Source organism: Anthonomus grandis, chromosome 1 (genome assembly GCF_022605725.1).
Source record: "Anthonomus grandis grandis chromosome 1, icAntGran1.3, whole genome shotgun sequence".
NCBI lineage: Eukaryota > Metazoa > Arthropoda > Insecta > Coleoptera > Curculionidae > Anthonomus > Anthonomus grandis.
The window spans coordinates 3976495-4255109 of NC_065546.1; the positions used below are offsets into that span (position 1 = coordinate 3976495).

The 278615-nt window shown below is 33.0% G+C and overlaps 4 protein-coding genes and 4 long non-coding RNA genes across 10 annotated transcripts; 4 read left to right on the top strand and 4 right to left on the bottom strand.

Annotated features, from left to right (window-relative positions):
- Nucleotides 1-1050: 1050 nt before the first annotated feature.
- Nucleotides 1051-17614, top strand: LOC126736001 (uncharacterized). Its single transcript, XR_007660584.1, has 3 exons — nt 1051-1474; nt 16867-17100; nt 17324-17614. It is a non-coding gene; the product is annotated as an uncharacterized LOC126736001 (long non-coding RNA).
- LOC126735689 (protein rhomboid) lies at nt 5863-176436 on the bottom strand. Its single transcript, XM_050439755.1, has 9 exons — nt 176126-176436; nt 166623-166884; nt 159990-160013; nt 159763-159927; nt 36123-36235; nt 27614-27731; nt 20707-20849; nt 15993-16261; nt 5863-14408 (listed from the first exon to the last, which is right to left on the bottom strand). The coding sequence occupies exons 2-9, from the start codon at nt 166869-166871 to the stop codon at nt 14110-14112; spliced, it is 1380 nt and encodes a 459-aa protein (XP_050295712.1). The 5' UTR covers nt 166872-166884; nt 176126-176436; the 3' UTR covers nt 5863-14109.
- Nucleotides 85467-86726, top strand: LOC126735996 (uncharacterized). Its single transcript, XR_007660583.1, has 3 exons — nt 85467-85989; nt 86210-86270; nt 86326-86726. It is a non-coding gene; the product is annotated as an uncharacterized LOC126735996 (long non-coding RNA).
- On the bottom strand, nt 163054-164123 carry LOC126735975 (uncharacterized). 2 transcript variants are annotated; one of them, XR_007660574.1, is made up of 4 exons: nt 164012-164123; nt 163706-163867; nt 163514-163647; nt 163054-163262 (listed from the first exon to the last, which is right to left on the bottom strand). It is a non-coding gene; the product is annotated as an uncharacterized LOC126735975 (long non-coding RNA). The 2 variants fall into 2 exon arrangements; XR_007660571.1 differs by having other exon boundaries at nt 163514-163867.
- A 12890-nt stretch (nt 176437-189326) lies between the features above and the next one.
- LOC126735938 (uncharacterized) lies at nt 189327-191569 on the bottom strand. Its single transcript, XR_007660556.1, has 2 exons — nt 189944-191569; nt 189327-189887 (listed from the first exon to the last, which is right to left on the bottom strand). It is a non-coding gene; the product is annotated as an uncharacterized LOC126735938 (long non-coding RNA).
- A 6639-nt stretch (nt 191570-198208) lies between these two features.
- LOC126735862 (40S ribosomal protein S9) lies at nt 198209-206419 on the bottom strand. Its single transcript, XM_050439955.1, has 5 exons — nt 206300-206419; nt 205647-205875; nt 198993-199179; nt 198355-198488; nt 198209-198288 (listed from the first exon to the last, which is right to left on the bottom strand). The coding sequence occupies exons 2-5, from the start codon at nt 205867-205869 to the stop codon at nt 198251-198253; spliced, it is 582 nt and encodes a 193-aa protein (XP_050295912.1). The 5' UTR covers nt 205870-205875; nt 206300-206419; the 3' UTR covers nt 198209-198250.
- Nucleotides 206420-213078: 6659 nt separating this feature from the next.
- Nucleotides 213079-267825, top strand: LOC126735614 (spermatogenesis-associated protein 20). Its single transcript, XM_050439676.1, has 10 exons — nt 213079-213320; nt 213507-213662; nt 228259-228495; nt 228630-228943; nt 228997-229302; nt 236544-236771; nt 246872-247385; nt 255768-255976; nt 256165-256364; nt 264926-267825. Exons 2-10 carry the CDS (start codon nt 213508-213510, stop codon nt 265226-265228), a joined length of 2466 nt encoding a protein of 821 aa, XP_050295633.1. The 5' UTR covers nt 213079-213320; nt 213507; the 3' UTR covers nt 265229-267825.
- LOC126735798 (SCAN domain-containing protein 3-like) lies at nt 248002-250247 on the top strand. 2 transcript variants are annotated; one of them, XM_050439903.1, is made up of 2 exons: nt 248002-249808; nt 249865-250247. In XM_050439903.1, exons 1-2 carry the CDS (start codon nt 249235-249237, stop codon nt 250122-250124), a joined length of 834 nt encoding a protein of 277 aa, XP_050295860.1. In that variant the 5' UTR covers nt 248002-249234; the 3' UTR covers nt 250125-250247. Both variants share the same exon structure in this region; 1 of them encodes a protein (XP_050295860.1).
- Nucleotides 267826-278615: the final 10790 nt, after the last annotated feature.

Below are 278615 nucleotides of genomic sequence, written 5' to 3' on the forward strand. Positions count from 1 at the left end.
AAAAAGGTATCTCTTCGAAGCATGATTCCTTATCTTCAAAATCCAGAACACCAACGTTTTTATAAACAGCCACTTGAAGATAATGGTTTAGAACAAAAAAAGAAGTAAAATGTATTTTATGAATATTTCTATACTCAAAATCAGTCAGGCTTTTTCCTAATTTTACTTGTTTAAACATTTTTATTTTGTAGTAAGAAGTTTAGTTTGCAAATTTTTGTTAAGTAGGTCCTTCGTTTCAGTTTTAATGCATAATATTTAATAAAGCTTTACTTAAAAAAGTTGTCTGACTTTTATTTAGTTTTTCTCTATTATCTCAAAACCTTTTTTTTTGGCACTTAAGCCCTTTCTAATTTCCGCTCTTCAATATGTGATCTGCAAAGTTATTTTAAACTTAATATGATTCAGTTGTGAAGATGCACACAGACTTAAGTCAATTGTACTCTGAAATGTAAACAAATGTGCTTATTTTGGGAAATAAAACTTTTTGTATTCTAATCATTTTTTTTTCGTTTCATTTTTTTCAAAGTAACTACTAAACAATTGTTATTATAATTTTTGTTTTAGAATGTCAGGTATGAATATCTGACATTGTGATAACAAATAAGTTAAAAACAAGTGAGTAAAGCAGTATCGAATTCGATTCATATTTGTGCGATGAAACTTAGAAACGTTAGTCGTCTGACAATTTGTTGTTCGCCGTTTGTAAAATCCCGTACTTGAACTGAAACGCACAAAATTGAAATTTTAGTGATTTAGGGAGAACTATCTTGATTTACCACTCGTATCGCAAAGTACCGTAGGCAATACTAAAAAAGAGGACCGGGATAATGGGCTTTTAAGACAAAGAAAAAATCACAGTCGGAGTGAGCTCAGTAAAGAGGTCAAAGTTAATGTTCTAGTCTTTCTCGAAGAAAATCTCCACGTCCCCATTAAGTAGATAGCTAGCGAACTCGAAATTAGCCAGTCTTCATTGGCAACAATAACTCTCGAAAGCCCTCGCTTTGCTATAAAAAACAATTCTCCAGGAACTCATCCCAATAAAATCCCATGATCATTTCATTAATTTCATGATCCTAATAAAAGACTCCAGTTTTGCGAATAAATGATGGATCTACTTGACAGGAATTTTCTACAAATAAAAAACTTTTCTAATACGTTACGTTTATATATCTAGAAAAAGTCAATGTTTGCACAGGGATTGATGGTGATTGTGTTATAGGACCGATTTTCTTCCATGAAAGTCCTAATGGAGCAAGATATTTAGAATTCTTGCAGGTGAATCTAGTTGCGAATTTAATTATTTTGTTCCTTTGCCCTATAAACGTGCGCCTTCTAATTTCGCAAGACCTGTCCAGGAGTGCCTAGATGATATATTTCCAGATAGATGGATTGGTAGAAAAAGATCCTTTGAATGGCCACAGGTTTCCGGATTTAATACCTTTGGACTTTTGAGATTACTGGAAGACTAAAGTTGGTAAGGCCAAACCGGCAAATATTGAGTATTTTAAAGAATGCCTGCTAATTTCCGCCAAAGTAATTAGAAATGCTCAAAACAAGTTTCAGTTCCGTTTAGAGTATTGTTAGTTAAGCAATATGAACAACATTTTAAACACTTATGAAAGCAAGTTTATTGAATTGAATTCATTTTTCGAATTAGATAATGTTTGTAAGATATGTAACAAGGAGTAAAAAAGTGAAACTTGGCACGCGTGTGTAACTTGTCAAACCCTTTAATAATAGTCATGAAGAAATAGGTTTGCCATTTAAAAAATAATCTATCGCGTTATATCTCATATTTGAGACACCCAGTATAATTTTTTTTACAATAATATAAAGGCAGTTTAAAAAAATCGACGTATCCGAGAATATTTCCGAAAAAAAAGAACACATTTGATTTAGCGAATTTATTTCAAGTTAGAGACTCGCACTGTGTATGACTGCTTAATTAGAATAACATTCATTTGATAAATTTTGCCAGACTTAAATATTTAGAGTTTACTATATTTTGTGCATCAAATCTTAAATGGTAGAATTTACTGCAACTTATAATCTTCAGTCATTACTTTCTCCTACTTTTATAGGATAAAAAGTAACTTCGTATTCCTATGTACTAAATTAACAAAAGACGGTTTTCGAAAGATCCTTTTTCATGTCCTTTAGGCGTAATTCACACAGAACGGGCGTTTGGGGGTGGCGTGGTAGACGCATGTGCCACTTGCATTTTTGTTTATGGGGCAATACAGATAGAAATGGCGTGGCACAGGCGTGCTAAGACACGCCACCACCAGATCACTTGTGGCCTACACTAGTGGTAAATGCCATATACCAAACAGCGGTTGATATTGCTTCTTTTCGTCTATTTGGTAAAATGCGGGATGATTATTTATTTAAAATCGAGTTCTGTGAAGACGTGCAACAATATGCAGTTCTATAGGACTATAGAAGGTCGGATTGCTGCAATAGAAGTGCACAAGATCAAGCATAGGAAAAAATATCAAATAAATTAAGTGAAAATGGTAAGTATGTACGTGTTTATGAACAAAAGATGTTTAAACTCGTGTTTACATTACAAATTGTACTTTTGTTTCACTAACCGAGTGTAAATACCGCTGGAAAAACATACGAGGAAGCTACTCAAAATATGAAGCCAAATTAAAAACAAAATCAGGACAAGGTACAAAACGAGTCAAAGAATATTATTTGGCCCCACATCTCTCCTTTTTGGATCCTTTCTTGAAGAGCCAAGGCAACGTAGATCAAGAGTCTGCCGACGCATCATCGAACCACCACGCAGCTGAAACGGGGTCACAATCTAATGAGTCTAAAGACAACTCCAATGCTGATGTACTCTCACCTTATAACATTCTATCCAGTCTCGGTCCCGGTCACCTGTACCATCTTCCAGTACGTCTATCGATGATCAACCGATAGTAATGAGAGCACCTAAAACACTACTACAGAAAGAAGATGATTTTAGAAAAAAAAGAAGTTGGCAGCTTCAACCGCTATTAATGAGGTCAACCAGCAAGCTTACCAGTACTTTGCAACAATTGCTGGATATCCAAAACAGCACGAAAACGATTGCCACAATCGATTCTCCTGACCCAGACCTGGCGTTTTTAAGTCCATGAATTCTGTTCAGAAGCGGCGTTTCAAAATTGGAATTTTGAATTTAGCCAAGCAAATACTATCCTCAACCGTTCCTGAAGCCTCTACTATCCCAATGGACAGTTCTCAATCTTGGATTGAAGATTCGGTAAATAGAAATCTAGATTCAGTACCGCACAGGAACACGGATGAATTTCATTTGAGTAAATTTATACATTAAAATAATTAATATTAGGGTAATATTATCGTTATTTTTTTTGTTTTAGATTAAACAGAAATAAATTCACTTAAATATATTTTCTTCAACTTACCTCAGCGTTATTAACAACCTTTCCTCTAGACTGACAAGTTCTCTCCAATTTGTAGTTTTCTTCTCAATATTAACCCTTACTAAAGTTAGTATTTTATAAAAACATTGAACAGACATTCGATAGAAACTTTGAAAACATTCAGGGTACATATTGAGCTCCCGCATAACATTAAACGAACAACCAGTTTTTTCTTTATCTAACCACAAGGGATGTATTCAGTAAATCCTTTGCCTTTGAATGTTAGCCAAATTTACAAGGTTCAATATATATTGATCATCTTCGTCATTCGAAAGCATTGTACTTTACTACACAGTCATGTACATAACTAGTGATGTAAATGAAGGAACGTTCGCTTCGTGCTATGGCGAATATTCGCGCACGTTCGCTCCCTATAAATCGTTGGATTCGTGCGCGCAAGATAGATCGTTCTCTCGTGCGCGAACGTTCGCCAGAGAAGTTTCAGCACGATTCCGTATTCGGCCCTCTTTATTTACAAAAACTACTTTCGGCGTCGGCAACAGCAAACAAATTGTTTTAAGGCAGTAACTTTAAAACTTTTTACTCGGTGGGGATCTATCTTAAAGTGTATGGAAAGCCTATGGAGCACCAGACAAATATTAAAAATGCTAGCCATTTCGGAAGACATCAGTGACAAATTAAGCACAGCAGTGAAAAAAAATTGTCTCGATGATGACATATATTGGATCAAGGTTGAGAAGGTAATGAGAGCTTTGTCACCTATTGTTAAATGTATAACAAGGCTGGAAGGAGATTGAGACCTGCAATTGTCTGATGTCACAGAAGCCTATGAATTCCATGATGTGTTTCTAAAAGAGGTACCTGGGCTACCAGTCACAAAAAAGAGGGAGAAACGCTAATCAAAAACCTAAGTGATCGAAAGAGCTAAGTCGTTTGCGGAGTACATTTAGCTGCTAATATTTTAAACCCGAAATATCAAGGAATACATTTGTCACCTGAGGAATACTCCGATGGTAAGACATTTGCAGCTACTAACACGGTATCTAATGTAATAATATGATGTATTTTTATTTTAGGGATACAATTTATTAATACACTGGCTGCCACTAATGAAAATTTTCGTGTTCAAGAAAGTGTTGAATTAGCTCAATACATAGCACATACCGAAACATTTGCGAAGCCCTATTTATGGAGCATTGTTGGCAAAATAGATCCTGTAACGTGGTGGCAGGGTTATTGCTCGAAAACAGCTATCAAGGATTTAGCAGTAAGCATTTTGACGCTTCCGCCTTCGTCAGCCGCGACTGAGCGAACATTTAGTAGGTATTCGTTAGTCCATACTAAACGTCGAAATCGTTTGACGGTGAAGAGAGCGAGAATGCTAACCTATATTGCCTGTAACCTTAATCTGATGGCCAAAGAGTCCCAAAGACAAGGTGAATCAACGTCAATGGAGGTAAACCAACCTCAATCCTTGGATCCTTCCACGTCTACACAGACAGCTCCTCCCCTGGGTGAGCAGGTCCATGATTGATTATTAACATTAAAATCTGAGAATTCAGAGACTGATGAGTCCGATGACGAAGAGAGCGGGGCCTACAGTGTTCACGATTCCGATAGTAGGATTGGGCCAGAAAGTTTCGATGGGCTTGACTACTCTTGATCTTGATCCACAATTAGAGTACCTGAGTTAGGTTAAAACTGTATTTTTGGTTTATTGCAGATTGCAGTTTATTTTTTTATATAAAGCTTTTTTTCGAGTTACTTTTTACTTCTTACATCATAAAACGTTTCTCATGTTGTTTTCATGTTACTTTACCTACTTTGTATTTGTAATTGTATTAGTAATATCAAACCTGATCGGTAACATAAGTTCTTGTATATTCTTTAAAAACCCCTTTAGATATAATATTTGGTTATTTATGATGAATATTCTTATTCTATCCGGATTTATGAATATTATGATATTAAGTTTAGAACAATAATTCAGTGTCGGTATTTTACAAAGCATTAGGAGAATATTGAGCATTTTTCTAGGCATTTTGAGAAAGAATCAAAAAAAAAGTTTGTGAATACTTTACCACATCCCAAACATAAATTTTCAGGTTTTTTTCATTTATGATTGTTTATTCTCCTTTATGCTCGTTCGTGCTCAGGGAACATTCTTTTAAATTACGTGTTCGAGAATTTTAAATCACTATACGTAACAAATAAATGACAATAATCACATTGAATCCCTTTCTATGTGAATTGTGCGCGCCACGTCCGCTCCATTCCAGCTCCATGCCAGTCCCACGCCACCGCCATACGCCCGTTCTGTGTGAATTGCGCCTTAGGCAATATAAATTGTAACGTGTATTAGTTAGTTATTAATTATATTGATAATTATTATCAATTATATTGAAATAAATAATTGTTTGCTATAATAATTCACTAAACTAAAAAAAGAAACAACATATTTTTTAATAAACATAATTTATTTATTAGCAAAACGTTGCTACAAATGAAAAAACCTTAATAATAAAAGATAAATCAACTAAATGAACTATTTTACGTAGGGTTAAACCACCTCGCCTGAATAATAAATGCAAAAAATTCATTTGACATATTTAAGCTTCACAATATAACAAAAAAAATGGACTGAGTATTCTATTAAACAATTTCTATATTGATATAGAATTTGTTATATTCTAAAGCTTTTTAGTAATATTAGTGACTCGGTATTTACATTATTCGAGTAATTTTTTTTACAATAATAGTTTAACTAGATGAATCTTTGGTAGGCTTTACGTTATCATCTAGTGGCATGACTAGTTTGTTAATATCACTGTGAGATTAAATGCCCTTCGCTGGAAGCAAAGTTCATAAACTTACATTATTTTTACAACAGGTTTTTAAAAGAAAAGTAACAAATACTCAAGACAAACCCTTATTGTCCTACAATTATTCTAAAGAGGTAATTTTTAATGTCTTTGTCTATTATTGGATTTGATTAATTTGAAAACATGACTGTTATAGGAATTTGCCTAATTTAAATGCAAATATTGTATACATTGGTAACTTGTAAGCGGTAAAACTTGAAAGCTCTTGACAAAAAGGAAAAACCCTGTGTGTGTCCTTAGAAAAATAACCTAAGTGCACAACTGTTAAACATACAAATAAATCCTTCAGTCTTTGGTACCAAATCTTAATGTTATGAAATAAATAAAACTTAACATGAATTCTTAGAAATACATATATCACTTAATATTGTTACTGGATGATTGTTAAACTTAATTAACTTACACACAAGATTTATCAAAAAGAGGTAGCATGTGCATCTTAATACAAATTTTGATCAAAACCCAAATTTTGCTAAGTCTTGTCTGTATCTTACAAGTTTTTGTGGAGCTTTAGGATGGCAGTAGAAAATTATATTTGATTTAATTGTATTCATACAATTTTTAAAATATTTTCGTTTAACTGAACATCCCATAATCTCTATAATTGCGATTTGATATTTAGGCTTTTTTACAAGATTAAATTTATGATTAATTTTACAGGTTTTTGCTGAAATAAAATCCACAATCAAGAGAAAGAATTCCGATAAAAGCGGGTCATATTGTTTTTCACTGAATCTTATCTCACCAATAAAACGATTTTATTATGGGACAAAATTTTAACGGCAATAATAAAAATTCTTGCAGAGATCGAATACGATTATCAAAGATGAATTATAAAATAAAACTTTAGGCGACTCAATCTGAAATTAGTCATAAATTTTACTTGTGTGGTACCTAAATAACAAAACTGTGATGTACTAAAAAATTGACTACAAAAAAATGCTTTTCAATAGGATAAGAAAGGAAAACAAAACTAGAATTTCCTTAATCATCAACTTAAATCTAAGTGCTATAAAAATCAGTACAAAAGTAAAGCTTACCTATTTACAAGAGGCATATGCTTAATTAACGCATATGCAAAAGCGCTTTACAAAAATATAAGGCAGTATTTATTCAGTCTGATGATTGGAAATGCGGATTTATTGAGGATTGAAAAACTCTTTTGTACACTCTGCCGCATTTTCCCATTACTTGTGATATTCACGCACTGGGTCAATTTCTCTTCAAATCATTAATCTTATTTCATGATGCCAACGAGAATAATAAGTTCCTTTATTTTGTTTTTGAAGGGTGACAGTGAAACGAACCACTTTTAAAGCCCTTTATAGATTACAAAATATGTAAAACTACTAAAAACTTGTAATTATACATGTTTTTACGTAGAATTCATTAGAAAAAAGTTGAAGTCATTTTCTAAATGGAAAAGGTTCTTTTTATAAATGGAAACCCCTTTTTGTATAGGGTCAATTGGGGTAAATGTAAACTGGGGTAATTGTAGACACATCTAAAATAAGAAACACAACAACATTTAGATTTCAAATTTGGCGCGAAACTCACTATTCGAGTCGTGCCGACGTCGGGCGAACTCGGTTTCCCTCGAAATGTTACTCCTGTTTGTGCTCTTCTTGCATTAGTTGGCTGATGCAATTTGATGTGTTTGGTGGTTTTATGTTGAATTTCGGCACTGAAGTTTTCGAATGCAAATCATCGAGGTAAGTTAGATATTTCATTTGGACACTGTTTGTTATACTATTGTGTCTATTTTACGCCTAAATGTCTGTCGAGAAATTTTATAATCACTAAAATAATTCAGTGTTTACATTTCCCCCTAATAAATTTGTCTTTAAATTTGTTCTATAATAAAATTAGTGTATGGCCGATAATTTATGTAAAATGTGTAATTTCTTTGTCTTGTTGCAGTGTAAAGATGCCTCGTACTTATGTAAGAAAAAAAGAAGCACCTTCTTATACAACTGAAGATGTTGCGAATGCCGCTGCAGATGTCCAAAATAAAAATAAAACGTATCGTCAAGCAGAAATACCATATTCCCAGATCAGTTATTTACCACAGGATAGGAGGAAGAAAGACTCCATTAAATGTGACAAAGGGTGGACGTTCCCAAGTTTTATCCTCAGATAACAAAAATGAAACCCGCTCATCGTATTCAAGGGAGCTGGAGTTCAGGCTCGTTGGACTTCCAATAGCGCCTATCCAGGAACTTTATATGCGGCCTCCACTAATGGATGGATGGATGGATGGAGGAGCCGCAATTTTTCCAGTGGTTTACGACAGGGTTTATACCTCACATTAAAGATTTAAGAACTTCCCAAAAACCTTCTAGATCAAGCAGCTCTACTGTTGTATGATGGTCACAGCAGTCATATGAGCGTCAGAATTATTGAAGAGGCAATGCACAACAATATTATTTTGATAAAGTTTCCAAGCCATCTTACGGATAAGCTTCAGCCTTTGGACAAGTGTGTCTTCGGACCCTTAAAGGTGAACTGGAGTAAACAATTGGTGAAGTTTGGTAAGGAACAAATGGGACGAGGGTGTGGACGGTTAACTAAGGAAAAATTTACCGAATTACTTGGCAAGAGTCTATGGTTTCTAGCAATATTATATCTGGATTTAAAAATACTGGCGTATACCCAGTTGATCGAAACAAATTCCCACAAAATAAGTTTACACAAGAAGACTTGGCCAAATACGAAGCTGCCCTCAAAGCTTTGAAATCTGTAACATCTGATGCTATTATTATCCAACCAGTATCCTCTAAATCAACTGTTGTTGCAATTTCTGAACCAAACCCACTTCTACCCACGGTCGACGATCAAATGCCTTCAACTTCATCATGTTGTAGTCAACATCATTCAGTGTCATTAGCTGAAAGCCGACAGCAGCCTTCTACATCGTCAACTGACTACCAAAAATTATTAGTGGCATCTACCCATAGTCCACAACCATCGACGTCATCGTCTATCAGTAAATCAACAGAAATTACCAACATTTTCTTGCCACTCAGCCGCCGTGAAGATATTGTTGAAGAGAAAAAACAAGTCATACCGAGATTAAAGCAACAAAGATATGGAGAGGTATTAACAACGAATCAAGTCTTGGAAAGACTAAGAGAAGCAGAAGAGACGAAGAAAAATAAAGGCATACAGAACACGCCTTGTGCATTTTGAATAGATTAAAATAAATTAGAGCATTCTTCGATAAGCGAGGCCTCGGGCCAAAACGTATTAAAAACGCCTTGTACGCATTTTCAGAATTTTTGATTTAAATTGAGACACGTAACAGCAAAAATAATTCAAAAATATGGATTTTTTGTTCAATCAAACATTGAGAAAATATTCTGATTGTTGTTTTATAGAAATATTTATGTTATTTTCTGAAATTTTCAACTTTTAGATAAGTGGACACTTGATAAGACATTTTTGGACACTAGACATACCGATTTTTTTCTCCTGGAAAATGACCTACTTTTTTCAACTAAGCCATTACAGTGAGTAGTTTTTACTGGGCTTTTCACTTTTAAGGGCATAAATTACAACCAAATGAGGGCACGGTGTACAGGGTGTCCCATTTTGGGTACTTTTGCGGGATATCTCCGTTATTTTAGAGAGTTGCGGTTTTCGCGCCATTTTGCTACTTTTCCGTGAAACAAAAATTTGCATAGCCCTTATAGCTTTTAAGATACAGGGCATTTTTGAAAATTTTGCATTTTCGGACCCCCATCGTATCTCCGTTATCTTTAAAGTTTTTGTAAAAGTATAAACTTATTCTTATAGATTTTTTTCCGTAGAATTCAGTGATGTAGATATATATATATTTTTGATTATTATTTTTTGAGTTATAACCCAAACTTTTGTTTTTTTAATGGAACACCCTGTATATTTATAGTTCATAATATTAGCCTTTTTTTACCTTTTTAAAAATATATAACAGTATCGACTTATTATCAAAAGTACGCAAACAAATAATTTTCTAAATTTAAATGATCAAATTCATAATTTAATGGGAGACCATCACTATTTATTACAAGAAAGAAAAAAATTACAAATAAATAAATAAATGTCAACTATCTTCGGGTTTTGATTGACTTTTTTTGTTTTTGATTGATTATGATCCATATGCTTGCTACTTGATATGCTATATCCTTATGCTCTAAAACCCATTTATTTTCGTTATTTGTGAATTTTGCCAAAAAAATGGCAGCATTTAAAAATTTTTTTAAATATGATATGCTTGTATGTTTTATACAAAGCAATTAAAATGCTGAAGAAGCTTCAGAACTATATGAAGACTTGAAATAAACATTGTGCTAAGTGCCAAAAAATCAGTTTTCCATTTTATACTTGTAAAATGTTCTAGGTGCCATAACCAACAACATATAAAAAGCGCTAAGTGCCATGACTATTAAATTGTACTTTAAAAAATCCCAACAGAGTGCGTCGTTGTCAAACGCCGAAACAAGTGCCAATAAATATAATCTTGTTTTCTGTGCTGCAGGCGGCAGTTTCTACGCTGTTTTGGTGGAGTGTTTGTTATTTTTTTTCCGTTCTCGTTCTGTATAGTTTCACGATAATACAAGAATGAATACTAATACTGATACTACTACTAGACAGGGCAGTAAGCAAAAGCAACGACAAAAAAAAAGAAGTGCTGGAGAAGAGTCGAGCATTGATTTTAACAGTGACATTTTGACAGTGATTTTGCAATTTTATTTACTTTGTTTTAGATATTGTGCAAATGCAAGTTAAACTGTCAAAAGATATCGCATGAACAAAAATTAAAGCTTTTTCATGAATTTTACGGTCTAAATGACAACGTACATTTTCCAACGTACATTTTCCTTTACCTTGCCCAATGGAGAGGGCAACATTTTACAGGTGTGTAGGAGGACCTTTTGCGCGATGTTTGGATTAACTCCGAGACAGATTGAAACCTTGGCGCTAAGTTGAAAAAAAGGGGAGATTCAGTTTACAAGGAAAGGAGAGGTAATAAACAGCTGTATCGGAAGTTCACGCGGGAAGATAAAGCACTGGTTATTGGTCATATAAACGAATTTCCCAGAGACTTAGGACATTACAACCGTTCAAAAAGCGAGAAGCAGTATCTGAGCTCCGATCTTAATATAAATAGACTTTACTCTGCGTTTAAGGTTGCTCATCCTGATTCAACAGTGAGTTATCGTTTTTATTTTGAAATTTTCAAAAAGAATTTTCCCAAGTTAAGTTTTCGCAAGCCTAGAACTGATACCCGTGCTACCTGTGATTTACTACATATGCAAACAAAAGATCCCACAAAGGCAGATGCTAAAATTAAATTAGAACTCCACCACAGGAAAGCTGAAGCAGCTGTAGAAGCAATGAGAAAAGACCGTCAAAACTGCCAGCAACCCACCAGTGACAGCATGACAGTCTCAATGGACTTAGAGCAGGTCTTATTATTGCCAACTTTATCTCATAGTCAGTTGTATTACATGCGACAGCTCTGCAACTACAACCTTTGTGTTCACCTAGGGGACAATAACACTGGCTTCATGTTTTTGTGGCACGAAGGTATAACAGGACGTGGAGGGAACGAAATTGCGTCGTGTGTACTGAAAGCTTTCACTAATAAACCCACACAGAAGCGGAAGTTAACAATCTGGAGTGACAACTGCGCTGGACAAAATAAAAACAAAATGTTATTGTTTTTATGGATTTATTTAGTTGCCAAGGGGCATTTCGATGAGATCAATCATAAGTATCTAGTGTCGGGTCATTCATTTATGAGCTGCGACAGGGATTTCGCTCAAATTGAAAAGCGAAAAAGGCAAGAAAAATGTGAGGTACCTATGGATTTAGTGAAAATGATGATAGCAGCAGTGAAAAAAACCCATTTCTGGTTACAATAATGAACCGTGAGGACTTTTTCGATTTTAAAGTTGCTTCTGAAAGTCCAATCAATACATCTAAGCTTCAAATTTCTAAAGCTCAACAGATTTGTATTAGCCGAGAAAATCCAGGATTTGTCAGAATCCGAGAAACTCTGAACGAAATAGACTCATGCAAAGCAACGAAGGTTTTGAAGAAAAATGTTACAATTGAAGCTATCGCAGAAATGACTCTGCCAAACCTAACCTGCCAGAGTAGAATTTCTGAAGAGAAAAAACAAAATCTGCTGGCAATGATTCCTTATTTGAAGGAAGAAAACAGACAATTTTATGAGGTTCTATCGAATCCTAACATTAATTCGAAGCTACATTTTTTGTGTTTTTTCGTTATTTGCTTACCACAAAATTTATATTTTTGTAATGGCACTTAGCACATTCTATGAACTTGTAATTTGTCATTTTTTTTCAGACATTTTTTACAAAAGTTTGTCGAAAATATTATGTACACAGAAAAATACTTACTTAAATAAACCTATGTTTAATTTTCAAAGAGTTTTTTCTTATACATTGATTATAGTATAAAAAACATTCTTTATCTCGAAATAATAATTGTGGCACTTAGCACATTATTTATTTCAAGTCTTCATATTTCCATAGGTAAGTTAGAAGCCGTTATATGACTACCTACCAATTTCTAATGTTGGAGTTTCATGCTTGTTAGATATGCAGAGAGAAGGCAACCGTTTTTTTGGTATATTTGCTCTTTAAAGACAAATTACATGAGCACTGATCTTTTGTTCAGCCGCGTCCTAAAGAATACAATAAAGAAAATAGGAGTTGGAATGTCTTGTTTTATTTTGGGAAAACAAATAGTATACCGAATTTTAGCACGTAGGTATCTAGAGATACTTGAGGAAGTTATTCCAGAACTTTTTGAAAATAATTTTGCTCAAAGATGAATAGGTACCAACGGACCTGTTAGATGGCCTTCACGTTCCGCCGATTTTTTTATAGGGATATATACAAGATCAAGTGTATAGAAGACAATGCAATAATCTAATAGAACTTCAAGACGCAATTCATTTAGAATTTCAAAATCTGAGAAAGAGACAAATTATTATTTTGAATGCTATTCAAAGGGTTACAAAGATGTGCCAATTTTATATCAGAGAAGATGGTGGTCATTTTGAACATCTCTTGTAAAAGTGTTGTTTTGTTATATCGATGTTTTCTTATAGTGTTTATTAAATTTATATATTCGTTTTTTATGTTCTTTTATTACAAAAAAAAATAGGAATGATACAATTCCCCATTCATCGTTATTAATTTGTAACTTTTTATTTGCCTGTTATTGTTATTCACGACCTATTATTAAATTATGCATTTAATTTAGAAAATTGTTAGTTATTCTCGTATTTTTGAAAAAAAGTCCATACTGTTATATATTTTTAAAAAGGTATAAAAAAGGCCAATTTTATGAACTATAAATATATAGGGTGTTCCGTTTAATAAAACATAAGTTTTGGTTATAGTTCAAAAACTATTAATAAAAAGAAATAGATCTACACCACTAGATTCTACGAGATACGAGGGGGATCCCAAAATGCAAAAATTTCAAAAAACGCCCTGTACCTTAAAAAATAAAAGGGCTATAAAAATTTTGTTAACAGCATCTTTAGTTTTACGAAAAAATAGCACAGTGTCGCGAAAACCGCAACTCTCTATCTCTAAAAATAACGGACAAAAGTACCCAAAATAGGACACCCTGTACAAAACATGAAAATTTGATCCTGAGCCAGCAAGATTTCAAATTAATGAATTTTTTTTAGAAATTGAAACCGTCAAAAGACCATGCTTCCTGGCTCTTAAGTATTTCGAACCCCTGGTCAAAATCACTTCGAATCATCAGACCTATTAACAACCACCCAACTTTGACTCTTCTGTTTACACTCCAAACCTATTATAAATGTGTTGACTATTAACCCCGTCTCCTAAACTCTCAATTTGTTCTACGGTCGGATTCATGACGTTGAACAAAACGGCGAATATAGTGCAGGCTGCATAGACTCCTAACGCCACCCACCAGAGGAGTTGCTCGTGTAACTTTTGTTCAAAATTCTTGAGGACCAGCAGGCCGATAGTGAGTCCCGCGAGGGCTCCAGTAAGGTGAGCCACATAAGACACCGGAGGCCCTACTTCGTCGGCGTATCGTGAGTAAATTGCGTAGCCTACGTCACAGGATGCTAGAAAACATAAAATGAATCAGTGAATTTTGTACGGATTGCTGTTTGTACTAGACATTTGCATTATCAAAACCTAAGTGACAAAAACACTACCGCTCAAAAGTATTTGCCCACATATGACTGTTTTAAAGTTATAACTAAAAATAATAAACCCATCCGTTATTCTTATGAAACGGTTTATTTATAACAAAATGAATAAAACAATACATTTTTCAATTAATTAAATTTAAGAAAATCAAATTTTGGATTCATCTACATGTCCGCCTCGATTTTTAATAACAGCTTCACAGAGTTTCGGTAGTCTTCTAATTAATTTGTTTAAAGTTTCCTGAGGTATCTTGTGCCACTCTTCTTGGATGATCCTCCACAAGTCTTCTTTTGATGTGGGGCATGATTTTCGCACTTGCCTATCCAGTTCATCCCACAGTAATTCGATAGGATTGAGGTCCGGTGATTGTGGGGGCCATACCATAACTTTCAGAAGATGTTGCCTTTGTAATTGACCTAAATATTGCTTGCACAATTTCGACGTGTGCTTGGGGTCATTGTCATGTTGAAAGATGAAGTTTTCCCCAATTATTCGAGTACCAGAAGGAAGTACATTGCCACTTAAAATTGTTTTGTAACCCTCTTTTCGAAGAATTCCCTCTATTCTAATTAGATCGCCTACCGCAGATCCTCCGAAACAACCCCACACCATCACCGAACCACCATCCTGTTTACTGAGGCCACCGTACAACGGCGAACAAAAACTCGCCTCTTCGTTCCAAAAACCTCGAATTTCGACTCGTCACTCCAGAGAACTTTCTTCCAGTCATCAATGGTCTATTCTTTGTGTGATTGGGCCCACTCAAGTCTTTTCTTCTTATTAACATCCTTCAGTAGCGGTCTTGATACAGCTAAACGTCCTTTAAGACCAGCATTATAAAGTCGCCGTTTTACTGTCGAAACACAGACCGCTCCTTGTTGATGTTTGCTGTGATTTCAGGGGCGGTAAGGGGTCTATTGCGTTTGCTTGTAATTATAATATTTAAATCCTCCTTTGAACTTGTTGCCTTTGGCCTTCCCGATCGAGGTTTGTTGCTAATAGTACCTTCTCTAGTGAATTTCCTAACATTATAATCGACAGTCCGCCTTGGAATTCCCAAATCCGTCGAAATTTGACGGTTAGTCTTTCCACCCTTATGAAGTCCAATGAGAATACCTTTTGTTTCTACCGATAACTCTTTTGTTTTAGCCATTTTAAAGAATGTTGAAAAACCAGCAAAGAAACGGTGACAATCGTCAATAAGTAAGCGAAATTATTTATCAATGTTACACAAAATCAATTCTTGAAGACTAAACACTTTTAAATGTCTCAAATTTCGTGTTTTTCAACGAACCATAGTTAATAGGTATGCTGTTTAAGCATATATGCAATTTACAAAAGAGACACAATCTAAATATAGGTATAAAGATAAGATTTTTGTATCTAATTTAAAATATTAAAAAGAATACATGATGGGCAAATACTTTTGAGCGGTAGTGTATATCATGCGTGAAATATGTCTATAGGATATCCTGAAGAATCAGTTTATAACTCACCTATAGCAAATATCCCAAATAATCGCAAAATCCCACACTGCATATTGTTATAATTCAATAATACGTTCGCTAAATGGGCGGCTAGTAGGGCATATACTCCACCGCTGGCCCCAACTAGATACACATCCGTATCAAAGACGGAAGTCCCTAGAGAACCGGCGATCACCCCTGCGACGTAGATTAGGGCCACCCTGCCCGATCCGTGAACCATTTCCAAGGGTAGGCCCACTAACAGCTGCACCACCAGGTTGAAACCGAGGTGAAGCCACCTGCAATAATAAATATTTGATTTAGAAAATGATTTTTATTCGTTTTATTATACTGAATTTATATAATGTGGTGTGAAATCTGCTTGATATATTGGATAGTAGACTCTAACTTTAGATACTTTACAAGAAATTCTTTTAATTACATTAATAGATTTTGGTCTTTGACTATTTCTCCCGTAGATTAGATTTGATATGTAAATGAAACCAGAAACCAAGAAAGTAGACATTTAAGTTCCAAAGAGCTGATTAAACCGAAAGACTAGTTTCGTGAAAAGGAAACCTAATACTCATTAACTTGAAGATGATTTAGTAATAAATCAAAATTTCACACACCTAAATCTTGTTGAGTCTAAAGGTGCGTGTCTGACATTTATTTCATCATGGGTTTTCACAATATGGATAAAATTTCTTCACTCCCAAGTTTTCGCGAAAGTTTGAAATTTTTGGTTCATGAGACACGTTGTACTATATTCTGCTATTTTCACAGTGATTTGATTATTTGTGCGTATTTAGAAGCGATGGTTACAAAAAAAGATCGAAGAAGAGCTGCAGCTTATTATTATTTAATAGCTTCCCTAAAAAAAAAGATATCTCATAAATTTTAGGTGCGCGATTGGATTAAGCAAAGAGAAACACACAATTTAATGACTAGCTAATTGGAAAAGTTATAGAACTAGAGGATCAGGAGTGTTACAAAAATTTTCTCAGGATGTCGGCGGCCGATTTTCAGTATTTACTTAGCAAAAGAAAACCTGCGATAGCAAAACAGAATACATTCATGCGAAATTCAATTCCAGCAGCTAAGAGATTAGCACTGACTCTTCGGTTTCTAGCAATAGGTAAGTAGTTATTAGCCTTTTTTGGATTTCACAATGGGATGGCTTTAGAACCGTTCAAAGCAGCAGACCAATACAAATATTGATAAATGTTATCATTTTAATGACATTACTATGATATTTGGTTAATTGCTTTGAACCGTTCAAGAAACATCCCAATAAGAAACCCGAAAAAGGCCAATATTTTTAAAGAACTGATTTTATGATAAATATTTTTTTTTTGTAGGTGATAGCTACCACACACCTATGCATTTATTTCGTATACCTTTTTGTACAATATCAAGAACTGAAGAACTGAACAAAACCTGAAGTGTGCTCCGCAATTTATAATATTCTAAAAGAAGAATACCTACATGTAAATTCCATAAATTATATTTATTACAAAAGTTGTATTTTACATTTTAAATAATGCAGATCCGCTTTCCTCATAATACTTCACAAGACTAATGTCATTATCCTCATCATCGGCAATATCTTCTACCGGAGTATCATTAACTGCTTGTGCCAATCAAGGATTATTTACACAAATGGATTGAAACTGTGAAGGTTTATTATAAGTAGACAGCTGCAACTGTAAAGAAATATAGCTTGAAATGGCTGTATCTTCATTAATAGACATCTGCGATTGAGACAAATTATCATTATGTAGCCTGGACTCATAACTGTCATTCATATTTAAAATGATTCGCTGTATTTCTCGTTTTGCATGCCTCTGCAAATTAGAAGCTTTCAAATGCATTGCAAAACATTCATCCGCCACACAGTCACTCCACAGAAGAGTGGTTAAAGATTTCACAGCAATTTGAGGATAAATGGAAGTTTCCGAACTGCTTAGATGCCCTTGATGGTAAACATATACATATTAAAGCATCTCAACATAGTGGAAGTCTCTATTTTAATTACGAAGGCATGCATAGTATTGTTTCAATGGCATTGGGTGACGCATATTATAAATTTATATATATTAATGTTGGATTATGTAATTAAGCGTGGGTGGAATTTCTGATGGAGGAGTTTTCAAACGTGCTTCTTGGCAAGAAAACTAGATAACAATAGTTTGAATATTCCAAAGCCTAGGCCACTCCCAGGACGTGTTCAGGCTATTCCATTTGTTATCGTAGCAGATGATGCTTTTGCTATGAAACCATATGTTATGAAACCTTACGCGTTTCGAAATATGCATGGTGGTCTTTAATTATCGACTGTCTCGTGTACGTCGAATAATTGAGAATTGTTTTGGTTTAGCTTCAGCTAGATTCCGTGTTTTAAGAAAATCAATTGAATTGGACCCAGAAAAAGTTTCCACCATAGTGTCAGCAATATGCCTTTTGCACAATTTTTTAATAACCCGTTCTCAAAGACTTTACGCTCCTTATGGCAGTTTTGATATTGAAAATCACCAAAATAGCAATCATCATCCGGGTGAATGTTAATCGAAACCTTACAGGAAATCTTGATGCCAAGGAAGTACAAGAACAAATAACACAATATTTTCAAGAGCAAGTCTTATGGCAATATAAATATATATAAAATATTATATACTGAGTCAGCCGGAAATAATGTCTAAATTCATTTAAAATTCAGAGATTTGGGTTTTGGAAAAACAGAAAATAGATAAAAAATAAGTTGGGACCATTTGGGTTATTTTTTCAAATGGAAATACTGATTTTTTTTAATTCATTTTTGAATTCTACTTATTTCGACGGTCCGACCATTTTTCCAAAAATCAAATCACTAAATTATAAATGAATTTAGTTATTATTTCTGGGACTCACTGTATAAGTGCATTAGTCTTCGCCATTATTATCATCATAATTATCACCTGTAGACTGACCGCTTTTAGATTTTTACGATTCCTATTTATGCTCTGAAACTGGCTATGAATTTTACTGTTAACTTCTTGAGCTGATATTCCCATAGCATTTGAAATAGCATCAATTTCGGTTTTTATATTGCTCTAATGAGTAATCCCATAAATTCGAATGGGATTCGTATAATCCAATTAATTTTAATGTAAGTTCTCTTGACCAATTGACACTACACGCTTTCCTTTTCTTTTCATTTATTTTCATTAAGCAAACTCAAACTCACAAACACAGAATATCGGTTTTGTTTCAGAGACAATACTGAACCTCACGTATAGCAAGTGAGACAAATATTTCACAAATGAAACACGGCGTATATCACGTATACACGTTGAGACTTGTTCATGAAAAGAAAATTACACAAATAAGATGCTTTTAAAGCGCATATGAAATCAGTAATGAGAGATGATACTTGTTTTCTTTTTGAAAAAACAAATGTTTGGTTCAATTACATTTTTAATTCAAATTTTGGCAAATTTTTAACGAACTCTGGCTTTTTAAATAACGAATTGAAAATTACAGAGAAAATATATTTTTGCCGTAATTACAATTATTATTTCAAATTTAATACTAAAATATGAAGAAAAAAATTAAAAAACTAAAGAGGAAATAATTTTCTAGGGATATTAAATGAGTAAAAAATCTCTGGCATCTTGAAAAAAAAAACCTATAATTTAGGGAACATTTTTTTTCCATGCAATTGAGACCATTTATTATTTCTTCATAATACACAGTTGTTACATAAATAACTCTTTAAAGGCAGTTAAAATATAACAGAAAATCAAGACTTCTTGAGGAATTTTGATTGAGCTGAAAAAAAAAGCTTGACATTAATAATAATATGACATAAAATTAAGTTTTACAAATTTTACTTGAATAATGAATTTCTGGCTTAATGAAAAAATTAATAAAATTACAGGAAAATGCTTCTTCTGAATCTTCGTTATTAGTGCTTTAACAAATTTGCAATTAACCAGAGGACATAGATTTTTTCTTTTACCCCAATATTTGACGAAAAATCATTAGCAAAAGAATTACAATTTCTTGAAAAACGAATAGAAAATACATCATAAATACCTAGATTTTTGAGGAAAAAATAAATAAAAAAATAGAATAACACATTTTAACAATTGCTTTATGAACCTCAGGCATTTTTAATAGAATATTAAAAATTTACAAAAAAAAAGTCTCTAACTTTTTTAAAAATAAAAAGAAGAAGGTGAAGTAACTTCTCTATTTAAAAATTACTTTAACTGCCTGGACGAAACAAAAAAAAAATCCCAATTTCAAAAATCCGAAAAACATATCTACAAACCATTTGGCACAACTATTGTTGAAAAAAAAATTTCACAACGAAATGTATTTTTGTTCAACCGAACATAATTTAGTAAATAAAAGTTAGTTTCAAGCCAAACGGTGTGCCGCGGTGCTAAATAATTTAAGGTGATATATTTAAATTTCAGTTTAAAACAATCGGGCGGCGCCTCTTAAAAGCCCCATTTTAAAAATACAATGTCTATTACAAACCAATAAATCTGTAACTTTTAAAAGTTACCGCCAGTAGTAAACAAACCAAAATTTACTTTAACATAACAGTTTCTATAGTACGGCAACTTCTCAAAAAATGTTTGTTTTTACAAAAACAATATTTGCTTTTTTCGAAAGCACCGCTATATGCATTGATAAGTCTACTTCTAGGTTAGTTTTTATTGTTAAGCCACTTAAAATAATAATATTTACTCACCCAGCATGTAACAACATGTAGAACAAAAACCTCCATATTTCTATTCTTTTGTCTGGCCTGTAAATAAATATGGATTCCACAGGAACTGGACCTGCAGGATTTAGTTCTCCTTTGCTTACGGAGTAGTAAATGAAAAATCCCAACTGTAACAAAAGAAAAATTAGGTTGGAGTATATGTTAAAAATGCTGAAACCACTGTCTTACTTAGGTGCTTTTAGGGTATTGTTATGTAAAGAGGAGTGCTCCAATAAAACCTTTTTTCTAATAACATTCTTTACAGACAAGTGCCACTCGAGGATAAAAATAAAAAAAACTTGATATAAGAAAAAAGGAAAATTTTTATCGAAACAGAAATACAGATTTAGTGATTTCCGTCACAAAATAATTTATAAAAAAGTTGACACAATTGTTGTAGTTATTTATTTCTTTTAGTAGAATGGAATGAAATTTATTCCATCGAAAATAAGAAATTTTTCAAATGAGAGTGAGAGAAATAAGCAACAAGTCATTAATTAAATCTTCTGAAAGAAGTAAGATGCTAGCTACCTGGACAAAATAAAAAATTACTCCAACAAATGAAAAGAGCAACGACTCTAGCTGAAAGAAAAAAAATCCAACAGCCTCTAAGAAATCTGAAAAACTCTAGAAAAAATATTTTTCTGAAAGAACTAACAAAATCGCTTTAATATTCTGGAATAAATAAGGAACTGGCTACCTGGACAAAATGAGAAATTACTGAAACAGACGAAAAGAACAGAATAACGACTCTAGTTGAACGAAAAAATTCAGCCTGGAAGAAATTAGGTCAAAACACCTAAAAGAAGGACAAACCCAACAACGAATTACGGTGCTATTTTCTAGAGACTTAAGTTATTTTTTTATGTTTTTCACGCAGTTGAAATCACAAGAAAATTTCAATAAAAAATAAAATTATTATTTAGTATATAGATAGCTGTGTTTTACTAAAAAGTGTGAAAAATGCACAAAATGTTCGAGAAAAACCAAAAATTTAAAAAAATGGTTGTGTTGTCCAAAAAAATCCCAAGATTTTTGCTTAACTTTTAATAACCAAAGGAGGGAAAAAAAGTAAATTTTAAGTCCAAGTTTCATAAATGAGCGTCTATTAAAAGTTACGCGTTTCGCCGCATTAGGGCATTATCAGACCTAAATGAAATTATCAAAATTAAATGATACGGAACAGAACGAACGCTAATTAACAGAAAAGAAATATGAATATTTCGATAGGTATGTCTATATATATCTATGTCATAGACAGGGTGTCCCAAAAGTCGACGATCAAACTTAAAGGGGGAGAAGGGGGAGGTCATTTTGAATTAAAATAACTATATATGTTGTTATCCAATTGTTGACAGTTAAAAAGTTATTTAATATTTTGTACTTTTTATTAAAATTGAATGCTGGCAACAATAAAAAAGTTATGCAAAATAAACGGATGAATCTACTGATTTGTTTTTAGTCATGTTTAATTCTTAGGAGTGTCCTTTTAATTTTAAAATAGTTTCAAAAACTCTGTTCTCTTCTAGTCAAGAAAAATATGATCTTGAAACAAGTTTTGTTTTCAAAAAATATGAATATTTTTTTTTAATGGATGCTGATTCAATGAAATTAACCTTTAAAAAACTGACCCGGCCTTGAGACAATCTTGAGAAATTAATGTACAACTCGCCCATATCGAAATGGCCTTTGAGATGCGAGAAGAAAGAGTGAGAGAGTCAGTGTGCGATGAAGACAGAAAATGATAAACCAACGGCCTAAAATGGATTTTTTTGAGCCCAAATTTCACTGGCCATTTCGATATTTCCGAGCTGTAGTTTCATAACATAATAATTAAAGACTTGAATACAGATTTGTCTTACCCAATTTTTAATGGAAAATACTTTATTTGTACCATTGCCACATTTTTTCAAAAATACAAGAAATAGTAATATTTTTTTATTTAATTATTAAAAAGGTATTAACTACATTAAATGTTCAAAATGTCTGCCGCCTACCCTTACACATAATCTACATCGTCGAATAAAATTTCTTTTTACCCGTTGGAATCCCCGCTGGTTGTTATTGATCACTCTAATCGCTTCTTCTATTTTTTGATGCAATTCCTGTTCAATGCGACTTTCTGTAGCGTAAACTAATTCTTTAAAATAACCCCACAAAAAGAAGTCCAATGGGTTAAGGTCGGGGGACCGCGGTGGCCAGCGGATAGTCCCACCCCTTCCAATCCAACGATTTGGAAACTGTTGGTTGATATAAACTCTCACTCACATGGATGAAACTTGTATAGTGAAAATCGGAATCGTATATCGGCCATTTTGCTTGGCATAATTGACAGGGAGCTGACAGACAGTTGTTGACATTGACTGATAGAACATCATTTGTCATTGTCAAACCATTTGAGTTTGTTTTTCATTTCAATGAATGCCAGCGTGGGTTGAGTTTGCTATTTGTTTTAAGGATGTTATTTTAAATTCATGACTATTTTTCTAAAAAGTTCTCTTTCAATATTAGGAGTAGTGTTTTAATTTATTTGCGGCAAGCAATTCCAGGTGTCTGGTAAGAAAATCTGATTTTATTTATTACTATTATGTTCTTGTATTGTCAATCTTTAGTCTTTAATAAAATCAAATTCAGTTGATTTCAATGAAGAAGTTTCACTTTTCATGTATTTAATTTTTAACTTGATTATTATAAATACATATTACAAAATGTCTGGCCTCATTTTCTATTCAACAATTAAAAATTGATTAAAATTTTTCTGACCTTAATGTAAGAGTATGTATATTTTAAATGTTTCTGAGAAACAGTAATAAAAGATTTTTTTTAATTTCCTTCAGTTCATATTACAAGAAAAACATGGAGAGGGATATGCAATGTAAATATTATTAAGTCTTTGAGCTATAGAATTTCTTCTGATCAGTTCTCCACAAATTTTAATAATGCTGATACCCCTGGCTTTACACTACAATACATATTTATTTAAACATTTATTTTGTCTTTTTTTACATGAATCATTTAGTAAATTGATTTATAAGGTTTGCACTGTCTATTTTTTTATTTTATTTCCTGCTCGTATCATACCACTTCCTGTGTTCACTGAGACAAGATATAGGTATAGCGGCTAAGAGACCTGAGCACCCGGAATGGATCAGAATTAATGTTTTTCTTACAACATGTTTTTTTAAGAGTTTCTTTTTATTTTATGTAAACATCTATCCTTGAATTAAGTTTTTAGTAATATTATAGTTCCAAGATATGTTGTTAGTATTATAAGAGACCAACAAATATATTCTATGTAAGTGACATATGTTTATACTAAAAAGTTCTTTTCATTTTGAGATGAAGAGTTTATTTTGTTTTGTTGATGGATATATTGTTTCTTTCGATAATACTCTGTTATAGAATTTTTAATTAATTTTAAAAATTAATATGTAGATTATAATTTAAATAATTTTAAAATCTGTTTAATTTTTCTTTAGGAAACAGATACAAGTACATATTAAATAAGAATAATTCATCCTCTATTGACTCTGTGTTAATAAAATGAGGATATTATTAACCTAATGGGAATGCCTTTAGATGTATTATGAGAAAATAGCACAAAAATGTTGACCTTTTCTAATCTGTATAAAATTAGGGTAGTTCAGTGCTAACAAAATAATTTTAAACATTTTTAGATTAATTCTAATTTATATAATGTCTGTTATAATAAATTATTGAATATTATGTATATCATTTTAAGTATTGTTTTTCCAGGAAAATTAAATAATAAATGTATTAAAGCAAAAAAAACATTGTTTTATTTCCATTTGTCCAATTGGTGATATGTCGTGCACTATTGTTAGTACACTTTCGTAGATTATTGCAGTAAATTAACCTTTTTAGATATGTAAAATAAAGCTGAAAAGTTTTATTTTTGTTCAGATCAATATCTGATGCTAACACCTAAACAAAAAGGCTCTTTTTTCTATGAGTAACCTTTTTGATTAAATGATTAGGCGTTTGCTTTAGATATTACGATTAAATGATAAGATTGTCAGATTAAATAGAATGTGATTTCCCGCCTTAATTTGGCCACGCCTTTCTACCATTTCGATTGGTCTAATTAGACACGTCAAACTGTCAAGTTAGTTACAACAGTTTCCGCTGCCAAGCGAGAGGCCGCTAGCTGATTTGTCAGAAGAATTTCTTTCAGTTTGTATGCAACCACCACTTCTCTATATATTTGTGTTCTGTGCTCTCACTACTCGAGCGTAGTGTGGAGGAGCTCCATCATGCTGCAGCCACATGTTTCGACGTGTTTCTAAAACCGGTTTTCCACCAAACGGACTAGTCGAGTTTCTGTTTTGTTCTTGTTTTTTGAAACACAAAAAACAAAACTTGGACAAATTTGAAACTCTGTTTCCACTAAGCAAACAAATTATAGTTGGAGTTTCGTTTTAGTTTTTAGTGCTTTTCCACCAAACGAACTAGTGTGTTGCTTGTTTTATGCTACAAAAGTTATGGATATGTTTAATAATAAAGATGATTTTTTTTATCATGGTTGGTGGTTAGTTTGTATTGCGTTCTATGAAGCAAAAGTAAGTAGAGATACCGAAACAGGGGAGAAATAGGTTTTTTTCTATTTCAAAAAATCGATTTTTTTCCCTTTTTAAGTACTTTAAAACACCCTGTATAATAACAAAATAAATTTAAAAGATAGCTTTGGAAAGTCCCTACTAATTTCAATTGTTTTTTTTTCAATTTTTCTTTAAATAGTTTAGCTATAATATTAAGATGCGTTTTACGTGAATAACCCTGTATATTATTTTGGCAGATTCCTTTCGAATTAATACAGTATTATACCTATATACTGCATTGTATATCTATTGATAAACGTTTTGTATCAACTTACCTATTGTTTTATACCACGCTATTTTATTAAATACACCCACCCCTACACACAAACAGCTGAAAAGCAACTAGGTACGCGTTTAAAAACGTTACGTGCTGTTTTCACTAGACAGACTTCAGTTCTTAAACACGTGAAACCCTTTGATGTTTACCGCTTCCGAACGAGACCCGAAAAACAAAACAGCAACTGTCGCAAAAACTTCGAGTCTTCAAAAAGTTTGCGAACAGTTCCAATTTTGTTTTTTTCGACACAAGTTTGTGTTTTGTTTTGTTCGTTTAGTGGAAAACCGGCATAAGGATACGTCTTCTAGTAAGCCATTTAAATGATTTTGTAAAAAATTGAGGTAGCTTTCGCCATTGAGTCGTCTTATGGTAAATTAAAAGGGCCAATTAACTTACCCTCAATTATTCCAGTTTGAAACATTTTTTTTGGACTATAAGACATTAGAGTTTTTGGAACTATTTTAAAATTAAAAGGACATCCCTAAGAATTAAACATAATTAAAAATAAAACAGTAGTTTACCACGTTTATTTTGCATAACTCTTTTATTGTTCGCGGTATTCAATTTTAATGAAAAATACAAAAAGGTGAATAATTTTTTACCCATTAATATTTTAATAACCACATATGTATATAGATATTTAGATTCTAAATGACCTCCTCCTTCCCCTCCTTAAGTTTGATCGTCGACTTCTGGGACACCCTGTATATCTATTTCGATAGGTATGTCTTTTCTGTTGATTAGCTTTCTGTTCCGTATCATTTAATTTTGATAATTTTATTTAGGTCTGATGATGCCCTAATGCGGCTAAACGCGTAACCTTTAATAGACGCTGATTTATGAGAATTGGACTTTGAGTTTACTTTTTTCCCTCCTTTGGTCATATACTTAAGTCTATTTGAGAGTAATGGATGATTATTTTGAATAACTTTTAATAATTTCAAATGATTCCAATGGATTTTCAAGAGATTCCTGTAATAATTTTTCTACTTCTGATAATATTTCCTCACGTCTCTATTATAATAATATAATACGTCTCTATTATGATAATAACACATGTTTGATTGAAAACTAATATAAAATAAAGAAAACATGATCTGTGATTGATTGATGGATCAATAAAGAAAAACCAAATATTGTATGAAGCCAGACACTCTTTACCTCTTTGTGAAATAATAAAAGGGAACTCACACTAGCAAATGTTCAAATTTAGACACATGCTTAATTCCTTTACCTTCCGTCAGCTGTTCCGCGCCTCAGCTTTTACCTAAACTTGGATTCCAACCATTAATTACATTTTAACATATGGCAAAATTAAGGAGATTATGAACTCAACAAGGGGCAAAGACCTTTTGAAATAAAATGTAGCAGTATAAGTAACCATAAGAATTTGTAACGGTAGGTAGTGTGATAAAAGGCAACAATAAAATATCAACGAACAGATTTCTTATTATAAAAATAACAATTATACAGGTATCAAATGAGAAACTCCCTTAAGCAGCCGAATTAAATACTGGGGGCAAAGTTACCGTTAATCCGAGTGGAGTAATAAACACAGCAGCTGTTAAGCCTAAGAAAACAGACCCTCTGACAGCGGCACGAGCGCTATTCTCTAACCGTAAGCCGACGACATGTGTGTGTTTAATATAAAAACTAGAGCGAGACGATGGTGCTTTTTGATATCGGCTTAAATTGTTCTAGAGAAATAGAATACGAGAATGGGAAATCCGATAGGTCAGATACTGCAGAATCTTTTGTGTCCTTTAAGTTGTTTCTTGTTATAAGTAGAGTGAGTCGTGAAGAACACCTTAAACTCGTTACGGTTGAAACTAACAATGTGCGAACATCGTCCGGTCTAAAATAGAATTAGAAGTAAAAATAACATTGGAAGCATGAAGTTTTAGATTAATGATTTCCTCGAACGATGACACCAGGAAATTTTATTATATATTTGTCACCAATTTGTTATTTTTTATTGAAAATCGTATATACTTACTTCGACTAGAGTTACGATAATGATGAAAAATGGTGGAGGACAGCATTTATAGTGGTCGGCATAGTATTTCCTATCTCTGTCGTCTGTGAGGAATTCGTCCGCTACTATGGTCACCATCCTAGAAAAAAAAATGTAATTATAATTTTTGCATTGTGGTATAAAAAATAGTGCTCCAAATAATTTGATGAAGAAGCTGTTAAACCCAATTGAGGAACGAAAGGAGAGCTTGATACAGTCAATATAAATAGTGATTTAACGATAAACGATTTTCTCCTTGAGAACTCTTGTTTTATAATGTTTCTATCATTTCACATTAAGAAAATATGATTTTCTTACAGGGAGTTTTTTTTTCTTCAGTAAAACATTCATTTCTCTTTAACTTGTATTATAAAATCGTCCGTTGAAATTGGACTTGTCGTTCAAGCAAAAGTATATCTTCGGTATTTGGCTGCTTCGAAGTGATTTTCCTTCCAAGAAATCAGACATAAAAGTAATTTAAAAAAATTCAATTGCCTGAAAAAGATAAGAAATTACCCCAACGTATTTACAATATAAGTTGATGTAATTTCTACAACATAGTTGCTTCTTATTTCATAAAAAAATGGAATTGGACATAAGTAATGGAAGGATCTCAACTGTCTGGGAGAAATTAGGAATAATCCCAAATCCCTGGACCAAAATAAGTAATTATTTCATCTATCTGGAATAAATTAAAAAATTATTTTAACTGCTTGAACTAAACATGAAATGATCCAAACAGCATAAAAAAAAAATAACCAATTTCAGCTACCGCACTTGGACCTGTTCTTTTTTACAATTGTTGGGCATAACTTCATCCAGGCCATTGGTCCTTTTTTCTTTCAGCTAGAATTTACGTTCTTTTCATCTAGCACATTCATTTCTTAGTCCAGGTCGCTAGTTTCTCATTTCTTCTATATTGAAGTAATATTGTTGGTTCTTCCAGAAAATTTGATTTTGTGCCAGATAATTCGAATTGTTGCTTATTTCCGTCAGTATAACTTGAAAAATTTCTTATTTCTTGTAGAAAGCTGATGGATCTTCTCAATTCTTCCAAGCAGTTATATTTCTATAATTTCCAACTACTTAGAAAAATAAGAGATTACTGCAACAGACTTAAAAAAAAAGACAACTGGCTGGAAGAAATTACTTTAATTGTCTGGAAGCACTAAGAAATTGCACCAATAATGTAATTCTTTTAAAATTGTTTGAATATGGAAACCACTGAAACTGCATTTCTATTTCAATCAAGAGCTCCTTTTTTATGCTCAGCAAATATGAAAATTGAAAATTGCCTCCTTCTTCTGACTTAACAGCTTCTTCTACTATCCTACTCTACCCATCCAGAAACGTTAATTTCCTGATAGTTACAGAATCGTTTCAAAATTTTAATTTTATTTAAGTTTCTAGTGTGGGCTCCCTTAAAAAAAATCAGATTTTCGTCCAGAAAGGCACAGTTTTCTAATTGGACTATAAAGTAAAAGATTCCTTTCTCTTCATTTTAACATCGTTTGTTTGGATACTGGAAATATCGCCCAAGTAGCAGAATTGGTTGGTTTTTTGGCTTCCAAGAATCCCCAACAATTAATTCATTGAAAAATTGGAAATTTCTTGCAATTTTCTTTAACTATAGACATTCCTTAACCAGTACAAAGAAATAATTAGTACAGAGGATTACAAATAAATTACAGCCACTACAGTAGAAATTATAAATATATATTTATGATACTATGTAACTCATGTTAGTTACTGTGCAATTATAAAAGGCGTTTTTTCGAACATATAGAAGAAATTATTCTACAAATTTTAATAAATTAATAAGAATTCTTCTAGAAAATCTACTATCTTATTATTATTTAAACTCGTCTTATTTTCGGTACTTATATGTTTTCTCATTCTTGATCACCAAAATAATATTAACCACAAGCAACATGATGAAAAGCGTTTTTTTACGATCATTGTTTAAAATTATATTAGGCATTTTTATCTTAATTTGCTATCTTTTTTTTCATTTTGTTATGTAATTTTCCTCTTGATTTTTATTATTATAATTTTTTTCTGTCCATTTATTTTACTTTATTTTTCACCAAAAAGAAATTCTCTTAAAATATTACTAAATAGGGTCCTATCAAAATTTGCACACTCATTGCCCAGAAGCATAAATTCTCTGAAAGTTACACTAACATTTGATTTGAAACCCAAGAACTGAGTTTCTTTTATTCTTTGACCTCCTGGAAGAGGGTTGAAAATTAAATTCCATTATCCTTTAAAGAGCCCAGAAGGGTTTTCTTAAGTATCCTTGAGAAGTTTCGTTTCCTAAATTTTGTAGTAATTTAAAAACTAAAAATCCTTTTTATTTGTCCAAAATATACATATAAAATACAGTAAGTAATACAGAAATAATCTTATCAATTCTCCGAAAAAGGACAAATAAGGGAAGCATCGCGATTATAAAAAACCGATACACAGATACATGCAACACCACAAAGATGTCGATATATCCGCGGGATGCCACCCGTTAAAAGTATAAATATATTATTTTCAGCAATATAAAAGTGTCTAATACAAAAATCTTATAGTTATATGAATTAAAACTCAAATCTTTATAAAACCTAAACCTAAAAACTTTATGTATGAACACACGGAGTAGTCAGTTCTCCTAAATTATTTCATTTAAAAAGCTAAAAGAAACCAGAGTAGATGCACGCAACTTGTATTGTATTAATTAGAAATCTATAATAGATTTAATCAAAACAATAACCTGTGATACACAGATCAATTCAATTACATACACATTCAATTAAAAAATAATGGAGGGATTCAACTAGAAGAAGTTACTTTTAACACTCTTTGTAAATGTAAATATATATGTTTGAATTTTTATTTCGTATGCTAGTTTATTCCATAACTTAATAGCTACATAACCGAATGATTTTTGGAAATCCGCAGTTTTATGTTGCGGAATTAAGAAATTATTTATAAGCCTTGTATCATGGTTATGTCGATTACAGTAAAATAACTGACGCAAATAAGGTGGCTGACCAGTTTTTAAAACTCTATGCACAAAACTCAGCGAATAACATTTTCGCCTGTTAGTCATTGATAAAATGGAAAGCGTATTCTAAGTGAGGCGTAATGTGTTCTCTATATGTTATATTAAATTTCTGTAATTTTTGAATTGAATTTGCCGTTTCCGCTCTTAGTGAACTTATGTAAACAACATCTCCATAATCCATAATGGACAAGACCAAACTGTTACAGAGAAAATATTTTGTCTTTGACGGTATATATTTCTTAATGCTCCAAAGTTTTCTCAAATGCATATGGGCAATACCTAGTTTTCGCTTCACATGTGCATTAAAAGACAGTTCAGAATCCAGATAAATACCTAAATGTTTAACTTCCTCCACTATTGGAAGGCGTGTATCATTTCAAAATTTTCGGACAATTTCTTAAGTTTTAGTTTGGTACCACCAAGAAATATTATAGACGATTTAAAGGGGTTAATTTTTAAATTGTGATTTTTGGTAAAATTATTAATATGATTCACCTGACTTTCAGGGAATATATATTTGCGAATCGTCCGCATACTGTTGTATCTTACAATCGACCCAAAATATCTAGGTTTTTAATTTTGTTTTTTATATATTATTTAAAGTTTTGTTAAAAACGAACAATAATTGCTAAATTTATGGCCAAAATTTAAAAAAGAAATACATGAAGTTTATCACCCTGTATCTCGTCGTCTTTGACTTTCGAAGTAGTATTTTTTTTTCACCTTGTATAGTTTATTTGATTAAAAGTAATCAAAAAAAAATCGCTCGGATCTCTCGATTTTTATTTCGATGGGGAAAACTCCAACCCCAAAACCTTAAATAAGACTAGGGGTCAAGTGACACCTTATTTTAAAGGTAATTGAATTCTCTTTTCAACGCATCTTTTTTTTAATTGTATGCAGCCATTTTTGAGAAAATAGGAAAAATGAAATTAAAACTTGTCCATTTTTTAATCGGAGAAATCTTCTGATTAAGACACAAAATGTAAATTTTGTAAATAATTCATTGTTAATGACAATAGTGCTCAAGTGTGCTCAAAGTGTTGGCCTCCTGCATTGATACAATAACATAGATTTTGATAAAAACGGCCCCGGACATTATGAAGCATTTCTGGTGCGCTGGCGTAATTCATTTATTGATTTAAAAAAATGTAAGATGCTTATAAATATCCGCAACATAAATAGAAAATAACAGTGGGCCCAAAATAGACCCTTGAGGTATTCCATGCAACCCCACGTCCCGAACCCATTAGAGGATCAAATGAAGCAGATTCTGTGCTAAAGGCGGCTCAGAAAACAACCACTCTATTTGTTTCTGGCCTGGATCCAAGTACAAAGGAGGAAAATATTTTGAACTTTTTGGAAAGTCAAAACTTGAGAGACCAATGTTTCTGTCAAAAGATGAAAACTACCAAAGAAAAAAGATACAGTTCTTTTAAAATGATAGTCCCATGCACTAGAAAAGAAAAAGGATTACATGTCTGCGTCTGTGTGGCCACAGGGAATTATTGTAAACCTTTTTCAGAACCTTCAACGCTAAAACCCAAAGGCAAGAGTACACCCTCAAAAACAATAAAAATCATGCATATAAACACCCGATCTGTAAGAAATGAAGCCCAAATGCTTGAGGCATTCTTAGAAGACAAGTCATTTGTTATTGTTTGTCTCTCGGAACATTGGCTTAAACAGGAAGACGCAGAAGTTCCACAGCTTTGTAGTTACAAACAAGCTAGCATATACTCGAGAGCATCCTTTAATGGTAGGGGAATAGGTATATATACTAAGAATTGTTTTAAAGTAACAGATTATGATGTAAAAATGTTTTGTGTAGAAAAATGTTTTGAATGTTGTGCAGCATTTTTAAATGTATATGTTTTAGCAATATATAGGTCTCCATCAGGAAATTTGCAACAATTCCTAAATTCAATTGAATCAATAAATTATAAATAAAATTGGTATACATAAAAAAAAATTTTTGTAGGAGATTATAATGTCCACTTCAATACTGATCAGCAGAATTTCCTTGACCTTTCCGACATCATGGGGATCTATGGTTTTAAACAAACTATAACAGACCATACAAGGGCTGGAGCTTGTCTGGACAACATTTTTATAAATTTCAGTACTGATTCCTTTAAATCCAGTGTGTTCGATATTGAGATATCATATCATCTTGGACAGGAGCTCGAAGTGATCATTGAGAGTATTATTGGTGGGACTCTGTACCACCATAAGGTATGTAGGCCTGTGACCCAAAGAGGTATGTTGTCTTTCTTTGAACTGGTTTCCTCATATAACTGGAATTTTGTGACAGAGGAAAGTATAGCTGTTAAGGACTGTTTCACAATATTTCTATCTTCTTTAGAAAAAGCATATACTCAATCTTTTCTCCTGAAAACATATAGGGTGAGCACCGATCAGAGAAATAAAATAACTTGGTTTGACAATAACCTAAAAGCCATGCGGGATCATCTACAGCTGCTGAGTGGAGTGTCTCGACAGTACAAAAACAGAACTTTTGAGGACAAAAAGTTTATAGAGGTGTTATACAGGAGGCAAAAATAAAAGCCAATGATAAATTCATCTCATCAGCTTCTAATCCAACTAAGGCCGTATGGCAAGTTGTTAATAGTGGTGTAGGTACGTCAAAATCGAAAAAATCTCATGACAGTACTTTAACGGCTGACGATTTCCATAATTTCTTTTCACGTATTGCCCATGATACTGTTAGAGACATTCCACTGTCGCAGGGTGACCCAATCCAAAGTCTCTCTGTTCTGGGTATCCCAGAGAATGTGTTCTCTTTCTATCCTGTATCATTCATACAAGTAAGAGAGATTATTGATGACTTAAGAAATAAGACTAGTCAAGACATCTATGGGCTAACTGTCAAATTAATTAAGTCTGTTAAAAACATTATCATAGCTCCAGTAATAAAACTAATAAACAGATGCTTCAGGGAGAACACTTTTCCAGGTGTGCTCGGATAAGCCAGGGTAATACCTATTTTTAAAAAGGGTTATCCTGATAGGCCCGAGAGCTACCGTCCTATCTCCTTGCTGCCCATAATCTCAAAAATTTTTGAAAAATGTATTGCTGCTCAACTTGTGAAATTTTTTGAGGGTAACAATCTTTTTTACATCCAGCCAGTTTGATTTCAGGGTAAAAGTACCACTATGGCCATTTTAGACTTAGTTGATTACTTGTTAAATGCTTTTAATAGCTTGCAATATGGCAGTATCTTGTTCTGCGATCTGAGCAAGGCATTCGACTGTGTTCCTCATAACATATTGCTGCAAAAACTTTCTAAATATGGACTCAGTCCCAACAGTGTTAAACTTCTCGCTTCCTATCTGGCCAATAGACATCAGATGGTAAGTGTTGGTGGGGTGTCATCAGCAAAAAGTGGGATAACCATAGGTGTTCCCCAAGGATCTGTTTTGGGGCCTATCCTCTTTTTGATCTATATAAATGACTTACCATTAACTGAACCATCTGGTAAATTCACCATTTTTACTGATGACACAACAGTGGCATGTGCCGAAAATACTCTTGAGACCGTAGAGAGAAAATTGAGAGTATTGCAGGAGGGAATTCAGGAATGGTTTAACATGAACCGATTGCATCTCAACGCAGACAAGACCAACAAAGTTATTTTTACTCTGAGACCAGCTGACATATCAAAGGATTTTTCTGTTAAGTTTCTGGGAGTTTTATTGGATCCTCTACTTCACTGGCATTCCCACATTAATATTGTTGCCGGAAGACTAAAAACATCTATATATGCCCTTCGTCGTCTAGCTGGATGTTTATCTGAATCTGGCTTAAGAACAGTCTATTTTGGCACCTTCCATCCCATAGCCACATATGCTATTCTAGCGTGGGGTCATGCCCCACAAACAAAAAGGTTGTTTTCACTACAAAGAAGGGCAATCAGAATTTTGGGTAGGCTGGGCTGCAGGGAGGATTGTAGATCTGTTTTCTCTATGAAGGGAATACTTACCCTACCTTCCGTATATATATTGGAAAATCTTTTATGGGTACACAGGAATAGGGATCGGTATAAAGTACATGGTGATATACACAACTATGGTACTAGAAACATAAATAGGCTAGTTCCAATTTACCAACGCTTAACAAGGTGTCAGAGTGGGATTTCTAGCTGAGGGTCAAAAGCTTTGCTAAAATCTAGCAATCCCAAACACGTTACATTTTTATTGTCTTCGTTCATTCGAATATCATTGATTAAACTTGTAGTAAGGCTTGTAGTAGTACTATAATTTTTCCTAAAACCCGATTAATGCTTAATAAAATTATTTCTTCTTCCAGGAAGGTGCAGTAACTTTCATTCTTCGACGAAAATCGAATGAATCGAAATTGGAATTATCGACAAAACTCTTCTTGGTTTTTTTGGCTGCCTGTTATAAGCTCAGAGAGAGTTGTCGAATCATTTGAAAATTCAAAGAAATTCATTGCATTTTCGTCAGAACTTATCAGCCTCCTCTACTGTCTTACACTATCATTTTGTTGCAGAACAAGGAAGTTTTTTTGTGTACAGTCAATACAACCTATGGTTTCTGTTGTTATTCTACTGCTATTATAGGCAACTTAAAAATAAAAAGATTTTGTACAAGTAGTTAAATTAGAAGATATTGCTCTGAAAAAGCTTGTTGATTAAATGCAAATACCTAAAAGAAATTGACATATTCTTATAGTCAATTAAAAGCTATTACTCTTTATGAGCATATTGAGTAAACTCATATACATGATATATTTAGTTACCATAAATGGCCGCTAAGCACTTGTGAATCTAAAGAAAATTGTTGAATCTACTCTGCAGAAATAGTCTTAAAGGTATTAGAAAATGAGATAGGGAAAATGGCAATTCCAAACATTACAATTATTCAGAATTTATCGAATCAAATTTTGATGGACATAGCAAGACACTTTCATATGAGCAGTTCATTAAGTGTCTTTAAAGAAATACATTTAGTTTAAGAAAAAAACTTTGTGTCCCTTCGAGCCCGATCGATTTTTCCTCTATTTCAAATAACCAAAATTCGAGACATGCTAGCTAGTACATGAGTGATTACGAAAGTGGATAATTTGAAATTTCTTCCAGGCACCTGGATTTTGATTTAAAAAAAATATTTTTTGGTCCTCATGAAGCTCTTGATGCATCAGTTAATACAAATAATAGATTTAAAATAAACTATAAGAGTATCTTGCGGTTTAAGATAGACCTATTAAAAAAAATCCACTTCAAACACAAAATAATCCCATTACAAAACTGACCACTTGTATAGATTACGGTATTGAAATGATGTTATTCAGTGACCAACGAAATTGGCCAATTCCGAATCTAATGATGTGAAAATCAACAGATGTGGCGGAAGATTATTCAGAGATTAGTGGGCACTAAAAGATATATTTTACCTGCGAAATAATGGTGGTTCAACCAATTGCAGATGAAAATCGTTTTCGGACGATACCTCTCGGTCTCTGTGGTGGACGGCGCATTTAAAACTCCTGGATCGCTTTCCAGTCATCTGCAAAAGAAAATAATTTAATTAAAATTCAAGCAGTTAAAAAAAACATGCCGATAAGTATAAAATGTCGTAACTAAATTCAGCAAATGACGACATACTTAATATTCCTGATCTTCGAAGTTAACTTTGTGTCACTCCTTAATTAATATTGATTTAAACTAAATAAATGTATATGAGGACAAAGCGATAAGATTTTTATGCGGAACGCCCACATTTCTGACAAGTCGCTCTCGCGGAGACCGCTATCTGTGTGTGTGGCCACTGAGTCGGTGGCCACCATAATTTCGTGGGAAAACAAAATAATTTTTCACGTCTTTTGGGGCTTTTGACAAAAGTGAGATCAGAATTATCGTTAAAGATGCTGGACATTGATTAGCCAGCAGAAGCTCCAAAAATAGCAAAGAACAATTGGTTTCAGCCACGCAGTTTGGTATTCAGTTATCATAAATTTCTGAGCGAAAACTGCCTACCGCGTTGAAGTCACATGCATTAATTTTACCATTTTTATTAAAAAAAAACATATCTCATAGAAACAATGGAAGAATATCAAAAGGGTTCTAAACAAGTAAGAAGAAAAGATAGAGAAAATGTGTGAAATTGTGGAAAATAGACAAGTAGTTAGAAAAAAAAATATATTTATTGAAAAGTACTTAAATAAGAGAAGCTATACTTCAATAAAAGTTACGGATAAGATAATTAAAGTAAGAATTGAACCAATTTGGATTTCTAGGCAATCTCTCAATTTATCTTAATTGTTTTATCTTAAGTAATTCTATTAATTAACCTATACTAATCAATAAAAAGTATAAAACATACGAGGTTTTGGTTGTACATACAAATATTATAAATAACTGTCTCGATAATGGTTAAAAAGAAGTGTGCATTTTTGTTGATTTATCCAAGGCGTTTAATATCGTCAGCCACATCAGAATGCTGGGAATATTCGAACTGGATGATGTTAGAGCAACTTATACGCTAATATAAATTAACACAATAGAAGTTGATATTAATTATAGATACATCAGCCGCGAGGGCTTTTTAGTATCTACTGTAGAATAATATTTGATCTATTACATCAGAGAATCTCGTTTATTTTGTTTTGGTAAATTGATAGGCTATAAAAAGAGCCTTTATTAGATTTTCAGAGCAGAGAAGAGGAGTATGATGTGAGTAGTGAGTTTAATAATTTAAACTTAAGGATGTATTATAGTATTGACTAATAGAGGGATCAATTTTTTCTATTAAGTGGATATGAGTAAATCTAGAGTGACAGATTCTGAGGCGAATCAGACGTAATTAATAATTTTTTTTTAAATGGTGAAAACTAGTCCCACTCTGATAGCCATAACTCAGCTGCATCGCTGACTTCGGCAATGCGGTTTGCGGCTAGTTATAGTGAAAGGATGAAGCTATATGCCAGTATACTCGGCTTCATCCAACTAGTTGAGAAACAAAAAATATGGCTATCAGAAGATGACCTATTTTTGTAACTTTAAAACTTTGAGGTCAAAAAAAATATAAGATAATTTTTTTGGAAAAAATGAATAGCATTATCGTAATGTACGGGTCAAAATCTATAAGAAAACAAATTTTTCAAGAAGATTTAAAAACAATTTTTTTCCCTGAAAAAAATGCAGTCGTCAAAATTTTCGAAGAAAAAAAAAAACTCTCAAATCTTCTTGAAAATTTGTTTTCCTATAGATTTCGACCCGTACATTACGAAAATGCTATTCATTTTTTCCAAAAATATTATGAGCTGATTTGCTAATAGGCAGAGTTAAAAACTAACGAAGTAAGATACTTTGCATTTCTTAATTTGTCCAAAATACTATCAATAAATGGGATCGGATAAGCATCCTTAGCCGTAACAGAATTTAGTTTTCGATAGTCCACGCAAAATCTCCATTTACCATTACCTTTCGGTACTACTAAGGCAGGGAAAGACCAGGCAGATTGTGATGGCTCGATAATGTCGAGTTGCAGCATGTTATCAACCTCCTCATCGATAATCTTTAGAGTGGCGGCTGAGTATCTATAAGGGCGCAAACGAATGGGTTGGGCATTACCAGTATTAATCTGATGCTTCACTAAATCTGTTCGACCAAGCTTACCACCCATTAAAGAGAAATATTTTGAAGTAAATTTATCCAAGGCGGATCGCTGCTCTGGGGTTAAAGTTTCCTGAGGAATAATGTCTTCAGTGATACAGATTTCCTGAAACGGCATACCAAAATACCAACAACCATTTTGCAAATCAGGAACGATACCAATAGTTTTCCAAAAATCGGTACCCAATATCAAAGGACAACTGAATTTCTCCACTACCAAAACACTGCAAACCGCTAACTTATCATACAAAACAATAGGTAAGTTAATTGCGCCAATCACTTTACTAGAACTATGATTTCCAAAATTGCACTGAGAAAAAGGTGATGATAACAATTGTATATCTGAACGTTGTAATATATTCCATATGCTTAAACCAATAGCAGTAACATTTGCTCCAGAATCCAATAAGCCAATAAATTTCATACCAAATATCGAGACTTCGAGATGAGGACGATCATCGCCATTGCACTGTGCCAAGGCGTAATCTAGAATAGGGGAGCTGGGGTTACTAGTCGAGACCTTAGGAATCGAACTGATCTCTCGACTAACTAACAGTTCGCCCTTGGGTTTTCCGACCTACTACAATTTGGACATGAACGGGTAGTCACATTTTCCCGACCGCAACGGAAACAGTGTCGACGAAAGGGTTGTGGACAAGTACTACTCAAATGGCCAGTACTACGACAATTCCAACAAACCACCGGACCACGAGAATTCTGAAGGTGCGGTGAAGAATTAATTGTATGTATACGAGGGTTTCTTGGTCGCTGATACATCAACTCAGGCTCGGCGACATTATTAGGATTTACTGGAGGAGGTTGCATGCGTTGAGTTCGCAATTGGATGTTCTCAATCTCTTGTGCTGCAAGTTCCAGCTCTGTGATGTTGGTGAAATTGTGAAGTGCAAGTTGATTTTGCAATGAGGGGAGCAAATTTCGGATGCGAAGTTGCATTTCCTCGGATGGAGGTTCACGTAACTTTCGAAACAAGTTTCGCATTTGCGCAATAAAGATTACCGACCTCTCCACTGGACCTTGTGTCCTATTCCTTATATTCCTCATATTCTGACGATAAATAGGCAGACCTAAGTTTACATTTCAATTCTTCCCATGACCTGATATCACTGCTTATAGATCTATACCAAGACAAAGCTGTGTCCGAAAATAAAATTACTGCACAATGCAGCAGCTTCCATAAGCAAAACCCAACTCCTCTACACGCTCAATAAATTTGGTAACACTACCAGAACCATCAAAATGTAACTGCCATTTTGAAATTGTTGAAAAACTCGCCAGCTCATCGGAACCTAACGGATTCGTGACATCATTAGCATTAGCAGAAGTAAGCACGGGTACATTCCGCTTCAAGGTGGAATTAGATTGGGGAGGAAAGGAATAGTTCCTCGATGGGGAATGATAAAAACACGTTATTGGGTTAACTGGATCCTTGTGAAATAACGTTCGTAGAAGGAATGGTGTAAAGTGACTGAACTAAATGTGTCGATGCACGAAAATGCTACTAATTTTTTCCAAAAAAAATATATTTTTTTTGACCTCAAAGTCAATTTTTTTTTTAATGGTGAAAACTAGTCCTACTCTGATAGTCATAACTCAGCTGCAACGCTGACTTCGGCAATGCGATTTGCGGCTAGTTATAGTGAAAGGATGAAGCTATCTGCCAGTATACTCGGCTTCATTCAACTAGTTAAGAAACAAAAAATATGGCTATCAGAAGATGACCTATTTTTGTAACTTTGAAACTTTGAGGTCAAAAAAAAAATACAAGATAATTTTTTTGGAAAAAATGAATAGCATTTTCGTAATGTACGGGTCGAAATCTATAAGGAAACAAATTTTCAGAAAGATTTAAAAACAAAAATTTTTTTCCCTGAAAAAAATGCATACTCCCACTCTGATAGTCATAACTCAGCTGCATCGCTGACTTCGGCAATGCGGTTTGCGGCTAGTTATAGTGAAAGGATGAAGCTATCTGCCAGTATACTCGGCTTCATTCAACAAGTTGAGAAACAAAAAATATGGCTATCAGAAGATGACCTATTTTTGTAACTTTGAAACTTTGAGGTCAAAAAAAAATACAAGATAATTTTTTTGGAAAAAATTAATAGCATTTTCGTAATGTACGGGTCGAAATCTATAAGGAAACAAATTTTCAGAAAGATTTAAAAACAAAAATTTTTTTCCCTGAAAAAAATGCATACTCCCACTCTGATAGTCATAACTCAGCTGCATCGCTGACTTCGGCAATGCGGTTTGCGGCTAGTTATAGTGAAAGGATGAAGCTATCTGCCAGTATACTCGGCTTCATTCAACAAGTTGAAAAACAAAAAATATGGCTATCAGAAGATGACCTATTTTTGTAACTTTGAAACTTTGAGGTCAAAAAAAAATACAAGATAATTTTTTTGGAAAAAATTAATAGCATTTTCGTAATGTACGGGTCGAAATCTATAAGGAAAGAAATTTTCAGAAAGATTTAAAAACAAAAATTTTTTTCCCTGAAAAAAATGCATACTCCCACTCTGATAGTCATAACTCAGCTGCATCGCTGACTTTGGCAATGCGGTTTGCGGCTAGTTATAGTGAAAGGATGAAGCTATCTGCCAGTATACTCGGCTTCATTCAACTAGTTGAGAAACAAAAAATATGGCTATCAGAATATGACCTATTTTTGTAACTTTGAAACTTTGAGGTAAAAAAAAATATAAAAAAATTATCTCATTTTTTTTTGACCTCAAAGTTTTAAAGTGACAAAAATAGGATTCGTAATTTATTTTTTTAGATTCTTAATCTTTTTCAAGTTAAAGAGAGTTTTTTGATAATATCGTCAGTCAATTTGTTTAGATCTAATCTGGAAGTGCTTTTGCTAAACCTTTTTAAACATAATATCTTGGAATCCAGATTACGAAGAGGATTTTGGTTGGGATTATAATTATTTCGTGTGAATCTGGTATGAGTGAATTGCCTGGATTGAGCTGGACTCAGAAGCGAAGAGCTCATTAGGGAAGTTAGATGATAATATAAAGTCTACTGCTTTAAGGATTACATAGTACTCTCCTAAAAAATACTGGTTGATTTATTCAGATCAAAATTCATCAGTGTATATAACGAGATGAATTTTTCGCTAATAAACTTATTGCTAAATTGATCTTTGAGGAAAAGCGTAAGGCCCAAATCATATTAATATAACATCTAATAAAAAGTCTTAACGAATAACTAAATCGTTATAAGAATTATTAAAAGTATTCCTGTATTTTTTCCACTATTCTGCCTTGTCATGTAGACGAGTCAAAAATTTCCGAGTTATGGACTCGAAAAGAACGGTGTCAAAATTTCTTTAGATAAAAACCATGTTTAAACTGTATCGCACCATGTCAAACGAGCATTAATCCGTTAAAATAGTTAACTACTTAACATTTCTCACACTTTTAATACCTATTAAGATTTTTTCTACAATGTCTTTATTATAATAGTTAGTTTTCCTTTGGTATAAAATAAATTTAACCGCATTTATTACGGTCAAACTCTATGGGAAGTAATATCAAACGAAACGTAGTTTTTCTAATAGTTTGTGGTTTTAGTCAGTTAGGTGGTTTTCGGTATTTTTTACAGAAATATATGATAAGTTTTTTTGAAGCGTGGGAAATATTAATGATACTTCTAAGCGATTATATATTTTATGGATATTTGGAACCTCGAGCCTAAAGCGCTTAGTAATTTATAGATATATACAATTCAAAGCCTTACCGTGACTAAAGGGTGAAAATAATCAGATAATTTGTGAAATAGGTTTCCTCAATAATTACATTCTCGCAAAATCCACACATACACACGTTAGGCTTTATATCCGGTTTAATTTTATTTTTACGTTGCGGATTGGCCTCGGAACGGCAATGACACGAAATATTTTCCTGCGTTATTTATTAACACCTTCGTTGTAAAATCATGACTATAGTGTATGTTTTTCCCCATATTTCTTCAAATGTTGAATCATTTATGGTAATTTTTTTTTAAGCAATTCATATATGAATTTCAACATTTGATAATGATTATGCCGATTTCGATAAAATTAGCCATAACGTTCAGCCTTAATTATGAGGGTGACCATTGGGATCTCGGAAACCGTAAGAGTTATGGGATCGGTTTTATGGAGGCAAAGTTACGCAATTTGAAGCTTAATAAAATGACGTTTAAAAAATTTTAAAGTTCCGGATACGTCCGGAGTTATCCGAAACCGGGACACTCTGTACATACATTAAAACTTATAAATAAAAGAACAGAAACAATCGAAATAATAATATTCTGAAGATTCAAGAAGAACATTCTGAAGTATACTGTTGAAAAAGCCAACATAGAAACTGAAAATGGAGAAACAAATTAATTCTGTACCAAGTACTACAGAAAAAATTTTTTTTTATTAAAACTCCCACGTAAGCTAAAACGATCTAAAAGCACGTAATTTTTTTACACGTTTAACTGATACTACAAAAAGTCGTTGATAGAACTATTGGATTTCGAAACTTTTCAATTGTGACCCAGTGCCTAAATATACATGTAAATCCACCCTTAAAAAAGATGATTTCCGTTAAAAAACAAAAAAATGCTATTGCGCTGAATTCTGTTCCAACAGAGCATTTTGAAGTGAGCACGTTAGTAAATAATATTTTCAACTAATTTTTAAAAGTATTAAAATCATAGCATATAACCATAAATTTATTCATATTCTATAAATAAACGATGATGGCACAAATCTTAATTTTTATTTGTGGGTAGATCAGAAATACCTACAAAATATCAACTTTGGCCATAATATATTCTTCTCCGATAAGGCAACCTGTTCAGCTAATGGTATAGTTAGTTCCCAAATTGAATGTTATTATTCCGTGAAGAAGATAGTACTCTAAGAAAGTAACATTTGTTGTGGAATTACATACAACAGATTAATTACCCTACTTCTTTGATAAAAATATGAATCAGCTTAGTTATTTGAAAATATTTGATAAATTTTTTTCTGATATTTTACGTAGGGTAAAAGGATGGGAGATGGACCAGGAGAGTAGACGGTCCACTCAAAATATCCGGCAAGGTTTGGCAACAGGGCAAGACTAACCTGTCCCGTTCTGTTTCTTAAGCGGGGCATACACGGTGAGACCTACCAAATCTCGTTGTTAATGTTGCGGTCTAGCTAGTATCATGTATCATTGAGACCGACTCCGACGGTTTCATGGGCCTTGCAATGCGACAGTCTCAACTGGTTTCACTGTGAATGGCTGTGTAGCGCCACTGATCGTCAAAAAATAGTGACTTGGGAGCATTAAAAAACGACGTTTTATTTATTTATTATTTATCAATTCTGTTGGTTATAAATAGGTACAAAATATTTAAAGATGGATGGAAACAAAGCATTTTGGGAAGAATTTATACAAATGTATCGAAGTTTTCCATGTTTATGGGACGTAAAATCGAAAAATTATGTGAACCGGAATTTACGCAATGCAGCATTGGAAGAATTGACCAAGAAGTGCAAAGAAGTTAATCCTTTGGCAACTAGGGATTATGCTACAAAAAAAATCCATAACTTCCGATGTGGCTTTCGGCGAGAACTCAAGAAAATTAAAGATTCGACAAGAACTGGATGCTCAGCGGACGACCGATATGTGCCAAGCTTACGGTATTTTGACATAATGAGCTTTATCACAGAAACCGAAGATCATAGGCAGGATACCGAAAGCATTGAATCGCAGTCCGAAATAGATGAAACCGTTGAGACAGATCATGTAAGTATAAAAAAATCAAAGTTAGTTACTTCCATCGACCATTCTTTCTTGAAATGATGTGCGGCCTTCGTTGTTGAAGAAACTTTTATATGATTCACGAACTTCCCTGGCATTAAGAATTGATGGTCGCGGGATTTGCTGTAAGGGCATTAGGGACCTGCCGACATCTCGCCACGGACCTGGTACTGCTACACCATTCTCTATGTCTTCCGAATCAACATAAGATGGAGGTCGTAAAAAATTGTGTAGTGTGCAAGCTGCCAGTACTATAGCATCCACATTTTTCACGTCAATCGCAATTGTAGTTAAAAAAACACGAAATCTTGAAGTCATAATGCCAAAAGCATTTTCTACAACGCGACGTGCTCGACTCAGTCTGTAATTAAATATTTGTTCTTCCCTTGTTATGTTCTTATCCGGATATGGCTTCATAAGATTTACCATAAGAGGAAATGCTTGATCACCAATAAATGTATAAGGCAGTACATGATGTGCTTTACTGGATACAGTTGCATTTGGTAGATTCAAATTGTTATTAACAAGTTTCTTGTAAAAAGCTGTTTCGTGTAAAACCCCTCCATCAGAAACTCGCATGTACCATCATAAATTCATACTTTGAATTTACAACTGCCATTAACACAATGCTGAATGTTCCTTTATAGTTGTAAAAGTATGATCCACTATGTGCAGGTTTCACTATTTGAATGTACTTCCCATCTATTGCTCCGACGCAGTTATTAAATTGCCATAAAGTTTGAAAGTCGTGAGCAACTGATTTCCAACTTTCTTCTGTAGATGGAAACTGAAAAAAGATAAAATAAATTAGATACACTTTTATTTACAAAAATAAATATGTATGATAAGTTAACTAAAATAATATAGTAAACAAGCTTATTTTTATTATTTTCAGGAATATAACAGCCAAATCGATGAGCATGCTGGTTCACCACCCCCAAGGTCTTGTAACAATTCGAACCGACCGACCTCTTCTCTTTCGTGAAACCATCTTCGGGAATTTTATCGCTCATTCCCTTGGAAAGAAGTCTGCTTCAGAACCAACAACATCTCAGAATGTGCAAACCAAATTACAGAGACGATCTTGGCAGGAATGGAAACTTATATCCCTTTTTCTACTAAATGCAGATCAAACAACAAGCAATGGTTCAACCTGAATTGCAAAAAGGCAGTAAACACTAAAAACGCAGCATATCGCAAATGGCGTCAACATCCTTCCACCGAAAATCGGAGGAACTTTTTAGCCTCCAGAAATAGCTGCAAAGCTGCAAGCCAATTATTGATGAATGAAAAGAGAGTCACAACAACAAGATCAAAAACAAACTGCTAAACTGCCCAAATGGAACAAGATCTTTCTGGTCGGTATCGAAAGCCGTTAGTCAAGGATTTGCTAAGTCGGCCTTGCCACCCCTAACAGCAGATGATGGTTCTATCGCGGTAACAGCAAGGGAAAAAGCCAACTTACTGGGTAAACTCTTCGCGTCCAATTCTACTTTGCACTCGCAAGGGAAAACACCGCCATATTTGCCAAGGGTGAATTCATCGATGGGATAAATTTCGTTTCCCCAACGAATTATAAATAAAATTCTTAAAAGCGTAAACATCAACAAAGCTTCTGGAACCGATGGAATTCCAGCCCTAATACTAAAACGTTGTGCAAACGAATTGACTCCTCCCTTATGTAGACTGTTCACGGTATCGTATTAGCAGGGCCAATTTCCAACAAGCTGGAAAACTGCTCGAGTGCAAGCTGTACCCAAAAAGGGCAAGAAGACGATGCCCTCCAATTACCGCCTGATTGCACTAGTGCCAGTAATATCGAAGATTATGGAGAAAGCAGTCAATTAACAACTGTTAAGATATCTGGAATTATCTGGACTAATCAGCGATCATCAATACGGCTTCCGAAAGCTTAGATCCACCGGCGATCTTCTGGCTTACGTCACACACTTGTAAACGGAGGCCATGGAGAAGCACGGCAAGTCCCGCTCAGTCGCTCTTGACATTTCCAAGGCATTTGACAGAGTGTGGCATGAGGGACTACTAACCAAGCTCTCCTCAATCGGCATACAAAACTCATTATTGAATTGGATCAAAAGTTTTCTTGAACAACGAACAATCCAAGTAGCCGTCGATGGATACCTCTCCGACAAATTTAACATTAACGCTGTAGTCGCTCAAGGATGCATTCTATCCCCCACCCTTTTCTTGATATATACCAACGATTTGCTAGGAACCACTGTCCAATCCAATCTACAGCTTTGCGGACGATAGCACACTTAATTCCGCATTTAAGTCCGCCAAACCAACGACAGCCGCAAGTTCTCAGAAGCTTAGGCAGCAACAAGTAGCTTCAACCAACAACGATATTAGAGCAATCTTGGAGTGGGGCGGTAACAATCTGGTCAATTTTAACGCTAAAAAAACGCAGGCTGCAGTATTTACGATGAAGACTAACCTTGGTGGCTCGGAGCTGGTTATGGCAGGGAAAACATTGCCAATGAAATCATCTTTACATCTTCTAGGAGTCGAGGTCACCAACAGTGTGTCCTGGCATGACCACGTTGCCGAGGTCGCCAGGACGGCTTCCAAAAAACTCGGAGTGCTTTTGAAAACGAAAAAAGTACGCCTTCAACTGCTTCAACAAAGTTTTCTTTGAAGCGGCAGAGAGATGAGCATGAATTAAAAAAAAAAAAAACTTGTCAGTCTGGCTCATCAAACTTTGACCAATATGGGCCGATCTGCAGGTGACAGACTACCTGAAGACATGTTTGATATAACTTACAAAAAACTAGCCAATGACTTAAGAGGTATGAATGAACAACAAAGAATTTTTACTGAAAAATTAACCAATGATGCGGTCTACTATGGAAAATTGGGGTTATTGAATGAATTTTGTTCAGTAAATGTTCCACGTCCACAACAATACCAAAATTACATGCCGCCCCCGTCTCAACGTGATTGTACCGAAAGGTTTGGAGTCGATCAGGCAAATCCGACTGATGGAGGAGGGCATCCAAACGTTCATGCAAATAATGATTTCCCAATTACGGAAATATCTCCATTTTTAAGGTTCAATGCACAACCATGAATTTTCTTCAGTATAATTCTATTTAGAATTTTAATTTACATATGAAATAACTGTTCTAGTTTTAATTTTAATTTGGCACATGTACTTTCATTACATTTATTAAAAAGAAATATTTTATTAGAATTTGAATTTACTTTTAGAATTGTTCTAGTTTTAGTTTATGCTTTGGTACTATATTATTCTTTTGTTAAAATAAAATAACATTTACTTACGGTCATATATTCTTCCTTTAAACCTCTATAGATAGCCCAACACGTTTCAGGAATAATCTTCCCTAACAACTGAGGTGATATTGCACAAGAGAACTTCAAGTCTTCGTAATTGCGCCCAGTAGCTAAATATCGGAGTGTGGCTATCAGGCGTTCTTCAGCAGACACGGCCTCCCTCATTAGAGTATTTTGTTTTTCAATTGCAGGTCTAATTAGATCAAGTAAACGATTAAAACTAGATTCGTCCATCCTCAGATAATTTAGGAAGTCCCCATTTTCATTTTGTTGCAGTTCGCGTATCAAATTCATGTGTGAATAATTTTTTCTTTGTGTTAGCCATTTCCTTGACCATTTTTTTCTGGGCCTTTTCTTTTTCTCTTCATCCCCATCAATTACTATAGCAAATGCTACACCAATTGCACAGATTTGCTCATTGGTAAGCTGATTGTAGCACGACATTTTAAATAGAACTGAAGTTTCAGTGGCAATGCCATGAGATACCTCAAGTGTGTGTGGAGTTGTGTGATACGCCGCCTCGCCGCATGCAGCGAGGTATGTCTCCCCGTGCATGTCCCGCTTAATAAGCGTCAGTTGCCTTTGAGACGGCGACTGGAACGCATTAAAACGCACCTTCGCGAATGTTATTTACGATAGTGGAAATCACCACGTGCAAAAAATTTTATATCAGTCTTGAGAATCTTATTTTTTTTTTAAATCAGGTAAGTTTAACCGATTTTTGTTGGATTAGTGTTTAAATACCATATACAAGGTGTACTAGAGAGCACCAATCGTAGCTCTAATCGGCATATTTTAGAAGCTAGACAATGGTCCATTTATCCTCAAATAGTAGGAGGGGAGTTGGACCAGCCTATTTTGTTTTAGGATTATGCCCAATAAATATTTCCGAAAACAAAACGCACCTAAAAGAGGTCGTTGGACGGCTAGAGCATTAGGTGATGCAGTTGATGCTGTGAAGAATGGCGGTATGGGCATTAACGAAGCCGCGAAAGCATTTGGGATCCCAAAAACAACTTTTAAGCGCAGTTTAAAAGCAAATAACATCGATAGCTGTAATCGTCTGGGGCCAGATTGTTCTTTGGGCTCGAACGTCGAAACAAAAATAGTCAGTCACGTAAAAAAACTGCAAAAGGAAGGCTTTGCACCCACCAGAACAGAAGTAAGAATCATGGCGTTTAATTTAGCTGAACGATTGGGGATTCCAAATAAATTTAATAAAAAAGAAGGTATATAAAAAAAAAACCACATTGCTAATTTATTATCGTCTTTTTTAGGTAAAGCTGGCCAAAAATGGTTAGAACTGTTTTTAAAGCAAAGACCTGAAATTTCAATCCGAGAACACACACAATTGCGCGAGCTTTGGGAATGTCAAGAGAAACCGTTAATAATTACTTTTCGGATCTACAGAGAATTATGACTGAACACAATTTTTATGATAAACCCGGGCATATATTTAATACAGACGAAACATGATTACAGCTGAACACTAGGGCTGGTCAGGTACTAGCCGAAAAACGATCAAAATGTGTTCTAAGCGTAAGCCTTGGGGAAAAGGGTGAGACAATTTAGTGTCATAGCATGTTGTAGCGCAGAAGGCACTTTTATCCGCCCATATTGTATTTTCAAAGGAAAAAATAAAAAAGAAAACTGGCATGAAGGTATGCCACCGGGTTCTAAAATTAGAATGTCGGAAAAATCTGCTTACGTTAATAGCGAGATTTTTTTAGAATGGTTACGAACACATTTTCTACCAAGAAAGCCCTCGGGTAAAACTTTACTAATAGTAGATGGCCACACGTCCCATACGACCAATCTGGACCTACTAGAATTTGCTGAGCAATTTTGTTTTGTTTACCATCGCATACCACTCACTACCTGCAGCCTCTTGATCGCGCCTTCTTTAAATCTCTTAAAAGCAACTTCTACGCCGAATGCCGTTTAATGGTTCAAAATAACCCAAACAGGGTCCTTAATCGTCTTCAATTTGGTAAGCTGTTAGGTCGAGCATGGGGAAACTCAGCAACTGTTCAAAATGCGGGCTCTGCATTTAAATCCACTGCTGAATATGCTTTTTTAATACAGACACCCCTTGAAAGTCGTGAAACAGAAACATTACAGACGGTCCAGACGGATAACTTATCAGTTAGAGCTGAGTCTCCTCAACCAGGCCCCTCCGGAATTCAAAATCTAAAAGCCTTACCCTAAAAAGTCATCAGCACCTGATGAAGATATAACTCCCGGAAAGGCTCTTGATGAAGTAACGCCTGTACCTGTTTTATCTGCAGCAGTGAAAAGAGTTCGTAAAAAATATCCGGAGAGATAACAGCTAAGGAATTTATAAAAAATAAGAAAGATGCACAACTCAAAATGAACGTAAAACCTGTAAGAAAATTAAAAAGTAAGAGAAAGGTGAGTGGATCTTCAGTGTCTGAAGATGACGTTACTCTTGATGACAGTTCCAGTGGTGAAGAAAACTTTAGTGATTTAGAAAATGAATGTGTCGGTTGCAAGGAGGAAAAAGGAGAAAAGACTGTAGCCACCAAAAAAAGAAAATATAGCATGGTCCGTTTACCCTACCCCTAGTGGTCCATCTCGTCTCCACAGAGCAGGATAGATGGACCAATGGCATACCTGTCATTATGTATATTTTTTAGTGCCTAGAATTAATATTTTTAATTCCTAATTATACCAAAAGAAATACCAATGTTATGTTATATATATTTTTTCCAATTTTGTTATTTTTTTTATTAAAGAAGCACGTTTAATTTTTTTAAATGTGGTTCATCTCTCCTCCTTTTACCCTATCATACCCAAAAAGTATATGCAACTCATTTGCAACCTAACCTTGATAGTTTAAAAAACAGAATTAGTGGTTCAGGGTATCGATGCTACGTTTCGAGCACAAGCAGAGTTTTTGGTCAATCAGAAGTCATATTGCATATTACAGGTATCTTGCTTCTGAAGGTGTGACTCGCTAATAAGCCCTTGTCATTGTATCTATATATTGCACCTCGTATACCCGAGTTAGTAATCGAGTTACTAATTCAGGACATGTTGCCGACGCGCCTTAACAGATACAACAAAATTCTTGGTATGTTTATGAGTTCTAAAAAATGGATTTCTATTAATATGTTTGCTTTTCGTTGGTATTTTGTTTAACAAATGAACGTATCAGGTAATACAAAGGTGTGTACTCATAATGGTGGGAAAATTATTATAAACGTGATTACATTAAAGTAATTTATGTGCATACCATTTCGTTCTCTTAAACCGCTTTTAGTTTCATTAAATTGATACGACACCATTTTTAGGTTGGGCGTGGTGACACTTTTACAATATGTTGAATTCTATTTAAGTCCACCCCTTTTGATATCTGTAGAGTGAGTAGGAAACGATCGCTAACGAGACAAAAGAACTTACTCGGTCCGGGGTCATTATTTCATTCATATATATATTTCCTGTAAAAATACGCCAACTCGCGTATGCAGTAAGTAAATTTAATGACATTATTAATTCATCGCAACGTGTTTATAACTCCCAAACAGAGTCGTAAACAATAGAAACGAAGAATGAATGGAGTCATTTAAACTGCTTGTGCACTGTTGTTGGGTAACTGTCACATCCGGTTTCTGGGGCACTTACATTGTTTATAACATAACGAGAAATTTATATAGTACATTGTTAATGAAGGGTCGTGGGCATTAACTAGTTCCCACTCTCTTAAATGTGTGTGTGTTTTTTTATAAGATTATCGCAAACCTCGTTATGCTGTTATGAGGGTAATTTATCTATTAGGACTAAGACGTTATATTTATTGTTTTATTTGAGGTATTTAATAGGGTTTTGTACTTTTTCAAGTGATTAGTGGAAAGGCAACATGATTAAAAAATTATGTTAAAATTGTTAAAATCTTCAATAAGATCTTGAAATGTCCAGTGATATTCTAAATTCCATAAACTAAATTAATCCAATAGTTTTTCGAAATATCTAAAAAGAAATATATAGATATCTACAACCTCAACTTAATTATTGCGGTAATTTTGTTGGTTATCAGCCATTTGATAATAAATATCATCTTAATCTTGAATGATAAAATTTTAATTTAAATCTTAAAAATCTTTAGTTTCTTTAAAAGAATATATTAAAGGTTTCCAATAATGTTCCTAAAGATCAGAGATAAAGACGTCAAATATGTTTATACGTCTAAGGCAGGATAAAAAAAGTAAAGAACTTGCAAAAAGAAAAAGAAATATGTAGGTGAAAAATATTGCTTAAGGGATTCATAGACCATTAAGAAACATCTTGTCAAATCTTGTGCATGCAATTGAAGAAATCATTACCCTAGATATCGGATAGTCTTAACGAGACTTAGGTAAAATTTAAAAAAAAAATGAACAAAAGAAGATTCTAAAGTAGCAAGTGAAAATGCTGAAAATGGCGTTCAAGTTACTTGTGAACGTGGCATAGAAAGTGTAATTAAATAATATATGTATGTTCATTTAGCACTTTCTGTAACAATGATACAGTTTCCTGCATCTGAAGTTGAAAAGGACCAATCTATGAAGCACAGATGTACCAATTAAAAATATCAGATAAAATAACATTCTCTTGCAGATATCCTAACCTAAGAATACTTCCCAAGCCTTAGGTTGGTCGAATACTAATTGAACTCTTTAACATTAATATAGCACGTAGTTGCTTGCCTGAGATTCCAAGCCTGAAATATACAAATACATTTTATGAAAATAATGTAAATATCATACATCTCTGATGAGAGGTCATAATGCTGAGCTTTTTACTCGGTATTTCAATCGGCAAAGACAAAATAAGAAAAAGTTCCTAATTACAGCGTACAGCTGACGCAGTCCATTCTATAGCCGAATTTACACGTGTCAAGTAGCTAAAGCAAGTTACTAAATTTAGTTACTTGTATGGTGTAAACAACTTGATTTAGTACTTGCGTAAGTACCTAATTTAGTAAGATGTTTAGTCAAGTAAATAGAAACAATTTCTATTTACTTGAGCAAATTGTCTCCCCCACCTTTGCTTTCTAGAAACTAAACCGCCGACTAAACAAGTGTAGACAGGTTTTTTAGTTCAGTTCATAAGTACAGACTGCAACGTTGATTTTTCTTTTATTTGTGGCGTGTTTTAAAAATGTCTCGTTGGAGTAAAGAAACAACAATAAAAATTGGTAGAAGAGTATCGAGAAAGGCGATGCTTATGGGATACAAGGGCTACCATTTATAAAAATAAACAAGCTCGGGACTCGGCGTATAAGGAAATTGAGGAGATCGTGGGGATTGAAGGATTTGGAGTGCCTGAAATCAAGAACAAAATACGGGCATTAAGGTCAACTTATTCTCAAGGAAAAAAAAAGGGACTCTATGAAGTCAGGAGCAGGATCGGAGGATATTTATGTCCCCAGTGTAAAATGGTTTAAGGAAATGGACACATTTTTACGTAACGTAGAGGATAATAAGAGGCCTACGCAGGATAATTTCAATGTAAGTGTATTGTAGTAGTGTTCATATTATAAGTAATTAATCCGATATACGTGTTTTCCCGTCCCGTAACCCGTAAGTATCAATTTGTTTATATAAAACCCTATAGAAAAATAATAGAAAATCATTTCTTAAAACTCTCTTATGATAAGGAAAATACGTATACCGAACAATAATTTCCATATTATGTTATTTATATTAAAGTATAGTCAAAATAAATATCCGTTGCTGCCATGGCACCGCACCTTCGCATATAAAGTACTGGCAGAGTTGATCTCGTAGTTCTCTTGCACATCTTGAAGAATGATTACCCCCTAAAGTTCTTATTGACGGCAAGGGAGTATTAGTTTCATTTCTCCACGAACCTAGTCTAACCTTACCGCTTTCTATATCTTCTTCATCTAACGATCCACTTGGTGTGTAAGTGTTATGAGAAGTGATTCGCAAATAATTGTGTATTGCGCAACAGGCCTTAATAATTTTGTCCACAGTTTCTGGTAAGCATGCCATAGACTTTTCAAAAATGCGAAATCTGCTAAGCAGAAAAGTGATACTTTTGAATACGGTTTCATCAAATACGTTTTCAGTCACCTACAATGAAACCACCATGTGGTAATAAACCATTCTCTAGGGCTTCAAATAGAGACGATTGTTGGGAAACTCCACCATCGGATTGTCTTCCAGGACATCCAACATTTATATAGGAAAAACAATAGTTGTCATCTACCAGAGCTAACAAAATAATTCTGTTAGTACCCTTATAATTAAAGAATTCACGGCCACAATTTGCCGGTGCGTGAATCGTCACATGTTTCCCATCAATCGCACCGTAACATTTGAGGAAATTCCACTTCAAACGAAATCCCTTCTCAATAACGTTCCATTCTTCTTGGGACCCCGGCATCTAAAATAATATGAAATTTACTGCTGGTTGTATTATCAGTATTACCAACAAGTATTTGAGTTAGCTAATACGGTACAAATATTTTTTTCTATTTCAGCGAAGAAGAAGTTAATGAACAAAAACGAGAAAATGAAGAAGAAATAATAGATGCAAGTAACGAAACGTCTCAAGAAGTACTGCCAGTGAGCATGAATACATTGTCGGCAGTGTTGCTGCACAATTAATGACGTTAACTCCTCTTTCCGCCATAGAAGCATAGGAACGCATTCAGTCTGTTCTGACAAGTTTTAAACTACAAGGCCTAGGCCCAGAGTAAGCAGTACGATACATATGCAGATACCAGTAGTGCTCACGCCTCATCTTCCATCTATACACCACTGCAGTCCCCTACATATTCCGACATGAATTCTTCGCATAGCGATGGATCCACAAATATAACTCTTCCAGAATCAGTTGCCGATGATATTGTACGATCACACATAATAGCAAAAGCTTTTTCCAACATTTAATATGTTTTGTCGTAATAAAAATATTTAAAAATATTACCTTTATATATTCTTTCAGACTTTCATAAATAGCATCACACACCTCGGGTATAAATTGAGGATTGCAGGTGTTGACACACGAAATAACCTCTGCAAAGTTCTATAACTATTTCCTGTGGCTAAATAAGACAATGTGATTTCCAATTTTATTCTAGTTGGAATAGCTGATCTCATTACAGTGTTCTTTTTCGTAATTTGAGAAGCAATTTGAGCCAACAATATATCAAAATGTTCTTTAGACATCCTCAGCCAATTTGTATATTCTGGTACGTCTTCAGCTGCTGATTCTCTTAATAAAGTAGATGAAGCACCATATATTTCTCTTCGACTCGGCCATTTTCTCACTCAGCAACGTTTCTTTTTGGTTTTGTTCATTTCTTCTGCAAGTATTTCGGATAACTCCTCGCATACTTTTAAAATGCAATTCCGCACTGTTGCACGCGTAACTTTTCCGGCCATGTTTTATCAACACTAAACAACTAAACAACAAATCATGTAAACGCTCACAAAAACAAAAAGACTAATTTTTAGCTACTTGATTTAGTAACTTGCTTTAGCTACTTGACACGTGTAAATTCGACTTATATTTTAAGGACCTGAGCTTCGGATGGTTCAAGAATTCTCTTAAATCTTTCATCATAATCATAATAATTAACTCAACCTATAATGATTAATTAAAAAAAAAACAGCCTTAAAACGTCCACTGCTGGACATAGTACGTGGACTTTTTTCATTCGGGCCACGTGTCCTACTCAACTCCATTTTAGTGTTTGTTCGACCATGCCTTTCACACCAGTTCTTCACCGAAGGTCCAGGTTAATGACGTGGCTCCTTAAACTAACTCCATACAGGTACAGACCTTTCCATTTTGCGTTGTCAGCTTTGAGTTTTCTTGCAGATTTTATCGTTAAGTTGAGCATTTCGCTTTTAAAGACGTATCTATACGTAAACGTTTTAATAACATAGAAGCAATAAAAACATAATTTTTTAGCTTTTTACGTTCTAAACTTGAATTCGCTTCTGTTATATGGAGCCCTTACTATGAAATTCGTAAAGTATTCGATGGAAAACATTCAACGAACATTTCTTAAGTATCTATCCTGTTAAGTGGATGATTTTTGCCCTCCGCAGGGCATTTTATATAATCTGCTTTTAACTCGATTCTCCGTGGAATCACTTGAATTCAGGAGAAACAAAGCCTCAGTTGTGTTGTTGCATAGAATTCTGCGTGGGGATATTGACTGTTCTGAATTGCTAGATAAATTAAATTTTTGTGTACCACGATTAAATTCTAGGAATACTAAAACCTTTTACTGTACCAAGGCAAATACGAATATACTCTTATATTCACCCCTGTAAGTAATGTGCAATAACGCTAATAAGAGTCTCACAATATTGTGATTTATTTGTATGCTCTGGTGCTGAAGTTATATGAGCGTTTTTGGGATTATCCAATTAACTTTGCTGTTTGTATTGTTTATGTTTTTTTTCTCTCTCTTTGAGATTTAGGTATAAGGCTATTTATTTGGTTTGGGGTTTATAATTTGTGGTTGCTTATTTTTATATAGGAAGCTTAAGATTGTTGCCATAAATTGTTAAAATATAGTTTATACTATGATGTCGCGGAGAATATTTTAGTTTTAATTTATGTATCTTTATTTATCTTAAAAATTGTTAAAACATTATTGTAACCTTTGGCTCTGTAAATGATTTATACTGTTGGGCTGTATTGCTAAAAATAAATGAATAAATAAACTTTCATAAGCTCATCCTTCTGTGAAGTTCACATGTCTGGTTGTTTCTAGACACTAACTTCGTTGCCAAGGTATTCAATTTTTCAGCCAATTCAATTCCAATGTTATTGATGTTTATACCCTCACCCACGACGAGATTTGTCATGATCTTCATTTTTGAAAAGTTTATTTTTAGCTCCACCTTGGAGCATACATCTTCTAATTCGGGAAGTATTTGGCTTGCCTTTTCCAAGTTATCTGTTGTAAGGTCAATATTCAATCAGTTAATTGTCAATTACTGATTACTGATTTATTTGGTCATTTGATACTACATATACAATAGAATAAGACAAGTCAGGAGAAAGAAACTGATAATCCTAATTAACTTATTTAAAAGGGTAAAACTATTATAAAAAATAAAATTAAAAAGTACCAACAAACGGTACAAACAAAGTACAGACACTGACTAGGCAGGAGTGACTTTCAGCATGTTGCTAAATTCGTTGATATCATAGACAACAGAACTTATAATATGACGTTTTAGTCTATTTTTAAATAAGTTATCTAGTTGTTTTAACAAAGCAGGGAGTTGATTAAATAAGCTTATTCCTTCACAAAAGGGAGTCTTTTTAAAATAAACAAAGCTAAATTTTGGCAAATAAAGAGCACCCTTAGATCTAACATTATATTTATTAAAATCTTAATTTCTTAATTTTTAAATATGTATAACAATAATTTAAATATATAAATTCCGGGCCTTGTTAAAATATTATATTTTTTAAATGTTTCGCGGCAGCTCTCATTCATTATATTTCAAACCAAAAATCAGTCTCATAAATCTTTTCTGAAATACAAATACCCTTTGTGCCTCTGATCTATTACCCCAAAGAGCAACATGTGAGGTCAAGAGAGGGTACACTATACTCAGTAGACCCTTCATTCCTAGATACCTTTTAAGGGTAAACAATGAAAAATATAGTCTAGATAGTTTGTTGCATATCAAGTCAATTTGAGAAAGAAAAGAGAGGTGTTGGTCTATTATGCATCCCAGAAACTTAACCGACGATTCGCAGACAATTGAAACAGTATCCAAAATCACATAAACTTTTTTATAATAGAGCAGGCTTTGAATTCGATTTCCTCCAAACTTTCTCCTGTAACTACAATAGTAGTATCGTCTGCGTACATGAACAATTTAACATCGCCAATGAATTCTGAGAGATCGTTAACATATAGTGGGAAAAGCAACGGCCCCAAAGTGCCACCCTGTGGAGTTTCAAGTTCGCAGTTATACTGACTTGAGAAATCATCAACAACCACTTTTACAACTAAAATAACTACCAATTCAATACTCTACCTCGCACTCCTAATCTCTCTAATTTATGTTTAATAAAAATCGGGTAAATCGTTTCAAAAGCTCGAGACAGGTCAAACAGAAAAGCCACTACATTCAATCCTTTTTCAATATTATCCCAGACAACTGAATTAATTCAAGAGAAGCTGTTTCAATAGACATATTTTTTCGAAAACGATGTTGCGAAGAATGTAGAATCTTATATTTATCAAGAAGCCGTACTAATCGATCAAGCATAAGCTTTTCAAATATTTTGGAGAAGCTACTTAAAACGCAAATGGACCTGTAGTTCTCAATTCTATTAGGATCACCTTTTTTAAACACCGGAATAACTTTCGAACACTTCAACTGTGTGGGAAATACTCCCTCTGCCACAGAATTGTTCATTAATAACGCCAGGTATGTCGAAATTAAATTACAATACTGTTCTAAAATTTTTGCTGGGACCTCTTTAAGTTCTCTGCTTATCCTAATTTTCAGTTCTGAAGGGCAAAATATATGTTAGATATAAAGAATTTAAGTATGATCTTAAAAAAAGAACAAATCTGCGATGAGAGATCACTATGCAAAACTAGCTACTAAATATCTTCACGACTTATCAGAATTTAATTAATTAGGATGTAATCCCAGAATGGGTTAATGTTCAAAGATAAACATAAGTCAGTTGTTCTCAAGGTAGCTCTCAGAATAATAAGTTTATCTTGGGTTATAACCGAAACCCCGAAATTAACATGGAATGTCTCGCTGTCTGAGGAGCGAGACGTGCCACCCAGTATAGCCCGATGGACCATATATAGCAGCTCAAAAGTACCGGCGCCTCTTATAAAACGATGCGCCGCGCCGCGTTTAATGACATTCACCTTTTGCGGAGCACAAATAAACCTACAATGATTCTAGCGCTGTTGTCAAATATCAAATAATAACTTAAGAGAAGGTTGTTATTTAACTGCCTGAAAAATATCCTCCTTTGTACAACATCTTAAGATATTTAAAATTGATTCCTGTATGTAGTCTTCTTTGAGTCTCACCTGCAACCTTCAATTTTGTTTTTACTTGCTCAATTTTTTATATAAAGGTACTTTCAGAACAATCCACATTCTAGTATAAAAAACCTTTGCTACAACAAATGGACAGATTCCTTATCATATACTGTTTTTAATTTTGTCCACATATCTTTTGATGACTCACATGATAACAAATATGTTAAAGCACTCACTTCCATTCTCGCTACCATTAATTCCTGTGCTTTCAGCCATTTAGTAAGATTATCTCCTTCTAAAGTTGGTTTTTTGTTGCCACCAGTTAGAATCTCAAACAGACCTCACCCCTTTAGAATAATAATTCTTCCAGACGGGGCAGTTATCCCCATTTTATTTTAAGGCAAAATTGCTCTCGGATATTCTTCGGTTTTAAAGTTTTTAACTTGTTTTTAGTTTTAATAAAATATGATAGAAATGAAGGAAATGGGAAACTTCTTGATCAGTGTCAAGGATTGCGCCAGATCCCAGAGGTTAGTACTAGGAAGAATTGTAATAAATCTACACTCTGATCATTTTGGAACGAAGACGTGATGAAGATACGAACAAAAAATACTTAATTAATCATTTTTAGGTACTGGGACGACACACCCCGCTCCAAACAGACGATTATTTTTGCCTGTTCTGTGCCTCAATTTCATAGGGAAAAATTAAATTTAGAAAAGGAAATTAGAAAGTAGGTCTTCTTTAGGCAATAATAAAGTCTTAGAATGAAATCAATTATCTGAAGTATTTAGTCCTCTATTTTTAAGGGGAAAAAAGTTAAAAGGTCTTAAAACTGTCTGGAAAAAAATTTAAATATCCATCACCTGTATGAAGAAATTAAAACGATTTCTATAAAGTTTTTTTATTTTATTCGATATTTTAGTTTCTCTTCCGGGCACTTCAACTGAATTGGAATATTTAACTATTTTTATTTATTTTATTCTATTAGTAACCTGGGGGCAACCCTAAGCCCTCAAATGTCTGGATAAAAAACAATCTTTTTATTATCTGCATCCAGAAATAAAAACAATTTCTATAAAGTTGTGTCTTACTTTTCCAAACAATGTTTTTTTTCTTCCAGATACTTGAGATAAATGGAAACCCCAATAAATTAAGATATACATTGAAATTTTAGTATTTTTTCATAAAGCAGTTCAAGACTTGTGGGTGCCACCAACTGCCTAGAAGAAAAACAGTATTTCTATCGTCTGCATGAAAAAACTCAAACTATTAAGTTCTCTTTTAGACAGTTCAGTTGAATTGGAATTTCATCAAATTGAGGCATACATAAAAATATTAGTATTGATCTATTGAATTGCCTATCAGGAATATGGGGGCACCCATAAGTCTTTAATTGTCTGAATGAAAAATAAAGCATTTAAGCGATGCATATACATCCAGAAGAAATTTTATTTCCAGATAGTTCAGATAAATGGGAACTTCATTAAATCAGGATATACATTGTTATTTTAGTATTCAGCTGGTATTTTTTCATGAAGCAGTTAAAGACTTGTGGGTGTCAATCAAACAGTTTCTATGCAGTTCTCTTTTATTTTACCCAGAAATTTATTTTGTGCTTCGGGGCATTCTAGTTTTATAAATACAGTAAAACTCCTCTAATTCGAACTTCTTTATCTCGAAATATTCCCTAATTCGAATATTTTATACTACCAAAAAAGGTATCATCAAGTTTATATGATATTTTATCTCTATAAGTCGAATTTCTCTATCTCAAATTTTTCTATAAGTCGAAATAACGTTTAACGCATTGCCGATGGCTAACTCGAATTTTGCGGGGAAGTACAGACATTTTTGTAGGAAAAAATCTGTTTGTTACATGGATTTGCTATTGCATCATTTTTCTTTTTATTAGTTCAAACGGAAAAAGGCTCTCATCGCGACGTGGCGGTTTTGTGGTTACAGTTTGAAGTAAGTGAAAAAAGTGGACTGAAGTGGAAAAAGGTGAAAAGAAAAAGAAGGATATTGCCGAACAGTTTGGGATAACACCCAATACTCTGTCAACGATCCTAAAAAACAAGGATAGACTTTTAGAAAAAAAAGATGATTACGCTTCAAACTGTAAGAGGAGAAGGCTTACACCTTGTGTGAATGAAGATATTGATGAAGCAATGCTTAAGTGGGTTACTACGGCACGAAATAAAAATCTCCCTCTATCTGGAACTCTTTTATAAGAGAAAAAGCTAAGGAGTTTGCAACTGCTTTAGGGCGGGACGATTTTGCAGCTAGCATAAAATGGTTAGATAAGTTTAAAACTAGGCATAACATCGTTCAAATGTCTTTATGTGGTGAAAGTGCTTCTGCAGATTTGGCGTCTTGTGAAGAATGGCAAAAGAATGTATTGCCCACTCTGATCGGTCAATATGATAAGGATGACATTTTTAATGCTGATGAATAATGCTTTTTAACACTAGCATTTAAAGGACAAAAATGCCATGGTGGCAAAAACAGCAAGGAACGAATTACAGTTATGGTTGGAAGTAATATGAGTGGGACTGAAAAGTTTAGGTTGCTAATCATTGGTAAGTCAAAGAATCCACGTTGTTTTAAGGGCATTAAATCATTTGCAGTGGACTATGAGTTTAATAAAAAAGCATGGATATCAAGTGAGATTTATGAAAAATGGCTATTAAAGCTTGATAAGAAATTTGCAGCCCTGTTGAATCTAAGTTAAAAAATATTAAACTTGAATATTTTCCGCCTAACCTTACGTCAATCTTACAACCCATGGATCAAGAAATTATAAAAAATTTGAAGCAACATTATAGGAAGCGGATTGTTATGAAAGTTTTAGCCCATATGGAAGTGGCAACTCCTACAACTGTGACGTTACTTGACGCAATTCAAGATCTTAATAAAACGTGGACTCTGGACGTAAAAGAACAAACCATTGCTAATTGCTTTAGAAAAGCAGGATTTGTTAAAGATAAAGTTCAACAAGATGCTGATAACTGGGACGAGGATGACCTTGTTCCATTATCTGAATTAAAAACCCTGTGGACCTCATACAGAAGGGCTATAAACATGAGTGATGTTTCATTTTAGATTGTAAGAATTGTTTTGTATTGTTTTAGACCCTGAAGAAAATGAAGATGGCCAAAGCGAAGGTGAGACTGTTCCGACACCTACAATTGACGAGACGATTTCTGCTATTGAAAAGATAAGATGTTTTATTTTATCCAGAGAAAATATTCCATATGAAATACACAATTCTTTAAATTTATTAGAAGATTTTATAGATAAGGAAAAATGGACCAATTTCACACAAAAAAAAAACTGACTTCTTTAAAAAAAATTATAAACATATTGATATGCATACATATTATGTAACACATACAACATACAAAATTTTAGTTTTATACGAAGAAAATACTTTTTTTAGTACTAATAAACAATAACCCCTTAATTAGCCGTTTTTTTCTGCAAGTCGATTTTTCCATAAGTCGAATTTTTTAGTCTGTCCCTTGAAGATTCGAGTTAGAGAAGTTTCACTGTAATTAAAAATTTTAATATTTAACCGGTATTTTCCTATTATGAACTTGGGGCACCGATTAGCCTTCAACTACTTAGAAGAAAAACAATATTTTTATCATCGGCATCCACACACAAAATATGTCTACGAAATTATACCTTATTTTTCAAAAGTATCATTTTCTGCCAGGTAATTGAGAGGAATAAGACTCTCATTAATTTAGGACACATTAATTAGTATTTCAGTACTCAACTGGTAACTTTTCATAAAGCAGTTTAAGACTTATGGATGCCCCCTAACTGCCTGAACGAAAAGGAGTATTTCCATCATCCTTTCATCGTCCATCCTCCAGGAGTTTCCTTAAATTAAAGCATACATACATATTTAACTATGGTATTTCTCTATCGAGAATTTGAGGCACCCTTTAGCCGTCAACTGCCTGGAAGAAAAACTTGATTTTTATCATCTGGGTCCAAAAACCGAAAAGGATATCGCAGTTTGAAAGATCGTATTCAAACGATGATTGTTCTTAACACATGGAACATTTTCCTCATTTTTACTTCTTTGTACGTTCCCAAATTTCTGCAAAACTGATATGAGGAGGCACTTTTAAAAAATAAAGAAAGCTGCAGGCTCCTGGGTGTTACCATTGGTGTCCAACTGAAATTTAAGGATCATATTCTGAATCTAGCATCCAAGTTGTCTTCTGGCTTGCTATGGTTTGTCATTCTGGGGTTTGGCTGGCAAGGGTCTATTAAATGTAATATTTTTCTTACAAAAAAAGGCAGTTAGGCATCTCTGTTCCTCTGATTTAAGTGCTTCATGTAGACCTCTGTTTATTTCAGCAAGGATCCTGACACTCTATTCATTATTATTAGAGCGAAACTCTAATGGAGGACTCTCTACTCCTCGCAGAGGACTTTTCGCACAAAATTCGGACCCGCCGGACAAAAGCGCTTATAACTTTGGTTGTATTTAGGTTAGAGAAAAGATGTTTACCATTTTATAATCTAGAAATATGAGGCTACAACCTGATTATGTACACATTGTCTTTTGTTTAGGATTAGGACGCCTTTAAACTCAAAAAAAAAATTTTGTCCAATTTTTTAAGTCTTGATTTGATACAGATCGCCACGATTCTTTGAATATTATGGAACTCTACAGATCGATTAGAGTTCACGTGAGACAGTGCGGTATAGTTTTCGGTTATTCTCAGCATACGGGAAGTTTTTTTTTTAACGTCCAAAGTTTTAGACATGTGTGATCTTCTAGCTCCTCTAACGGTTTAACGGTATCTTTCCGGAAACAATGACTCACAAAAGATATGTTCGCCTTATTGGAACCTACAAATTTTATTAAGAAAATTTTTTATAAAAAAAATTTTTTTTGGGATAAAATCAGAAAAACCTTAAAAAATTAATTTTTTTTAGTTTTTTTTGGTGTAAAATTTTTATGGTGCAAAATTTAAAAAAATTTCTTTGAGATTAATTAAATCTCCATTCTTGCCAAATAAAACGGCGTATTAAGTTTAACGCTATCATTTATACAGGGTGAGCAGTGCGCAGTCAAAAATACCCTTTTTCACACTTTTTTTTTCCAGCTTTAATAACTTTTTAGTGGCGCCAGCTAGAGCCAAATGGCTTATAGGCAGTTTGTAGCGTGTGATAAGGAGAATGTTTTGCAATACCAACAGTACTTCTAAGTAAAACCGTTTTTGAGTTATGAATTTTTTAACATTTTTTGACTTTTGAAATTAATTGTGCGCACGCTGTATGCGACAGATAAACTAAAACCAATCGAGCAGATGAGCCATTTATTTTACTATAACATACTAAAATTTTATGTTTTCACTATTTTTACAAGTACCCTAAAAGTAATTTTTTCTCAAAAAAGTCCGAAGTACGAAAAATCGCTAAAAATCACCCTGCACACTGATGAATTCTCAAAGCCACCCATGGCCGCGTCTCCATGGCAACGAAAACGGCGATTTTTGCCGAAAAAAGACACTTTTTATAATCGAAATTTAACTAATAAAACCGATTGGAATCGGTCCAGAATTTATGTTAATCTGTTCCTAAGGCTTTATACTATTTTTCCATGTACAAATCATAAGGTAAAAACCGTTTTTTATACCCAAAAACATCGTCTGAAAATGGTCGATTTTGACGTCTACGCGCGATTTTAATGCCGACTTTTACAACATGGCGAAAACGTGAATGAATGGGCTCGGACTTGCTTCCTAATTTCATTGATAAAATGCTTAAAATAGCTCAGTACTTCCTGAAATTGGTCCGGAATTATTCAGGAGACTCTGGAGAATCCGAATATATGCATATCTTTTACCAAGTCGCCTTCTTTTAGCCGTGATAATACGACAATGTGTTGACGTTTTAGAATTTTCCGTGTATTATTATATTATTCATGCGACACAGTGGTCTATACAAGGCATTTTGCTAGACAAAAATTACAACACAGTGGGTCCTAATAATAAAAACAAATTTAATTGGGATTTAATGTGTATTATTATTATTATTATTTTATGTGGTAATTTTTTTTCAAACTTTTTTGGTATTTGCCGATTTGACGAAAATTTGGTATTTGGGTTTGGTTTAGGGTATAATTATGAATTTTTTGAAAATTTTTGAAACATTGAGTTAAAGGGTATGTACCGTTATCAACTGTCAGTACTGAATTTACTGGACATCGTTCCGATATTTGTTTCAGTTTACTGATTCAGTACTGAACGTCATTAATCTTTACTGGATTGACTGGGGGTAAAAGCTACTGTAGGTACAGTAAAATAGTGGGGGAATGTCAAAACTGTCAGAAGTGTTGTTGATGTTGATTTCTTGAATCTTCTTGTTTACGTTGTGGGAATTATTTTCCAAGTTCAAAACATAAATTGTTCAAAATAAAAGCTATGCCTATGAACCCCAATAATGTAGCAGCCATGATAGTGGCAAACACGGTTTCCCTTTTGTTATTAACTGATTATGAGGAAGATGAACTGGACCAAGAAGACTTTTATATTGCCCAATTCCAGGCTCAAGGACAGGCCCGTATTCGCGTTCCAAAATATTTGGAAAACGTGATAAATCTATATTCCGAAGGGGAATTTAGGATGCATTTCAGGTACCTAGGTACAAATTCAAAAGATAATATATTATAGTATATTACATTACTAGTAAAGAAAGTGATAATTTTCACTCAAGTGGTGATGTTTTTGAAATTCACACGAGTGTATGAAATTTACTTTTTTCATGAGTAATGTAGGTATACACAATTTTTCCTAAGACCACAAATTTGCGCTTTTTAGCCCTTTAAATTTTTTAGAAAACTCGTAATTGTGCACATACTGCACTGCAGAAAGTAAAAGGCACAAAACAGGTGTATTTTACTTTCTCACAGGAAATATGTTTGTTCGAAAGTAAAAAGTACATGTGCATTTTACTTTCTACAACCGTGCGGTATTTGGAGCTTTCTACAAAACAAAAAAGTGCAAAATTAGTCATTTTCGTTTTATTCATTTTATTAACAAAAAATTTTATTATTATTTTATTTTTTTATTTATTTTTATTCAATTTATTAACAAATGTGGCCTGGTTTTAATAAAGCAAAACACCGTACCGGAAAACAAAACAGAAACGGGTAATTTGGTTTTATAGGTTATGTTGTGGTTGTGAAAACAGTGCTGAAAACTGTTCCTTTTTTGGAGCAAAACAGCACGCTGTATAAAATCGGAACGACAAATTACAGTAAAATCAGCACAGTACAATACTGTACTGACAGTTGAAAACGGTACATAGTGTTAGGTGACTAGCAAAACTTTTTTCCTATGGCTCCGATTGGATTGAAATTTGGTATTTGGAGTTTATTTAGGAAATAATTATTGATTTTTAACAAATTTTTGAAGTATTGGCTTTTAAAGTCACGTGAAAATTAAAACCTTATTCATATGGGTTTGATTTCAGTAAAATCTGGTATTTGGGGTTTATTTAGGATAAAACTTTTCATTCAAAAATTTTTGCAAAGTTTTAAAGTATTGAGCATATGTGTTTTTACGTCAAGTGCTGCAGTCATATTATATATTAAAGCATACTTAAATTCAAGCGGAGCTCTTATCACATCATGGTTCTGTGAAGCATGATACCCCAAAAATCGTAGACTTAAAGCTTGTAAGACATATAACGCGGTGAGTAGCGTTGTCGGAGCAACTGCTCAACAATCTTCAATGGATTTTTCGACTTGAATTGTATTTAAAAAACTTTCTACTGATAAAAATTTCTACGGGCCCCAACTGATCAAAGTACGAGCTTCGCTCGTTTCTGTCTGTTTGTTTGGTAGACTGTTGTCAGTTTGCGTTTCTGGCATCTACCCTACCACGTGCAAGCTACCACACTAGGTTTGATAACCTAGTTTTTTCTTTAATTGATCATATCCCAATTCACTATTTTAAAAACGACTAAACATTTTGCACATATTATAATAATGTAATATCAACCATACACCACGAGTCTTGTTTATCTTGGAAGTCTCCTCGAAAAATCCCACCTGTCAGTTGCATGACTTTCTCCTCCCCCTTTACCCGCTACTGCTGTTACCATTAGGCATTCATTGATTTATCTGAGCCGAAAAATGTATAACCATGTTCCTCTCTCCATAAGACATATTCTTGACCAGAAATGTCTAAGGCTTCTTACAGTATTGAGGAGTATCTGAATGACAATATTTGATCTTTTCCATTGCTGCATAAATTAAATATTAGTTATGTTATTTATGTATGTATGCTCTGTTCCACTGTTCCAAGATCATCTCCTGCTTGATGTTTAGTTTAATGAATCTTTTTGTTAACGTCTTGTGTTTGTTTACTATTAGAACATTTTATGTATGCCTTTTGTTTTATTTTTAAAAGTAATTTGTAGCTCTTCTGTAATTGTAATATTGCTTCACAGATATAAAGATTCTTATAGATCTTTAAGATTCATAGATATCTTCCGTAATAAGATACATATTTTAAAATGAAGAAGTGGCAACGCGAGGTAAGAAAATCGTGAGAACTTGACCGTCGGCTCCGTCTCCGGAGCGCGTGGGCTTGGAGCGCGAGTCCCACGCGCGGCACCCACCTTTGCATTTAGTTCATAGGCATTTGGTACCGCGCCGCGGTCGGGCCTGACAAAAATCCAGAAGTAGTACCTACCTATATTCGTATATATATATATAGAGAGAGACGATGAAGAGCCAGGCCACGATCTCTCGGTGCGCATGGAATTCCTTTTTGGCGACCTGACTGGTGCCAATTTGAAGACGACGACTATGAGTCATTTATTGCCGCAAACGAGTTATTGAATTCGTCAGCTGGCTTATTGATGTACAACAGGCGCGATTTTGTTCTAACTTGTCCCGACAAGCTTAAATTTGTTCAATTTTTACCAGTTCAATATGATTTTTTCACTCAAATTCGCTCCGATGAGATTGAGAACAAAGAAAGTACTTTATGTTTTACTCTGTCCTAATTTTAAATACAGTGTGGGCCAAATTGGGTGGACATGTCTTGGAAACTATAAGATATAGAAAATTGGTTAAATGGGGAAAGTTGTAGGGCATTTAGTTACCAATTAAGTGCCGCTTTCAGAACGATTGTATCTTTTTCCGATTTTGTAATATTTGGAAAAAATCAAAAAGTTGCCATTTTTGAAAAAGGGCTGTATTTGTTTTATTTCAACGTATTTTTAAAATCTGTAAAAACATTATTAGGACAACGCATACTTGAATTCGGTTTTTGTTTTCGACGTTTCGGTTCTGAAATTCCATCTTCAAATTTTTTTTTTTCTTATATCGGCCATTTTGTTTTTTTGCTAAATTAAAAAGATCTTTTTTGTCCCTTTAAAATATTGTATAACACTTTATGAAAATATTTCATTCTTATGTCAAAAAGTTATAAAGTTCATTTTTCGTGGAGTTGGCCACGAATGGTCTTAGTTTAAACTTATATTATTATAATAATTATGCTTGTATGCTTTTTATTACCTTTTCCTTTGAGCAAATTTTGTTAGTTATTAATGAATCTTCTAAGAAAATTAATTTGTTAAATAGTAAAAAAATTATACATTGTTTCATTGTATAATTTTTAGGTTTAACCGTGTTTACATAATATGTTACACGCAATATTTTCCTTTTAATTGTAATCCTTTTTTGAATTTTTAAATTGAATACTTGGTTAATCCAAGCAGCTATGCTGAACTTCGCCAAGTATAAAAGAAAGGCCATTTATTATTATTATTATTATTGAATTAACATACTCTGAGATCCAATAGTATTTTATTAAGAGGGATCATTCTCTGTGTAGCATAACTCTATGTAAGAAAAATCAGATGTGCCCAAATCAATAATTGATCTTGGTGTTAAATATTTATGAGAGTCAGTCCAGTTTTAAATTTCATTTAAATATTGATGCACAGGTAGAGGTTTAGTGGTCACTGTGCTGTAGCCATGTCTGTCTCCAGCCTTCTTATTAACATCATATAATACCTTTAATGACGATTTAATGAGGGATTAAACTAATGTTTTTTTTTTTGGTTAAACAACCGTGAGTTTCAATTGTTAATAGTAAATTGTATTATCTAGAGTATAATGATATTTTAAGATATGCATACACCCGCATATAGGTATGTCCCTGAGTAAAATGACAAGAATTAATAATTGCCCGGTTTAGAATATAATAATGAATTTTTAAACCACAATAGGTACGAATAAGAATTTTTTCCATCAGATAAATACGACAAATGGTTTCGAAGGAAGTGACTTTTCATCTTAACGACCATTATCTAATTTGAATTCAAGCCAAGTGGTTTGATAAATTTTTTAACGCGGATGTGACTGTTTACGCCTTAGCGCCTTCTTGAATCGTGATGCATCGTTTATTCGGAAATGCTAAATTTTCAACTTTTAATTTCGTTGGTGGTGCATTTTAATGAACTTAGGTATCTAGCCCCTTACAAGTGCTTACTAAAGTTATTTTTTTCTTAATATTTTAACACACTGTAACTCAAAAATTAAGAGGTTAATATGTTGTTGTTATTATTATGATTCTTGCAATTAAAATTAATACCCCGTATATGTACAGGGTGTCCCAAATTCGACCATTGAGATCTCGGAAACCGTAAGAGTTACAGGGTTAAATGGAGGCAAAGTTGCGCAATTTGGAGCTTAATAAAATGACCTTTAAAAATTTTTAAAATCTTTCCGGTGTTATCCGAAAAAAACCGAAATTTGTCAAAATTGTTTTAACCTTCTTAACGTGCCTACTTAATAACTCGTATCTACTTAACGTGACGCAAAAAAAAATTAATCCGACGTTTCGTTTTTTTTTTTCGATCATCATCAACTTTATTTTTTCTTATGGACGCCATATTGGATTTTCTCGTTTTTAAAATGTATTTTTAATTGCCTTTAAAATGAGGCATCGCACTTGCATATCCCATTACTCCTTCTAGTACTTCCCATAAGAACTCCATGAGTGGAAGAGAGAAAGATATATCAATGGGATTTCCAAATAAATTGATTATTTTCATTGAATTGGTTTAAAAAAAACTATATCAAATACAGAGTATTTTATAGCTTCAGTTTATATAAAATCAATCTATTTGGAAATCCCATTGATATATCTTTCTCTCTTGCACTCATGGAGTTCTTATGGGAAGTACTAGAAGGAGTAATCGGATATGCAAGTGCGATACCTAATTTTAAAGGTAATTAAAAATACTTTTTAAAAATGAGAAAATCCAATATGACGGTCATAAAAAAAAAAATGATGATGATCGGAAAAAAAACGAAACCTCGGATAAATTTTTTTTTACGTCAAGTTATAGAGTATAAAAAATGGCAATGAAAAACTATTTTTTATTTTCCGATATCTCTTTAAATAAAGTCGGTAGAAGGTAAAAACGATTTTGACAAATTTCGTTTTTTTTTTGGAATTTTAAAATTTTTTAAACGTCATTATATTAAGCTCCAAGTTGCACAACTTTGCCTCCATTTAACTGACCCCCATTCGAGGGTGACCTTAACGGTCACCCTCGAAATTGGGACACCCTGTACTTAGTATGCGTCGTTTACCTAAGTCTTACCACTTTTTGTAAAAATGACACGATTAGATACCACTGAATAGGATTTAAACTATTCCAAGGTATTTATTAACTCAGGCGGAACTGACCATCCTAACCGAGTTACCGTTACATGCTCGAATAAATTGTATTGCTCTTTGAAAAGGTTGTTTGCTTAAGCTCCTTGCAGGATGTATCTAATTCTATTCATTTCGTAAAAACCCTGAAAAATATGTTTTTCTTAAAATGCCTTTTGCAAAAGTGTCAAGGCCTTTTGGTGAAAATATTCATAATTTTATTACCTAAACCTTAATGATATTAATTGCCCTCGGAAACCTACATCCGTCTCGTCTAATTTGCGGACTATGCGTCATTCTAATTGTCATGCTATTTGCCGATCCGAGAGGACACCCAAATTATCAATACTACCTGTATTTAATCACATCTTTCTATCGTCAAGATAAACAGGTAGGTACATTCTTTTCTGACAAAGCCGGTAAATATTTGGGCTTCGGATGTTTAGCAAAAAATCACTGTTCTAATTTTATGGTCAAATAGATCAGTGAGACAAGATAAATGTAGGCACTCTCGAATAATCAGTGAATTAGTAGCATGAAAGAGTTTCTTTGATTTTTATGGATCGGGTTCCTAAGAGAACTATTAGTGGGCCTTTCAGAGATGACAGTTGGTCTCCAAAATCATCTGAGAGTCCTACAGATAAATCGAATTCTAAAAGAGATTCATTTTTTTTTATCTATGTTTACTACAAAAAATTAATTTAGTTCTAAGGGCTCGTGGAGATCTTATAAGTTTGGTCAAGTTTCATAATATTGTCTCTACAAATGGTTATTAAAAAAACTAGTTTTGGGCCTCATGGTATAGAATTTTTTTTTTGGTCTTCACTATTACCTAATTTGAACCACATTGATTTTTTTTTAAATTGGATTCAAACAAATAAATTGTTTAGGGAAGAAATCTTCTTCATAAAAAAAGCCTAATCTGCTTACTTAATTTCTTGCTTTTTTTGGCTTTGTTAGATCTGGTTGTTAAAGAAAAAAAAAGTTATGAGCAAAATTCAGCTTCACTTGCTCCTTTCTTTGCAATATATTTACCATTTATGCTCGTATATCTTGTAAGCTAGTCTATCATGCGTTTAGGAAGAAGGGAAAGTATATCAGAGATGTAAGCTTTGCGACTTCTAGTAATTAATCCTTTCCTCTTTTTATTATTTCTTATTTATTTTTCACTTTTTAATAAACATGCTCCTTTTAAAAAAGCAAGAATTACTAAACCTAAATCTCTTTGGCTAACATCTGAGGTACGTCTTTTCCAAAAACAACGCAATGAGGCATTAAGGAAATTCAAGGCAACAAGGGATATACCAGATTGGGAGAATTATAAATTTCTGAGAAATCATACTCTGGCTACAATTAGAACAGAAAAAAGAAGCACCTAAATCTGTTGTGTAACGAAAAAAATAAACGTCAGCTTTGGTCGTCATTAAAAATTCAGCGTTATAATAATGGTGTATTCGATAATAGCCCGCATTTCACACTTAATCTTGCAACTGTTGAAGATGTAACTAAAATTTTAAATAGTATTAAGTCTAATGAGACTGGTGTGGATCAGATTTCACCAAAGAGAAAGCCAGAGCAATTACTTTTCTAGTGGGTCTCCCACTAAGAAAAAAAAATTTTAGGTAGTTTGACGCAAGAAGAAGATCAAGCACCCTCTAAAATACTGGACAATGGCAAGCTTAGTATTTTCTCTCTAAATATTCAGTCTCTAAGACACAAAACTGACGATCTATTTCTTTTGTTAAAAGAGCTTCATTTTCCTGAGATCGTTGCCATATCTGAACATTCGTTAAATATCGATGAGCCCGTTTTTATTAACAATTACTCTACAGTGGCCAGATTTAATAGAACAAATGTATCTCATGGAGGTACTTTGATAATGTCTAAAAGCAACGACTTTTCAGTAGTAATTAAGTTCGATAATTTAATAACTGAAAAACTATTTGAATTTTCCATTATCTATAGTAATAAATATGATCTTCATGTAATTTGTATATATAGAACACCTGACGCGGATGTAAATATATTCTTTCAAAAATTACTAAGCTTGCTTGAGTCTCTGCCTTTAAACAGCAAAATCTTTTCATGTGGCGACCTAAATATTGATTTTTCCAGTGTGTGTGCGGCTCAAGAATCTCTCCAGTCCATTTTCGATTCTTTTGGCTTAATCATACACATTAAATCACCAACCAGAATAACTAAAATCAGCTCGAGTACAATAGACTATGTCGTCGTATTTTCCTTTGATCCGGATTTCGTTGACTGTAATGTCCTAAACTCAGGCTTTTCAGATCATGAAGCAGTGTTAACAAAGCTTTCCATAATATCAAAAACTAAAAATGTTCCCCGCAAATTAGGCTATATTTTATCCGATCGAAATTTTCTAAATTTTAAGCACCTGTGTCTAACAACTGACTGGACTATCCACTCTTCTGATGTTGATTTAGAATTCTCTAGATTTATAAAAACGCTATCTAATCTGTCTCACAAATCCTTTCCTTTAAGGCCTCTTAAACTAAAAAAACATAAACCTTGGTCTACCCAAGGCTTACGTACATCTGCTAAGAACATGCGTTCATTATTTAATCTTAGAAAATTCTCCGATAGCGCTTTCTTTCATGACTATGTAAGACTATACAAAAAAGTTTATCAAAGGACTCTAAAAGCGGCAAAAGACATTTACTATAACAGGAGACTGGCACAGTCTGGTAATGTCGCTAAAGAATCATTGTCGATTGTTAATAATCTGAGAAATAAACCCTAAGTCCAATACTATCTCTACCTCTCCTGAGAACCTCAACAATTATTTTGTAAATGTAGCGAAGAATCTAATGAGTACCATAGCTCCTACCCACGATCCACTTTCTTATGTTTCTAGTGCAGATGAGAATTTACACAGTTTTTTCTTTACGCCAATAGTATTACCTGAGCTTCGCAGTACGATTAGGGAAATCAAAAATAAGAGCTCTTCTGGAACCGATGGACTCACGTTGAACATGTTTCTAAACCTGCCAGAGTGTACACTAAACCATCTTACAAATTTAATCAACCTGTCTTTTCAAAAAGGAGTTTTTCCCAACTGCTTTAAGAAGGCAATAATAATCCCTCTACATAAAGGAGGAGATAAAGATCAGTCTTCCAACTATCGCCCAATTGCTCTTCTTCCCACACTATCAAAAATTATTGAAAGATTAGTGAAAAAAAGGCTGCTATTATTTCTACTGAAATTTCAAATACTCACTCCTCAACAATTTGGATTTTTAAATAACAAATGCACAAATGATGCTATGTTTTCCCTTTTTAATAATTTATACTGTAGCTAACCAACATCCTACGGCAACAATCTTCTGTGACTTTTCTAAAGCTTTTGATTGCGTATACCATGATATCGGGTTTAGAGGTATGCCCCTTGAATGGAAAGTCATATCTCAATAACAGGAGTCAGTTTGTGAGCATTGATACTTCGATGTCTTCTTGCAAGCCAATAGAATGTGGAGTGCCTCAAGGTGCAGTGCTTGGCCCTATTTTGTTTCTCATATTTATCAATGATATCGCTAGTCTGAATATTAAAGGAAGAACCTGCCTATTCGCGGATGATACTAGTTTTACCTGGAGCAATCCGGATATTGCCGAACTTCATAAAATCATATCAAGTGACTTAACTTCTATCAAAGCATGGTGCGACTCTAATCTTCTTTGCCTTAACATCTCCAAAACTAAATTTTTGTCCTATAAAAATAATTTGCAAACTTTTGTACTGGATAACGCAACCATTGACGAAGCCGACTCAGTGAAATTTTTGGGGCTTACTGTTGACAAGTCGTTAAAATGGGACATGCACATTAACCCTTTAACAAGAAAATTAAGCTACGCTTGTTTTGCGCTAAGATCAATTTCCAAGGAGCTTAGCCTCTCAACCTCTATAACAGTATATTTTTCCCTCTTTGAATCACACCTTTGTTACGCCCTTCCTTTTTGGGGTGTGTGTAGTGTCACTCAATTTGACAAAATTTTCAGACTTATTATAGATTATATTAATTTATTATATTATAGACAATTATAGATTGGTATATTTGTTTTATTAGTTTTATTTTATTTTTTTGTGTGTTTTGTTTGTGTTTGTGTTTTACTTTAGTTATCAGCTTTGTCTACAAATTGTAAAATTTTTTGACAATAAAGCGATGGTTCATTCATTCATTCATTCAAGGTATTGTAGCCCCTTTATTGATAAATACATATGCCACTTAATAAATTGTTGTATAGAACCTCACTATTTCCCCGATCAATTAAAAGATTTAAACCGGTAAACCCTTATCAAAAGTTGCTAGCCGAGAAAATTATAACGACTTGCGCGTTATAAGTATACTTCCAGTACTTTCCAAAATATTTGAATGAGATGGTTTGTTATTTTTTTGATAAGGTCAGGTGGGGTAACAGTGTACGCGGGGTAAGTGTGTACACAAATTATAATATAATAACTTTCGCCAAAACACCTACGACATCTATGAAAAAAGTATTCAATCATATATCCCCACTAATCTAAAACATTAAATTGTCATAGATGTCATGTATTTTAACGTAGCGTGCTTTTTAAATTCGGAAGGCATTTTTTGCAACGTTAAATAATTTCAGTGCTATAGATTAATCCACTATCATCCGACGATCACAATACCTATAAGTATCAGTTTTGACAGAGATTAGAGGTATGTATTATTGTATATCTATTCATATTTTTAGTTTTTCTTACTACTAACCTAAATATTTTGTTTACTAAACAGTTGCCCCATGAAAAAAACGTATTGGGGCAATTGTGTAGTGATTAAGGCGGGCAAGTGTGTAGCATACTACACAGTACACACTTACCCCTTTCCTACGATTAGCAAAATTCATTATTAATTACCTATATTTTTTCCTTATTTTCAGATAAACGAACTTCAAATAGAAAAACTTTATACACTACAGATACATTAAAAAGGGCTTTAAATGAAATTGAGAGAGGTTTGATAACTCAATACGGCGCGCACAAAAAATATAACATTCCACAAATGACCCTGAGCTATCATCCGAAGAGGTTATCGAGATGTAAAGAGCTTAACGATGGGAAAAAGTATAGCGATTTCCAGCGAACAAGAAGAAAAGCTTGCTCAATGTTTAATAACAATGGAAAAATGGGGATGGGGACTAACTCGACGAGATGTATTTAATGTTGTTGAAAAGTATGTCATTCTAAATAAACTTAAAACGCCATTTAAAGCAGGCCGGCCAGGTAAAGATTGGTTTATAAGTTTTTCGAAGCGCCACAATTTATCCATTAAAAAACCCCAACCAGTGGAGTTTGCTAGAAGGAAATACTTAGATCCATTCGTAATTAATGGCTACTTTGATATTTTAAAAACACAGTTGGATTCCCTAAATTTGCACGACAAACCACGGCAAATATGGAATCTTGATGAAACCAATTTTTGTCTAGATCCAAGCAAGACAAAAATAGTAGGCAAAAGAGGAGCTCCATCTTCTAGAACAACTGCAGGCAGTGGAAGGCAAAATATTACGGTCTTAATGGCTGTTAGTGCAGATGGGTTTAAGGCGCCACCGTTAATAGTTTTCAAGGCAAAAAATATGTGGCAGGAATGGGTTGCTCCAAGTGATGAAGAATTCCCTGGAATAACGTATGCCACAATAGCAAACGGATGGATGGAATCAGATATATTTCTACAATATTTTAAAAAAAGTTTGTTAGAATCCTTTGGCCCAGAAAGACCAGTCTTGTTGATATATGACGGTCACGCGTCCCACGTGGATGAAAGATTAATTAGAGCAGCCAGGGAGAATGGGGTGATCATTCTTAAATTACCACCCCATTCATCCCATATTCTACAACCGCTTGACCTCAGTGTTTTTAAGTCTTTAAAAGTTAGATGGGAGTATGAGTTGATCAACTGGCAGAAGCATAATGAGGGAAGACAAATTCCAAAGAAAAAATTTAGCTCTTTAGTTTGTAAAATATGGAAAGAAACAAACCACGAAATTATATCTAATGGTTTTAGGAAAGGAGGTATTTTTCCATTTAATGCATGTGTTGTTGACAAGGACGACAAGTACGATTCATTATTTTACAAGAGATGGCAGCAACATCAAAGGGTACGAAGATTTCCTGATGAGTCGATGGATATATTGCAACCAGGATCCTCAAATCTAGGTCAAAAGGACAATAGTGCTATTGCCAATAATTTGAGACAACATTCCCTAAATATTAACAGAGAAGATACAAATCATCCTCATTTGTCAAGCCCTAATTCAAAACCAGGTCCTAGTGGATACCAAGGGCTACCAGAACAGCGATACTCTTTTGAAGAATTGCTATTGTCTACAGTTCAACAGACTAACGCACCCGAAAAAGTAAAGAAAAGAAAAGTGTGTTCTGGAGCCGAAGTTATAACTTCTAAGGAAGTTATGCGTCGCTTGATCGAAAAGGATTCGACTGTTTTAAAACAAAAATTAAAATCAAATAAAAATCGGCGCAAAAAATTTAAACCAAATTCCATGAATGAAGAAGAGGACATAAGTGATGAAGAAATTATATTCCAAGAGTGTGATGATGATATAATAGAGGAAGAGATGAGAAACGCGGAAGCAGTTGACGCATGTATGGAGCAAATCAGTAAGTCTTCTACAGATATACAAGAAGATGACTGGGTGCTAGTCTGCCTTTTAGGGAAAAAATCAGAAAAATATTTTGTCGGTCAAGTGATCTCTCATAATAAAGAGGATGAAGAATTGGAAATAAAATTTACCAAAAAAGTGCTAACTTTACACCCCTTGGCTTCTTCAACATTCACATGGAAAGATCCCGGAGAATGTGCTGTAGGTAGCAGAAGCGACATTATAAGGTCTCTCCCAAATCCCGTTTTAACCGGTCGGCGAAGTTTAATAAAATTTGATGTAAATTTTTCTGCATATAATATTCAATAATTCATGTTTATAAACTTAAAAGTGATTTACATTTAGTTATAATTAATGCATAGAATATTCTGTTTTCATTTTGTGTTTATAAATAAAAAATATTCACCCACATGTCACTTTGTGCCAAGACTTTTTTAAATAAAACGAGAAATTTGTGTTTGATTCTGCTTTATTTTTTATTGATAAATAAACCTAAACTTTCGCAACTTTACTAAACATTTACCCCACTTCACCTTAATGACATTATTCCGGCTACGCAATGTGGCTTTAGGGAGAACTTTGCTACCTCTGTAGCATTACTAAACGTACTGGATGATATAATGGACGCTATTGATAAGCAACAGATTGCTGTTCTAGTGCTTTTAGATTTCTCTAAGGCGTTCGATACAATAAACCATGCCCTTTTACTAGCTAAGCTTAAATAGTATGGCTTTTCAATGGAGTCTATATAGTTAATTGAGTCTTATTTGAATAATAGATTTCAGACAATATTTACAAATAATCAGGCTCACATTTTGTCTGAAGTGCCCCATCAGGGTTCTGTCCTGGGATCTCTGCTTTTCCTTGTTTATACAGCAGACATTCTTAAGTTCTTAAAAGTTTGTAAGGTGCAAGCGTTTGCTGATGATACGCAGATATATACAACTTTCAAATCTGATAATCTTAAAGAAGCAGAGATTGGTATAAACAATGACTTAAATATAATAAATCAATTATCTAAAAAACATAATTTAAAATTAAATTCCTCAAAGTCTTGTTTTATGGTTTTTGGAAATACAAATAAAACTGCAAATATTAAAAGTGTAATAAATGTTCATGTGGAGGGTTCTAAGGTTTCGGTTGTTGAAACTGCCAAAAATTTGGGCATTGTGATGGTCAGTAAGTTGAGATTCAGGGAGCATGTTAAAAAAATTGTTCAAAACTCGTTTGCAGCTTTAAAACTCTTAGATATTAATAGAGATATTTTTAATCTAAGTGTTACACGCAGCCATGGTGCTCTCTAATTTTAACTACTGTGATTATGTTTACGGTTTTTGCTTAGATAATGATTGTAAAATGCGCATACAAAAAATTCAAAATGCCTATATATCAGATTGGTTTATGGCTCACGTAAGTACGATCATATTTCGCAATATTTTAAAACAATTAACTGGCTTAAAATATAAATCGTAGAGTTCTTCACTTTTCCACAAGGCACCTGCGACTATAAGGAATAGATTGTTGTTTAGAGCAAATGTACACAGGGTAAATGTTAGAGCTAGAAATAAGTTAACCATGCCGGTCCATAAGAGTGCCATGTTTCAGCAATCGTCTTTTTACAATGCTGTTCAGTGCTACAATAAAATACCTGCAGAATTTGTTGACCTTCGTGCAGATAAATTTAGGAGGAAGTATAAAATTGTTCTTACGAATATTCAAAACAACTCTCTTACTATTTAATATGTATCAAATTTTCTGTTTTTTTATAGAAGAAGAAAACTTTTTTTGTGTTACATTATAATTGGGAATATTTCTTTACATATAACATGTTGTTATAATGTTGGTTTATATATTTCGAATACACCCTAATCTGGTTCAGTGGAGTAGCTATATAAAGCTAGACTGCGCCAGGTTTAGGTACTTTGTTTATTTTTTTTGTATGAAGTTTGTAATGAATTTAAATAATAAAAGACATTTATTATTATTATTATTATTATTATTATTATTATTACTATTATTATTATTATTATTTGATCTTCTCTAGCTAAAATTCACTAATATCTATCTATGTATGTTATACTGGTCGAAGTATCTCTATTTTAAGGCTTCTATTTTTTTATCTCTCGAAGGTTTTCAACTGTATTTCATATATCCCATCAAATTCCGAGCAATAAAGTATGTAAGTTTGTATATATCTTGTGAGTACTGCTGGCAAATCATAAAAACTTACAAGAATGGGTTCTTAGACCTTTATTGCTCGGAATTTGATAGGATATATGTGGATATTACATTTTAAACACTTCTTCACTATTTTATTAAATCTTCTACCTCCACATGCCTTACCAGCGGTATGTTTTGTTCTGTTAAAAGCCTTTGACTGTGTTTACCAGAGAAAACTGATGCCAAACCTTGAATACTATTATACTTTCCATGATATGGTTCAGACTGGTGTAATAATATTCAGACTTAAAACCGTATAATTACTTGGGTTGAATAACAGCAAAGTGGGTAATTCTGCATAAAGTCCAGTTCAGAGATCTATTAGAATCTTTGATGTGCCGCGAATAGTCCGTGTGCCGGTGTTGCTTGTATTATCACATGACATGCATGTTTAAATCGCAAAATTTTATGTGGAAAGAGTCATTAAGTAATATTCTAGGCGATATTTAATCGTTCCATCAAATAAATAAATATTTTAAATTTTTTTTTTAAATTTATACATTTGATTCGTAAGATTTGACTACAGATACCCACGTACTATTTTGTTAGACGTCTGACCTCAGTCGCAGTCACTGAAGCGTGAAAAGTTGCACAGGTCCGGCCTTAAAATTTATTTGTATTTAAAATTATATTATTCGGGATTTTTGGATATAGTTTTATAAAGTTAGAAATTCAGGATAGTTAATAGATAATATTTAATTAAAAGATAAGATTTAAGTACATAAAATCATTTTAACCAAAAATTGTCATTTAATAAGTTTAGTTTTTAGCACCATCAGTAGGGTGTTTATAATAAGTGATGCGAGAATAGGTGGTACAAAGTACTTAGGTCCATTTATTCTCTGGATTAAGGCATTAAACATTTACTTTTTGACACAAAAGGGTAAAGTCTTTTGGTTTGTCTTCAAATTGTATAAATTTTTTTTTTGTGTATTGACTCTATTAGTATTGCCTTAGCCAGGGTAAAAATTGATAATTAAATTATGTTCTTTTGAGTATTGACTTATTAAGTGTAGTTATGGTTGTAGCTTTGGTGTCATCAGCATATTCAAAATTCCTCACATTTGGTAAATCAACAGTGTATATTAGGAGAAGTAAAGGATCTAGGATTGACCCTTATGGCACATCCGAATCAATACGTTTAGCGTCAGAGAAAATATTATTAAATGACAAACACAACATTATTAAAAACATAGTACTAATTTTACAATGAACAATCCATACCATCAAATCCTTTTGAATAATCGAGATTAATATGACTAATATTTTATTAATCAGTTGTTGGCAGGTTAAATGATTTCCTTACTTTGTGATTTTACTGTTACATTTTGTTAAATTTCAGGCAGTAGGGTGAAACCACAAATAAAATAGAAAATGTATGTTTTTATGTTATAATTGTTATTTGTTAGTCTAATTTTAATAACACAGCTTTAATAACTAAGATTTTTTGATATAATGAACTTTTGACCCTACATTTGTCATATAAACAGTGAGAGTGATGAGTTAAAAAAATAAACAATTTAATTTATTGAAGATTCTAACTTGAAATAAAAATAGCTATCTTTTAAATTTAAAAACCAAATACTATGCCTATAATTTGGGCATTCTTTTAAAAATCTTAAAACAATACACTTAGAATTAAATATATTTTTCATTATTTGTCAATTCTAAAATTTTGTTTGTTGTTTTGGCAGTGTATAGTATTTCCATAATATTTTATATTCAATAACAGGCGATTGAGTGGATTCCACGCATGTTTTTGTCAATTTTGGGCAGTAAAATCATCATGGGTCTATTTTAAATTTAGTAGATTGAGTTATTTTTATATTTTAATATTGTTTTTTTAATTCTAGATTTTAGGCAATTTATATATCTATTTTTTGTGAGACAATCCAGCCTCGAATTAAATTTGAATTATTTCAAGCAAGTAAATTAATAATAAATAAATAAATAAAAATAAATTGTAATAAATTAGATAGAGCGATCCTTAAAGATTTCTTTAAAAACACGACGAAAGTAATAGAAAAACAGCCCAAAAATTTATCTGATGGGTACGGCCCCGTAATACTCAAAATTAGTGGGATAGAGAGAGATACACAATCACTTACACAACCTAAAGTAGGAATCGCCAGAACGCAGGTGTTTTATCTTTGTTTAATAGACTGGCTAAAAATTTCTTCTATTCTTTCTAAAAATGGACATTTTCGAAAGACAAATAAAAAATAATGTAAAACATGGGGTTTTACGTATATTTAAAATGATTTCATAGATAAATTATATAAAATTTTGGCATTTAAGCATGTATATCATGCGACAATAAATACGACATTGGTGCACGGACTATTTAGTGCGGCATCTGCGACACATCAAAGATTCTAATAAATCTCTGAACTGGACTTTACCATCACTATTTTCCAACGTCCATTTAATTAATCAAGAAGTTGTGGTATAGATGGTCATTTACATGGTTTAATTTAGTTAGTGGAGAGGGCGTGTATGCAGTACAATCTTTTCGCATTCCGATCTAATCAAGATGAGTTATATGTAGACCGACCCTTAAATGAATTGGCCGCCGCGAACCTTGTGTCTTGGCCGTATATATATTACCTGCGCGCGAAGTGAAGTAAAAATTTGATCACTTAAATAAATCGAAGCCCCGGCCGCTATTGATCTTGATCGCAAAGATAAGGAAGTCGAAACTGTGTAGAAGTTAATTGTTAATTATCCAGAGGAAATTTCAAGTAATTGAACTAGGATTTTTTTAAATAATGAGAAGGTTATTATCTTGATTAGACCTGAAAAGAAATTATAAGTTTTGCTGTTAAGCTACTAATAAAGATAATGATGATTTTCATAAAAGATTGCTGAATAGAATATTATATTGGCCGGTATCTATTTAATTTATCTTGTACCGTAGATAATTGGGTAACCTTTTAATAACATGTTCTGGGAAAAACCTGAATAGATAAAGCAGTAATATTATAATAAGGCCCTAATCTGATTCCAAGCTCGATCGAATATAATACAAATAAACGTCCCTTCGATGTTCCCTTTGCCTTGCCAACACCTTAAATTTAACCAAACAAATTATGTATATTAGCTTGACAGCGGCACCACTAGGTTTGTTAAATCCTGAGACCAACCATATATCTCTGAAACCAAACATCAGATTTCGATTAATTTTAATCACCGACTTTTTTAAAGAATCGCCTTTTTAAGATTAGACACTGCGACGTTGCAAGATTTCGACTCTTGCATTATATTGGATCTTTTGCATTAGAAGGCAAACACTAAACTCATCTAGGATCCTTCATAGGCATATAACGCATTTTAAAAATGCATAACACGGCGCTTTGAGCTGCGCAGCGAATTCTCGCATTTGCATTGAGCATCCATTAATATCTCTCGTAATATCATGCGCATGCGGACTGGATTATACGAGTATCATGAAATGTTGTTAGATTAATTCTTTTATTTTCACTTACATAGTGGGTAATTTAAAGATTTGAGCAAGCAGCGAGAGTGTAACGACACATAATAGAAAGAAATAGGAGGTTTTCTGGAACGATCTCCACATGACGATTTGGAAGGGAGCAGGCAAAAAAAAAGGAGTTTTGTTTACATAGATATTTGCCGATTCTCTGTTAACGAGTCTACACAAATTTCCAAGGGAAGAAATTTTTAGCTATACAAGGTGTCTACTATAAAAACCGCCAAACTTTAAGAGGTGATTGATTATACAAGTCATTTGCAACAAAAAAGTCGTATAACATTTTTTCGAAAAGTTGTTAGTTCTTCTGGTTTTTAACATTTTTTTGATTTCATCAAATTTCTTTGTTTTTTTCATATAAACAAGAATATCTCCGTTATTCTTACCACCACATAAAATTTAGATATACCATCTGAAAGAGAATTAAATTTGCTAAAAGATGATTATATTTAAGTTTTTGAGTAATCTTTTATACCGGGTGTTATCAGAAGTGAAATTAGTAACATTTAGGAAATGTGCAAAATTAGTGGTATCTTCTTCGTTGTCGTTTTTCTAAACTTTGGTAAATGGGGACATGTTTTTTTTAGCAAAAACTACTGCATTTAATATGCTTTCCCATGATATACTTTTGTGATAGCTATTTGTTTCCGCAGCAATATCATGGGCAAAAGAAAGAAAACCACTACCTACTCGAGGATTATCTCTTGACCAATAATGGGTGTTCTTCCGGTTAAAAATTCCATTATTTGTAACCATGCTCTCGTCGGACCAGATAATCCTATGGGGAAATGTTTCATCCTCCTGACACTTCCTGGTGTACCATTCACAAAATGTTCTGCACCTTTCTTCGTCACCAGGTCTGAGGCCTTGACAGATTCTGAATTTAAACGGGTGATATTTATGTTTTTTCAAAATGAAACGGGCAGTAGCTTTTGGTATTCCAGTAACAGATATTTCCGGTTTTTCAGTTACAGCAAAAAACCACATTATTTTCTTTTTCTTCATTGCAGGGTTTATTTCTTGACAATACGCTTCTTAAACGCACCATACTGCTTAAGATTGAAAACCAATCGTCCGAAAGTTTTTGTACTAGGTTGTTTCCTGTCTGGATAGTTATTTAAATAAAGGGTGAGCCATCTATTGGTCCGATTTTGATAGCCTGTCGATAGTGGCGCTGTCAACTTTAGCACTATATGTTGTTGATTATAGTTTAGTTCTAACCTTCCGCTGAATAAATATGAATCGGTTTTCTTTAGAACAACGCTTTGAAATACTGAAAACTTATTTTGAATTTCGGTCTCTCATGAGTGAAACAGTGCGAAAATTGCGTACAAAATTTGGAAGAAATGAAGCACCTACCGCGCGTGCTATTGGAAAATTGGTGCGTAAAGTTCATGAAACTGGGATGCTGGTCGATGCCAGACGTGTGCCGCATACACGTCCGCTGCTTACAGCTGAAGCAATCGCTGCAGTGACCATTTCACGAACCACTCCGAGGAGGATTTTGCACAAAGACCTCGATATGTTTGCGTACAAAATGTAACTCATTCAGGAACTGAAAACGAATGACCTTCCACGTTTACACTTCGCAGAGTGGGCTTTAAACGAATTGAACGATGACCCAAATTTCGCACGAAAAATCATCTTTATCTGACAAAGCGCATTTTCACCTCGGAGGCTACGTTAACAAACAAAATTGCAGAATTTGGGGAACGGACAATCCACAGGTCGTCGTACAGAAGCCGATGCATCCAGCCCGAGTCACTGTGTGGTGTGGATTTTGGAGTGGTGGCGTGATTGGTTCTTTCTTTTTCGAAAATGCGGACGGTCACGCCGTGACAGTCGATGGTGAACGTTATCGCAACATGATAATTGACTTCTTGTGGCAGGAATTGGAAGATATAGATCTCGACGAATTATGGTTTCAACAAGATGGCGCAACTTGTCATACCGCCGGGCGTAGTATCAACCTTCTGCGCACAAGATTCAACAACTGCTCGCTGCTGATGATTTGACGCCGCTAGACTTTTTTCTGTGGGGTGCATTGAAGAGTGCAGTTTATGCCAACAATTCCCAAACAATTGATCACTTGAAACAGAATATTCGTGCCGCAATTGCCCAAATTAACCAGGAAACAGTGGACAAAGTCATAAATTGACCAAGTCGGATATTGCTCGAAAATTTTCTCTTTTGAGGGCAACAGTAAGTCAAATAATAAAAAAGTTTAATCTTCGTGGAAGTGTTGTTCCTCTAAAAAAAAACTGGCCGACCAAAGAAGACCACTAGTCGTGTTGACAAATTAATTTTGAAAAAAGCAAAACTTGACCCATTCGCAACTTCAAAAGAAATCAAGCTGCATTTGGAAGAAGAAGGTGTGGGTTCAGTTAGTTGTCGTACCATTAGAAGGAGACTTCAATATAGTGATTTAAAAACAAGATGCGATTGAGCTTTGCTCGAGAACATAGTCACTGGACAGTCTCCGAATGGAAAAAAGTTATTTTTAGTGATGAATCAAAGTTCAACTTGATTAATTCGGATCGCAAAAGATATGTTAGGCGTCCTGTGAACCAAAGGTATGATCTCAAATATACGGTGTCCACAGTCAAGCATGGAGGTGGTTTCGTGATGGTGTGGGGGTGTTTTTCGGGCTATGGGATGGGTCCACTACACTTGATAGAAGGCACGATGGATTGTTTCATGTATAAGGACATACTGCAGGATGTTATGGTACCTTACGCTGATGAAGTTATGCCACTCAACCACTACACTGAAAAAACTGATTGTAAATTTACTTTTTAAGTTTACAGAAATTTCAGTAGTGTTACAACAATTATTCAGTAAAATTTAAATATTTTGTAATAAACCAAGTATTTACTTAAATTCCTAAAAAACTTGTGTAAATTTAAATCATTTTGTGAAACTTCTAAGCAATATTACATTAGATTTGTAAAATTACCGAAGAAAGTTGCAAAATCACATTCATATTATAAAAATACATAATATTTGTAATTGTTTTTACTATTATAATGTAAAATTACAAGTTTTTTGTAAATTTATACCTTAATTCTTAAATTTACTTTGGCTATGTAAACCGCGGCCAATGAGAGTGCGTGTTTACGCGTCCCCCAGCGATTCCGAAATTTTCAACGTAAATGACGACTAAAATATTATTTTTGACTTACGACAGGTAATAAAGAATTTTGTGCTAGTCCTTTTGTTTATCTTTACTGTTTCTTCGTGCCTATAAGTATCAGGTAAGTTAAATATTTACATTAATACCTGTTAACAATGATTACTTGTCAAATTGCCTGACTGGTCAATTTGCCAATTTCCATATAATCTGTGCGTGGTCCTTTATGAAAATGTCTTATTACCTATTAGTATGCATTTAGTATAGATTTTCAGCAAGTAAAGGTTATATAAACTTGTAATAGAAAACTTGTAAACTAATAATGTTAATGATTTATATTTATATTTACTAATATTCATTTTATATATATCCTTCTTAAACGGCGTTGTTTTTAATGCCATTTGGAGCAAAATAACTATAATTTTAATAACAAAAAATAAACTAAATAATATAAATAAACTTTTGTCATAAGATTAATTATTATATGTACTTATTTTATTCCAGGACATTACTGATGACTCTTCTCTTGAGCTTGGTATGGACCACGGAACTGTATTATGTGGTGGTAAGTAAAAATTTTTTTTTTGAAAAAGATTATAAGTATTTGTTTTTATTTGTAGGCTCTAACAATACTATAAAAATATATCTAGAACAAGAACCTGTTACGGAAAAATGTGACTCATTTGGAGGAGCATTGCATTGCTTAATTGCTCTTTAATTTGGAATATCCCAAAGAAGAAATGCAATGTCCTGCATTTTGGAGTTCCTTCAAAGATATTTTAAAAAAATACACCCCGAAGCAGGAACCAAATCGAAAAAACAAAATCTTTTGAAAAGAAAGGTTATTTCATATTAACCGAAGTTCTGAATAATAAATTATTATTTTATTAAATAATTATTTATAAATTATTATATTATTTCTTTTTTTGAGTCCATAAATGTTAAATGAATTAGTTCCAACCTTAAAGGGTTTTTTTGTGAGATTTAGCTTGTAAGTAGGTACCTATATTAACATATTTGATATTAGACGGGGCCCCAAAATGTATATAGACTATGTCAAAGTTCTTGGCTACTTCAAGAGTTTTAAGAGTTTATGTTTGTTTGTATATTGAAGAGTTTAAGTTTTAAATATACTTGTTATTTTCCTTTTTTTTTTTAAACTTACCATGTAGTTTTGTTATGTTCCTACTGAGTTTAATGAATTTCCATTGAGTTTTGAAAAAATAAATCATTTGTATTTTTTAAATTGCCACTTTAGTCTTTTATTTAATTTATCTAAAATACTAAACAAAAAACTGTAGCTAGTAAAAAAATACAATTATTCCAATGTAATTTTACCAGAGCATTTTTTACATTTACAACGTGGTATTACAAAAAAATGTTATTTCACAAATAAAAATTACTAAAAATTTGAAATATTAAAAGGGAAATCTAAATTACAAATATTTTGTGAATAATTATTGATTACAAATATTTTGCGATTTTACAACAAATATAATGGTCATACTAAAAGCAGTAGATTTATTGTAAATTCACAAAATATTTTTTTCAGTGTACTTTCAACATGATAACGATCCGAAACACGCATCCAAGGTCGTTAAGCAATGGTTGACCCAAGAAAAAATTAATGTTATCAAATGGCCGTCACAGTCACCGGACCTAAATCCGATCGAGAACATTTGGGATTACATTGATCGTCACATCCGATGTAAAAATTTCAAAAATAAACAAGAACTTTTTGAACCTTTGAAAGCATGCTGGATATCCATTGACACGTCCTATATTGACAATTTAATTAGGTCAATGCCCAAAAGGTTGGTACATTATTGAATAAAACCCTTTAAATTTTCTATACTTATTTTTATTTTAGTAAGCTTTGAATTTGTCAATTTAATTTTGGCCACTTGAAAATTGTTTAGTTTTTTTATTTTTTTTTATAAAATTGGGTATTACGAATAAATAGTTTAAATATAATTAAACATTACAAATAGGCTCCGTTCTTTTTTAATCAGGTACTGTCCCACCTAATTTATCATTTCCTAAACCGTGATATAAACAAATTTGAAAAATAAGTAGTTGTCAATCTACTTTTGGCCACCAGTGTATATTTTCAGATAATAAGTTGAGTGTCTCGGATAATACACGAAAATGGCCAAACAAAAGAAAACAATGAATGGCTGTAGAGAAGATTTGTTTGAAATTATAAAATTCACCTTTTTTCCGTTAACAATGGCAACGTGGTAGAACACTAATCGTAGCCGGCGATCCGGGCCTTAAGCGGCGCGGGTGGTAAAAAAGTAGAGACGACACCGAAAATTAATGAATGTTTAGACGAAAGTTGATTGAGATGCCTCACGAGACGATCGGCGGAGATAAAGAGCTTATGGACAAATAGATTTTGACTACGATTCATTGTTGCGTTAAATAACATGATTAGAGGTTGAATTATCTACTTAAGATAATTACTGTCATTTAGCCAGCCATTTAACGGATTTAACCCTTTGGCTTTTAAACCTTTGTTTTGTTAACAATCAATTATAGTTAAAGATTTTAACTGATATTCGATTCAACAAAAGCTCTCTATGGTTCTAATGGTAGTGGTTTTTGAAACCTTGACAAAGAAAATTGAGTAAACAATGAAACAGATGCCCAATCAAATGAGAATATCTGCAATCGGTAAACGAATTGAAAAGCTGCCAAATGGAAAAAGAGGCAGCGAATTAATGGAGTTCTCGCCATAAAAAAGCGATGCGGCGTTATCTATCTGATCTTTGCATACGTTTAAAGGCAGGCCCAACTAACAAAAATCGTTAAAAATAATCCTATTAACTTTTAGACGGGTTACTCCGGCGTTCTTTATTTTCGCTGGCGCGGCGACTTAGCGCCCTGTAATAAAACATATCAACCGTGAGATGACTTTGCCAGGTCCGTAATTTATTATAGCATTAAACGTTTCCGACCTTTTATCTTCGACCATCAGCAACTACATTTTATCAAAAAAGTATCCAAATTATAAATTTTTCGTGTGCCAATCTCGATTATGATCACTTTTATTGGTTGAAACTTTGATCACAATAATTACCTTTCAACTTTTCAAAATTTTTAGTTTACTGGTTACTTCAAGGCACAGATTATTGCATAAGGAAATTCACACTTAATAAAAACCATATTTCTATTCGTAACATTTGCTCTTAATTCGTTCCTATTCCTTTTCCAAGACACTACTATATGATATCTTATCTTATCAAATTATTTCTACTTAGTCTAACAGTTGATACTGTCCACAAAATCCAGCAAAGTTCTTTAAACCTTTATCAGGCCAAATCATGAATTTTTCACTTCAGACACAATTTCTAAAGACAGTCAAAAAAGAAAAACCTCTCTTTTATTTCAACTAAAAATGCTTCCGTCATCCTCCACTAAATTTATTTAAAAATTATTCATCCTACATGTTTCAGACATATAACATGTCCATCATCAGGGATCTATAAAGAACCAGTGAAACTTATAAGGTAAAGATATTAAAATTACCTACAAAATTGAGGATTTTCGTCAATACATATAAAAAGCTATAGTGCCTCTGGCAAGGTTAAAACAACTGACAATGAATAAAAATGGCATCTACATTAATGATAAGAAGGCTTAATTAATTAACGAATAACAAATTGGACGTTGAAGACAAAAAACTTACATTAAGATGCATGAGAAAGGGACTAAAACTGGATCTACACAAACATTAAAATCACATGATTACAACACTACGATAATTGAAAGAAGTCGTCCATATTCTCAAAGAGACTCTGATATAAATAAGTCAAAGGAGAACAACACAAAGTCTCGGTCTCAAAAATTCTTTAATTTGTTAGAATGGTGACACGTGTTTCGCTCCTAAGAGCATCATCAGACCTCAAGAAGGTTAAAAACACGCCCGACTGGGTCCACCAACACACCGTTCAGTGTGTGTGTATATTTGACTTTAAAAAATATACATACACACACTGAACGGTGTGTGTGTGTATATTTGACTTTAAAAAATATACATACACACACTGAACGGTGTGTGTGTGTATATTTGACCCAGTCGGGCGTGTTTTTAACCTTCTTGAGGTCTGATGATGCTCTTAAGAGCGAAACACGTGTCACCATTCTATTCTAACAAATTAAAGAATTTTTGAGACCGAGACTTTGTGTTGTTCTCCTTTGATTTACTACGATAATTGTTACGTCAACAAGTCAACAAGAACTAAGAACAAAAGAACCATATAAATTTTCAAAAGATAGGGTGCTCCTTATTTAAAATGTGGTACCTGTAATTTGTAAAAATAGACTACAGATGGGTGTACTAGAAATGATACTGACTCTTTAATTAATAGAGAATGAAAAGGCGTTATAAATTAGCATTAAAATCTAATGAATTAAAAAAAATGTGTGGATGAATGATTTATTTGACCATTGACACATGTAATATTATTATTCTGTACAGCTCTATTTATCTCTAAAATTTCTAGTAAATCTAATTTATTACTTTTATGGGAGAAATGTAAATATTTGGTGTCTAAAAGAGGATTGAACTTATGGTTATTGAGATTGGTTATGTGATCTCTTTTATTTGTTTAAAAAATACCTCAGGGTCACACCAAGAATACCTGTGGAAGACTAAGCAAGAAAGAGTTCTGAAAGGACTTGGAAGATACATTCATTCATGACTTGACAACGTTCTTCCAAGGAATTTTGGTTGCATTTAATCCAGAGAATCTTGGTTGGATTGTTTGGGGATTTGGAGGATATATCAAATGGCAAAAGAGTTGTTCTCTTTCAGAGTTACGAAGTTATTGAAATAAACTGATTTTGGGATTCTTTTCTAAGAGGGATTCTATTCTTCTTCTGGGATTCTTTCTAGTTATGTGACGCAACCAGGCCAATAACCCCGATGACCGGACAATCCTGCTTATTCATATAATATTATTTCATTATTATTGTATCGCAAAATAAGCATTTATAAGTAATATTAGTTTCCATAATTAGTTTTACTTTTACTTATCTTTTAATTTTCGAGTAGTAAAGATCGTAGTTAAATAGATAGTCAACCCCTTTTTTGTGCAGAATTATTTAAATAAATTTAATTTTTTGAAAAGTTAGTATTCATATATAATTCCATCACTGGATCCTACCGACTGCGCCAGGTCCATTTACATTTATTTAAAAATTTGTAATAAATTTTGTCTATTAAATGAAAGGGAAATCCGTTGTTGAGAGCAATATGTTTTATAATATTCAGTTCTTTAGCGAAAGCTTTTTTTGACAAGGGGATATTAAACAATTTATACAGGTTGTTTCAGCATGATACCATAACAACAATTGTTTAAAATCAACGCTTATCAATGTCAATTCTCAATGTCATGTTTAAAAATTTTATAGCTTACAATTTTTAAACATTTATTGCTCATGGAAAACTTTACCAATCAAGAATTGGCGGATACGCATTTGGCATACCGAGCAACAAACTGCAATGCACGAGCAGCATCGCGGTTGTACCATGAACGTTATCCCGAACGACAGCATCCTGGATACAAAAAGTTTATTGCGGTTTATCGGCAGCTCGCTGAGACAGGCATGTTTAAGACCAAGATGCATGATACTGGTGTTGCTCCAACCGTAAGAACGGCGGAATTTGAAGAAGAGGTGCTTCAGCGAGTCGCCGATGAACCATCAAATAGCACACGTGACGTCGCTAAGAATATGAATACGAGTAACTCTTCTGTCTGGCGGGTACTACACGAGCAACAACTCCATCCTTACCACTTCCAGAAAGTTTAAGTTATGACTGCAGCCGATTATCATCGTAGAGTTCAATTTTGTCGATGTCATCTGGATCACATCATTGCACAACCAAATTTTTTACGATATGTTTTGTGAACCGATGAAATCTCTTTCACAAGAGACGGTATTTTTAATAGTAGGAATAGCAATGTTTGGGACGAAGAAAATCCTTATGCAATTTTTTCATGAAAACATCAGAATCGTTGGTCTGTCAACGTATAGGCAGGCATTGTTCATGATTATTTAATTGGGCCATACCTTCTACTGGAACGATTAACAGAACCTATTTATCTGCGTTTCTTGGAGGAAGTTCTCCCAGAACTCCTTGAAAATGTTCCACTAAACGTTAGACAGCAAATGTGGTTTCAGCATCATGGAGCGCCGGCTCACTTTGCTGTACAAGTACGCGAGTATTTGGCTCAGCGGTTTGGGCACCGTTGGATTGCCAGAGGTGGAGCAGTTTCTTGGCCTCCTAGGTCACCCGATTTAACGTCGCTCGATTTTTTCTTGTGCGGACATGTAACGTCTTTAGTCTACGAAACTCCAATAGAATCAGAGCTAGACTTAATTGGACGAATAACAGCAGCATTTGAAATCATTCAAAACGAGGATCAAATTTTTAGTGTAGTCCGTCGAAATCATGTGCGGCGTTTAAATCGGTGTATTGAGGTTGGAGCGAGACATTTTGAACAATTATTGTGATGGTATCATATATAAAAGGTAAAAATAAATGCAGCAGATCCTATTTAGGTAATTAATGTTTTTTATAAATTTTAACGCGTCTTAGGGCCGTAGAGGCGTAGTGACGCATTTTCGGACATGGGTGCCTATAATCAAATAGATTCTACTGTTGCACTGAACAACCCCTAGAAGTTTGATCCCATAGTTCTGAAACACCCTGTAGAAAAATGAATTGAAGGAGGCAAAATTGTATAAGAAGGGAGAATCTGAAGAGTACTGAATTACAATTATCGGTAGTGGTGTAAGCCGATATATTTCAAAAATAAGTTTATTGTTGCATTTTTTAATTAGAAGGTCAAGAAAAGACAAAATATCATCTGCTTCGTCTTCGATGGTGAATGAAATGTTTGGGTATAAGAAATTTACAAAACTAAGAAAATTTGGCAGGACTTCCTCTCTGCCATTCCAGGTTATAAAAATGTCATCCACATACCTCTTATAAACCGCGAGACAACCTCTAAACCTACCCTCAACTATTTCTCTTCCTAGATGACTCATAAAAATCTCGCTCAGACCCTCAATTCGACTAAGAGATGTTTTTAATAGAAGAGTTCTCACTAACTTTAAACAGTCGTTGGGAGGGATGCTGGGAAAAAGATTTTTTACATTCAAGGAAATAAGTTTAGATTCATGAGGGATAATGAGATTTTTTCAAACTATTGGTTAGATCAACATAATTCTTAGTCGAATAAATAGTTTTAAAGTTGGCCACCTCCCTGAGAACGTTATTCAATCAAGACGAGAGATTACAGCATGAGGAGTTAACAAAGGAAACCACTGGTCTTATGAATTTTGAGGAGACCATAAAGGATCGGAGTTCTAGGATTCATTGGATACAGTTTTTCTTTTTTAGTGTTAAAGAAATGGAGAGTTAAGCTACACCTGTCCAATGTTTGCTTAATTTTCACTGTAATATTTAAGCTTAATTATTACAGTAGAAGAGACAGTTGATAGTAGCTGCATGAAAAGACGGCTTCCTCAATGCATTTTTATCTTAAACACATTGCGTATAGAGAAACTTTGAATCAATGATAGGAATGGTAAATCAATAAATATGGAAAGATTTTCTTATTCCTCAAAGATTCTTGGAATGGTAATAAAAATGCTGATAAGCTTACAATTGAATTATTTTGTTTAATTAATGGGCGTAATGCAATAAGTCCATATATTGGAAGCCTTGTTTGTATACGATCTATAGTGAGTCTGGTATAAATGTCAGATATAACAAATAGGAAAAAGTCTGTAATGCTGTCTTCGTTAAATCATGGCTGAATTATTTGATTGGAAATGAATCATCATTTTATCTCTTGGAGACATTGAATTTAAAGAAATTTTAATCCAAGGATGGATATATTAAGTCACTGAAACATAAAAGGATAGTAAAAATGCTGGTAAGATTAGAATTTAATTATTCCATAAAATTCCATTCATCAATGAATCTGATAAAAATATCAATGATATTCAGCATGCATAAAATCCTCTATATGAAAATCTAGGAAATCAATTATATGAGAAATAAGAAAAACTTTTTAATGATTAATTAATTCATGAAAGTGATGCTGTTTATATTTTTGAAGACATTTGCTTGAAATTTAGACTGCACATATTTGAATTATATTTATTTAGGAAAGTATTTAAAGTTAGTGGGAAAATGAATGTTTTTTTTCTGACAGACGTCCAATGAACCGAATTTAACTGTTTTAGGTAAAACTTATCGTTTCTTTAACTTTTTTGCCTCCTATAAAATTTTGATTTAAGCTACACCTTTCGAGATATTTTAAATAATGTAAATCGGTATTACTAGCATGCATAACTTAATTTTACATGACACGTTTTTATTTGTATGAGTTATTAGCTCTGTACAGCTCAATCTAAAATATTATCGAGTTTGGTCTACCCTTTTATGTACTCATGTCATTTTCCTTTACTCCTAATATACAGGGTGTATACTAAATCAAAACACTTATTTTAGCTTAAATTTAATTTGATACAACAGGTTTTTGTAGATTAATCCCTTAACCACGCATATATATTGTCATATTTCTAAAAAAAATTCTTGAAAAAATATATAGGAACTGGTCATTTAAAAAGAATATAGAAAAAATAATAATCCGCTGAAATGCTACCAGTTTATCCTTCCTTCAATTGTCAATGAACCACAATATAAGTTTCTTTTACATTAAAAAAAAAACAATTACAAAACGAAGCGGTAAATCATCGCGAAATATCATGGTACAAGGTGAAAATGATGCAAGTCCGAAACACGAATATCGCGTTATCTTATCTCTAATTATTACAGTAGAAGAGACAGTTAGTACCTGCATGGAAAACGGCTTCCTCAATGCATTTCTATCTCGAACACATTGCATATAGAAAAACTTTGAACCAAGCATAGGAATAGTAAATCATGGAAAGATTTCAACCTCAAAGATCCTTGAAATGGTAATAAAAATGCTGATAAGCTTACAATTGAATTATTTTGTTTAATTAATGGGCGTAATGCTATTAGTCTATGTATTGGAAGCCTGGTTTGTATACAATCTATAATGAGTCTGGTGTAAATGTCAGATATAACAAATAGGAAAAAGTCTGTAAGGCAGTCTTCATTAAATCATGGCTAAATTACTTAATTAGAAATGAATTAATCCAAGGATTGATATATTAAATCACTGAAACATAAAAGGATAGTAAAAATGCTGGTAAGATTACAATTTAATTATTATCAAGAATTTCATTCATCAGTGAATCTGAAGAATATTGCATAAAATCCTCTATATGGAAATCTAGGAAATCAATTATATGAGAAATAAGAAAAACTTTTTAATGATTAATTAATCCATCAAAGAGATGCTCAATTATTACAGTAGAAGATACAATTGATAGTAGGCCTGTAAGTAAAGAAGAAATACTAATGCAAATGATTCTTCTCTTGGACTGATTAAATACACAGAGAAAAGTTATCTAAGCTAAATGACAAAAAGTCTTTACTTTTAAAAGTGACTTAATCCATCTCTGTTAACAGAACAGCAGTTAACAATAATTTTATAAAACCACGCTAAGTATTCGAAGTTCGGAGCGGGTTTTGGGGTATAGTAGGCACCTGCCACTTTTCTTCGTGATTAAATTGACCCGATCTGTCTGAAAGAGTTTAAAACAAGAACAAAAACACCTGGCTGGCCCGCAGCAGAGCACGCGCTAAGCCATAGCAACCTTTTTTAAAACGAGCAGTCGGCTATACACGTAGCGTCAGCTATTTCGTTTTGAAAATAAACTTAAAAAGTGTTTTGGAGTGTATAATTATCTTTTACTAAACACTTTGGACGGTTTGTATAGAGAACCGATCAGGATAGTTTAGACAAAGCGGAGCGCGTCTCAATATTAAACTTGTGTGTGTGGGAGGAGGACGAGAGGCTTAATAGTAGTGATTTAAATAAACCGCTATAACAGATCAACAGAACTTACGTTAAATATTTAATAAAAAAAAATCATTTAACGGCAAACCACTTCTGCAAATACATTATTTGTGTCCGTTTAGTTCGTAGACCTAATTCCCACGTAACAATTTCACACCAACCGTTCTTATGAAATAGCAGCTATGGTTAATCTGCAGCGAATAACACTATCTCTGATGCAGACAATACTATTATTATTATTATAGCGATATGTTTAACAGGTCAAGGAAGGCCGCCGTTTACTTTAGAAATTGTTTTTATTATAGCATTGCTACGGGGTTTAGGTTATAATGAGGAATAGAAATCTTATTAGGCAAAACCGATAAATTTAATAGGAAAGTAAACGTTTGAAAGTTTGAAGTGCATAGATATTTTGGAATAATATGAATGGATCAGTAGTTGCTGAGGAGAATGTCCTCGTTTCCATAAAATGTGACCTCAAAATCATGATTTCAGAATTAAATCAACCATAAACATAAGTGCACAATGAGAATTACTAATTAAGTGGGAGTTGACGACAGTTTTACGGATGCAATATAATGTCAACAAAATAAAAAGAATATTAAATCAAATTTTTTTTTATTGAAGACAGTGAGTTCTCCGCTTTCACGTTATGTTAATATTTCCACTTTGAAAACTTTATTAATTTAGGAGTTTTCATTATCTTTTTTATGCTTATGAATTTATGAGAATTTCAATTGTCAATTAGATTTTATGTAATCAATCCTCCTATACTAACATATGTATATGTAGTTGAAATTCTTGAATTCACATATTTTCTTCAATTTTTTGGAAATGTCATTAATGCGCTCTACAGATTTTACATTATTATTTCAATTTTTCAACACAATTTCCAAATTTATGAAAAAGATCTTTCTGATAAATTTATGTTGTGATAATCCAGAAAGTCTGTCTTTTTATATACCGTAAAGTCGGGGGACTTTGACTCACGGGGGTGACTTTGTCTCAAAACAAGGAAAAAGATTAAAATTGTGTTTTTTTTTTGTAAAAATAAATATAACAAAATTAACTCAAAAAATTCTTAAATGTATACATAAACCTACATATGTATATGACGAAGTAACACTTTTTTCTTCCATTTCACACATATTTAAAAAATATTTTATATGACGAGCGAAATATTTAAATTTTGAAGGTCATATAATTTGTCCTGCAGCGTAAGTTCATAAATGTATTTCGTGTTGCCTACAGACTAAGTCTACTCTTTGCTCTATTTTTATGATCGAAAAGCATTAAAAAAAGCATTCGAATAACACGCGGGTTTTATTTTAGTCTTTCATTAGACAGCAAGCCGTTTAGTACAATTTTCGGGTGACTTTGGCTCAATTTAAAGAATACCTGTTTATTGTGTTTAATAACGAATAGGTGAGTTTCTACTGTTTTAAACTAAGTTAGTCGTAGGTAAAGCCTATCTAGAGCTTAAATTTTCTTTAAATGCCTACCTATCTGATAACAATATTTTACGTTTTCTTTCTAATGTTTTTATCAACGGTTTTGAAAATGGCTTTTTTTCAGTAAATTATGCCTTCGACCTACAAACGCACAGCCGGTGCTAGGAGTTATGTTAACTACACTCAAGAGACTTTAAATAGAGCCGTAGAAGCAGTAAAAAACAGAGAACTCTCTCAGAGAAAGGCTGCCCTACAATTTAAAGTTCCAGTTGGGACAATAAAAAACAAAATTACAAATAGACACACAAAATCAATAGGTGTGGTCAGGCGGTTTTTACAAAAATTGAAGAAGGTGCATTTACTTCACATATTTGCACTCTATCTCATTATGGGTTCCCCATCGACCAAACCGACCTTAAATATTAAGTTAAAAACTACTTAGACCGCGAGGGCAGAACGGTGAAGCCGTTTCCAGAAAACATCCCTGGAAAAGATTGGATTAAATCTTTTTAAAAACATACGCTATTTTAACAACTTGTTGCCCAAAGAACATTGGCTGTCAGTTATTGAGACTCTGGATTTTGAAAGTAAATTTTCTTACTTCTTTGACACGTTTTCCAGTTTATTTAATATGAGCTTTCCTTATGTAAACAAATCGAAGCCATATCACAGAAAGTCTCATCAGTGGATAACACCATTAATAATTAATGAGGGCAATCAATTGAGGCTACTTCATACTCAACTAAAGACGGTCATGACCATGAGTTACTGACATCCTATAGAAGGTACATAGAGAAAATATCGTAAATGCTAAAAAAGCCTATAATTCAACAAAGTTACTTACTTCTAACCATATGCCTCATGGGAAATCATTAACTCAATCACGAACTTTTCAAATCGCGGAACAAAGTGTGTTCCTAATTTGGTTACTGATAATGGAAAGAAAGTTACTGGCAACCTCAATATTGCTAATACATTTAATAATTTTTTTGTACAGTCAGTGCGAAAGATCACAGATAATTTTCAGGCACCCATGGGAATGAATGTGCCTTTCAACAGTTTATCCCAATCTTTTCCTCTAATCCCTCTCACTGAAGGAGAAACATTTGAAATTATAAAATCTTCCTCCAGAAAAAATCCGGTCATCCGGTGTAGACGAGGTACCTTGTTACTTATTGCTAGCATGTGCTGAACATATTATCTCTCCACTTACCTATCTTCTAAATTTATCATTTCAGTTTGACTATTTTCCTAAAGAGCTAAAATCAGCTGTTGTCATACCTCTTCATAAAAAGGGGGAGACAGCAGAAGTGAGTAACTATAGGCCTATTGCTCTCCTCTCTGTATTCTCAAAGATCTTTGAAAAATCTTTAAAAAAAAGACTTATTGCATTTTTAGATTCTTTTGCTATATTGTCATGTCATCAGTTTGGATTCAGGTCTGGACTCTCTACATCAGATGCTATAATATCTCTTTATACAAATATATTGAATAATTTTGAATTGAAATTAAAATCTGTTGGTATCTTTTTTGATCTTACTAAAGCATTTGATACCATTAATCATGCTTTACTATTAAATAAGATCTTTCATTATTGTATAAGAGGTCCGGCTTATAAATGGCTTGAATCATATTTGACAGGTAGAAGCCAGGCTGTTAATTGAGAGTTAGTGGTCAGGCGACCATATCTGATTGGGCAACTGTCGTCACTGGGGTTCCACACGGTAGTGTTCTTGGGCCCATTTTATTTTTACTTTTTATTAATGACTTGCCTCTCCTGGTTAATGACAGCTACATAACACTTTTTGCCGACGATAAATCAGCAGTTGTCTCGGGTACTGACTATCAGTCTATCCACTCAAAAGCCACCAAGTGTATAGCTGATATTGCGGGATGGTGCCAGAAAAATAGTCTTTGTTTAAATAGTTTGAAAACCAATTTCATTGTTTTCACTCCGATTGGAGCTATTCAGGACCGGACCTTACTCCTTAGAGAGCAGTCATCAAGTAGCCTCATCCAACAACACTCCACCAAGTTCTTGGGAATTGTAATTGATAGACATCTATCGTGGGATCCTCAGGTGGAATCTATGTGCAATAGATTATCCCGCAGCAATTATGCCATCTTGCAACTTCGAGACTATGTGGATGCATATACACTTAAAAGCTTTTATTATGCCTCAGTGCATTCCACTTTATCCTATGCCTTATTAACTTGGGGTAATTCCTCCAGTATTGGGAGAGTGCTAATAAATCAAAAGCGCATTTTACGCACGATGTTTAGACTTTCCTTCAGAGAAACTTGCCGTGGTACTTTTAAAAAAGAAAAAATCCTAACTACAATTAACATCTATATCTTGGAGTGCGCATGTCAAGTACATAAAAATCTTTCAAACTTAATTTTTATGAAACTCGAAATGCAGATAAATTATACATCCATTTTACCCGATTGTCGCAGGTACAGGATGGTCCGGAAATTACATCTCTCAAAATTTTTAATTATCTCCCATGTAGGATAAAGAGAGCTAAGACTTTTCCAACTTTTAAGAGCGCTCTTAGGACCATGTTAGCTGACTGTCCTTTTTATTCGTTGACAGAGTTCTTTAACTGTAGATTTATTGTAACTGTAGATTTATTATATTGTTATATTAATTGTTCACAAAGCAGTTTTGAGAGCGTTTGTCGCGTATCCAGGTCTTTTTTTATTTTGAGGAAAACCGAGAATTGAAAAATTGTAAAAATGGCCCCGTTAAGTAGAAAGAAACTATTTTGTGCACTAATAGAAAAAGAAAAAAAGAAAAAAAGAAGGAAACATAGATTTTGGATTTCTTATTTTTTAAAAACTAGAGTTTCTATCTATATAGTACTTCGGGAGTGCGTCTCTGCCGAAATTAGACTGGCCATCAGACTTCGCTTTCTACCGACAGGAGATTCCTATGCCAGTCTTATGTACCTCTTCAAGGTTTCGAAGCAGCTCATTTCTAGAATAATTCCTGAAGTATGTGCCGCCATCATAGCATTAGCGAGCTTTGTAAATATCTATTTATCTACAAACTTAGAATATCGCACTCCACTGAAATCAGGCAGAAATCCACAAACAAGTCAAATCCTTTGAAGTTACCGACTTTTCGCGGAACAGTGACAAACGCCTGCAAACGTTTGCAAATGTGAGTGACCGACGTATCCACCGGATAAACATTGTGTTTGTAAACGATTGCAAATATTTTTAAACGTTCCGTTTGTCAGGTGGATACGCGGCTTTATGTTTTGCGGTAACGCTGCTGGCGACGTGCTTCCTCCCTACGTTGTATATAAATCAGACAAACTATTGTCAACCTGGATAAAAAATGGTCCAGATAATTCGCGATATAACAGATCTAAGAGCGGTTCGTTTGATTCGTTGTGTTTTGAAGACTGGTTTATTTCTCTGGTTCTGCCCAAATTAAAAAAGATCCCTGATGGGAAAAAAGTGATTATAGGCGACAACTTATCCTCCCATATTTCACCCACAGTTATTCAGAACTGCGAACGAGAAAATATCTCATTTTTGTGTCTTTCTGCCAACTCCACCCATTTAACGCAACCCCTAGACGTAGCCTATTTTCATCCCATGAAGGTAGCTTGGCGGAAAATTCTACTCGATTTCAAGACCCACAACATCAATACTGGCTCCATCCCCAAAAGCATTTTTCCTCAACTCCTTAAAAAGCTAGCGGAGGCTGTTAGTAAACAGGGTGGAAAAAATCTTGAAAACGGCTTCCGAAAATGCGGAATTTTCCCACTCGACAAACAACAAGTGTTAGAGAGAATTCCAAGTTACAACAGAAATCAGCAGAGTCCCGTCGAAATAGCAGCGAGGGTAAGTGATGTGGTTATTAATTTTTTGGAAAAAAAATAGAGGAATAAACTCTGAACCAAAACAAAAACGTAGACGGAAAATTGAGGTTACAGCTGGAAAAAGTATCAGCTCCGATGATCTTCAAAATCGCAAGATAGCAGAAAGCCTTAATAAAACTGAAAAAACTAAAAAAAAAATGGCCACTAAGAAAACACAATCCAAGAAAGCAGAAACAAATGAAAATAAAAATAAAAAAAGGGAAAAACAAACACAAATAACAATGAGAAAAATAACATACAGACACTGAATTCTAGGGAAAATATAGATGAGATGACCTTGGAGGCTGCTGAAGAAGAAATTGATAATTTTCTTGCAGAAATAGATAATATGCCTGAACCGATTGAAGTTGTAAATGCTAATGAGCCTGGAACCAGCGGCTTATCGAAAATCGAAAAAAAGAGGAAAACAAAATATGAATCGGATTCAGACACAAGTATTTCTAGTTCCAGTTTAGTTTACATGGATAATTCGTTAGAAAATGAAGATTTTTTTTCTATCGATGACTACGTAATTGTTACCGAACCCAATTCTCTAGATACTTTTCCTGGCAAATTTGATGGGTTTGCCAAGGACATTCGGTTTGGCTGGGTTTTAGAAATGGTCCAAGTTAAAAAAAATAGTTGGAAGTGGCCTGAACAGCCCTTACGAAATTCCTACCGTGTGGCATATTTTGATGTCTCTGGAGATCAGACAGGGATAATTTCATGTTTAAAACTTTGTTTAAATAAAGAAATTTGTTGGCTTTCATATTTTTTTGTTTTTTTTTGCCATAATTATGTTTTACCAAACATACCTTCTCTGAAAATCTAAAAAAGTCAAATTATATTTTTTAAATAAGTCAAATATATCCATCCGAATGGGTGTCTTTGCCCCGGTCTTTAAAATAAACTTAAATAAGCACAAAATATTGTATGGAACAAAGTCACCCGATCCTTGAGGTTGACATTGCACACCCACTTTTTATTTATTTTTTGAAATAGGACTTGAACATACTGTTAGGTAGATAGTTCAATTAAATACATTAAGACACAAATAACTAATAAAAATTTTGCATTTTTTGTGATAATATATATACAAAAATTTAAACAAACTTTAAAACTGGGTCAAAGTCAACCGACTTTACGGTACTTAATATATTTATGTTTTTTCAAAATTTAAAATTTTTTTAAATGAATTTACATATATTTTCTTTAAGTTTCCACTAATCTAATATTTCACAATTTTTTATTACAAAATTAGCAATTCATCAGAATTTGTATTGAAACATTAAATAGCAGTTCATTCCTATTTTAAATTAAAATATTTTCTGAATCTTTCTTCATTTCATTAAGGGTGGATATTCCAGTTTGTATATTTAATCAAAATTCAATATTACACGAATTTTCGCCAAACAGTTACAAATTTATAAAAATCTTAACTTTAATCAATAGCCCTTTTTTAAAACTTTTTCAGCAATAATTGTCACTTGACATCTTTTAAGTTAATCAAAATTTCAAGTGACATTCAGTAATTTTTTTTGCAATTTGCTCATTAAAATTTATTATATCTTTTAAAAATTCTATTTAATCAATAAATTTAGTGCGATACGTTTTGATTTCATTAAAATCCAAATAAAACTTTTTAAAACAATTTACAAAATCAGGGTAATTTTAACGGAATATGCATTTAAGCTGTGAATAATTAAAACATTTTTGTTTATATATTTTTTTTAATTGATTTTAATTTAACTGAGAAACTTCTCGATTTACTGATTCAGCTTTTTGGATCATTTATTTAACCTTCAAATTAATAGCAACGTTTCAACTCCATTTCCAATATCAGGAGCCCAAATCTAATAACTGTTTAAACACAATTAATATGTAGCTTGTTTTTTTTGTCTAACTTAAATGACGTTAAATGTGGACAAAATCATGCCATCTATCATTATCTCCAACTTTATAAATCCAAATTTTACATGAAACATAAAATAAATCAATAAACAAGAGAGAAATTAAATATCGACTAAAAGCCTTTCATGCCACAGTTAAAGCAGAGCAAACATTACTGAAACAGTTAAAGAGATAATGCATGCAAACCAAAATGATTAAATCCCATAAGAAAAAAGGAGTACAAAACGTTACTATCTCTCTATAGTTATTAATTAATGTTTACATATAAGTAACTTTAACAGCTATTAACATACTTTTGTAATTATTTATTAATATACAGTGGACAGTGCCTATAAACAGTAGTATTTTGTTACCATATATGCATGTTTGAATAATTATTGTTGTACCTTGATTAACTATAAAGCCATTCTGTTGGTTTACCTATTTCTCATATTTAATGGAAATAGTTGCTAACTGTAAATCTGTATTATAGCCAGGCTCCCGTTACTAGAATTATATGTAAATATCACATGAATCATTATGTGGAAATAATATTCTGACTTAACTGGGTTTTCTCTTGACCATAACGTATAATAAATGTATCTGTCGATATTAAAGACTAACACACTACTTTGAGAATGTGATCGTAATTTATGAGAAAAAATAACATTAAAGCGTTTTAATTAGTCAGTAATTACGCCATTGTCTGCAAGAAATAGCCACTTTCATAATAAAAATGCAAAGAGTGTGTTTAATATTTTCTCATGGCGTGGCATTAAATGGAAGAAACGTTCTTCCCCAATGCATATTTTTTCATATTATCTACGCTACTTTCACAATACGGTTCATTATAACCAAGCATTGTTCCAGAACGTAGTTTTTTACAAGTTGTACGGTAATTAAAGCAATGCGATGTTCTTCTCTTTCATCTATGCGTTTCCTGAACGATATAATAATATGTAAGGGAGAGATACCTCAGTGGTTTTTATTTTGCCAGTTAAGTTACATTTTAAAATTATCCAAATAAAATGTAATATCTTTATTATACCACCTATATATAAAAATATAATTCTACTACTGAGCTGCAGGTGGCAATTCAGGTTTATCAGATGTATCCAAGTAGGTGGCCCCTTTTTTAAAAATCATAATTACAACATTTAATAACAGAATAATTAGAAATGTTAATTGAACTAATCATTTTAATTGGTGTAAATATTGCAGGTATTTAAGTTTAACTAACTGGTAAAGTAATTGATTTTAATAGGTGTCTGGCTTATTAAAATTGCAGGCCATTCGAATTAAAATGTTATAATCAATTTAAGGGGATGTATATTGGAACTTTCATAGGTTTTTATTTTATTTTTGCACAATATTTGGTATTTGGTCAAGGTAAATGTACAATAAACATAATTAATACATATTGATTATGTGGTGAATATGTATGTACTGAACCCAAAATATTAACTTCTCTGGTAAACAAAGTATAGTAGACACAAAATTTAGTTTATCTACTTTAACTCCTATAAAATTTAGATCTTGGTAAGATCTCTTGCGACCTATTTTTAAACCATACACATTTGAAATTTGCCAATATTTTTATAGTAATTTACATACCAAAAGAAAGAATAACTTTTAATTTTTACGTATAAGGCAAATTATATGTACGGAATTTTACAAACGATTTATAAGAATGAATTATTAAGGTACAGTGCAAAAGGATTTTTATGTAATTTTAATAGGGATATGTATTTTTGGGTAATTTTTAATCAGACTGTTAAAATTCTAGTCAATGGAAGTGGTTTCCTAGAGGAATTGATAGCATTAAGAAATCAAATATGATATTTCATGACATAAATAATAATATTTTTAGTTGAATATTAACCCTTAACTGGTATGGTGGGTCAATTTTGACCCCATCCAAAATAAAAAAATTTATTAAAGAAAAACTATTGCAAGTGGCAACACTACTTTCCATGTATTCCTCGGCCGTTCTGAGTAGAATATTTATGCGTGGCAGTGGCGTTTGAGTTTTCGTTTAGCTAAGGTCTGTGAATTAAATGGGTCAAAATTGACCCATTATGATACCATGACAGTAATTTTTTGGGTTTTCTAATTTTTTAATGTAATGGCTTCTTTAAAGGATAAAAAGGCACCACTAACAGAGCACGAGTTAGAACAGCTTGCTAACACCTTTTTTGATAATCACAGCAACATTTCTGATGCCGAGACTATCGTTAGTGAACATATTTCTGCAAGCGATAGTGATTCTGAACCGGGTGTTGGTAATTTGGCATCAGATGAAATAAATTTGGATATTGAACCAGATATTTTGGAAGATAGTAGTGATGATGAGAGTGAAATAGGCGTAAGAAGCTGGGGAAAAATAGAAAAAAATGGTCAACAAAAGCTCCTGCCACAAGCCGTGCTGGTGCAAGCAATATTGTTTCGCATCTACCAGGACTTTCTGGACCAGCACGAGTTAACAAACCAAATTCAGCCACAGAAGCTTTTAAGCTGTTAGTTGACGATACAATAATCGAGCGAATTATCGAGAAGACCAATGAAAAAATAACGAGCTTGCAAGCTAGTTATGGGCACAATGCCTTATCCTGCCAATTTTTAAATCATGTTGACGAAACCGAAATGTTGGCATTTTTTGGTCTCCTCTTCTTGGCAGGCGTATTCAAGTCGAACCACGAAGATATTACTTCCCTTTTCGCACCTGATGGCACGGGTCGTGATATATTTCGTTCCGTAATTACTGCAAAAAGATTTAATTTTCTCCTCACAGCTTTGAGATTTGATGATCCAGACACCAGAAGTCAGCGCATTGAAGCCGGAGACAAGCTAGCCCATATTTCCGATATATTTTATCGCTTCGTGAATAATTGTCATACAAACTATTCATGTGGGGAATATGTAACTGTGGATGAAATGTTGATTGGTTTTCGAATGTTTATCAAAAGTAAGCCGGAAAAATACGGAATCAAAATGATGTGTCTCTGTGATGCTCGGATGCATTATTTAGTAAACGCCTTTGTTTATACCGGAAAAGACACTCAAATGCAGAATCCTAAGAAGCTAGCCATACCCACCCTCAATGTTCTTTCTTTAGTTGATCCGATAAAAAATTCTAACCGAAATGTTACTGGGGATAACTGGTTTTCTTCTTTAGAGCTTGTCGAAGAGCTACAACGCTGTAAACTTACCTATGTCGGTACTATCCGAAAAAACAAAAGGGACCTACCAAAGGAATTTTTGCCAAATAAGCAGCGTCCGGTTTATTCTTCGATTTTCGCATTTACCAGAGACGTGACTTTGCTATCTTATGTTCCAGTAAAAAATCGAGCAGTTTCTCTTATATCAAGTTTTCATCATAATGATGAATTGTACAATACATGATAGATTTTTACAATATTACCAAAGTGGGGGGTAGATGTATTAGATCAGACGTGTGCAAATTATAAAGTTGGTAGACGCACTAGAAGATGGCCGCAAGCAATTTGGTTTCGAATGATGGATATTAGCGCTGTAAATGGAAGTATTTTATATAATAAAGCTCATCCAGAGGCTGAAATGACACACCAAAAGTTTCTAGTTACCTTAGGCCGGTATTGGACTATAAAAGATATTTGACAAAGATCTTCTATAAAAGAAATTTTATAAAATATTTTACAGTGTGATGTTACTTCTTTTATAAAAGATTAGTTTTATAAACTTTTTTTTATAGCATTTAATAACATATGATTACATTTGATAAAATATTTGACCATTTCAAAGCAATATGGCGGATAATAAGTTTGTTTGGTGCGTTGCGGCGACCAAATTATTAATTTCCGAATATGAGAGTTACGAAATGTTATATAATCATCAACATCCGGATTACAAAAATCGAAATAAAAGACTAGATACATATAAACGAATTGCTGAAATAATAAATACAGTAAGCAAAGGTTGCAAGGTGGAGGATATTAAAAAAAAAAACTAAATGGGTTAAGAAGCCAATATTTATCAGAGAAAATGAAGGTAAATATTTTATTTTTTTATAACATTTTACTTTTTGGTTTATTGACATATAATACAATTAAAAGTTAATTATTTATTATTTTATTTAATGCTCCAGGTAATTCAGTCCAAAAAAAGTGGAGCCGAAGAGCATGATGTTTATAAGCCTAAGGTGTATTGGTTTTCTTTATTAAAATTTTTGGACAAGTCAACAGAAGCTGATACATCAGAATCCAATTTAGAAATCCAGTCTGAACAATCCCAAGCGGGAAGTGACATTTATAATGCCATAAATCAAAATAATGTAAGTTATATGATTATATATAATTTTCTTGCCATGGAACTTTTCCAGAACCGTTATAATATGATTTAAATGCATCTCTTATTTCTCGACCATGGCGGTTCTCTCCAATATGAACCTGTCTTGTAAGAACTTGCATTTCCTGAAGATCTTCATCGATATGAACGTCTTGGTATTGAAAACCATTTTCAGTTCGAGTAAAAACGTCATGGCGTGTATATAGATGTTTTCGTCTTTCAGTTAACAGATTATGTAATGTGCAAGCAGCAAGTGTGATGCATGTAACTTTTTCAGGTGCTAAATTAATTGCAGTTAAAAAAACTCTGAATCGGCTTGCTAATATTCCGAAGCTACTTTCGACCATTCGTCTTCCACGAGATAGTCTGTAATTAAATATTTTTTCTTCCTTAGTTATATTTTTTAAAGAATACGGTTTCATAACATTGTAGCTCAGAGGAAACGCGTCATCAGCTAGAACAACATAGGGCATGGTAATATTTGTGTTCGGAAGATTTTTGCCGTCGGGAATGTTTAATATTGTTCTGTCTAGTAAGCATCTTCTTAGTTGGCTTTTAGCGAACACCCCACTGTCACCGATTCTGCCATTCGTTCCAACATCTACATACACAAATTTATAGTCGGCGTCAGTGAGAGCAAATAATATGATACTATGATAAGACTTATAGTTAAAGAAATGAGAGCCGCCTATTTCCGGACAATTAATTCGAATGTATTTTCCATCCATTGCTCCAATTGTATTGACCACATTCCATTTGTTTTCAAACTCCTTGGCAATATTTTCCCATTCCTCTCTAGTTGTTGGTGTCTGTAAGAAAAATAAATATTTTAAAAGTTTATCTAACACATTTTTTTATTTACAGGATGACACCAGTGAAAAGGCAGAAACTACAACTTTAGCTTCCAAATCTGCTACAGATGGCATAAAACCAGCGGTTTCCATAAATAAAAAAAGAAAATCTCTTCCTTACGATGACCTACTAGTTAAAGCTTCTGCAACCATGTCAGAAATGGGTAAAATTGTGAAACAAACTTCAGTGCATAATCAAACACAGGATGATGCCCTAGATACTTTCGGGAAATTTGTAGTATCTGAATTACGTGGGATACAGGGAGCCAGCAATGAGTTTGTACTAAGGCAAACAAAACGCAAAATTCAACAAATATTAATGGATACTTGAAATACTCTTGATCAACCGACCAGGCTATTAAGTCCAGCCTCATCCCAAGAATCATGGAGGTCATTACCACAGCCACCCCATCATAGTTATACTCCGTTGGAGTATAATTTTAATAATAATTTCAATGAAGAGAATGGGCTAACCAATTCCGATAATTTGATTAGCGATGCACTTAGAATGGCTAACGTGACAAGCACAGATTTTCAGCAAGAAAATATTTGAATAAATATTGATTTGTATTATTTCATTTTTTTTTGTTCCTATTTAAGTTCTAGTTTTGTTATAAATAGAAATAAAGAATCATTTTTATTATTTTTTACAATGTAATTTTACTACATACCTTCAGATATTCATTTTTCAATGCCTGATATATGGCCTTGGACGTTTCCGGGATTATGCCTGATAGGGTACATTGAGGTATACGACTGCTGTATTGAAGACTGGAATAACTCTCTCCAGTTGCCAGAAATCGAAGGGTCACCATAAGGCGTTCCTCAACGCTAATAGGATTCCTTAAGTGTGTATTTTGTCGGGATATAATTGGTGCTATTTTTGAAGCAATAAACGTAAATGTTTCGTGATCCATTCTTAAATAGTTTTCATAACTCCTACTATCTTCAGATAGTAACTCTCTTAGCAGATTATGATGGATTCCTCTTAAATTACGCCTCGCTACCCAGGGTCTTTCCCAAAGTCGACGGTTTTTTTCTTTTTTTCTTTTTAACACTAAACACATTGTAACAACAGCAGCACTCATAGCAACAGCGCAAGCTAATGCACGTCTTTCATCCATTTTTAAATAAAAATAACGTCGCGATTCTCTTTAAATTTTACAAAGTTCTTTGATAGTGTAATACTGTTCTACTGCTCAAAAACTTTTCTTAAAAGAACTAGAATCAAACAAAATGTTTTATAAAAGATCTTTGTCAAATATCTTTTATAGTCTAATACCTGCCTTAGGAAGAGTTCTTATACATAACCAATTAATTCGCCGATCTCAAATGGAAAATATTCCCAGGGAATTAAAAGCGCTTATTCATCAAATTGGTCAGATTCCAGAGATAGGTCCAGGCAGAAATGAACATGGGGAAAGACCACCTAAGGGTGCAAGGTGTTCTATTTGTCCACGCAATTATAATAAACAATCACTTATATGTGATAACTGCCATAAATACGTTTGTAAAAATCATTGCGTAAAAAGAATTTGTTGCAATAATTGCCAATAATAGAAGGTTCAAACATGTTTGTTAGTTTTTTTATAAACCTTTTTAGGATTTTATTTTTAAGTGTTTCGAACGTTTTCACATTTATTTAAGAACATCTTCTTAATTTTTCACCTAAATTTTGTGTTTTTTAGTTTATTTTCGAGTCATTTTGAAAAAAGCCTATTTTTTAAAAAAACCTTATATTTTTTAGTCTAGCTTTATTTCAAGTGCAATTTTTTTGGTTTATATGGCCTCAGAGTTGTTAATATATTATTATTTTCATATTTTTAAATTTGGTTTTTGTTTTAGTTTAAAAAAAAAAATCGAAAGGTCTAATTTGACTCCACCATACTTGGAACGTGATTTTTTTCCGCCATATCAGTTAAGGGTTAACTTTGAAAAATCACTATGGTAAAACATACTACAAATGATTAAAATATTATAAGATGAAAAACTTAAATAATAATAAATTAATTGAAGAAATGTTTATACAAGTTGCAAAAGACTTTTAAAAATCCAAAAATGTTAAAATGGAACATAAGGATTTAATGCAAGATTGTTTCAGAACTATTGATTTTTTCTAAATCGAGGATTGAAGTCTTTTTAATTTCCAATTTAAATTATAGGAATTAGAAATTTGAAAAAATTTCTAAAAAACAAAGAAAGAATTTTGTTTCGAGTTAAAAAAAATTATTTTAGGTCATATATTTCAAAGTAATAAATAAATATATATTTTTAAACTAATAAATAAACTACATCTAGCAAATATTGTTTTTCATCTAAAATGCATATGTTCATGTTCATATAAATAGCACACCTTGTATATTATATTATTTTCAAGAAGAAAACAAAAAATGAGTAAAATACACATAAAAATGTAGTGCAAGGTAGATTCTTTTTGGGTGATCACATAAATAGCACATCACTTAAATTGTGTTCAAAGAATTTTCACTACAAATAAGTTGTTTTTGCTTTATTTAGAGTATTATAATATGTATTGACTAAACTGCATTTGGGTAAAAAGGAACATTGTGGCTGAGAAAAGGAGGAACTTGTCTATCTGCTATTGCTAAAAATGTAGTTTGCTCCAGAAAAATGGTGTATAACGCCCTGAAGCTCTACAGAAGCACACAAAGCATGGAAAACAAAAATAGAGCACCTCGAAAAACGACTGGATATATGAACAAAATAATTCAATGAATAAGTAAGTCCAATAAAGTTCCAGCCAAATACAAAATGATTATAGCATTAATGTATCGGCAAGAAGGATAAGAAGAAGTTTAGGCAAAGTAAACCTTAGGGGCTGCACTGCGAAAAAAACAACTTGTTTGTTTCCAAAAGAAATATCAAAAAAAGATTAAAGTTTGCTCGTCAGCAACTAAATAAAAAATGTGAATTTTTGGAAAAGTGTTCTATGGAATGACGAAACTAAATTAAACAGATTCGGAAATTATGGAAAATGTATTCATAAGATATATGGCATAATGGACCAATATGTTTACGAAGACACATCCTGCAAAATGTAATGGAACTCTATGCTGAGAAGTTTAAGCCGGTCACAAGAAAATTTATGCAGGATAATGACCACAAACACTCTGGAAGGGTGATAAAAAAATGGTTAACAAATAATAGGATAGATGCTTTAGAATGGCCCCGATCTCAACCCTATATAGAGAATCTGTGGGAACATCAAATTAAAATAAAAAAATTAGTCACTTTGGAATGGATTAAGGGAAGCATACTTTAAAATTCCAGCAAGTTATATCAAAAAATTGGTCATGTCATGCCAACCCGACTAAGGGCTGTAACAATAAATAAAAGTTTTCCTATAAAATATTAATTATTTTTTTGTTAAATATACTTTTAATTGAAATGTGCTATTTTAAAATTTTTAAATATTCTTTTGTTATATAGAAATATTGTTTTAGTTTTAATTTAATAAAATTGAATTTAACTAAATAAAAAAAGAAATTATGAAGAATTTGAGTAGGTATATTATTTTGAAAGCATTCATTCAAGTGTGCTATTTATATGGCCATGACTGTATACAGGGTGTTCGAAAAATAGACGGAGATATTTCAATGGGTGATTCCTTGTAAAAAAATTGAAGAAAAAGGTTCTATGAACTTGGATCCGGAAATGCACAGTTTTGAAGATACAGGGTGATAATTTTTTTTTTTTTTAATATTAATTTCAGAAGGTGTACAGGAATGGATGGTGGAGATTTTCAACATTTGTTGTTGCAATAAAAAGCTCCTAGAAATGTTTTGTTTTCCAAGGCATCTGTAATTTTTTTACCAAAAATTAATAAACCAATTTTGTCCAGTGGCATGCAATAAAATACTTAATCAAACAACAAATATTAAAGTTGAAAAAAGGCAGTGGCGTAAATTTTTTTGGCAATAATATTTGCCCCCGAGACGCCACTGGACCACGGAGTAATACTGACAAATTTTAAAAGGATTGAGTGAATATATTTTTTTAATATTAATAAAAAAATGTATCACCCTATATCTTGAAAACTGTGCATTTCAGGACCCATGTTTATAAACACTTGAGGCGTGTCACAGCAAAAGCGCCTATATCCGATTTAAAAAAAAAATTAGCTAAAAGTCAATTTTACATCTATTTGATCCGCCTGATAGATGGCTAAAATGTTGATACACCAAAAATGCCTTTATCCCATATAAAACTGCTAGTAAATATCAGGTGTCGCGGCAAAGGGCTCCATATTAACCGACTTGATCGCGTCAAACGGGCCTATATCCAATGAACCCATGAAATGGCTAGAAAGTTTTTTTTTCGAAGACCGTTTAGTTGTTGTTTACTTTTTGTCACAGAAACAGCTTATTAATTAATTTGCTCCTGCATAAATATTATTATAAACTGTTATAAATAATTAAGTTTATTTAGTTTAGTGACCATGAATGAGAGTTTAACTCCATCAGAGCCAGGAAAAGCTAGGCGAACTCCTGAAGATCGTCGCAAGTGGAACAGAAACCTAGCAAAATCTAAAAGAATGGTTATTTTTTTTCTTTAAATTAGCGATATATAAATTTAATATGTATTAATTTAAATCAGGCATTATTATTTTAATGTTTAAAATGTACAGATAATTTAATAGTCTAAACATTAACGTTTAAAAAAGAATTGATTAATTTTATATAGGTTTTTAAAATTTGTTTTTTATTATTTCAGATACGATCCTCCAGGGCCACCAGAATATCCTCGTTGCGACTATTTGAACAAGTCTTATAAATGCAAGAGGCTAACAATGAGGGACATCAAAGAATTTCAAGCAAATTTTTACGCAACTCGCGAGAAGAACTCCCAGGGTGCTTTTATCATCAAACATGTAAAGGTAGCAACCGCAAAAAGACCACGTCCTAAGAAGAAAGTTAGTACAAACTACTACATTAGAGTTTCCGGCACGGAGAAGTTTTGTTTACGTGTATGTCAGCAAACCTTTGTTGATATTCTTCAAATCTCACGGAAAAGAATTCAAGGCTTAGCTCGAAAATTTCTTAATACGGGTAGAATGCCAGTGGATAGGAGAGGTGGAGCAAGACCTAATCATCTCTATGACAGGTTTATAGAAAAATTGAAATGCTGTGAAAGTCATTATTCTCGAGGTAAGTCTGCAAACCGACGATATTTGCCTGGAAATTTTAGTATTAATAAATTATATCGAATGTACAATAATGAACAGCCTGACGAATTATTAAAATAAAAAATAAAACATTTTTTCAAAAGATTTTTACCACTGAATATAACATTGGCTTTGGCACGCCGACCACAGATGCCTGCTCTAAAGTATTGAACTTAAAGGGACAGTTAAAAATCAAACCAATACCCAAACGAAAGATAAATTCATGACTGACATGGCATTTCATAAAATGCGATATAAAGCTTTTTTTAGAAAACTGCAAGAAAAGAGAGAGGATCTTTTAACACTCAGTTTTGATTGTCAAAAAAATTTAGTTTTACCCAAAGTTCAAGATCAGACGGCATACTATAGTCGACAAATTTACATTTACAATTTTTCCATTGTGAAGGGAAGCTCAAAAGACAGTTTGTCTCCTGAAAATGTATTTTGTTATACTTGGATGGAGCACCAGCATAAAAAGGGTGCTAATGAAATTGCTTCCGCGGTATTTCATCAATTGTCGATCCTCGAATTATTGGCATCTGTTTCTACAATAAGGTTGTGTGCTGATGGATGCGGTGGGCAAAATCGTAACTCGATTATGATCGGAATGCTGCACTATTTTTTAGCAAAAGTCGCACCTCCAAACATTAAGGAAATACAAGTTATTTTTCCTATTACTGGACACTCGTTCTTACCCGCTGACCGCGTGTTTGCTTCTATAGAAAAGAAATTGCGTAAGTTACCAGTGATAATAAATCCAAAAGAATATGAGACAGTTTTTTCAGAGCATTCTACTATTTTTAGGCCTGGAACTGACTTAAATATTTATGATTGGAAGACTTTCACAGAAACTTACTTTAAACAAACTAGATCCTGGCACTTTAAATTTAATGAAGCGAAACGTTTTATCCTTACCAAATCTGCACAGCAAAATGTGTTGCTCCGGGGAGAAACATCTTATAACAGTGATATATCCACTGGAAAATTAATTGTAAAAAAAGGGATTAAAATTAAATCTGCTACATTGCCAGGTCAGATACCTATGGGAGTGGCACTTAAAGCAGTAAAGATTCAAGATGTTAAGAATCTTCTGAAAAAACACTTTGGCGAAACCTGGACCACAATGGAGGAATGCTCTTTTGACCAAAATGTGTTGGAAACCATGACAGCAATTCATGAAGCAGAAGATCTTGAAGAAGATAAGTTTTGTGAGGGACATGAAAATGAGCAACTTACTGATCGAGTGTAAATTTGTCAAAATATTCTTATGTTTCTTAATAATTTAGTTTTGTTTTCATTTTTTGACAGAGTTTTGTTTTTAATTTTTGTAAACACCTTTAAATAATAAAAATTAAAGGCGTTTTCGTTATTCATTAAAACTGCATTATTATATCAAAACAGCCTATATCCTTATGTGGCTGTGGCAAAGGTTCCTATATCCATTTGGTTACAGCAAATGGCCCTATATCTAAATTTTAAAGCTAAATAGCATTCTTTTCATGAATTTTCGGATTATTTTCGCTGCTTATTTTAGTATTATGAGTTGCTATGAATTATTTATAATAGTGATATAGGTTTCGCTACCTATACTTTAGTTGCTACAGTTTTTTGCATCTCCTGAGAAATTAGCCGAAGTGAATATAGCCCATTTTGCAGTGAGACGCCTCATTTTTTCTCATATTTTTTTACAAGGAATCACCCATTGAAATATCTCCCTCTATTTTTTGAACACCCTGTATTCAAATTTGTATAAAATAAGAATAAAAATAATGTATGTGTAATAATGAAAAGAAGTAGATTTTTTAAATTAGGAAAGGAAAACAGTTTCACAATAATTATCTGAAATTTCCTCTTTAATAAATGATATGGTGTAAAAATTGTCGAAAGGTTGTGAAATCTTTGTTCAAATTAAGAAATTAAGCAATTTGCATGATCGGTTTTAATTTTGGAAAATTAGGCTAAACTTTTACAAAAAAATTGAAAAGTTAAATTTACAAAGTCATGGCAAGATATAAAAATTCTGCAGTAATATTTAACAATTAAGCAAAAATTATTGTAATTTTTCATAGTTTTACACCAGAAACTAAAGATTTCAATTTACAAAAATGTTTAAAATAAAAAGAAATATGTATTTTTTCTAAATTTAAATAAAGTAATTTTTGGAATATTGAAAACTTTATAAGATTTTAAAAATGTGCAAAATGTATATCATGTAAGATGCATTGATTAACAAATGGTTTTCTAGTCCAAAGTTTCTTGTCTCTTTATTTATGAAAAAAGAAGACAAATAGTTAACAAGGCTCCCCTATAAAACCGGGGATAGAATCGCCCTACACCACGATAAATTTCCAATAAACCCTATTTAAATCCCTAGACCATCTAGGGCAGCAACATAAAAATCAATAACTATAGAACTTACCCATTTTTAGATCCAGGGAAACCAATAGTTATAACGCTTAAGGAAAACCAACACAAATAGTCTTTGTTTATATACAAAAATAAAAACTGTCAACAAACTTTTGACAACTAATGGCTGTCAATTAAATAAATAATAATAAGACAATCGTATCGAAAATAAATAATAGGTACCGGCGAAGAAATACACTAGAGAACGGGAGTGAACCGCTCGCGACAACACCCTACCGCAGTCTGGCAGATTTCTTTCTGCTTGTCTACGTCGTTCACGGCAGACACCACAAGCTGACTCACTCTCTTGGCCAAACTTGGCTTCGACGCATACGGGGGACAGTGGGTTGCTAATTCGGTCTTTATTGGACAAATCACATTTATTTTTTTTTTACAAAGAAAAAGTTGAAGATAATTAAGATAAATTTAAGGTGGTCGAGATCAGCATAGTACGTTAAAAGACGAATAGGGTGACTTTGCTAGTAGTCGGCATGGGCGGAGTTAGGGGGGGGGCTTGAGGGAGCTTAGCCCCCTTTAAAATGAAATTAGCCCCCCCAAAAAAATTGTTCAAAACGTAAAAAAACAGAAAGTATAAGACTTAAAGAATATGTGGTTGAAGCTTCCACTTCCGCAGTACACGAAGAAACGTTCTTAAATTCACCTTTGATAAAAAATGAGGCACAAAAGTTTTGGCTAATTTCAATTTATTATAGGTCTCTCGACAATATAATAAATCATCTAAAAATAAGATTTTCTTCCGAAAGTCAGAAAAGCTAAATCTGTGTTCAATTTTTTGCAGATGGATTTTGATAGTAGTTTGGAATTCATTAAATTGTATGGAGATACCTTTTTAATCGATAAGGAGCTATTAAAAGCTGAAATGACCGTTATTGGGAATTGCATAAATAAAAGCCAGAGCCACAACATTACCATTTCTGATATTAAAGATGTATTAAGAAAAGAGACAAATGCATATACCCTTATGGAAATAGCATTAGTTTTGCCAATTTCTTCAGCGTCCTGCGAACGCTCTTTCTCAACAATGAGAAGAATTAAAAATTGGTTTAGGTCAACGATGGGTCAGGATCGATTTAGTTCTTTAGCACTAACCACTCTTAGTATTGAAAGAGGTCTAACAAAGTCATTGTCGCCAGATGAAATTTTAAAAGAGTTTTTAAAAAAAGGAAATCAAAAACTTTTATTATTAGAGTAGTTATAAGATAATTTTATTGGATTTCATTTTATTTAAGGACATTTTAAATAAATTTTGCTTTTCCTATTTTTGAAGAATTATTGCGTTTTATTAAAATGATATTGGTTTTGAAGGTGGCAGACAATGGAGAAGTAATATCTAATTGTCGGATTTGCATTGTCTTAATGAATTTAAACAAAGTTAAACACGACGTTTTGGTTGGTAATTATCTCCAACCGTTACCAAGTGTAAACTGCTAGTTTACACTTAATATAAAATTTTAATATAATAATGGTTGGAGATACTTACCAACCGAAACGTCATGTTTAACTTTGTCTAAATTAATTAAGTCCGACAATTAGATATTAAAATGATATTATTTTGAACTTTGAAATTTTTCTTGAAAGTTTAATTTTTTTTTTAAACTAGCGACTTTTGACTTTTGCTGTGTATGCAATATACTCCAATATATATACAGAATGGTTCATACATTATGTATATTGCAATAAAATTCAGAAACGTGTTCCTTGGATGAAACCTAATATGAAAATAAAAATAAAACAAATTCATGATATTATGTATATAGTATAGCAAATTAGAATAGAAGCTGTTAAAGACTATTCTTTTTATTTTAATAATTTTAACGGCTTATAAGTGAAAATGAAGGTGCCCACCAAAAAATTTGTTACCTCCGGCGGCACCTGCTGCTGACTTTTCTTTGATGGTCACCCCCTCACCTCTTCGTGTAACTCTGCCCCTGGATGGGGGCTTTAGCCCCCCCCATTTTTGAGGCTCTAACTTCGCCCATGGTAGTCGGCCGTTTTTGATCACCATCAATTTGATTTATACATTACTCAGGTGATTTCCAACTTAGGGTGATAATTTTAAATTAGTAAATAAGCAGAAATCATGGACTTTTTACGTACTAAGGAAACAAAACACTCCAATAAAGTCATATTTTTTTTGTAAGTGTTTATATTAAAAATATGCTTTTTTCTAGTAGTCGGCTGCCCATAAATTAAGGCAATTTACTTCAGGTTCGGACTTCTAAGATTACTGCAACAATTCCAAACCACTTTAATTGGATGCTTTTCGTAAAAAATAGAACAATAACACAAAATTTTTTAAAAGAAATTTTATGAGAAAAAAATACAAAATTAAACTTAAATTAATATAAAATATTTATACTCATATTTTATAGAAAACAAATAAAATGCTAATTAAAAAAAACAAGTAGAATTCTTATATAAAAATATGAAAGTTCTTATGAGAAAAAAAAATTGATCATTAGAATTACTTTCGACTAATCGGGTAAAAAATTAATAACAAAATTATTAGGAACTATTCATCACAAAAATCACAAAAAAAATCCATATCAGTCACCAAATCGTATTTCTCCCCAGACATTTTGGTACAATTAAGATGAAACCACCTAGGGCAATTATCACATCCTACATTCTTCTCCCCTTCTTCTTCCGCATCGCTTTCTGCACATTTCTTTTAATTAAATTTTTCTGTTTCCCATTTTCATCTTTTGACTTTACCTTCTTTGTATTTTTTATCACTTTTTCAAATTTTCGGTTTTCTATTTCTTCTCTTTTTCTTTTTCTTATGTTTTCTTTCCCTATCTTTTCATTATCTTTGGCAATATAATAATCTCTCCAAGCTTTTGATGATATTGCGCTTGTTAAAGGTCCAGCTTTTGCACTTATGGTTTTTTCTATTGGCTTTGGAATTTCCAAGTATTTATTAATTGTACAGGGTTGTCTTTTATATTTAGACAGAGCCTGGCTCGGTTATTATACGAGGTGGAAAAAAAAGTCTGATATAAAAGTTATAGGGTTTACCTTAAATCGCCAGGAAATGTTATAAAATATAATACAGGGGTATCGCAAAGTTAATAAAAAACACAAAGTTAATATATAATCCGCTTATAACTGAATCCATTGAAAACCAAATCGATGATGATGGAAACCCTATACTTGATGAGGCTGAAATATATTTCCAGCAAGACTCCGCGCTCCTCCTCACTATGTTCTTCCCGTTCGGCAATGGCTAGACGACGAGTTTCCAGATAAATGGATAGGGCGAAGGGGGCCTATAGAATGGCCTGCTAGATCTCCTGATATAACGCCGTTAGACTTTTTTCTATGGGGTCATTTGAAATCTATTGTGTTTACTCCCCAACCTGAAAGTTTGGATGAACTTCGTCAACGCATCATCGACAGCTGCCATGATATCCCACAACATGTTTTTGAAAATGTCCGTCAGGAATTTGAACATCGCCTATATCATTGTTTGGCCAAAAACGTGCAACATTTTGAACACTTATTGAAATAAAAACTGATATTTTCATGTTTTTGTTTTCTATCTGAACAAATTAAGATAAACAAAGATTTTTCTAATTTTCTTGAAAACGAATAGACTGATTTAAAAAAATCAAACGTCAAAATAAAGGACTTCGAAAGACCTTTTAAACAAGCTATTTCTCGATACCCCTTGCCATTTAAAATTTTTAAGGGAATGACCCTGGGGGGCAGAGGGTGAAAGGGGGTGAACTAATTTTAGAATGAACACCCTGTATATGATTTTGCAACAATAAATTGAACTATTTTAATTAATTGTCCTATAGCTGTCAAAGTTTGTAACATTTGTACCTCCCGATCTTTATTGGTTTTTCTTAAAAAATTAAATAGATGTCACTGGGCAACATTTTTAAGAAAGCTGCAAAATTATGGAATACGACACTCTTATGTCATTGTTGAGTCAACGAAGCTCTCCAGTTAGGAATGGGCTACTTTGCTTTTGCTCCTTAATGCCACAAACATTTATTTGGGATGGATTGTATGTGGTGAATGTGGTCTGGGAAAAAGATCAGCCTCTATGAAACAAAATATCCTTAGGAACATTTCTTGGGGAACTCCATAGCTTAGCATTACATCTAGGGTCAAAACAATACCATTAACTAGGAATGACTATGTGCGATTTGACAAGTATGAAGTTAATATTTAAATACTTTCTTCAATGAATTCCACAAAACGGGGCAGTGGAAAGAGGACATTATGATTAAAACAATCAAAAGCCTTGGTGAAATTCCAAGATCAGGCGAAGGTATCAACTTCATCCTCAAAACACTCCAAAACATGTCTGATAAGACAGTCAATTGATGTGACAGATTCAAACACTGCTGATAAAATTGATAACAACATGGAAATAGGTCAATAATTTGAGCATTATCTCTTGGAACCTTTATTTTAAAGATTACTATATGACTTTCAAAATTTTTGTTTTAATTTTTCGTGGAAATAACAACGATACCTTAGTAAGGTTGTTGCTTGTAAGAGCGAGCCATGATCTATAGATAAATAGAAGCAATAGCTGATTTTTCGTCTTGAATTTTCTGAATATGTATGTAGATCAGAGAAATTGAAAAAAAAATCAAACCGTATGGTGATTTTTAGAAAGGGATTTACACACTTGGAGTTTTAAACGCCAATTTGTAAGCGCCACGCCGTCAACCAGCGCCAAGGTGGATTTAGATAGCGTCATATAGGATTTATATATGGTCAGTAAATTCACTTTTAAATTAACATAATATAACGCAAAAGGAATAGCAATTCAAAATGTAATAATTATTAAGGGGAAGGGACAGACAACGTCAAGGCTAACGGCGTCAAATTTATAAACCTTTCTACGAACTCAACGCGCCAGTAAACAGAGACGACAACAATTTATAAGGCACACTCTATAAAAGTGTTTAAAAATGTTCTAAAATATGTATATAGCAATGCTTTTAAATACTCAGGTAAGTACATTAATGGTCATAAAAAATTATATGTGAACATCATTAAGTGCTAAACTCGTAATATGTTTCCGCACTTTTCATTTATTACTTCCAGCCATTGGGATATAAAAAAAGCTCAACATTTACGAAAATGAAACAAATTTAATGGACAGACAAACTGTATTTTCATATTTTTCCACTATTTTAACCATTTTCTTCAATTTCAGCCATATTCACTCTCACAAAACGTAGTCCTGCCGGCTTATTATTAGGTTTGTTCTAGCAGAAGTTTGACCAATACACAAACGGTCCGGAATCTGCGCAGACGAAAGTACGCGCTCTAGCAAAACTAATCCGGGATTCTAAGTGCCTGTCAGCTGTTCTAACAACAACGAAGTTCAGTTTGGAAATTGGTTTCAAATCAGTGAAAGTAGTCCGTAGAATTTCCTAGGGATTTCGGTTTGGGACATGCGCAAGGTATATGTGAAGACTCTGTTTTCTTTTTTTGCTTGTCATTTAGATAATCAATAAGAAATGTTTATGGGATTTGGAGTTTAATCACGTTTCATTGTGGGATAATTGAAATCTGATTTTTGCTACTTTCAAAGTATTAAGGCTGGTTTTAGAGTTAATTTACTACTGTATTTATTAAATATCTAAAGGTAAGTATATAAAAAATTCATTAAAATTCTGTGTAATTTTACATTATATATTAGGTATATAAATATATCCTAATGTTAATTATTACGGGTTTTAAGAGAATCCAGAATGTCATCAGACTCTTCAAGTTCGGATTCAAATCATGGATTTGATTTTAATGTATCGAGTAATGATGAGCTAGTAGATATTCTCTTCCAAGGCCACAGGAGACCAAAAAACGAAGACCTCGAAGTTATTGTACCACCGTACAATAACTAGGAATTTGTTGAGCATTTTCGAGTTAGCAGACAACTGGCTCAAGATATTGGCCATAGATTTGAAGAAAGTGAGTTTTTAAGTCACAATCTGGTGGAAATGGCAAGCTATCAGCCTATGAACAAACATTTTTTTTTTGTGGTTTGCTGGTCATGAAGCTTCTTTATTTAGAGATGTTGGAGATTTGAGATCACAATTAGCTGCCTTTTTTACGTTCTTAAAAGGATGATACATTTCCTAAGTGGAATGTCACCAAATATCATCAAATAGCCATCTGATCTTGAAAAGACAACTATTGAACATTTCAGAGAAAATTGATTTCCAGGGGCCATTGGGGCTATTGATGGTACTCATATAAAGATTGATAAGCCTAAGAATGATCCAGACTCATATTTAAATAGAAAGAATTTTTACTCCACCCAGGTTAGTTAAATAAGAAAGACCTTATTATAGTTTTTACTGAGTTTTACCACTTAAACCTCTAGCATTTTTTGATTAATATAATTTTGGAATATTAAGTCTGAAGATTCTATTTTTTGTTTGTTAACTTAATCTTTTAAAATTATTTTCAGATGCAAGTGGTTTGTCTCTGGCTCTGTTCCTGATAGCAGAGTTTTTAAAAATTCTCCTCTATGTGCGAAATTGGTAGAGAGGTGTCAAGATTTTTACTTACTAGGAGGCAGTGGCTATCCCTGTTTAAGAAATCTTTTAATTTCATATAAAGATAGAGGAAACTTTATAAGCCTAGAGAAAAATTTTAATTTAAAGCTATCAACAAATAGATATGTCATTGAGCATTGTTTTGGCTTGCTGAAGCAAAAATGGCGACAATTGTACCATACCAAATCTTTACCAAACTTTAATCGGGCTGCTGTGTACTACACAATTTATCTCTAATGGGAAAAAAATTAATTGCCGAAGCTGAAATAAACATAGAACAACTACCTTTATCCCCCAACGATGCCGGACAAGATTAATTAATGATAATAGGGATGCTGCTGACCACAGAAATGTTGGTGCTAAACAAGTTTTATAGCAGCCTTGGCATTAAAAGAATGTGGGTGGTGAATTAGCACACTTGGCAGGAAACCATTTACAAAAAGTAAACCTAGTATCTTATCCTCCTATCTTAGCAGAAGTCTTTTTGGCTAACTTAATTGACTGAATGCAGCTGGTTAGATAGGTAGATTATTAGTCGGAAGCTACCTATAATCTTAGTTTAGGTGTTTATAAGGCTTGATGATGGTTTAAGCTATAAGCAATAATATATGGAAATTATAAACAATCATATTTGGACGCTGTATATGCTATGAATTAATTTTCTGATAAGTTTGTTTTCAAAATAATGCCAATCGAATTCTCGTTGACATATCGATAATTAAAATTACATCAACGTATTTACAAAACTTTGGATTCGGCTATTCAGTATCCATCCCTAATAATTTTTACGCCACCGTCGTTTGCTGTCGGTAAAAATGCCGCATTCCTTTGTGTACCAAAAACGTGCCAAATTTAAAGAAAACATCTTTATCCTCTTTTGATTTATCACGGTCAGTTATGTTACGTTCGGGTTTGACATGGACGTGAATACCGAGGTGTGTGGTTCGAATACGAACGACAACAATTACGAAGCCCCCTTTTTAAAATTACCGAAAAAGGCCCAAACTGGCCCAAACGTGCTCAAGTCGTATCCTGAATTATTCAGAATGTTGTTTTTTATAAATGCGGATAATAAATTAAACGTCAATTGAATTTAAGCCGACCAAAATTTAGACGGATTTTTGCTTTGACTCACGAAATTTTTAGTGTGTATTTAAAGTCGAAATGCACTTGGAATTGGCATGGTCTTATATAGCTCTATACAGGGTGATAAATTAACCCAACGCAAACATATACTAGTAAAAAAATAAAATTTCACTATTTTAAAATGCTCTCGAAAATACCCCAACCAACTTCGGAGTCCTTCTACGGTTTCTACTGGTGTTTCGTACACTAGAGCTTTCATCCACCCCCAGAGGCAATAATCCAGTGGATTTAAGTCTGGTGACCTCGGTGGCCAAACGTGAGGTCCTCCTAAGATCAGAAAAACGACTGTCTAAGAAATTACCCACTTGGCGACTAAAATGAGGCGAGGCTCCATCGTGTTGAAAATACATTCGGTGTCGAACAATTAGCGGAACATCATCGAACATGTGCATTAAATGGTCTTATAAACAGCGTAAATATCCTTCTCCAGAGTAAGCCGCTCATCTAATACAAAAGGAGCAAATAACTGGTCGTTTAGCATTCCACACCACACGTTAACACTGAATCGATGTTGAAAGTTTCGTTCAAACGTGGCATGAAGATTTCCATCTGACCACCGATGTTCATTGTGTCGGTTATTAATTCCATTGCGGGTAAAATGAGCTTCATGGCTAAATAAAATGTATTTATGTAGGCCTCGATTTTGTTGGATCCATTTGCAAAATTGAACCCTTAAGCCATAATCACGCTCTTGAAGATGTTGAACCGGTTGAATATGGAAAGGCTTAAAACCGTTTTTCCTTATGCTAATTGCTGTTCTTTTGTTATCCGCATTTTCTTGATTTTCCACATTTAGTCACGCCTCTCGTTCAGAATTAATTCTTACGCTTGAAAACATTCCTGTTTCCTGAGCATTTACAAAAACTCTCTGAAAAACTTTTCGATTAGGAATTCTTCGATTTGGAAAACGACGTCGGTATTCATCAATAGCACGTCATGCGCTACTACCATTACAGAAACCATACACGAATATCATGTCAGCATACTTCCTAATGGGTGAATGTGTGAGGCATTACGTAATAAAAACTTTGCTCTTTTCAAATTGAAACGCTCAGAATCAACCAAACTGATAACCATGCTTGTCAAAACTGCCAGTCAATTAAAATAAGTATTAACAAACAATGATGAGAAATACAAAGAACGCAACTATTCCAAAAATTTACAAAAAAAACTTTAGAGCCGATTATTTCAGAAACGGTTAAGAATCGGATTAAAACATATGGCTTAATTTATCTTGTTTTGACCTTTAGTCTATATAATAGGGGAAAGTTTTGGTGTAGTTTTGATATTTGGTTTCACTACGTTTTACAGGCAGATATGGATGAATTTCATGTTTGCCAACACGATTTTTCACCGGAAACTTGTTTTTTTGTTCAAAAAAAGAAGATTTTAATTTTTTTAAAGGGCTGTAATTTTAAAACATTTTGAACCTGCAGAACGTGATGAACAGCAGAACCAGGGTAACAGCGTGGGTTACAGCAAGTTAAGATTCAAGACCTCAGTAATAATTTTTCTAGTTCCGAAATAGTTTTTCCAAGCATATCTGACATACCTTGGCTTTATAGCAAGTTTAAAGACTTTTCCGCTGTACCAGGATGGAATTTATTTATGGAGCAAGATACCAGAGACCTCGTTTCTAAAAAAACATTTGCTGCTTATCTTCCTTTTATAAATGCTCCTCCGACAGATTACGATACAATATTTACGGCTTTATTGGAAGCTGCAGACAAATGTAAAGCAAATGGTCAGAAAATATGTATAGTGACTTTCGATCAACCCCTCTACTTGCAGGCGCAATTCATAATTTCCAATTGGACAGACTCGAGACTGAATAATGTCGTTCTAAGATTGGGCGGATTCCACTTATTGATGTCCTTTTTAGAGTCAATGGACGGCAGTTGGCTGAAAGATTTATTGAATACCATTTACGCATTAAATTCCATAGAAAAAATTATGACTGGTCATGCTTACTACAGAGCTGTAAGAGCTCACTTCTTAGCCCAGGTTGCACTTATGAAGATTGTAATGCAGATGATAACATTTTCTTCAGAAATCGAAACAAAACTAAACGATATTTTACACAACTTTGACAAATCAGTGATCCTTGCATCTGATCCTGATGAATATCGCGAATTCAAGGAAAAGGTAAACCATCGACTGCAACAACTGAAACAACGTGGCCTGACTGCTCAGCTCTGGGTACAGTATATACAGCTAGTTACTCTTGTGAAATTATTCATCTCGTCTGAAAGAATGGGCAACTGGGATCAACACCTTGAAACTGTTTGGAATATGCTACCATATTTTCATGCGTCAGGGCACTTTGCGTATGCTAAATGCGCTTATCTGTATTTACAAGATATGCTAAATCTAAAACAAACAATGTCTGCCGCAGAATATGAAAAATTTACTACCGGCGGTTTTTTCACAGTTCGACGGTCTGACAAATTCTGGTGTGGAACCTGGACGGACATAACCATCGAGCAGTCTAATGAAGAATATGAAACTTCATGGAGGTCTCACACACGGTCGTGGGGTAGGAGAAGGTGTATTGGCAAGGTGGATATTGGGGATGACCTCCGTGCAACACGTTTGTGAACAGATCGAAAATTACAGTGGGGTTACCTTTCAATCATCAGAACAGCACGTAGCACTAAAAGACTCAAGAGTTACAAGGGACTTCAAGGATTAGGCCGAGATGTATGCATGGCTCCTGCAACATTTTCCTTTCCCTGAAAACCCCGATTTATATTCAATGAGCACTGGTGTTGTGGCCGACGATCGGATAACCTGCCATAAAGCTTGCAATGTGGGCAGTAAAGGTATTGATAGAATTGTTTGTAGTGACTTCAGAACTATCAAATTTAAAAGGAGCGATCGAGTGCAACCTCTAGCAATAATGACTAGTACGATACGGATACAAAACGAAGTAATACCTATCAATCCAACAAGTCTGTTCCAAAGAATGACCATTGCCAAACATTCATAGAAGCAGCTCGAGGAATTTTTGAGCTATGATCTAGGTCCCTTTTCTTTAACACTGTTTGACAATGGTTTACGAAAAGGAACCAAATCCACTCTTTATAGAGCACTCAAACCACTAAAAAACAACCAGTTAATTATCCAAGTTCAATACGTCATAGATGGCGGGTTTCTCTTACATACGGTACCGTGGAGCACGAATGAAACATTTTTTTCTATTTGTGAAAAGTATGTAGAATATGTCAAATCAAAATATCAATCAAACGCAGTAATTGTTTTTGATGGGTACCCCGAAGGCCTCGACGGTGGTACAAAAAGTGGAGAGCGTATGAACAGATCAAGGAAACTGGCTTCAGCTGACATGCTGCAGATTTCTTGCTAACATGAGAAATAAAAGTCAGTTCATATCAATGCTCATTGCGAGATTTACTTCGGTAGGACTTTTTTGCAAACAGGCGAAAGAACATGCTTATACCCTAATAGTAAACACAGCATTGCACAAACAACTTTCCCCAACCAATAAGAAGGTGATTATAGTGGGTGAGGATATAGACCTCTTAGTAATTTTAATTGGTCTCTGCGAACACTTGAATGTTTTCTTTTTGAAACCTAGGAAGAACAAAGTGTCTGAGTCACTGATGCTATAAGTGACACATTAATCGCTGATAATATTCTGTTCTTGCACGCAATGAGTGGTTGTGATACAACATTGGCATTGTACAATCAAGGAAAACTGAAATTCCTTCATACCCTGAGAAAAAACCCGTATCATGCTGACCGTATCAAAGTATTTAAAGACTCCAATGCTACTCAGGATATGGTTGCTGATGCTGGTGAATGTTTTTTGGTTTCACTATATGGATACAGTGGTAAAACTGTGCCTTCGCTAAATCATTTGAGATATATTTCCTACATGAAATCTGCTTTTAAGTTCAAGGCAAACATTGCATCACTGCCGCCATCTGCTCCTGCAGCGCGACAACACTCAGTAAGAGTGCACTATCAGGTCCAGCAATGGTTGGGTGTCGAGAAAAACCCAGAAGAGTGGGGATGGAAAAAATCGAAAAATGGTCTTGCAGCTGTGACTAGCTTGTTGCCCCCTGCTCCCCCAGATTTACTGAAGCTTGCCTCATGTAAGTGCACTACAAATTGCCAAAGTGTGTTTCAATTACCTTGTGCTTCAACTGCGAAAACAGTTGCGATAATACACCAGTCTCTCTTGCAAACCCGGAAGATGAGGTGGAAATGGCAAACGAATTAGAGTTGGATTTATTAGTCACAGAATCAATAAAAGAAGACGAAGAAATTATACAAGGTATGAGTTTAAAGTTATTATTAACAAATACCAATTTAAAAATTCCATTTTCTTTTGTCTATATATAGATGAAGATGAAGCTTTGCCGATCTCAATGGGGAATGATTTGGAGTTGGATTTCTTCATCACTGAACAAATGAAAGAAGGAAAGGAGACTAGACAAGGTAGTTTAAACTAGGAATAATAAATAAACAACAATATGTAAGTTCATTTGTCCCGTTTTATATTATAGATGCCGATGAAGAGCCCGGGCCTTCAAGGAAAAGGACGCGTTGGTGAAGAAACCTTTAATTTTGCGTCCTCATCGCGGCTGAACCGTTCATATAACCAATATTTACCTAACATGAATATGTTTTTAGTTTTTTAAATAAAATATTAAAAAATACCCTTTTGAAGGAAGTTTCCTTCACAAAACCCATTTCCGGTCAAAATTCCTGTTGGCAAACTTGATAATCGTGTAAAGCAGCCCAAAAATCATATATAAAGAACATTTCAAAACTACACCAAAACTTTCCCCTATTTTCTACCATTTGATTAGACTACTTCTGAATATGTTCCCAAAATATTTGCCTTTCCTCCCGAAACACAATAATGCTGCGAGTTTTTTTTTAATTCAATTTAATTGCTTGGAACATAAAATGATAAAACATAGATGTAGTAGTCATATTGGGCAGAATAATAGTGGCAAGTTGGTGTACTTGGGAAAAACTCAAAAGACCTAAATTAGTATTGCGAATGATCTAACTTTTCAGCAACAACAGAATCAAAAAATTCCCGATAAATATGGTCAAATACGCAGCGCCGTAGCAACAACATAACGGGCCTGGGTTCGAGACTATATCCGCGCGCCCCTAAAGAGATACTAACCTTCGTCTCTCCCTAAATCGAAGGCTTAATAAATTAACTAAACTTGTTAACATGTTAACTAAACTTTTATGAAATTAATATTAAGACAAAAATACTAATAACAGTAGTTATTAGTATTTTTAATATAAAAAAAATATAAAAATATTAAAAACATATGTACATAATTATAAAAAACATTTACAAAAGGATACAAATACAAAGTTAATATAGAAGAAATACACCCATTAAAAAGTTACTTTTCGAGATTTAGCAGTCGCAAATGATTTAATAATTTCCTTTAAATCTATAGAGCGAGCAACTTTATTTTCAATGGACAGTACTGCCAAAGAGGATAATCGATTTTGATTCATCGAATTCCTTAAATATGTTTTGATTAACTTTAATTTTAAGAACGATCGTTCTGCCGATGCAACCGTTACGGCAATTGTCAGATATAGGAAGCATAATGTTATTATTTCAGTAAAGCTACTACTAGACGAATAATTGTCAACCAGGATAAATTTAAGCAAATCTTTAACTGACCTAATATATTTAAGTTCTTCAGAAAAACATGTTCGAAATGCTAATAATTGATTAGAAAGTATATCTGATATATCATTTTGATATATCAGATATACTGAAGATATTTCACGAATATTTTCAGCCATTTGGTATAGTACTGTGTCACTAGAATTTTATAGAACTTCTGTATCCAAAATATTGAAGTTAGTAGATATTTGTTGTAAACTAACTGTTCTACATTGTAACTGACTAATAATAATATCCAGCGTTTTATAAAAAATTTCAACTCTAAAGATATCTTCCGCAGTTTGAAAAACATTTGCAGATTCATCAAAAAAACGTCAACAAGTCATTTGCAGATTCATCAAAAAAACGTCTACGTTTAGAAATTCGTTTTTGGCCAAACTCTGGACTTATACCCCATTTACTCGCCGTGGCTTGAGCTTCTTCTTTTACATTTAGAAACTCATTTCGAAGATTAGATATGTCATTTGTAACGTTTTTTAGGAGTTTACTCGATTTTTGTATATCTTGCTGCTCATTTTTATAAAAGTTTTGATGCTGCGCCTATGCTATTTAAAATTCTAGATTGCAAAATAATTAGAAATACTGTTTAAAAGTTTTGCAATGTAGTTTTATATCCTTTAGAGTCGTCAATTTCAGTTTTATTATTTGATGTTAAAATAATTTTTGACAAGGCCTTAAGAGCATCAAGATACCTAAATCTTAAGGCTTTTATAGCATCATTTCGTGAAGACCAACGGGTTGCTGATAGTTTTTTTAAGCTTTATATTCGACTCGCTCTTACATGACTCAAGCAACGCCCATCTTTTAATACTGTGGGCAAAAAAAACATACAAGCTTTGCACTAAATCAAAAAAATTTCTAATTTTTTCTACATTATTTACAGAATCGTTCAAAACCAAATTAAGATTATGCGCAGTACAGTGTACAAAAAGAGCATTTTTCGCCACTTTTAAAATTCTAGATTGAACCCCGTTATACATACCGCTCATATTTGCGGCACCATCGTAATCTTGACCACGCAATTTCTTTAAGTTGCTAATTTCATTAATTGCATTTATAATTTCATTGGTAAGATTTTCCGATGTCTGATTTTCAATTGGAATAAAACTCATAAATGACTCTTTAATAACAATATCTACTAACTTCTTATTTTGATCATATTCAACAGAAACATATCGAAAAATAAGACTAAGCTGATCAATTTTAGATATATCCTGGGTAGTATCTATAATTATTGGAAAAAAAAAGGAGCCGGCTCTATAGATTTTTTTATTTCATTTTTAACAGCTTTTCCTAATATATTTATTTTTTCATTTTGTATTTGCGGACTTAAATAAGTAGTTGACATTTTCGAATGATTCTCTAATAAGTTTTTTAAAACTTGATCATACTTAGAAAGCAACTTTATAATGGACAAAACCACTCCTGGATTGCTTGAATTTAAGTTTTCATTTGTACCTCGAAATGGCATATTTGTTGTCGCTAAAGTAAGAGTTATATCAATAATTCGCTCTAGTATTTGCCTCCATTTATTAATCTCCTGACGAAACAAATCTTCTTGGGCTTTGTCTATTGTTTTATTATTTTTCCATTTATCAAAAATAGCACAACAATTATTATGCTCATCATTGGCTTCGTGTCTCTTTATGATACGGTTTAAGTGATTCCAGTCACTAAAACCATAAATCAATTGATCGGGTTTTTGTAAGTTACAGAATAACCAACATGGTTGAGAGTAACATTTATTTAGTTTCAGTGAATAACATAGCCACCATCTTTCTGTTTTAATGCCAGATTTAGATATTTCTGAATAATAAAATGAGGAAAAACTTCTATTGTTTGCATCTTTGGGAAATGGTCCTCGTGGACGACAAGGTTCGTTATCAATAATAAATCTTTTCTCTTGGATTGATAAAGCTTCGCCAAAATTAGCTTTGTCCGTAGGAAAATTTACCTATAAATATTATTTTTAGCATTAGAGCTAAAACTATTCTAGAATAAAGAGATGTGGAACGGAACAAATGGATATGGAACAGCGAGCGAATAAAAAAATTTAATACAAATTACCAAGAAAAAAAGGCTGCGCATAGGCACATCGATGTAAGAATTTTAGCTGAGTCTTGGATTTTTATGTTTTTTATGTGGTTTGTTAGATTATATAAGTTCACAATATATTATTGAGTTTTAGTTTAAATTTACATCCTTTGTTTATCTATTTATTATTATGTTTATTAGCTGGCTACGGGCCCTTGAGAGTGGCGGGCCTGGTTCCACCGAACCCGTGGAACCATTGTAGCTACGGCGCTGCAAATACGGTGAAGTGAGGAGCATTCTCCAACAATTATTGCAAATAAATTTGTAGTGAATGGTGAAGAATGTAGTGTAAAATTTCTATGCGAGTCGGAATTTTATTTTTATTTATAAATGCGGATAATTTATTTAACGTTAATTTTATTTAAGTCGCCCAAAATTTAGGCTTTGGTTCATGCTTAGAAAGGGTCAAAATGCACATAGAATTGGAATGGAGAAATATCATCTAGGAATATATCACATCGGAATTGTAGAAAAACTTTTTTTTTAATGCAACGAATTGAGTCGCAATGTGATTTTTAATTAAAAGGCGTAACCAAATAGTACTTTAACCGGATAGGAAATTTAACCTTATCGGCACTATTTATATTTGTACCGCGCAACGTTTAATTTATTTGCACGAAACAATGAAAAAACAAAGTAAAAATTATTTCATGCAAACCTATTCTGCCTTTGAAACCTATTTTTTCTATGACATCTTACATTCAAAAGCTGTGTTTTATTTACAATAAAGCCATTACATGCTGAAATCCATTACATTTCCTTTGTCTTGAAAAAGTTTATCAATTTACTTGACATTACAACAGAAATGTTATCTACAATAAAAGTATCTGATGGTTCTGGTATTTTGACCTTATAACTTCATACTATCTCTAAACGTTTTTAAGTGAATAATTATTTATCGAACATAGTATCAATTATATGGACACCTATGCTTAATATAAGTTTAGTTTAAGATAATAATTGTCACAACTTATTCAGCATTTATAAGTATATACAGTATCGGACGAAAATTAAGCGACGCTATAATATTCCTAAAAAACTTCGTGACTGTACCTCGTATAATTAGGAACAATTTTGTAGTATCATTACATACCTTTGTTAATCGTATTTAAACATTATTTGCCTCTTGTGATGAATAGCAAAAGATTAGTAAATTGTTGTATTTTTTATGCATTTTTTCATAAACAAAAATAAAGCGACTTGATCGATATTGTTCATACCATTAGTAGATAAACATCGGTTTTGGTCGGTATCAAATCTATATTTTGTTTAAAAATGCCTCGTGGTAAAAGTTTTTCTATTTATCTTAAAGAAAGAATTATTGCATCGTATAAGATGGGAACACCACAATACGTAATAAAACAAGAACTAAGGGTTTCAAAATCTGTTGTGTCGAGGACCATTCAGAACTATCGAATTAGATGAAAAGTAGTTAACCGAAAACAGACGGGTAGACCGAGAAAAACTTCAAAGAAACTGGATAGAAAAATTAAAAGGATCTCCCAGGCAAATCCTTTTCTGTCAGCAAAGCAAATTCTGGCTGAAGCTGGGGGCTCTAATGTTTCCTCTTGAACGATACAGCGCAGAGTAGTTGAAGCAGGCTTAAAGGCATGCAAACCTGCCAAAAAACCGCTTCTTAGTAAGAAGAATATTAAAGCACGTCTTCTGTTTGCAGAACAACTTGCTCACTGGAATACCAGAGCAATGGAAAAAAGTACTTTTTAGTGATGAGTCAAAGTTTAATTTGTATAAAAGTGATGGTGTTCAAAATGTTCGTCGCATTGCAGGTAAAAGACTTGACCCAAAGTATGTCCAAGGTACTTTAAAACATGGAGGTGGCAACGTATTAGTGTGGGGTTGTTTCTCTTGCTATGAAATGGGACCAATTTACCAAATTGAGGGCATTATGGATAGTTTTAAGTATAAATATATCCTTGAAAATATAGGAAATGCTACCTTATGCGGAATGGAATATGCCACTACGTTTTGTTTTCCAATACGACAATGATCCAAAACATACAGCAAAATGTATAAAAGAATGGTTTAATGAAAATAAAATAGCCATTCTTAAATGGCCAGCCCAATCGCCCGATCTTAACCCGATCGAAAACCTGTGGGAAGTTGTGGATAGGCAACTTAGAAGTAAAACCTATAAAAACAAAGAGTACTTTTTTGAAGAAATTAAAAATATATGGAAAAATATTGATCAAGATATAATTGATAATTTAATTTCTTCCATGCCTCAAAGGTGCCGCCAGGCTTGTGGACTAAATATGAAGGGCGCAATCTGATAATGTTTTCTTTTATTTTTATTGTAAGCGTCGCTTAATGTTTGTCGTATAGAATATTTAACTTTTCTTTTTCTTTTTATGACCTTGTTTATACGGAAGAATTTTGGTATGTTATGTAATAAATATATGTTTATTAATGAGTGTATTTGTTTTATTGAGTTTTAATTCTTCTTGCGTTTTTGCTTTTTTAATAAAAGAAAAAAACTGTATATTTTTGTCCGATACTGTATATAGAGGATGTGAAAGAGGAGTAGTTAGTCATCTTAGCGCAGTCATAAGTAAGCTTTGCAACATTGTAACATAAATTGTATTCTTGTGTTTAATAAATTGTTTTTAAAAACACGAGTTGCGATTTATTAAATAAAATTCATCTGAAGGTTCTTCATTGCTTTTGCTTAGAGAAATTTGCCTTGATTATATGAAGATGCAATAAAACAGTAGGTACATTTGTTATGATATTTTGTCGAAATAATAGTCGATAGTAGGTGCAAATTCCTAAATTAGTTTTGAAGTGTAATTACGTCAATAAACGAAAGCAATACTGTAAGTTTTTATTAAAATTTTTACCTAAACAACAACATTCCTGCTGCTTAAGACCATTTTAACATTGTCAAGAAATGGTACAAAGTTTCTGAACCGCGCAAGGTCTACTATGGGTTATAATTCGCCGGATTTAATGGCCCTCATAATAAATCAACAACATTTTTTAAAAGGAGTTTAGTAGGAAAATAAAAGAATTAGGACGGATATTTAGTAGAAATAGGTGGATATAAGGAAACTTTTCAAAATAGAAAGTGAAAACCAAATACTGCTAAAGACAAGTCAAATACAGGTGGTTGAAGAGGAAAACAAAAGAAATGAAGCAAAAATATTAGGGCTTAAAGAAATAACTGGAAAGATCAGTTATTTAGAAAAAGGTATTTTAACGCTTTTTAGTGTCACCCCACGGCCAAGATCTTGATAATTTCTATAAAATTGGTAGAAAAATAGCGTGCGCTTGAGGCTGGTTATTGTCAGTTTTCTTAAAAAAAGTAGGGATTTAAAAACTTGGAAAAACTCATCAGGAACAAAAGTTAATATTGCAAAGGATCCTATTCTCAGCAACAACAGAAACAAAAAATTCTCTTTAATTATTGCGAAAAAGTCAGAAGTAAGAAGAAGAGTTTTCAAATTACAGTTGAAGACATGGTGAAGTATTTTGACTTTTAGGAAGATTTCGGGAGATTATTGTTATTACTATATTTGCCACAATACTTGTCTGACTGAAATATGTTCCATTAATTGTGAGAATTTAGAACAGTTTTGTTGTAAAAATGTATCAAATACAAGTGGAAAAGAGAGAAAAGAAAACACCAAAAAATCTAATGATGTCCAATCAAAAAAAAGGTGCCGTAAATGGAGTCGATATTCTCGCCTCACGGCCTGTCTAGAGGCGCCAGGTTCTCGAAACCTTCGTGGGTGCTCCCGCCTGATGATTTCATAATTGGTTCGGTTAGGCCTTCTTAATTAGAAGCCGAAATTTGTAGTTTGTGTTATTTTCTTCGCTTTATTTGATTTCTTCCGAAAAAAGAAACAAGGTGAAAATGGATGACTGTCATTATTTCGACAAAGATTTCAGTTCGGGTCCATTTTAATTTATTTTCTGCCGCTACAGCTAATTAAAGTGTTACATTCGATAAGAGGCATAAAACTCGTGGGACTAACAAACAAAAATTATATCGCGTAAAAATAATGTCAACATAAAAAATTAATTTTTTTTTTAATTTTTTAATTTTAATTAAATTTTCAGAAATTCATTTTGTGAATGAATTTTAGGCAAAATGGAATTAATTTTTTTGCCATCAAGGAGTTAGGATTTATATTTTATTTAGTCATTAGATTTTAGGATTTATTCTTTTATAGTCTTTAGTTTTCAAGTCACCATTAGTATTTGGATAAATGAGGAGCAGAGTTGCAAAACGCAGTTTGTCCAAATTTTCACATTTTGAACTAAAGGTGGCGCAATATTATTTAACCGAATTTCTATCATTTCACATTACTTTGGACGTTCAAATCGAATTTTTGTACCGTTTAAAATATATTGCGAAAATCCCCTAGACATGCAAAATGCATTTAGTCCATCACCTTTAGACAAACAAAAAGTATTTTGTCCACAAGACAAACAAATCGCGTTTGGTCCAGATGTAAACATGTTTGTTTTATAACGCAATTTGTGTCGGTATGGTTTTAGTTTAGTATTTTGTGTTTGTTTCAAAATTTTTTCGTGAAGTTTAAATCACAATGGAATCTGTAGATGGTGAGCACATTGTTGGTGATAGTCAGCGGGGTAGCCGAAAGCGACAAATTAATTTAACAACTAGGGACAGAAAAAAACAAGTGAGGTATGAATTTATTTTTTAATACTTATTTCTTTTTGTCACGACTTTATACTATTTTAAGGTATTCAAACCATGATCCCGGTTTAAAGCAATTTGATATAGCTTACAACCATAAAAATAATTCAAATTTAAAATGTTAGCAAGTGAGTCGAGAAGATGTTATTAAACTTCGGGAAGTTTTTTATAGAAAATCCAATAAAACCGTTCAAGATGGAATTTTAGCCAGTTACATTGCTTTGAACGAAAAAGGTGTCGCAAGGCTGATGGAAAACCTCACTCTTTTGCAGTAAAATATTGCGTAAGTTAAACTAAAAGTGCTCAAATCCCCACGCTGTTATATACATTTATTTTTATTTAAAAAAATATGAATTTAAATTTTTTTTTACCTATTAAAATTAAATATTTTTTTATTTTAAATGTTTCACCAAATTTTTTTTAGGTTTTCATTAAGCAACAAAAATTGCAGGTTTGTCAGAAGTTAATAATGGCTGTTTACAATGTTGATCAGAGGAGGGTGAAGGCCATTTGCAGGAAAGTGCAAAGTGGGGAAACAGTTTTAACAGAAAAAAGGGGAGGGGATAGACGCACTTTTAAGTTTGTGGATAAACTGAATGTCAGTTACAAGGAAAGGAAAGCCACTATGGAAGAAAAAAGTCTCGACGGATTTATGTATTATAGGAATACAACATTTCTATACTTTGCCAATTATATAACAAAAAAGCACCAAACAATCTGAAAGTAAATTACAAATATTTCAGCCGGGTGTTTAGTAAATACTTTAATATAGAATTCAGTAGTCCCGCTACTGATGTCTGTAGCTACTGCGTTAGAACACAAACCAAAATTGATATGTCTCAAATTGCTACACAAAAACAAAAGTTATCTACTGAACTAAAAGTGCATAAATTCCGTGCATCACAATTTCATAAATTAATGAAAGTTAAAGATCCCAATACCATTTCATATTGCTTTGATCTACAACAAGTTCAGGTATTACCCAAGGTCCCTATTCAGGAGGCATTTTCCGCTCAACAGCTGTCAATATACTTTTTTGCATTACCAAACTTAATTGTAAAGACCCAGTATTCTATACGTGGATGGAGCACCAAGCAGGTAGAGGGGCGACTGAGATATCTTCCGTTCTTATCGATTTTTTGGAAAAACTTAAATTTTCAGACAATATGACGAAAATCCGTTTTTTTGCAGATGGGTGTGGAGGACAAAATAAAAATAATCATGTTGTGCATGCTTTAATGTTTTGGCTTCAAACGTTTTCATGTGAGCAGATTAGGGACATAGAAATTATATTTCCAATTAGAGGTCACTCTTATCTCCCCGCCGATCGTATCTTTGGACGCATTGAAAAAAGCCTCACAGTATTATAAAAACTCCAGATCAATATTGGGATATCTACACCAAAGTGGGTGGTGTACAAAAACTTGGAACTGACTGGCATTTACTTGACATATAAAAACTTTTGCTGCATCTGAAAAAAGTGACTGGCATTCATTCTTGTCGAAGACTTTTGTTAAAGAAAAAAAGTTTCACTCATAATATTTTGCTGAAAACTGAGTTACTATATCGCAATTCAGATGAGACAAAAAAGATTCAATCACTCCTAAAACCACGAGCAAGATTCGATCAAATAGAATTACAGGAATTGGGTTTGGGACATAAAATATAGGGAAAAAAAGTAGATAGTTTAAAAAAATTGTTGGCATTATTATCTGGAGAAAACTGGAATCAGGATCCAGAATTGGAATGGTTAGTTCCAATTTTAGAAGGCCAGTGTGAGGTTGAAACCAATGTTGAAGAAAGTGAGGACTGTGACTGCAACGATACGGAAGATGTTAATTTCATTTGAGTTTGTTAAAAAATAAAAATACTGCTTAAAAAAAATGGTTCTTTATTTTTTGGTGGTAATTTTACCCAAAAAGTTTTTCCAAATGACAATCAAAAGGCATTTTGTCCATATGTTTTTCTAAAATACCAAAGTTACTTTTGCTTCTTCTAGTCTACCATATTTACTTATCCTAAATGTCCCTAATTTTTTTGTAAAAATCCTAACTCGGTAAGTAAGACCGATTCGTAGCACCAGTTTTTGATATTTCCTGAAAATTTTGAATAAAATTGAAATTTTGGACAAACCGCATTTTGCAAGTCTGCTCCTCAGCTATAGAAATGATGGTTAACAATGTAAGATATCACGAATATACACCAAGTCCAAGGGCGATGAGAGGTTAACTTAGGGTTAAACTAAGAAATCTTACGGTCGACGACAACGTCGAACGAAAACTTTGGAAATTTGATTTTTTTCTCATTCGTCATTTATTTGGTTAGAGAGTTACACTTCTTAATATTCACCTTATTAACTTGGATTCGAGTTGCTCTATAATCATATACCTTGTTTAGTGTAAATTCTTTAAATTCAGGTAAGTTAGATGCTAAGACATGTAAAGGGTACATAATTTGGTTTTGCAAAATTTACTTCAATAACTTGGTTTAAATATTATGCAAACATTTACTTAGCTCTCTCTCGCATTAAGACTTTAAAGCTGTCCAGTTCCTTTCTATAAAAACGACAGCAAAGCTTACAATGGGTAAGGTTAAACCATAGGTTAAATAGGGAAGACGTCGTAGTGTATACATTTCTTACCACTCTATTTCTTTTATTTAAGTCTCTGATAAATTTCTGTTAGATGGTTTTTTATTAAGTTAAGAGTGTTTCCTCTAAAATCCTATTTTTCAATGTATTTTACTGATTCTCGTAGCTATAGTATATTTCAAATAGATAGAGAGTAATAAAACGTTATTAAGTATGCAAAAATGGGAACAGGATGACCCCTACAATAATGTATGCAACTTTCGTAGCTTACATTGAGGAATTAATTCTTGTTACGGATGGCAGATAGTACCACTCGAGTTTGCTTGATTTATGAGCTTTTTCTATTGTTATCCATGGGATAAACATTGAAAATGATCCGACAAAGGCGTGCAGATAGAGTACTATAATATAAATTAAACCAAGAATACAGTGTCTCCCAGGATGAGCGAATTTATACGTAAAAATTATAAACAATTTTGTAATTGAAATTTGACCGTTTAGCATTCAGCCCTGCTTGATCAAAAAATAAAATTTAGCATATTTTTATATTTTTTAAATCAAGCATGCCTTGATGGGAGCATTTTTTAAGTTTTATGAGTAGGTAAAGTAGTATTTCTAGGCAAGATATAAAAAGAGTTTATAAGAAAAAGTTGTTAAGAATGCAAAATTATACCCGAATACCCAGTTTCATAATCATAGGCCTACTTTAATTTTCACGTTTCGTCTACCAATTAATTTTTTTATTCACATTTAATTATCAGAGAAAAACTAACAAATTTATTTATCTAATAGTTAAATCACTGATCTAAGAGTTACAAACCATCCTTAAAAATATGTTTGTAATAAAATGTACATAGTACGTCTAATTTAACAAGTAAATTTATTTTATTTGCTTATTTTAAATTTATTCAATGTAGCTACCTCCATTATCGGTGAATCCGGTTACTCCACTTCTTTATTGTCTACCTAAAATACATAAACAAAACTATTCTGTGAGACCCGTAGTTGCGTATATCGATTCTCCCGCCTCAAAACTTTTCTCCTGGTTAACGTCTATCCTCCCTCAACTCAACAATTTCTCTAACCCACTCTCAATAAAAAACTCATATGAACTTACCAAAAATTTTATAAAAACAGAAATACCTCCTAACTCATTACTTGTTTCCTTCGATGTTTCTAACCTCAATTCCAAGCATCCCACCAGAAAATTGTTTATTATACACCCGAGAACTTCTCTTTTCACAAAGCAATCTACCTACTCATATCATATTAGAAATTTCTTCTCTTATCAACAGTGTACTGAAGCAAAACTTCTTTCAAGTTGATAATAAATTATATTGTCAAAAGTCTGGTCTTGCAATGGGTTCCAAATTGTCACCTTTTCTGGCAGAAGTGTTTATGTTTTTTCTTGAAAGAGAAATCTCAAATTGCGAGATTTATAAAAAACATATAAGATGTTGGTATAGGTACGTCGATGACATATTTACAGTTTTCACTGGTTCCACGGAGGACTTACTGAAATTTCAGGCATTTCTAAACTCAATCAATTCTTCTGTTCATTTCACTCTCGAACAGGAACAATCAGGCAATCTACCTTTTTTAGACCTCTTAATTAAAAGAACAAACAACATAAAACTCGAATTTGAAATTTATAGAAAACCAACTGCTACGGATAACGTTCCTTTTTTTCAAACCATCCAGTTAATCAAAAGCTTTCCGCATTTAACTCACTTCTGCACCATCTTTTTAATATCCGTCTTTCTCAAAAACATTTTAAAAAGGAACTCAATATACTTTTTCAAATTGCTCGGAGCAATGGTTATCCTGACAAGATAACCATTGCTCTCTTTATTTTAAACATCTTTACAAACATTTAAATAAGTCACATATATACAAAACCGATGGCGTGTACAGAAGCATATAATATTTTGAAAACATATCCCATCAGGTTGCCAATAGTTTGTCGAGGGACTCCGATGGGCGGTTGCGTGTTTGTTTCAGAACTTCCAATAATTTGTATAAATCTCCAGTCAACACCAAAGATAAAATTCACGTCACACACAGATCTGGTATTTACAGACTAAAATGTTCTCAGCCTGACTGCAATGTGTACTACATCGGACAAAGCGGAAAGAGAATCGAGACGAGAGTCAAAGAACATAATAAACTCATTGAAAAGAATAGAAACCGATTCATAACCAATACCTCTTCTTCTTTCACCAATCATATTATTGAGACCGGACATGGGTTCGAGCCTGGGGCGGATACCGAGGTGCTCCATGTTTGTCAGAAGGGGTTAAAGTTGGATCTTTTGGAAATCCTGGATATAAATAAAGCCATCAAATCACCGGTTTACACTTGTATTAATGAGCAAACTCAATATTGACTCCATATTGACTCTTATATTGACTTCACTTCAGAATGGACTTTTTCCTTAATATTTGCTTTTTTGTTATTCTTTTGTTTCTCTGTTTGATGATTCTTTGAATGTTTCTCTGTTTGATGAAGGAATTTTCTTCTCCAGCAAAAGAGTTTCATCGCTTTGCAATAGAACTGATCTGCGATTGATTATACTCTTTCCGTATAAAATCCATATCTTTTAAAGTGAGCCATATGACTTTTTACTCATTAAAGCAACACTATCGTCTCGGCCAAGCTCTATTAAAATTTCATCCAAAGTTGGTTTTTTTCTTTCTTGAAGTAAAGCCAGTGAACTTTTCTTCTAACTGCACGTTTAATATCTTCATCAACGACTCCACCTTATCTCCCTATACTATGCTGTATGGAGTTTCTACTTGTCCTGCCTTGATTTTCGACAATAGTCTGTAAATGGTAGATTTTCCTATTCCAGTCATTCGAGAATATTCCTGTACAACTTCATCTAACAAAAAAGAAAACAAAGAAAACTAGAGAGGTCGTCTGTCTTTAAAACAATCATGCGCAGGAGTACGAGTAGTACATCTATTATTAGAACTTCTTTTTGTTGGAGTAAATGTCTTTTTTATATACTGTGTAAAGTATATCTACATATATTAACTTTATCAGATTGACTCGAGTTATCTAATATTCCAAATACCTTAGCGAAATTTTCGAAATTCTTATTTGTCTGTTTGTATAGACCCAATGTAGCAAGGAATTCGCCGTTAAGCCGTATGCTTTCCTTATATATTTCTTAATTTTTTCTGTAGATTTATTTTGCCGCTCTCTTTCTATATTTAAGAAGAGAATCGGAGATCCTTGTTCTAATTAACAAGAACACAAAAACTTAGCACTTTATTGTATTTCTGCTCTTGTACTATTTTTAATTTTGTATTAGTTAAGTATACCTGAAACACTTTGTAATTTGTGGATGTTCCTTTGGGTTTCGGCTTGTTGACATCCTGTTTTTTTTTGATAAATAAATAAATAAATATTATGTACCACTAAGGCATAATGCATCAAAAACTACAATGTTTAACACTTTTGAAGTAATATTTATAATTTGTGTTTTATTACCAGCCCTATTTATTGATTCATAATTTCGTGGATCTACGAGACTACCTGGCGAAAGCATACTGAAGCTTACATTACCTACCAAATTAGTATAATAAATATTATGCTTATCTAGATTACATTTAAAAATCACACCAACCTGTACCCCCTTCTTATAGCGTTCGAACATATCCATTTTTCTCACTGTACTCATTAACCAGGTACTAAGTTTACCTACGCCCATGGATGACCACAAAACTTTCGGAAATGTATATTTTATTACTCTATTGAATTATTTGAAATTAAAATATAGTATATCGAGTGCTTTTTTAAGGTCGATAAACATAATAATTCAAGGCATATAATTTATTCTGGTTGCCAAATTGAGAATGGCATTACTATCATCAACTTTATTTTCCCCTATCAGTCGATTAAATGAACTTTTTAATACTGATTCATATTCGACTTTCAGAGGTTTCTCTGGATACATTCATAACCTTGATCCTGCCTGCCTCTCTTGGTCTCATGGAGTTCTAAAATGCAAAATAGTAAATAGAGAATATGACGTTCATAGAACAAAATTAATATAAATAATATTTTCTTTTTAATTTGGTTACATTAACAGAAATGCGTAAAAATATTTATTAATGTCAATATAGCAAATATGTAATTATACGACATTGTAATTCTATATGTATTTAAAGTTAAATAAATCAAAGACTAAAGAGTATTACAGAAGTAATTACCGCCAACGGCCTGAGTAAACTCTGGTGAGAACCAGCAGTTAGCGTCGTACTGCTAATAAAATCTTAAATAAGTTTTACAATGCCATAATGTAATGTACACACATCGTGGGCCGCGAGCCATGAGAATCAGCCTTGTGTTTGCGGTTACACATTTCAGGCATAGAAAAGGGTAGCGGCCTTTAAATTAGATTTTTTTTTTAAATATCATGAGAAAATCTTTTAATAATAATAATTTTTTTGCAAATAGTAAAACCAATTGAAATTTAATAAAAAATAAATTTAAAGTGTATTATTTTGCAACCCAATTTCAGGTTATTGGAAACGGGTCCAAACAAACCCATTTTATTTAAATATTGTCGTTTCGATATTAAGTCATGCTTCAAAATTCTATAACTTAATAATAATAATAATAATAATAATAATAATATCCTTCATTTGCCAACAAAATCCTATACAGGACGACAAAGCAACGTCATACAAAGGAGGATCTAACTCCCATAGGGTACATTAATTTTTCTTATCTAGAATTCATAGAGGCAATAGACTTATATAAACAAAATAACAAAATTTAAAATAAATATTCTAAATATCTAACACAAGTTAAAATTATTATCCAAAAGTAAAATTATAAAAACATTTAATCTGCAACCAGTGGTAAACAGCTTTTTTAAATTGGACTGTAGATTCAATGCTTCTAATATCAGCAGGTAGCATTCTATAAGCCCTGATGGCCATATAATGAGAACCTCTTTCATAGTAAGCTGAATTATGCAATGGAATGCGGAGATCGCTTCTATGTCGTGTAATCATAGTCACATCCTCAGCGTACATTGCCCTATTCTCAACAAACAAATGATTGTGTCTCTTCACAAATAACACCAAGGAAGAAAAGTATAAGGAGGGAAGGGTGAGTATTTTTAGTTTGCAGAAGTAAGGTCTACAGGAAGTTCTGTAGGTCATGCCCAATAAACAACGAATGATACGCTTTTGCATTCTAAATATATCTAGAGCTCCTCTTGCAGATCCCCAGAAACAGATACCATATTGTAAGATCGACTGTACCTGTCCGAAATAAAATAGGCGAAGAGATACCTCAGGCACTACATCCCTTAATCTTCTAATCAATCCGCACAAGCTAGCTAATCTGGAATAAAGGTTTGTAATATGTTTCTCCCAATTTAAATTGGGGTCAATGTGTATTCCTAAGAATTTAATACTATTGGCTACAGGGATTGACTGCCCACCAGACCACACAAGTAGAGATTCTGAGACAATATTGGCCTTCGAAAAATTAATCAACCCCGTTTTACCAGAGTTCAAAGACAACTTACTGTCCAGACACCAGGTCCTCATGCGCTCCACTGCGGATGAGAAGCCCCGTGAAAGATCTGCCACTGTCTTTCTGGCAACTATAACTGATGTGTCGTCGGCGAATTGACAAATCATATCAGAAGGGAACAGCTCATGCAAGCCATTGACATATAATAGGAAGAGCACAGGTCCCAAGATTGAGCCCTGAGGCACACCTCTTCCTATAATTTGGGGGCGGGAAAACGTTGGTGAGCCGGAATGTGTCACACAAACTATTTGTTCTCTTTGCTCTAGATATGAACTGAGTAATTTAGATGCTGCACCCCTGATGCCATACCGTTCCAGGATGTCCAGCAGTAAAGAATGGTCAACCGTGTCAAACGCCTTAGACAAATCGAAATACAGTCCAGCTACACTGGCCTTTCTCTCAAGATTCTCCATAATATACTGTATTGCACTATAAATGGCCATTTCCGTCGATCTTTTGGGAACGAATCCGTATTGGTGTTTATTTATTATTTGATGGTGAGTTAAATAATTCATAACTATTTGATAGATAACCCTTTCAAATACCTTGGATATGGATGGTAATACGGATACTGGCCGATAGTTGGCAATATTCGTTTTTTTTCCCTTCTTAAAAACAGGCACTACTTTTGCCCGCTTAAGAGCAGAAGGAAAAATTTGGGTAGAAAGACTCTCATTGATCACATTGGAAATGGGTCCGGCTAAGTGAATCCCAACAAACTTTAAGACGAATACCGGAATTTCATCCAAGCCAGAGGAAAATTTATTTGGAAGGTTCATCAATATCTTAAAGGTATCCTGAGAATTAACAGGATTGAGAAATATGGTTGGATAATCATTATGCAAGTCATGTATATTGGAGTTACAGCTTTGTTGATGGTCAAGAGTAAAATGTTTAGCAAATAATTCGGTGATTAAAGCTGGGTTTTCAATGGACTGACCATCTTCCCTTAAAACAATATTGTTGTTAGTTTTATTTTTACCTGACTCAGATTTTATGATCGACCATGCTGATTTTATCTTGTTTTTTGAATTTTGGATTTTGTTATCATTTATAGACTTTTTATAAGAGGAGATATAACGTCGATATTGTTTCCTTTCATGTTTGTATGTAACGTAGTATTCCCTAGAATTAGTATATTTGTACCAAACATAGAGATCTTTTATGTAGTTTGAATATCTTTTTATCTCTGGTGTAATCCCGGTTGGCTTCTTACTTTTCAACCTAGTCGTACATATTGGAAAAGCCAAATCAAAATAATAGAAGAGAATACGAAAGAAAGTATTATATTTTCCTTCAACTCCTTCAGCAGAATAGACCTCCTCCCATGCCTCCGACATCAGCATATTGTAAAATCGATTCATGTTGTGTGTTGAGAATTTTCGTCTCTTCACAACCATACCACATTGGGAAACCTCCATCTGTCTCTTAAAAACAAAAATTTGAGGATAATGATCAGACAGATTAGAAACAAGGACTTCAGAAGATATGACAACACTTGAGTTCATATTTGTAAAGATCTTATCCAACTGAGAGGCACAGTGAGCAGTGATTCTAGTGTTGGAGTTAATGTAAGGTATTAGACCAAAGGTCTGCATTAGTCCAAGCAAGGCCATCACGCCATGGTCATCAGGATTACTAAAGTTAAAGTTAAAGTCTCCTGAAATAATAAAAGAAATTTTGTTATTATACATCTCATCAAGTAGGTTAGCAAGATTGTGGATAAAAAATTGGCTGTTACCACTAAGTGATCTGTAGACACAAATAACTATTATGGAATTATTGCTATTAATAACAATTTTAGAAATGCAAAATTCAAAGTCTTTTTCTGTGCCAGTCTGTAGACTGTTTACTTCCTCTACTTTAACATGATCACTGAGATCATCTTTATAAAATATAGCAGTGCCACCTCCTTTTGAACAAGAGCGACCATAGTAACTTGAGAGGTTATACCCATGTATCTTTACAAGTGTTATGTCCTGGTTTTTTTGCCAATGTTCAGTAATTGTGAGAATGTCAGGAGATTAAGCAGCTTTAGTGCAGAATTACTGAAAGGATTTGTATTTGGTGACAAGTATTCAGCGTCAGAATGGTGAGACCCACACTGAGAATAGTTTTCATGCTTCTTGCGATGCAAATCCCGCATAGCAACTGTTAGGTTAGAATGCAGACTCATGTGGCTTGTTGACTTTTCTGATGATGGTCTAAAAAATTACGAATGGTCTAAAAAAACTTATATATACAGTGTGTGTCAGCCAAATGGAATAAATTATAGCTAATAAATAGATGGGAGCGTGTTGGAAAAAACGCTCGAACACGTCGATTGGTTTTTATAGTTGCGCATTTTTTTTCATAAAAACTTTTTATACATGTTGTATCAGATAACAGTGGTCAATACCAACTTGCTTAGTTTAAACATAACACCCTGTATATTAATTATTTTTTAGATTCATCAGATCATTTTAGACATATTTTGTATACAATGTCCTATACCTTGTATCCAGGCAGGAATTATTGAAGATCAGATCATAGGTCCCTTCTTTATTCAGGGAAATTTGAATGGCGTTAATTATTTAGAATTGCTTCAAAATAATGTAGTGCCAGCGTTGGCCAACTTGTATCCTGATCCAGGAAACCCACAAGTTCCAGCGAATATGATATGGGTTCAACAAGACCCCACTACCAAATTAATGTCCGGCAGTATCTCAACCAAATATTTCCAGATCGGTGGATAGGGAGGCAAAGATCGATGGAATAGCCAGCACGGTCTCCCGATCTGACGCCATTAGACTTTTTCTTATGGGGATATGTGAAAACTATTGTATACAAAACTAAACCCACTGACTTAGCTGACTTACGAAGACGAATAACCCTGGCAATTAGATCGATCACACCTGAGATGTTGAGTAACGTTAGAAGAAATTTCTATTTACGGGTAGGGTGTTGCCAAGAGACGTTCGTGGCGAGCATTTTGAACATCTCCTACATTGACATTATTGTTTACATTCGTATTATGTATAAGTTTTTGAATCTGTTGTAACAATTTTCGGCAAATAAATAATTTTCTTTTCTTAATGTTATTTTTTAAATTTTACTTAAAATTTCAGTAAAAGTTCAGTAAAACAGTCAAAGATAGGTTATAGGACATTGTATACAAAATATGTCTAAAATGATCTGAGGAATCTAAAAATTAATTAACATACAAGGTGTTATGTTTAAACTAAGCAAGTTGGTATTGACCACGGTTATCTGATACATCATGTGTAAAAAGCTTTTATGAAAAAAAATGCCCAACTATAAAAGAGCGTTTTTTCCAACATGCTCCCGTCTATTTATTAGTTAATTTATTCCATTTGGTTGCCACACACTGTATAAAACATTCTAAAAACAGGAATGATTAGTGTTTCTCCCTCTGTTTTATAAAAGATTTAAAATTTTAATTAAAAAAGACAGTATTGAATGTCCGGTGGATGGATGACTTTATAAAGCTCAAAAGGTCAACATTTGAAGTAAAAAACTTTCATTTTACTGAGTCCTTCTCCAATAATTTTTTTTGTAGTTGCAACGAAGTGATTGCATACATTAAATACGCTATTGTTTTCTTTAAGTTTTAATATATTTGATGGTGAATTTGATAAGTTTCACTATGATGATTAAGTCTTAAGGATATAAGCTTCCTCAAAGACTTAAACAAGCATTTCACCTTAAAATCACGATTTTTTAAATACTTAACTTTACATTTACAGCATGATTGGCAAATGGTTTGCCAAATAATACGTATTTAAAAGAAATTTAGCTTTATTGATATTAATATGCTGTTTTTTGTTTAACTTCAACATAGTCTACAACTAGTCTTCAACTAGTCTTCAAAACATTATTGGTGTGTCTGGATATGAGTCAGCTTTTCCACCAATTGTAAGCTCTTTGTTCCGTACGCATACAATAGAAACGATGTTCGGTAAATCAAACCTTAGCCACCGCACCACACTGCACATGTAAGAGAGAGAGAGAGAGAGGGTTAGCGAGCGTCATCTGCGAGAAGGGAATGTGCGGGTGTACGCGGAATTAATAATACATCATCATCAAGAACGTGAACGAACATAATTATTATATATCGAGTTCTAAACCATTTCTTTAATTTGTAAAAGTAATTAGTTTAAATAAAAAAATATATATAAAAATTAAACGTGTTTCGTAGCTGGATGAGTGGTCCTTCGAGAAAACAATCCAATAATATTCACTCTTTAATGTAAATTAAGAAAAACAGGAGCTCCAATATCGTTCCCTGAGTAACTCCAGATTTAACAGTTTTACCCAAACTAACAGCATCATTCAAAAGCACTTCTTGAACTCACACTTTTAACTTAAATATGATTTGAAAAATTCTACGAGTCGTTTTGATGCCAATATCAAATATTTTGTTCAGAGAAATTTCATGTAAAGTTTTAAGTATCAAATATTTGGCTAGGACCATAAAAGCACAAATTCTTTTTTGTCTGAATTAAGCCGTTTTAAAATTGTTCTTGTCAGTTAAAACCTTACATATCCTGTATTTTTTTCCGGCTTGAAAGCGGAATTGAGTTTAAAATTTAATTTTTCCAGATTTTTGCATGTGTTATAATTATATTAATGGTAGTCGAATCCGTTCGAACGCCTTTGTTAAGCACAGGTTGATGATGATTTCCACTCGTCTGAAGTTTTACTAGGGAAAAAGGTAAGAAAAATCTGTATTGTTGTGATGAATTCATAATGAGTTACTTATTTTATTGCGTATTACGTCATTTATAGCAAAAATTATAAAATACTATCTAAAATTAAAAAGAAGAAGAAGAAGAATTTTTGAGCGTGAGAGATAGTATTTTCTAAATTGATTTTTGCTATAAGTGACGTAATACCCAATAAAATGAGTAACTCAGAAAAAAATGGAGGTTAAAAATCTATTTTACCGGATTTTGCTGTTATTTAATCTTCTTTAATGAATGCATAGAACCGACTATTTCAGTCTCGTTAACTGGGTTAAGAAAAACAAAGTAGATTAGTAATTCAATAATTCATTTTTAAGTGAACTACACAAAGTTTAATTTTCATGCTGACTCTGGATGATCTGGTTTATCTAAAAATAAGTTTTTACTAAAAACTGTTTGAATATATGTTCATATTTCATCAGAAAACACTTCAATACAAACAATAAAGCGGGTCTTCTGGTTTCTTTATATAAAGAAGGCCCTAATTATAGCACCCTAATTCACTATACTTATCTAAACAGTCCAAATCATAACACAAACAATATATCCGCGATATCTAAAGAACTCACATTAGGGCTCGGAGGCCCATAAGGGTAACTTGATACCATATTAAGGGCTCGCGTTTAGGGGTGTTAAAATAGAGCACGTGCGCACCACATAAGCAGCTGATGCTCATAAGTTTTGTTTTCGTGGTACAAATATAAGCGAAGCACCTGGCGAAATGTTGCTCCCCTGCTTTTCTTTACAGGAAGTACCATATAGGTAGAGAATTAGCAAAATGTGCTTCTTGTTCATTTTTCTATATCTTCGTTTACTTAGTATACGAGTATATACAGGGTGTCCCGAAATTACATGGCAATATTAACCAGCCGCATCTTTGTATAAAAATAAGGCAAAAACTTCATATTATACAGGAATTTTTAAAAGTGAATCGTTTTCATGTTACAGGGTGTTTTATAATTCCTATTGAAGATGGATTTTTGTTAATATTTTCGAAACGCCTGATCGTTATTTTTCGAAATTTTTATTCTATACTACTGTTATTGTTACTAACTGATTTTATGCTAAATTGGATAGTAAAATTAAAAATAACCAACATTTTTACATAAAAAAGGTACACTTGTCGTATTTCGTTAGAAGCCTCTGGTTTCAAGAAGTTTTTTGTTTGTGTGTTTTGTTTGGTATTTTCAGTTTTTTTTCTAAGAAGTCATATTTTTCCAGCTTACAAATATTTACCAGTTTACACTCCCGTTAGTTTTTATACTATAGATTGCTTCTTTAATGTATAAAAAGTATTATTTAATCATTCCCTAAATAAACGTAAATTCCATCCGTTCATCGTTAATTATAAAATTACCGATACCCACAACATCTTTTGCATAAGTTTTATGTTAATGCATTTTTCCTGAAGATGTAGATGTGGGTAAATTAAGAAATTTGTTTTGTACCCAGAACATTTTTTTCTTTTTTTAATGTATTTTTGTTGTTCCCTTCTTTTACTAGTTAATTCAATACTTTTATTTTTTGACTTTGACTTGTAACAAATAATACCGTCAAACGGGGTGAATCGGGACGACTATTAGATATTTATGTTATGTTTATTTATACAACTGTCGAACAAAGTTAAAATTTAGCAGAAAGTGACAGTAGTCCATACAACAGCAGAAATATGTATTCGATTATTTTTTTAATTTCCATGGATTATAAAAAAAAATAAATAAATATAAGGTGTCCCGATTGACCCCGTTTTGGGGCGAATCGGGACGCCCCGTTTTAGGCCATGTAAAATGCATGTCGCCCCGCGTATGAGGTGAATCGGGACCAAAAATTAAAAAAAAAATTATATTTTTCATATATTTCATATATCTGTTTTTAAGTATAAAAACAAAAAAATACTACAGTAAAATACAAAAACAGTCTTTATTTTACAGTTTTCAGTTACAAACTTAAAAAAAACACATTAAAAAAAAATATTTTCAGAAATAATAAAATGATATTAGATGGCATAAGATTTTAACTTCAATTGTAAAGGAAATTTGTATCCTCCTCGTCGCAATCCGGTTGGTTTAGGTAGTTTTTTATTAATTTGTTCCGGCGTAATCATGCAAATATCTTCCACCATTGGAAAAATAAAACAATTTTTTATTTTTCGGTTTGATCTTAGAAATTTAACTTCAAAACTTTTAGCAAAGAGTCCCTTAATTTGCCCGATAAAATATTTTTCCACTTTATTTGTCTTAAACTGAACCTCGACAAAATCGTCAGTGGCAATGCTATTTTCCATTAGATGCTGTACATCAAAGCACTCGTCCAGTTCCATTGCTTCAGATTCTGCTTTATCTGACTCAAGTTCGAAAATGTCGTCCTCTTGAGAGTCTTGAGGCACTGTTGTCTTGCTTGTTGACGGTTGCGGTTGATGCGCTTCTAAAAAATCTGTGGTAAAAATGCTTTTGCCTGGCTCGACTGTAACTTTCTTTTTCCTTGCTACAGTGGGCTTGCATGCATTCCTGCTTTCGTTAAGCACTTTTACCACAGATTCCGTCCAGTCATTAGGATTATCTTCTTTGAGGTTTCTTTCTGGTGGCAACCTTTTCAAAACTTGATTTCTATCGATGGGAATGATTCCCGAGCCACGAAAACCGCTTTTAATATTTTGTGTTAGAGTTTCTTCTAGTTTGCTTATAGCTTGCCTTAGTAGGCTTGGAAAATACTCCTTCGGCAAAGAACCCTTGTATTGTTTTTTCCAACCTTCTAGAGTTGACCTCCAAGCCTTTTTCATCGGGCCAAAAACGGACACGTCACGTGGCTGTGTTAAATGGGTTGAATTTGGCGGCAAAAAAGAAAACCGAATATTATTTTCTTCGCATAATTCAATCACCCTATGCGACAAATGACTACACAAATTATCTCAGCTCCTGTTTGACCACCTTGTTTCTTTGGCTTCTGCTTCGCATGACGCTGTAATGTCGATTTTGGGATGTTATATAACTCCTTTGCGTCTCGAAGAGTTATCTGTCATCTGTTATCTTTTCCAGTTGTTCTTGACTATAATTCTGATAGACTTTAGTTACAGGCGTTTTTCTGAATTTCCGGACCATTGTCCCGATTCACCTCCGAACACCTGTACGCACTAGAATCTTCCAAATAACTAACGACTACGCGTGAATGTCAAATAGCTGTTGTGTCTACAACAGGTTTTTCATATTACCCATCCTAAAAACATTTGCTGCATGCATGAAAATCAGGTGTTTGTAAAAAAATGTCAAACTGTCCCAATTGACCCCCTGGTCCCGATTCACCCCGTTTGGCGGTACTTAAAAGATTTCTAAGATTTTCTTTTTAAATATTTGCATATTGTAACCAATAACGCTTTAAATGACTTTGAATTCATTAGAAACCACGAATAATAAGATTAATAAGTAAAAAATTTAGTTGTAAAATATTGTTATAAATATTGGGTGTTTTTTATACAGTTTTATTTTTTATATGCCTTAAAATTTAATGTACTAATAAGGATGGCATTAGAATTATCTGTTTGAATATGAAATGTCTTATTGGTATTTTTTCAATTAATTTATTTCAAAAATTGTTGGTATTTATTTGTATAAATAAAATTACCAAAATGTACAAAATTTAACACAAAATCAGAATAATAATCTCCTTTCTATCTATTATAATTTTTAATTAATTTAAATAAATAACTATACTTTTTTTTGTAAATAGTTCGAATCTTTTTTCATAGATCTTCATTTTTCTTGTCATTATTGTACTATTTATTATTTTTTCAAAATTATTCCTAATTTAAAAATATTAGTAATAAAACTTTAACTATAACCTTGGTTTCTTTCTTAAAATTCAAAATATTCAAATACAACATTCATAATTAAAATTTAAATATCTTATATGTACATTTTGTCAACTATTAATTAAATTTTTTTTATCTATTTGTTTTTTCATTTAAACTTTCTTAAATAAAAAAAATTCATACTAATTATTTGCCAATACTAAAAACACTGTATCAAACTATTGTTATTTAAATTTTACTTATTATTTTTATTTTATTTATATATTCTGTTATAACATTATAAATGTAGTATAATTACACAAAAAAGTGTTACTCTCTATTGCAAAATTTCTTTCAATATTTCAGCTAAAAAATTCCAGAAATAATTGTGACAAATAGTTTATTGGTTACTTATAAAAATAAGCAAATTATAAAACTTTTAAAATTTGTATTTTTCGATCCATTCAAAAGACCTACATTTCTGTAATTTTTTAAGATATTTTTTTATAATAAAATTACGACAAAATATTTATTCAACTTTCAATTAATATATTTAATTTTTATTTATTTAAATTATGTTTTATTCAAAAAACATAAAATGTCCTAATAATAAAATTGGAAAATATATATATATTTTTTAAATTCTATTACATCTGATACATCATCCATAATGTTTTTATCATCCATAACATTTCTGGTATTTTCTACTAATGTTCCACAAAAAAACTTTTCTAAAATATCTGAATAAAATATACATTTACTGAAATAATTCACTTATATTTACTTAATTAATTTTAATAAATGGGTGATCCAATAGGATGATATTTCGTTAAATATTCTGTAGATGCTACTAAAATTTAAAAATATTCTAAGGGTCATTGGGAATATTCGAGACATATTTCTAGAGGAATTTTAAGGATTTGCTTTTGAGTTCTGGGTTGGGTTGGGTATGTATGTACGTCCCTGGTGGAATAGTCCTATAATACCTGGTATGAATGTGTATTATTATGAAAGTCAAATTCTTAAAGATAAATAAAGATCTTGCTACTAAGCAAAAAAAGGAAAATATTAAATTTCTGTTATATAAAAATTAAAGAAAAATAACCTTAATCGGTTTACAACATTGTCTGACAGAGTATAAAGGGTATAATAAATTGATATTCTCTTACCTTTAAACACCTGAAATTATACTACGAAACGTGTTACAGAGAAAGGTAAACGGATTTTCCAAACAATTCAAAAAAACCTTTATTGAAGGAATTTTGGCCGAAAACGCCATAGAATCGAAAATTGTATTTAAATAAGACTGTCTGAGTGGACCCCTAAATACCTTGTAAAACGGAGAGCACCACGTAGTTGTTCTCACGGTAAATTCCCAAGCTCGTGCTCTTCTGTCGTTCCGAGGGATTAAGAAAATTAATTGACAACCCAATATGCCTACCTGACACAAATCCGATAATAAAGGGCCGCATCTCTTTTTAAACATTGAACCGCAACCCCGTTTTTTGGTTGGTTCATTGGTAGGGTTCCGTGTTATAAATCAAATAAAATTGCATTAATAAAAATAAGTTTATTTTTTAAATATCTTAGAGAATTGGAACAAGATTACGAAAACCAACATTTTCATGGACAACTTGAGGGATCAATAATAAGACATCGTCTAAATGTGAAAAATACTTTCCAGCAATTTGGTTATAAGTGGTTGATCCTCCATTCTTTGATACGTCTTCGAAAACAAAAATAAATTTCAATTTAACTGTGTACAAAACTCACTTTTAGACAAAAAATCATTTAGTGAAATTGTTTTGAACAATGATTCCATGCTTGTATTCGATGTCATTTCTAAAAATGATTCATAGATCTGATTTAACATATTTTCAGGCTTCTGCAATTTAGATGAAAAAGGGTTTTAAATCTATGAGTTTATTTTCAGTTTTGTATTTTGTTCTTCAGGAAAGTAAGATTCAAAAGTCCCTTGCAGCTCATTGAGATATTGCACCAATTTAACAAATATTTCATTTTGAAATATTTCTGTATCACTAAGACTATGGTGACTAAGGAACTCACTTAGCAATGAAAAGCTTTCGATTTCTCTCTTACCAAAACAAGTAATCCAAAAATCTAATTTTCTTTTAAGGGCAGTTGTTAGCATTGAAAACTGTTGTCTGTTTTCCTTGTAGTGACAGGTTCGTTAAGTTTTCAAAACATGTCTCCTAAAAATGCTAGTCTAAATTTAGCTCTTTTAAATTAAAAGGAACATCTGTAAGAAAAGCTTCTAATTCTGTTCTTATAAGTTCAAAAAGCCTTGTCAAAGTTTTACCCCGAGACAACCATCTCACTTCAGTATGGAGCAATAGTGCTTTATGATCGCTACCATAATCTTCACATAATATTGAGAACAATCAGGATTGTAGTGGACGTGCCTTGACAAAATTAATTATTTTTACTGACACATCAAGAACCAGTTTTAGATTTGGTGGCATTTTCTTAACCACGAGTAATTGTCTATGCAGGATGCAGTGGCTGGAACTACAATTTGGCGCTTTCATTTTTATTCGTCATATTGCTCCTGCTGTTCTACCTGTCATTGACTTGGCTCCATCGGTACAAATACCAATACAATCATTCCAATCGAGTTGGTTTTCTTCAAAAAATATGTCTAAGCAAGTCTTCTTCGAGTGAATGTCTATATGGATATCGCACAATTACTGGCAAGATGGCCAGTCCAGCAACCAATCGACTCATCTATTTGCAAGACGAATTTGTTATTTTAAAGCCTTGAAACCAGTTCTTGTTTTATGTGTGCTGCGATATCCCCAATTCGACGCGTAACTGTATCGTTCGACAGCGGCACTGTAGAAAGATGCTTTGGAGATTTTTCGTCGAGCATACATTTTGTTATGTCTACCGCACATGGTCTTATTAGCTTTTCAGCGATAGTGTGCGCTTCTCCTGCTTGGGCAATGCGGTAACTAATTCACAGTCACATACGTCATAGTTTTTTGGCTTCTTAATAATTGTTCTTTTTTACGTAGAAAAAATTCTTTACTTTTGTTTTTGTCGGCGCATCTTAGCAGGTACCACCGAACTATTAGGAAGGAGTTTGCTGCACAACATATAAAGAGGTGAGCCGTTGGAATCAACAGATCCGAGATTAATGTATGATTCGTCATACTTTAATTTTTTCACCTTCAGTGTGTCAATAGATGTTTTACTACTTGAACTTGAAACCATAAAACTAGAACTTGGCGTCGTCATATCATCTTGATTTGAATTTGACGCATCATCCAAGCGAACCGCATTTTTTGCAACACCTTTAAACCAGCGCTCCATTCTTCTTTAACACCAATTTGATTTGGTCAATTTTATGACAAATAGTGTCTCTTGACGCACGAAATACAATATTTTACAACCACTACGAACAACAACAAGACAAGCGAACATAAAATACTGAGCGCGGTGTGAGTAAATTTTGCGGTACGTTGCTTGATTAATAAATTCTCCGCGCCAAACAATCCTCCTTTATATTATACCAGCAACCATCGAATCATCTCGAATTCCTCAGAAACTTTGGAGAGCCAGACGATTTTTTCCGAAGTACGCGTCGACGCACGAGCACGAGAAACAGCGCGACGAACCGAGGTCATTCGATTGCTTATAGTCCGGGGGCGAATGGTGACGTTCGAGTAACGCTGTAACATTTCGATGTAATAGGTCGGGCATTTACTTAATAATACATATATTAAATTTTCGGATATGTACCAGTAACACCTATAATTAGGCGTTTCGTTTTGGTTGTTTATTTTTATCTTAAGTAACTTTATTCTTATAGGGTCCACTTTAATACATGCATTCATTTATTATGACTGCTGGCAGAGCCCTACCGGAGGTTTCGCGGAGCACACTTTGAGTAACGCTGATTTAAAGAATGAAATGGAATGGAATGGAAATCCTTCTTCCGAAGGTAAATTATCCACTTGAGCCGAAAAACTTACGACAAGTTAGTGTTCTCCCAACGTTATCGAAAATTTTACAATGGATCCTCATTAATCAAATTGGGGAACACGTTCAACGTTATAATTTATTATCGATAATACAATCCGGGTTTCGAGCAGGATATAGTTGTTCAACTGCGCTTTTAAAAGTTGCAGATGATATATTTTATAGAAAATGAAGAATTAACTATTTTAATCATCCTTGACTGCTCAAAAGCATTTAGTGAAATAAATCAAACGCTTCTTCTAGCAATTTTAAAATATTTGGGTTTAATAAACAGTCTTGTAATCTTATGGCAAGTTATATACAGGGTAGAAGTCAAAAGGTTAATGTTTCTAATTAAGCAACTGTCTTTTGGCGTTCCCAGGGATCAATTTTGATGCCTTTGCTTTTCACACTTTATCCATCCCAGATGGCAAAATACATACAATTTTCCCAAGTACATTTATATGCAGATGATACGCAGTTTTACAAATCTTTCAAGCCAGACCACCTTTTTGGAATCTGTGGGTCAACTGAAACATGACCTACATACCCTTCTCTCATTATAGAAGCATTGCTTGGATATAATCAATCCTTCTAAGTCGCAGGGGTTGCTTTTTGGTAAGACTTGGTCACAAAATATGAATTTAGCTGATATTTATTTGACTTTAAATAATAATATACTTGCTATTACTGACTCCGCAAAGAACTTAGGTCTAATTTTAGATAATAAGTTAAAGTTTAATGAACACATAAGTATATGTAAAAGGAGGGTCTTTGCTAATCTGAACCTGTTATTTAAACATAAACATTTGCTTACGCGATCTTTGAAAAAAATGCTTTGCGACTTCTTAGTACTCATTCATTTTAATTTTGCGCATGTGGATTATAGTCCCTGTTTGCTGTATAAGATTGATTGAGGGTCTGCGCGGTAGAGAGCAGGGAGTATCAGCTAAGTTGAGAGACTTGCACTGTCTTAGAATGGATGAGAGGCGTATCCTTCACTTAGTTGTTTTCTTTAATAAAATAATTGCAAGAGAGTGCGCTAATTATATATACAGAAAAATGAAGTTTTGCTCTGGACTGCTTAATCTTGATCCTTGCGATACAGTTTCAATAACAATCCTTATAAAACGATTGGTGATTGGTGATGACATTAAAAACATGACAGACCAACTTTGTAATAAAATTCCAGGCATCAAAACACATAGAATTAAAGCAAATATAAAACAAAAAATAACGCTATGAAATACAGGCGCATTATGTTTTACTGGTTTGGAAGAAGTGGAATCTCATGTATGGCTTTTCATGGTAAAAACAGGTGAAAATAAAAAAAATAATAATTAAAACAGCAGCCTATGGGCAACGAAATTCCTAAAGAAAAAAAAGCTTTCAGCAGTTTCTGGAAACACAACAATTTAGTAATAAGGAAACAAATAGGAGGAACTGGAGGAAGGTAGAGCTGAAATTAAAAAAAAATCATTTATGAAAATGCAGAATATTAGGGAAGTGACGAGAATAACCAGCAAACAATGAACAGTTAAATTGTAATCCTAATAATAGTACTATTTTGTATTAATTTTTTAAATAAATAAAAATTCAGAGATTGGAGGGACACAAAGTCAATGGTCTCAGATTATGTTTATTTTTTAAAAAACTATTACACGTGTTTCGCCCTAAGGTATCATCAGATCTAAAAGTAGAAAGCAACCCTAGTATAAAAAACAACAATGTTGAGATACGACTTACCGTTAAAGCTGTTCGTTTAACACCACAAATATTTAAGTTAAAATAAAAAATAAATATATAAAAAAATATTGCTGACGTTCACATTATATCTGGTTTCAAAACTAAATAAAATATATTCAACTTCAACTACTCTAAAGTTTTTTATACTAGGGTTGCTTTCTACTTTTAGATCTGATGATGCCTTAGGGCGAAACACGTGTAATACTTTTTTTTTAAATAAACATAATCTGAGACCATTGGCTTTGTGTCCCTCCAATCTCTGAATTTTTATTATTAAGAGATCTCTTTGGGAAAAATTGACTACTTTTTTGATTTTTAAATAAATGTTCATACTGAAAACAGTTTTTGAAGAATATCTCAAAACTATTTTCATTAAACATGTGCATCTTTGCTTGGGACGCTCCTCAATTATTTAAATTAATGTTTTAATTTAATCTATCTTTGCAAAAAAATTTTATAACTTGGATTGCATTTACGTCAAAGCGAAATATACGAATAAATTATAGTGTTTTTTTAGTTATATATTCATATGGTTTACAATACATTTTTACGACAAATTTTTGCGACAGGTACAACGTACATATAAAAGTAACAAACAATAAGATATTGTATCACTTTGCCACAAAATGAGCAGCTAAAATCTGAATATAAAAAAAATAATAAAACTACATATACAAAACTAACTTCAAACCTAAACCAAAAAATTGTTAAGGAAAAGGATTTTAAACATAAAATTAAAAGTGGGATTCAACAAATAGGTAAATAAAAAGTTAATACAGATAAGAAATTCTGTGTATTTATCTATTTATCTAACTTTTAATTACTTTTCTATATTGGTATAATCTCTAACAGTGTGCAGATGAGTCCAGCTTCGTGAATAATTCGTTATAAATTATTTATTTTAAATATTTATAGTATATTATTTGGTAAATGAACAACGTATGAATTATTATATTATGTAAAAGGCAAAAGACATTTTTTTCATTCACGTCAACCCTAATGGTTTTTAAACGACAATAGGACAATACACCAGGCTGTCGGTGTTTCCGGCCATTATTAGAAATTCATGCAAGCGCGCCGCCTCATATCCTTTAATCAATCGTGGCGTGTGCTGAAATCATATCGTTTATTTCCTGTATAATAGTGGTAGTACCTATAGGATGTTAAAGGACTACATCCGCCAAATTTGAATTATTCCATTCATAAACGTAACATAACTCTTGTGGACTAAAGAAGACTTATATAGAAGCCTTTCGTGGTCATTACGGGGTGGAAAGTAATCAGTTGAATTTTTTCTACAATAAAAGAATATAACTTTTTTCAAATAATGTTTGCGTAGATGTTTCCTCAAAATGACAAATCTCCCAAAAGGGTTTGAATATCTTGGCGTATTTTGGAAGTTTTTTAATGTCAGAAAATACATATGTTAGAAGATCCAGAGACTTATACACAAAAATTAAACATTAATTTACAGGAAAAAATAAAAAAATCCAGATCATCCGATTTTTCCACAAAATATTTTAAACCACTTACCACATTTACAAAGTCTTGGAAAGTTATTGAAGGCGTAGTGGCAGTGCGAGCTTTATCTAGTAAAATTTGACGTTTTCCAGTATTAACTCGTTCTCGAAACTCTGGATTGTCCATTGCGTTTAGAAAATCCGGCCAGAGGATTTCACCGAATCCTTCAGGATCAAACTGGGATCGAGAAATAAGAAACTTATAGCAATTCAACATAAATTTTTACAGAGTTAACTCACCTTATCAAAAAACTGTCTCCATTGCTAAAAAAAAAGAAGAATTTTTAATCATTTTTTTTTAAAGGTATAATAGATATATGTAGTATACAGTGCATCCATCAAATAAGATATAGTACAAATAAATAGTGGTTACATAAGCAAATTTCCTGGCGTATTTGTTCTTTTAAATCTTCTAAACTCGCTGATTTAGTGACATACACTTTACTTTGTAAGTATCCCCATAAAAAGTAATCGAGGGGAGTTAAATCTGGCGATCTGGGTGGCCATTCAATGAACCCTCGTCTATGTATCGAACGATTTGGAAAAACTTCATCTATACTCTATTTCAGAAGTGTGTAGAGCAATAAAACCTCATTAGGTATGCAAAAGTGGTACCTGGTGATCCACCAATATTTTATGCCACTACCTTAGTTGGGTATTAGTTTCAATGTAAAATTCTTTCTTTTCGTTTATTGCAGGTAGTGCCACCCGGTTTTGGGTCAATTTATGAGTTTTGTCCATTGTTACCCACTGATAAACATTGAAAACGGTTCGCCAAAGGCGTGCAACTGGGACTTGTTTTTTACCTTATAATTAATGTACTATTTTATTTTAGAAAGTTACTTTTGTTTAAATGGAATAATATATTTTTTTCACAAATTTATTGAACATAATATGTAGAGTAAAACAGTTGAAAATGTCACTTTTGGATCTGGCACTTTTTGAACAGTGTATAACAATTTTAAATTATAATAGATTGTAGTCTTCTTCGTCATCTGACGAACTGTCATCACCTCTTAACATTATAATTAAAGGATCGACTGTCTGATCGATGAGGTTGTCAAGATCCCACATTTTGTCCTCTTGCTTAATTACATGCTGGACTGCAATTCTCTGGTGTCGCTTCCGTAATGGCTTGATCAAACAGTAGCTTAACATCTTTCATTTTAAAAGTCGTGTTTTGTCTTGCTACAAATACTTTTACCTGCGCCCATATCAGTTCTATAGGATTTAGTTCGCAATGATATGGCGGTAAGCGCAGTACAGTTATATTATATTTTTCGGCTATATCTTCCACGGCGTATTTCATGAAACGAGTTTTGTGTAAGTTTGCTATTGCCATCAGTTCTTTTTTTATCAAATTTGCTTCAAACGCAATACCTTTTGCAGTCAGCCAATCGATAATTTCTTGCTTTCTCCAACTTGAAGTTGGCGTCTTCTCTATTCGCCGTGAATGATAGCTTGCATTATTCATAACCACCACCGAATTAGCCGGAAGAAATTTTATCATTTCACCAAAATAGTCCTCAAAAACGTCTGAGTTCATGTCTTCATGGTAATCTCCTGTGCGAGTCGACTCAAAGGTTAGCAGACCTTCTTTTAAAAATCCCTCTTCGCTTCCAATATGTGTGATTATAAGTCTTTTTCCTTTTCCCGAAGGTACTTTAATACCCGTAGACAGGCCTTCTATGAAAGCTTGGCGAGCACTGGTTATATTTTTATCTTGCCACATTTTTTGGACTATATAACCTTCGTTAATCCACGTCTCATCAAGATAAAAAACTTTCTTTTGCTCCCTGCGGTACTGCTTGATACTTCTCAAGTATTGTCGTCTCCAACAAACAATTTCGTCGCTCTCCAGTAAAAGTGCTTTGCGGTTATGCTTTTCCCAGGCAAAATCCATATTTTTTAAAGTTTTCCATAAAAGTTTTCTACTTATCAACGGAATACTGTCATCTCGGCCAAGCTCCATTAAAATTTTGTTTAGGGTGGGTATTTCCAATTTAAAATAAAAAGAGTAAACTTTTCTTCCAATTATACATTTAGCATTTTCATCAAGGACTTTTGTAGGTCGTCCTGGCTTTTGCTTGGGAGATTCCACTTGACCTGCTACTTTTCTTTCCCGCAACAATTTGAAAATGGTGGACTTTCCAATTCCACTCATTCGAGAACATTTTTCAACAATTTCTTGCACAGTAAAACTAGGGTAATCGTGTTTTATGCAATCATGTACATTTAAAATAATAACTTTTTCACTCAGCGATAGTGGAGAATTTTTAGTACATCTTTTCGTTGGACTGAATCTTAGAACATTGAAAGGCTAGAAGTAGCATGCCGTGGAACTATGGGCAGGTTTGTTTGCTTGCAACATCTCTGTTGCAATGATGCCAAACGCTTATCGAGAAATGGCAAAAATCACTTTATAATATCATAAAAATTTTCAGTTGTTTCCGAAGGCTCAAAACAATACTATTGCTCTCCTTTAATAAAATATCAAGCATTTTTTTAAAATAAATTTGATAAGATACTCTATTTCGAAGTCAATATACGATAAATAAATGAAAATAAAGTACGAAGAAACGAGAAAACGGTAATGGCATCGCAACGCCGCTCGATCCCATTGTTTATGCCACCGATACAAGCACTCTCTACCAGTGACGTCGTCAACAAATATTTACCTGTTAAATTTTTATTAATTATTATAGTTTGAGTATAAGTAATATTACCATTTATGAGCTATTTATGTATTTTTTTAACGGACTTCGTTAGAGGAAGGTCCTAATAAAAGGCAGTATTTTTGTCAAAGCATTTTTATGGAAATTAAATATTTAATTAATATAATATTATAGATTTCTTAATAAATCATGTTTTAAGACATACATTTTTAACATTTTGCAAAATTTTATTGTTATTGTTATATTGAACAAAACTCAGTTTTACATCACTTACTTTATATCACATAATATATACTTCTATGGTGCTGACTTTTTCAAAGGGACATTATTGCTTTAGCGGAAAGAGTTAAAACTACAAGGATGTTCAAATTGTGAAGGAGTTGCAGGTTCTTTATAGGTTATAAGATTTTTATTATGAGTATTTAGCCTGTACAATGGTTTTGAGACATTTAACAGTGACCTATATAATACCTAATACCAATTATTATATCATATTAATTTATACTAAAAAACAAAGCTTACCTAAGAATAAAGACTATGTACAATAGATTAGATTTGATAGTTTATTAGTAGTAATATACAAACAAGTACTTTTACAAGTCAAATAAAATATTTATTATGTTGGGCTTTTTCGAAAATCATGTTATTATTTCTTAAGTATTTTAATAATGACTTGAGACATCTAATTCAATTTCTTTGGCGCAAATTTGTTTGTTGCAATCGTCGAATTTTAATTTTTTGTTCTTTTTTTTTCCATAATTTGGTGACAAGTGATTTAGCTTTTGAAACGGTGGAATCATCAGTGCTTAGGTCCTCAGGATATAATTTTGATTTTACCCTGGAATAATATACATAAAAATATAGTATTACCAAAATTAAAAAGAAAAAATTTAAAAAATGTATTATGATAATCCAATTGATCAATAAAATGTATGTTATTATAAAGAATCTTTGTAATATCATACATTTGATTAATTCCATTTAATTAAACAAATATAACACAATAAAATACTATATCACTTTTAAATAAGATATAGAATAGGATGATACATGGCATAAAACTAGTAGTCTATTTTGACTGTATTTTACCTTTTCCTTGGCAGAGTCAGGGAATGTGTAGCAGTTAAACAAAAACGGCTTGGATGAGAAATAGTAATTGTTGACCTAGACCTAGACGGTAACAATTAATCTCAGATGCAGTTATTGTTGATGAATGATCAGATCTGTAATTATACAAAATTTGGTGTATCAAGAATATTAATCTATTTTAATTATCCATACTTGTGTATATTAGCTTCACTATTTGTACTATATACCATTTTGGAATCTAAAGAAGTTTTTGCACTCTTCAAGAAAACTACCCCTGCAGCTTTGAAGGGTAAATCACTTGGTAAATTAACTGAATTATCGGCTGCTGTGTTTTTAACCAGTGCATCAGAAATCCTAGTAAAAAATATAAAATATAAAAATTTTACACACATACCTAATTTAATAAGTATTAGGTATAAATAAAGCTTATATGACTAACACTAATACTTTTTGTGACGATTTTTTTATACTAGAAAAATATATTTAAAAAAAAATTACCTTTAAGGTAGAGCTGATTTTTTTAATAAAGTCTGGCTACTGATAATATTATCTCCCTTATATAAGAAATCACTTCTAAGGATGTGATCTGAATAAACAAATATGTTCTTTTTAATTGTGTTGATTTCCATTAATGAAATCCATTGTTCCCTTTGGGCACATATTAGGCAATCTATAATAAGTATTTGATATTTAATCAAAAAGCAAAAAAATTACAGTAATAAATTAGTATGTGGTGCCAATTACTATATATATTATTGTTGCAATATGGTAAAACAAAAAAATTATCGACCAAATTTTAGGTAAAGACGAAATTAACTTTATACATAGATATCAATATCTAAATAAATTTCAAAATTCTTTAAAGGCAATAAAAATTAGTAATTTCATCTATTTACCTAATGTCTATATTAAAAAAACATAACTATATATAGATAGGTACATGGGTATTATGCCTTCTTTCTGCCAAAACAACAAAAAAAACATAAAATCCTGTAATAAAACCAGGGACAAAATTCTAGTTTTATATTTTTTATAGCCTATTGATAGATGAATATGTTCAAAAAAATATTTAGATTTAAAAATATAAATATTTTGGTATTTTACGCACACTTTCACATTCAAGTTTTTATTAGGTTTATATCTATAAGATCCCCTATTCTACGTTTATGATGATGGTTACCCCATGATGTGATGTTATGAAAGTATCGGTACTTACTTGTGAGAGGATCGGCTTGAATTACTTTTTTATCATGATGCGGCACAAACGACACAAGTTTTTGCCATCCTAGCAATTAAAAAAAACACTAAAATGTGCCCTTTTTCCTTTTTAAACTAAAAATTAAAGAAAATACAGGAATCCCCAAAATAAACAAAAAGCCGTTTGACAGATGACACTACGCGTATGGCTCAGGCGCTAAAGCTCCGGTGTTGTCGCTTCAAATTTGTTAGAAGCAGTTTTAGGGATAAGAATGTTAATAATTTTGTTTATTTTTTGCTTAAGGATATTATATTTATTGCTAAAATAGGTTAATTGTAGTATTTATACTTTTCATTTTAAATTTTCCTATAAAATACAACACAAATAAGTTAAATTAACGTTATAATGGTTGTTAAAATATAGCTAAAAATTTCCTCCGTTGGAAATTTGCGTCGACTTGACAATAGAGAATCGGCAAATATGTTTGTAAACAAAACACCCCTCTTGCCCCTGTGCACATGTTGGACTCAAACAAAGTTGTTGTTTACTAATTCTAGCCTTTCAATGTTCTAAGGACTGAATACCTCCATTTTTTAAATATTGGGATAATAATATTGTGATTACACTACAGCGTAGCAGTGACTACTAACGTTTAAAATATGATTTAAAAGTATTTATAGTCTGTATATATTACCTGACCCCATTTTTGCATGTTACAAAGCGTTAAAAGATAGGTACCTATACAAAAGGATTAAAAGTATTTATTTAGTATTTAATCTCTTTCAAAATAAAGGCATTTAATCCGTGAAAATTAAATTCATAAATATTATAAGTACCTGCGCCTATGAACTACCACGAAATGTAACCAAACAGAATGGAATTCCCCAGTTTATTGCTCTATACACTTCTGAAATAGAGTATAGATAATTGCGCACGGGTAAAGCATAATGTGGCGGGGCTCCATCTTGTTGAAAAAAAGGTCATGTTGGTGCATGTCGGGTTCATCCAAATCCGGATACAAATTTATCAGAACGGGGATAAGATCATTTTGGAGAAAGTCCAAATACCTCTCACCAGTGAGAGTGTCATCAAAAAAGTAAGGTAAAAAAGTAATCATTACATAATTGCTTCATTTGGTCACAAAATTAATTTCGGCGATCAAAATCATCTTCCGATAATTCTTGAAGTAAGAATATTTTATAAGGGTGGAACTTTGCTTTTTTCAATACTTTATGCACAGTAGATCGCGATAAATTAACATTAGAAGCCGTGCCTGTGATTGCGGCTTTGGGATTATCTTGGACCATCTACTTCAGTTATTGAACCCTGACCAGCTTTTTGAGTAACAGGCGACCGATAAGGATGAGTTGCATTAAACAACTGAACCACCTCCTTTTGAGTACGCGACATATCTCGGAAGCCAATCGTGAACAAGATTTCGTTTCTTTGACGTTCGGTTAATTTTCTTATATGCACCAAAATACCTTCACTTTTTGACACTGACAACATCATTTTTTATCATAATTTTTCATTCAAAATTGCTTATGTAACCACTATTCATTTATACCACATCCTTTGTAAAAAAAAGCGTTCTTTCTGATTCTGCATTAAAAAATTAGTAAGTTCCATTTAAAAAACATATTGATTACGTCATATCTTTTTTTTAATCACCCTGTATATTTAATTTCCCCGTAGAAAAATCCTAAACCAAATATTAAAATCGACGGGTTCGGGCATTTTTTCCAGAAACGATCCATTTAATTTTTATTGAATTTATCCGCTACTTTCTGGATGCACTGTATAATATGTTCCTTAATAGAACTAATTGTATTCCAAAATGACCCAAAAAAAGATTCTACTCCTCTAATAAGTTTTGCTGCCAAATATATTTATAAATGAATTCACACTTACGTCAGCGAGTAGTTCCCTCCTCACTTCGCTCTCGTCCTCCTCACTGCCTGCATCAATGTGGTCCACGTCATATGGTTCGAACACGTCCTGCGGTCCAAAGGACACGAAGGACCCAGTGATTGTCGCTATGTAACCGGGTTCGATTCCGGATTCTTCCGATTGCGCATGCGAGAATGTCGTGGTGGCACGCGTCAGGATGGCGGTCGTTGAGGGTGAGAGACGGTGCGGCCAGGATTTGTGCGAGAGCATTGCATGCAGGCGACTATATTATTAATAGAATGAAATTACATTTTAGTATACAGGGTGATTCATTAAGAACGAGCAATCCCTGAACTGGAGATACTACGCACCAAAATATGCCGATTGAGCTTAACATGTCTTATACGAATGTTGCAGGTTTACGAGATACAGGGTATTTAAAGTTGGAATTTCATAATAATTTTGTGATTTTAAGCAGTATCGTCTTAAAAATTGGCGACTTTATGTGTTGTGACATTTTCATATGGAAAAAAAAATGGATTTGCCAATACTTAGATATTGCGTAAAAGTCTTTACTGAGACAAATTTTGCGGAATTTCAGATAGGGTAACGGGTAGAGTTGTTGGCCGGCCACTAGTGATTGGCCACTTTTACAAAATTCCGAAATAATAAGTTTTTAAAAATTAAAAGGAATTGAAAGGAATTTCTCTAACTGTCATCTGTCTCAGTCAAGATTTTCTTGTTGTTACGGCATGTGTTCGAAGCTTAACAGGTGCATATAGTTTTAAGGATTTTACAAGGAATTTGTTAAGGGAAGCTATAAACAAGGTTAGTAATCCTGGGTAACAGTATTGTTCTATATTTGTATATTACACTTTTATAGCGATTTAGAAGGGTATTTCTTAGATTATTCGTGGTTTCAAAAGTAAGGTTATATATTTTGGCGGTAATATTTAGTGGCCAGCGACTGTGTTTAAAAAATGTCCGTGTTATATTGATTGGCCTGCCGGCCAATTACTGTACTTACTTTAAATTAAAATATTTATTATAATTTGGGTTTTTTTAGTCTAGTTTGGTCCAAGAAAACATATTTTATGCATTTTTTTAGAAAAATTATAATATAAATAACCAATTACTGAACCACAGGCTGGCCAATAATTGTAATGTGTAATTTTAAATTCCTCATTACAATTGTTGGTCAATTATTAGCTAATACAATTATAAAGGTAATATTATTACCATTAAATTATTTTTATTTCTAGATTAAAATGCCAAAAGTTCAGAAAGATAAAAACTATTACAAAAAATACACCGAACAATCTGCTTTTCCGGCCATATAATTAGCCATAGAAAATGGCATGAGCCAACGAAAAGCCGCCGAACAATTTAATGTACTAAGAGTAACACTGCAGTTTAGAGCAAGCGAGAAATTTAATAAAAAAACGACCATTGGCCCCAATCCTATTCTTTCTTTGGAGGATGAGAATCGTTTAGAGAATTGGATTAAAACATGCCAAGACAAAGGTTTTGCAGTAAGATTCAGTTAAAGGTTTTCTGGACGCAAATCCACGTGCTAATCCTTTTACTGACAATCGGCCTGGTAAAGGTTGGTACAGATCCTTTTTAAAGCGACACCCAGATTTAAGCGAGAGAACTCCAGAGGCAGTGACAGCAGCAAGTTCAGTTGTGTCAAAAAAAGATATAAAAAAATGGTTCACCAGTGTTCAAGAATACTTGGATCGTAAAGGTTACAGTAAAGTTCTTCAAGACCCTTCACGTGAAACCTGCTTTATCTTGTGCCCAAAGAATAAACGAGTGTTAGTTGTCAAGGGAAGCAAAAATGTATATCAAATAGAGCATCACTCAAAAGTAAATTTGACAGTTATGTTTACTTTCGCAGCATCCGGAGAAGTAACAGCCCCAATGGTTATTTACCCTCATAAACGGATTCCTAGCAATGTCGTAAATTCAGTTCCACGAGAATGGGGCGTAGGATGTAGCGATACGGGGTGGATGAAAAATGAAAACTTCTATGAATACATAGGAAACGTCTTATATAAATACTTAGTTGCGAAAAACACAAAATTTCCTGTTATTTTGTTTGTTGATGGACATAAAACTCATTTAACCATTCAAACCAGTGAATTATGTTTAAAGTTACAAATCATTTTAGTGGCATTGTATCCCAACGCGATCAGAATTATGCAGCCAGCAGATGTTGCTGCATTTAAACCATTAAAGGTGAATTGGAATCGGGCAGTGTTAAAGTTTAGACGAGATAATCCAAACTCAGTAGTTACCAAGGAGAATTTTGCATTGGTACTAAATACAGCCATTAGTGAATTAAAATCAGATTCCATCGTTTATGACTTTAAAACTTTCGGATTAAACCCGTGGAATCCCGAAGCAATCGACTATTCCAAATGTTTAGGAAAGATTAACGACCCCAGTAAAGGTATTAATCGGAATATTTCTGCAAAAAATCAATAACATATGAAGATTTTGTAAATACAGTTGGAGCCGCAAAAATATTAGAATTTGAAAGTATAGAAAATTCCAAAGAACTAATTGGAGATTCAAAATTGCTCTTCAGAATATTTAATTTATTTCAAACTAACCAACCCACAACACAGCTTACAGAAACCAATGGAATTACAAATGATAAATAAGATATCTCTATCACCAGAGAAAACCATATAGCCTCAGATATTTCACTTGAGCCTTCAGAGAGCAATGAAATCATATGCAACGTACAAGATATCCCTATTATCATGGAAGACGATCTACTTTTGGATTTTAGAGTACAACTTCCAGAAAACGGTGATATCACCGGCATAAAAGATAGTACTAGTATCACAGAAGATAATATAATGGCTTTAGATATTCCATCGTTATCGAATATTCCTTTACATAATCAATACTTTGGAGATGCTTTTGAACAACAATTACCACAGGACAATTCATTGTCTAAAGAAACTGACACCTTAATAGAAAAATACTTTTTTTGGCCAAAAACCCCAGAAAGAAAGGGTAAAAAACAAACAGAAAGGTTGCCTTTTGTGCTCACTTCTTCGGATCGTCAAAATGCAGAGAGGCGTAAAATTGAAGAAAGCAGAGCAAGAAAAAATAAAATCAGAACGGAAACAAAAGCGAATTGATGCAAAAGCTAACAAACAAACAAGTCAAAAAAACAAACACACCAAGATCAAAGTAATTAAAAAAAATGCCACAAAAGACAATGCTGAGAGCAAAAAAAGCCCAACTGTTCTAAAGAAAAAAGAAATTGTTGCTTTATCTACTGACAAACGAGTAGACCAAATTGGAAGCAGCAGCAAAGAAAAGTTTTATTATGATCTAAATAATAGTTCCCGAGATCTGAACGTTGATGCAGGTGATACTGTAGACGTAGATATTTTAAAGGCATATATACTTTCCAGTCACACAATTAAAAGCACTACTTTAAAAAGTGGAGTTACAGTGCATATACCAGAAGTAATTAGCCCCAAAGATGATAGTCAAGAATTATTCACAGAACCAATTTCCTGATTCTGTAGAGGAAAATATTAATCCCACAATTGATGACACATTTTTTGATGTTTTGAGTAGCAAATATGCTAATTTGGAAACCAGGATAGAAAAACATGCTGGTGAGTCGGCCGAAAGAAAGTTATTTTTTAAAAATGATAGGTATCCAGAACAGGAAAAAATACGTATTCTCTCAGATACAACGGTGAAACACTCAGAAGATACCAAACCATCTGTAAAGAATCTCTTGTATACTGGATTATGTTATTCTTGTTCGTATAATATGACTAAATCCAAAGTTGGAATAAGATGTCAATTTTGTGTTAGAAGTTATCATATCGGCACTTGTGCAAAGAAACAACAAGACATTGAAAACTTAGAAGGTTTTGTCTGCTCTACATGCTATAACAAAAAAAAACATAAAACAATAAAGAAATGTATAATGACCAATAACTGTAATTTTACATGCCAATAACTATATTTGTATGGCCATTAACTGTAAAGTTTTATAAGTTTTTAAATTTGTGTTTATTTTGTGTACCCAATGTTATTTTACTTAAAATAAATTGATTTTTTGTAAAATTTCGTGTTTTCTTATTATTAAAACATCCATTAAAAATATTTTATTTAAAAACATTCCCATTTACACGATTATTATAATTCGCAATACCTTAACTGGCCAATGACTGTACCCGTTATCCTACTTATTTTGAAAATGCAGGTCCAAATTAAAAAGAGCATAATCCACTTTTTACAATATTTGAATAGCTATATTTCTGCAATTCAGCGAGGTAAAGAATTACCAATTCTCATTTCCGTTAATTATACATGAGTTCGGATTACACTTATAGGGAATTTACTAAATATTTTAAGAGGTTAGGCTTATTATAAGCAAGCTATAATCAAAGGCTGCCGGAGTAGACGGAATTATATTGACTATATTGAAAAGTTGAAAAGTTAGCAGGGGAAGTATTTTCTCCACAAATAAAATGCTAATCCTCTAATTTCAGGAGTGATGCATTTCGGCAAGTGTTCTTGCCATCATCAGACTCTAAAATATATTACAAGCAGTTCAAAAACATATACGAATTTTTATTTTCTTGACAGGTGACATAGAAAATACAAATAAAATTATAAAATTGTAAAATACTTACTGAGTTACTTCAATTCATTCATTTCGTTATTCAATATTATATTGATACCACTTCAGAATGGACTTTTTCCTTAATATATTGACTATGGTAAAACTAACTATTCCGCTTTTTTTTTAAATCATATCACTTATATCGTTAATGTTTGCCTCGAAAGAGGATACTTCCCTATAGCCTGGATTACCGTAGCCGTAATATATCCAATACCCAAAGTTAATTCTCCAACAAATCCAAAAGACTTAAGACCAATTAGATTATTATTTGTGATTAATAAAATTTTGGAAAGGGTTATTTACAATCAATTTGCGGCGTATGTAAATGAGAATGGGTTATTGCCTAGCAATCAGTCTAGATTTCGCCCAGGACCTGAAACAGCCACAATATTACTGCGTGTGACGGATCTTATAATCAAGGGTCCGCATAGCGGAATGGTTACTATTTTAATATTGCTTGTTTTTCTAGAGCATTTACCTGCGTAGACCACGATTTACTAATTTCTAAAATTAAGTTTTATGGATTGGGAGATCGTTCTCTTTCATTCTATGAAGACTATCTAAGTAATAGAAAGCAATCTGTTAGAATTCCCGCTGGTGAATCAGATTGTGCAGAAGTTTAAGTCTGGGGTGTCACAGGGCTCCATACTAGGGTCGCTTTTATTTTTGCTTTATACTTTTGATTTAAGCAAAGCTATTGAAATTTCCCTGAAACTCAAAGTTATGCCGATGATGCACAGCTTATTTATACTTTTGATCCATTTTAATATAATGAAATTGAAGCAAATGTAAACTCGGACCTTAGAGAAATCACCGTATACAGCAAGAAACAACTTATTTTTAAATGCAGAGAAGACTAAAGTTTTACTTTTCTCCTCTATGCAACATTCTGAGCTTTTACAGAAATACCTTAACTTTGAAATGAATGTCGAAGTGTTGAAGTTTCCTAAGGCTTCCAGAGATTTGGATGTTTAGATTCTCAATTAAGATTTTCCCAACATGTATCTAACTTATGCAGGGCCTGCTATACTTATCGCTAAAAGTACTGTATGCGAACAAACATATTTTAAAGTTCGGAAAAAGCTTTGCGACTCTTATGCTTTGCCCATAGTATACTATTGCCTAATTTTATATTATTCATGTTTATGTCATTGCAAATAATCCAAAATAATTGCGGTAAATTTATTTACAACTTTAAAAAATTCGATCATATTTCTCGCAAAATTAATCAGCTTCTGTGGCTTAATATTTCTTTTTCGTACCAGTACTTTTTGATGATATTTGCATTTAAACTACTTAAGACATCTGTTCCGCAGTATTTAAGATCCAATGTATTATCTCGACGAGATGTTCATATAGTACCCATTAGATCTAATACTCTTTCTATGCCGAATCATCACAAGACAAGGCTTAAAGTCGGCTAGACTTCGCCCTTTAAGAAATGTACTTTTCCTCTTAAAAATTGTATTTTTCTTAATAAAGACATTTATTATTTATTTATGACTAGAATCTTTCTGGAATATACGAGAGGTTACTTTCTTTTTAATTTAAAAAAATTGGTAATAGAATAAAATTTTGAATTTAAGAAAAAAAAGCGAAACTTACGAATGTTAAAGAAGCATACAAGGTGGCTCTACGAAAACAGTCCAGCAAGGTCTGAAGCCCTTTAATAAAAAATTTTAAAAAATGCTCGGACCCGTCGATTTTTGATTTTAGGAGCATATTTTTTTTAAATACTTTTAACCACTTATCCAGCCCTTGGCGGGGGTTGCAACCACCCTCATAATCTTAAATAGGAATGGGGGTCAAGTGGGCTTATTTTAAAGGTCTTTTTATGCTAGTTACAACTGCCAAGTTTGAAATTGCTAACTTCAGTTTTCGCAGTATGACAGCTTGTCAAAGATTTTGAAACAATATCATTGTTTAATACTTTTAGCGCTAGTTTTTAGAGGTTCTTGATTTACAAAAGAAAAACGCTCGCTCCCGTTGATTTTTAATTTTAGAAAAACGATTTTTTGTTTAATTTTTTAACCCCACAACTTCGATCCATTAGCGGGGGCGATATTCACCCTTATTTTTTAAATGGAAAGGGGTCTGTTGTGATACATCTTTTGACAGGGCATTCAATTTTCTTTACAATAGCGCTTTGTTTTTTAAATTTGAGCTACGCATCGCCAAGCAATTATTTTAGGTGTGTGAGTAAAAAATTGTTTTTAAACTACGAGTATCAAAAATCAGTCAACAATCTTTCGATTCAATAAAAATGATTTATTATATTGCGGAGAGAGCGGAAATTATTGAATTATACTTTAGAAACAATCAATGTGCAAGACTAACGGCAACTTTGTTTAATGAAAGACATGCAGATAAACGCGTATATCCTGGTTAGTAACCAGGATATACGCTAGATAACCAGTGGTTACATCCTAGAGCTAGTAGCAAAATTTCGGGAAACTGGTTCGGTGGCAAATAAAAAACGGAATATTAAAAATCCAGAAAATCTGAGAAATGAGGCAGTAGAACTCGGTGTTAGTATGAACCCTACATTAAGTACCAAAAAACTTTCTCATGTAACGGGAGTCTCGCGGACCACTATATAGAGCATTCTAAAACATAATAAATGGCACCCATATAAAATTCAAGTAAGAATTAAATGAAGATGATAACGCCTGTCGTTTACAATCCCAACTTTTTTAAAATCTTTGCTTCTCAGACGAATGTTCATTTTTTCTCAATGGCACTGTCAATCGTCATAATTGTTGGTACTTGGTTGTAAAATACTTTGGTATTGCATTATTTTAAATTTCGAGTTCTAAATTGGCATAATCATTTTGATGCTTTGATTGGATCAAAAGATTTTAAAATTTTAAATGCTCTTATAGATTATAAGACCAAAACCTTGACAGTGCAAATTACAAAAACCCCTTCTTTTCTTGCTTTCAATAAACAACTAGAAAAACCGATTAAGAACAGTTGTAATAATTATCTAATCATTCCAGTAATATATGAAAACGGTATAGCAATCTTACCCTCTTTTACCGTAAAAGAGCATATTATCCCAGATAGCCTTATTACAGTGAAAAACCAACCCAACCCAGCCCAACTCTGACTATAAATATTTATGAAAGAGTAAAAGTTATTCCACAGGAACCATTTAACGTATTTGATCCACCACATAATTTCACACAAAGTTTAACCGAAACTCCCAACTTAGACTAGACCATCTATCTTCACTAGAAAAATTAAAAATTATTTCCCTTTGGTTGACACGAATCCAAGGATCTACCATGAGGTTCATACTGAACACCCTCAAAAATTAAACGTTTGGGTTGGTATTTTTCGTCATCACATAATTGGACCATTTTTCTTACCAGGAAATTTAAATGAAGATACGCACTTAGACCTTTTGGAGAATACCCGTTAACCAAGCATTGATTGATATTATGAAAAACGATCAACGCTACCATGAAGAAAATGCGATATTTCAGCAAGACGGGGCTCCTCCCCATTATGCAATACCAGTACGGCAGTTTCTGGATGAAACGCTTCCTGGTAGATCCATTACGAGAAAAGGTGCTATCGAATGGCCCGCAAGATCACCCGATTAATCTCCTCTTGATTTCTTTTTGTGGGGACATCTGAAATCGAAAATTTAGGTCTCCCAACCTGAATCGTTAGAAGATTTACGAAACCGCATCATTCATGAATGCCAACAAATAACATCCGATATTCTTCACGATGTCCGGGGACACTTTAAACAGTTACTTTGGAGGTAAACGGCGGACATTTTCAACATTTAATCAGATAAGACGTAACAAAATTTTTTTGCGTTTTTGTTTGGTAAATCAAGATCCTCTAAAAACTAAAAAATGGTGCAATGGCAAAAATTAAACACTGGTGTTGTTTCAAAATCTTTGACAAGCTGTCATACTGCGTATAAAACTCATGTTAGCAATTTCAAACTTGGCAGTTGTAACTAGAATATAAAAACCTTTAAAATAAGTTCATCCCCGCTCCTATTTAAGATTTTGAAGGTAGTTGCAGCCCCTGCCAAGGGGTTGAAAGTATTAAAAAAAATGGTACCCCTAAAATCAAAAATCGACAGGTCCGAGTATTTTTTTAATTTTTTTTTAAAAAAGTCTCAAACCTTGCTGGACTGTTTTCGATAGGCCACGCTGTAGATAGTCCTCCAGTTATTAATTTGTTTTATTATAATATTAATATTATATTATACGAAAAAAAAAATATATAATAGAAAATAGAAACCTGTAGTAGTCATATTATTGTATTATTATTATATTATTATGTTTTGTAGTGGTCACTTAAAATATATAGGATAAACAACATGCATTAAATAGACGTTTTTGTCTTTTTTTGACTTCATTCATTTAACAATGATAATAATATATTCAATAATATAATGTATTTCATATCATATCATTTCTTAAATTCACTGATTATTTTAAAGATAATCTACAATTAATATACAAAAATTAAAAATTAAATAATATCCTTGGAAAGTAAATGAAACATTATTTAAACAAATAGTACCCAGACATCTAAAAATATATGGAGATTTTCTTTTTTAGTTTTCGTTCTGCTATACATAGATTCAAATGGTTATAGTTTTTTTTTTATATTTTTTGATATTTTGTTGAGAATTTAATATGATTTCATTGTTTTATAGAGAAGTCTTGCCCTATTATAGCACAGTAATTATATCGTGATACTTTCTATATTAAGTAAAATATAAGCATAACATATATTATGTATATGATATTTTTTTAAATATTATAATTCTTATTAAATATATAAAACAATTACATTAAAAAATAAATTATAAACAATATCTTACCTATAATCATACGCCAAAATGAAAACAATTCTTTAATGATCGTAAAAATAGCGCAAATAAACATGAAATCCTTAAGTAATCCAAACGGCAGCAGTTTATTGTTTACATGGATTTTCCATATAAGCGTTGCTGGATTTATTTTGTTATGTCAATAACTTGTTTGTATTGGAACTTGAGCTTGGAAATTGCAAAAAAATCAATAAACTTATAAACAGACAAAGTTCGACACCTTCACGACAAAAGAAACTAATAAAATAACGTTGGAAAAGTATAAAAACATAAATAAGCCGACCACTACTGTTACATTCCGGCACAGACGCGGATCGCGAATCACTTTCCCCCTCGTATTTTCGCTAACCCCACAATTCGCCAGATGATTCCTGGAAAAACCGACTTTACCCGGATTTGTACGAACAGGCAATATGGGGGATCGAAAATTCACTTTTCCGAGAGTTTTCATCGATTTTTACACACGAGAAGCGTGAACATCAGGAAATCGCCAAGATATTATTTTGTAAGAATGCTGAATTGTTTATGATGAAATAAAAATAAAACAGGCATGCATGCGTCACCGTAATTATATTAAAGGAAAGATGTATGGAGACTACCTACTAAGCAATAAATAAGTCGTTTTTTCCGCTTATTGCCTTTTCAAGACCACCAGAGAATTAATATTCTCTCATTGAAGCTATCGGAATGCATATTTTTCCTGTTATATTGGCGTGATTTGGGATAAATTTCTAGTCATGCAATAAGTTAACCTATCATAAAAGTGTTTTTTACCTTTTATAAAAGTGTATGACCAGCATCTTTGGGATAATGGATGAGTTTTTCGAGTTATCATAAAAGACCTTTCGTATTTTTAACAGTTTCTGGTCAATTGAAATTGCACATTTAACAATACTTTCGCAGTTTCTCTAAATTTACTAAAATATTAAATTTAAATCCCACTAATAACTCGGCTAGGAAGTCTTTGTTAAAAACTCATTATAACGTTATTATGAGCAGGACAGTCGTCTTGTTGAAAATACGCCTCTATTTCAGGCCTAAATCAGGAAGGAAGTGAATGGCAAGATCTTATAGTTTTGCAGCAACTCGAGGTATTTTTGGCACTACCATCAATAAAAAATGGGCACATTATATGGCCGCTCAAATATTCAACTTTTACAAATAATGAGTTCGGATTTTTGCAAAAAACTTAAGCTATACTTTATTTATTTATTATTACAGCATCAACACCCAAATCGCAAATTACAGAAATTACCTATAACTAATAAATTCAAAATAATCAGAAGCACTAAGTAAACAATACAAAATCCTGCATAGCTCTTAGAAAATTATCTAAATACCTACCAACGCAGGAACTAACGTTATAAATAATTTAAATCCTGCATCTGAGAAGCATACAACATATTATTTATAATTCTAGTAAAACTTTCTAAGCTTATCAAATCTATGTTCAAGTCACTAGCATGAATATTAAAAGAATTGCAGATTTTATATATTGGTGAGCTTTTAAAAATATTTGTACTTGGAAATCCAAAGTTTTTCTTTGTCTAGTGTTGCCAGCATTGACAAAAAATGGAAACATTGAAAGTATTTCTGGAGAGTTAATTTTTTTTGTTAAGATTTTATACATATACACAAGGCAACTTTTTTGAAGTCTATTTTCCAGGGAGAGCCTATTAAATTCCTGCAATAACAATAAATGGTTATCGGCCTGACCTGGATAATATTCATACTTTTTAAAAAAACATGTATTTTAGATATTTACGTTGTACACATTCTATAGTTTTAGTCCACACCTCATATTGTGGTAACCATATAATACTACCATACTCCAATACTGGCAACACCAGAGTCCAGACTGTCAAACAATTTTAGACAACACTAAAGTCTCTCTCATACTTACGGTCTTGTACTGGTGTACCATTAATGCTACACTAATATTTAACACATTTTTATTAAGAGCTAGAGACATAGAACAACACTTTTTTTCATTGAAACTAAAATCATTTAAGTTACACCAGTCTACAACATTTTGTAAATTTCTTTGCAAAACATGACAATCCTTTAGTGTACTAATTTCCATGTATATTTTAAAGTCATCAGCAAAACATATAAGGCCCTTGAATTACCTATAGCATACAATATGGCATTTATAGCAATTAAAAACAAAAGAAGTCCTAAATTGGATCCTTGGGGAACCCCAGAGGTACTAGCATAGTGACCTATGATTATTCAGTAATTCTCGGAGATCTAAATATTGATATGTTAAAACCTAATTCATTATATTCTATGCTTAACTCTTTTGGGTACGTACAATTAATAAATGAACCAACTCGTATAACAAATACTACTGCAACATGCTAAGATCCCATGTTTATCAATACTAAAGATATTTGTCATAAAAGTGGCACCGTTGTTTCAGGTTTAAGTGATCACAATCAAATACCTTTTTGCACATTAAAATTAGTAGTTAAAAGACAAAAACAAAAATTTATAACCATCCGCAATTTTAAATATTTCAATGAGATATATTTTAGGATCGATTTATCACATATTTACTGGGATAATATTTATTATCTTGAGGACATAAATAAAAAAGTTCAATATTTAGAACAAAATATTAATTGTTTATTTAATATTCATGCACCCTACAGAACTATAAGAGTCAGTAAAAAGCCGGCTCCCTGGTTGACAGACACCTTAACACTTACTTATTTTAAAGGAACGTGATAAGGCTTTGACTAAATACAAAAATCACAAGTGTTTAGAAAATTGGAGATATTACACGGAGTGTCGTAATTTTGCGTTGGGGTCATAGAGTAATTAAAAGTATAATTTAAAAGTATTTAATATTCATTTCTCTATGGTTGGCATCAATAAGACGAGAAAAAAGCTGCATATCTTGCAAGCTTGGAGAGTGACAAAACTGGTAAAAAACTTTGGGAAGGTCTAAAAACTTTAAATATTAAAACAACCAAGAATAATAACGAGCTGCCGTTTAATATATCTGATCCAAATTAAATAAATGATTTTTTTGTGTAAATTTGTAAACAAAATTAACTTCTACTCCAGTAATAAATTTACCGAGGATAATTTTCATTTTTCATTATTATTTCTTATATATACTTCAGATTTACCCGGTCTAGTTGAAGATTCTGAAATACATCAGTATGCTGATGACACTCAATACATACATTATTTTGACTCTGCTAATTTTGATAACGTGGCTGATACTATTAACGCTGATCACGTAATAAATCAATTTTCAAAAGAGCAAAACCTTGTCATTAATCCCAATAAAACAAAAATGGTTTTGTTTTCAAACCGAGGATCACATAAAAATATAATGGAAACGGTTCACATTCAATTGGATAACGAAACTATTTTGTTCTCTGACACTGTGAAGGTTCTGGGACTTGAAATAGACAATTCTTTAAGATTTAAGGAACATGTTAATACTCTTCTGCAGAGGTGTTATTTACGCATGCGTATGCTTTATGCCAATAAACATTTTAAATTTTAAAACTAGAAAAAAACTCGTAGTGGCTCTTGTTTTATCTATTTTAAATTACTGCCTCATAGTTTATTATCCTTGCTTAGACCAAATAAATCGTTACCACCTGCAACGCGTGCAGAATACTTGCTGTAGATTTATTTTTAACCTCGGAAAGTTTGATCATGTATCAGACTCTATATTTCAGTTGAGGTGGTTAACGCTACCTTACCTATTCAAATTCTTTACTTCTACTTTTCTTTATCGATTATATGTTAGTCAAAGACTTGAATATCTTTTTGAAAAGTGAATACCAAGAAACCAGGTTCACACTCGAAATATTAGATACAATATCTTGACCATGCCGCACCATTCCACGGCTCTGTTCGAGCGATCTTTTACTTATAATGCCGTTAAGTTCTTTAATAATTATAAACCAATATTTAATACTTAGTTAAATGTGTATAGGAAATATTATAAACTTTTGTTTTTAAATCAATTCAAAATATAGTCTAGTGTTCTAGAAGATAAATACTTTATATATACTTGTTTCTTTTTTTTTCTCGTTTTCTCCATTTAAACTGTGCATGTTAGGAAGGTTAAGAGTAGCTTTAAGCTAATCTTCGCCTTCTTTGGCAATGTAGTATTAGTATTAAAAGTAATATTGTAAGATTTTTTTTAATAACGACATATTATTATTATTATAAATATTAGACTTTGCACCCCTGACTTCAACATATTGCTGCCTATCGATTAAATAAGAAATTATTAATTTTATTAAAATATTTGTAAGATTACTTTTATAGAGAGATTTTACTGTGACCGTTTCACTGTGTCAAAAACCTTCTCCATATCAGTATAAATTACATCAACTTGCTTTTTTTTATTAAAGGCATTATGTACATACTGGCAAAATGTTATTAGGTTAGTCAATGTCAACTTACACTACTTACTTATACTATACTTCTTTATATAGTCTATCAAACAATACAATTTCAAACACTTTAGATACAGAGTTTAGTATAGTGACTGGTCGATAATTTATTTCTTCATTCCTGGCACCTTTTTTTAATATTGGAATGACTTTACTTATACGCCAGGCTTTAGGATAGGTTGAAGTTAGTAAACAGAGGTTAAAAATTTGCAAAAAAGGCTTTACTAAGAAATTAACACAACCCTTAATAATATATCCAGGAACACCATCAGGTCTAACAGATCTGTTTCCTTTCAATTTCTTACATGGCGTTCCTAATCTCTGTTTCTGTGAAAGCTCTATAACATAAAAGTCTTTGGAGCGTACTTCATCCTGGCAGAGAGGTATGTCAATTGAAAAAACAGAACAAAAATACTGGGCGAATAAGTTTGCAATGTTTTTAGCGTGACAGAGAGGTTGTTATAAGTCATTTGGGCAGGTATATCGGCATCACATTTTAAATTACGAATAAAAGACCAGAAAAATTTGGGATCTGTATACATGCTTCTTTCAGCGTTAGTTTTATATTCTGCATATGCTTTTTTTATACTTAATTTATAATTCTAGAAGTTTTAATTACAGTAACGTATCTAATTTTTATTGTTTATAATTGATTTGTATTATGTTCATGCTGACTTGATAAATTGACATTTAAATAATACTTATTATTTAATATAGTATTTCTTTTGCGGTCCTCTCCACCAATTCTTGTTTTACTTAGAGTTATTCCAACTAACTAGATGTTTACATCAAGGCAATCGGTTTTCATAATTGTTTTTTTTTAATGTGTAGACATAATAGTGTTTAAAATTACTACACCCTTGCTTTCCCAATTTTTGGTAATAAATGATTCTGATTTGAAAATGTGTGTGCTAATTTCTCCAAGACCAATATAGAACAGAAAGATTGTGTTTCCATGTCATGGAAAAGAAGATTCATTTGCAAATTAAATATGTCGTTAAAAATTTAAATCTTTATTGGCTTTTTTCATCATGGATTCACAAAATTCCACTCTTCACTACGAGTCTTGGGAAAATATCTCCCAGCTATTAAAATACTCGCAACTGTTTTTTTAAAATACTGATAAGAGTTTTACGATGCCTAGTTCCTCCAAACACTTCTATTTCATCATGTTGAATGTGTTGCTCCTGGACCCTTTTGACAGAAGATTTTTGTTTTGCAATTTAATATAGCAATTATGACAATCTTGGAATGCAGGATTTCTCAAAATTTAAAACATTTAAAATCGATTTTCCGCAAAGAATCGGTCTATTTTTGAATATAATTAAAGATCAAATCAAATCCCTAGATTATACCGCCGATTTCCCTCCATACAACCAATTAATAAATTCAACCTTTTTAGGAGTATAAACTCTTAAGTTAATAAAAGTGTTTTAAAATCCAACAGTGTAGTCATATTTGTACATAAGTACTACACTGGTCTTAAGTTTTTGATTAATAGCATCCAAAAATATATTGATGTCCTTAACACGTTAACTGCCAGTCCCAATTAGAAAAAAAAATTACCGGGTCCTACGGGCCACGTAACACGTTTTTACTGTGTAAAAACAGTGTCTGTGTGCATCAAAACGAAGGCATGTGTAAAAATTTATGTAATTTTTGCTTTTTTTAGTTTAAAAAAGCTGTGTCCAAATATGGTACACATGGCACCTGATTGTACAGGTTTTATTTTTTGATGTCGTGTGCCATATGTACCTGATCTGGACACGTACCAGGTCAATGTTGATTCGCCTGGAGAGATCGCAGCAGTTGTACGGTTTTCACTAAAAGCGCAATGCACGTGGTATGCATTTTATGTTTGTTGCCTTCTTCAGTCATTCTTTCTATAAAAATCGGTGTAAAAACATGTTGTTTTGTGGGTTATAATTTGGAGGAGCAATGGCGGCAAAGAAAATAATTATTTCTGATACTGAGATGCAACAAGGAGTGGAGGCTGCAGCAGAAGAAATATTCAAATTCAAATTCAAATATGCTTTATTGTTTGAACAAAATATTGTTATAAACAAAGCTTCACTTAATCCTAAAGAGACAATGTTTGAATTAATAAAATCATCTATATCTAACTTTTCTTAACTAAGTACAGTTCAACATTTAGGGATAAAAAAAAGAAAAACATTTAAAACAAACAGGTTAGGAAAAGAGCTAGGTCTCCCTTAATTAATTAAAATCTGATTGTCGTTGAAATATTCAGCCACAGAGTAATAAGCTCGACCACTCAGAAATCTCCTCAAGACAAACTTAAATTTGATGAGAGATTTTGCCCCTCTAATGTCCTCTGGTAGGTGGTTAAAGATTTTTATACCTTCATAAAAAATTGATCTCTTCACCAAGGCAGATGTTAGAATGGGAAGCCGCAAATTATTCCGCTGGCTGGTGACATATCGTGGATTCTGTAGGACAAACCTGTATTGATGGGAGAAAATAAGGTATGCCACCTCCTGTATGTATAGGCAGTAGATTGTAAGAATGCCCTCCCTGATAAAATATGGTCGGCATGATTCCCTAGGTGATATCCCGCATATATAACGCACAGCACGTTTCTGTAGAACAAATAACATCTGTAGAAGATAGTTGGTTGCACTACCCCAAAAGCAGATACCTGATACCATACCTGAGATGGGACTCAATCAGGGAAAAGTACACGGCCTCTCCCAATCCCCATGCCAAGCTCCCGACAGGCCACCCTAACAGCAAAACAACCCGCAGAAACCCTATTGCTGAGACTCCGTATATGGTCCTCAAACTTAAGTTCTTTGTCAAACACCAGATCCAAAAACTTATTGTTACAATACGCTTCGCGTATTGTAAGAACGCACCGACAAAAATTGGCGGAGGTTCCGACTTTCGACACAAAAACGCTAATAACTTTTTTTCTATGGCGAATTTTTCTTTCGGGTTTTTACCGTTATATGTAGGAAGGATGAGAGTATATAACGGTGAAAAAAATTTTTCTCCACGCCCACCCCGAAGGGGTGGGCGTGGCAAAAAACGGTTTTTTGACGAAAAAAATTTGATTAAGTCGTTGTGGAAAACTGACCGGGCCGATTTTTCTGAAACTCATTGACGTTAAAGGCCTTTATATAAAGCAGCTCCTAAAGGGCGCTTTTTAAGATAAACCCTTTAGAAGTCGGATTTTTCTGTGAATGAATTTTGAACTTTTTGCGCGGTACCTCGCGGACTTAAACGGCCGTGGGGCCTAAACGGTAATGTTCCCGATAATGCGAATAAAACAGCCCTTTTCTACGTAAATGTAGCTTTCTTTTTTATCTTAACTATTTTTTTCCAAAAGAAACTCCTTCCGAGATAAACGAGCTCAAACTTAAATTTTTTTTTTTCGAAAAAAAAAAAAGTGAATTTTTCGAGAAATAAATTTTTTTCTACTTCTAAAAAATTTTTTTAATTTTTTTTGTTTTCACCGTTTGAAAGCTTAATCCTTTAGGATTAAATAGAGGTATTATTCATGGTGCTACGTATTATACGGGGTGAGCTGTGTTAACAAATATAAACCCCTTTTTGAGCCTTTTTTTGACCGTTTTTTTCTACTTTTCTTAATAACTCTTTATTGGCGGCACCTACAAATTTCAAACTTTCAGCATTTTAAGAACTTTTTAAATCCTATTTTTCGACATAGTCTACAGTCTTCTACGTAGAGCAGTTTTTGCTCTACACCTTTTTTTAACTTTGACGCTTTATACCGGCATACCTATGACACCTACGGAAACCATTTTTTTTCTGAAATCACCGGACACTATCTGGCTATAATCCACTAAAAACCGTTTTTCTTCAAATGTTACCGTTTTTCCGCAACGAGCTGTTATTTAAGAAAAACCCCCAAAAATAAGCCGTTCCAATCAACCAGTCATACCCTCGAGACACAGGGAGCCAGCTCATGGTACAATAACGTTGGCGGTCCAGCACCAAATTGACCCAATGTAAAGGCATACGGACGACGTCACTATCGAGTCGCACATGGCCAGATGACGTAAGCGCGGGGTTTTCGGGGTATTGTGGCGGCAAATTCGGCCCGTTTGCACTACGAGTTAGAGTAGGAAAAGCGGTTTGAGAGAAGGATGGAGGATGTCTGGCAACAATTATAAACGCGTCGTGTTCGTCTCGTGACGTCATGAGTTATTTTATTAATGAATATTATTAGTATTATGGGGACAATTTTACGCGGTTTCTTGATAAATTACTGGGATAAATAAAATGAATATAAATATTAATAAATATATATTTGAAATATACAGAGGGTATTGATATTACGGAACATTTATGAGGATAATAATAGTATGGAAATAGAATTATACCGGGGGTTTTAAGGTTTTAAGGCATTTATAAGGAAAATAATATTTATAATTATAGTAATATTAATCTACAGGGTGTTTTAAAGTTTAAGTGCATTAATAAGGAGAATATTATATATAATAAAAGTAATATTAATCGTCAGCATATTTTAGGGTTTTAGTGCTTTCATAAGGAAAATATTATTTATAATTATAGTAATCGTATTATAAAGGGTGTTTTAAGATTTAAGGACATTTACAAGAAAGATAATATTTATAATAATAGTAATAGCAGCATAAAGGTTAAGCCAAGGTATAAATATCTGGAAAAAAAATAATAGTAATAATAGTTTTATTTTAGTTAGGGTTCTTTTAGTGGGGGTTGCTAAATTGGTAATAAATTTATATAAATAGTTTATCAATTTAGAAAAAAAAGACATTGATGCGGTGTCAAAAAAAGGTGTATTTTTTGTATTATTTTACTATATTACTGATATCACGGCTTTTATAGCTTCAATTCAATAAGTTGATAAATTTTTTATTCGTTTTCTTTTCTTTAATTTTTTTTTATTTTATTATAATTGCCTTTTAAAATAAACATTAAAAAAAAAAAACAAGAAACAAACCACTTTTTCTTATCCTAATACATTGCTTCTTATGGGACCTGATCTTTCTCTTTAGATTGTGACACTCGTATGAATCGTGGAAAAATTTGTCATAAAGCTTTTTTACTAGTTATTGAATGGTCTTTAAGCAGAAGAAATAAATTTTGAATTCGGAGCATATTTTGAAAAAATTGTCATTTTGACCCCGGATTTTGTTCGAAAATCGAAAATTGCAAAGAAATAGGGTTTCTGTTCATTTTAGAGTCAAATTGGTAATAACCTTTTTTAAAGGTACTCTGAAGTAGTGCAGGATAGAAAAATAAAAAATTGATATTTTTCCATAGGGCTCTTGATAATTCGATATTTATGTTTTACAGTTTTTTTCAATTTTCTCCGATTCTATGATAGCTAGAACCGATTCGTTTTGACATGCGGATACCTCGTAATATTCCCGAGAACTTTTGTTTGAAACAAAAAGTTCTCAGACTCACAGTTAATTCAGAAAAAAATAAAAATAATTTTTTCGAAAATTTTCGTGGGTATACCCCTTTCGATTTTCGAACAAAAAAATTTTTTTTTTTTATTGAGTTTTTTTACTGGAAATTATTAGTTTAGGGCCTACTTGAAAATTTGCCAATAATCATTTTAGGAAAAAAAAATTGTACGGTGGGAAAAAGGAAGTTTTCTTTTATTTTTCCCACATTTTTACTTATATCTCGGCTTCTATAGCTTCGATTCAATTCGTTTATGGTTTCTTTTATTTCTTATTCTTCTCCTGTCAATTCTTTTGATATTTTATTACTATTGGCTTTCAAAAATAAAACTGAAAAATCAAAAAAATCCACGAAAAAACCCGGTTTTCTTATCCCCAAACATGAATTCTTATGGGACCTAATGTTTCTCTTTATATTGTGACACTCGTATAAATCGTGGAAAATTTTGTCATAAAGCTTTTTCACTAGTTTTTGAATGGACATTAACTAGAAAAAAGAATTTTTGAATTCGGAGCATATTTTGAAAAAATTGTCATTTTGACCCCGGATTTGGTTCGAAAATCGAAAATTGCAAAGAAATAGGGTTTCTGTTCATTTTAGAGTCAAATTGGTAATAAAATTTTTTAAAGGTACTCTGAAGTAGTGTAGGATAGAAAAATAAAAAATTGACATTTTTTCATAGGGCTCTTGATATTTCGATATTTATGTTTTACAGTTTTTTTCAATTTTCTCCGATTATATAATAGCTAGAACCGATTTATTTTGACATGCGGATACCTCATAAAATTCCTGTGAACTTTTATTTGAAACAAAAAGTTGTCAGAGTTACAGTTAATTTAGAAAAAAATAAAAATCATTTTTTCGAAATTTTTCGTGGGTATACCCCTTTCGATTTTTGACCAAAAAAAAAATTATTTTTTTATTGAGTTTTTTTACTGGAAATTATTAGTTTAGGGCTTATTTTAAAATTTGCCAATAATTATTTTAGGAAAAAAAAATGGTATCATGGGAAAAAACGAGTTTTCTTTTGTTTTTTCTACCTTTTTATTAATATCTCGGTTTCTATAGCTTCGATTCAATTCACTGATGGTTTTTTTTACTCCTTTTTCTTCATCTGTCTACTCCTTTCATATTTAATTAGTATTGGCTTTCAAAAATAAAACTGAAAAATGGCAAAAATCCACGGAAAAAGCCGGTTTTCTTATCCCCAAACATCAATTCTTATGGGACCTAATCTTTCTATTTATATTGTGGCACTCGTATGAATCGTGGAAAAATTTGTCATAAAGCTTTTTTACTACTTTTTAAGTCGTCTTTAAGCAGAAAAAAGAAATTTTGAATTTAGAGCATATTTTGAAAAAATGCTCATTTTGACCCGGATTTTGTTCGAAAATCGAAAAATGCAAAGAAATAGGTTTTCCGTTCATTTTAGAGTCAAATCGGTAATAATCTTTTTTAAAGGTACTCTAAAGTAGTACAGGATAGGAAAATAAAAAATTAAAATTTTGCCATAGGGCTCTTGATAATTCGATATTTATGTTTTACAGTTTTTTTCAATTTTCTCCGATTCTATGATAGCTAGAACCGATTCGTTTTGACATACGGATATCTCGTAATATTCCCGAGAACTTTTGTTTGAAACAAAAAGTTCTCAGACTCACAGTTAATTCAGAAAAAAATAAAAATCATTTTTTCGAAATTTTTCGTGGGTATACCCCTTTCGATTTTCGACCAAAAAAAAAATTTTTTTTTTATTGAGTTTTTTTACTGGAAATTGTTAGTTTACGGTTTACTTTAAAATTTGCCATTAATCATTTTAGGAAAAAAAAATTGTACGGTGGGAAAAAGGAAGTTTTCTTTTGTTTTTCCCACATTTTTACTTATATCTCGGCTTCTATAGCTTCGATTCAATTCGTTTATGGTTTCTTTTATTTCTTATTCTTCTCCTGTTAATTCTTTTAATACTTTATTACTATTGGCTCTCAAAAATAAAACTGAAAAATCAAAAAAATCCACGAAAAAACCCGGTTTTCTTATCCCCAAACATGAATTCTTATGGGACCTAATCTTTCTCTTTATATTGTGGCACTCCTTTAAATCGTGGAAAATTTTGCTATTAAGCTTTTTTACTAGTTTTTGAATGGTCTTCAACCAGAAAAAAGAAATTTTAAATTCAGAGCATATTTTGAAAAAATGGTCATTTTGACCCCGGATTTTGTTCGAAAATCGAAAAATGCAAAGAAATAGGTTTTCCGTTCATTTTAGAGTCAAATCGGTAATAATCTTTTTTAAAGGTACTCTAAAGTAGTACAGGATAGAAAAATAAAAAATTGATATTTTTCCATAGGGCTCTTGATAATTCGATATTTATGTTTTACAGTTTTTTGCAATTTTCTCCGATTCTATAATAGCTAGAACCGATTCGTTTTGACATACGGATACCTCGTTATATTCCCGAGAACTTTTGTTTGAAACAAAAAGTTCTCAGACTCACAGTTAATTCAGAAAAAAATAAAAATCATTTTTTCGAAATTTTTCGTGGGTATACCCCTTTCGATTTTCGACCAAAAAAAAAATTATTTTTTTATTGAGTTTTTTTACTGGAAATTGTTAGTTTAGGGCTTACTTTAAAATTTGTCAATAATCATTTAAAAAAAAAAAAATTGTACCGTGGGAAAAAACCAGTTTTCTTTTGTTTTTCCCACATTTTTACTAATATCTCGGCTTCTATAGCTTCGATTCAATTCGTTAATAGTTTCTTTTATTACCGATTCTTTTCCTGTTAATTCTTTTTATATTTTATTACAATTGCTTTTCAAAATAAAAATGGAAAATAAAAAAAATCGACATAAAAACCTAGTTGTCTTATCCCAATACCCTAATAAATGGGACCCTCTTTTCCCTTTATCTTGTGGCACGTATAAATCGTGGAAAATTTACTTAATAAACTTTTCTACTAAGTTTTGCATGGCCTTTAAGGTAAAAAAAGAAGTTTTGAATTTTAAACATAATTTAAAAACGCAAATAAAATTATTTTGATATCAGCGATTATCTGCATACTTTGGTGAATACGCCATAACTTTCATCAGTACGACAGTGAATTAATTGATGAGTTGATTCAGCATATCCACCCTAGATGTCGCTAAAGAATTAACATTAATATTTTTAGTATATTTTTTTTTATCTTGGATGGCCTTTTTAATAGAAAGGTTTACTTTACTTACACTCATGAGACCTAAACTTTTTTGCTCTTGGTTTAACCTGGCTTTTTAGGGCAGAGCCTATTCCCTTCACCAAAAATGTAGGAAATAGAGAAAATAATATTGTCATTTGCCAATAACGACCTTTATTCTCCTTAATGTTTTTAGGCTCTAATGCTACATAACATACAATCATAATTTTTAATGAAGATATTACGTGTGTGTTTATATTATGTGTTATGCTTTAATACATGTTGTCCTTATCTTAATAAAAAAAATTTATATATGTACATATAATTTCTGCATATTCTATGTGAAGTATACAATTATTATTTAAATAATATATAAAACTAATTAACTTAATAAGATTACAAAAATATTTATTACATGTCAAACCTGTATACAACTGAACTTTGTCATGATTATTTTTTATGTGCTCATATGAAAAACTTAATTTTAACTTCTGCACTTTTTTCTTTCACATCCTCCAGTTTTTTGCGGCAAAATGAATTTTAGCTCTGCTGTTGGTGCAAAATTGAAATCATGTCTCTTACTGGAATTTGACACCGGCTCACCTTCTACAAAATTGTTGACAGTGTTTCTGTTTGAAGTACCATGCTTCAAAGAAGTGGACGAACTTGTACTGGGTATAGATATGTTTGTACTAAGCAATTCTGTATTTACCTTGAAAAAAATCAAGCTTTGAAATAAATAAAAATAAGTTGGAAGTATATACTTACCTAGGTTTTTGACAATTTCTTTAATTTCTCCTTGGTTAACCTCTTTGCATGTGGAAAAGTAGTGAGGCCATTCATTGTATTTTTGTCAACAATTACATACCAATGCATGGACTGAAGGTTTTTTATCCATTTGCCTACAAGGAACAAAATTTATAAATTACCTCATTTAGGTATTAAAAAAAATGAAAGATTTAGTAAAAATACCTTAGTACCTATTCCTTGGCAAAGATATTCATTTTTCTTTTTCCAGGGGCTCTTTTGAAAATTTAAAGATATGACAGGTCCGTTTTTCGCTATGATGCTTTCAATCTGGTGCAAAACACATAACCTTTGTTGGTGTAGTCCACTAAAATAACAAAAACAAAATCAAATATAACAATCAAAACATTATGACATAACCTTAAAATGTATGTATTTTCATAAATTTCAGGATTATTCACTAAAAATTGGTAATTATGAAACTGAATTAAAAAAAAAAACTTGTATGTGTGTAATTGTGATACTTACATTTTATTTTCATATAGGAAAGTAAGAAAGATGCGGAGACTTAAAAATATCTTCCAACATTTGTTTGGATTTTGGGAACTTCCGTTGCCGGTGGCGTTTATGCTTGTGGGCCGGAAAGTGACATTGAAATGACAAGTGAAAGTCTCTTCGTCTTCTTCTTTTTTTCTTCGATTTTTATGGCTTAAGCCCGATAGCAACCAACGTGAGTCAGAATTATGCAAAAACATGTTAAGGTGGCTTTACATAAAGGAATTAAGCTGTTTACCTTCCAAACAATACCAAAATTGTTAATTCGTTTTTTTAGGCATAATTAACAATTAAATTATAAATAATGGCTAAGAGTTAAACGATACACTTTATAATATTAAAATTAATAATAGACAGAATTTTATAACTTTTATTGCTACAGAATAGATGTAACTATTTGGTAGTATAGTACTTTTTTCAATCGGACCAAAGCAAATTTTTTAAATTATTTCCAATGTTGATCTGGTTTACGATTTTATTACCGATTCATTTTAGAACCCTGACATAATTTTGATATATGTAGGTTTTGAGAATATTTTCTACTAAACTAAAATTAAAGAGCGGAGCGTATTGTAACACATCATGGTTCTCTGAAGCATGATACCCAGAAATAAGTTAGTAATATTTCAATGAAATTTATTTTTGATTATAATATATAATAAGACCTTTCCTTTTCTCTCTGTATTTACTATAGATTGACGAAAAACAAAGAAAAACACAAAGTCACGGTCTCACAACATGTAATTAAACGGGCTACACGTGTTTCGCTCTAGTTAGAGCATCATCAGTTACAGCATAAGTGTGTGGATGGCTTCTAAAGGCCTGATGATGCTCTAACTAGAGCGAAACACGTGTAGCCCGTTTAATTACATGTTGTGAGACCGTGACTTTGTGTTTCGTCAATTTTGTATGTTGGTCTCTTAGAGAATAATGGATGAGATTTTTGGATTTATTATAGATGTTAATGTTTTCCAAGTACTAAAAAAAGAAAAAGTTGGGTAGAGCACCATGCCGAGGCTAAGGTTTGAACTCAGAGCCTTATGAGGATACGGCAGGTCTCTTCCCCACTGCGTGTTTAGGGCACTCCTTGGATAATTTTGGAGATTTTTTTTTTGTAGTACTGACAAAAAATTTTAAAATTTCTACTGGTCCCCACGGACTAAAGTAGACGCGAAGCGTCTACTTGTTAGAATAAGGCGGGACAGGGCAGTTAGCAATAAGAATATTATAAAGACTACGGTTATTTGTAAAACAAATTAGTTTGGTCTTCTCTGGATTTAATGATAGTAAATTTGCCCTGAACCACTCATATATAAGTTGAAGATCAGCCAACATGGCTATTCTCAAAGAGTCGGTATCATACCCATGCCAGAGAACGGTGGTGTCGTCAGCAAAGAGCGTGAATTTTCCCCGGATATTAAGTCGGATGAGGTCATTAATATATAGGAGAAAAAGTATTGGTCCCAGTACCGACCCCTGAGGTACTCCCCAGGCAACAGATTGATATTCAGAATACTCCGACCCCACACACACTCTCTGACGACGACCCTTCAGATATGAACAAAACCAACTCGCCGCCAAGCCCCTAAAACCATAGTGGAAGAGCTTCCGCAGCAGAACCTCGTGACTGACGCAGTCGAAGGCTTTCGACAAGTCACAAAACACAGCAGCGGAAACTCCACCACCGTTAATCTGACAGTAGACATCACTCATAAAGTTAAACATTGCGTCATTTGTGTTTTTATTTTCTTGAAAGCCAAACTGAGAACCACTAAGAATAATCTTTGATTTTAAATAAGACATCACACGTTTTTTAACCAATTTTTCAATAATCTTTGAGAGTGTGGACAGAAGGGATATTGGTCTAAAGTTTGATGGTTCAGCGAGGCTGCCCGTCTTATGAATTGGGATAACCTTAGCAGATTTTAGGCAAGCGGAAAAGGTGCCCATAACCCATGATGCATTTATAGCCTCAACAAGGACACTCAGAGAGATGTCCGGCATGTTCAGGAGTATTTTGGCAGATAGGCCATCCTCCCCGGCTGAGTTTTTGTTTTTTATACAAGTTAATACCTCCTTAAGCTCAACTAAGTCTGTAGGTATAAAGAAAAATGATCCTTGAATACTGGTGCTTGATAAATAAGTAAGTGGATCTGTTGTTGGGAAACCCAAATCTTTATGGATTTTATCAGCAATTCCAATAAAAAAGTAATTTATATGACTAGCAGAACATTCAGGGACTGCCATGGAATAATTGCTGTATGATTGACGGATATCATTAACAATCTTCCAGCATTCTTTAGACTTGTTTGTGGCCTTATTTATTTAGGCAATTTGAGTAGAAGGATCTTTTGGCGATTTTTATTAGTCGCCGATACAAAGACCTATAAGAGTTAAAATATTGATGAAAAGCCGGGCAATTCGTGAACTTTCTTAATGTGTGAAGGGATCTCAAATTTCTACATGAAGTTTTAAGTCCCCTAGTTAACCACGACTTCTTGTTCTTTTTTGGTCTAATTTTCACCATGGGAAAAGAGATATCAAAGAGGTTTATCAATTTCCGGTGGAAACACGACAATGGATCCGTCGAATTCAACACGCTTTCCCATCCAGCAGCCACACACGAGTCATGGAATCTGTCGTAGTACCGCCTGCTGAAAATTCGACCGTAGGACCACTCAGCAGTTTTGGGGCATTTCCCTTCACTGAGTTCACAGATCACTGCCTCGTGGTCCGACATGCCAGAATTCACAACAGTGCAATCCACCATATGTTCGGGATAATTAGTGCAAACATAGTCAATGGTGCTGGACGAGAACCGTGTGATGCGAGTGGGAGACCTAACATGCATTTGAAGGTTAAATGAACTGAGTAAATTACGGAGGGTCAGTGTTGCAATAGATTTCTCATTATAATTCACATTGAAATCACCCGCCAACAGTATGGAGGATGAACATGGGATCATAAGCAGGAGACTTTCCAAGCATAAGCAGACAGATCGATCAGATTTGTGGTGATCGATAAATACAAATAATGTATAGGTTTAAATCCTTACAAAAAGATGCAGCAAATTCAAAAACAGATTCCTTTAGAAGATGGTTAAATTTATCAATCTTTTGAAAAGTGCTTTCCGTTAAAAAACTTTTACCACCTAAGATCATACATCCGCCATGAGATAATTCAGTTCTACAAAAGCTAGAAATCACTACATAGTTACTAATGTACATCATTTCGTTCACTTTAAGCCAATGTTCTGTGAGGAGGATAATATTAGGTTCCTTTAGTTCATTCAAAAGTAGAGAAAGTTCACCTGTTTTATTACGGAGAGATTGTACATTTAGTAACATTAACGAGAACTTGGAATTTGGGGCTACCTTGACTCCTTTGGAATCTGAAGGGCCAATAAAAAATGTTCATCTGTGTTGGGAACCTGCATTGATTCCACGCCTGACGGATTTCTGCTTAATGATAGCTGGATGTTGGGATTAAGAGGGACCTCCAGTGAGTGGATTCTACCGTCATTAAGAGCAAGACAGTTTACTAGGTATTCAGCCACCAGCTGTTTAGGAGAAGGTGAGAGCAGAGGTATAAAGATGGCTGTAGGTGCACCTTGAATGCATTTGTGGATGGTTAGGTTATGGGATGCAATAATGTTATTAAATGTAAGACGATTAGGTAATGGCATTGGGCCAATCAATGCAAGATTCGTATGCTCAAATAGTCTTATTTTTTCTTTAATGCCGCATTCATCTAGCTCTTTGCAGCTTATAGAAGCTTGTGAACAAGTAAACAAAAATACACAGTCGTCTTTGGTAAACCGACGGCAAGAGATTTATAGAGACCTCGACATGAGTGACGAGTTTTCAAATATCTCAGATTCTGATCCGACATATTTGGCCGGCGAGATATCTTCAAGCAGTTCTGAAGAAGACCGCCCTAAAAAGAAAAAGATAAAGTATGTAAGTCAGTTAGGTACGTAGGAGGTTTGGCAATTCCATTTTTTATACATAGTTTATTTTGTAAAATGTTATTAGAAAAAAAGTAGAAAAAAGAAATAGTGTTGTAAAAAGTTTCAATATACTAACTCGCGTACGAAACTAAGTGGAATACTTATGTATATCAAATTTAACGTCTAAAATTCATATTTTCTCTTCCTAGTAATGATTATCTTCTTATACACTACCCTCCATTTTTTTAGATACTTCCGAGCCTTCAACATCTGCTCAGATAGATATACAGTAGCGGCCAAATGTAGAGAAACTTTTAATTTTTTAAAAAATTAATTAATAGGTTAAATAAAAAGTTTTAATTTCATCACTAAATCATTGGGTACCTTAAGTTACTTATAATGATATAAAAATAAACACATTCTTTAACACATGACGAAAATACCAAAATATTTTTCATTTTTTTGCGGCCATAAGTAGAGAAACTTTTTTTCCGATCATTCCTAAACAAACAGTTTTTGAATAAAGAGAATAATATTTTAGTCGTGTGTTAGTATTAGTCGAGTAAGATGCCACGAGGTATTCATTTGTCAGTTCAGTTAAAAGAACTAATTATAAAAAAATATCAAGATGGATTGAAACAAAATCAAATTGCAATTGATTTAAAGCTTAATAAAAGTGTTATATCTAAACAAATCAAGATGTACAAAGAACGTGGAGGTTCTTTAATTAAACCTAAGACCGGAAGACCGCGAAAGACTACTCCTTCAGATGATAAAGTAATAAGAAGATGTTCCCAAAAAAATCCTTTCTTTACTGCCGTGGATATTAAGAAAGGAAACCCTTCCATTTCACTATCCATCCGTTCCATAAGAAGACGCTTAGGCGAAGGAAACCTCCAAGCCAGACGACCCGCAAAGAAACCATTCATTTCCAAGAAAAATCGGCATGCTCGTTTAAAATTTGCTAGAGAACATTCCACTTGGACTTATAACCAATGGAAAAACATACTTTGGTCCGATGAAAGTAAATTTAATTTATTTGGGTCGGATGGAATAAAGTATGTAAGGCGTCCCCCACATCAAAGATTCAATCCTAAATACACTAGGCCAACCATAAAACATGGTGGAGGTAATGTCATGGGGTTCTTTTTCTGGGCATGGACTAGGTCCGCTAATAAAAGTTGAGGGTATTATGGACAGATATCAATATTTACAGATCCTCAAGAATCATATGATACCTTACGCCGAAGAAAACCTTCCACTAATTTGGAAATTTCAACAGGATAATGATCCTAAACATACAGCTAAAATTGTTAAAGATTTTTTTGCGGAGGAACAGCTCAACGTTTTAGCCTGGCCTCCACAAAGCCCCGACTTAAATCCCATTGAAAACCTATGGGAACAATTGGAGTTAGATGTTAGGCGTAAATATCCCGAAAAATTTAAAAACAAAGAAGAACTGTTTTGGGCATTATCGCAGGCCTGGCAGGAAATACCAGAAGAAAAAATTGTAAAATTGTTGGAGTCGATGCCCAGAAGATGTGCAGAAGTTATTAAAAACAAAGGTTTTGCTACCAAATATTAGGTTTATTTTAAGTATTTGTAATATTTTGCTTAAGTTTCTCTACTTTTGACCGCTTAAAAAATAAAAAAAAAATTTTTTTGTGGGTTTATAAATAATTTTCTTATACACTAGTTATTTATTTTTTATGTTGTATTTGTGTTTCACCTAAAACAATAAAATATATTTTTAAAAAGTAATCTATCAATATTTTTTTAAAAATAATCAAAAGTTTCTCTACTTTTGGCCGCTACTGTAGACATAGATTCTTCAGGCAATGATGAAAAACCGGAGTAGAGACCAGCTAGGATATTTTTCGACATTCACTCTACCAATGAATATTGGAATTTCACTAGCCTTGCAGACCCAAATGCGCGGTAAGGATAAACTTCATTTTTTTGAATTACTTGTATCCGACGATGTTATTAATAAGATCGTTGTCGAAACAAATAGATACGCATCAGAACAGCAAATTATTCTTGCCATAACGAATGAAAATATTGGCCAATATTCTCGCCTAAATGCATGGGTGGGATTTGATAAAAAACCATCACTAAAAGATTATTGGCGCAAACATCCATTATATAAAAACGAAACATCAAAATATTTGCCGCGGAATAGATTTGAGCTGCTTTTACGTATGTTTCATTTGGCAAATAATGAAGATTGTCCTCCCAAAGACCGGCTTCATAAAATTCAACGCCTTGTTGATATCAAAAAATCTCATCCATTCTTCTCTAAGAGACCAACATACAAAATTGACGAAAAACAAATAAAAACACAAAGTCACGGTCTCACAACATGTAATCAAACGGGCTACACGTGTTTCGCTCTAGTTAGAGCATCATCAGGTCTTTAGAAGCCATCCACACGCTTCACAGTACATAAAAAAAACCTAAAAACCATAAATAAACCCCTTGTTTTATTTATGTACTGTGAAGTGTGTGGATGGCTTCTAAACGCCTGATGATGCTCTAACTAGAGCGAAACACGTGTAGCCCGTTTGATTACATGTTGTGAGACCGTGACTTTGTTTTTCGTCAACCTTGTTGATATGCTGAACAAGAATGCTTCTTTCTGCATTATTCCAGAAGAGTCTCTTTGCATCGATGAAACCATGATACTTTTCCGAGGTAAATTATCCTTTCGACAGTATACAAAAGGAAAACGACATAAGTTCGGCATTAAAGTTTATAAAGTATGTCTAGATGGAGGATTTACTTACAGCCTGAAAGTATATTGTGGTAAAGAGAAAATAAATGGACAATCGGTTACGGAATCTATTATTATGGAAATGTTGCAACCATTGCTTCATAGTGGCCGGACCCTTTTTGCAGACAATTGGTACACCTCTATTCCTCTTGCGGAAAACTTGCAAAATAAAAAAACTCATCTAGTTGGAACGATTCGTAAAAACAGAAGAAACCTACCAAAGTCTGTATTTGATGCAAAATTAAAAAAAGGGGAAATTGTTGCAAAACAAAATAAAGTTGTTATGAAGTGGCATGACAAGAGGGACGTGCTCTTATCCACAAAACATACAGATGAACTAAAGGAAGTACACCATAGAGAGGGTCCTAGGCTCAAACCTTCTGCAATAATCGGCTATAATAAGGCCAAATCATTTGCGAGTGTCAGTCATTCAAATGTCAGCTTATTCAAATTCTCTTAGAAAGTCAATTAAATGGTACAGAAAATTGGCCTTTGAATTTTATCATAGGAACCTCAGTCGTAAATGCCTTAAATCTGTACAATAAAATTAACGAGAAAAAAATTTCAATAACGACTCTCAAAGAAAATCTTGCCATGCAACTTTTGGAAACGGCAGTACTGCCAATCCCAATGAAACCCTCAAAAGAGCACCAAGTTTCCGAAAAGACAGAGAATGAGAAAAAGCTAAAAAGAGGCAGGAGCAGATATTGCTACGAAAAAAACTCACAAGAACAGGGGAGTAATTATGCTGTAAAAAATACCAAGTTTCCTATGTATGTCTAGGTTGTGACGAAAATATTTTTATTTGTATGGACTGTTTTTCCAATCCATACATACATTTCAATCAACGCTTAATGTGGCCGCCCTATGTACACATGGCTTGGAAGGTAGGGTTCTGTGTCCACTGGTGGTACACATAGCGCTGAATAAAAATTGACTGTGTCCATATATGGTACACACGGCAGTTAACGTGCTAACTAAGCAAAGGCAAATAAATCAAACCAACATCTTGTACTTAAAAATGTATTAAATACATTAACAAATTAACTCTCTAATCTTCCTCTTCTTCAGCAGCAGGTCCAGCAGTTCCTGAAAATCAAAATAAATAAATCAGACACTTCATACTTGAACATAAATGTAGTTTCAAAGACGCACCTTTGCGGAGGTTCTTCCTCTTTACACGTCCAGGGCGGCCACCACCGAAGGGCGATTTCAGTGAGAAGTCGATGTGTTTCTGGGAGTCCAATCGGACGACAAACGAGGGAATGTTCACAACTTGTTTACGGACTCTGAAAATTAACATAAATTAAAAATTAAAACACATTAGGCAACAAATATTAATTCATATTTTGAGTTGCAAATTTGTTTATGACAAATGTAACTTAGTAAAATATTTTTGTTTGTAATGTCTGCCCACTGAGTCCCAGCTGTTTTTTTCATTTATAGAGATCATTAAACTCTCTGCAATTATAGTTTTTAGTTTATTCCTATCAGTTTTATTTTTAATGCTTCTCTGTTTTTGGGGAGAAAAGTAGCAATTTTCTTTCAGTAGGCCCAAAATTACCACTTGCTTTCCATAAATGATATACATTCCAGTTATTATTGAAAAAGTAAGCTATATATCCTCTAGGTTACCCCTGCCTGATATAATAAATGCTTCAAGCTGTTACCTGGTAACTCACCATATGCAAAGCATAAAAAAGCTGAGCATGTTAAATTTCGAGGCATTAGTTATTCAACTAAGTGGCCTTCAAGAAATATTCTTTCAAAAAGTGGATAAAATTTGCCATTACCGGATATGTCTTTGCCTAATTAACACTCTAGCGTGATGGATAGATTTGGCCAATCCCAGTTTGAAAACTTGAGTTTGGAGCCTCCTCTCCAAGAAATCTTCAATTTTAAGACCCAAGACATAATCGAGCTTCATCCTGTTTTCATCCAATACCCCAATACGGACGAGACGACGCAAAAGCGCATTACCTTAAACAAAAAAGACTTAGTTAATAAATTACAAAAACTGAAAAATATAATTTTCAAGCAAGATTTAACTGTTACCTTGCCATGAATCAGATCAACATATTAAACTATGCTATCTGGGATTAAACATGGTTTTGCTTTAGCCTTGAACGATTAGAAGAAATTGCTAAAAAAAAGCAATTCTCCTTGCCCAGAGTACAAGGCTTAAGGGAAAAATAATATGAAATATGTAGAAGTATAAGTGTATGTAATTATATTGAATAATTCAATAAGTAGTTATGTTTCAAATTATAATTCAAATCAGTGCCTCATAAAGATCCTAACTAATGCTTAAACCCCATGGTTTTTAAATTTTGTATCTATTTTGCAGTTTTAATTTTAGTGTTTTTAATTAGTTGTTAAATTTTTTAGTTAAGTGTATATATTTTTTATGGAATTTAGTTTTAGCCTGTATGTATAAAATGTTTTTAAATTTATAATTTAAGTAAAACGTTTAAGTTTGATTGATTATATATACTAAAAAATCAAAGGAGGGAAGAACGTCTGGATTTAGAGTTCTGGTGCAACATCTCAGAGGTAAGCTCCAAGAGCCTTTGGTGTTCCATAAAGCTTCAAACCTGTTTTTCTTGAAACCAATTTTTTTTTAACTAGCCAGAAACATAATTTGAACAAATCTGCAATACTTTTAAAACTTTTGCAGTACATTTGAAATTGATATCTTCAGTGATGTACACTGCCGTCGTAAGAAAGAGAGCCGTATCTGCATTTTTTTAAAAATGTGGTTAAAACTATAATACGGGTATTTGAGGCATGAGGAATCGATTGAAACGCGTATCTGCATCGCAAGTTTGCTTAAATGTACATACGATTACTACAAAACGACGCATTTTTCCGATTTCATAACTTAAACAACCGTAACTAGCAAATGTTGCTTACATTCCCGTATCTAAAACTTTTACCTTTTTACTTTACAGTTAACGCAAATATACATATATTAGACGTTTGTAGCTTAGAAAGACGTAACGCGGATTACTAGTTTAAAAAACCGCAACTGCATTGGCGCAAAACAGTTACGGCTTTTTATGCTACAGTTCCATATTTAAATTTACCAGTGATAGGATAATTTGCATAATTTAGTATTAATTTGACCACCGAGCTGTGCAGATATACATACGTTGTCTCCAATCATAATAATAATAATAGAAAAACCACGTGCAGCAATCAGCTTTCGATATATGTTACCTACATATATCTGTATTTTTTTGTGTTATTTGGAAAAAAATTCAAAGTTTTGTGCCAGTTTGTTTTAAAAACAATAATAAATAGCAAAAGTTAGCTGGTAAGTAACTATTTATGTATACAGGATGGTTTGTAATGAATGCGACATATAGAGTTTCAGGAGATTCTTCTAGTTAAATAAAATCGATACTTACCGAGATACAGGGAGTTCAAAATGAAATTCTATTTTCGAATTTTTAACATGAAATTAACACAACATTCAATTTTTACCCAAAATTTGACAATTATTGGGGTTTTTTAGAGGTGAGAAATCATAATTTGAACTAAATTTTCATGTAAGACTTAAGAGGGCGCTACTTACGCTATATTCTTCTTTTTAATTGGCTCTAACTTTTTTGGCAGTAGTCTTTTGATATTTTTAATGAGTTGTTATCGTTCCTACATCTTTTTTAAAGGTACCAACCCAACCCAATTTTAAACCAGCTACATATGATCGTTTTCGAGATATTTTCAAATTTCGGCATCGATGCAACTTATAAAAATTTTTGGTTTGAGTGCATTTACAAGATATTAAACTTTTTAGATATCAGATATTAAAAAAAATTATTTAATAAAAATATTAACTATATTTATATTTAAGAATTTTAAAAAGTTTCGACGCCCTGTATCTCGGAAGTACATATTTCTATCGTCACTTTCGGATTATATCAATTTAGCCAAATCTCATTTTTTTTCACTTAAACAATCGCCAGTTATTATACGCGCCATAGATATAGTGGATAATTTACGAATGAAAAAATTGCAGCAAAAAGGGGAATAGTTTTTATTTAGGATAATTTTAATTAGTACTGCTTAGATATGAATTATTTACTGCTTAGAAATGAATTCATCATCAATCCCTTTTTTTGCTGCAATTTTTTCATTTGTAAATTATTCACTATATCTATTATTGCACGTATATAATACTCTAAATCGCATTTATTACGAACCCTACAATATATTATGATGCTAGAAAAGTAAGTAGCTATTAGTTAATGCTGTTGTTTTTTTTTCAGTTACCAACGACAGTGACGTTTAAAGATGCAGAGAACTAAAAAGATCCTACGCCTCGCAAATGAAAACCGAGTGGAACTTTCTGGTAATTCTAATGTTAAATTTTCAAATACGACAATTGTCAAGCATAGTAAGCCTAACATTGAGCCAGGAAAAATTAATTAAATTCAAGATACATCATTATTACCGGTACCGCCAAAATTGCCAATTGTTGAAAAGCAAAATGTGATGTCTCCATCAGCGCTGTTTTTAGATACCTGTGACCCGGAAGCTACGGCCCTATTCTTACCAATTAAGTCATCAAATTTTCAAGATGAGGAAGTTATACCAATTATTATTGAGATAGTTAAAGAAGATAAATGTGACTTAAGCAATGCAAGCCTATTGGGAGCTATTGAATTATTTTCAAACTCGGAAGTTGAATCAGCAAATATTATGTTGTTTGATTATGTCAAATATTATGACTTTGACTCTATTTCTGATAAAAATTCCGAAGCCAACTATAAAAACCAAGACACTCAAGCAATAACTGAACGAAATGACGTATTTACTGAAACAACTGAAGATCTAGCTACAAATGGAGAAGAATTGCAATCAGATGCAAAGACCGGTGATGGAAACAACCTAGAAAATATGGAAGTTACTGAAACAGTTGAAGATGTAACTACAAATGAAGAAGAGCTGCAAATAGACGCAAACATTGCAGATGAAAACAACTTAGAAAATATGGAAGTTACAAAGAAAGGAAAACCACGAAAACGGAAAATGAAGTAAGCAAGGAAAACAAAAGATGTAGTATGTACAAAAAAAAGCAAAAAAATAAAGAGGAGCATAAAGTTAGACCACCCTGCAAAGATACTTGCAAAAGAAAATGTCCCACAAAAAAAACTATGTGTAGATGAGAGGTTATTAACGAAGAATTTTGGAATCAAGAATGGATAGCAAGAAGGTTATTTATTCTTCACACTACTAAAAAAATAGATGTAAAAAGAAGGACGGCAAATACCTTAAAAGAAGACTCAAGGAGAAATAAAACAAACTTTTATCTGAAAGATGATAAAGGAGATTCTTTGCAAGTATATAAGACATTTTATTTGTCAACATTAGGGTATAACAGTCATAATGACACAAGAACACGCCCCAAATAAATTATATTTACCCTCTGATATAACAGTTAAACAACTCCACTCTTTGTTGAAAATAATCCCACTATTGAATGTTCATATAAACTTTATAGAAATGTTGTGGTTAAAGAAAAAAATATTTCATTTGCACGTCTCGGCCACGAGGAATGTGAAATATGTGAATGCTTTAAGTTGCATAATGAAGCACATTCAAAAGAAAATTTGTGTTTGTATTGCGAAAATTCTTAACAATGGGACAAACATTAAAAAATCCAATATTGCAATAATGTTACCTAGGCTGGACATGTTCACTCAACTCAACTGTTTTTACTCAACGAATTATTGCTTTTAATGAAAGTTTTGTGTCAATCAGAAAAAATTCTAGACAAAAACCTTTTGCACTAATATGGCATGAAGCCACTGCAGGCCGAAAAAAGAGGAAATGATCAGCGCCTATTTTCAGTTTTTTCTGTACCATCAGGATCAGAATGACATTGTGCTTTGGCTTGACAATTGCAGTGGACAAAACAAAAACTGGGCGTTGTTTTCGTTTCTAGTGTACCTAATAAATTCAGACCATGTTAGAACTGAAAGAATAACCTTAAAATATTTTGAACCTGGACACACTTTCATGTCTGCGGACCATTTTCACCACCAGGTCGAAAATTCCTTAAAAAAACAAAAAAAAACACATGACTTTCGAGATTTTGAAACTGCAGTATCAAAAGGGAACTCTGAAAAGTTATGACAAAATCAATGATTCAAGAACAAGATTTTTCTGATTTTTTTAATTGGAAAGATCATTCCTCAAAGGCAGTTTTGATTTTTGAATAGATTGAGACCCAGAGTGTATATAGCAGATTTTGTAGAAGTAGTTGCAAAACGCGGCTGTCTTCACTTGAAATACAATGATCATTTTATGAACGAGGAAATTAAAGAGCTAAATTTTTTAAAAGTTTCTTTGGCTAAAAATAGGCAGCAAATGCCAGAACCTGAAAAATACACAAAAATCAGGGGATACCTACGTTAAAACATGATAATATATAAAAAAATTTTTCTTCTGTTATGCCCAAAGATAGACAGAAATTTTGGGAGAATATTCCAATTTCTGATTCGTCCAATGACCTCATTGAAACTTTTGAATAAAGCTGATTGTTAATATCCATATTAAAACTTGAATGTGTTTGTTCTTGTGTTTTTTGTATTTATTTTTTGTATGAGAGTGTTTGTTTTTTGTATTCAGAAACAATTATTATTTTTGTTTGGCAAATTTGTAAGAGTTAAGTTTATACAATGACTCTGTGTTTTTTCTATGTTATAGGCATTATAGCATAACATAAATACATTTCTTTAAAAAAGACAAATTATTTTATTTCATTGGTGCAAAAAATATATATATTTACTACAAATAAAGATTTAAAGCTAAAATAATTTCTAGTTTTTATAGAATATAGTACCTTTAAATACCATAACTAATTTGTTTTGCAGTTAAGCTTTTTTGGTTACAATGAGCGGCTTAAAAAATATTGCTTTATTAACTTTAAAAGCTGTAAGTGCATTTTAAGCTTACTGTTAAAATTCAGGAATGTTAAAATTATTTCTATTAATTTTTTTATCACAAAATTAACAAATAAAATATATTTTAGAAATCATTAGGACATAATTCACGCCATTATAGAGGAATACGCGTTTTAACCATTTTCTCAGAACAGAAATTTTGCAGATACAGCACTCTCTTTTATGACGGCAGTACATATGTAGAAATTTTTAAGAATTGTGCAAATATTTATATCGAACAAATCAATCCTTTCTGCAAAGGGTCACCATTATAAAAAAAATCAATTTTTCAGAAAACCGCTATGTACGTCTTTTGCTACTAGAGTTTTTTGTTAACTTAAAATGGTTTGTGTAAGAAATTTAGGTTTCAATTTTTTATTTAGGTGTCTTTAATGCTATTCAATTATTTAACAATTAACAGAAATAATCTAGGTAGTCAGTTTCTTAACTAACAAATTTTGTTAAACCCTATACATCTTTTAAATGCTCTACTGAAGCCTATTATATAACAAATTATAAAAGATAATTCCTTTACTTTTGATGACATCTATTTGCAGGTCATTAAGAAGAATTTAGGTGCAATATAATTGAATTTAAGTAATTTAAATATGACTGTACTGTTGATTGTGAATATTTATTTAATTTTTATTTAATATATCAACGGGCTTTGGCCCAATATTACAAAAAAATATAATAATAATTGGATGATTAAACTAACCTAACCTAACATACAATTAAAGCTTAGAATATAAAGATTACCTATAACTTGGAACAATCAGTCCAGAGAAAAAAAAAAAAAAAAGACAATACTTATGGTTAACACAAAGGAACAATTACCATCACAATTCACAACACCTTATAGTTCTAGTTTAAGACAGCATTATCAATTAATAAGATTTAATTTCTTAATGAACCCTGTGCGCCCCTCAAAGCAATCAATTACATTAGAATACTGATTAGCCAGCCTAACAGTCCTTGCCAGAAAAGAATTGTGACCATAATTTGTGCGGTGTGTTTGGCTGTAAAAAGAAGTAACTTGCCTTGTTGACCTAGGTGGAACATAAAGACCTATTTTATTAAGAAGTGCAGGACAAAAGCTTTGAGAGTGAAGGATGTTGTAAAATACTTTCAAATCTTTATGTCTACGACGAGTTTCAAGACTTCTCAAATTCAATGAGGCTTCCATTTGCTGGTAGTCAAACTCATCCTGATAATTTATAGGTACTCCATTTTGCTTAAAGGCAATATATCTTAAGAATTTATGTTGTACACTTTCAATCTTATGAATATGATTATTATAAAAATTAAACAATTACACTTATGCCAAGGTTATATAAATCTATATTTCAAAATTTATAACTTATTGCCACTAGTGTTATGAGCCACTAGTATTATTAAAAGAGTTATGAATTGGTAGAAGTTGTATAAAGCCAGCATATGAGACATGAAAAAAGATGTTAAAGGTTAAAATTCAACATAATACATATAGGTACATACCTTCGAACAACCTCTTTGGTTCTTTCTCATCGAGAGTAAGTAACTCACGGGCAGCCTTACGGATTTTAGCAAGGGACAACTTAACCCTCCATACTTCACGCTTGTTACGGAGTCCAAAAGCTCCAATAATTTTCAATTCCTGGTCCAAACGCGCCTTTTCGTAAGGACGTCTGGGAGTTACGTATGTTTTGGAACATACATTGGGGATCCTACCGTTCACCATGTTGGACTATAGATATATAAATTATGTTAGTCTAGCACAGAAACAAATTTATTAAAGGGATGTTGCATTTAGGAGATTTGTAACCTTGCCATGAATCAGCTCAACATATTAGCTATGCAGTCTGGGATTAAACATGGTATTAATTTAGCCTTAGACGATTAGGAGCCGTTGTAGTTTTTTAAAACAAGACACCTTGCCCAGAGTAAAAGGCATATTTTCGTATATTTGAAAGGAAAATTCACGTTATTAATAATATTAAGATTAACTAAGAACTGTTAAGGTAATCCATGAATATCTTTAAAATCCTTATCAAATTGGAACGTTTTCATTGCAAATTTAAGGTTTGATGATCAAGCAAACATCCCCAACTTATTATTTTTTACGAAAAAGACAAGATTTTCTTAAAATTTAAATATTCCGAAAAACCTACCACGTGTGTAACACCGCTGCCCAACCGATCACTTCAAACGCGTTTTGCAAAAGAAAATATTAATTGGCGAAACGTCAAAATGAAAACTCTTAGTGACAATCTTGACATTGACATTGTTGACAGACAATCACTGCTGCGTTGCCAAGTATGGCTAGGCGTGAGCCAGACGAAAATGTTGCGCGACAATAATAGCTGCGACAAATTAGAAAGTAATTCATCGCGATCCTATTTTCCTTTAAGTCACTGTGGTCAATACTTTATAGTATGGAGAATTATTTTTGTTGGGATTGATATCAGTAAAATTAATCTATAATTGATTATTGCAAGGAATGAATAAAGTAACTTTAATATATCATTGCACCCGGTATCTTTGCGCGAAGAATTTTGGATTGCAATAAGCAGTAGTATCTCTCTCGTTTTGTTTGCTGAAAGTACCACCATCTTTTCGGGTACCGCAAAAACCTTAATTCTACTTAGATTACAGTACAATTCAGTTGAGCAATTGTTTTTAGCTTGTGATGTGGGCCGGAGTAGTTTGGTAATTGGAGGGGTGTATATCCCACCTGGGTCCAATACGGATTCTTATGAAGGACATTGTCAGTCAGTTGATATTCTCAGGCAACAATTTTCAAACTCTGACTTTATTATTTTTGGTGATTTTAATGTTCCGGATGCTCTTTGGGAAAATGATGAGTTTGGAACTGTTGTTAGATGCCCACCTAACTCATTTGGATTAATACTTGGGGAGTTTTATTCTTACCTTAACTTTTTTCAAAGGAATTTTGTGCCAAATGATAGAAATGCCTTTCTTGATCTCACTTTTACAAATAGGAATGATCTAGTGGTGAGTGAAGCTGTTGACTGTGTTTTTGATAAGTCTGTCTATCACAAGCCTTATCATTTTGAATTAACTTTTAGCAATGGTAAAGAAAAAACTTTAAATTTTGTATAGTTCTTCTATGACTTTAGAAATGCAAATTATTTGGATGTTAATAGTTATTTGTATGGAGTTGATTGGGACCATGTTTTGAATGTAATTAATATTGATGATGCGGTTTCAGAGTTCTATCATATATTGAATATGGCTATAGCTTTGTTTGTGCCTCTTAAGAGATTTAAAACCTCGCCTTTTCCCAGTTGGTTTTCAGGGGAGTTAAAGTACTTGATCCAGCAAAAGAAAATTTCACACAAATATATCAGTCTAGTCATACTGTTGCAGACTACGAAGTCTTTTCAGATCTTAGAACTAGGTGCAAAACTCTAACGGAGACTTGTTACCAGAACTTTATTTCAAATTTGGACCAGTTACTTTATACAAACCCCAAAAGTTTTTGGTATAAGTTTAATAACAGGAGAGCAACGAATAGGCTTCCTGATTTGATGACCTATAATGATGGGGAGTTTGCAGGTTGTGAACAAATTGCAGAGGGGTTTGCCAGGTTTTTTTCTACTGTCTATAATAGAGATAATAATGTCTTACCTTCTCGGCAGGCTGGTGTAAACATGACTATTCCAAATCCTAAATTATCTATTGGATTAATTTTTGATAAGATCTTTCGATTACCCCCTAAACTTAGTGCTGGCCCTGATCGTATACCCAATTATTTTTTGAGAAAATGTGTATGTGCCCTCTCTTATCCCCTCTTTGTTTTATTCAGTAGGTCTTTAGACTTGACAGTATTTCCATCCGAGTGGAAACTCAGTTTTATTACGCCTATATTTAAATGTGGTGCTGCTAATGAAATGATCAATTACAGAAGTGTGTGTGTACAGTCTGCCATCCCAAAACTTCAGTCTTAAAACTTCGACAGTCTTATTTATGACCAAATTAATTTTTATTGCAAAGAACTTCTGTTAAGTGAACAGCATGGCTTCAGTCGTGGCAAGTCTGCTATTACAAACTTGTTGCTGTATCAGGGTGCTCTGTTAGGTGCTTTGGAGAGGGGTGAACAAGTGGATGTAATATATACAGACTTTTCCAAGGCATTTGACAGTGTCAACCATAGCTTATTATTAGAAAAATTGAGACTTTTTGGTTTTTCAGATTGTTGGTGGCCTGATTTGCAAGTTTTCTTTCTGACAGATTTCAGCAGGTACAAATTGGGGATGCTAGGTCGCATCTTATCAGTGTGACCTCTGGGGTTCCACAGGGTGGTCATTGTTCTCCCCTGTTGTTCAATATTTTCATTAATGATATTTTGGTTTGCTTTAAAAATAGTAATTTTTTGTTATTTGCCGATGATTTAAAGTTTTATAGGGTGTTCAGTCATCAAGACATGGTTCTCTTGCAAGATGATCTGAATAGATTGTGTGAATGGTGTGTTGGTAATAGTTTGGCTCTGAATGTGGGTAAATGCAGTTACATTAGTTTCTACAAAAGAAACAAACGGGTAACTTCCTCCTATACTATTGATAAGGTTAATCTTAGGTACACTGAAGTAGTAAAGGACCTTGGTATCTTTTTTGATGAACAATTGAATTTTAATACCCATGTAAATACTATTATAACTAAAGCATCTAAAGTCCTTGGTTTTGTCCTGCGCAATTGTAAGGATCTGTCGGTTGAAACTTGCAAAAGGTTGTGCATATCATTTGTTGTCTCTTTGTTGGAGTATGGATCAATAATTTGGTCTCCTCTGTACATGAATAATTGTATGGACTGGAGAGGGTTCAAAATAAATTTCTACGATTCTGCCTTTATAAACTTCGCATTTCAGTTCCTAATGACCATTGTTATGATGAAGCAATGAACTTGCTGAACATGCGGAGTTTACTTAAAAGACGCACTGAGAATGATTTGAGGTTTATTTATAAACTTTTGAATGGCCTTGTGATTTGTCCCGAACTACTTAATAGGATTTCATTTAATATTCCTTACATACATAACTATGCTATGCACTCGCCTGTCGAAAGGACCTTGAGGCTGGTAACTCTACTGGAATTGAAGTTTTGGGAATTTCCTTATTGCATTTTAGGAGTCTTATTAAGAGTTTGTAGGATTTTGTTTTTTGAATTAATTTTGCTCCATGATTAATGATTTGAAATACATTTGATCATTGTCATTGATAATAATATATTTTGTTTTTTCTTAGCTAATTTTGCAATGTTAATTGTTCTGATTTTGAGAGAATATTGTTACTACTTGTAAAACGGTTTAATTATTCTTGGTATTAAGATTAAGTCTGATAATTATTGTTAATTAGTAATTAGTGGTTAGGTAGTATAGCTTTTATTTCTTTTTCAGAAATATACATATTTTTTGTAATGGGGTTGATCCCGTGTATAAAAATAAATAAAATAAATTCTACAAACTCAAAATTAGTGTAAACAGAGGCGCCTCAAATTCATGAGAACTAAAAAGTGCACGAAGATCCAGCAACTAGATCCTCACGGGTAAGTCGTTAAGGCCCCTTTGTTTCGCCACTCAATGGTGAATAATATCAAAATTTCTCTTTTTATACAGTCCACAGTTTTATCTCATTTATTAATCGATTATTCACCACACTGAATATCGAAAATGAGATGATTAATTTTTTTTGCAATAAAATAAAGATTTAAAACTTATAAAGGTACTAACAACTTAATTGAGACATAAAATACTGAGAATAACGTTAGAATAATACAGTTTGATAAAAAAGAAACGACTTACCCATCTTTCGTTATTTAAACATGAAAAATTGACTTAAGCGAAAGCAAAGAATAAATAAATTTCAGTCTAAGAAATTATCGGAATCGCCATTTATTGGTATTATCCTTAGCCATCTTTAAAGTTTAACTTGAAAAACATGTTTGCAATTTAGGTAGAGAGTCTCCTTTTCCAAAGTTTTTCTAATATATATAATTAGGAAAAAAATAATCTTATAATATAAAGTTTTTTTAATTAAAAAAAAGGAATCTGGCTTATTCTTGGAATACCTAAACACGACTGAGTTTTGCCTTACCAAAAACTTGACCGCCAGTCATCAAATAATTTTCGTGCCGAATTATCTAGTATTCGTTATTAACCCTGGAATGCTATTGTACGTATTATTTACGTGCGGACAGTACTGTTTAGCGTGTCACTTCAATTTTATTACCTTCTCCCACCTTAGCGCTCAGTAGTTCTTTGAGCGGTCTATCAAGAGTATGACACGCCTGAACTAGTTTGATCTGTGTATTTACAGTTTTGGTGGAAGCCGAATTTTTAAAAGCCGACACGTATTTTTTACGTAGCAATAGTACTAACCGTATTTTATTTAGGACGTAATTTTGACGTGGTAATAGTGATAAGCAGTATTAGATTACCAAAAAATATCTCAAAAAAGTTTAACAGATAAACAACCTGGAAGAGCTGTTGTACCGGAGTAGTGACTCTGACAATAGCGTAGCCGATCCTAATTTTGCTCCTGATGAGAACGACATTGAGGAAACGTTTAAGAATAACTTGAAAAACACCTTTTGTTAGCCAGGTACTTTTCAAATTTCTAAAAGACGTCAAAACTCTAATATTGTTCAAGCTAGGTTGTCTACTCCAAGTACTTCGGTAAATTTGTTTTTTGCTTTTTAATATATATACACATATATTGTAATGCCTATTTTAGGATAACCTAGTAACGCCTGATGTTACTCACTCTAGACTGCATAGTTGTTCCACAGGTTAAAAATTTACTAGGCAAAAATGGTTGTATGTGGAAAACTTAACCTAAAAAGAGAGGAAAAATACTATTTATAAATATTGTTCATGTGAGACCAGATCCAACACAACAGGCTAAGGAATTGCTACAACCAGGTACACACTTTCAGTGATTTTTCCTTGATACACTTTTAAACAAAGTCTTATTTTACACAAATCAGGAAATTATAAGACAAAATAAAAATTATAAAGTGGCATCACAAACTGTATCTGAAACAAATCTGGTAGAACTTAAATCGCTTTTGGGTCCATACATACTTTCTGCTGCTTTAAAAGACAACCACTTATCAACAAAAGTTTGCTATAATAAAACTTTTTCAAGCAAGGGACACTTTGAATTTCTGACTGCGAAAAGATGTTACAAACCAGGCACGTACAATTAGTAGGGTTTAAAGGAAAATGTCCTTTCAGGATGTACATTTCAAATAAACTGTCAAAGTATGGTCTAAAAATTGTTGTGCTTTGTGATGAGGCGACGAAATATTTAATCAACGCCTCGAAGAAAAAAAATATTTTAATTTTAGGTTTCAAATACCCAAGAAGAATGGATTAAGATTGCAAAAGATTTTGAAAATATCTGGAATTTTCCAAACTGCCTAGGAGCTCTGGATGGAAAACATGTCGTTATGCAAGCCCCACCTTGCAGTGGAAGTTATTATTTTAATTACAAAGGCACGCACAGCATAGTTTTAATGGCATTGGCTGATGCAAATTATAAATTTATTTATGTGGATGTTGGTTGTAATGGAAGAATTTCGGATGGTGGCGTGTATAACATGTGTTCTCTGTCTACCGCTTTGGAAAATAATACTGTAAATTTGCCTCCTCCACAACAGCTGCCGGGAATGAAAAACTTTTCACCGTTTGTTTTTGTAGCAGACGACGCATTTGCAATGAAACCAAACTTGCTTAAACCATATCCATTCAAAAATCAGCCAGGGCCAAACCGCGTATTTAATTACCGACTCTCACGTGCAAGAAGAATAATTGAAAATGTATTTGGTATTATAGCAAATCGTTTTCGGGTATTAAGGAAACCTATACAACTTTGCCCTGAAAAAGTAAAAAAAATTGTTTTGTCAATATGCGTTCTTCATAACTTTTTAATAACCAGAAATTCGTCGAAAGCAAATTATGCACCGACAGGAATTTTCGATATAGAAAGCGATGGAGGTATTATAATTGGTCAGTGGTACCAGGAAGGTATGCCAAAACAAAACTTATTGCCACTTAATACAAGAAATCTCCATAATTGTTCCCAAAATGCTAAAATGGTTCGAGAAGATTTCCCTACTTTATTTCTATAATATAATATAAAATACTTTAAATAAAAGTCGAAAATTAATTTTCGACTTTTACTTACCAGATTATCTTCTGTACAGCTTTGAACATTTGCAGCTAACATGAATTTTAAAGAATCAAAGAATTCCCATGTGCTCTTATACACTTCATTTGCTCCTTGTCCGCTTTTTTTCTTTTGAATTTTTTTCCACTCCTGATTCAGTTGTGTTCTTAATTTGTGTAACTTGCGTTGAATTTCGTTTTCAGACGTTTCAAATAGTTCTGCTAATTTTTGAAAAGCACCCTGTTTTTTTACTCTGTTTTTAAAGTCTTTGCAATGTACATTCCATAATTCTGGGTATAGTTCAACATTTTCAATCAATAAATTAGTGTCGTCCCTACTCCAAACACGCCGGTCCACCATTTTTTTTAAATACACGTAAATATTTCACTACTTGCTGCAAATATTTCGGAACAGTTTCGATATTGATAATTGCAAATTAACTTGCTGAAACACGCGGTGTACACTACAAGCTCTAGCAAGTCAGCAAGTACTTGCCCGGCAAGTAAATTTTCTGCAATATTACTCTACGGTGGCTGCAAGTGACTTGTGAGAGTAACTCTAGCAAGTTTATTTGCTAGTGGACACGAGCCATAAGCTAGAGCACTTGCCTTTGCTTCAGTGTAAACACTTCCACAAGTTACTCTCACAAGTACTATCGCAATTTACTATCTCGGCGCTTTACTCTAGATCGCCTCAGTGGATGCCGGTCCTTAAGGTTGCAAGTCACTTGTCATTTGTCATTCTAATATTATTGTTATTATTTTCTATTTTGAGTTTGGTGTTAGATAAGTGATGTTATATTCGGAGCAGATTTTTCTAAATTGATGAGTTTGATAGATACCGCCGCATATATTATTACTATTTATCGACTTATTGTACGCGTTTGACTAAAATTTAAATAAAACAAGTTTTCGAAGTCATAAGTTGTAGGTGAGAGTGCACAAGTGCACTATACAGGCCTGATTCAATGAGGCAATTCTACCTTGAAACTTGCTATTGTGAAGGTAACATTATTTGTTTACAAGATCTAATCGAAAAAATTGCGAATTAATCAAGGCAATATGTGATTTGTTTATGTTTTTCTATCCATCTTAAGGTTATGGAGAGGTTTTAGCTCTCACTGCAATATTCTTGTATAGTGTCATTTCATTAAAAAAAATTTGACAATTTGTCTGATGTATTCATTCCAGAATGGTGCCTTCAAGGGTCCATCACCAAGTTGCCTTGTGGCATTCAGTTTTCACAAGAATTGGATTTGTAAAAACTGAGAGAAAACTGCTGCAATATCCCGAGGTTACTAGTCTCTTCCCTCAAAAGAATAACCCGATATACACTCAGGAATTAAGGTACTACCATAAAGTGATTTAAACAAAACTTCAATTTTGGTATTGAGATTGTGAATTTAATTTATTCTTTATTCTTTAACTTTATTCTTTATTCAAGAAATTTACAAATCAATACTTACATATTAGTAAACATTATTATTATTATTATAAATTCTTACAGGTTTAAATTGCACCTAGGTAAGCATACCTGTGTGTGCAATAAATAAATATTGTATAATGAATTGGATCAAAATTGGCATCTATATAATATGTAAATATCAAAACAGTTTAATTATTTTACACGAAAAATAGCGAACTACATACTTATTGATGTATTAGAGAAACTTCAAAAAAAGACTTAAGTTATTACAAATGAATTGTTTGACATTTTTATTAAAAAGTTTTTTGTTTTTTAAATTCCTGATATCTAGTGGAATTAGGTTGTAAAATTTGGGTGCTAAATAGGTGGCAAATCTGAGATTGAGATTTCTTTTTGATGAAGGTATTTTTAAGTGTTTGTTAATGTTTTGCCTAGTGTTGTGTTTGTGTTGTATAAAATTTGTTTGAATCCAATCTTTTAAATAAGTAAATTTACAAAGAGACAATACGTACAGTGCACGAATGCTGCAGGTTTCAGTAGAGTAAAGGTGAGAGGTTGGAAACAGTCTTGCTTTTTTAAAAATAACTTTAAGAATATAGTTTTGACTAGTCCTTAGCTGTTCTAGATTGCTAGAATACATACCGCCCCACACCAATATCCCATAGGCAAGTAATGGTTTAACAAATGCTTTGTATGTCATAATAGTTGTTTTTTTGTTTAATATTTCACTCAAAATATAAAATTTTGGAATTAAACTTCTTATTTTATTCCGCAAATATAGCACATGTTGATCCCACTTTAGGTGTAAATCAATTACTATACCCAGGTATTTTATTGACTTAGTTTCTTTAATTCGTGATGTGTTGTTTATTTCTATTGAACTATAATCCGGACGGTTCGCTTCGGTTAGTGAAAAAGCCATATAGCAAGTTTTGTCTATGTTAAGTGATGGCGGTATTATCATCAATCAGCTTAATCATCAAGTGTTTGTGCTATATGGCTAGTTAAATTAAATAATGCATCGTTCGTGCTTACTCCCGGGATAAAACCAAATTGATTTTGTGATAAGAGATTGTTGGCAGTAAGAAAATTAACCAATCTCTCGTTAAGACACTTTTCAAATATTTTGGCTATATTTGATATGACACTTATAGGTCGGTAGTTTGTTATGTCTTCTTTGTTGCCATTCTTAAAAATTGGTGTAACATGTGAGATTTTTAAAATACTAGGGACTACACCTTTTTTAAAAATTAGGTTGCAATATTATGCAATAACTTAATGACAGAGGTAGAAATATCATCTGGCCCCGCTGAACAACGATTCTTTAAATTATTAATATATTTTATAAGCTCATTACTATTTGTAGGTTTAAGAAACATAGAAAATTGTAAATTTGGTACTGAATTAAATGGTTGTGTGGGGTTAGGAATGTTTTCAGACATTTTCTTTCCAATATTAGTAAAGAACTTGTTACTTTGTTTCGCTATTTCTTGCGGAGCTGTAATAATTGAGTTATTTATATTCAATTTATTAATTGTTTCTTTTGGTTTGTATCCTTCTGTATCATCTTTTATTATTTTATAAAGCTTTCTTAGGTCTTGTGAATTATTATTTATTTTATCTTTATAATATTCATTTTTAGCCGTTTTTATTATTTTATTTAGAGTATTTCGATAGTTTTTATATTGTGCTTGTCTTTCATTGGAAAAATTATTTTTAAGTTCTTTTTTCATTTTGTCTCGTTTTTTAATTGCCAAAGTTATCCAGGGTTTTAGTTTTTTATATTTTTTGCTTGGAACTGTAATTAATTCAGATTGCTTGATAATCGATATTAATGAGTAATCAAAAACTGGTATGGGATTATCAAAGGAAAATACATAGTCCCAGTTTATGTTACTTGCAAGTAGTTTTAACTTATTTAAATCAATTTTTTAAAGTTGGTAAGATTACAGGCCGAATTAACATTACTTGTGTTTGCATTTGGCATTTGTTTATCTTGACTAAATAAATTAAGCATAGTGGGCAAATGGTCAGTTATATCATGTTCAATAATATAGGCATTATATTTTAAATAATTCTTAAATTTGGAGTTATATTTAATAAACATATGATCCAGACATGATCCACTATCCTCACTTGTAATATTCATAATTAAAGGTCTAAAGCCAAAAGAACTCATTATAGATAGGTATTTATTATTTGTAGGGTTATCTTTATTAAGTATATTTATATTAATATCTCCTGTAAATATATCAACATCATGAGCAGCTAAGGACCCTAAGTAAACCTCTAATTCATCCATAAAATACTGTACGTTTGAAGAGGGTGATCTATATGTTGCATGAATTTTATATTCTATATTATTCATATTAATGGTAAAAGTTGTCAAGGTAATATTGGATTGATTTAGTACCATATTACTGAAACTTGTTGTTAAATGAGATTTTATGTATATTAATAGACCATCAAAAGAGTTGTAGCTGGCTTCATTATAATAACATGTATATCCGAAAATATTATAGCAATTAGTTGACGTTATTTTGTGAGACTCACTTACGATTATAACATTACAGTATTCTATATTATAAGTATCCAGAAATAGCAATAAATTATCTAAATTAGTCCTAACACCTCTAATATTTAAATGTATAATGTTTAAAAGTTTCTTACTTAAATCTATGCAGCTATTGAGATCATCCGGTATTATTTTGTGACTAACGTCCCTCAGTACATCTTCCATCGAATCTAGTACTTCCACGGCTTGACTATCCATAGTTTATTTTACTTCTGGCTCTCTCTACTTGATATTTGTAACAATTGCATAGTTTGTCGTTGGTTTCATGATGGACATTGAAGTTTGTGTTATATTTGTTATTATTTGAAACACAATTCATACAGGTTTTGGTAGATCTTGGGCAGTTTGATTCTTCGTGTTCCGCTGAGCAGATTGAGCACACTTTCCTACTGCGACAGTTGTCCTTTTTGTGGTTGTACTGCTGGCAGTTAAAGCACTTCAGGATCGCAATATCTTCATATATCGGCAACCTTTCCCAGTCTACATACAACCTTTCAGTGTTCATAAAACCGGTGAATAGTTTTGGCGAGCACTCTGCAAATATAGTTTTCGTATTTTTTGTAGCAAATGATTTTACATATGTCACCTTAAAATAGTCCTCATCCTTTAAATGGTTTTGTTTTCTAATTATTTTTTCTGTCTCTGATGTCGTTATATCCTTTTTAAATCCAGGAATTTTTATCCTGGGGTTTTTTAATGTCGTTTTAGTTATTTCGTAGCCTGGACCCAGAATTTGTTTGGCAGCAGATGTTAGAGTATCGGTGTCGGTATGAGACGGACATTTTAAAATGACTTTTCCCTCAGCTAGATTCTTTCTGCTCAAAACTTTAATTCCCAAATCAACAGGATTAATTTTTTCCATATCTTTCTTTGACTTACTGGAATTTTGGTCTTGAATAGGTTTAATAATTATTTGCGGAAGACTGGGTATCTTTTTAGTTGGTAATTTTTTAGTATCGGCGATAACATTTGCGTAAGAAGGTCTTGCTTGGTAAGTTTGCATGTTATCGTGAATAGCCTTAATATTTTGTTGCATGTGATGGAGTTTCTCTGTCAGGTGATCCAATTTATTATCCTGTTTTTTGATAATCATAATTTCTCTCAATTTAGCTTTGCATGTTTGACACATCCAAATGACTATGTCCGCCAGGTCTTTTGTTATTTTTTTATATTGGGAGCCAGTAATTCCGACACACAAACAATGGCACCAAGAACGGCAAGCTCCCTCATAAAAAATGCCGTCTTCATTATCCTGAACATCTCGTTTACATTTCTTGCAACATATAATTTCTGTATCCTTATCGTCGCTCATAATGCACGAAAAATGTCTATTTCTACTGGGCTATACTACGTGACACGATACGAGAATCATCAACATTGATAACAATGGGATTCCTAACAGCAAGCGCTATGGTATTTTGTTCTTAACTCGGCATTGTTTATACTTTTTAAATTAAGTTTATAAAAAAAACGATAACAGTTTTGATTTCGCAAACTACACCACTATATAGTTCACTTTTTTACTGTTATTTTGACACTAAACATAACTTTATAGTTCATAATATAGCAGGAAAAAAATACAAAAAGGTCGGAGCTCGATTTAAAGTATGAGTACGCATCGATCGCGTAGAATGTAGAACTTCTTTTAGAATTGTTTTATTATTTCTAATTAATTATCTAAGTAAATTGGAATCTAGATTATGTTGATTAAAAAATTTATTTTACTTCATAAGAAGTTGTTAAAGTAGGTAAAAAACTTCCTATTTTGATTGTTGGAATGTGCATGACAGGTCTAAAAGGGTATCCCATTTTTGTACATTTTATGGAGTTTCTCACTTATGAAAAGAGATAGAAAGATAAGATTTATGGGACACCATGCTATTTTTTAATGAAGCCAAAGATGCACTAGTTAAATTTTCCATATTAGTAAATGGTGATTTTGAAAAAAAAAAATTTCAGTCATTTTTGTGAAACATATTAAAAAGGTTTAAACTGATATTTATATATATTTTTTTATTTAGAATCAAGTATTAGGTTTTTGGCTTTTGTAATGTATTAAGGATTTTCCAAAATCAAATACCTAATTGATAATATTAAAAGCCATATTATTATGGGTTGCTTATTTTTCTGATGCTTTGACTAAAATAGGTTTCTTTAGCTCTTCGGCATGATGTTGTTGTAGGTTCTTCTATGACAAATTACTGTAAATATAATTTTTATTTAGTAATAATTAGTAATTAAGTGACATTATTCTTACTTGAAAGTGTGGTTCTATTTTTTTTTTTTTATATTCAATAAACGGGAAACCCCCATTACAAAAAAAAATAAATTATAAAATACAGTTATGTCAAAAATTAATAATCCTTACTTAAACTATTAAGAGTTAAAGTACTTAACTAAAAAAAAAGACTCTAAAGTAAATAAACAAAAAAAAATATCTTTGTATTAACTAATAGATTAGGAACATAAATTCTCACTTGGTTTACCCATCAAACAACATATTAATTAAAAATATTAATTGAACAATACTAAGTATTCAAAATTTTCATTAAACTACCCTTAAAAGACCCATATAAATTGCCAAAAACATCTAGCCTCTTCTCCCGATCCAAAAGATCTAGAGATCTCTCCAAAAAAGAGTTTTTACCATAATTGGTTCTATGGAACCCAATATGAAATAAATTATTTTGTCTAAGTGTTCTCTGAGGAATAGAAAATTTAACTTGGGAAAGTAAATCCGGACAGGATGTAATACCATTCAACAACTTATAGATAAAACAGATGTCAAACATTGTTCTTCTTTTATCCAAAGACACAACTTTAACATAATTCAATATTTGGGAATAATCATGATTAGCAATAAGATCTAAATTAAACATGTAGTTATAATATCTTAAAAATTTGTTTTGCACACTCCAGTAATGACTTATAGACATTATACTGGGGAGTCCAGATAATTGAGCCATACTCAAGCTGTGATCGTACCAATCCCACATATACAGATTTGACAGCTTGCAATGATAACCCCTCACAATTTCTAAGCGTAAAACCCAACATTCTATTAGCTTGTACTACTATTTGGTCTATATGATTGCAGAAGTTTAATTTCGTGTCAAACAGTATTCCTAACAAATCCTTTAATTGAAGTTTCTGGCCGTTAATTGTAAAATGATGGTATCCTACTTTTTTTCCTATGAAATGAAATTTGGAAGCATTTATTAATATTCAAATCCAACAAATTATTTTGGCACCACAGAGAAAGGCCATCAAGATCTTTCTGTAAGAGGCTGATATCAAGTTCATTCATAATAACCAAGAAAAGTTTGAGGTCATCAGCAAACATTAAAAATTCAAAATACTCCAAGACATCCCTAAGGTCATTAACAAACAAACTAAATAGCAAAGGAGAGCAGTGTCCGCCTTGTGGCACTCCAGAACAAACTTCAATCACCTTAGATATAAAATTACCAAGTTTAATCACTTGCTTTCTATCACTAAGAAAGCTAAGCAACCATTTTAGCAATCTATCAGAAAAACCTACATTTCTCAATTTTTCAATCAATAACAAATGATTTACCTTGTCAAACGCCTAGGAGAAGTCTCTATATACAGCATCAATTTGATACCCCCTCTCCAAGGCATCTGACAACTTGTTGTGGTATATGAGTAAATTTGTAAGAGTGGACCGACCACCTCTAAAACCATGCTGTTCCTCAACAATAATTTCTCTACATTGCCAATTTAAATGGGCAAACATAAGGCTGTCAAAAATTTTGGGGATGGATGACACTATGGACACACTACGATAATTTCTGACATCATCCCTCGACCCTGATTTAAAAATAGGAGAAATATAACCTTCTTTCCATATGTCTGGAAATGTTCCAGAAATAAGAGATAAGTTAAAAAGTTTACATAGTGGCTGTGATAGTGCATATTGACAGTTTTTTAAAAGAATATTGGGGATTCCATCTGGACCAATCATTAACTTATTAGGCAAAGCCCCCAGCTTATCAAACACCTCAGCCAGACTTATGACAGGACAGTCAATATTAATTTGGCTAAAAGACTTTTCAGGTGGGGTTGTGTTTGCATTTGAATAGACTGCAGAAAAGTGAGTAGCGAATAAATCAACAATCTGCTGACCATCAGTTGCAACACTATTATCTAAAAACATTTCCCTTGGTACAATGTTAGATGCTCTTTTCTTATTAACGAACTTCCAAAAATTTTTCGGATTACTAGTCAAGTTCTCATTCAAAGTAGCAAGATAATTTCTGTAGCACTCTTGACTTAACCTTTTACACTGAGCTCTCAGAATGGTAAATTCATGATAATCTCTTTCATCATGGGATAGTTTGTATTTTTTATGCTTACTTTTTTTGAGAAATACCAATCTTCTTAATTCGGTAGAAAAATATGGAGGAAAGCTAGATGTCTTATATTTTTTTTGAGGCACAAAACATTGTATACCAAAATTTAAAATGTTATAGAACTCTGACACCATAATGTTAATATCGCTATCATTAAAAATAGTATCCCAATTTATAGAAAAAAGATAATCATTTAAACCCTGATAGTTCCCATTTTTAAAATCAAAATAAAATTCCTCAACTCTAAGTGAATCCAACATTACATTGTTGTCTACTCTAAAATTACAGGTATAAGAAATATGATGAATTGAGTCACAAAAAAGTGGATCTGGAGACTTAAAACATTTCATGGCGCTATCGTTGGTAAACAGAAGATCCAGGAACACATCCCTGCTATTTGGCATATCAATCATTTGGTACATATTAAAAAAACCATATATTTGTGCTAGAAACATGGCTGGTGAATTTGTTGAACAGTCTACTTGGACCCCATTATGAGCATTTGACCAATGTACCCCTGGCAAATTGAAGTCACCCATCATGTAAAACTTAGTGCTAGGATACTTAGAACAGATTTCTTCAATTGTGATGCAGTGATCACTATAGATATCATCAAACTATTTGCATCGTTTATTAATGTTTTTTGGCACACTGCAAATTATTCTCAATATTAAATGCTATATTATGGGGCCGTTTTTTTGTGCCCTGAAGTTCTAATTTCGTAGGACGTCCAGCTTGAATTCTTCCTCCTGAAATACCTCTAGCTTTTCGGCGTGAAATAGAGGTTGGTTGTACTTTAATTTTTCTTGATCTCCTACCGGTTGTTTTGTGACACACAAATGACATGATCTGTGATGGCGTCTGTAGAGTTTCTAGTATAGCGGCAAATTTCTATACAAAGAAATACTATTTAAAAATTGATAATCAGGTGACTTAAAATTCTTACCTGTAACTGTGGTATATGGCTCGTATTTGCGTCATTTTGTAAAATTAGTCCAATGTGTGTAAACTCATCATTTATTTTGTGGACTACTTCGTTGTAATTGTCAAGACCTATTTGGTCAATGGGCATGTTAAACTGTGATGATGCTCCTAACTCCACTTGCTGAGAAGTTTGTATTTTCAGATATGTGTTAATTTGATGATCCTTCATGCACAGGTGCGTTGATGTCTTCAAAGAACGACGAAGGAGTTTCTTTTCCTAGAGCCAGATATGCAAGCTGTTGGCGGTCATTTTCAGTTAGCAGCAGGGAAGACTTGAACATAATACCGTACTTATTTTCAACTGCTAGTGGGTGTTTGCAGAAGCGGCGACCACTTCCACTTCGACAAGTGCAAAATCCAATTTCACTATCAACTATGTAGTAATCTAATGTTTATTCGCTCTGAACTTTAAATGTTTTTTCATCAACCTGTGTAACATCTGTTATATTTTTGGATCTCTCAAAAAATTTCTGATAGTCCAGTATCATTTTTCGAGATCTTGAATTAGCAAAATGTGGCAGCCTTTTTCTGTGATATATCTTGAATGTCTTAAGCACAAAATCTGCCAAAGCACACATGTTAAAGGCTTTACACCTGTGAAGGACGATATCTTTAAAAATTCGTATAGAAGCCTCACAATAATTATTCGTATTGTGGCCTCTATTTATCGTAAATCGACGAAAAGCTAACGCCCATTCTTCGCGCCTCTCCTATAAATCTCTTAAATGCTTCATTAGTTTGGGGTTGGTATTTACAGCATCATGTTCTTTCATCCTTATAAAACAATCATTAGCACTTTCTTCGGTAATGGAATACAAAATGTTGCGAAACAAGTTCATTATTAATTTTCGATTCTCTTTTGGGATGTTCTTGTCTTTTAACCAGAGCCACCGCCAAAGCGCCTGAGTTACGTGGAAAAAACACAGTAATAAAGTACTATTTGGAAATATCATTTTAAAAGCGTTTCGTATTGCTGTTGAATCATCAGTCATTATAACTGCAGGCGAAAATAATAATTCAGTATTTTTTTCTAATGCTTTCTTCACGGCATTAAAAGCCAATAAATAGTTTATTTCACTTTGACTTGTGTGAAAGGCTACTGCAACTGGTACCGCGCCTACCTTGGTGGGAACGAAAAAAAAGGACACACTTGTATTGCTCTGATCACGCATGATGAGCTGGAATCTATAAATAATATTTCATTCGCAAATCCACCTGCAAACAATCTTCTCATAATAGGCGTGATAATAACAACAATAGTCGGATCTTCTTTTATAAACTGCTCAACAATCGCACTAAAAGTTGCGTTTTATGCTATGAGTAAATCCTGTTGATAGCAAATATTTTTTGTCGTTTTTTCCTTTTTTTCATACATTCTTATCTCTTTTAAAGAATTCGGTTTTAAAATCCTAACAATTTAGTTACATAAAAGTGCTTGTAGAGACTTATACTAGAGACTATTATTATTCTCATTGTTACCGATAAATCTCTTTACTTTCTTAAAAATAACGGTTCTACGACGGTTAGAAACAGTGCAACTCGAGCAATTAGTACGTTGGCTACAGGAGGGCCTATAACTCAAGAAGAAGTTGCTAACCGGCTAAATGTGTCCCAAAGTGTCGTGAGTCGTGCATGAAATCGATATGTAGAGACTGGGTCTGCAGCTTACTGGCATGGTGGAGGTCGAGAACGTGCTACAACTCATGCTCAAGACCGCTATATAACAGTAACCGCAAGAAGAAACCGAACATTTACGGCTTCGAGAATTAACAGCTACTTAAGGCATGCTACTGGAAGGGTAATTTCTAATCAGACTGTTAGAAGAAGATTACGTGCGTCCAATTTAAGAGCCAAACGACGTGCCACACATCCACGGTTGGCATTTAAACATTCCGTATATGTATTTGGCACCTAGGCCCACGCCATTGGTCAATTTCAAATTCTAAGCCAATCAGGTACGAGGTGCGAAATCCGTGTACGGAATCGAAATTGGTGCCAAAAACGCGTACAAAATGTAACACAGTAATGTCAGTTCGACATTGAGACAACAAACGCAAAAATACCTACCAATTATTTGTTTTAGTTAATTTCTTTTCTAGGGAAGAAAAAAGAAACAAACGAAAAGCGTAAGTGGAAATATTTGTTATGTTTATAACGTAAAATGAAAGCCTAAAAACTGACAAAATATACTTTTAAAAACAACAAATAATACATAATTACCAGTAACACTAAAAATAAGAAAAAAAATACATTTAGTGCAATGAGCCATGTTTAATTGCATTTGGTTGGTTAGTTGTTATATTTTGTGATAGACTGTGTTTCTTCTTAGGTCTTTTTTGGACAGATTCCTCACTTGCTGGACGACCAAATTGCCTTTTCTTGCTTCCCCTTGTCGTGCTAATTTTCCTTCGGTTTAACAAACGTTTTAAAAACTACTTTCGTGTTCGCTATATAAAAAAATAGATATATATGACAGTAAAATAAATTATGCGCGAACTCGGAATTAATATAAAAAAAGCAACTAAACTCTTCCTTTTTTTAAGAAGTCGGTAAAAAAATGATAATCAAATTTGATAAGAAAATATCAATGTTTTGGAAACATCGATGTATCTTACGCATTGCTATAAGGTAGAACAACAAACAAAAACATAACTAAATACTTATTTGCAAATGTAATGAGGAGTGTTATTTTTGGCACTAATCACTCTCCAGTTAGAATTTGTTAAAAAAAACGTATTCTTTCATCCACTCTTTTGCATCAGTCTCATTTAATAAACTTGCTCTATATTTTTTTGGGGATATTTCGAAATCTTTAAATTGAGATGGCAAATTTATTGCATCATCCATGGCGTCGAGAAATCAGTCACCTCGTGTTTACGCAAGAATGGCACCAATTTCCATTTCGTACGCGCATTTCGCACCTCGTACCTGATTGGCCTAAAATTTAAAATTGACCAATGGCGTGGGCCTAGGTGCCAAATACATGTACGGAATGTTTAAATGCCCACGGTTGACGGGGGAACATCGTGCATGCAGAAATCGGTGGGCAATAGAACACAGTAATTGGAATTTTCAAAACTGGAGGTCTTGTATGTTTTCGGATGAGTCCAGATTTCGGCTACATATGTGTGATGGTCGAATTTTGGTGTGGAGGGAAAGGGGACAGCGATACCATGAAAATTTGATGGCGCCCACTACCCTTTTTGGTGGCGGTTCAGTTTGGGTTTGGGGAGGCATATGTTTCGATGGCCGCACCGATTTAGTGGTGTTAAGAAATGAAACAATGAACGCTCTACGATATAAAGATATTATTATAGAGAACATAATCGTACCATTTTTTGGTGCAATAGGCGAAGAATTCGTTTTAATCGATAATAATGCGCGCCCGCACCGTGCAAGAATTGTCAATGATCGCATTGAATTTCATGGCATTACCAGAATGGACTGGCCACCACATTCACCAGACATGAATTTGCATTGAACATGTATGGGCCGAAATGTCTCGAAGATTAAACCAGCTCTAACCTTAGAACAACTAGCCAATCAATTACCGGCAATATGGCAAAACATTCCTCAACACTACATTAACAACTTAATAAGAACTATGCCAAACAGGGTGACAGCACTAAGACGAGCCAGGGGTGGACCTACGAGGTATTAATTTTCATGACAGGACTTTGGGGCACGCTTTACAGGGTGTAATTTTATTTTAATTTTTCCTGTTGTGTGTTAAAAATTTAAATTTTTTAGGAGATATCTGATTATTTTATTTTTTTGGGGGGTTTGGTGAGTGAACTTAATAGTGATTTATTTATTATATTTAATTTTGTTTTATTGTAAATCATTGGCAAACTAAAATTGCAGATTTTTATAATATCCACTTCGATTGTTAAGCAGTGTATATATATTTCGCCTTCCGAAAGATTGGCCTGCTTCTTCTTTAAAATTTCAATCGCGCTACTCACATCTCTTTCGCCGTATCGTTCATTTCGCCATTTTTTATATAAATAGTTTACTTGCGTTTCTATAGGGTTTTTCCATAGGGCATTTGCTAAGCATTCAACAACCCTCGAATCGACATTTTCAGCCAATTCCATTTCGTGGAATATTTTTGCTGCTGCAGGAGTCATCCCTATTTCAAAATATGAGACAAATATTGCCTTGACGTCATCACTGCAACGTCAGAGGTTGTAAGCCTGAGCAACGTGCAATTTGTGACTATGTACATAATGTATATCTAATAAAACGTGTAATCCTTCTCTAAGTAATTTAGATTTTTTTAAAGTGTTATGTGTTTGTTTTAAAAATTTTATGCTGATATTGGCATGGCAATTGTAATTACGCTTCTCTCCTTTCTTTTTATTTTTTACTTTATTTTTTAGTGAAAGAGGCCATAAATACCTTTTACGAAATTCAAATCGTTGGCCCTCACGAATGCATTTTTCAACAACCCAATTGCTTGCTGTTTTATTGGAAAAAGCCTGTATAAACTTGTCATATTTTTCATCATAGTTTTTACCACTCAACTTGCATTGAAACGACACAGTAAAACTTTCGACACTTTGACCATTAATTTTTACAATTCGATAGTCTGTTAATATTGCACTAAGTAACGTTTTAATAAATTAAATTAGTTAAATTACTTTTTGTTCATAAACAACCGAATACCGAGCCGCTTGATGTATTGTAATATAAACAATGTAAAGATAACCTCTAAAGAAACACTTGCCGTACTCAAGCAGCATTTACAGAATATTACGCCGCGTATAGACCGGAAAATCCTACTCCAATATAGCACCATCCAGGACTATATTGAAGTACTTAGGTTTTCTGCATGATTAACGCATAAAAATCCTAGTCTATTTGGTCACCGCCTGGGGGACGTATTGAACTAGCTTTTCTATTTACGCTTCCCGGCCCGTCGACAATTCAATCCCAGCAGTATCGAGAGAATCTCGTATCTTCGTCTGTTATTTGCGCCGCACTTGCCTATCTTTACCTGACAAATATTGATTGTTGAACGGGCCGGAGGCCGTGGAAAGACTCGTATCGACCGTAAATATATACGGGAATCGATCACTAAATATCGTAATATATTTTGCAGTTTATTTTAATGCGTATATGTAGTATGTTGATTGTATTTTGTACATACTCAATTTTTGAGCTTGAGCAAATAACTTCACCTAAACTATACTATTAAAATGTGCACCATCACGAGGATAAATAAAAGATTCCTCTCAAGAATAAACAGCAGCAGTGCTTCCTAGGACCAGCTCTACACAAGTAATATACAGCACGCTTCTGTAGTATAGAGACAGACTGAATAAGTATTATTTATTTCTTTTGGTAATATGTCACCCAATTTAATATTGACCACCTTTACAGCATAATAAACGGCCAATCTCTTTCTTACACTTTGAACATATTCCAAATCTATTGTCAATAATCTATTTTCAATAAACAAACCAAGGACAACTATTTTTATAATTTGAAGTGATATTGTTTAATTAGTTTTATTATTTACTGAGCATTTAAAAATAAGATGCTAGATATATATTATATGCGTAATATTATACGTAATTCGTATTGAATACTAGCTTGTTGCTATTGCACCACTCCATTATCACCCCAATATCACGATCAATGGTTTTCCCTAAAGTATTATTGTCTATTCCTAGCCATAGTATGGATGGATAGTTGTTAGGTCATATGCTTCGGATAAAATCTCAGAACACTACCATATACAAAATTGATAGATATAAGAAAATGGGACACCCTGTATATTGCATAAATATTTACATTAATGGGATAGAAATATGGACAGTTATGGCCTTTTTAAATCCTATTTTTCCCAACTCAGTTATCAGTATAGTCTGGATAATCCGATTTATAATGTTATGCAAATGAATTTGTGACTGTCCTAATTAACCTGCTTGTCTAATAAATAAAATAATTTTGTTAGGAGTGGTTGCCTCCTTTTACCTTATATTATACACTTAGTAAATTCAGTTAAAATTTGGAATCTATCTATGTTGAAGCTGAATCAATCTATGTGTTCTCTATCTATGATTAAGCTGAAAATGACTACCATTAACATTTAAACATTAACTATTATCATTTTTAGTATTATTATTTAATTTTGGAAATAGTTTATAAAAATTTTAACCAAAAATGAAATGATGAAAAATGCGTTCCCCTGACCTTTTGGCAAAAAACATGCTACAATATACAGAAATCATATACATACAGAAATCTTCCAAGTTGCGTGTTTATAGAATCCTTCTATAAAGATATACGACTTGTCATAAAAAACTAATCAATTGATGTTGAACCTGTTGATTAAGCAGGCAACTAAAATTATTGTTGCATGTGAAGGTAGTAATACTTACCATCAGAAACTATATTAGTAAATGAATGAATCAATGTATTTACAATATATATTATTTTAAAATAGAAACAGGTGCTTTCTACAATGAAAATTAGTTATAATAAAATTCTGATAGCTTGCAGTATGTTTTTGATAGCTCGTGTAAAATAATGTGATAATGTAGCTCACATTATTTTCATCTTTTATGTCATTTTTAGAAATTTACCTCCAGCGATTATTTTGAAGAATAATCAGATATTAAGCAAGCAAATGGCGAGTTCTTCAAGAACTGTAAGTGGCCAATTGAACAGACTTGCATTGGAAAGAAGCCCCTATCTCCTCCAGCATGCAACCAACCCAGTGGATTGGTACCCATGGGGTGAGGAAGCTTTCAAAAGGGCCCAGGAGGAAAACAAACCTATTTTTTTATCTGTTGGATATTCAACTTGTCATTGGTAAATTTGGAAACTATATTGGGTTATAACTAGGACTTTTTAAAAGTTTCTATAAACTTTATTTGATAATCATCTAATTTTTTTTTCAAGTATATTAATTTAATATGACCTGAAAAATAAAATTTCCCATATAGGTGCCATGTAATGGAAAAGGAATCATTTGAGAATGAAGAAGTGGCAAAAATAATGAACGAACATTTTATAAACATAAAAGTTGACCGTGAGGAACGCCCGGACGTAGATCGAATGTATATGGCTTTTATTCAAGCAACTTCTGGAGGAGGCGGTTGGCCTATGTCTGTATTTTTGACTCCTACTCTTGAACCATTGGCAGGCGGCACATATTTTCCTGTTGAAAGTAAGGGATTTGGTGTTCCTAGCTTTCCACAGCTACTTCTTAATATTTCCAAAGAATGGAACAAGAACAGTAAGGCTTTAATGACATCAGGTAAGTTTTATAAGCCTGTAATTCTTGTGATTCCTTACTTCACGGTTTTACAGGAAAATTTAGCCTCAAAGCCCTCCAGGAAGTAAAGGATAATAAAACTGAATCGGCTTCTCTTAATGAGAATCATCTTGGCGAAGAATGTTGGCAAAAATGTGCCTTACAACTGTCTCGATCATACGAAGCTGACTTCGGAGGGTTTTCTATGGCTCCGAAGTTTCCTCAACCATCGAATCTTAATTTCTTATTTCATATGTATGCTAAAGAAAAAGACACAGAAAGGGGCTTTCAGTGTCTTGAAATGTGTTTGCATACCCTGAAGAAAATGGCTTATGGCGGAATTCACGATCATGTTAATAAAGGTATGGTAAATTCAGACTAAATTATTCAAATTACTTTATTTTATTGATCATTTTCATTATCATTATGATTCTCATTATTCTTCACTCTATATACGTTTTGTCTTTATCAGTCTCATGTATGCAGTTTTTGTAAAGTTCTCTTTCTAACAGTTTCCAAAATTCCAATACATTCATCATCAGTTTTTGAGCCACCGGATATTCCTAGAATACTAATTTGTATTGTTTGTCGGTTTTCACTTATGACTTTGCTTATTTTCGCCATCAGTATTGATATATTTCAAATTCAAAAAGGAGCTTTATTGCCCTAAACAAAGTTATTGACAACAGTTATGGACTTAAGTAATCTTAAGTCAGTAAAACCTACAGCTGGTTAGATATCAGAAAGCAAAATAAAGCAAATTAAAAAAAGAAAAAAGAAGCCGATTACAATAATTTTTTTCCAAATCACACATATTTGGTTCGGTAATTAGGACAGAACATCATCAAAAAATTTTTCTAGAGTATAATATGCCTTAGTAACTAATTATTTTTTAAAATCTTATATAAGAGTTAAGTTTTTTTATTTAAAGAGGAAGATGATTGAACATTTTCTTACATATGTAAATAAAACAACTTCTCACTTACTTTGAATGTGGAATAGGCAACAGAAGGGTGTACAAGGCTAATGTAATAAAGTGGTTATTATGGATATTCTCTAGTTAATATCTATAATCACCAAAGACGATGGTAAATTAAAAAAATATCAATACATTTATTACTTTCACTGGTGATATTTTCTACATATTTTCTAAAGGGTATTGGATTGCGTTGGATTGGGTTGGAAACGATCGGTTAATGTTGCAAATTTATATTAATACAAACGAATGTATTACATTCGCCAAGCTTGCTGTCTATTATGAATATTTATTAATCATATCTATTATTATATACAATATCTGGATTAATTACATTAGCCGTAACATATAGTCTTTATGGGTATACCATAGGGCACAGTGCCTGGCCCATTATTGTTTATTTGCTATATAAATTCATTGCTGGATCTAGATATTGATGGCATGTCAATTTCCTTTGCAGATGATTGCAGTACTGTATTTTACTGGTTCATCATGGGATTCATTAAGAGAAAAAATTGTTGTTGGTCTAAGTAAAGTAAAAACATGGCTAAATTCTCGTAAATTATCACGTAATCTTGCTAAAACAATTTATGTTGCCTTTTCTCTTACTGAATCAAATAGACCTTTATACACCTTAATTACTCTTCAACAAGCCAATATATGAGGTCTCACATACTAAATACTTGGGCATAACTATAGATCAACATCTTAAATGGTCAGAACATATTCATGATGTAACAAACAAATTAAGAGGTCTAATTCACAAATTTTACTTAGACTATTGTGGATTTTAAGGGCGAAATTAGGAAAAAGTGTAAAAAACTCGATAACTATTACAGATAGGTATAGGACATGCTTAACAAAAAAGAAAGCTTATCACATTATGAACATTTTAAGATAAAAAAATATGGGTCATTCCATTTGAAAAAATAAGATATGGTTGTTTACATTTTTTGGTTTTGGATAGAGTATTGTGAACACCCTGTAGAATATTATCAAATTCTCATAGAACCATAAAGTAAGTGTAAGTATGCACTAACAACCTACAAAAGATTTGGCTTGTAGGATCCCAAATGAGTGAATAATTTTTGTTTTTGTGGAGGCGTGCAAACGTCGATTTTTCGATAAAATATTAAATATCTCACAAACGGGTAAGTTTTGGTATAGATGATGCTTGATAAAAGGTATGCAGAATTTTTAAAGCAATCCAAAAATGCAATAAAATATAGGGTGTTCCATTTAAATTAAAAAAGTTGTGCATCATATCACATTTATGAATCACCCCGTATATCCAAAAATATTTTTATGTTATGCACCTTAGACAGTAAAGTAACTTTGTATAAAAAAATTTTGTTTTGTATCACTGTATAAGGAGCTATCGTCCGTTATCGCACTAATGGGACACTCTGTATATTTATTTGCATGGTTCTGGCATAATTTCCGGGTGTAAATATATATTATTGTATGGCGGAAACTTGAATAAACACCTTATTCAGAATAAAACTCGATATAAAATTACAGGAAAAAATCTTTTATTAGCTTAATTTATTGAAAGTTTACATTTTGACAAATAAATAAATGTTGATCAATAAATGCTAAATACACAAATTGGGTCTGTATTTATAGGGTCAATCTATATGCAGATTGCAAAAAATAAAAATTATTAACTAACAAAACAAGGATTTAAAATGAATCAGTTAAAGAACGTTTAATATTATTTTTTATATATAAACTCCATTCGCCTATTTTTTTTGCTAACAAATTTTTCTATAACTTTTTCATTAAAATTTTCAACTGAATGAATTAGCAGCTCTTTTTCTACTGAAAGCATTGGCAGAGCATTAAGTCGGTCTTGTGACATATTGTTTCGCAGAAATGTTTTTATCCGCTTCAAAGTTGAGAAGCAACGTTCTGCTTCTGCAGTGGATATTGGTGTTATAACTATTATCAAAACTAAGGTCATTACTTCACTAAATGAATCATCTAAGTTGTTATCATAAATAAAATTTAATAGTGAGAGGAGACTTGAAAACTGTCTAAAATCTGGTCTTTCATAAATAACCATTAGTTCGGTTTTAAGTTTATTTTTGTTTAAATATGAATAACGATTCACTGCCGACACAAGTTTTGCTTCTGGAAAGGTTTTTTCATAATTTTCAAAATTATTACAATTTAACAGTTCCGCTATATCTATGTAGTCCGTATTTTCAAATCTATCCTTTGCTTGTGTAGATAAAATATCACATACCTCTTTTGCATCACGAATTTTAGAGTCTTCGTTTCACCTTCTCGTTGTACAACACTCACTTAAATCGTCCGAAACTTCTTGCAAAATATTTTCTATTTCTATTAGTGCGAGGTGCACTTTCTCGATGATGCCCAGGAAGATGTCAACATTTTTTTTTATGGAGGAACCACATGCATTTCGCGATTGGAAGTGATTAAATAAAACATCAATATGTGGCATTAAACGTTGGAAAACATGTAACCAGAAGTTGAAGTCGAAATCTTCCAAAAGTCGCAGACAACCACTGGCTTTTCTTACAGTTTCGACAGAAGGAGAATTTTGAAGTTCCTCAAGGCACTCAATTAATTTTTGACGATTTTAGAAAACAACGTTAACTGCTCTGGATTGATAATTCCATCTAGTTGAACAAACAGATGGTATTTTATGGGCTACTGATTGATCTAATGCTGATAACTGAGCGGGTGAATTTGAAAAGAAAGCTGGTATAGCGGACAAATTTGCAAAAAATACTTTAGCAGATTTGTTACTGGTGCGCTTTGAGCCATAATTAGGTTAGGCTGATGTGCGTAACAGTGAGTATAGTACGCACTCACATATTTATTTTTGAGTTTCGCTTGAACACCATTATTTTTTCCAGACATTACAGCTGCTCCATCGTAGCTTTGAGAAATAACTTTCTGTACATTATTTTTCACCATTAAATTCAATGCTTCCATAATGACAGTCGAAATAGCATCTGCGTCTTGTCCACTTGGAGTGACAAATGACCAGAATCTTGCATATATCTTCCCTTTGTATTCATACCTAACTACAAGGCAGGTCTGCGTTTTTCCAGAAATGTCAGTGGTATCATCGGCTATAATGGCAATAAACTTGGACATATCAATTTGCGCTAGTGTTTCATCTTGGCACACCTCTAACATACAATCTAAAAGTTCATTTTGTATTGTCTTGGAATGTCCTTTGAAAGCACTACCACTGCTAAAATGATCTTTTATTGCGGAGTCCACACTGCCCATTAGATCCAAGAGACCTCTGAAAACTCCTGGGTTTGAAGAGTAATCTTTTTCATCGTGTCCCCGTAGAGCTAATTCGAAAGCACCACAGAACTTGATACAGTCAATAATTTTGCCTAAAATGTATCTGTTTTTTTCAACATTTTTGTTGTGTTTTTGAATTGACATTCGATAAACACTGTCGAGTTGGGTAGCAATGTTCACTCGGCCTATATTTGCTAAATTTAAAACGTTAATTAAGTGAGTTTTGTTTTGTGAATGTCTTTTAATCAGATTACTTAAATGTCCCAAATCCGTTACACCTGACTTGGTCCAAGAACTTTCACCGCCAAATAACAGACACGGGAAACAAAACAATGCATTTCTCGAGTCACATCCACAAAGCCACTTATTTTGTATGAATATATACAGTGTGGTGACTTTAACTGGAACAAATTCAGTTAAAACTAATCAAAATTTATCTCGCAAAATTTCTGAGACCCGTCGATTTTTGTTTTTTTTACATTTCAAGATAGTTTTTGTATTTTTTCACCTACAGGGGGGGTCCAAATTAACCCAAACTTTTTTTTTCAAATGGAAAACCACTTTTTTTTAAATCTCATTGAAAAGAGCCCTTTTTCTTGATTAAATTGCCCTATTTACTTTTGTGATTATCTAAAGGAGAAATACGAAAAAAAAAAACTATTAAATTATTAAAAGTACGACTCCTCACTCCACAAAGGGCTGTAATTTCCCCTTTTTTTTAGAACAAATACTGTATTAAAGAGTGTATTGAAGAATGACTCCAAGGGCATAGCAACCTGGTGACACCCCACATATTAATTTTCGACGTATTAAAACGAAATCGATTTGCATTGCACCATTCCTCAATCACCACCACGTCAGCAACCAGAAAAATATTTAGTTGGTCGATGGGTTTTCCATGCCAAATGATAGTGGTGGCTTCTGCAAACATAATAAACCTACCCTTTATGGGGAGCAAGGGAAGGTCATTAACATGAAGAAGAAACAATACAGGCCCCAAGACAGATCCTTGGGGAGCCCCTGTAGTAGTCCGTAGTTTTTCAGAGCAATGACCACCAAAATTAACCCTGATATGATACCCTACCTCCAATATCAATATATTTTTTTTTAAATTTGGAGTATGACATACGGAACTGTGTTGAACGCTTTAGCTAGATATAAAAATACTGTCAAACAGGCCCTGTTTAAATTAAGTTATTTCCTATTTAATATTAGTATTTATACAGGGTGTCTCGAAATTACATCGCAATATTTTACCAGCCGCATCTTTGTCTAAAAATAAGGCAAAAAGTCCATATACAGTATGGTTCAAAAGTGCATCGTTTTTAAGTTACAGGGTATTTTATGAATCATGTTAAAGATGGTTTTTTGTTAATATATCCGGAACGCCTAGTTGTAATCTTTTGAAATTTTCAACATTTACTATTGGTTTTATAAAAAACTGATATTGCAACCATTTTTGCCAAAATGTATACAGGGTCGTGTAAAATAAGTGGTCGGTAAAGTTTAAATTGTTAAAACTTTTTTTCTAGCAACTCCGTGATAATTTTGGTATTAGAATTGAAAAGAACAAACATTTTTACATAAAAAAGGTGCTCTTGTCTAATTTCGATAGGAGCTTCCGTTTTCGAAAAAATTAGATGTAAATGTTTTGCAAAGAGAACCCGTAAGTTATTTTGGTAACAGTTAATAAAATTAAAAAGCATCTTAAAAATCCGTTGGGGATAAACATGGCCTTTTGAACGATGCACTTTTGAACCATACTGTATATGGACTTTTTGCCTTATTTTTAGACAAAGATGCGGCTGGTAAAATATTGCAATGTAATTTCGGGACACTCTGCATTATTTATTCTTTGAAAAGTAAATGTGGAGCAGACTTTCCATATGCATTTTGTCCTTTTCTTCAAATTTTCAACCAAAGATGGCGTTGCAAACTATATACACTTTGCTACAGTATTATGCCACAAAAGACGTTCCAAATGCACTTTGTCCCATGCAAATTAAATAATGAAAATACCTTGGATTTTCTATATGGTATATGTCCATTACCAGTAGACAAACTAACAGCAGTTTGTGCTTGCACCGTGGACTTATTGCCATTTGTTTGTCGTTACACTTGTTGCGGTTAGAAGTGTTTATTTTGAGTACTTTCAAGTTCTTTGTTTTTTACGGAATAAATTTAAAATAATGGATTTCTCTGTGACAGGGGATCATATAGTTGGTGATACGGATCATGGTAGTAGAAAAAGGAAAAAAAAAATCTTACGTCTAAAGAGCGTAAAAAGGTCAGGTAAGCCTTACCTTTCCGGTACGCGGCCATTCGTATTTGCCAGCGGATCGTGTTTTCGGGCAAATAGAAAAAGTTACGCGATCCTACAGTACAATAAAAACACCTAGAAAATATAATGAGATATACTCCAAGAAGGGAGACGTTAGACAACTTGGTAAGGACTGGGTTGTTTACGATATAAAAACCGCGTTAACCTCTTTAAAGAAAATTGAAGGGATCAGTGCGGCCAAACGGATTATTATTAAGAGATCACAAAACAACAGCAATATTTTGCTTAAGACCGAGTTCTTCTACAGAAATGACGATCCATCCAAGCAATTTCAAACGTTATTAAAACGCGGAAAAAAGCTTTCGACTTTACAGCTACCTGTTGTAATGCTTCAAAATGATCTTAAAACAAAAAAACTCCAGAGCCTCTCAAAACTTTTGGTGGAACTATCAGGGGCAAATTGGATTAATGATCCTGAATTAACATGGTTGCAACCTATTCTCTCTAATAACCATGAACAAAATGAGAATCAAGTGAACCAAGATGAAACTGAGGGTGATAATGCTAGCGAAGAAGGTGACATGCTTTATGATTGCAATAATGATGACGACGGGGACCTCTATGACATTTAAAAATATTTTGTATATCAAAAATAAAATACTGATCTTATAAACCTACTTACGTTTTTTTCATATCCTTGCTATACTTATTCATGCCGCTTTGTATAGACAAACAAAATGCAATTTGTCCAAGGTTGAAAAACTAAATGCAGTATGTCCTACAGTTTTTCAAAGTTTTTTAGGATATAATCAATACCAGATTGTCTGCATATAAGTACATTATTTGCATAATTTTTGATCAATTTTTCGGGTATATCATATTTTCGATAAATTTCTTGCCAGACACGTAGCAGTTTTTGCTTATTTGCCAAAATTACAAAATGCATCTAGAAAGTCTGCTCCTCAAATAATATCCAGCTTTTCAGTATATGTTCTGTACTTTTCACTTACTAGCCTAATATAATATAGGGTTATGTAACTTTTTTGTCTTTTTTATAGGTTTTGCTAGATATTCAGTAGATGAAAGATGGCACGTGCCCCATTTTGAGAAAATGCTCTATGATCAAGCCCAACTTGCCGTCTCATATTGTGATGCTTATATATTGACTAAGGACGAATTTTATGCTGACGTCGCCAAGAACATTTTTACATTTGTATCTAGAGATCTGAGTCATGAGTTGGGTGGATTTTATGGTGCCCAAGATGCAGATTCCTATCCTTATGAAGGTAATGCCACTTTTATACAGTAAAATTAATTAGTATATTAATGTCAAGATACAAAATATGCACGCAAAGACAAATGTCAAATACGAGATCTGGCTATTAAATAACGAGACTGGTTACGAAAAGGGGTTTTATTATAAAAATTATTATACATTCGAATGCTCCCGTTCAATTTACTCCCCTCGCCTCGCCACACATCTTTCCATACGTTTTTTCCATTGATCGGAGCAGTGCTGGAAGTCTTCTTTAGTGAGGGCCTTTAGAAGCTCTGCCGTTTTTTGCTTTACCGCTTCCATCGACTCAAATCGGGTCCCTTTCAAAGCAGATTTTATCTTCGGAAACAAAAAATAGTCGTACAGGACCAAATCTGGCGAATACGGCGCGTGTTCGAGCACAGGAGTGCGCCTACCGGCCAAATACTGCTTCACAGATAGCGCGTTATGGGCGTTGTCCTGGTGCAAAATCCACGATTTGTTTTTCCACAACTCGGGCCGTTTTTTACGAACTCGTTCTCGCAGTGTTGCCAAAACTGACAAATAGTAAGTCTGGTTGACAGTCTGACCCTCTGGAACCCATTCAGTCATCACGATACCGTTAATGTAAAAAAAAACGATCAACATTGCCTTAAATTTTGATTTGGACATCTTTGCTTTTTTTATTCTGGGCGATTCAGGCGTCTTCCAATGCATCGTTTGCCGCTTGGTTTCAACATCGTATTGAAAAATCCACGTTTCGTCGCAAGTAATAATGTTTTTCATCAGTCCGAGATCTTTTTCTAACCTTTCAAGGAAATCAGAGCAGATCTGTTGACGCAAGAGCTTTTGGTCAGGAGTCAGGTTTTTTGGCACCAACTTCGCACAGACTTTTGTCCAGTGGCGGCTCGTGGTTAGATTCATAGGGAGGTCAAAAAAATTGAGTCGGCAGTTTTTTTATAAAGCTTTTGAAAGTAGCACACGCTCTTTTAAAATATGAAAATTAAGCCTTTCTAATAGAAGTAATAGACATACGTTTATTTTATTATACAGTTTTATATTTTAAATCAATCCTTCGGTCTTTAACATTGGCAAAATGGTTTATTACACGTTCATTAAAATTATTAATACTATTTATAAATGATTTTTCTATGCTTAACATGGCTAAGACTGATAGCCGTTCTTGTCCCATAGTATTACGTAAAAATGTCTTTACTCTTTTTAACGTTGAAAAACATCGCTCGCTTTCTACAGTTGTCATTGGTAACGTACACAGTATCAACAATAATTTAACTGTTTCCGAAAAAGTTGCTCTAAGGTTGTTATTTATAAATAATTGAAGCATTGGTACAGCCCCAGAACAATTACCAAAATCATCCCGTTCATAAATAACTTTCAGTTCAGTTTTAAGTTTTAAATAATTTACAGTCGGAAAATTTTGTTTTACCAATTTTAACATATCTTCGGGAAAGTTACTTGCATACTGCTTAAATTGGTCACTGAAAAATAATTGTGCAATTACTAAATGGTCACTAAAACTAAACCGGTGTTTAATTTCAGAAGTTATAATATCACAAACTTCTAAAGCTGCTTGCCGATTACAATCTTCATTTCTTCTTGGTCTTTTGGCACTTGGGCCACTAGGCGTGGAAGATTCATTTTGCATTTCATTTATTATTTTATCTCGTACATTTTGAATAGAAGTTTTAAATGAGTCTATGTAACTTTTTACTAATATAACATCAATACCGCGTTTTTGGAGTTGATTAAATAGAATTTCACAATGCGGCATTATTAAGTGAAAAAAGTTTAACCAATACAGAAAATTTACACTTTGCAAAAATGTCTTTAATCCAATTGCCTGATTTATTGTATTATAATCTTGGTCAATCTCAATTATCTTCTCTAGGGCAGCCAGAATATCAACCTGGTATAAAAATAACGCGTGTTAAAATACCACCTTGTCGGCACCGCTCTAGGTAAACGAACTTTAACAAATTCGTCAAGAACTGCTGTACGCTTCGGGGATCGACTAAAAAACGTGGAAAACCCTTGTAAATTAGCAAAAAAGATTTTAACATTTTTATTCTGACTAGAAGCTTTTTGCAACATTAAGTTTAGTTGGTGGGCATAGCAATGAATAAAATTAGCAGCAGGATAACGTTCTTTTATTTTTTTCTGCACGCCACCCAATCGTCCACTCATAGTAGATGCTCCGTCGTTACTTTGTGCAATTAATTTTTCCGGTGTTTTATTTATTTCTAAAGTTTCTAACTCTTTAAAAATTACCTCTGCCAAATGTTCAGCTGTGGTTCCTGGAGGCATAATAAATTTTAAAAACCTTTCGTGAACAACGCCAGATAATATATAACGCAATATAAAAGTCATTTGCGTTTTATTGGAGCTATCAGTGGTTTCATCCACTTGAACTGCAATATATTCAGCTGACCGAATTTCCATTTTAATTTGTTCTTGAGCCACCGATAACATTGAATCAAGTAATTCATTTTGCACAATCTTAGATGTACCTTTAAAAACCGTCGCCTTGTCTACGTATTCTTTAAATATAGGATCCAGCTCTGATACGAAGTTTATTAGTCCACGAAATATTCCTGGATTATCAGACGATTCTGTCGCGTCGTGTCCTCTTAAAGCCAGCTCAAATGCCCCACAAAACTTGACACAGTCTATTATTTTATTTAAAATATATCGATTTTTTGATACATTTTCGTTAAAAACTCTTACGGATTGTCGGTAAGCACTGTCTAACTGAGACCGAATATCAACACTACCGATTGTAGCATAATCTACGGCACTTTTCATGTGGTCTGCGGATAAAACATGTTTTTTAATTTTCTCTTTTAGATGCTTTAAGTCTTGAACACCGTTTTTACACCATAAAGAGTCATTCGAAAAAATAAGGCATACAAAACAGTAAAATGCATTACTTATTTCGCACCCACAAATCCAGTCAGCCAAATCATACATAGACCGGCGAAAATTGCGATGAACCTCTTTATCTTTATCCTTGCTAGTCTGCTTAATTTTTAGATCTGGTAATGGGCGACCCATTTCTTTTAACTCTAAACGTTTGTCGAAATTTAGTTCATTTTTAATTTTAAGTTCTTTAATTCTTTGCACCGCGGACATACTGCCTCACTTGGTAAAAAATAATTAAAATTAAACTCAAAAAAAACACTGTCAAAACAAAAAATACACGATAAAAACAAACAAAAAGAAAAATTACTAAATAATACTCTTAAATTGCGAAAATATTGCACAAATTGAACCGTCAATATCGCCGTTAAACGATTAATAAACCGAGCTCCGCGGCTTGGCTGTTGACCCAGCGCGTGATATCTTCGGCCGACTTCGGGCTACACTTGCCGGCATGGCCCGAGTTCAGCTGAAACGTATGCATTTAACATATTGGGGTCATCGATGGGCATCAGCCCGATTTGGAATTTAGCGTTGCAGGTCCGCGGTGAGTATTTGGGCGTCGCGCGAGGTGCGTTTACTCGGCATGCATAAAAAGGTTAAAAGCACGCTTAATAAATGATTGTAAGACGTGCAATTATGTGAGTTCTAATTTAATTTTAATTGTTCTATTTTATTTTCTTTATTTTTTTATTTTTTATTGGGGGGTCGTTGACCCAATGACCTAACGGAGCAGCCGCCACTGCTTTTGTCATGTATAATTCCCCGTGTAAAATTTTTTTAACCGTTTCTTTATTGGCGTTTACAGCCTCGGCAATCATCCGGGTGTTCATTCGACGATCTGCACGCACAATTTGGTTGATTTTGGTCACTGTTGCCAGAGTTGAAACAGTGACAGGGCGACCTGAGCGCTTGTCATCTTCAGCGCTCTCTCGGCCCTCGCTAAAGCGCTTACACCACTCAAAAAGACGCGCACAATAGAGAGAATTTTCCCCATAGGCCTCTTGCAACAATTTATAGCACTCAGTCGGAGTTTTTTTCAATTTAACGAGAAATTTAAGATTGATGCGTTGCTCTTGTTTTTCGTCACACATGGTTTTCGGCACAAGAAAAAAACACGTTCGTTTCAAACTGCTACTGCACGAATACTATAATAGTGACGAAAACGTGTTTTGGTACGCGCATAGACAAGATATCTAGATACCCAACGCACTACTCGTTTTTTTCCCCACCCGTCTAGGGCGCTCTCTAGGCACGCAGTCTCGTTATGTAATAGCCAGACCTCGTATGTATATATACTTAGAACATTGAATGCCTCGAATAAGCGTAGCTGCAAACCATAGGCGAGGTTGTTTGAGTTCATCATCTCTCGGACAATGATGTCAAATCGACTTTCCAATTTTTCATTCAATATATCATTTTTTTATTTCACTACATATCTTTTTAATGTGTTGTGTTTTGTAACAGGGAAAAAATGTACTTTTTAAAATTTTCGTTTATTTGCTGACATCAAATTTTTAGAATAAAAACAGATGTCTGACAAAAAAATTACTGAAAAAAAAGCAACTTGGCAACGTAGAATACCTTTATGTTTCATATGTTGCCACTTTGTGTTGTTTTTTTAGATATTTTTTCATATCTGAAGCTAGCGCACGATCGATTTGCAGCGAACTAAAAGTCTAAACCGCAGCATATGTCGTTTGCCAGGAACTATTTATAGTCTACACACTAACACTCTTAAAGTAAAACACTCTTAATCAACATGTAGGTAACTAAAAGGTTTAATTAATTACTCTACGACACAAATAAAAATAGTGTACAATACATAACAGTAGATGTTCCTTCTTAATTGCATTTTTGAAAACTTTTTGATCTTGATACAAGACTGCCATAGTCTCTTAAGATAAAAAAAAATCTTACTCTGGATACACAGGTCATATAGGTTTCTCAGCGAGAATACACCGTTGCTCAATTTTCAAGAGAGTTTTAGATGCAGACATAATCCCAGAAACTTCACCTCAGGCGGATTGCAACTTATGGTTTGCAATTATAATCCACTCGATCTCCAATTCGATCTGTCAAGATCTGAATCATCCATGAAAAGTATGTAAAAGGCTAGTTTACCCAGTGGCAGGTCATTTATAAGAAGAAGAAAAAGAATAGGTCGCAATACAGAATATAACAATTAAAAACTGTGAGCGTCATTTAAGTAATTTTATAATTTTTAACACGTGAAATAAATTCAAAATAGTCCAAAAATAATCAAAATAAAACATAAAAATAGAATAAACACCTTGTAAAACAACTGGGCACTTGGTCGACTCCAAAGTAGAGGTGGTGACGTGTAGACCTGAAATAATAAAAGTAACCTGAGCACACTTATTCTCGTAAAATTAATTAATTAAAAAAAATTAAGCAAAACTCATTAATATGAAAAATATTAATTAATATATTTTACTTTTACGATAACCATTTAATTCATGTTCACCAACATTTAACCACTTCACTTAAATATCCCAAAATTCATTATTCACCAATTTATTACTTTTAACGGATTGTTAAATGTCCCAGTAACGACAACGTACTGATGTTGAATTATATACAATCGTTCAATATGCCAAAACGTGAGCAACACATTACTTACAAGACGTAGCCAAAATGCAAAATACAAAGCCTTGTTAAATACAACGAGTTGTGTAATGGTCCAAGGCCAGCTCAGTATCTTAACAAGAAACAATAAAATTCGTCACAATAATACAAGCAAGACAAGCAACAATCGGTTATTAAAATACTTCATTAATCACATTTTTAATTTAAAAGGTAACATATCGGTGTAATCAATAAGATAGAAATAAATAAGCATACTCTGTGAGAACACTCACCATTTCTTGTAGTAAAACACTACACCAAATCAACACAGCTTATTTCACGTTGCAATACCCTTTTTGCTTTTACCAAATAACTTCACTCTTTAGTGACCAAAACTCAAATGAATTTTATAAACCAAATATTTATCTCAGACTCTTTTAGCGAACCCCATAAAAATAATTCCCGAGGGGAAACGCTGTAAACTGTATTTGGTCACTTACGGTACCGCTGAGCTAGCTTTAGTTTTGTAAATATCCTGACCCTCTTTTCGGTCAGACCGATTAATTTCATCCTAATGACTAAGAAAAATATTTCAATTCTTTAGAAAATAAACAGGGTCTTACAAGAACCCTGAGGTAGGTTTTAAGCAACCTTCAGACCATTAAACCCTCTCAACTCTCAATATTCGTGTGCGTTCTTTGAGATACAATCCCAGAAGTTGTATACTACTGAAAAATTGTAAAACTTTCGTTATTTAAAAGATCATGCAAAACACAATCAAACATAAAAATATATATGGGGCGTTGAGAACCAGAGCGGACTATCCCTGACTGACTTTAAATGGAGATAATTAGGTTTAAAAAATATGCATTTTTTTGTTATTTTTTTGTATACTTCTAAAAGGTTATATTTGAATTTAATTTATGTTGCAATACTAAAAATTATATATTTTTTAATGTATCTAAGAAAATAATACTATATTTAAAAAAAAAAAACATAAAAAATGTGGGTTGGTCCGTTTTGGTTTTATAGAAGTTTAACTAATTTCCATAATGGACTATAACCAAATAATGCAAATTATACATTTTTTTACATATTTTTATTTCAAAATGAACAATTAACTTAAAACTATACAAAAAAAAAATAAAAGTTTTTTTCTGCATTTCTGCAAAAACAACGAGAAATATATTCATTTTCTTAAGAAATAGAGAGAAAAACTATTCATCATTTTTATCAACTATAGGAATTTCATTCCGTGTTGCTGACGAACAGTTTAAAGAGTGAAAAAAATTGTGATAAATTGGCGGAATGAACTCAATTAACTCCTAGATCTTTTTTTTTCGACAGTTACACAGTGTCCGGTAGGGTATAATAAAGGCAAAGGTATGCCCTGTATGCTATCTTTTGAAACATTTCTTTTTTGAACATTAAACTTTTGCAAGGGTTGAGTTTCGCTTATACCATATTTAAAATAAATTATAAATGGATCCTCTTTTTTTATTATAATACAGTGCATTTTCTACTTTTGTAGAATCTAAACTTATTTTTCTCTTTGTTATTAGTTTTTCTAGGCCGACTGTAGAAAAAAAATTGTTTTGGTTCATTTGAACAACTTTAAAAGGATTATTTTTCTTTGTACTTGTAATGACATTAACCCAATCATTAGGAACATAAATATTGGGAAAGAATTTTTTATTTTTTTCAATTACACCAAAGTGTCTGTCGCAAACTAACAAGGAATGACCTGGTCAAGCCCAAAACTATTCAACACTACAAATCTCCAAAGGGCTTCAAATTTGCACCATATTCCCCTAGTCCTTGGACGCCAGACATAACAACGGCGATTGAAGCGCACCTGTGTTGTAATGTGACTTTTTACGCGGGTGGCGTCTTGTGTGTGACCTAATTAGGATTAACACTCGGTCTTCAATAGTCAGAGACGTCGGTCTAATTTAGCCGGCCGTGCAAGACATTCGCACACTCGTAATTTATAACTCGGTAAAGACTCCAAGCCATTCCGGGGTGCTTTAGATTGTCGGGTTAATTTGACATTTTACACTTAATCATTTTATTACACCTTTGTCGTTTAAGTAACTGTTGTAAGAAGTAGTTAGTTCGGGTTGTAATAAATGTGAGCTATCGAAATTTATACCAGCAGTCATTCTTTTCCGTCTCCTTATATGGGTGGAAAGTCACTAATCCCCACCATGACCGCTAACCAAAAAGTTATGCTGAATTTCTGATACCGTCAATTCCTGAGATTGAACAACATAATGACAAATTAAAGCCATTTTAATGTTTCTGTTCTGACCTACGCAGCCGTCAGAATACAATATAACTTTCTTGGTCGTTACATTATGTTTAAAATAATATATAAGACATGATCCAATTTCTTGTGATCCACGAGATGCTAATGATTCATCCCATACAAACATCGTGGCTTCATTGCTCTGCAAATTGTGTACTCCAGGACAGTATGTCCATAATAATTGCCTTTTATAATAGGTTATACCTGTAGAGATGACGGGCGAAGGCAATGTTTTCATCAGATCGAAGGCTATAACTGTAACTTCGTCCTGTGAATTTGGGCATCTAGACTCATGGCATCACGTAGTTGTTGGGCTTTTCGTTGGTGAAGTTCTAGTTGAAAATTTTTGAAAAAGGAACTAAATTTTCAGTTCCTTTTTCTTTCCTTCATCTACTTTATATTTTAATTTATTTTGCAAAGCGTCACATTTCTTGCAGGAGTCTACAATAGGTGGCTGAAAATGAATATCAAACTTACTGTTAAATACATCACGGAACTGAAATTCTGACACAGGATTAGCTGCTTTTTTCTTATACTCAGTATAAAGAATTCTAATATTCATGTCGGGATAAAGGTACTTTCTGCCCGTCTTATGCCTTGAGTAATGGGAAACATAGGTTGGAAAGGTTCTAATGAAGTCACAAACATCATCAATTTTTTCTATGGGTGTTTTGTTTGCAGAAGGGTGTCGGCCTCGTTGATCCTGTGGTAGTATTAATTTATTTTTTTTCTTAAGGGTTCTATCAAGTTTACCGTCTGACACCATTAGAATTTGTTTAAACAAGTTTTTACATATTTTAACGTCACTTCCTTGACTGTTAGGTAAATAATATTCTCTCGTCATATGTTTTGATTTATTAGTAGGAGTAGCATTATTTGTGGCATAATGACGACTTAACTTTAACTTGTGAAAATATGTATCCGGTCTGTAAGTCGAAATTAGCTAGTCCATAAAATTTATTATGGATTTCCAGTAGCTCGAAAATATTTACGTTTTTTTTTTCATTCACTCTCGTTTCTCATACGCTTTCTTGATTTTTTTTATTACGCTTTCTTCTAACAAAGATTCTTGAAAAACGTTGTTATCAATAGTATTACTAGAACCACACTCGGGTTCTGACTGTGAAATTGAAGGCTGGTAACCATCAGAGCTTCCATTGTCTTTAAATTCCGAGGGCTCACTACTTTGACCATCTGAACTTGTTGCTAAAAGTTAGGTTAGGATTAGCTAAATATTGATTTACTAGAGTTTAAAAAAACAAAAACGCCAACCTTCTATTTCCTGGGATGTCCCTGGACCTGAGCAACTAGTTCAGGCCATATTTTTTAAACTAAACTCTAATAAATAAGTATTACTAGCTTTTTAAAGTATTAAACGTTACCACGCGTATCGTTTATGAACTGGACTAACCCACGGTAAACAATCTTTATCATAAACACCAAAGCGGATCAAGCTACATAGTTCGCTCTGGCACCGATTTATCATTAAGATCGACAGGGTGGACCATCCTATTTAGTGGCCCCATCTGTTATAGGATGCTTGCAACTCAGATGGTCCACTTTGGCTTTGAAAAATGTAATATTAAGTATCGAAAACACGCCTTAGTCCAATATCTATGATTTTGTGAGATGGTCCGCTCTGGTTCTCAGCGCCTCATATAAGGACCCAAAGAACTGCGCTCTTCCCCTTTCTAAACCAAAATTGGCTATCAGTAAATAGATTGGCAACAGTGCAATGGAACGGTAGTCACTTCTCTTGTCTCCTTTTTTTAAAATTGGACTCAAAACAGCGTTTTTGAGGGAATTTGGGAATTTAAAATACAAATTTATCAATTTTGTCAATTGCACTGGAATGAAGCTTTTTCTAGTTTTCAAAAGGTGCACACAAAGCCCATAATATATCTCCTAGATAAGCTTGTGGATAAGTGAAAAAGCCTAGCATAAGTGATCTCTCACTTTATAGAAGGCATCATTAAACCAAGTTATTTTGTTTGGCTTGTTACTTTTTGAATAGTAGGATTTTTTAGGGAAGACTGCAGGTACGAATGTTGAATTTTATTGATAAAAATTTTAATTTTCTTATTACAGAAGATGTTTTCTGAGACGAAATCCCATGAGTAGAATTCAACTGTATTATAAAATTTTAAAATGCCTCGTTGACAGTTTTAAGTGTTGCGTTATATAGTTTTTAAAATATCTTTTTTTTATTACTATAGATTATTTTTATATAAGAAAAATGTTATTAAGTTGTTACGTTTTGTATTCAACAGCTACATCAATTTTTTTTTCATTAATAGGTGCTCCTCATAAAATGGAGGGTGCTTTCTGCGTATGGGAATACGACGAAATTAAAAAACTCATTACAGAAAAAACTAACGGAATCAAACACTTCGATATTCTCGCTTACCACTACAGCATTAGAGAAAATGGCAACGTGAGTCCCGCGCAAGACCCACATAAAGAATTAAAAAATAAAAACGTGCTGAGTTGCTTTGGATCTTACGAATTAACCGCTCGCCACTTTAACATTTCTGTGGACGAATTAAAAAATATTTTAGAAAAATCCCATGAAATATTGTACCAAGAACGCCAGCAGCGCCCTAAACCAGACACCGACACTAAAATTGTCACTTCTTGGAATGGACTGATGCTCTCTGCGTTTGCTAGAGCGGGATTCGCTTTAAAAAATCAGTCGTATATTAATAGGGCCATTTTGGCGGCAAATTTCGTTAAGAAGTTTTTATATAACGAGAGTGAAAAAACATTGTTAAGGTGTTGCTACAGGGGAGATGATGGACAAATTGTTCAAACGTAAGTTTTTTTAAATATTTTGGTATGCTTAATTTTCCTAAATACGTGAAGCTTGTTAGATTCTATAAGATATTAATAATTTTCGGTTTTTGTTAGTTTCTCGTTTTAAATAAAGATGTATATTTAATATTGATAGATTAATAAATCTCTTTCTAGTTAAAAATAAAAATGTTGGGATTTTTAAGGCTGTAATTAAGACACTACAAGTTTCTTTTGAAGTTTTATAGCATATATGCCTCTGAAAGATCTTTTTTATCGAAAAACACTGATATAAAGATTAATTTAGGGTTTTTCTAGATTAAGGCAGCTTTCTGGTGAAAAATTGTAGTTACAATATTTACTAAGTATATTTGCACCAAAATCTCTAATTTTAAGAGATTCATAGAAAAGCCGATTTATATTATCATTCAGTACTTACCTTGAATAGTGAATATATTTAAATTATAAGTATTGGTCTGGATAAAACAATTTTTTTGATTTTGTATTATTTATTTTGTATTCCTTGTAACCTCTCCAATATATATATAAGGATCAAACACCGATTTCGGCCAATGGTCGAAAAATACGGCCAAAACGCGTTCTGGCCACTAACCTATTACCAAAGTCCGAAAAATCGCGTTCCGGCCTTTTATTATAGACCAGAATGCGTTTTGGATATTTTGAAATTGCCAGAACGCGTCGAGCATATAAACAAACAGCCCAAAAAGCGATTTTGTAAGTGTCTCAACTTGTCATTCGTAATCGATGTAGGTTTCATATTTCGTTCTGTGGCAACGGTTGGAGCGTCATTTTAGTTTAGTGTTTAATTCGAGCGCGTGTAAAAATTTCGCTAGAGCGAAAATGTGTGCTAGTGCCATGGAAGACCTTAAGTTACGTTTGAGTGATGATTTGCAACAATTAATTTGTGATAGCAATGATCGTAGCAATATTTTTACAAGAGAAAGATACTATGAAATACTTTCAGAGGTAAAGGAAGCAAAGGCTTGTAAAAGTAACGGTGACCCAATTTCTTCAAAACAAAGGCGACGATTGAAAAGGTACGATATTTTAAAAATTGGTGAAACTGAAAAGCTGATAGAGAAGAGGGCGGATGAGACTGCTGAGCTGCGTTATTTCTGCACGACTGATGAATTATTTGATATCATTCATTCTGCTCATGTAGGAGCAGGGCATAAGAGATTACGAGGTTTGCTTTTTGGAGTTTTTCCAACCGACATAAAATCTAATTATATTCTTTTATTTATTGTAGTGATGGACTCAGAATTAAAGAGGAAATATTGTAATATAACACGGCAAATAATTGAGATTTATTTATTACTTTGCATAGAGTGTCAATTAAAAAAGAAAGTGCAACGAAAAGGTTTAGTGGTTAAACCAATTTTAACAAATGAAATGTTTTCGCGCTGTCAAGTAGACTTAATTGACATGCAAAGTGAACCAGACCAAGATTTTCGTTTCATTCTCAATTATCAGGATCATTCAACAAAATTCACCGTGCTCAGAGCACTAAAAACAAAGACAGCTGAAGAAGTGGCCTATCATTTATTAGATATTTTCTGTTTGTTCGGCGCCCCTATGATTTTACAAAGCGACAATGGCAGAGAATTTGCAAACCGCATCGTAGAAAATCTTGCTGAAATGTGGCCCGGATTGAAGTTGGTCCATGGAAAACCTCGTCATTCGCAAAGCCAAGGGTCCGTAGAGAGATCGAATCAAGATGTAAGGGACATGTTGGTTACATGGTTGGCTGAAAAAAAACACAACGAAATGGTCTGAAGGACTGCGGTTTGTGCAAAGCAATAAAAATCGTTCTCTGCATACAGGAATAACTAAAAGTCCTTATGAAGCTATGTTCGGCACGCCTCAAAAGATCGGTCTTAAAGATTCGTCACTTCCTAAGGAACTGCTATCGAACATTAAAACAGAAGAGGAACTACAAAAGTTGTGCAATCAAGAAAATTCAGACGAACGAGAAGATGGACATTTGCGTCTAGTTGACGACGATAATTCGATAAACAGAAGGAATACTGAAGATAAACAACAACAACAACAACAACAAGAGAAAAATGTCTGTACAATATGCGAAAAAGAAATGTCAGATTCCCTTAGATGTTCAGTTTGTTGCTTATCTATTCATATCATCTGCGGAAAAGCCAAGGAAGGAAATGGAGGGGGTGAACAAAGCATTATATGTAATCGATGTTTACGAAATGAAAATATTAGTAATGTACGGGTCGAGGCTAAAGGTGGACTGGAAAAGCAGGCCGAGAAAATGATCGCTCTCTCGAATTCAAAGTTACCACCTATTGATGTAGGAAAAACCGTTATTATACGAGTACCTGATGTGGACAAAGGTAGACTTGCCCCGAGAAACGTGTTAGCTGTTGTACTCAGTATAAATGACTCTGGACTTTATCAGCTTGGTAGGTAATAAATAAATGAAATAAGCTATTTAATATAATGTTTTATCAATTTTCAGGAACGAAAGATGGAACTTTGCAATCGCTGTATAGCCGTAATGAGTTTACCTTAGCCGACTCCGACTTTATTGATATTTCAACAGTCCCGTCAACGTCTGTATCTCTTCGAACTGCTTCTGGCTTAGCATCTGGATCGAAACAAGGCTTTATACAGTGCAATTGCAAACGATATTGCATCGACAGAAAATGTGCGTGTAGGGCCAAGAAAGTAGTGTGTAACAGTAAATGTCACCGCAACAGTTCATGTAAAAATAAGTAAGCCCTTAAGGTTCCAAAAGTTTTACGTATTTTGATTTTCTCTGTTTCTTTTAGAGTTGATTTTGTTACTTTTAACATTTGAATGTTATACTTACATAAACAATAAAAATATTTTTCCATATTACACTGGCTAACTTTCAGGCTAACTTAACTGCGAAAAGTCAATACGCATTCTGGAAATTTTAAAAGATCCAAAACGCGTTCTGGTGATTTGAAAAGATCCAGAACGCATTCTGGTAATTTCGAAAGGACCAGAACGCGTTCTGGTCTACATTTAACGGCCGGAACGCGATTTTTCGGACTTTGGTAATAGGTTAGTGGCCAGAACGCGTTTTGGCCGTATTTTTCGACCATTGGCCGAAATCGGTGTTTGATCCTAACATATATATATACAGGGTGATTTTTAAGTTGATATTTTTTTTAACTGCGTATAGAACTCGGTAAAATATACACTTTTTTCAAATAACTTTTTTCGATACACTCAAAAACAAGGAACATACAGAATAAAAAAAATGAATATGGGTTTGTTTTCATCGTCTGTTTATGTTTAGTTTTTGGTCGAATGTTTGTATTATCGATCACGCATTGTACCGATCAGTTAATCTTAGACACTTTTAGTTTATTGTTGATAATTTTAAATTTGCAAATCCTAAAAATGGCACATCGTTATGAAAACAATGAACTTGTGGATATGTTGCTTATTTATGGAGAGTGTCTTCAAAGTGTTGCTGCTTCGGTATTATACGCAGACCGCTTTCCTTTGCGGAATCATCCTACACCCAGAAGTTTCATAAATCTTATTCAACGGGCTAAGGATACTGGCGATTTACGGGAACATCGTGGAGAGCATGCAGGAAGAGGAACGGGACCTGAAAATGTTCATAGGGAAGAACAAATTTTAAATCTCATCGAAGAAGATCCAACAACAAGTACTCGAGTTGTTGCAGGGCAGGTCGGATTAAGTCAAACAAAAGTATGGACAACATTGCGCGAGAATCAATTTAATCCCTTTCACGTTCAACGTGTCCAAGCGCTACTGCCTGAAGACTTCCCCCGCAGAGTTCAGTTTTGTGAATGGTTCCTACAACAACATTGAAAATGATCAACATTTTTCGAACAAAATTTTAGGAAACATGGACGAGGCAAGATTCACCCGAAACGAAATTAACAATTTTCGAAATACGCATGTTTGGTCTGATGCATTCGCACACAAGCAATTTTCAACACCGGTTTTCTGCTAATGTATAAGCAGGAATTGTGAATGGGATACTTGTTGGACCATTTATCTTACCAGACCGTTTGACGGGCGATGTTTATTTGGGCTTTTTGCAAAATAATCTGCCTGTTCTGTTAGAAGACGTGCCACTGAATATCAGGCAAGCTATGTGGCTCCTGCAGGATGGAGCACCTGCCCAGTTTAGACGAGAAGTGAGCGAATTTTTGGATATAAGTTACCCAAATCGGTGGATTGGCCGAAATGGACCAGTTGCGTGGCCACCAAGATCGCCAGACCTAAATCCATGTGACTTTTTTTTGGGGGGGTATATGAAAAGTGTAGTTTTCAAGACGCCTATCGACACACAAGAAGAACTAATAGCACGTATTGAGCAGGCTGCGGCAACAGTTAGACAAAAACCGATTTCTCTATTGCGTGCCGTTACGGAACAGTGGTTACGTCGAGCAAATCGTTCTGTTGAAGTTAATGGTGACAACTTTGAACAACTTGTTTAAATTAGAGAGGGCCGTATTGGACTCATTTTATAATATTTTGGCAATGCAATTTTTTTATTTTTCGGTTTTTTGAATAAAGTTATTTGAAAAAAAATGTTTATTTTACCGAGTTCTAAACACAGTTAAAAAAAAAAGTGTCAACTTAAAAATCACCCTGTATATTGTATCCTAAATATACAGGGTGTTCGAAAAATAGACGGAGATATTTCAATGGCAGATTTCTTATAAAAAAATATGAGAAAAAGTTTCTATAAACATGGGTCCGGAAATGCACAGTTTTCAAAACACAGGGTGATACATTTTTTTCTTAAATATTAATTTTTTATTAATATTAATAATTTTTCTCGGAGAACTGACACTTGTCAATGTCAAACCTCCATACAGAAATTATTTTTTGTTTTACAAGGCACCTGTGATTTTTTTACCAAAAATTATTAAACCAATTTTGTCCAGTGGCATGCAATAAAACGGTATTTATTTTTTTTGTCAGAAACGAAGTGAGATACGAAAAAAATACAAGAGGCGAAAAAGTTGTACTTTTAAATGTTTAATCAAACAAAAAATATTAAAGTTAAAAGAAAGGCAGTGGCGTACATTTTTTTGCCAATAATATTTGCTAAGATGCCCCCCGGGATGCCACTGGCCCTTATAATTTTAATCTAATTAAGGCTAAATTGAGGCGTCTTATAGCAAACTCCTGCTATCCATAGCAAACTCGTCTTATCCAAATTTTACGAAAAATGTGGTAAATATGGCAAGATTCTCTTTAGGTTGATATGCTCCTTCTACCTTAATAATATTTACCAAAACTTGCCTTATCCCATTAAAATTCAACGGCAAAATATTGCTGTTATCGCAAAACTTGACTTATCCACTTGATGTGTCGTTTCAAAACGCGACCAATCAGAAGTCGAAAACATGAAACACGAGCCTGCTTGTATCACCCGTTTTATATTTTTGTAGATTATTTGAATTAGTATAGGTTATTGTGGGATATTCTTATCAAATTCTTTGTTTTTAACTAACTTTTAAGGTATTTTTATTGGAATTATAATTTATAGAACTAACTAGTTATTTTTAATATGGAGCAAAAAGTTATCCCCGCAGAACGGGGTAAATGCAGAAGAAATATCAGTGACAGATCTCAGTAGAAAAGAGAAATACTAAAACGCGAAAGGTATTTTATGTTTTTTTTTGCAAGATTGACAGGGTATTAAAGATAATTGTTTTGCTACTTTAGGCGTTCCGCCAAAGGTTTGCCAGTCTATCCTACCTGCGGTCACAATGGAAAAACATACAAATGTATAAGATTAACCAGCCGAGATGTTTATGACTTTCATCAAAACTTTTATCAGGGGAAAACCAAGAAGGAGCAAGATGCGTACATATATTAAAATTTTGTAAATGTTCACAACCGAAGCGCGATAGACATATAAAAGTAGGTAGCAGCCGAAAAGGTGTAAGTGTTTTCATTTGAAATACAAGTTTGCCAAAAAACGTTTTTGAACATTCTTAATATCTCTAAGGATCGCGTCCAAAGAATTGCCAGGCGATATCTTGAAACTGGGCTTTTGCCCAGAGAAAATCGTGGTGGCGATCGCGTAAGCAAAAAATACGAAGAAAAGCGAGTTGCCGTGAGAACATTTCTGGAGAGTTTGAAAGGAGTGGAAAGCCATTATTGTCGTTCGAAATCAAGTAGTCGGCAATATTTGAGTAGTAATTTAAATGTTTCCAAGCTTTGGAGGCTCTACCATCAAAAAGCGACTTGTAAAAAAAAACTTTTTTCCATCACATTTTTTCAAAGAGAATACAACATTGGATTTGGAAGTCCTGTAACCGATGCATGTTCCAAATGCATTGAGCTTTCTGAAAAAATAATATTAGAAAAGGACGTTGATAAAAAAAAACCAATTGATGATAGAAAAAAGGATACACAAGCTAAGAGCCAATGCATTTTTTGCCAAACTTAAAGAGGTTGACTGCAATATGATAACATTTTCGTTTGATTGTCAAAAAAATTTGGTCAATTCCAAGGTCCCCGACCAGATTGCTTATTATAGCAGGCAGACACATATAACTTTACTGTTATTCAAGGTTCTTCCAAAGCAAAAATGACCATGGAAAACGTTCATATCTACACTTGGATGGAACATCAACATAAAAAGGGTTCAAATGAAATCTCTTCGGCAGTCTATGATGTTCTTTCAAAAGCTGATTTGTCCTCTTATTCGGGCATAAGACTATGTGCTGACGGATGCGGTGGACAAAATCGCAATTCAACAATGATAGGTATGTTATCTTATTTTCTTATAAATATCGCACCGTCCAATATTAAATCCATAGAAATCATTTTTCCTGTTCCTGGACATTCATATTTACCACCTGATAGGGTATTCGGTAGAATTGAAAAGGAATTAAAAAAAATATCGACGATTATCGATCCTAAAATATATTTGGATTCATTTAAAAAACACGGTACTGTAGTAAACTTAGGCCAAGACTGTCTGGTTGTGGACTGGAAATCTCAAGTTGGCGATTTTAAAAAAAATGTTAGCTCTTGGCATTTTAAGTTCTCCCTTGCTAAAAGGTTTATATTGACTAAAAACTCTGGTGAAAATAATATTATGGTTAGAGGAGAACAATTTTATAACTCGGATACTGGGGTACCTAAGTCGATTTTAAAAAAAGGAAAAAAATTGGATCATTTTGCTGCAGACACTGTTCCAATGGGAGCTCCAGTAAATTCTGCCAAGTTAAAGGATGTTGATAATTTACTAGAAAAATATTTTGGAAATGAATGGAAGAGCAAAGAGGATTTAAAGTTTTATAAAGATGTTTTAGATGGAATATCGCAGCCATTGATAGGACCTAATTCTGAAGTTCCAGAAGATCAATTTTGCAAACCACGAGAAGCAGAAGATGAAGGAGAATTAAGAATTTAACTTTTGTACTTTTAAAAATATAGATGTCCCTTCGCAAACTTGGCGTTGTTTTATTTTTTTTGCAGCATAACTTGTCAAATCCAAATTGACTAATCAAAACTTGTCTTATCCATTTTTGTTTATTTATCTTGGCCGATTAAGGATATTCTACATTTAAATAAATTGATGTTAGTGTTTTCTAAAAACTTATTTTATATTATTATTTATTTTTTGATATTGTATCCAAAAAAATAACTTTAGTAGAGGTTTTTCTCAATTTGCGTAGAACGACTTAACATGGATAAGACGAGTTTTGCTCTGAGACGCCTCAATTAGCCTCTTAATACAACAAGTAATACTGCCAAATTTCAAAAGAATTGAGTAAATATTTTTTTTTTAATATTAATACAAAAATAATATTAAAAAAAAAAATATCAGCCTGTATCTTGAAAACTATGCATTTCCGGACCTATATTTATAGAAACTTTTTCTCATATTTTTTTACAAGGAATCACCCATTGAAATATCTCCGTCTATTTTTCGAACACCCTGTATATTTTTTTACAATGACAAGGAGCTTGTCATGGAGATTTGGATCGAAATCTTAAAAGAAAGTAAAGGTAAACATACTAACGAAGATTTTGTTATCGAAATTGAAATTAACAGTTATTAAAGTATACATCACATTGCTTGTTCTGCAACACTAAAAAAAACCAAATTAATTTTGGTTAATATGAGCATTTTTTTATGAAATTCTTTTTATTTTAAGTTAATTTGTAGATTTAGTTTCTGAAGGTAAATGCATCATTTGTAGTTTAGTTTATCATAATTTTTAGCATGCATACGTATGCATAAGTTTGTGTGATATTCTAAGTGCATAATGTATTTTTAAGGCTTTAAATAACGTACATAGAGACATAGCTCTTTTTTGAACAATAAAATGTATTTACACAAAAATCTCAATTCTATATAAAAATAATGATTTATTTTAGCTCTATACCAATTCGTGGGTTTTTGGACGATTATGCCTTCATGATAAGGGGACTGCTCGATTTATACGAAGCCTCTCTGGATGCTGATTGGCTCCAGTGGGCGGAAGTATTACAAGAGAAACAGGATACGCTATTTTGGGATGATAAAAGTTCTGGATATTTTAATAGTTCTGCCGAAGATAAGAGCATTTTAATTCGGTCAAAAGAAGGTAAGAGGAATTAAATAATAACTTGTTTTCATCAATCAAGCAAAGGAGCGTTTTTACAATTTTTTTTCTTACAGCAATCTGACGCATGCAACATTTTTTGTTGCGCTTCATAAACCTATAATATTAAGCTGAGTTTATTGAAATTCTATTAAAATGAATTGGAAAAATCTATTTTTTCTTATTTTTAGATCAAGACGGAGCAGAACCATGTGGCAACTCTGTATCAGTGCACAATCTCGTCCGATTGTCCAGCTATTTACATCGAAAAGATTTACGTGAAAAAGCCGGGAAAACTTTACAACACTTTTCAGAAAGATTGAGAGCCATTCCTATTGCTTTACCTGAAATGACTTCTGCATTGATGTTGTACAAAAACTGTCCCACTCAGGTAGGTGTATTTTTTCCATTTTTATTTGTCGAAATTGATTTTTCCAATAAGTTTATAAAGGCATATATTTGTATTACATCAACATTCATTGAATATTTGCCTAGAACTTAATCAACATTTTGTAATTATTCTGGGGAATTTCTGTCAGGAAATTAAATATTTTGATAGAACTCTATAACAGTGTTAAATAATCTTATGTTGCAATGATATTTCAAAGTTTAAAATTTGATGGCTCTTGGACCCTGATAAAATTCGTGCGATTTATCAAAAACGTGTGATTGTGCAAGTTTTTCGGTATCGCTCGCGTTGAACGTATCACGCAATTACAAATTAATTACGCTCTTTGATATTACTAAAATATATGCAGGGTGTGCCAACAAGGTGTACGGCTAAGATAGCGCCTTAACTATACGAGGTAGAGCAAAAAGTGCTACAGCAAAGTTGTAGGGTTGACAAAAACCTACGAACTAAAAATATTTTTATGTATACTGGGTGTGTCACAAAAAAGTTACTATAAAATATGATTTTGTTTAAATGGTACGCCCTCTATATTATGGTACTAAAATGTGAGGCAAAAAGAGTACTTTACTTTGGTATAACGTTTTTAAAATTTCCGTGCGGTGTTGCAACGTAATTAATTTTTTTATGTTAATTTTTGCCTTTTAGAGGGTTCGTTTAAAAAATCATAATTAACTTAAAATTTATTCTGCGGCTATGAAACTTGTACCACAGTTAGTCTAGGGTACCACCTCTAGGCTGAATATGATAATTTGTAATTTTTTAATACAGGGTGTTTTTAAAGAACTTTCAAACTTGCTGAAATTAAATACGCAATATCTCAATTTTTTCAAATGGAACACCCTGTATATTTTTATCTAATTAAGTTTGTTCCTCAAATACCTTCATTTTTTATTTAATATGTCCTATAGCTAAACCAAGTACTTTTTGAGATATTTTAACTTTTTTGTAAAATACTACGCATAAAACGGGTAAACGGTTAAAAGTTTTGATCAAGATTGCTTAGAAAAAAGTATTAAAGAATTAGAATTATTACTTTTCCTACAATTATTATTATTATTATTATTATTATTACATACTTGAAAAATGAACACAATTATTTACCTAAACTGCTAAAAATAACAGCAAAATTAAACTACATACTAGGTATAGTGTAGATGATTTCAATACGAACACCTTACAAATTGGGTTACGGTCAATATACTTAATTCAAGCATTGAAACAAATATAGTTGAATCAATGGATCTTTGCGTTTACGTCATCACATGTTCAAGGTCGATGTTTATATGAATCAATCAGTTGTCAAACCAGCATCAGTGGCGGCGGCATTTAATTTTTAAACTTAAAAAAAAAATAGGTTTTTATGCCTAATTTCCGTGGCGGCGATTTTCGCCAGAGATGAAATCTGCGATTCTTTGAAATTGGTTTTTAGTATATTGTCACTTTTAGGGCAGCTAATTTATAGCAGGTTGAAATAGACAGCAACTAGCTATAGCTATTTGCTGTCTATTTCAACCTGCTGTTCTTTATTACTGGTAGAATATTTCTTTAAATTACTCACATCTTTTCTACTTATAAATGCAATAGGTCCTTCATAGAATTTTTTGAGATACATATTTTTTTTCAATTTTTGACATAAGGTACTTCATACACAGTGTCTTTTAGGACCTCATAAAAGTTATCATAAAATATTAATAACAATTTTTAATAAAGAAAGATTTTCATCGAAAACAGACAGTATACATATCATATAACGATAAATTTCCATGAACTTTATTCCTTTAAAGCTCATGAAAAGCTTTAACACTTTGTATAAAGGTTTGAGACATAATTATAATGTTTTCATGAGCATTTTAAACCATTATTACTATTTCTAAAAAGAAGTTATTGACAAAAAAAACAAAAAATGAATCATTTGTACCTCCATTCAAATTTTTCTTTTTTTTACAAACAAGAGATTTAGTTAATAAGAGATACTTATTATGATAATATGCTAAAAGAAATGGAGCAACCCGTATATTACACCGTAACCCAAATATTCTTACACCAAAACATTTTTTTCAAAACAAGTTTTTTCTCATTGAACAAAAAAATATCAAAGTTTAAGATAGAAAATTCAGTTATGAATAATCACTGTCACTATCTTCCGAGCTAGTTTCACTGTTTAAACTAATCAGAATTTGGGGTATCTCTTCAATAATGACTTCCCTATCTTACCAGTCCTTGATTATTTTTTCAGTGTGGCAAACCTTAGCGTTCCATACTTCTGGTGTACATTTCTCTAATGATTTTTTCCACATATCCAGTACATTTTCATCTTTATGCCCATTTTCACCAATATGCGTATTGTTAAATTTTGGCATCTGCCCAAATCATCTCAATCATATTAAATTGACAATGATATGGTGGCAATCTTAAAACTTCATGTCCATTTTCTTGCAATATTTTATCTATTTTATATTGCTTTGGCCTTTTGTACATTTTTGCTATGCTTAATAACTCAGGCTTAAACATTTGTCTATTGTATGATATATTATTTTTCACTAACCACTCAGCAATTTCTTGTTTTTTCCATGAGGATGAAGGTTGCTTTTCTAGCTGGACAGAATGGTACGGAGCATTATCCATTATAATTATTGAAGGTTCCTCTAGTTTTGGGATCAACTGATTTTCAACCCACTTCGTAAATAGTTCGTGGTTCATTTCTCCATGATAATCCAATGTTTTAGATTTAGAGGCAAAAATTAAACTGGCATTTTTAATAAATCCTCCACTATGTCCAGCATGCAACACAATAAAACGTTTTCCATCAAAACCACCTGGCTTACGAACACTCTTAACACTATTGTCTTGCCATGATCTCATCTTGCTGCCTTTAGAAAAGACCCAAGTTTCATCCAAAAACACAAGTTGACGTGCAAATGGTGAGTTTTTGTTTTCCATATAATTTCTGAAAAAAGCTGCCCTCATTAAAGATATATTGGTTGTCTCCATTAATGCACGTCTGTTATCATCTCTAAGGTATTTAAATCCCAGGTTAAAGAGGAGTGTTCGAAGGCTTCCATAACTAATGTGAAGAATTTCTTTTCGATGTAGCTCTTCCTTTAGCATATGAATTGTAACTTGTTTTTCTGAAAAGATAAAATAAGATGTGTAGCTATAAAATGATGCAGTGTAATAATGTTGTACTTACTTTGTGCATACATGTACTACGAATATCCATTTTTGTAAATTCATTAAGATCTTGAGTCTTTTCCTTCCTCCGTGGCCGGTCCTTGCCTGGTGTTGAGGGCAACTCATTTCGGTCTTTGGAAATTTTTATGCTTGATACTGTGCGAAGGCTTATCTTCAAAGCATCAGCAACTCTCTGCAAAGTTCAAATATTTATTTACTAAAATAAAAAAATTTAACTATATTTATAATGTTCATTATTACTATAACTTATATTTTTTATTATAAGGCTATGTCTACCCATCCTCATTATAGCATATTTCATAATAATTAAATTTTTTAAGTCTATTTAGCATATTGAAATTCTAGGATTTTTTGCAATCCAGTTTTAGGTTTAAAATTCACATGTTTATCAAATTTAATTCCACAATGAATAGTGTGATAGACATTTCCTAATTATTAATCAAAAATGAAAATAATATTCACCTCTTGGATAGCATTCAAGGAAATTAGGGTTCCCTTATTATCTCTTTCAGACGTAAAGTACGAGATTAAATTTCCAACAAGCATACGAGCTTGAGAATTCAAGCATTTTCCAGGTATTCGAATGTTAGGTTAAATACCGAATGGCACAAAATAAGTTCTCAAAAGAACTGTTTGTAAAACAGAAAAAGGTTTGGCAAAAAACTATTTCAATAGAGCTTCAACCAAACACAAAACACAACGATGAACAGTAAATAAGAAAACAAAACAAATCAAATTTCTTTAAAACTCTTTGGCAAGGCAAAGCAAAGTCGAGAACATAAACAAACATGGTTGCTTGTGGTTGCATATGAAGATCTAATATGTACAAAGAACTTTCCACAAAATGTACTAAACATGAGGTGTTATTACAGAATATTCTAAATTAAAACTTGTTTTATTTACAAGCCGTGGTTTCCTTTCTTCATTAGAAGAAAACAAGTTATTTTTTTAATACCTAAACATAAAACATATATTATACCAGTATACTTCTATATAAAAAATGTATTATATTTAGTACATTTTTGCGAAAACGGTCACCCTCCCGGAAGGAAATAATCGATTTTAAAACCCGACGGGGAGCCAATGATATTGAAAGTTTATCATAGACATGCGATCGGATGTTTGTCCTTGTCTAACTTATAACTGTCGCTCCGACCGTAGGTCGAGTATTTTGAAGACTTACGTTCTGTGCTCTTTCTCATTTGATTTGTCTAAATTAGAAAGAGAGCGGATGAGAAACAATTGTGTTGAGTTGAATAATAGTTTAGCGACGTGAACGCAAAGATCCATTGATCCAACTATAGCAAAATATATAATGAGCGGTCCTCGTATATTTAAAGACATCTGATCGCTGGAAATTATACGATATTATACGGCAAATTTTACATGGGCCTGATGCCAGTGGCGTTTTGTTTTATTTCTGGTTTAGAATCAGGTATTTGTTGTTGCTTTTGTCGTTGTTAATACTGTTGTTACTGTTGTTGTTACTGTTGTTATCACTGTTTTTAAATACTTTTTATCTAACAATTTAAAATGCCATTGTGGAGACCTTTTGATGTTTCTGATAATGAAATGGACAATTTGGAAGTTAATTCCGACTTGGCGCAATCGGAATTTTTAAATAAAGACTTACATGTTCAAACCCAGAGAGTTGTTTTAAATATTTTCAATTGCCTAAAAAACGAAATGCGCGGGGCCTCACAAAACGACATTTTAAAAAGAGTTTGTGAGCTGACTAAACTTGCCCATCTACACATTGATAAAAGCCGGAGACGTCATCGATCATTCTGTGAAGAGAAAAAGGACCAATAAGCTTAAAAAAGTTGATGATACCGACAAAGACGTAATACGCCGAACTGTATATCAATTTTACAGTCAAAACAAAATTCCAACCTTAGACATGATTCAGAATAAATTACTTACTGATTATCCTAATTATATATATAAATCTCTTTTCACCTTACGTCATGTTTTACAAGATTGTGGGTTTAAGTACAAAAAATTGGACAAAAGAATGGTTGTAATGGAATCTCCCCGTATCGTAGCATGGAGGCATGAATATTTACGAAAAATTAAGGAATACCGTCAATTAAAAAGGGAGATAGTGTACCTTGACGAAACTTGGTACGACACACACGATGTTGTGAAATATGGTTGGGTGGACACTAGTAATAAGTGCACACTAAATGGACCTTGTTCACGCGGTAAACGGGTCATCATACTTCACGCAGGTGGTAATAAGTGTTTTATTCCGAACGCTTTACTATTATCGGCCAAAAATATAAAGGACTCTTCGGCTGACTACCATGAAGACATGTCCGCCAGTCATTTGAAAAATGGTTTGCTGAACAATTACTGCCAAATCTATCCCCCAATTCAGTCATCGTGATGGACAATGCATCTTATCATTCAAGATTATACCACAAAGTGCCCAACAATAGCACAAAGAAGGACGACATTGTTAAATTTATGGAACTTAAAAACATGGAAATTCCTCAAAAGGCTACTAAAACGGTGTTATTAGAAGCTATAAAAAAAATTTTGAGAAGGAATATGTTATCGACAAACTCTGCGAAGCACAAGGTCATACAATTTTGCGCCTTCCTCCCTATTACTGCATATTTAATCCGATTGAGATGATTTGGGCTGCAGTCAAGGACAAGGTGAGAAAAGGAAATCAATTTCCAACTGACAGTACTTTTGTACTAGGAAGTATAAGGACAATATTTGATGAAATCCACAACAGTGATATATGGATGAAATGTGTCCAGAATATTATTAAAAAGGAGGATGAATATGGCATTTTACCCACAATTGACCCCATTATCATAGACCCAAGCTCGGAAAATCCGGATAGTGACTTTTGACTTTTATTCTTGCATGTTTATTATGTGTTATTACTTTATTTGATATTATTAAAATTAAAATTATTATGTCATTTGCCATAAAGCTGACTGTGCTCTCTGTTAAGACAAGACGATATATAAAGAAATAGTTGCAGGGAATATATTTTATCAGGTTAGTTAAATTTATTACATTTTTAAATATTATTTCATTTTTATTTTTAATCTAATTTGTTCATATTTTATAGGCGTATTTTTTGACAACGACAATTGATTTAATTGTCGAAACGTCGAAAATTCATCAAAAATTTAGTCAGATTTTCTTTGTTTTATTAAGGATTAACATGCTACGGGGAAATAGGAATTTACGAATTAAAAATAGGTAGGGACTATTGTGAAGAAGAATTGAGCTCAGAGGTTTTTAAATTCTAAACCTTAAAAAAAAAAGATTATTAACGAATTTATTGTACCTCAAGTCAATTATTGTACTTAAGGATTTTGGAACTTTAATTTTATTAAAAAAAAAACGAAATATCGTTTTAAGATTTCAGTTCTTAAATCACTTGAATACGTGTGGAATTCGTTTTTCTTCTTTACAATAGATTCTTGTCTTAAAAATTGAGATCAATTACTTATTCAGAAATTTAGACTCAGTGGCGAAATACCCAAACAAATAATTTTATAAAATTTTTATAATAAATAAAAGTTCTCCCTTAGATATGGTATTAATAATGTTTTATACGTATTTATCTCGGTATTTATAGTTAATTGGTGCTGCATAAGATGGCTTAGTTGTGTAATTTTCATAAGTAGACTTATTAGGCCAAAAAAATGTTGTACTTAAAATTTGCCAGTGACCAACAAGCAAGTAATGGGAAAAAAAAATAAATTAAAAAAAAATGCAGTTTTAAAGCTCCTGTCTATTGCTTTACGATTTCACAATAATTGTCTTCTTATTTGTATCCAAAACGAAATTGATTTTGATTCAAATAAGCGAAGCGATTTTGATTAAAATAAAAATAAATAAAAAATAGGAATTTGTGATTACTTACCATATTATGGTACCATACCTAAATTTAAAATTCCCAGCCACTTTTTTATTTTGTATTGAACTCGTTTGTGTTCCTATATAATATACTCCTTTTTTATTTACCTTTAGACTTTATATACATTTTAGTGCATATTATTATTTTTAATTTTGTTTTTTGTATCTTTATAATGTATTTTGACCTCATACAATTTTGTTATATTGTATGCATTATACATTTTTGTACTTTTGTACTTGTTTTCTGTTTATATGTATTTTTTATGGTACTTTTGTAAGTTTTGTATTGTTTTATTTATACTTGGCTTTGTCTATAAATTGTACAATTTTTTGACAATAAAGCAATACATATATTATGTTGTTTAAAAGGTGTTTTATTTTTTCTACCAAAATGACTGATAAACATGATTTTGATTAAAAAAAATTTTTAAAAAATTGCCATTTATGCCAAATAATTTATCTAATTTTTATATATTTTATAACATTTAAAAGGTCTTATCAAGTAGATGAAAATGTATTTTATTTTATTTTTTATTCACAAATATCATATATTTTGTAAACAAAAATATATGACATTTACAACTATCAATTTTACACAAAAATTCAATTGAATAGTCACAACGACGGTCGGGATGCATTTGATTTTTACCATACAATGCAAAATAAAACACAACGCAATGTTTGTACGTTTTTTCATTAATTTTGAGCTTTATTTTGTTGTGACTTAAAATATGTAACATTTTTCGAATTTTTGCACAACATAGCAATGTTTAAAGGCACCAAAACCTTCGTTTTGACAGTCCATTAGATTGCCTAATTTACTCATATAACAGTTAAAAATCACTACAATTGGTGAGTATAACGTACAAATACACCTTTAAATATTTTTTACAATCCTGTGGCACGCCTATGCTTTACAAAGAAGATACCGCTAATGACCCGAGTTTTAGTTTTTCTGCTGTTCGGATCGAGTTCGTATGGACTATAGGTACTTACGTATTTTTGCATAATTCACCGAATAAATAAATAAAGACATGCTTTTATATGTTCTAATAAAGAAAATCGCCAGCCTTTTAAATGTTATAGTAGTTTTTCGAATTCTTGTTTCGTCGGGTTATAGAGATTAGTTACGCCAAGCTTATAAGATTAATTACGCCACTTTTAACAACAAAACAAAAAACTACTGATTTTGATTCCCATCGTACCTGAAGCACTTTTAATTGATAAAAAAGGTTTCATATCATGGTTCCATCGGCGATAGACAAAAATATGTTGGAAATCATTGGCAATTGATCTGTAGATTCAGATCAGAAGTTTAAATTGAACATCTGTGAGCTCTGAAAGTAACTGCGTGTCCATTTTTTCAAGTTTAACTCAACTTTAAGCATTCATTGCACACGATAGAACGGTAGAACCTAGATATTTTTTTCCTAGTTTTTAAAGTAATTGCTTAATTTTAGGTTTTTATTGCCGGCGCTTCAGAGGATAACTCAACCCAAGCCTTGCTCGACGTCGTTCGCTCTCACTACATCCCGGGTCGGGTTCTCGCTATCGCAGATGGTCCGGCGGGACGCGCCGGTCTCCTGTATCGGCGCATTGAAACTCTGCACCGGCTTAAACCGGTTGAGGGTCGTGCGGCCGCTTACGTTTGCAGAAATTTCGCTTGCAGCCTACCGGTCACTGATCCCGGCGAGCTGGCAACGTCACTTGATGCTCAGGGGTTGAGCAACAGGGGTAATGTTGAAAAGAAGGAGGACCAGTGAAGAAAATGCTCAGTTATTTTTGTTTAGTTAGATTAGTTTCTTTGTTACGGCGATGTTATTAAATGAGTCGTGTGGATGCAAATCCTTCCAAACATTTGTTATGTACAACAGTGAATTTGTTAAGTTTTTTTTAATGTTTTTAGGGTTTTGATGCATATTTTATTAAAAATCTAACAGTTCTTAGAATTCTAAAGGTATTCCTTGAGCTAATTTTGAATATTCAAAAATTACCTGACGGATTTTGCATTGGAATTAAAAAGCCAACATTTATAACGTTATATTTTTACCAAAACAGCGGAAAAGATTAAACGAAACCTAAATTCAGTAAGAAATTAATGGATTAATACATGTCGGGCTTACTATCAAAACAACATTTTTTTAAGAACAATTCTTCTTTACAACAATTTGATCTCCTCTAATATATCGATAACAATTTGTTTTGCTTTTAAAATAAGTTATAGTTTCTGCTTATCACTTGTTCGTACGCAAATATTCATACAAAATAGAATATTCACTGCCCTATCAAATCTGCCCATCGTCGAAAAAAAGCTCCACGTTTACAATCTTACAATTATGTTTTCTTGCCGCGTTCTCACATTTTTAGGGAAGCATGTTTTATTCCACTTCATTCCGTCTTTTGAACTTAATTGTAAATGACTACGTCCACCTATTCTCGGTTGATCAAGTGGTTCTTCAATAAGTTCATCTTCCTCTATCTCCTGCTCGCTATCAGACTGGTGATCACTGAAGATTTCATACTGTGGATCCGCTTCTGAAGCCTCAGAATCTGAATAATTTTCAGGATCGGATGAAACTTCTTCATAAAGTTGGGTCAATTTTTGTACCTTTTTTTTCATAAGGATCCATTTTTTCTGTAAAAACAAACAAGCCGTAAATATAATTCATATTTTTTTCTAAAAAGCAAACAAATCTTAAAATAAACCAAAATAATTAATAAAAATAAAAATTACCAAAAGGAACGCGTTGGGTCTGCGAGACCGAAATTAACTATAAAATTGTTGTTTCTCACTTGCCTGGGCCAAAACTACTGATAAATGCGTATCGGTGCAGCACTAAAAGGTACTAGAGCGCGCACTAATTGGCGCGCTTTTTTTTCAGAATTACAGAAACAAATATTTTTGTCTGGGTCTATTAGACCCGACGCGTTTACTGTGGGGTTAAAAAATGTTAATCCGACATCTTTTGGACATATAACATGGCCATAATCAGGAATATAAATTAAGGGGTTCTGTCAATACATCTTATAGATCTAGTGCCCCAGACAAGTTAAAAGGTTAAAACGCTGAGGCACTGAGAAACATGTCGGATTAATATTTTTTAAATCAATTTAGTGGAGGATGACCGAAATACGTTTGGTTACCCATTGATCTATTAATTCTATTGCAAGAATGGACTATTTCTTCAACTTTAGGGGTTTAAATGTTGAAATCTACATCTTTCTTAAGATTCTTCATGTTTTGGCAGCAGTTTCTTTGTCCGGAGGCTTTTCTGTAATAATTACCCGTCTTTGGTTAATGAAATAACAATTTAAAAACACTGTTGCGCGCCAACAGTGTTTTTAAATTGCCATTTTATTCTCTCTTGAGGGAGATCCTTTTATTAAAAATCTCTTCATAACCCTCTCTACCTATGCTCTATCATGGCAAGGTTCTCAAAAGTTTCAAGCTCTTGTCTTGATCTTATTGTGTTGATTTCAAGACGGAAGTAATTGTAGATAAGACAGTACAAGAAATTGTACTTTAAGACCAAGATTTCTCGTCAAGAAAATTCAAAATCTTGACTAACAATTAAAACTCTAAACTCTAACCTATTTATACATAACATTCGTTAATTTGTTGAACGCATTTTTTGCTAGATTGATTCACAAACATTTTAATTAAAAACTGAAGAAACACATTTAGTAATAAATTTAACACATTTTTGGATTCATAAGTCAGTAACTAAGACACATACTTATTGGGTAAACGTCTTGCCGGTTTCTTGGCTTTGGTACTGTTAAAGTTGCTCTTGAAAATAGCCTTTCCACAGGTTCATATGTTGCTGGTGTTATGGGAAAAACCTTGGCCATTTTTGATAAAGACGGAATTTTCTGTCTTAGGCTCATTTAAATAGTTTTTAATTTTATACTTCCAAAATTCTGAGTTACATCATTATCATTATTTTTAATTTCAGTTTAGATCATAAATTTTATTAGCTTTCTTAAATAAGTAATGAATATCAAATTCATTATCTTCTTTCTCAAGACTCAGTGTCGGTTCTAATAATCGATTATATATGTCGTAGCCAGAATATAAAAGCTCTCGTTTTATAAAACGACTAGGCGTTTATAAAATGACAACTTTGCCAGAATGTTAAACGGTAACGTTTTCACCGTTTAACATTCTTGCGGGTGGAGTATTTCAGTCGGTTTGTAAAATACGAATTCTATTTAAAAGTATTTAATAAAATATAAATTATTGATATCAACATACATATTTGGCAGCACTAAGCAGATAAAAATTGTCCTTGTAGCTATAAGACAGTTAGATGAATATGTTAGTACGCTTTATTTTATGAATAAAACAAATGAATAAAAATTTATTATTTATTAATAAAAAACACTAAAAATACAAAAATAAATAAACATTTAATATTCTTATTATGTATTATGTATACATAAGCATACTTAAATAAAAAAAAAACAAAATAAGCGTTGATGAAAAAAAATCATTTATTGGAACATGGACCACTAAAATGGCATCTCTTAGTGCAGCATTGCAGTTTACTAGGTTTGCACTGACATTTCTTAAAACCTTGTCCTCCAAATTGCGAAACCTTAGAAACTGCTTCCCTTAGAGAGATATTAACATCTGGTGTGACAAACGGATTAAAGTTAGAATTGCCAACTTGATTTAATTCGTCTCTGGAAACCCATCGATTAGGGCGACCATGCTCTGTATCTATCTGGTATACCCCATTTTGTATATCCAGAATATTTCCTAGTACCCCTTTTGAGTCAAGGGGACCCCTATCAAATATTGGAACTTCCACAGATATATGCTCCCCCACTTGCAAATCCTTGAATTTTATTTTAGTTATTTGGGCCATTTGGTCAGCTGTACGTTTTTGGCCAATTGTACATTGTGCTCTTTGTGTTTTTATTAATTCTTCCTTTTCACAAAGATTGCATATCGCTTCGCTTTCATCACAGGATAAGCACAGTTTTCGCTTTGCCCCATTTTCTTTATTAAAACATTTTCATTTTCGGTTATACAGGTAATAACAGTTAATAAACGTTGACCCCGAAATTAACCCATTACCCAAAAAATTTAGAAATTCTTCAACCTGATTTATTTCATGCGTTGTCTGTAAAATAATATTACCATCCATATAATTATTCTCTTCGACATTGTCCTGATCCATTACTACCACTTCGGAAATACTTTGGCGCCCATTACAAGGACCTTCTTCTCTCACAACAATATCCTGCAAGACAACTGGTATGTCATCAATGTTAAAGATCTCTGAATCTGGTTCTGTCTCATTTGGAATATTTTTCACGATAATGTCGCTTTCCTCGAAGCTGTTTACTGAATTTTCTTTCCTTCATCATATCTTCTAAATCCTCTTCTGTCGAAATGCTTTTAACTGTTTCATGCGGTAAGCTACTTGAATAAAGCCCAACCTGAAAATCCACACCAAACAAAGCTTTATAAGGTGATCGCCCTATAATCCTATGGAAAGATGAATTCTTATGTCACTGAACAAAGTAGCAACCAAGGGACTAATTTTGAGTATTATTGTCTAAAAGCCAAGCTCTTAACATGTTCTCGACATCTTGGTTGCTTCTTTCAACACTCCCCTGGCTTTGGGGATGTCTGGGGCGACGATTTATTATTTTACAAGCCGGCCGGCCGGCGGTTAATAATATGATTAACGAACTCACGTCCATTGTCACTTTGCAAAATTCTCGGAGCTCCAAACTCTAAAAAAATCTTGAGAAGCTCATGAGCAACTTCATCCGCCCTTTTGCTTTTTAATGGCCTAAGATGCACAAACTTCGTTAGGTGGTCCTGATAGTTTAGCAGCCATTTAAATTCCGGTGTGGATTGAAAGTCAATTAAGTCGACCTGTCCACGTTGATTCCAATCTTTGGACAATATAGGTTTTACTACCAATCCTTTTCGAGGTTGCCCTCGTTTTTCAGCGCAGCGAGTACAGCACTTTCACAAAAAATTCAATTGCTGTGCGAGGAATTGCGAACTTTGGTCTTAAAGCAGATTTTATTTTGTCTCTACCCCCATGACCAGTTGATACATATATGACAATCTATAAGTTTTCCATAAAATTCTTCAAATGGTACTACAAATGTTATGGGATCATTATCAGTCAACTTTTTTGTAATAACCTTCTTCAGTCCACCTATTTCAAATATATCGTATTGTTTGCCAAAATAATATGGTTCATTGGTTCTCCTCCGAGAGTTTTGGGCGGCCAATCTTCCTTGAAATAATATTTCTAGTACCTCTTTATGTCTCTCGGACGTCCATGGTTTCTTCTGAGCATTCTTTTTATCTGAAAATAAAAGGAAGAAAATACCCTTCTCCTCTCAAAAAGAGGTAAGTGTTTAAATGACAAAAATATCGCGCCGAAAAAAAGAAAAAGGTCGCGCCGGTACACGGACGTCTGTGCAGCAGACACTGCCAACAAAAAACACTACAACTTTGAGGTTAAGGTCTCATTACTTATTACTTGCAACTTACAAGGACCCCTTACGTTAAATGCAGGATGGATGAACAGATGAACATCGATTGGACACAATAATAATTATTTATGAAATTTTCATAAATAATTATTAATTAAACTATACTATTATAATTATTATTAATGTGTTATTGTATCATGTTACATACTTAGCCTTATAAAACTCTTCTAACTGGGAATAAAAGTAGTTTTTATCTAGTCCCGCCGCTGCTACTTTAACAGGATCCATATTTTTAGAGTACTAAACATACCAAGAAGAGTAGTAACTAAACGAACCAAACAAAACTGAAATTATGGATCAAATTTGAGTATCTGGCTAATACTAACAGCCGTTTTTTAAAAGACTAAAATGCATCACTCGTCACAATGTCATAATATCAAACGATGAAATGTCTTTTTAGCGTTTAATAATCGGGCCAAGCAGTCAGCGCAGTTTTATAAAACGCCTAGTCGTTTTATAAAATGGCTAGCCAGAGAGCAAAATAATGAGTTGACAATTGAGGGCGTCAGAAGCCAAGGGGTCCAAGTACCAAAACGTAAATATTGAGAAATTTCAATTTTAAATATTTTCACTTATTAAAACATCTAGAACCCTAAAATGCCCGAGTTATATATTGCAAATTTTTTGTTTTGCTTATACTTATAATTTAGGATGGATTTTGAAAATGTTTGGGCTTTATTTTATTCACAGGGCCGTACTATGGTACATGGGTATTGTAACAGCAGTTTTGAAAAAATGCCACATAATCATTCATTTTTGTAGATAGGTAACTCGATAGGTAATAAAAATTCTCAAATAAAAGAATAGACTTTAATAAAAAATAGTTACAGAAGGTTTTGTATTAATATTAATCATCATCCGATTCAACCATGTCACCGAGAGTATAATCTTCATCGTTTTGTCCGTTTGTTTGATTGCCTGCATTCAACGTCTGTCCTGGATTCAACGACTTATAGAAATCATGGTGTATTGGTGGTACATATGGTAGAAGCTGCATCAAGTTATTGAATTTTGCTAATTTTATTTTTGGAGGATTGTCATATAGAGCAGGTAGAAGAATTTTTGAAGGTCTACCACGCAACGCAGTTTTTTTTGAAAGATCCATTTCTTCAAAAGAAAAACAACTTCTTTATAAAAAAGTTTCATTGGATACTTTTTTTTGAAATGTAGCCATTGCATTTTACTTATTCCTGTAAGATTTGATTTCATGATGTTGTCCATGGGAGATATAGATTTAAAATCCTTAGGCTGTATTTTTACTACAATAAATTTTCTACTGACTCCTGCTATAAAATTAACCCAATCATCGGGAGTAAAAACGTGAGTTAGCCGTCTCTTTGCTTTTTCAATAATGGCAAAATCTTGATCGCATTCCATAAAGGAATGTCCGGAAACCAAAAAACGGTGGTCAACACTTTCGATATGTGTAAATTGCACAATATACATCCAAAACTTTTTTAATTTGTTCTTGTTCTTGTTTTGACCACCACAGTTATCACTGAATGCATCGATGTGGGTCACTGTTTTTGGCAAACTTTCAATATACTTCAGCAAACATGACATGACTTCTTGAGAACCTTTCGATTCTTCACCTTCATGCCACATGTACATATTACCAATTCCGGATGATAAATCGTGGATTCCTAGATTGTAAGTCCATAGCTGGCGCAAATAATATACTTTGCTGCATGTCAAATGCGGAGTGGGTAAGGTTTTTTGTAGATCAAAACAAATAGCACGTTTTTCTACTGGACCCTGTCTTGCGGATTCCTTGGCGGCATTTTTTAAATTTTTGGCTGCTTCAGCTTGACGTAGATGACGATCATGTTCTCTGGCAATGCAGGAGCCCTCTTCAGATTCTAGATCACAAGAATTTTTCTGAGTAATGAACGTGTCACACTTTGTACATGTATCTGAATTTGGTCGGTGAAAAGCTAAGTCGGGCTTCTTTTTCGTGACAAAATTCTTTGTATAGCTTGTACATTTTTGTTACATTTAACTCGGCAGACAAATACTTGCGATTCGGATTGTCTTTTCTAGTATAATGACTCACAAATTTTGGGAATGAGTTTATATGCTGTTTTGGTAAGTTTAAAGACTCATCGTCTATTTTATTGCTAGGGATATGTCTTCCCCTTTGATCCGTTTGGACGACTCCAGACTCCTTCTTTTTCTTTGTGGCGTTATAAAACCGTTTGCGGCTAATATCTAGAGTTCTCAGAATAAACTCTTTGCATACACGTTTATTTTGAAGTTTCATCACAGTGCTAATACTCTTTTGTCTGGTGATTTTTAGACGGTGCGTTTTTGGAGCATTATTTTGTATGCATGATGCAATAAAGGTACTCTGTAGATCCCATCCATTAGTTTTGTTTCCAAGATTCCAATAATCCGTAAAAATTGTGTTTCTAACTTCCTCCGTAAAATTTTCTGTACACTTGTATCTGCATGTATGGTCATAAGCCTTAACAGATTTTGCATGATGTAGTTCACCCTTGCGACCAACGTATTCCTGGCCACTGTTTCTTCGAATTTTTGAACAATTTCTTTTCCATGTCGCAGTTTTACGAACCCTTTTTCTGGACATTCCCAGCTTCAATCAAGTTTTGCACTTCAACATCATCGCCACCACTGCTACTTGGAACGTAATCTCCATCTATATCAGAGTTGTCGGAGCATGGCTCTGAAAAAGAGTCATTTTATTAAAATCTGTTGTAGGTATTTAAATAATAACGAAAAAAATGCAATTATTATGATTATGTTCTTAGTTCCACATGAATTTGTAACGCTATAATGAAAAGAACTCGATTTGCATTATCATAACCTTAAAAAATTGATAACATAAAATATGTACCTTAATTTTTATTTTAAATATAAATTTTTCTTGCTATAATAACTACTTACCTCTTTCATCGTCTGATGTAAGCATTTTGAAATTAAAAATGCACTTCGATCACTATTTTTCACGATTTTAGTACGACAACTGACACTGACAAAATCGTTAGTAATCAACAGAATTCCTTGGCTGCAAATGGATCCAAGTATACTTGGACCGTTTAGCTCTAAACAACTGTTAAGATATGGTAAGTAGTACATTTTCTTATTGATAGATGGAGCCATTAAGACTTGTTTTATGCTTGGATCTCTTTGCCACCAAGTAAATGTATATATTAAGTTTTGATTTCTGCACTTAACTCGATATTGAAAAAAACTCGACTTGGACCTCTTGGCTTCTGACCCCTTCAATTAATATTTGACAATCTGGCCGCCGTTTATAAAATGACAGGTTTTGTAATCTGGCTACGACATATAGATCATGCTCGGATTTATCAAATTAGTTAGTTTTAAATATTTCTTTAAATTTTTCAACTGCCTCTAATTGTAGAAGCTTTCCCCATAGGGAAGAGAAAAATGTTTCGACTTTATATGAAGTATTCAAAATAAGCACCAGGATATCCGAATAGACTTATTATAGTCTTTCAGTACTTTATCTTTTGCCGCTTGAATGCAGTAAATTATTTTATCATCTTCTTGGAAGTAATTGAAATAAACTTACTTTTTTTTAACAATCTAAGTTATTCTCATGTTTAAATTCTAGACCTTCTGTACCACTTGCTAACTGTAGGAAAAAAATATGCTAATCAAATCCTACTAAAATTTGCTAGAAAATAATAAAAATGTACTTTTTAAAACTTTCTATAATTATATTCTATATAATATTCTTATAGTTGATTTCGCATTTTTATTTCTTGTATTTCCAGATGTAAATTTTTCTTAAAAATTTCAATTTACAGCAAAAAAAATTTTTTTTGAACGTGTTCTTCTTCTAAAAAACTTGTTTTTCTTTGGTTTTGCATTAATACGACTCAAATGATATAAAATATCAATTTAGTTAAATAGTTTAATTAAACTTTTGGGTAACTTCCACTAAAAGCTATATTTTCTTGTTACTATTGCCTATTTAACTTCTTTAGCATATTAGAACTCTATTATCGTAGAGTATGTATATATCGTTTGCTATAGGTTAAATAAAAATAGTATTTAAACATTTATGCTAAAGGATTTTATCCGTTTTGCTAATAATAATTCTATTTTTATTTAATATTTGTATATTTAATGAAGCTGAGTCAAATCGAATATTTTTTCTGCGCTTATTTGTATAGATCTAGAGTTAAAGCATACATATAATGTATTCTTATTTTATTGTTGCATTAAAATAATTAAACAAAAATTTCTTGTGTCTTTTTTGTCTCAGTTATTGACCGACTGATGAGGATCTTATTATTAGAAGTACGAGAAAGTGCAAACTTTTCATATCGTAACGTTTTTATTATTCGTTGAAGTTTGAATTAAAACGCTAGATGCAAAAAAATAATTAACTAATTTATTTTACACGTACTCGCTAAACTCGATCACTTATGCCTACTAGAGATATTTATTTGCTACTATTTATATCGATTTTAAAAGTCGCGCTAATATTCCGACTTGAACTGCCTACCTAATGGCGACAGTTCTTTATATACTTTTCAGTCCATAGTTCTGGAATATTTGATATTCGCAAATTAATAGAAGAATAGTTGATATTCGCGGCGTTGTCAATATCGTTACACTGCTTGTCTATATAATTTGAGAATTCCATTTTACCAATTCTACTTGGTAGTAGATATCGATATCACAATATGACAAACTCTCAAGCTTCTGGAGGTCTGTACAGGTGTATAAGGCTGAACTAGGATCAGCAGTATAGGCCAGGACATAGCGCACTTGTCTCCTTTGCAAGGCAGAAAATCTTCTCAAAGCATGAGAAGAATAATCACATGGCAAGAGATTATAAGTAATAAGACTGGAATAAAGCATGGCGACTCTAGGACCGGTTTGGACTTTTTTTAAAGACTAATTGTTTTTGATAGAGTCTAAAAACTAAGCTATGGGATCAAGATATAGGGTAGGGTAAGTCGGTGATATTTTTATTTTAACGTGAGCAATTTGTATTTCTAAAGATAATATAATTTGCTTGACCTTTCTATCCAAAAGTTCAATGTTTTACGCAATTATTCATTTACAAAAAATGCTAAAATAATGTCAATTTTGACAGAAAAACATATACTCAAAAAAATACCAATCGGTAAGGTAATTTGGTTATAGGTAAGTTTATTTGGTGATAGTGAAGAGGTATTTTGGTGATATGGGATTAGGACCAGTAAAAAATAAAATTATTGAAATCGTGTAAGTATAATTCATAAGAAATCATTGAGTTGAAGTGGCAAAAGATAAAGTACGGTAAACTGTCCAACAGTGAACCATTTTTATTTTTTACTAATTTTTTAAAGAGAATAGAGAAGGTAAAAATGTGCAAACTTCAGTTTATATTAGTTATTATAATGATGTATTAAATACAGGCACCATTTAACAAAAAATAATATAGAGTTAATCTTTATAATTTTTTTTTTAAAACCTGTTTTGTGGTTTACTGTGTACCACCTTGTGGGTACAATGAACCATCTACACTGTTCACAGTGAACCAAAAACAAAAAAAAAACGAATGAAGTATGATTATGTATTTTTCAATAATTACAACCAGTTTTAAAGTTTTAAATTCTAAAAATAAGTTAACAAAAATAAGAACTTCTTTTAAAAAACTAAGAACAAAAAACAAAACAAAAAAACTTAACTTTTACAAAAAAATTGGAATTTTAACGAACATCTAATAAACCTAAATTACATTTAAATTTAAAATAGGAATTTTGCCTTGAGGTACTTCCATTAATATGAGGCTTTGGTAAAATAGTTTTTATGTCCGCTAGATCTATATCTGCCATATCTGTAACAAGAGGCAAACTATTGCCTATAACTTTTCTACGCAAGAACGTTACAGAAAAACTATTTTTATTTTCTTTTAAAATTTTCCCCACATAATAAATAATATTTTTCTTTAATTGAAATTCTACAAGCACAAAGTCATCAGGAAGTGGGGCTCTCTCAAGAGCAAACTTAATACCTGGCAACGCTTCATCTTCTGATGTCTCATTATCACTGTCTAAAACCAACGATGTGTCTGAGCTTGACGATGAACTTTCCATTAGGACTCTCTTTGTCTTCTTCGGAACTCTTCGTCTTTTACCTTGTTGCTCCATTTCCAAGAGGCCCTTTTCAAGAGTGTCAGTTGCAATTAGACTCCTTCCCGCTTTGCGTCTTTTCCTTGTATTTTTTCTGGCGGCTGCACGGAGTGGTGGTTGAAATTCTTTGGGAGATATAAAAATATTTTCGTTGTTTTGTTGATACGAAGTGGATGGAATAGGAGACTCGATATTTAGGTTTTTCTCGATACCATCTGGTTGATTGGATATAGTAGCTTTTTCTTTTGACATGTCACGTTGTGAAGAGTTTGTGTTTTCTTCAATATCATCTCTGTCATCTGGGTTTCCATTTTCCACCTCTTGGTCCAAAATATATAGGTTTCGATCCCCAGGGTCAGGTCTATCGGTGACGGAGCTAGGCATAAAGTCAACTTCTGAAAAAATGTTACGATCAAACGGGAATATGCCTGTTTTCCGAAATGCATTTGTAATTGTAGATGGTGTCATAGCTTTCTGATAAGCTATTCCAATAAAAGATGCTAATTCATAAATAGTAACGGGAATCCCAGGATTTCTCAGCATCCAAGAATCAATAGAGGCATTATAATATTCTTTAAACGGCTTCATTATACCAACATCTAATGGTTGGGTTTTCTGCGTTGTATGGGGTGGAAGGGTTAAAATATTAACACCGTTTTCCTTTGCAATATCAATAGCTCTGATTGTCAGGTGCGATTCGTGGTTGTCCATAATCAATATGGATGGATTCTCTTTTGAAGATGAGTTATGCTTGACAAAATGAAGCATCACCTCGCTAAAGAGATCTGAATTCATCCAGCCACTGGACGTTGCCAAGCCCAAAGAGCCTGGTGGAGCTCCATTAAGCATATGCGGTTTAAAATGCACTCTGGGAAATATTAAAGTTGGCGGTATACTTTGCCCACTTGCACTTACGATACAACATGTAGTAACTAATGTTCCCTTTTCTCCACTGGTTACTTTGGACAAGCATCTTATACCCTTGGGTGCCAAGACTCTTTGAGGTTTTTGCACGGTAGTAGTGGAAGTTTCGTCCAAATTAAAGATTCGCGTCCCATCGGCAAACCGTGGATCTCTTTGCAAAATATTATAAAGATTATCAAAAAATGTTCCCACATTTGATCGGTTAAAAGAGGTTGCTCTGGCTAGACTACAACGCTCTGGGCATCTTAGCGTCAAGGTTGGATGTCTTTGGCGAAAAGAACGCAGCCATTCTATTCCAGTTAACTCCTGTTTTGAAGCAGGCATTTTTATATTATTTTTTTTGCCATTTGGTAAGCAATCCTACGACAATCTTTATTTGTTACGCCGTAAAAAGCATAAGCACATTTATATATGTATTCCACTAACGACTTTTCTTGCTCCACTGTAAATACTTTGTTAACCTCATAGGTTGGAGTAAGTCGAACATCGTCTCCTAACTGTTGCTGCTTCATGAAGTATCTCCGAAGTGTTGGATAGGGAATAGATTTCCTTCTAGAGGCTTCTCGTAGGCTAATTCCCGTATTCTTGAGAGCAAGAGCGTCAGCCATTTGTGCCTCAGTGTGCTTTCCGATTTTACGTTCTCGTTGTTTGTGAGCCATGATGCTAAAAGTCAATTTTTTTATAAATATCATTTTATAGATAATACGGTCCACAGTGAACCGATTCACTGTGTAAATTTGCTACTATCCAATAAAAAAATTAATAACAAAATAGCAATAATGAAAAACAAAAGAATTATTATTTATAAGTTGGCTAAAAAGAATCAACAATAGATGACACTATCAAACATTTCAAAATATTTGAGCAAACACCCCAAAAACATTGGGTAAATGAACAAACGAAATTTAGTTTGCTTACCTGAAAACACACAATTGCACGTGGCGCGTTTAAAATAATACTGATCGACGAGAATCGACTAGCATACGTTAGAGATGCTTTAAGCGGTCCTTACCACACACACTAACGACCGTTGGTAAATGTAGTTGCGCCAAATTTGAAGATGGTTCTCTGTGTACTGTGGTTCACTGTTGGACAGTTTACCAGTGGCGGATCTGGAGGATTTTGGTACGTGAGGCGAAACCCAGAAAGTAATTATAATATACTTTCTTATGGACTTTTTAATATACTTTCTTATGGAATTATAATATGGACTACTTCTTCAACTTCAATTATAATATATGTTTAAGTTCTATTACTTAAAAACAATGGACCCTAACAGGTATTATAAAACGACCAAACATATTAAGTCTTCAATTTAATTTTAATTATTTGAATATTTTAACTCCTTATTGCAGAATAATGCCGTATTAAACCGCTATTTTTTACATTGTAATGTAATTCCAACAAAACTTTTATTATAAATTTATTAGTTTTTTGGCAAAAACAAATATTATGCACTCTTTACCTTGATTTAAGTTGAAACAAAGCATTTTAAAGAATTAAAGTTCTGAATAAAACAACTTGTATAACGGTTATTTATTATTATAATGTAAATAATACATGCAAGAACAAAGAAGAAATT

What these genes read in the sequence shown, in the direction of transcription:
- LOC126735689 (XM_050439755.1), bottom strand. Translation starts at nt 166,871, where the DNA reads ATGCTCTCGCACAAATCCTGGCCGCACCGTCTCTCACCCTCAACGACC. An exon ending in GGAGACAGTTTTTTGATAAG is followed by an intron (nt 159,928 to 159,989) that starts GTGAGTTAACTC and finishes TCTCGATCCCAG; the next exon opens with TTTGATCCTGAAGGATTCGG. An exon ending in TACATGTTGTTACATGCTGG is followed by an intron (nt 16,262 to 20,706) that starts GTGAGTAAATAT and finishes TTATTATTGCAG; the next exon opens with GTGGCTTCACCTCGGTTTCA.
- LOC126735862 (XM_050439955.1), bottom strand. Translation starts at nt 205,869, where the DNA reads ATGGTGAACGGTAGGATCCCCAATGTATGTTCCAAAACATACGTAACT. An exon ending in ACCAAAGAGGTTGTTCGAAG is followed by an intron (nt 199,180 to 205,646) that starts GTATGTACCTAT and finishes TTTTTGTTTAAG; the next exon opens with GTAATGCGCTTTTGCGTCGT. An exon ending in ATTAGGCAAAGACATATCCG is followed by an intron (nt 198,489 to 198,992) that starts GTAATGGCAAAT and finishes GTTAATTTTCAG; the next exon opens with AGTCCGTAAACAAGTTGTGA.
- LOC126735798 (XM_050439903.1), top strand. Translation starts at nt 249,235, where the DNA reads ATGTTCGGCACGCCTCAAAAGATCGGTCTTAAAGATTCGTCACTTCCT. An exon ending in CTCTGGACTTTATCAGCTTG is followed by an intron (nt 249,809 to 249,864) that starts GTAGGTAATAAA and finishes ATCAATTTTCAG; the next exon opens with GAACGAAAGATGGAACTTTG.
- LOC126735614 (XM_050439676.1), top strand. Translation starts at nt 213,508, where the DNA reads ATGGTGCCTTCAAGGGTCCATCACCAAGTTGCCTTGTGGCATTCAGTT. An exon ending in GATGGACAAATTGTTCAAAC is followed by an intron (nt 247,386 to 255,767) that starts GTAAGTTTTTTT and finishes GATTTATTTTAG; the next exon opens with CTCTATACCAATTCGTGGGT. An exon ending in TTTAATTCGGTCAAAAGAAG is followed by an intron (nt 255,977 to 256,164) that starts GTAAGAGGAATT and finishes TCTTATTTTTAG; the next exon opens with ATCAAGACGGAGCAGAACCA.